Source organism: Ochotona curzoniae, unplaced genomic scaffold, assembly GCF_017591425.1.
Source record: "Ochotona curzoniae isolate NIBS_2020 unplaced genomic scaffold, NIBS_Ocur_1.0 contig_1, whole genome shotgun sequence".
Lineage (NCBI taxonomy): Eukaryota > Metazoa > Chordata > Mammalia > Lagomorpha > Ochotonidae > Ochotona > Ochotona curzoniae.
Genome location: NW_024464918.1, coordinates 32,036,101 through 32,324,458, shown reverse-complemented (window position 1 = coordinate 32,324,458; position 288,358 = coordinate 32,036,101). Strand labels below are relative to the sequence as shown.

General features: G+C 43.4%; 3 protein-coding genes across 5 annotated transcripts; 2 read left to right on the top strand and 1 right to left on the bottom strand.

The window, feature by feature from the left end:
- The first annotated feature begins 42,685 nt into the window (after positions 1–42,685).
- On the top strand, positions 42,686–59,347 carry CUNH5orf63 (chromosome unknown C5orf63 homolog). Of its 2 annotated transcripts, XM_040970012.1 has the most exons (6): positions 42,692–42,736; positions 44,370–44,473; positions 53,204–53,350; positions 53,633–53,753; positions 57,951–58,007; positions 58,657–59,347. In XM_040970012.1, the coding sequence occupies exons 4-6, from the start codon at positions 53,640–53,642 to the stop codon at positions 58,831–58,833; spliced, it is 348 nt and encodes a 115-aa protein (XP_040825946.1). In that variant the 5' UTR covers positions 42,692–42,736; positions 44,370–44,473; positions 53,204–53,350; positions 53,633–53,639; the 3' UTR covers positions 58,834–59,347. The 2 variants fall into 2 exon arrangements, with proteins under 2 accessions (XP_040826022.1, XP_040825946.1); XM_040970088.1 differs by lacking the exon at positions 53,204–53,350 and having other exon boundaries at positions 42,686–42,736.
- A 23,963-nt stretch (positions 59,348–83,310) lies between these two features.
- Positions 83,311–235,004, top strand: MARCHF3 (membrane associated ring-CH-type finger 3). 2 transcript variants are annotated; one of them, XM_040969882.1, is made up of 5 exons: positions 83,311–83,508; positions 191,622–191,865; positions 194,881–195,085; positions 216,007–216,216; positions 234,927–235,004. In XM_040969882.1, the coding sequence occupies exons 2-5, from the start codon at positions 191,678–191,680 to the stop codon at positions 234,951–234,953; spliced, it is 630 nt and encodes a 209-aa protein (XP_040825816.1). In that variant the 5' UTR covers positions 83,311–83,508; positions 191,622–191,677; the 3' UTR covers positions 234,954–235,004. The 2 variants fall into 2 exon arrangements, with proteins under 2 accessions (XP_040825816.1, XP_040825733.1); XM_040969799.1 differs by lacking the exon at positions 234,927–235,004 and adding an exon at positions 221,811–224,716.
- A 6,132-nt stretch (positions 235,005–241,136) lies between these two features.
- On the bottom strand, positions 241,137–278,609 carry LMNB1 (lamin B1). Its single transcript, XM_040969694.1, has 11 exons — positions 277,913–278,609; positions 261,162–261,318; positions 260,487–260,612; positions 257,934–258,104; positions 256,633–256,758; positions 251,947–252,167; positions 250,489–250,714; positions 249,433–249,537; positions 247,143–247,262; positions 243,206–243,316; positions 241,137–241,801 (listed from the first exon to the last, which is right to left on the bottom strand). Exons 1-11 carry the CDS (start codon positions 278,269–278,271, stop codon positions 241,760–241,762), a joined length of 1,764 nt encoding a protein of 587 aa, XP_040825628.1. The 5' UTR covers positions 278,272–278,609; the 3' UTR covers positions 241,137–241,759.
- Positions 278,610–288,358: the final 9,749 nt, after the last annotated feature.

Below are 288,358 nucleotides of genomic sequence, written 5' to 3'. Positions count from 1 at the left end.
CGCAAGAGCCAAAGCAAGGAGCAGCCCAGAGCTGACCACATTGCAGTACCTGCTGGCATATGTGTGGCTCAAGTACAGGGGCAGGCCAGGCTGGACCAGTTTATAACACCCACTGGCAGATCTGAGAACCAAGATAGGGTGCAGGATGGGGTGGGTGTGGCCACATCACCAGCCGGTTCACATTGGGATCAGCACTGAGGGATGACTCTGCCTGATTGCGAAGCACCTCCAACCAGCGTGAGCTAGAATGGGGGCAGACCAGGCCACCCTGGCTACAGCACCTGCCAGCAAATGCTGAGGTGAGACAGACCATGTCAGACTGGGCCATAGCACCCACCATTACACGTGAGACTGGGATGGGAGCATGAGCCTGACAGGAAAATAGTGGGGACTCCAATGCTAGGCTACCACCCATGCTGGTAAGCTTGAGAGCTGCCACGGGAAAAAGACCAGGCTGGGCAGGGCTGCAGCACCTGCTTGCCTACATGTGAACTGGGTTAGGGAGAGATCCAGGCTGGAGTAGCTGATTGTATCCATTGGTGCAGGCATGAGCCAGAATAAGGGCAGGTAGGTTGGGCTTTGCCTCAGCATTAGCTGGCAAGTGCTGGGACTGGGGACTAGTCCTGCTGAACTAGACTGCAGAACCACTTGGAGAGAGTAAGATTTGGGGTAGGGAATGAGGAGGTTGTGGGCTCTCTCTGATGGGCTTTACTCCCACTGATGAGCATGAGAACCAGGACTGGGGACAGACCTGGAGGCACAGGCAATGGCACCTTCTGGCATGAGTGTGTGCTGGAGGATGGTGTTGGTTGGGTTGAATTAGACTCCAATGCCCAGTGATGTATACAAGATCTCATTGAGATGTGGGGCAGACAGGACCAGTCCACTGCACACGCTGGCAGGCACAGGAACCAGAGCTGGGGACTGGTCCACCAGGGGTTATTGTGGGTTGCTCTGACTAGGCCTCAGCTCCCCTTGAGGTATGTGAGGGTTGAGCATGTGGTGGACGGCACTGGGCTGAGCAACATCACCCATTGGTTTCCTGAGGTTGGAGGGCAGAACAAACTGATCAATTACCCCAGTGAAACTTGACAGCAAGTTTCTGGGCCAATGGAGACTTGGAGGTAGACTATGACAGCCAATCAACCGCGAAAAGATTTCCTCATCTGTGGACCGCTGATATCAGCAGCATCTCAGAACTGTCTAAAACATATGGACAGCACTCTCAGAAAATGCTCCACAAAGAGGAACTTGGAATGACATCAGTTCCCCAATCCTCTGAGTAATGCAGCAGTGGGGTGCTGGGCATGATTTCTCCTCTTGTATCCCCCCATATATGGGAAGAAGAAGAAAATGTGTCACCCACTATCGCCTGATCCTTGACCCTTTCCATCCTGATTAACTATGGAAACATAATCAATAATAAATTTTTAAAAATGTATTGTATTCCTTAACTCCGTGACACAACTCTATTACTTGTTTTCTACATTTCTTGGTTGTGTGTTATTTGAGCACCTCTTTATATGACTGGCTTTATAACATTTTTTGGAGATTTTTAAGGATTCATTTATTTTTATTGCAAAGCCAGATATACAGAGAGGAGGAAAGACAGAAAGGAAAATCTTTCATCTGTTACTCACTCCCCAAGCAGCTGCAATGGCTGGAGCTAACCAATCCAAAGCCAGTAGCCCAGGTCCTCTTCTGGGTCTCCCACACAGCTGCAGGGTCCAAAGGCTTTGGGCTATCCTCAAATGCTTTCCCAGTGTACAAGCAGGGAGCTGGATGGGAAGCGGGGCCACTGGGATTAGAACCAGCGGCCATATGGGATCCCGGAACATGCAAGGTAAGGACTTGAGCCACTAAACCCTAGATTCTTTTATTTTTATTGGAAAAGCCAATATACAGAGAGGAAGTAAAACAGAGAGGAAAGAGCCTCTGTCTTGATTCATTCCCCAACTGGTCGCAACAGCTGGAGCTACTCCGATCCAAAGCCAGGATCCACCTCCGGGTCTCCCATGTGGGCACAAGGTCCCAAGGCTTTGGGCCATCCTTGACTGCTTTCCCAGGACACAAGCAGGGAGCTGGATGGGAAGTGGGGCCACCAGGACATGAACCAGTGCCCATATGGGATCCCAGCATATGCAAGGCAAGGACTACAGTGCCGGGCCCTGTAACATTCTCTATAGAGAAAACAGAAAAAGTCAGCCTTTCTTCAGTTTGGTCAGTTATTGTTTTCTGGATAGCTAGGATACATAAAATGTGACTTCCCACATGGGCATCATTGCTGTTTTGTAGTAATACCATAGCTGTGTGCCAACAAATATGGAAATTCTGATAGGTTCTATTCATGCAGTTCTCATCCAAAGTGAACATTATTCTTAATGTTTTAATTATATTTATTGTATCATAAAAATATTCTCAATTTGAAGGTACTTTATTTTAACCAGGTATCAATAAGAACCCATTCCTTTATCTAATATGTTGCTTATCATATATGACCATAAGAACTGAAAGCAAAGACTTGCGTACATATTTGTATACCCACATTACCAGCAGCATTATTCACAACAGCCAAAGCTCAAAGCAATCCAAGTACCCATAAAAAAATTAATGGACAAACAAAAGGTGGCAAACACACACCACAGAATATTGTTTGGCCTTAAAAAGAAAGAGAACTTCAATACATGGGACTCCATGTATGAATCCTGAAGACATATCAAGCAAAACACACTGGTCACAAAACGACAAATATATTGTGTGCTTCAATTTATATGAGTCACCAACTTCACAGAGCCAGAAAGTGGACAGGACCTGGGACAAAAGGGAAATAAAGAATCACTGTTTAAAGTGAATAGGTTTCAGTTTTGCAAGATGAGTAGAGTTCTGTGGACAGATGTTGGTAATCGTTGCACAAATTTGTGAATGCGTTTATGTTTACTTAACCGCACATTTAAAAATGGCTAACATGGCAAACTTTAAGGTATGTCTATTTTATAACAACTTTTAAGAATACAGACTATCCTAAGAGGATGACTGAAACATGTTTCTCTGAGGCTTGGATTCTCCCAGTACTGATGCTGAAGGACAACAGGCTCATCAAACATCAGGACACCAATGTGTACCGCAGGAATATTCCAGAAGACTGTTCTGAACCAACTATGCCTGGAAGTGGTTGTAATCCTAACTGTGTCCCACTAAATGCCAACCATAGGCATCCGGAGCTCCGGATCCTCTTACTGGAATCCCAGTCTTTCTTTCACCATGCAAGACAAGTGAAAGTATGACACAGAGGACACTGGGCCAGAAAGAGTAATAATCTGAATGGTTAAAATGTATTTATTAAACACAGAAGATCAGATCGGTAGAACATGTGAACACATGTCTAGCATTTGTTCTGGCATGAGGGGCACCTGCCTGAGCAGTGCTGCAGTGTCAAGTTTGCTGGTTTCTCAGTAAATCCACCTCTACACCCCTTTGCTATAAAATCCTTTCTATTTCCGGATCACTCCCACTTGTTCTGTTCTCACATGATATGTGAACTGCCCTGTCAAAAATTCTTGGTACAATAAGCCTTTCGAATATCCATTCTATGTCACTTTTTATATTCTCTCCAAATATTCCTGGTCTTCTAATTTGAGGTTGCAGCTATTGTTTTCCAAACATTTTACCATGTCTTTATCTGAACCATCTATCACAGGTAGTAAATGAGTTGAAAGTAAGAAATATTTCTATCACAAAACTTAATGGACTACTACGGGCAATCACATGATTGATAAATATAGTTGGACAGGGTAGAGATCTTATTTGTTTGTATGGGAGTGGTGGGGTGGGGGTAGTGGAGGAAGATCAACTCTCAAAGCTATCAAGTTGTCCAAATCCTCCTTCAGACACAGCACACTGCCCAAGGTTTTGAAATTTTATTTTGTAGTGTTTTTGCATTTACTGCAAGAGTTACATAAATGTGTACAAGTAAGGAATTCAACTCAACTGAGAATAGCCAAAATCTGATAAAAGTCACTTAACTAAGGATGATTTCTTTCTTCCCCATTCAGTAAGGCCAACAGGGAGCAGTTCAGAGCTGGTGCGACAGCAACCCAGGCTTCTTTAAGCTCTCTGTTCCTACATCCAAGGCACTTATCCTCACTCTTACAAGATAGTGGCTGAGTATGAACCCATTTTAGGCCATCATTTCTGCAGTCCTAGCAGGAGGAAGCATAAAACACATGTAAGGACCAAAACTAACCTTCTTAGGAAAATGCCTGCAATCACTGCTGACTACCTCTGCCTGCATCTTACTATTATTCTTAGCTGCACAGAGTGAATCCAGAAGGAATCTTGAAAGCATAATCTTCTGCAGGACACCTGTCTACCCAAAAGGAGAACCATGATTCTGATGCCACAGAGGACAAGGTATGGATAAGTGACCATCACCATCTCTGTACGACCTCAGGATGCCCTGGACCTGAGCAAGCTTCGGCAAGAACCAGGGGCTGTCCCTGTTTGTGTTCCATCTCCTAACTCCACTTAGAATCAAGTTCCTGCTGCTTCCGAAAGAAGAACCAGACACTCACTCACTCACACCTAGTAAAAATGATGAGAAATTCTAAATGCCACTTTCTCAAGAATATGGGTTTTAACCAGGAACATAACCTTGAATTTGATAAAAACTCAGGACCAGCACACAAATTCAAATGCCAATAACAAAGATATTTAAGGTTGAGTTTGGGTCCCAAAAAGAGGGGAACAGCAGGGAGTTCTCTTGTTTTAAAAAGGCAGGTCACACTAGACACAGTTCCTGCATTGCTGCAACTTCCCTTTCTAAATGTGTCTGTTTGGATTTCAGACCATCTCTGAGTACTAATGCAGAATGCTACCCATTATGAATCCCAACACTTTTGTTTTATTTGCACACAGCTAATCATTCCCCTGATTATAACTATGCAGTGTAATGTGTTTTTTTTTCCTTCCCTAAAATGAATGAAAGCCTTCTTAGCACTAATGCTAATTGGGCATTAGTGTCCAGAGTTTTCTACTGGATGTCTAGGCAATCACATAGCAGTCAACAAGGTATGCTACCCAAGGGTTTTCACTGTGTGTTGTGGTTGCTCAGTCACAGGACCTGCTCCAGCACACAGATATGGGCTGTGAAAGATGTGAAGGGATGGGGAAGGGGGCGACTTTCTAGCCCACTGAGTCCATCAAGTGGGCATTAAGCAGAAAATGAGGTTACATTTCCCGTGCTGCCATAAAACTCAGGCTATAAAAAGGGAGACAATTGCCTTTGAATGACTGTTGCTTCATTTTGTGCACAACAGGGTCTTCAAACAAATATTTCTGCAAACAGCCTCTCAGAAGTGGTGGTGATCACTGGTGTTTGTACAGCATGTTCTGGTTTATAAAGCATTTTCATATTTGTTGTCAGTGGCCAACTTCTCTGTTGTCTGCCTGTTACTTTAAGATGGCCTCTGGGATGAAGCTTTTGATCTCTCTTGCCTGGAGAACAGATGCTGGCAGTTTTAATGATGTCCTAAATCACAGGTTTCTAGAAGCAAGAGTGAACTGACCTGTCCTGATCTTCCTCTCCTCTAAAATAATGCAGTTCCCTTTGAAGCCAAGAACTCCCTGCCAGGGAGCTCTGTAGAGTGGCTAGGGCTGCAGACTGGAGAGCGGTGCTGGAGGCAAAGGCCAAGAGCTTCCCTTCATCTTGTCTCCTCCTCTGTTCTCCTTTACGGAAGTCTGACTCCAAAGACCACCTAGACGAGCAAATGTCATCAATACATCCATCAGTGAGCTTTGAATTGACAGAAAACACAAACGGTGGACAAGACTAACCAGCAGATCTGTGCCGGCCACCTTAAAAATGGACAAGTTAAGTCTTCTAAAAGGAGCAAAAGGACTCCAGGAATCCAGATTCCAAAAGACAATAGGCTGTCAAGGTCATGGCTAACAAAACCTCATCCCAGTCCACCACCCTTCCCATCTTCTGACCTCTTTATTGCTCAGACTATTAAAAAGGCTCAAGCAACACTCAGAGAAAAAGAAATTAACAATTTCTAATCATACAAGCTAATGCTGAATGTTTTCAACCCCTTCTCATCCAAAAATCTCCCTACAGTGTCCCATACTGTGTCACCACTTCCTCACTTCCTGTGCAATTGTCAGCTTACAGAAACCCAGGTTATTCCCATCACTTCTCTCCAAGTACACTCATGCTAATCTACAATTACTTCCTGTTGACAAGTCTAGTAGATGTGTTCTAATCCTTTTATCTTAAGACCTTAACATGGAATCTTATTTTGGAATGGTGGAATTTTCTACTCTTAGCCTGCTGTAATGCTGGATTTTCCCAGAACCCTCACACTACCCTATGTTTTCCTCTGACATCTTCCACAGCTCCTTTCTTTGTCCTGTACTTCTTTTTCTTCGTGTCTCCCTCAGCTCATTCTTTCCCTTGCTCTCAGTTACTATGTGTTGATGCTTCCTCGAGCAGCCTCCGGCCCAGACTTCCCCAGCTTTAGATGCAGTCACCATGCTTCTAAATTAAGTCCTTGGGGCTGATATTCAGCTAAGGCTGAAGACATGTGCATCACCCTTAAGAGTAACTGGTTTCAACACTTGGCTCTGGCTCCTGACTTCAGCTTCTTGCTAATGCAAATCCTATAGGGTAGTAGTAGTGATGGTTCAAGCAATTGGGTCCCTTCTCCACACGAGAGTTTGGGATTGAGTTCTAGCTCTTTGATTCAATCCCGATCTTGCAGGCAAGGAATCAACCAGCAGATAGGAGTGTTCTTTCCTATCTCCCAAAGAAAATTTAGAAACGAAAATAAAGGGCACCATCAATAACCTTTCTTAAAATTAAACCACAGTCTTTCCTCAAACCATGTTTCCTTACTTTTACATTGATATTTCTACCATCTATTCACTCACCCAAGCTGGAAAGTGTGGTCAATCCTTACTACTTTTCATCAACCCTATGTTTAATCTACAAACTTCTCCACCCATCTTTCCTTCCTCCGCCTGTGTAACTTTAGTTCATAACTCTGTCACCTCCTGTTGACCACCTGTTATATCTCCTAACTCATCTCCATACTTTCATATCTTCCTACCAGCAAGCTGTATTTAAGATGAAAAAATCTAAGCAATAGGCGGAAACCCAAGATTCAAGCTGTGGAACAAACACTCTGGGGCTGCCATCCTGGCAGCCTTCTCTAATCTCATTCCTCCACTATGGCTATTACGTGCCAGCAAAATGAAGCCATTGGCGGCACCAAGAAGACTCTTGTCTCTACCCCTAAGTGCTGGAGCCTCTGCTAGGAGTGCTTCACCCACCTCCTCCTCCATTCCCTTCTCTTTCACCAAGTTAAATGGCACCCAAGCTTCAAAACTGATTGGGGCTTCCTCCTCCAGGAAGCCACCCCTGAGATCACAGGTTATTGGTTGCCGCCTTTCATGGCACCATCATTATGTACCTTATATATTTACATACAGAACCTGTTATTTGCTGAATTCACTAAAAAAAAAAAAAAAAAAAAAAAAAACAACAACAACAACAAAAAAAACCATGCAGCTTTGGGGCTTTTGAATACATAGATGTACTCCACGGCACTCAGTTAAACATAGGTTCCTAATTTTGCATTTCTTTGCTTAACAAGAGCCCCCAAACTTAGATAAGCTTTAGGTCCCACAGATTCTGGACCCATGCCCTTTTGGACATATCTGTCTGCCTGTCATTGAATTCTGCATGGGCAGAGAAGGGCCTTGCTTAAATTTGTGCCAAATACACTTAGCATTTAATTACTGGCTATGGACTAGATAAACAACCTGGAAACCTAGTATAAGATTGAGAGGGAAGGACAAAATCAGCCACGAGTATGGGCTGAAGCAAGCTGCAGACACTGAAGTCCAGAACCATAAATGACCTCTTTCTCCTGTCACAAGGGAGGGGCATGTTCTGCTACCTAAAGGTCAGATGGAGGCAGTGAATCAGATCTTACCTAGAGCCAAGGTCAGAAGCCAAACACACATGGCCTGGAAAGTGCATGTGAATGGTGGTGGGCAGAGCAGAGGAGAGGGCCCAAGTCCAGGCCAATGGCCAGGAAACAGGAAAACAAGAAAGCAAGAAGGAAGATAGAAGGAAAACAATAACACCGAGCAAGCACTTTCTGCTTTGTTCTTCTGTGGTTGTTCAGCTACAGAAACCATCCCAAAATGGCAGCCCGGAGCAGGAAAGGATACAGTGCAGCCAGCCAAATGAAAGACACGGAGGAGACAAAGGATTCTGCCTGCCAATAGCTTTCCCACTTGGATTGGTGTCCAGGGGACATCTTTTTCCAAACCTGAATACCTACTGAAATGGAAATGCCTAGAACAGTGCTGAATTCACACAGCTCTCACCAACAAATTTTAAAAGAAAGAAATTTAAAAATCTGTCTTGTTTTGAGATCTTCCTTTAAAGATTTGCTTTCAATAATGTGACAATAAATGATCATACTGAAGTATGAAATCAGGGCAGCAGTTATGTAAGGGAGGCAAAAAAAATTGCTTCATTAAAATGCATGGAAGGAAAAGCAATGGATTATAGTATAGATCATGCCAGAGATGAGCAGATTACTGAGTGCCAGGCACACAAGGGAGACAGATTAATGAAAAATAAATAAAGGCGCTTCAAGAAAGCAGCATGAAGCTGAACACTGGTCGGCTGCATGTCACAGAATGTAAGTCCAAAGGGGTGTGGAAAACCATTTCTTTTCATTTGGAATATTCATTTGAAAGTTAATGCTGTTTGCTTCTTTCCAAATTTCTCCATTTTATTTATCTTTTAGATAATTGGAGATAGCTTTCAAAAATAGCAGACGGAAACATGAGAATACCTAGTGCAGATAGCTTACCCTAGATAACATCCAGGGTAGGATGTGAATTTACTAATGGTATTAATAATCACTGTAAACTCAAAATAATGAAAGTGACTCTTCTTGTCATGTCACCCAACTGTGCCTTCTGCCTAAAAACTTTTTGGCTATTACTTGGAAGGAGAGGTTTCTCAAAGGAGTAGGGATAGAATGGAATTTGTGGTCCAGTCACTTGGGGTTCAAAAACCAACTCCATGCGACATTTCCAGAGGGATGAGGACAAATCACCCAAACCCATCTGGGCTTCCATTTTTGTCAAGCAAAAAAAAAAAAAAAAAAAAAAACAAAACAAAACAAAAAAAACACTTGCCTTTATAACCACAGAGTTTTCAGTGCATCCTAAATGAAAGGAGAAGAAAAACTGCTTTTTCAGAAACTGTAGAAATGTAATTCATCAACTATATTTATATATAAGGAACTCTCAGGTCTCTGCTGGCTCTGAATTGCTCAAAACCACTCTAACTGATGACATGAAAGCATGAAGTCCTTACTTGCAAATCACACCTCCCATTTATAGGCATCAATACTGACAGTGAAAGATAAGTGATAACCATTTTTAAGAATGGTGTTAGTTCTGATTATTTCCTTAATCATTTTAACTTATCCTTAAAATGTCCACAATGTATTAGGTTAAACAATTCACCTCTGTATATCTAGGTGCTCAGGGGCTTAAAAGTTTCAGGACAAGTTAAAGCAACTGAACTGTATGTAAGAACTCTGCCAAACTGGAAAAAACGGTAGGAGCCAATAGGTGGAAATAACTCTGACAACAAAGAAAATAAAAATGGAACTGAAAGGGCTCTCTGCACTGAACAGCACCTCCTCGGGACAGAGGCCTCTTGCCCAGAGGGGAGTCTGACATAAGGAAGGATAATGGGACTTGGTCTTGAACCTCCAGCCCATACTCATCATGTCCCTCCATTCTTCATTCAGACTTCTCTCTACGGGTCTCAGTGGCTTTGCTCCTAGTATAATCCATCCATTCATTCCTGAAATATGTGAGCCATTGGCAGTTCTACATATTCTATACACAGGAAATCCAAATTGCGAAGAGCAACAATGGTTCCCCAAATCTTTATCGATCTTTTTCTTGGAGTACACTTGGTACCAACTATGCCTCCTTTGAGTCCTCCAAAAAGCAGAAACCAAAACAACAGTTATTAGGGGTGAGGAAAGGGGTACACCTGTTCAAGAGGGTCTTTAATGGGTATCCTAATTGCAGTGTCCCTCTTTTGGGGACAAGGATTTCTTGCTTTGCAAAGTCCAGTTCTGTGAACCAGTAAGAGTAATAATAAATGGCACCATCTGTGCTCTCTATCTCTGGGATCTATGTGTTCCTCATAAGGGGAATATAAAGCCATATAAAGGCTTCTTGTTTGGTGCATACAATGCATCTGAAATGATGGCATCTCTCCCTTACAGAGCATCACCTGCTAGCCAGCACTTGTCAGGCGGCCATCAGTTTTCCAAGCTGGTTGAGGGCAATTCCTTTCAGATGGCACCAATTTTGATATAATCATTGGATCCCATAGTTGCCACAATTCCTTCACCTCAAAGGTGGTCCCCAAACAGATGCTATCTTGTACAGGATTCCATCCCTGTATGTAATTCTAGAAACCCCTACAGCATGTTGTTTGTTGGCTTAGATCTTGATGGAATGAAAGGCGTAATAAGAAAGAAGTATAATAAGTATCACTGAAAAGAGGAACCAGGATGGAAACGGCCCAGCATAGCAAACTGACTGCTACAGGTGGGCTCGTTGAGGAACAGCACTTGTTCAGCTGCTCAACTTAATCTTTGTTCCCAACAGTTTGGATACTCAAAGGAGGTCGTAGTTGGGTAAATCTTAATAACTAAAATAGTCCCCAAATCATCCATGTTCTTGAGTCACTCCTGGAACCACCCATGTCCATCTGGATTCTCCAAAAAGCAGACACCCAGACAGCGTATTTACTGGGACACATGCCTGTGAAGGAGCAGGAATAAGCAATGCATATCTGACCCCTGAAAGAGAGAAGTGGGGAGAAGGAGTCTCCAACAACAGTGTAACTGAGGCTCTTTCAGCCAGAACAAGCTGGAGGTCCCAGGCCAGAGGTGAGAGGAGTCAGCATGCATCAGCTCTAGTAATTATCAGTCACTGGGTAGGAAAAGGCCAGGAAAGCATGAACTCTACCATGTGACAGGATGGCATTTGTCATATCAGATTTAGATGTGGGTAATCACCAATCATAGGTGAGAAAGGCAACAGTGACAGTTGTCTTTTCCTAATGAAGGAGTCAGTGGCAATAAATACAGGAATCACTTGAATGAGAACTCTAGAAGAAGTATCTCAAAACTGTAGATTTTCTCCTTTTTAGCCATTGTTCACTGTTGCTATGCTAGGGATGTGTTATATTTATTCCAGGTCACATATTGGGAAAAGGGACTATAACAGGAATTCATTAAAAATACAGAGACACAGGATTTACCCTACTGTTTTAAGACTCTCACGGATTTTCTTTCCTAATAATAACATTCTCTTTTCTGTACCTAAAAGAATACATGAAAGTCATCACATGTTTCTGGAAGAGTAGAATCACAGGTGTGGTCATGTGAAGATTATATTCATATGCAATAACATGAAGCAGATGAGCAATCCAAATATCCAATCAATATAGGCAGACACTGGCTAATTTAAAAGAATCTGGGTGTTGTTCTTTTTAAGTGAAGATATCTGGATGAGAGTCCTTTTTATCACAGCTAATAAGTTATCTCATTGTGCTGTTTTTCCTAGTACATATTGAGATCTCCTTTTTCCAAAGTGTTTGAGAACTTAATATCTATACCTTTGATTCAAAATACACTCGTTTGTGCTAGTAGAAATTTATAGGACCAGTACTGCTTGTTTAAAAAATTTTTATAAAAAATTATTTTTATTAGAAAGTCAGATATAAAGAGGAGGACAGAGAGGAAGATCTTTCATCCAATGGTTCACTCTCTAAGTGGTTGCAACGGCTGGAGCTGAGCCAATCTGAAACTGGGAGCCTGGAAACTATTTTGGGTGTCCCAAATGGGTGCAGGGTCCCAAGGCTTTGGGCCGTCCTCGAGTGCTTTTCAAGGCCACAAGCAGGGAGCTGGATGGGACGTAGGGCTGCCAGGATCAGAACCGGCACCCATATGGGATCCTGGAGCGTTCAAGGTGAGCACTTTAGCTGCTAGGCTATCACACCAGGTCCAGACCAGTACTGCATTTTACTACCATCTTCTATGTCCCAGGCACTATGTTAAGACTGGAAAACATAAAAAATTAAAAGAACCCTATCTTTGAAGGACTCATAGTTTAAATTGTAAGGGACATGTAACCACCATAAATTGAGGGTTGCTACTGACAAATGAACCAAGTATTCTGAAGCAAGACAGTGACTTCATGAATGGACACTCTTCCATTAAGTTCTTCTGTTGAGAGGCATGTTGTCATATCTTCAAACAAAAAAATCCCATACTTCTTTTCCTATATCTACAGTAGACACAAAATAACATGCATCATTATAGATTCCTTCTCTTTAGTCCTTCCACCAACATTGTCCGGTTAAACCTCTACTCGCTGCCTCCATCAGTAATAACCATCATTCCAATGACAAAGGACCAAAAGACACTACATCTGATTTTGGAAAAAAAAATCAGAAAAGCATTCAGTCTGACGGGAGTCTGCATAAGACAGGACTAGACTGTTCTGAAGGGCCAAAAGATATTGTGCCTTAAGGAGAGTTATTCCCATTGAGGCCACCTGGTCAGATCAGTAAAAACAACTCCAGTCTATAATCGACCTGGTAGACTCACAGTTGTCTTATTTGATGCCTTTTTTTCCATTTCCTTCCTGCATGTGGAGGCCTCCACAGGGTGGCACTTTTGAGAGGAGGATCATGATTATGCTTTTGACACCAAGTATGGAACAACTGTTAGGATCCCAGTGGAGGAGGCTATGGCTCAAACAAGTCAGTCAGTGTCTTGGAAAAACAATGGGCTAGAGGTAAAAGTTTGTATCTTGAGCCTCAGTCAACAATGGCCTTGGCTCACAGAAATAGAAGTGAAAACCAACAGAAAAGAGACCCAAGGCCTACACTCTGGGACCCAATCTTGTTTCCAGGTGCTAAAGAACAGGATGAGCCAACAAAGGAGACTGAGCAAGATTAGCCAGGAAATTAGTAAAAAATAACAGCCTGAAAGACCAGCAAGGCACCCAAAACAAAGGGGGATGGTATCACAGATTGCTGGAATGCCAGGTAACACATGGAATACCTAGAAAATCGCAGTGGAGCTAAAAACCTACAGGCCACCGTGGCCTTGCAAGAGCAGCTTTAGCAGCCTCGGTGTTGGGGATGAGATATCAGGGGTCCTTTAACATGCATGTTGACCTTTCTTATTATCTTCCATTGAACTTTTCATTATTTTTCTTTTTATCTGAGCTCCTACACATAGTAGGGAAGACTTGAAGGAAGAGTAGAGAACCTGATACTCAATTTGGCCTATTAGCAAACAAAATCCTAACTTTTAGTTATAAAATATTTCTGTAAGATAATATAATCAGGGGCTGCCTCTGTGGCATAGTAGGCTAAATCTCTGCCTATGGCATCATAAGGGCACCAGTTAGTGTCTCCACTTCTGATCCAGCTCCCTGTTTGTGGCTTGGGAAAAAGTGGCAAAGAATGGCTCAAATCCTTGAGCGCCTATACCTGTGTGGGAGACCTGGAGAAGGTCCCTGGCTTTTTCTAGCTTTGCCTTTCAGAAAAAGAAATAAATCTTTTAAAAACATTTTTTCAAAAAATAATTTTTAAATTCATGGAAGTGGAATTAAAAGATAAGTTTGCTTCTGTGCAAAAAAAAAAAAAGGTGAAACACATGTATAATTTTCTGAAAACATACATTTTCCATTCACTTTGTGAAAATTCCTTGTGTTCATGGATTCCAGTTTTGCTTTCCATGAACTTCTTGAAATGTCCTTGTGTATTGAGCCATATTCTTGGTCGGATTTACCATAGTTGCCAATCACGGTGACCATTGGGGGAATCTCTTACTCTCCTGGACAGATCTTGTTAGGTGATGTTGGATTTGGGGGATAGTCTAAATGTACATGAGCAGATGTTCACGTTATTTTATTATTATGGCTCCAAAGAAACTCATTCCTCTATTGTTGACTTTTTAACCCATTGGTCATTCTGTCCTTTGCATCATAATGCCCTGCTTCTGCACTTATTCCTTTTTATGCTGTGATGCTCTTTTGAAAACTGTCCAGCTATCCTGGAGGGGAAGGCATTGCCACTCCAGTGATTTGTCTCTAATAGCACCCTTTCTTCAGTAAAACAACCATTTTTCACCTCTCTTGTCTAATCTCATCAAATCCAATGGGCTATGAAATTCTAGAGAAAATTCACAATGATTTTATAGTTTTCATTTATTATAAGTTTAGTTTTTCTTAATAACTCTAAATGTTGCCTTTTCTACTTTTTTTCCACTTAAAAATAGTACTACGCTAGAGGAATACTGCCTTTCAAAATGTCCTTCCCAGCAAACATACTGTTTTCCATTTAGAGATAGAATTTTCATGTTTGTTTTCCTCTTCTGTGCAGTACTTTCCGGAATTTCCTTTCTTCTTCCCCATAATTAGTGCGACAAACCACTGGACCAACATTATCAGAGAGAAAAAAGTCATAAGATCACAATGGCATGTTTTGAACAAAACTTCTGTCACACAAGTTTACATAATCAAATAAGAAGTTCAATCTCATGTTTAAAAAAAAAAAACAGAAACTAAAACATTGGAAAGCTTGCTTCCTTTAAAAGTATTCAGCAGTTATTTAAAGAACAGCCACTCTAGATACATGGTCCCAGTGAAACAGAGATCATCTGGCTCAAGCCTTGACCCTGGAGAACTTAAAACCCAGAGGATAGAGTAGGGTGAATCTTGTTCCGGTACTAAAATACAGTCAGAAGACATTCTCTCCAAGCAAGAGCCTAAAGAATGGCAGAGAGAAGGGGGCATTTGAATGACTCTTGGAGAGGGATCTGAAGGCTAAAGCAGGAAGGAAGGAGTATCCAGAGGAGGAGGTTGTGAGAGTATAGGACAGCATCCTATAGGAGGGAAATGAGCCAGGCAGGCACAAGAGATTGAAGCAAGGTGAGAGAAGATGAAGGAGGAAAGACAAGTAAGAGCCAGGCCTGGACTGGTTGAGAATACCAGGAGGAGGATAAGGTAGGGAGAATCCCCTGGAGGATGTCAAGGCAGAAGAAAAATCAAGCTGAAAAGCACTGCTGTATAGGACGGCCTGGAATGAGGCAGTACTGGAAAAGGGAGACCGATTACAGGCCTTTTGCAATAATAGGCTGGCCCTTGATGTAGCTGTAGGATACAGAGCAGTAGAATTAGAGAGGATGAGGAAGACTCCAATTATTTTGTAGACAAAATTAGATAGGAAGTGGCACCTGGTTGACTGTGCAAAGTGCTGGAGGGAGAAGAGTCAGAGTTAACCCTGAAAGATTGACACTGGCTGATTGGGATGAGAAATGAGGATTCCAGGAAGGAAAATGGAGGGTGGGGAGTAAAAAAAAAGTGTAACTCTGTAGATGATCCCTAGGGACTGTGGGGAAAATCATGGTCTTTCCAGAAAGAATCCAAAGCCTGAGGCACAAATAAGTGTAGAAATCATCTGCACAGATGTGACAGATTCACAGTTTTGGACGAGATTTTTCCGTGGAGGAAGAGCCACCATTACTGCCCATACATCACAAAGCCAAGCAGTGTTCTACTAATTATCCATTTGGTTTAATGTATGTGGACAGCCAATATCAGATCATTACAGCCCAAATACTTTGCCCAAGGAATGGCCCAGTTTTTGCAGTCTACATCAATCAAATGAAAACAGATCATTGTCAAATCTGCCCCTAACACCATGTTGTCAATGCAGCTATTGGGTATCTGCACAGACTGACACTGAAAACCTGATTCATGGCCCCAAACCACCCACCTTCAGATGGCCATGGTATTTTATACCAAATTCTCCCTGTGCAGTTTCATGAATAGTAATATATCCTTTCAGTGAGAGTTTAACACTATAGATAAGCATATTTCCCTTTCAAAGGTACAAAACCCTGTGTATCAGAGAGGCTGCTAATTACCTTAAGTCATGTGGCTAATCACAGGGAAGGCAGAGCTAGGAACTACAGTCTCCAACTCTTTATAAAGGGCAAACAAGTTTGAGTTTGCTTTTCTGTCTTACTAAACTACAATTTTTGACCTTTTAAATGGGAGGGGGTGTTATGCTCATTACTAATTAGCACAGCTGAATGCAGCAGCAAATTAGCTACAACCATGGTCCACTTGTTTTCCCCAATGGCTGTTTCTTTTTGCCTTCTCTATTATTTCCCTGGAATTGAGCAAATATAGAGAATGCATGCACACTTGCACATGCACACACAAGCATACACATCTTTTTAAATCTCAACACGGTAGCCAACTTAGAAAGTTGTATCTCAGTTAACACTTACTGTCAAAACCCAAAGACCCTATTTCTGAGAGTACTTTACATGATTCTTTGGCCACAGAAAACCAATGTCTGCAAGATAAAGTGGAGACAACTGTCACACCCTAAAGAGCATGACCTCTAAGTGCACCATTACAATGGGAGGCAGACATGCCCACCACATCTGATGGGTGGATAGTCTAAAAAGAAGTCAAATAGCAAGGAGAAGCAGTGCAGCTCCTGAGGACACAGCTCAGCTAACACATCAGCTTGACAGAAGGTACAGCCAATACGTCATGTTAATAGACGTAGCAAATATGTCATGTTGATAGATGTTGTAGTCCAAATGGCTTCGTGTTCTCATGCAGAAATTTCAGAGCTGGTAGCCAGAACTGGCAAGACATCCTGGAGTTTTCATCTATATACAGTGTGTAAAATACCTGGACTCAGGGAACTTTAAGAAAACTGTACTGTAGGACTCCCCCCCACGTACAGTTAGATGAACAGGATCTGCCTCATGGCTCAAGTCCAGTGACCTGAATTTCAAGACTCCTGTTTAGGGAGCAAATGGGCTGGTGTCTAACACTCACTTAGAACTTAAAGTAAGCTGATGAATATATCCAAGAATATGTGGCTGCATAGGGCAGCATATAACTTTCAAAAATTTTGTCCGGGGAAAAACAAGCCTGGGTTACCTTTGAACACATATTATGGGTCACATAATAAAGAATTAATGTGTGTATTCTCCAAGCCTATCCAATGGGACTTTTTGGAGGGACAAAATGGGCCCTAATGGGAATTACTATTGGCAGACATCTGGGTGTTTAGCAGAAGACACAATAGAGATGCCTTCCTCTGGGTGCAGAGAGAGGCAAAGGAATGCTCTCCCGGGATGATGTTCTCCAAAGAACCAAAGAATTGATCAGCCTTAAGTGCAGCCAGGCCCTCACACCACAAACCCCTTTTATGACAGCTCCAAATGGGAGTTTTCCTATTCCCCCTTCTAACTCTCCTCTTCCCCTGTCCTATTTCAACCTTGCAGAGACTCAACACAGATTCCCCGTATGGGAGGAGAAGGAAACAGACTGCACAGAGCCTCCCTGGGCGGGGATGGGGGAGTGGTCTGTCAGTCAATACCAGAATGTTGACACCAGAATCTGGGTTTTCTGAGTCAGTACTGTGTTTGGAAACCCATACTTTTTATCCAGAACTGGGGAGGCAAAATAAAGTTGCTTCATGACTGCATCTTCTGAGACCCACTTGCCCACATGATCAGGTACACACTTCTCCCTCCTGTCTTTCCTTCTGCAACCAGGGATTTACATGGGTTGAAAGCACCTCTTTATAGGGCAAACAACTGCAAACTACACTGGAATTCAGCCACATGCAGCTGTGTAAGGGCAAAAGGTTACAAGAGGATAGTTAGGTTGCCATCCAGATGTCAGCTAAGGTCATCTTGTCCTCATAGTATTCCCTGAAGCTGGCAGGCATCATCCCATCAGGTGGTTCATAGAAATTTAGCCTCCTCTTAAATATATGCACCAATCCCTAAAGACCCATGGGCCACTCTGCTTTGCATTCTCACAGCTCAGATGTGGGACAGATCTTTATATTGGCTTCTGCACAAAATCCCCTTGAACAAGACCTCACCGTGGGCAATTACCTTTCAGCACAGACCCACTGACTTAAAAGGGAACACATACCCCCTGTCTTTGAACATCCACTAGCCATTCTCTAATCTGTGAGGGTCTGCAATGTTTTTTAAACCCCATGCTTTCCCTGCTTCTGTAACCAGGTATAACACGATTTAAACAACAAAACAAAAGCATGTGTTACATTTATGTGGTAAAACTGGGAAGCTGATGTTCCAGGGCCAAACTTCAGGCTTCCCACTTGCCTGTGCCCTAAAGTACAGGCTGCCTTGTTCCTCAACTCAAATTCGTTTGCAGAGCAAGAAGACCTGGTCAGGTTAGATCTAACCTCACCACCAGTGGACCTCAAATACCACCATGTTGAGACAAACCTTGGCACCGGAGCCCAGCTGTCTTTCAGAATCTTACCATAACAGAACTCACTTCTTTGTAACCCCTTTACAAACTTCAAGACAACCTCATTCAGAAGAGCAGTAGTCCTTGATCTTTCTAACAGCTTATATGCTTTTTTCCTTTAGCCCAAAACCTTGTCCTTGTAATTTTTATTTTGTATCCACAGAGCTTTTGCTAACACCTCCTTCCCTTTTCATCTCCAATCTCCCCCTTACAAAACCCTTAATTTTATTTTTTTCCTGTCAGAGCCTAAAACCCTTGTTTATTTTTTATGCTGATTGCTTTAACTACCACTGTTTAGTGCCTCCTTCCACACCATGACCTGGAATCCTAGTCTTTGCTAAATAAAAGGCAGGTCACTCCAAGGAAAGCACAGCTGTTTCCTTACAAACTCAAGTTGACACAGTCCATGTCCGTTTTAATAGCAATTGTTTTATCTCTGCCCTGAGACCTAGCAACAAGATTTGAATTTGGAGGGGAGAGGTTATTTAGGGATCCACGCGGTGACAGGTGCCTAAACTCACCAGCACTAAGGGAGACTGACAGAGTACGATCATCCTGAAGAAAAAGGGGTCCTCCACATTTACTGAACAGTTACCAAAGTCCCAGAACTCTTGGGATTTCATCAAACTCTCTGGACTTTTTCTGCATCCCTACTCCTGTGCTTGCACCCTTGCCTACATAAGCATGCACACATAGACACACACACAGAAGGGAATGATGTCTTCACTCAGTGGTCATCAGGCTCCCTGACCCTGAAGCACAATGGTTGTTCAAGGGGTCATTCCTTGGGAGGGTGGTGAATTTCCAGCGTTATCAGCCCTCTGCCCACAGAGAATAGAAAACAGGAGAGAGTAGCAACACAGTGTCCCTATGGTGGAATCCTAGCTCTGCACCTTGCAGCAGAAAGCATTGTAAAAGCGATCCCTGGGGGCCCAAGCAATCTTGCCAGAGCTCTCCTGAGTGCAAGAAAAATTTTTAAATATGCTGTTAAACAACCTTATGCTCACAGAAGCAACAGCAAGGACCTTAGGCCTAGTTGTGCTCCATTTTTCCAGATGACATCAAGTATGAGGATTTCCAACTGCATTAGCAGCTGCAGCATCACCAGCTGCACGTGGCACGCTGCAGCAACTCTGAGGAAGCAAAAGGACAGAAAGCTACCAATCAGAGCCCAAGAAGTAGTGAAAGTGCAGGCTGTGGATGGATGTGAATAGCCCTGGGAGGGACTTTGTGAAAAAAAAAAAAGAAAGAAAGAAAGAAAGAAAGAAAGAAAGAAAGAAAGAAAGAAAGAAAGAAAGAAAGAAAGAAAGAAAGAAAGAAAGAAAGAAAGAAAGAAAGACAGACAGACATTGGCTTATTGAATCAACAGCCAATCAAAGGGGGGAGGTGCTCGAAGCTCTGGACACTCTTGGTTTAATATGATGTGACTGTATTTGCAGTCAGCAGCTGCTAAACCCTGAGACTCTGGGATTACATGACTATAAACAGCTTCTGTCTCTAAATCCCTGAAACTCACAGGAAAACAAGGTTGTATTTCTGTAGAATTACTCTGTGACTTTAATAACTCATGCCACGGGCAATGGTCTCCAGAATGCTACTAGAGAAATTTTTACACAGACTCACAAAACGATTACATAATAATAACCAAGAACCACCTGTATGTATGATGCTCAGAGCTTTATCCAATTTATTTCATTAAACCTACCTCCGTTATTTTGAGAAGTAAGCATGATCCAGTCCTGTTTTTAAGGATGTGGGAAGAGGCTCAGAAAGTTCACGTGATTTAAGGTCAATTAACCAATAAACTTGAAACCACACATGGAAGATATGAAAATATATACTCGAGCCCAGCAACCGCATGATTCTGAAACATCCTTCTGATGGCTTGTTTGGCCAGGAATCCTAGAAACATAACTGGAAATGAGAGTTCCTGGGCAAGTGACACAGAATGAAGGAGACAAGACTGAGAACAGCAGAGAAGGTAGCAAAGTAAGGACCTACAGAGTGACTTCTTCCATAAACACCAGGGAGCTCTGGGTATAAGCCACACCTTGGAGTTGTACAACTACAGGCACTCTCATACCTGTTGAGCAAGGATGTGCTCCAAGGAAACAAAGCCACAGGCACTCAGCACTGAAGGCAGAGGGCATTGAACCCAGTACAAAGGACATGAGCACAGCACCACCCACTACAACTCCTGAAAAGCAAGCTGGGGTGAACCCAACTGCAATCCTCAAAAGGCACCCCAGTAAGAGCATAACTGTCTAGAATGCTGGCCAAGTTTGGGCTTCAGCTCTGACTGTGTATACTTGGGAAGAATAGACAGGCTTAGGCCAGCCTTTTTGTTTATTGAAACTGGCTTGTGATCTGAGAGTTCAACACATGCAGGTTTCAAAGAGATGAATGAGTGTGTTGTCAAAAAGGGCAGCTCAATGTGGAAACTAAATTCCCACCTCTTCAACCCAAAGATGAGGTGTCTTCCCCAGACACCACCCTTCTGCCGGGCTCTGTGACTGGACAAACCCTTGAATTCAGATGAGCCTTGGGTTTCTAAGCAGGAAAATGAAGAAGAATATCTACCCTAGGGTTTGCTGGCTTAGAACAAATGCAATGATGTCCACAACAGTGCTTTGCTTTTGCAATAAATAGAAGTTACACATAGTATGAGGCAGTGTATAAATTACAGAATCATGTTTTTCTTCCAGTGATCTGCAGATGCCTAAACAAGCTCAGCAATGTGAATTTCAAATAAGAGTCTTCTCATCACAAAGAAGCCTGCTGCTACCTACTCTTACACATCTCTTCCAAGCCATAGGCCAGCTGGGAATTCCATAACTCAGCCAGCTGTTCTCTTCAAGGAATCATAATCGTTTAAGGATACCAGGAAGCTCCTTCCTCTACAGGCCCAACCCTGTGGAGGTGTCTACACTCTCACCTCCCTGATCCTGCAACTCTGACTGTAGCCCACACCAAGAGTGCAACCTGCTCTGAACTCCCCGGCTCCCCATGAACATATGACACCAACAACTCCTTTACACAGAGGTTGGCCAACCCAACAGAATAAACATTCCCACCACTGGGTGCAGCTGCAATTGAAAAAACAGCTTTCATTGTCAGGGGCAACCTGACTACAGAGTGTGGGGTGCAGATATGGGTAGTAAGGGCAATAGTCTATTTAGAAAGAGGCAAAGCTGGCATTGCTTATGAAAAGGTTTTTCTCTTCAGAGTAATTTTTAAGTACAGGATATAAAGGGCCTCAATCGCCACAGGTGTCTTTAATTATCTCCTGCTCAATTGAATACAGACAGACATTGGAACCATCACAATCTGAGTTTTTCTCCTGGACTCAACACCTATCGGTTTTGTAACCTTGAATATTATCTAGACCTCATGGAAATAACCTAATGGAAATAACACACCTCCCTCATAAGTTAGTTATAAAAATAAAGTATAATTTCTGCTATACATGAGATACCAAACAAATGTCTAAATAAAATTAATCATGATATGTAAAGGGGTTGCATCAGTGTCTCTACCATAGTAAAATATTAGCTATTATTTTTATCAGACTCTGCAGAAAAGATACCCATGGTTTGTGCATGGTAAGCAGGCAGGAAATACTGGTTAAATTAATCAATGTATACACAGTGCCAGCCAAAAGCTTCTTAGCCCAGAGGAGAATGTGTTGCAGTGGCTTTGCTAAACAATCTCTCAAAACCTAAGCACCTTATACCTAGCCACTGATGCTCAGCCTGAATTGCAGGTGATATCATGATGGTTGGAGGTGCAGCAGAGGGGAACAAAGCCAGAGCAGCTGGTCACACAAACAGCCCTTCCAGGTGAACCCAAGGTCATCACCATCAGCAGGGCTGTGAGTCACCAAGTGTTTCATTCCGAATCAGGGCAGAAAGTGTTGTGATCATGGGTTCATGCCCAGTTACCTGGACCAAAGGCAATGTCAGAAAGTATACATGTTATAATGTTTATGCTTGTTTCTGAGACAATGGCTATTTTGTGCAAAATACACAGCTGCTACATATCCAAACACCTCTTCATGCATGAGAAAGGTGCAGAAACACAGGATACCACCACCCTCAAAGTGAGATATACACTCTCTCTTTACAACTCCCACCAGCAGTGACAGGCAACCCTTCCCTTGCAGATTTTGAAGGTAAACAGGAAAGTGCATTTGCCTTTCTCAAGTGGTCAATTCCAGAGAAGCTACTGCCTCCAGGAGCCAGGACAGAAACAGTCCAGAGGTAAAAAAGACAGGTGGAAGCAGAAGGCAGGTGGGGTGCTACAAGGACCTAGATTCCAGACCCAGCTCCACTTGCAAGCCAGCTTCCTACTAAGGCACACCCTGGAAAGCAGCTGGTGACAGCTAAAGTACCTGAGGTCTTGTCATCTATTTGGGTGACCCAAACTGAATCACCATATCCTGGCTTCAGCTGGGACCCAATCCAGGCCATTGCAAACATTTGTGCAGTGAACTGCAAGGCAAGAGGCTTTGCACTTTCTGCTTGCCCCTTTTCTCTGTTTAGAGAGGGGTGACTGATGACTATAAAGACTTCAGGTTGAGCACCAAGGAAGGTATCATAGTCTGGGGAGCCTGACTTCAAACAGCAGCAGGGGTGTGGTATGGCTGGGGAATTGCAAGGAAGGAGGACAACAGTCCCTGAATACATTCATGACAATGACTGTCATAAATTGAGGGCATACATTGGTTATGTCCAAAAATTATGTCACTCAGCCACATGAGGCCAAAATAGGCCCTATGCAAGTGTGCCAAGGCTACTGTAACAAAATACCACAAACTAGCTTAGGCTTAAACTACAGATTTATTTTCTCAAAGTCGTGGCAACTAGAAGTCCAAGACCAAGTTGGCAGCAGGGCTGTTTGTCTCTGACCGTAATGGAGGAGTCTGTTCAGGACTCTCTCCTTGACTCGCCAGGGGCTGCCCTTTTTTTGGCCACTTCAGATGATCATTTACCTGTGCACAAACTGCCCTGAACTATTTATTGTGTGCCTATCCAAAGGGACACCAAATTAGTGGCCCTTAGAAAGACACCAATGTAATTACAAATCACCTTCATGGCTTCATTTCACTTAATCCACCTTGTTGGAGACCTGATGCCTAAACAAAATCCTATGCTGGAGTCCTGGGTGTAGGGACACAACTCAGGCCTGCAGGTACTAGGTACTATGATTTTCATGTCACTGATGAGGATTTTAAAGCCTATGTGTAGCATAACTAGTAAGAGGTAAAGGCAGGATTTGAATCCAGGTCTGCCCTATTTGAAAGTTCATTGTATCCCCCATATGACATTGTCTCTGAAAGCAGATGAGCAAGGCAGAAATGAGGCTAAGCCTGACCCAAACATCAGTGGGTGTAGGCTACTGACATGTCTAAAAGGTGTTGATAGGTGGCTTGTAAAGAAGCATGCTTTGAAATGCATAATAAACACAAGTCTTGCAGTTACAGCCTAACTTACATTTTGGTCCTTTGTTACTACAGAAAATCTCTCTAAGAAACAGAAAAATCTGAAATCCGCCCCTGCACAGGCACCTACTTGCCCCGACTAATTATTTAAGGCATTGTTCACAACTTTGCTCCTAATTAACAGTGTGCACTGTCTTTGACAAAGCACGAGCCCAGCACCTTTCACGGTGTGTGATCCATCTGGTGTCCAGGCACGCGCGCCTGAGGCAGGTATGGCTGCCATCCACATAACCACCTTTCATGCTGCATGCAGTGGAAGAGAGGTCTGTGGCGGGTAATGAATTAATAATGCTCAGCCAACTCACTAGACTCTGTTGCCATGCATGGCCAGTTTTCTCTTGTGATTAATTGCACCTGCTCTTGCAAGAGGATTAACTCACTTTTCTGATTTTCTGCTACTAAACAGCCAATATCAACAACCCGCCCCCCGCTCCAGCTCAGAAGGAATGGACTCCACTTCAGTGTGGGTAATTAAAGTTGTCAAAATCCATGTATTGAAATAGAGATACAAAAAAAGGAAAGGTTCTTGTGCACAAACATGCATATGTACACAGGTATACACATGTGAGCTTAACTATGTATCTCATACAATTGTGGTTTTTTTTATAAAGGTAACTCTACATTCCTATTTAAATGGTTGACACCTATTTCAGAAATTCTACTCAAGTAAAAATTAAATCAGATACTTCACATTTTAGATAATAATACAGTGGGAGAAAAGGAGCAGATAATTAGAGATGTGCTCACAATTAGAGCTCTATTTAAACAATGAACGGCCCTCAGTTAATTAATGTTTGTCAAATACTTTAAAATCATACAATTCAACATCCCAGACATTCCCATATAAAGATAGGAAGACTAAGGGTTGGCAGGGGAAAGAAATGGCTTAGGCTGGCACTGGGCATCGTCTTGATTCATCCCATTTTCCAAAGAGGGAGGAAAAACCAAACGTGCACCAAATAGCTGGAACGCAATTTCCCTAAAAGCTATTGTTCTGTCGTTTCCTCTCATTTTTCTTTATGAGTGAAGGGGAGAATAACGCTTCTGAAAATCATTTCACTGGAGCAGTAATGTCAATTCCTAATTATTAATATTATGCTTTGTTATTCATTGAGCAGCAACAATGCATAAGACATTATACCAAACACAAAACAGAGCCAAGCCTTAAATCAAGGTTATTCACTTAGAAATGTTTTTTCCCACCTTTTTTTTTTCTGAATGGGTTCTTGGCTGGTGAACTGGATAATGTACTGTTGATCTTAGGGAGCAACATCTTCTTAGCACTTTGACCTTATCACACATTGCTCAGGTAAGAGCGTATCATTTATGTTAGAACGCAGAGTCTAAGGTAGAAATGGAACTTGAAGGATGCCACAGTGCCATCTTTAAATTCAGCTGCCTATGCTGCACCTATTTTAGCAAAATATTTGAGTAGACACCCTATCACTTAAAAGTTGTGCACATACACCACAGTAACAATATAGAAGGATCAGTATAAAACATACAAAATGATAAAAGGTTAGAAAATAACATGAAGATTTAGGGTTTGGAAAGATTCTTGTTCTATTGTGTTTATGAACAGGAACCAAGAATTTTTGTTCTCATTAAAAAGATGTTCCCACTGATAATATTTCTTTACTGAAAGGCATACAGGTAGATATGCTCCATTATTTTTTTCTGTATTATTATTCATCTGGCTTCAGTGCTTTGTGGTATAGTGATTTGAAAGTTTGGTGCAGTGTTAATGGCTGCCATTACTGAAAAAGATGCATCCTAAAAATACATTCATCCTATGGGACACAAAATGCATTGCTGGCCAGGCTTACTGACTCATGGAACTTACTTTATTTCCATCCACCAACTACATGAAAGTTTTTTGTTGAAATTTGTTGGTAAATTTCTTACTCTATCACATCTCTTTGCCAACAAATTGAAAGTGACTGTATTTTTATACGTTTAACAAATGACTCCTTCAAAATATACCAAAAGTCTTCACTTGAATATCAATTGTAAAATTCTATTACTATGTTTTCTAAGTTTGCCATGGTATTATTTATAAAGGTTACACATTTGATTTTGACAACAAAAATTAATTCATGATGAAGCATTTTCAATCATTTGTTTCAAATGGTTTTCTCATGGCACTTACAGATGTGTGTGTGGTAAATATGTGTGTGTGTGTGTGTGTGTGTGCGTGATCTATATATGTTTAAAAGGCATAATTAGAGAGAGAAGGAGATGCAGTGAGACGGTGATAGAGGTCTTTGTTCCACTGATTTATTCCCAGAACTGGGCCAGGCTAAAACCAGGTGCCTAGAGCTTCATCTGGGTCCACTTAGCTGCAGGGACACGAGCACGTCAGCCCATCTTCTGCGGTCTTCTGCATTAAACTGGGTCAGAAGTGAAATAGCCAGAAATTCCATGTGATATCTTCAGCTTCTATACCATAGCACTAGCCCCAGAACATACTTGTAAAAAAAGCAACTTATGGGCCTAGCATGATAGCCTAGTGGCTAAATCCTCAACATACATGCATTTGTATCCCAGCTGCTCCACTTCCAACCCAGTTCCCTGCTTGTGGCCTAGGAAAGCAGTGGAGGATGACCCCACACACACAAGGGAGACCCAGAGGAAGCTCCTGGCTCCTGGCTTCAGATCAGCTCAACTCCAGCCATTATAGCCACCTGGGGGAATAAACCAGCAGATAAAAGATCTTTATTTTTGTCTCTCATCTCTGTAAATCTGCCTTTCCAATAAAAACGCAATAAAATTCTTGATTTAAAAAATACTTATTTTTAATCTTAGAGAAGTAAATGATTTAATTAACTGATTGAAAGACTTCCTTTAAAGCCTACTGTCATTTACTAACTGAGTGCTCTTCTAGAAGTTGCTTCACATTTCTTTGCCAAAGTTTACTCATCTGTAAAATGGGACTGGTAGTTTCCATCTTGTAAGACTATGTGATGAATTAAAGACTTAACTCACTCAGAACAGAACATTGTCTAGTCCTTATACATAAAAGAAACCTGTTACTTGTGTTTAGTTTTTTTAACAATTCTCAAAACTCTACTACCAACAGTTATGAACTTTTCATCACTGGAAGTTAGCATATTGCATGCATGTCTTCATTTTCTAAAAATTCACAATGTTTTGATTATACCTTATTTCTCCCCAAGACAACCAATGAAATTTCTCTGCAACACACAAAATTGCCATAGTTATTCCCCATCTCCGTCAAAATTTTACTCTGTAATTCTGCTATTTAACATAATATAGGTACCCTAATTCTATACAAGCTTTTCCAAACAGCAGAAAGGGAGGCAATCTTTCCAAATTCTTTCTATGAAGCCAACATCACCTTAATGTCAAAGCCATATAGAGACACAACCGAAAAAAAAGAACTGGAGACCAGTGTCCCTAATGTACACAGATTCAAAGAGACCAACAACATACTAGCCAACAGGATCCAACAGTATATCAGGCAAATCATTCACCTGGACCAGGTGGAATTCATCCCTTGGCATGGTTTAACATTTGCAAATCAATAAATGTGATACACCACATCAACAAATTTAAAAATAAAAGCCACTTAATCATCTCAATACATGCAGAGTAGGCATCTGATAAAACCCAATACCACTTCATATTCAAAACCTTAAGATAGGCATAGAAGGAACATTCTATAACACAACCAAGTATATGAAAAACCCAATGCCAGCACCATATTAAATGAGAAAGATTTTCCATATTAAATGGAAGCTTTTCCCATATGATCTGGAAATGGAGAAGGATGTCCACTTTCACCACTACTCTTCATATAGTATTGGAAGTCCTTCCTAGAGTTATTAGGCCAGAAATACAAATTAAAGGAATTCAAATTGGAACTGAGGAATTAAAATTATCCCTATCCCTATTTGCAGATGACATGATTCTCTACATAAGAAAACCAAAAGACTCAGTCAAGAGACTATTTGAACTCATAAGAGACTTTGGCAGGGCAGCAGGATACAAAATTTATGAACACAAATTGATGGCACTAGCATACACAAATAACTCCATGAGTAAGACAGAAATTGCAACTACAGTCCTCTTTAAAATAGTGGAGAAAGAATCTTAAGTACATAGGACTAATCTAACCAAATATGTGTAAGACCTCTATAATGAAAACTAGGAGATATTTTTTAAAAAATAGACAAAGACATCACTTCTCAGCCTTTTGGCTAAGATCAAGTGAAATAGACAAAGACATTACAAGATGGAGAAGCTTGCCATGTTCCTGGATCGGCAGATTCACATCATCAAAATGTCCATATTACCAAAAATAAAATCCAGATTCAACATGATCCAAACAAAATTCCCAACAACAATCTTATCAGAAATAGAAAATACAAAAGCTCATCTGGAAACACAAGAGACCACGAATAGCTAAAGTTATCCCAAAGATAAAAATCAAGTTAGAGGAATCACAATTCCAGACCTTAAGACATACTGTAGAGGAGTGGTCATCAAAACAGTCTGGTTCTGGTACAAAAAACAAACAAAACAAACAAACAAACAAAAAACACAATGTCTCAATTTGGGACTCCTGAAATTGACAGAAAACATGTTCTTCCATCATTTACCTTTTCCCATTGGCTTCAGGACATTTCTCTCTTGTGTCAAAGAAACAGTCCACCACCATCTTCTCTCTTCTTCCCTGCCATCTTCCTCAGACACCATTTGACAGAGTTTCTAGGAAACTTTTTTCTACCCTGACTCCCCTCTCCAGCTACTTCTCTCTCCAGTGTTCCATGTGTCACCAGCTCAGAGTGCAATGGATGTGTGGCCTCCCAATTTCTGTCCCAGGGATGTTAACAACAAGAGGTTCACCGTTGCCAGTTGAGGTTCATCTTTCCACGAGGGTGCTCTGTGCATGCACACCCCTGGCATCCTTCCAGTAGTTGAGTTCTTCTTCAAAACTGAGTTGAAGGATTATTTAACTCTCATTAAGACATTCTCTCTGTATCTGTGTATGTGCAACACGCCAGTTCATGGGACAGTGCACTGAAGACAGGATATTATCAGTTTTGTGTCTTTTGTGTGTCTTTCTATACTTCTCAACTTTCACAAATACAATGAAAATATCAAGTGTCTACCCTCCTGACCTCACAGTTTTCACAAGAATTAAATAAGTACAAATTCTGAAAGCCATTTAATGTTACTTTAAAATATAATATATGTGAGGGTATTTCCAAAAGTTTGTGAAACGGAGTCAACATCATGATGGAATAAAGTAAACCTATAACCTTCAATGTCAGCATCCCACGTGGACACTCATTCATGTCTTGGCTGTCCCACTTCCAATCCAGCTCTCTACTAGTGACCTGGGGAAAGCAGAGGAAGATGGGCTCTGCCATCCAGGTGGGTGACCCAGATGAAGCTCCTGGCTCCTAACTTTAGTCTCACTCAGTTCTGGCTGTTGTGGCCATTTTGGGAATGAAGTAGCAAACAGAAGATTTCGCTATTTTTCTCCTTTCCTCTCTCTTTGTAATTCTCATTTTCAAATAAACAGGTTTTTTTTTAATTGTCCAAAGTTCATTTTGGTTCAGTATAAGATATATACAATTTTTGTAAGATTTATTTATTTCTATTTAAAAGGCAGATTTACAGAGAGAAGGAGAGACAGAGTGAAAGATCTTTCATCCATTGATTTATTCCCTAAATGGCCTCAATGACTATATCTGAGCTGATCTGACACCAAGAGCCTAGGACTTCTAAACTATATTCCACTGCTTTGCCAAGTTGTAAGCAGAGAGCTGGACTGGAAGTGGAGCAGCCAGGACACAAACCTGTGTCCATTTGGATTGCTAGTGCCACAGGTGGAAGTTTAGCCTATTACACCACTGTGCTTTTTTTGGTTTTGGCTTTGTTTTTTGTAATACACATTTCCCATGAGCTTTCTGAAGTCTTCTTGTGCATTAGCTGGTATTAATATTACAACACAACCTGTAGGTACCTCATAAATATTCACAGAAAAACAAATCAGATAGATAAACAATAGAGAGAAAACTGGAGGGAGGACCAGAGGAGAGAGAAGACATAACATCAATTCAGGTTCTTGGTATCTTAAGCCAGTGAATATCACTGATGGCAATACTGAAAGAACAAAAATGCGGTGCATCTGAAGCAGTATTAAAGAATGTGAGGCTAAGGTTATGGCAAGAGATCATATCACCTACCACTGCTACAGCTCCATGCAGTTAATGAGGCATCGTGCAGCACCTGTTCAGGATTTACCCAAGAAGGAATGTCATGCATCAGAGGCAGGAGCTAACAGGAGAGAATCACATTCATCAATGTGCATTGCTAGTCTACTGGGAACAGCAGAACATTTAAACACTGAGTAAATCCCACTTGCCTGTTCTAACAAAAGGTAAAGATTATATACGTGTGTGTGTAAGTGTATATGATGTATAAGTATATATGATACACACACATACATATATGTGTATCTTGGCTGCATTATAGCAAACACAGTAACAACAGATGTATCAAGCAAAAGAGCACCCTCAACAAGCTCTTCATTCCACAGTTATCTAAACATCCCAGGACACTTGCTCCCACGCATTACCCAGCCAGCCACTACTTCAAACAAACATGACAATGGCATCCCAAATGGGCATCAGTTGAACTGGCTGCTTCATTTCTGATCCAACTTTTTGTTAATGATCTGGGAAAGCAGAAGAAAAGACTCAAACAATTGGGCCCTGACAGCACATCGGGGCTGAAGTTTTGGCTTTCTTATTAGTGTGTCCCAGCTCTGGCTATTGTAGCCATTTGTGGAATGAACCAGTAGATGGAAGATATCACACTCTCTCAGGAAATGAGCCAACAGGTAAAATATTCTCTCTCTCTAACTCTGCCTTTCAAATAAATAAATCTTTTGTACTAAATAATGAATAGGGGGCTGGCATATGGCACATCAGGGAAAGACACCTGCTGCAATGCCAGCATCCCACATGGGCACTAACTTGAGTCTCACCTGCCCCACTTTGATACAGCTTCCTGCTACCATGACTGGGAAAAATAGTGGAGGATGGCCCAAGTGTTGCCCACCCATATAAAGGAAGGACTCAGATGAAGCTCCTGGCTCCTAGTTTTGACCTGACCCAGCCTGGAGCCATTGTAATCATCTGGGGAATAAGCCAGCAGACACAAGATATATCACTGACTTTTCTTCTCTGTCTCTGTAACTCTTTCAAATAAATTATTTAAAAATCTTCAAAAATAACTAAACAGACAGAGTCAGGGGGAGACATGTCTGTTAAATGTGAAGAAATAAGTACTGAAACAATTCCCCAGAACCAAATGTGCCCTCAACAAGGCTCCTTCTGCTATATTCAGGGGGCTTGGGAATCACATGGGCACAGCTGTTGTTTCCTGTGAGATCCTCACTACAGGGAGAGGGATGGAGGCTACAAGCCCACCACTGCTCTCATCACTTGATTATTTTTTGAACTGAACCCTTGCATGAATGCACGTGGTGAGCAGAGCACTAAATCATCCTGTAGGAAACGCAGCTGGAAAGGAGTCTGTTTTACCCCTCTGCAGCACAGGAACAGTGGGATGAGGGTTTGTATGGCTGTGAGGGAGCCTATCCAGCTCCACCAGCTCAGCAGAAAATGTGAAGAGGGAGAGCCGTTTGACAGAGAAAGGGGAGAGGTTGCAGGTGAGGGCAGCAGCATGTGCATGAACTGATCGTGCTGGAACTGTGCACTGATAAGAGCTACAAAGGGAAACCAGTTCTCTACTGGAAGGTCAGAATCTCTTCGGCCAGTATTGTTGCTGATATCGGAGTTTGTGAAGTATACGTGAACTAGGGTAGAGACACCAAAGCAGCTCTTCCCAGTTCTGATGCTACCCATGTCCCTCCAGAGATCATGCTCCATCTCTGGCTTCATTTCTCCCATCTGTAAGGAAGGGAGTATTTCTGACTCTCTGCTAGTGGGAATTAATAAGAAATAGGAACATCAAAGCTATAATCATCTTGGTGTGAGTGGTCGCACACACACAGGAGCTAAGCATCCTTTCTAATGGAGGGAAAGAAGAACTTCATGGTGTTCATAGCCCAGCTGGTGATCAATAAATTCCTTTCCTAATAATATATTACTGTTTTTGGTAGGATCATGTTAGAACCATGGCCATACAACAAACACTCATTGATATGAAATAAAAGTGTAACAGTTAAGAAACTCAGTTCTCCCTGGGCATTCAGGGCTCTTCCCATCTTTCCTGGTGTGTGGCAGGAACCTGGAATCGGGCAGCACAAATTGACTGGCAAGGGAAAGAAACAAGACAGCCAGAGCTCTGCATTGTCTGCCGGACTTCATGCTCAGCCAAAACGATGCTTGGCAAGCAGAGGAGTCTTCAGTTTCACAGCTTTCATGAATATGCAATTCACTGAGTCACAATAGATGTATTTCATGCAGCTTGGAAAGCCACATGTTATTTCCTTGCTGTGATGGCCTGCCCTGCTCTGCTTAGAAACCAACAGGCTCAGCAGCTGTTGAGGGTCAAGCCATTGCTGAGTTACCTAGTTACAGCGCACAGACGGTAGACACCGTGTGGGCTGTAAATCACCTGCAGCCACACGGACAGCATTACATGATGAGGCGACCTGAGACATCTTTTTCTTTCCCTTTTCCATCTCTGTCTTTCTCCAGACCTACAGGCAAGTACGAGCAGCAAAACACAATCAGGTGAGCCTTGAAAACAGGAAGCAGAAAAAAAAACACACACACACACAAACATGAACTCACCTTCCACTAGCTCCATGTTCTCACCTAGCATGTAAACTCAGAAGGACAACACTACATCAAGAAGTGCACACAAACAACCCCAGAATAGGAACTTGGTAGCAAAAGATGGTGAGTAGGTACCTTCCCTTCATCAGGATGGAAAGGAACAGGAATTCTGAGTTCTGAGCTTTCTGTAGATGCATGGAGCCAGCAGCACATCACTGCCATGTCACCCTTTCCTCATTGTTACACATGCACACACACACATGCTTGTGGAAAATGGGAGAAATTTCACAGAGATATTCTCTGTGTTAACAATGAATAATTACAAAATAAGAAATATGGCCATACTATAATTGAATTGTCACCGGTAGCACAAGAGGGCAATGCCAAAACTTCTTTGTACTGATAATGAATTTTCCTTACATTAAATTTCTTTCACTCCACAAGTTTATGCCAATTACTCCTGTCCTTTCCCTTTGACTAATGAGAAGTACTGATCCCCACTTTTGTGATATTCATATCTGACAAAGTATTGTACTCTGCAGTCGGTCTGCATTTTCCCAGAAAGTAGCTACTGTTCTTGATTTTATAAAGAAGCTTTTTCAATTTACTATCATTTTAAGAGATTCCCTCTGAATCCTGGCCAATTTGATTTGCTTTTAATTTTTAAAAAATGAACTCTTTAAAATACCAGAATGATTTATGTCTGCAGGGCAGTGTGCAATGACAGACAGCTGGCTAGCTGGTCCAGCTGAGGGTCTTTCCTTTTTCTACTTTAATCTTTTTGATGTTGGTAGCCACTGAACATTTGGACACAAGTTTGAGGGACGGTCTTGGAGTTGGGATGTAGTCAAAATGAGGAAGCCACACAGTAGTGGCATCTCTTATAATTCTGGCTGAGTTATTATCTCTAACTTTTTTACTTATTTTCACTTTATTTCAAAAGCATGGAAAAAAAGAGACAACGAGACAAGAGAGAAAGAGAGACAGAGAGACAAAGAGAAAGAGAGAGTGTGTCTGTCTGCTGGTTCACTCTCCAAATGCCTGCCACATGGGTGGTGGGGATCCAAGTACCTGAACCATCACTGGCTGCATCTCAGGATGGACACTGGCAGGAAGCTGGATCAGAAGCAGCGAAGCCAGAGCTAGAATAAACCACTAAAATATAGGATCTGGACATCCCAAGCAGCTGTCAAACATGGTACCAAATGCCTGCTCCTTTGAAGGACTTAATAGGTCAGAAGAGGAACGGTGGGGCAGACTCAGACACAGAACTGCAGAGCCTGGCGGATGGTGCAGGCCTTGGCTCTCAGGGAACCTCAGCATCCTCTGAGCTGTCTGAGGACACCCAAAACACAAGTCCCTTCCTGAGAAGAATATCACCCCATCTCCAGCAGGTGAGGTCTCTCACACACACACAGTTGCAGGGAGGAACCATCTGGCTCCCAGGCCTGAAGAGGATGACTATGAGGTTCACCAAGAAAATACACCCTCTCAGCAGCCAGAAAACACACATTTCCCTGTTGAAACGTGGTGGGATGGACGGGCTGGCCCAGTCCTTCAGGGCTATGGAAGGCCTTCACATAGCTCTTCCGACCAACAGTCCACAGAGGGCTCTTATGTAGAAGAAGACCCTGTGGCTTTCTTGCTTGGGTCTCCAGTATGGTCTCACATTGTCTTCCCAGTCTCTAGGTGGCTGCTCTGCTTCTTGGCTTCATCTTGCCCAAGAAGCCTCAGAACTCATAAAGCACCCACAATGCAAAGTGAAAGTTTTCACATGGCGTCAAGTTTGCATCAAAATAAAACCTTTTCCTTGAGCAGCTTACAGGGAAGGGGGGCGGTGGAATTGCTTTATTAATTATTCTAATCATTTGTCGGTTACTTAGGTTTTAAAAAGACTTTCATGTGTTTTAAAAGCACATTTGTGTTAAGTGCCAATGTAAATGGAGCACGGAAATGAACAGAAACACCACGTTGTAGGTTTGTAGTGCACAGAGATGTTTCAGGCTACCTCTCCTGATGACATTAAACTATGATTAAGATTGCCTTCCCTTGCAGGCTTCAAGGACAGATTTAATTTTGTGTGATCTCCGAATTGAAGGCTAACAGCAAGATGCTGAAGAGAAACATCTGGACTCTCTATAGGAAACCCTTCCCCTTGTGTTCAGAGCCTGGCGCCCACCTGAGTGGAAAGCATGGGAGAGTCTAACTGCCCTAGCTACCAATGCAGAGACAAAATGCCAAGATTTGCTATGAAGGAAGGAGGGAGACAAACAAGAAATATAAAGTCAACTCCCAAACCAAAGCGACTATCTATTTGGAATGTTTTTATTTAGAATATGGTAGAGTAAGGGATGTAGAAAGCAGGATTTTTTTATTCTTTTTTTCAAGTGAATCATAAATGTTCCTAACACAGCTAAAATTCTTCATTATACCCTAAAAAATGGACGGTACCAGGAAAATGGAAGATTTGTCATAACTGTATGAGAAATTCTAGTCCTAGCCCAATAAGGCAGAGTTGAGGTCGATAAATCCCTATGCTACAAACTGTGAAAATATCACGCTGCTCTGTGTATCTGGGATCCAGGTGGGTGGAGGGCTGACTGTAACAGACGCCCCTCTCCATCCCTTGCCTGTATTGAATTGCTCTCTGTGATTACACCTTTTATGTCAGTGACCCTGACATGGGACCCAAATCCTTGTCAGTGACTCACATGTGAATCGCCCCTCCACAACCCCACCCTCAAAGCTTACAAAGACAAACGTGGCAGAGCATTCACTGAAAAGATAGCAGGCACCATGACGAGGACAATGGGAAGATCTTATGCAGGCTGTCAACTGTCACCCACAAAGGTACTTACAAATCCCTCAACAGTCTTTCAGCCATGGCACCAAGAACAGATTCTACTAGTGCTAGGTCCCCAGCCACCTAGCCTCCCACCATTTTCCTGATGCTTCTCACCCCACCTTTCACAGCTATTAGCAGCTGGATTGTGTACCCCAAAAAGATATTTTCAAGTCCTCAGCTCCAGTACCTGTGTGTGTGACTGCATTTAGAAACTGCAGCTTTACAGAGGTAAGCAAGTTAACATGGAGGCATGAGGACAAACACTAGCATAACATGGTTGCATATTCCTATGAAAAAGAACACACAGACTGGAAAGGTGCATGTGACAACTGAGGCCGAATGGTAAGGACACAGCTATATACTAAGAAACACCCAGGATCACCAGCCATATGCAAAAGCTGGGAAGAGGCAGAAAAGAATTCTACCCAGAACCTCCTAGAAGGAGTAGGGCCTCATTACATACTCAAGCTTCCAACACTGAAAATAAATGTCTGTTACTCTAAGCCACCCAGTTTGCCACAGCGGCCACAGGAAACTAGTACAACAATACCCCCTTCCCTCTCTCCCTGCCCTCTTATTTTCTCAGCAGAGATGTTTAGTCTCTTGTAGTATCTCAACACTTACCCAGACATTGACATCTTTGACCCAGGCTGCTTGCTGCTGACTGCATTTTCCTGAACAAGAATAGTTCCTTCCCCATGGGAAATGCTGGTAGCAGAGGTTAAGAAAATATTTTCTTCTCCACTACCAACAGTGTATTCAGATTGGAAACACACACACACACACACACACGGCGGTGGAGAAAGGAAAAGAGAAATCCAAACAACCCAATTTGATTGGGGTATAAATTCTACAAATTGACTGCTGATATTGATCAGATCATTGGACCCTTGCATCCCATGTACTGGGGTAAATCACCCTGCCCCCAACTTGCCTATCCTAACCTACACAGTTAGGATATGGATGGCCTCAACATCCCTATGCCTCAGTGAACACTGCTCCTCCTCTGCTCCAGTTCTTTCTTTAATTTCCTTGATGTCAACACATGCTCTGTCCACCTTGATCCCCATTGTTCCTCTTCTTTTTCCAACCTTGTCCCAGCTACTGCCTGAGTCAGCCTTCTATCTGGTCTCAACATAAATGGCAAGTCCTCTGACATTGCAGGACTAGGGCATATCTCTAAAATACAGACCTTGATGGTACCCACTGCTACTCCTTTGGAATGTGTATTACATTGTGAGTTCTCTTAATTGAGCTCCTCAGGGAATCACCTGATGTTTTTACATCCATTTGTGAGATCCACTGGCTGGTGGCTCAGGGCATGACAAAAACTGGTGGCTTCTGCCTCCTGTACATTAGCCCCTTCTGGTCCGCCAGCTGGGCTCAATGCTTAAAAGAGTAGATGTTTTGTTCCCAAACCTGTTTATGCCAGTTGTACTTGATTACTGTAATTATGTAGTTTAATTAAATATTACATAAACTGATCAAATATGAGCATAAAAAGAGAGTTGCTGTTTCTATGAAAGCAAAGTTAAATGTTTTGGAAAGACCTGAAAGGGCTATGTAAGAAATTATTCTTAAATTAGTTGTCAGTAAGAAGAGGGTAAAAGATTGTTCAAAATAATTTAAATTCAAATACTTACTTACTAAATAAATTCAAATTACTTACCAAGTGCCTAAGCTGGCTCTCTATTTTGAAGTATTTGATACTGGAAATTATGGATATTTTGTGTATTGTATAATTTTTAAGGGGTTTTACAAAAAAAGAATAAAATTTCAGTTACAGGATCAAGTCTGAAAGAAATAATCTTGATGGAATAAAACTTGGCAAATGGATATTCACTGTGTTTTTTATAAAAAATAAAATATCTAAATGCATAAAGATAAGTGGTTTACTATCTTAATTTCATTTTTGTATGATTTAACATATCCCTAATCTTACTTTCTTGTAGGTATTTAAATATCAGCAATTTTAGTTGTCTATTTCTTTTAAGTTGAAAGGTAACAATGCATATATTTCTGTGTACAACCTGTTTTAAAATATGTACTCATTGTGAAAGTTTAACTAACTCACAGTTGTATTTACTTTGGTTGTGAGATTACGCCACATCTTTTTTTTTTTTTTTGCATTCTTTAAAGAACACAATATGCCAGCATTAACTGCGGTGTCCTTACTCTCCAACAGATATCCTGGGCTTATCCCTCCAACCTAAGAGTAGCTCTGGATCCTTTGAACTCCTCCCACCTCTCCTGCACACTAGCTCCCCTAGCCTCTGGCTGTCACCATTCTATCGCCTACTTCTGAGATCAGCTTTTTCAGTTTTCATGGGTGAGTGAGGTCACGCAGTAGTTGTCTTTCTGCACTTGGTCTACTTTGCTTCACGTCATGTCTTCCAGGTGAGCTGTGTTTCCACAAATGACAGGATCACCTTCTTTTTTCATAACTGAATAGTATTCCCCTGTGTGTATATACCAAATTGTCTTCACTCATTTACCCATTGGAAGACTGTAAGTTGATTTCTAAGTATCTTAGCTACAATAACCTCAAGAGTACAGGCATCTTTTTTGACTTAATGATTACATTTTCCCTGGTTATATGCAGAGTAAAGGGATTAAATATCCATTGATGTGATCACTAACATTAATGTCCACCATTCGTCTGTGAGTTGCATTACCAGGGGCATGTGTGCTTGTTCCCACATAGAGCTTCAGGGCTCGCTGTTAGCACACAGTACATATACTGTGAGCACGATCTGCACAACGAAGGAAAACTAATTTCCTTTTATTCTGCTGTGCAGACATGGCAACTGATGAGGAAAACAGTTAAACACATTTCTCTGAAAAATGATCAAACCCATGTGAAAACCTATCCTTCAATTCTTCTGAAAGCACTTCAACTTTCTCTGTAAGACTTCGGCATGTTGGGTGTGGCTGAGGACCCAGCACTGTCCTCCTGGCTCACGGGCTGCCTGTCCTGTTCTGTCTGAATAGGGCTGCCTGGAAGGGTCTGGATCTGGAGCAGGAAGTGCCAGGAGAAATCCTTCCTCTTCCATGACTCCACCTTCTTGAATATAACAGATAGGATTAATCCAGAAAAATGCAAACCTTTTCCCACATTGAGTCCATTTCCTGCTTCTCTGGGGAAAGCAAAATTTTCCCTGAGGAAATAATACAAAGGCATTGGAATATCCTTAAAAGGCCCCAACACAAACTACTGCTCTGAATTGACTGTTTCCTTCTGTCCATTTGTGCTGTCCAGTCCTGTCTCACCGTGATTTCCCTGTTCTAGTTTCAGGTTCCTTGTCAGTAAAATGGGGTTGATGTAAACACAAGTCATCCCCATCTTCCAGTTACTATGGAAAGCCAAACACACGAAAGCCCTTGAGCCTCTACACAGGGTAACATGAATAGTACTGAGTGCCATGATCACAACAAGGCACTGCCACCAGTCTCCTGGAAGCCCTCAGGCCCCACCTTCCTTCTTTGCACCTCCAGGCCTTATACACAGACAAGCAATCTTTTTCGTTATGACACATGAGAGGAGGTTTGTGGCCACTGACTTTGCAAGAAACGACCCTGGGTCTTGCTCTAGCAGACCTGAAAAAATTCACAGGACACTGAATGTCCACCTCACTTCACAATTTTTTCAAGACAAAGAGTGAGCCAAGAGTCAAGTCCTTGGTGAAAACCGTCATGTCATTGCCAGCACAGTCTTACACTGTAACAGCTTTTGTATGTCTGTAAAATGCCGTTTCTGTTTGTTCCATCCTAGTAGCTCTATCAATGAGTGATCCAGCACCCACTTCCTTCAATAAAATGCAAAATTCTACAAGCTCCCTACAATATATGAGCACTCAAGCTGTACTAATTTATTCTACAATTACTTTTATTTTTCAGTATTTTCACTCAGCTCTTATACTACAAAATTAATGGTGTTTACACAGAAATGTTGTTTAACTAATGTAAATGGCATAAGTGGATTACTGAGCAAGCCTGCAAACAAATAAACATTTTTCTCCTTCTAAAATGTTCCTTGCTCTTTCCTCTGAATGTCTTCCAGGAGAGCAGAGTTTTAGAAATGTCAAAATGGATACAGAAATCAGGCTTCTAAGGGCTACCCTCCCCTAGCCAGACAGCTTTGTAATTCTGTTTCCTGCAGTGGCTGGGCTACAGGCAGCCCATGGTGACCCCAGTGACCCAGCCACATCCCAGCTCAGAAGTCTCTCTTTTCTTTGGGAGGTTGCCACTGTTTTCATCCAAGACTTTAAACACAACAGTATCTGGCCCTGACAGATCATTTCCACTGGAGTTTGCAATCTTGGTGAATGACAGACTCAAGAGATAAACAAACATGGCCACTCCAAAGATTCAAGAAACACTAGGGAAGAAAATCTACCAAATTTGTGAATACTTGCACCATCATGATATGTCACTTATTGTAGCAAATTCCAACATTGTATATCCCAGTGAAAGTTCCACTGCAAGTTCTTTGAGTGGCAGCTCTGAGCCAGACTCCTGTCAAGATATCTATAATTTCTCTAAGGTATCTGAAAGGCTGGGACCGACATCAAATGCCATTTCTTTATTCCTGCTGTCCCCCAGAGCAAAGGCCAAGAGGCCAGTGAGGATGCTACCTCCTGCTGCATTCACCTGCCTATCCTTGGGAGACCTCAGGAAGGGGGCCTTTCTCAGGAGGAACAGATGTGACTCCCTCTAGCATCCTTGGAGTTATCTCAGGAGTCATATGCCAGATTGGACCTGCAGACTTCACTGAAGAGGCCTCATCCTCAGAGCTGACCACTCAGCTGACACGGCCTTGGGATCTAAGAAAATTCAATCTATCAGAGTTCTGAAGGAACATTCCAGAATACCAAGATCCCCATATCAGCTAAGTCCCAGGACACAGCCTAAAGTTGAAGTCCAGAATTAAAGGACATACAGTCAAAAGCCCCTGAGATGCATGTTCTGGGTGGACAAAACTATAAACATCCAGTGCTACTTTAAGATCTTCATATTCTCCAAACACTCCCTTGAAGAAAACACAAAGTGTAGCCATTCCACATTAAATAATTTTCCTATAAAGGTATTTTTAGAATTTCATTTTTTAAATTGTTTGGCTAACGTATCTAACTTAAAATAGGTTGTGTTCTCTTGATACATATATTCTGAAACTTGGTGAGAGCATCTCATCTGAAAAAAAGGTTTTCAAATGTAATGAAGTTGTTACCAGCATTTAATTCACCCATTAATGAAGCTGACAACGCATTTTATTAAGCGACCACTGAAGACATGTTTATTAATTTTGTTTTGGATGATCTTCTTTTATTCCAGAGACAATCATTCTTTCTGGTTGAACTCTAGACATTTTCTCCAAGCAAAACTGGAATGCCCAGTATTGTAAGTCCTGCACCCAGGTGCCAAACTTGTACCCTGGGCGCTTGGCACTTTGGCACTTGGCATGATGCTCACATGACTAAGCATCAACCACTAAGAGACTTCAGGCCAGGGATTGCCATTCTCAATTGAAATGATAATAGGAAGGTTCTAATTCTTGTGCCATCACTCAATAATCCAAGAAATTCTTACTAATTAAACTCATATTCCAGAAAGTCAGCCCCTGGGAGAAATTTGCTCCTCCCCAATGCTTAAAACACTTTCTGTGTCATCGACACCTTTGGTAAAACTATTCTTTCCTTTCATCATGTGAAATTGGATTTCATAAATTCAATTTATTTTAAGAAGTTTCACTTTTCTTTAAGAAATGAGATTTGGAAGCTAATCTGGAATTTACTTTTTTTTCACAGCTTTTCCATCTCTTCACAAAACGTTAAGTTATGCAGGCTCCACCAAGGTGTTTCTAACCAGGTTCAAGATGACTTCTTCAAAGCTAGTCTATCAGGAGGTGTTAGGTGGGGCGCACTTTACTAAGCGATTTTTTTTGTTGTTCCTTCAGAAAGATTAGTTCTTATCAGAGTGCATCACCTCAAAAATAACCATAGGTAGTCTGTTGCCAGTCATAAAATCCCCTTTAAGCTGCCGGCAAACGCTGAAGTGAAAAGTATGAGCCTGGAAATTCTACTGTCTAAATGTGTCCTCTAGAAATATCACAGAGTAAGTACGTTTTGTTTAAAGGACTCATCCCTGACCTTGGTTTGCTTTATAACTTTCTTGAATCACTTGAATATACAGTGACTGTGTTGTGCCATGGATACCCGCCTCAGAGTACAAGATAAATCCAACTCCTAGCCACCACCTTCTAGCTGCGAGCCCAGGCAAGTTCTGCACGTATGAAATGGCAGTAGTAATATTCCACAGGATGGCCCTCAGCTTTGAGTGCTGCTACCACGACATGCCCTGCTGGTTCCTCGTTATGACAGGACACCACACTAGGACTACCCCGTGGCCTCATTCATCTTCCAACTTAAACCGTTCAACCCTCCTCCTTTCCTTTCCAAAAAGGATGGATCCTTACAGAAGGAAAAAGAACCAAAGAATCTCTTCAATGTCATTGCCCCATAGGGACCAAAACAAAAAATAAAAGAATAAAGCAAATTCCTCCAGTTGGCATCAACACACATACAAAAGGTGCTGCCGCCCCAGCATTTCCAAGGCTCTCCCGGTTCCCTCTCCGGGTGCCTCTGCCTCTGGAGGGCCCAATCTCCTGGGCATCCCCTGCCCCAAGCTGCCCCGAGGGGTGCAGACCCACCATGGCTTCCCAGCAAGGCACTTCACTTAGGATGCAAGTGGTCTAAGCAAAGGTCAGCTTCGTAAGACCAGCCTGTCTCCGCGATTAAAAACAAACAAAACAACAACAAAACACGTCGGGGAAGGTTTTGAAGTCAGTTTTGCTCGTCGAATTCCCAGTAACCTAACCACAGGAGGAGGGCAGTAAATACTAATCAACGCCTGTGTGAGCCGAAGGGGTTGGCTCGCCGCCCTGCTGGCTCCTTAAAGTTTTCCCAGACTCGGAGTCACGTTTCGGCGGTTTGCTGTTAGGTTTCGGTTTTTGCCCCCCGTTTTTTCACCTGCGGCTGTGACACCAGAGTTCAGAGCAGTGGGACCAGGGTGCCCAGGCTGCGGGTGCGGGCGGAAGTGGGAACAGGCGGAAGTGCCGCGCGCGGGCGGAAGCGACGACGGGGGCGGCGCGAGGCGCAGGTGGGTGAGGGCGCGGGGTCGGCGCGGTCCTTCCTTCGCCCTGGCACAGGGTGCCCGTTAAGATTGACTTTAAAGGGATTTTAATTAAATCGGGAGTGCCGGAGGCAGGTTTTAAGCGTGCGAGTGCGCGCGCGTGTGTAGGCTGGCTCTCTGGGAGATGAAGACATGAGCAGGAAAAGGCAGCTTTTAAAAGACAGAAAGTAGACAACACCCCAACTTCAGCCTTGCACCTGTCGTTCTCAGAGACGTCCTGTCCCGGGTTTGATTGGACTCTGGAGTGACCTGTTGCCACTTTTGGCAGCTTTTAAAATTGCATGTTGCTGAGACCCCCACCCCGACCCCCCAGGTTGACTTTGCTTTGGGGTGAAAAGGGTGGCAGCTGCTGGAGGAAGCGCTGGAGAGCTGAGCTGTGAGGACCTCCTCCCCGCCTTCCTGGGCAGAACCATCCCTGCCGACCCTTAACAAGCAGAGAATCAGAGACTGTACCATTCTCAACAGACACTTAGCTTTGTCAGCCACCTGTGACAAACACCAGCTCACACTGTTTTTTAATGGATCCAACGGTAGCAAAGGCCCCACTGAATTGTGCCAAATATGCACAGACACTGTTTTTGAGACTTTTGCCTAGCGATGTTCATTCCTGTTTTCCAGTGGGATCGTGGATCCATGGACTCTTAGATTTCAGAGCCCTTTAAGCAAGTCCACGGTTCCACAGCATGGCTCTGCTTGTCCCAGCACAAGCAGGGCCTGCAGCCTTGGATAAGAAGCTCCTGTCAGTGTTGGGGCCACTGGGAGAGAAGCAGCCTTCTCATTTAGTCATCTTCTGGCTCATACAACATGAAGAAACTCACTACCAATACTAGAAGCTACAGACGTAAACGCAAGGAGAGATGAGTAACACCTGAAAACGAGGGTGTGCCCTGGAAACAGTGATGACAGCAATACAGGGATCAGGCAGAACTGATCACGGTTCTGTGTGAAAGGTGCCAGCCCTGTAATCTGGATCCCGGGCTGCTGGGAAGTACAATTACATAGAATCATAATGGCCCGGTTGTGAAAAATCAAGATTAGTGGGGCTGGCAGACAGGCAGGATCCCTAGATTTTCTTTGTTCCCTACTTACTGTGGTCAGTAGTGGCTCCTGCCATAGAAGAATTAATATTTTTTTATATCCTTCACCAAAGGAGTACGTAGCAATGTGGTTTATGTCCAAGGACCCTAGGTAAGTAAGTAATAGAATGAAGATTTTCAGTGGACAGATCTTCCTCTCTGAATATCCAACTTTCCAATAAAAAATAAATAAATCTTTTTTAAAAAAATGAGGATATTTCCAGTGTTTGGATTAATTGCGTGGTGTTTCTTTTTTGCTGTGGATGCCTGGCTCTGTTATTGTCTTAAGTATTCAGAAGCACTGTGGAGCAGTGTCTTCAAAATAAGTTATTTCTTTTATTATTAAGGTTTTGTATTTCATAACTTATATAGACTGCAGCCAGCTGATGCTTTCAGTTTCTCTAATGCTAAGTAGTGCCTGGGGTTTCAAATGTAGCAAGACCTTGAGGTGATCTGATACAAATAGTAAGGGTTTTTTTATGTCCTTCATTTTAAATCTGATTTTTTGCAACTGTTTATTCAAGGAGTGTACATCAGAAGAAGCAAGAAGCGAGCTGGAATAGTTCCTGAATGCAATTTTAATCTTGTTTGCAGATTATTTTGAAGTGAGAAAGACCATCTGAATCAGGTATGTGTAGCTACACAAGTAGCAGGGGCTAACTGAGCTTCCTCTGTCCTTCTTATATAACACAGCAAAAGCATGCATAATGAAAAGCTATGGCCAAGTATAGCATAAATAGTTTACTTCCCTAAGACCCCATTCTAGGAAGCATAAAAACATTACTTCTCATTTTAACTCTACTTCTTACCTAAGTTAAACTTTCCATAGAAGGCACAAAACCCAAAGTGTCTGTTTTTAGAAAGTATCCATCACTGTGGGTTTCAGAGCATTTCACCAGTAGTATCGCGTCCCCTTGGCCTTCGTCATTGTGGTATTATCTTATTCCTTTATCAGCTGTTCATCCCTGGGTTCCTCTGGGTCAGGGATGATAAGCTCATTGTGTTCCTGGCCCAGTGTCTGTCACAATGGGAGTACATAGTACATGCTATAGAAGGGAACAGGCAGAGCCCTAGAAAGGAAACTGAATCAGCACAGAGCATGGGAGCAACACCAGGATGCAGGAAAAGAACCTAAAGCAGTCACCTCTTCAATTACTAGGTACACTGGAAGCAGTGCTTCCTGATGGGAGAGGGAACCCAAACATGGTCACCAAAGTGGCTTCCAAGGGAATCTGGTCTGCTCAGTTACAGGGCCTTTGTTATGTTGGTGGAAGATGCCACAGCCCTGACACCACACTCCCTCCAGGCCAGCCCTGCTCAAATCCGCTGAAATACCTGTTTAGCAGATAGTTGAAACGTGCTCTTTTGAAGGTGTGCCAAATTGTTAGCTTACCAAGGTCAGAAGTATCTTGGTTTGGTCCTATGTTAAGTGTTTAGGACCTGGTTGTGGTCATTATTTTAAGTCTAGGAAATAAATGAAATAAATAAAATGGAAGGAAATCCGTACTTTTATTTTTCTGCTTAACTAACAATATCTCAAAGGAACCTAAAGTTGACAGTGTTTTATGTTGTCACAGGGCAGTCATGTGACATGTGCTGCTTCCTTTTGTTGCCAATAGGATTGTAGCAGAAATCAGAAAGTTACAACTGGAAGCAAATGAACTTCCTCTCATTGTTCTAGAACGTTTTCAATTTAATTATGAAATAATGGGGAAATGGTTTCTGGTTTAGTCAGATGGGAAGGTCATGGCATTGAATTATTTGTTGTTTTTAACTCTTTTCTTCTTAAAACACCTCGACCTCCCAGTCAGCCAGTAGAAGGGATTCTATTATTTAAAAGGAACTCGGTCAACTGAGGCAACTGAAGAAATAAGCTTGCGAAAGAGATTTAAGTTCAGTTGTTTTTCCACATTCAAAAATGAAATTATGTGAATTTCTTTACATCTGCAGACCAAAGCCTTCTGCAGTAAGAGAATCCTGCCTCTCAGAGCTGAGCCTTTTCTCAATTTTTTCTCTGTCTTAAAGTTAAACCTCAAACAAAGCATAAAAGCTCTTATAGCACCATATAGTCAGAGGACTTCCTGAGATTTTATTTTTTTAAGAAAAGGAGTTGAAATTAGAAATCCCTTCTATTTTCAAAAAAAAAAATCTGTGTTGTTCACATCTATATAAAAATACTCATTGGTCTAAGAGAAACAGAGCAATGAACAAAAAAATGAAATATGAAAGATGGTTAACAGTTCCTTTGTTCATAAAATGTGGGGACTCTCCAAAGTCACCTCCTGATTCCAAAATATTAAAACATTCCATCAGTGATACTTGTCAAAGAACGGAATAGGGATCAAAAGATTGTGGCATGTCCCATAGCTGAAGATTGCCCAGACAGGACTCACAGCATGCAGTCTGAGCAGCATCTTCATCAGGCCCAAGCCTCCTGGGTGTCTCAAGACACGACTAGGGAAATGCTGAGCTTACAACTCAAATATCCAAAGCTGCGTTGGCTCCAGAATGGCTACAAATGAATGAAACATCTTTCAGCTCTTTGTGGTCACAGGAATAACCTCACCTCTTTGATAAGAGGAATCAGGAGTAAGTGGAATATTAGGGACAGACATTCCCTAGGTGGATGAGTTTTGAATTTCAAACAGTTGTTTTTTTCAAAATGGAACTGTATGTTTGTTAAATAGCAAGGAAACTGGCATTACTGGGTATAGTATGATGAAGATGTTTTAATGAACTTGGCTTCAGGCTGGGACAGTATTAAGCACCAGAGGTACCTTCAAAGGGAAGGGGTCATGTTGGTTAAGACAGATAATGTGGGAAGGAGTCTGCATAATTCCTTATGCACTTTGTCCTCTTCCCTTGAACCAAAATGATTGTGCCTTCGTCTTAATGCTATCTTTAGGGAATGAAGGAAATTTCAAATTGGTTTTTAAACTGTATTAAACCCTCATGTATGATATAACCCAACTACATTATGCAGGTTTTCTTGGCTCTCCGGAGCAGCTTTGCAGCCATTATGTCATAATTGAACTGAACATTGTTGCACACTCTGAATATGAAATATGCTGCTCTGGCTCCAGGACAGGTGCTGAGTCAGTATTTTGGAGGCTTAAGGATGGAGAGGAGGGGTCTAGTGTCTGCAGACCCTGTTATGGTTAACGGTAGTCAGTCCAGAACCTCCTCTGAGTTCCCAATACCGGAGCTGGTGTGTCTTGGAAGTCCATGAATGTTCTTATTGATTACCATGTTTCTTTTTCTTCTCTGCATGTTTTCCTGGAAACCCTTCTCTGATACTGTTGTAGACACCAACCCCATTACTGAGAGATGCATGGGAAGTGGTGATCTGGAAAGAGTCACTGCTCAGGTCCAAAGATTCTAAACAAACGCTTGCTTATGCCAAAGCTTTCTCTTCCCTTCTGTTTCACATATGTCAGCTTGCCCTGGCTGAGCAGAGGGCAGCACTCTGGACATGCAGGGGAGGCCAAGGTGCAGAGGACTTTAAGTTAATAAAACTGTCCCAATAGTAAGAGAGCAAAATGTATTATTCTTTCCCTTGGTCTCAGGTGCTGAAACAGGTGCACTCTGAGTACCCAAGGCCACTCTCTACTACCACCAGCCTGGTCCTGACACCTAGGTCCTAAATGATTCAGGATCATTTTCTTAGGGAATCACCTTCAATCTCGGCCCATGGCACTCTTTTTTTCCTTTGCTATTCAACATCCAGTTACATGCTAAATTCAGTCTTCAGTGAGTTCATAGAAAATGTGCATTCTCTTTGAATTCCATGTTCCCACAAATTTTTTGAAGTACCATCACATGCTTCTGTTGTAATCACTCCTGTGATTACCTATGTATTTATTTGTCCTTTCTCTGACTTGGTTTCATAGCTCTTTGTGGGCTGAAATCTCTCTTTTTTTCATCCTTCCTTGTGGAACAAGCAAGTGAGTGATACCATCAGCTTACCATCAGCTTACTGATCACTGTGAAGGCCAACATAACTTTTATTGTCTTAGTTAAGAATTTAATACCAGACACTCAGAACTGCATCTGCCTTTCATGTTACACTCTGTCACATGTGGAGCTGATCACTCCATGCAAGAAGTTTAGAGGGAAAGCAATAGTTCCAACAGCAAGCAGGATGACAAAAAAAAAAAAAAGTGGTGGCTTAATTTCACTGAGTATTTGAATGAGGTGAATGGGGTGTGCCCGTGCTGAGCAATGGATGGATAAATGCCACATTCCTTCAGTGGGATTGTAATCGTGCTGGGCAGGCAAGAGCCACAAGTCAGACAGCTGAAGAACTCTGACACAGAGCAGTATACAAATTAACATAGCATCCATGGTGTCCCAATAATGGAACCCCACCGTCATGTTAATTGAAAGGAATAAAAAGGGAGTTTTGTCTTTAGATACTCATGTGACCCATCAGTCCTTTCTGGACTGTGCTTATCTAGTCCCCTGCCTTCTCACCACCCCCGATTAGAGGTGATGAATTTGTGGGCACTAAAATCTAGAAATGCAACTGCAGGGAAGGAGTGTGGTTTGAGGATCTGCATCTCACCACCCCCACAGTGGGGCATGCTGCAGACCAAGTCAGGACCCAGTCACATCTGAATAGTGAGCAGTGCAGTCTGCATAATCAGAAGGAAACTGAGATATATTCACAGCTAGATCCTCAACTCTGAAGCTTTATTGCTACAGCTTGCCTGAGTTCTCCCTGGCCAGGTATCATGACTGCTCGGCCAGGGCACTAAAAAGGAAAACACCTGAGATCTCACCTCCACCAGTAAGACAGGCCCCCATTCCTTCTAAAACAGAAGCTTCTTTCCAGCCTCTCTTAGCCCTAGGAGCCCCTGCTTGGATGTCAGTGTACAGTTTGTCCCCAGAAGTGCTTCTCCTCGTCAATCTTGGCTCCCTAAGAGCCATTACCTCTCCTGCCCTTGCACCCCAGCTCCCAAGCTCAGCTCCCACTGATTTTAGAGACATAGCTGACTGACCCAAAGCACAGAGGAACAGGAGGATGTGTCATGTGTCTCTCTATTTCGTAGACAAGGAAGAACAGATAACCCAGGCGAATCCCTTAACAGTGCCTTCCTCTTCACACAAATGTTCAGCAACCCAAAATAATGGGTTTTCTTCCCCAACAATGGTGTGGAGGAGGGCAGTATAGACAGTAATGGATGTTGACATGGAACACTCATCTTCTCCCATGGCATGGTGATGGAAGTGAAGCCCTTAGCCTCTCTGTGTGGAACAGGAAGGTTCAGTGAGAGCCAGGGAAATAGTGGTTGGCTGGTATCAGCTCAGCATTCAGTTTACATTGCACTCTTATCAAGAAGCTGCAGCATCATCTGTTAATAACCAGGGTCCTACCTGGGCTTATGTGCACCTCGATGTGCACATGAACCAGCACTGCAGCCTGCTGAGGATGTGGGAACATGTGAACCTGATTTGTGCACCAGAGGATTCTGGTCAGTGAAAGTCAGTTTCTGTACTCAAGGTGGGGGAACATGTTATTTCCCTTCCAATCAGACACACATGGTGCTTGCAGCATCCAGAAGCTTTGCATAAGTGATGTGCAGCCATAGGCTGGGCAGCTTCTCAAGCAAGAAATGAATAATCCTAATGAAGGCTCAAACGACCCTGGCTTCCTTCTGTAGTGTAATCAGTCGCTGTGATGATATGCCCTTCAGTGCTGCACAGGGAAATGCTATAAAGTTAAGTTATCTTCCTTACGTGTTGCAGGGAAGCCTGAATTGGTCCAATCAGTCCTCCCCCATGCTGCATTTCATTCCACCATAAAGACCACTGAAGTCGGCCTCCATGCGGCTGAAAGGCCAGCAGCTCCTCTCTATTTCAAGGTGATGTGTACCTCTGAGCAGCCTTGGACTTGAAACAGCAGGAGTCACCATCATTATTGTTAGGCTGTGGAATTTAAACACATTCTAAATCCAGTCTTGTGGCTTTTGCTTTTTTTCTAAGTCTATGACAAAGGTGACCCAGTTGCGCTACCTTTATATTATGAACACAGCTCTTTTTACTCACATCAGAGACATGTTCAGCAAAATTCAGAGGGTAAAACCATGTCTGTGTGTGTAGTAAGGACATGTATTTCATGACTAAACTCAATGACATAATCAAAAAAGTGTTGTCCTCTCATAGTCCTGAGCTTACAGGGAGACTGCTTTTCAGAGTGTTTTTTATAGTGCAAAGATACTGTTCAAAAATAATCGAACTAATGAAAATGTCACATTGACAGAGTAGCCCATATTAAGATTTTACTTCCAGAAGGTGTGATTCAGTGAATGTGACATTGACAGCAATGGCATTAGGTTTACAGAGTTAGTAAAATGCTCTCAAGGAGAACATTACAGAGCTCCTACTGGAATGTATCTTTTGCTCATTCTACCTCTTCTTTTCTAGAATTAGTAGATTCTGGGAAGTATGAAACTTTGGCCATCATATCTGCCTAGGAGAGCTATAGAGAATTTCTTCTTTCTATTACACTCTAATAGAACTTTATAACCCAGTGCTTCCAAAGAAATAAGTTAGTTTAACAACATAATAAAATGTGTGTACAATAGGCATTTGAAAAAATGTACAGGTGGTAATACATTTCTCAGTAAAAACTGCACCATGTTTAAGTGATTAAAAGCATGTAAAAAGGTAGGAGTAGAGGGTAGCTGTAGAAAAGAGAACTAGTTGTAATTAGAATGGTTGTGGCCTCACTGAAGACTTTACTCAGCTCTGGGTTGGCTGAACAAATATTCCAGCAAATCTGGAATGAATTGCAACTATGTTTACTATGGCAGGTTTTATTTGTCTTGGGTACAACCAAGACCACATGCTGTGTTTTGTCACACTGGAAATCCTGTAGCAGATTTCCATTGTGAATGTGAATTTTTTTAAAAGCCTTAACACTGCAGTCTCAATTCACTGAGGTAAAAGCAATAAGTTTTTCTTTCCTTTCCTGCCAGACATCAATAAATCTTCAATCCCTCCACCAAAAGCATGTCGCTGCAGTTCTCTGTCCTGGTTATATAGTCTCAGGTCACAGCGATAAATGGCCCCATCCTTCTCATATCTAAGGCTGGCACATCTGCCTTTTTAAAAAGCTAATATATATTTCCTTTCTCCTCCATGTACATCATAACAGCTTTAGTCCTACATCCCAGGAGGGTGTGCCACTGTTGGACCAAGCCCTCCCAAACCCACTGATACAAAATTTCCACGTAGGGTAAAACAGCTAACATTCTGGTTTCCTCTTGTTGTTTATAGCTGGGTGGGCAAAGCTATGTTTTAACACCTGTGTACCTCACCATTCATCAAATGAAGCTGCTAATTCTGCTTAATTTACTGAAAATGCATATTCTGGTGCTTAATACTTAGCTACGAGTATCACAGAACACTATGAAATTATGTAGACTAACTTTCTGCCTTGGAATAATGCTGACTAGTAGATTCTTGCAAAATCCTCATCATCTTCCTTCCTTATACATCGCCAGGATTGGTTATTTAGAGTGAAGAATGATCATTGCTTTTATGAATCCATTACCAATCTTTTTCTCTTGTGGTCTTTATTCTAGATTGATATGGGTTGGTGGTTTTCTCCAAAGTCACATTCTGTTTGAAATGAGTTTAAAGCTAATCTTACACTGAGGAGTCTAGTCACCAGTGAAGATTAGCAGTTAATTAATGCAGTCATGCTCTATGGAGCAGAAACAGGCGATTCAGCATGGTGATGGAGAAGGATCAGAACAAGCTGCAATGTCCCATCTCTGATTCTTATGAACATCTCTAAAGAGCACTAACATTTAGTTATCATATGAGATAGGACCAAATAGTGGCTGCTCTAAACGCCAAGTGTCTGAGTAGGAGTAGAAGAGAAATTAAAGAGGGTTAAAGGCTAACTCCAATTCCTTTAACCTTTGAACAAATATTTAACCATCCCTTATGTGCCAGGTTAATTGTGGGGCTTCGAAGATACAGGGGTGAAAAAACACCTGATCTTCTAGAACTTATGTTGTGCTAGAGAGGACATATATAAATTTATACAACAAAGGATAAAGGAAAACTATTTCAAGGCATGGGGATGGAGAATGATAGGATGGCCAATAATGCTGACTATCACTATGAGGTTTCTTCAGGCAGATGATATGAGAGCAGCCCAAATAAGAAGCTACTTATTAGCTTTTATTGCATGGGAAAACCAAGTACAAAGATCCCAGTGGAGCCAGTATTGTGGCATAGCAGGTAAGCTGCCACCTGTGACATCGGCATCCCATGTGAGCAACAGTTTGAACCCGAGCTGTTCTGCACAGTCCCACTCCCTGCTAATATGCCTTGGAGAGCAGTGAAAGATGACTGAAGTGCTTAGGCCCCTACACCCACATTGGAGACCCAGAAGAAGCTTTGGGCTCCTGGCTTTGGCCTGGCCCATCCAGCCATTGTGGCTATTTGGAGAGTGAACCAGTAGAAGAGTGCTCGCTCATGTGCTCACTCGCTCTCTCTCCCTCTCTGGCTTTCAAACAAATAAACAAAATTTTTTTAAAAGAGAAGAAAAAAGTCTTGAGGAAGAAATTATTTGTCGATATTCAAAGAATAAAGTTGTACAACATGTCAACATGAAAGAGAGGAAAATAATAGAGAGGGTAAGGGAGAAAAAGAAAGAAGCAGTGTTAGCAAATGATGATTTCAAGGAATGAGTTCAGCTAGGGAATACTGATAAAGGATAAAGGGACACATGTATTTTGAAAATGAAGTGATAAAATTTATGGCTTTAAAGGCAAAGCTGGAGGCTCAGTTAAAAAAACAGGAATAACAGGCTATCTTATTACAAGCATAGTAGCAGGATGAGTAGCTTCAAACCCGAGTGTTTGACATGCTGCTATTAAGCTGTTCCTACTGGAATCTCTCCAGTAGAAACATAATACATTTGTTTGTGAAATTTTTAAAAGTTAAAGTGGCATACATGACAGTCTCCTTTTAAAATAATTCTTAAGGAGTTGAGTAGGTAGTATTTTTGTGACAAGTTAACTCGGCCTGATTCCACCTGGTAGTTCCTCTAAGTACAGCTGTATAAGTTAGTTCGTCACAGCTTGTGATGCCAGCACATATGAGAGCACCAGTTTGAGTCCTGGCTGTTCTACTTCAGATCTGGCTCCCGGCTCATGCAGCAGGATATGCAGCAGCTGACAGCCCAAGTGCTTGAGCCCCAGACGAGCTGTTATAGCCATTTCCGGTAAATGGAAGATATCTCTCTCTCTCTCTGTTGCTCTACCTTTCTAATAAATAAAGAAGCAAATGCACCTTTTTGTTTCCCCATGTCTTCTAGCAGAGGGCATGGATCTCATAGGAGGACGCCTCAGCCTTCAACTGGAGTCATGTGCTGCTCATTTATCGTTTCCTGGTGACATTGAGTATGTGCCAGTATGATAAGCTGTCATTGTAAATAAAAGCCAAATCGAGAAACTGCCACGTTTTAGGGGACAAGAATCTGCAGGTGAAACTTAATTTTGCATACAACTTTTAAAATCCATACAGTTTACTTATAGAAACTAAGTGATCAGGCACATAGCTAATCCATAATTATGGAATGCCTTTTCATTCAAACTTCTGGAATACAGTGAATGGAGATGTTCCAAACACCAGGGCCTCTGCCATTCCTGGGCTCCAGGGAACGATGCTGAAGCCCTCATCCCCTCCTAAGCTTGCCACTTAGTTCCTGTGTTGTAGAGAACAAAGTCCAAATCACAGAGTTGACTGGTTTATTTTTCTTTGGCAGAATTTAGATGCTTTGCTTTCAAGGAAATAGCATGCAGCTTGCCAGATCCTCCTTTAGAGTCTTCTGGAGACATCTCTCTGCTTCTAAGACAACTCTGCCAGTGCTGACTTTATTCACAAAGGTACCGGGGGGCGGGGGGGAATGACTGCTTTATGAATGTAAAGTATTAGAATTGTTGTGTGAACAAAGTTGTACATTTAAAGAAAAGGGACAAAGTGGGAAGGAAAGGCACTGGAATAAACTTTCGGCAGACTTGCTGCTCAGTTTTTCTATCAGCACAACCAGGAACTCTGTTTCCTTCCTCAGATACCTCATTGTCTCACAGTAGTCGGGGGTAAATTAATGTGTTTAATGATCACCTAACCACTACATTTTTAAGAAAATTATAAATTATGATGCTTAAAATGTATCATTTAAAAATACAGTCAACTTTATTTGTGATGATTTGTGTTCTAAAACACAGTTATAGACATTGATTTAGCAAAAGCTGAACTGTTACTCCAAGAAAAAATAGAGTTCAGTTCCTAAGAGTCTCTTGGCTCAACATTTTCATAAACAGTTAAATACACAATCTTATTTTATGTGTTTTTCTGTTTAAAGGCTCCTTATTTATATTGTTGATCATTAAGATTGAACTCAGGGCCAGCAGCACTGGAGCTCAAGCCTGAACAAAGCTAACACAAGTCTTCTCCATAAGGCACATCTTGACTTTTTTTCCTTTAGATTAGTTTATTTTATTTATTTGAAAGGCAAAGTGACAGAGAAAAGATCTTCCATCCACGTGTTCACTCTGCAAATGTTCTAGCCATTGTAGGATGGAATGAAAGCAGGAGCTCAGGACTCCATCCAGGTCTCCAACATGTGTGGCAGAGCCCCAAGTACCTGAGATATAACCTCTGCCTCCCAGTGTGCACATGATGATGCTGAATCCAATCCAGAACTCAGTTCTAGACACCTTGACAAGTTAACCACACATCCCAAGGAGCAGCCTAAAACACTGTGCCCCAGTGCCCAGCCTGATCCAAGCCTAAAGCTTAGGAACACGGAACAGCTTTTCAGCACCGTTGTTGAAGGCTGTTTTAACTAAAAACAAAAAACAAAAAACTGCAAGAAATATGGCTCTAAATGTACCCTAAAGAGGCTACTATCTTAGGCTTAATAGTGGGAAAGCTAAAACAAGAAGGCAGGGTACTGTCTTGTTAAATCTTACCATGGAGATTAGGCAACACAAATTCTTCTATGCTGTGTACATACACATCTATGAATGACCACAAAAATGCTTCAGCTATTGATTTGGGGTAACAGACAAATTTTAGCAAGTTGGCAATTCACAGATAAAAATGAAGGTTGCTTGTTTTCTTATCCATGATACAAATTTTAAACTATAAAGCTAGTTTGCCATTTTTAAGAACTTTCCCCCCACAAATTTATAATATGACCATTACTGACTTTTTTTTTGCTAATTAGCATCACTTTCTGTTATTTACAATCAAAAAAGAAATAGAGGATAATAAAAGTAATTTATTTGCAGTTCAAATTTTAAAAGGTCTATAAATTTGAAAATTTTAGCAATTTAAAAATACCTAACTAGGGGCCCTGCGCGGTGGCGCAAGTGGTTAAAGGTCCTCGCCTTGCACGCCCGGGATCCCATATGGGCGCCGGTTCTAATCCCGGCGGCCCCACTTCCCTTCCAGCTCCCTGCCTGTGGCCTGGGAAAGCAGTCAAGGACGGCCCAAAGCTTTGGGAACCTGCACCCTCGTGGGAGACCCAGAAGAGGCTCCTGGCTTCGGATCGGCATAGTATCGGCCCGTTGGGCTCACTTGGGGAGTGAATCATTGGACGGAAGATCTTCCTCTCTGTCTCTCCTCTCTGTATATCTGCCTTTCCAATGAAAAAATAATAAAAATAAATCTTTAAAAAAAAATACCTAACTAGGTTTAAATAGTTCTTAAAAATAATTTCTTGTTGATAATATTTAACCTAAACTTTCATTCCATATATGTATATTGTACTATTGGAAATTATGTACTCAAAAGCATTTTATTGCGCAAGAGACTATAATCAGAAAGGCATATAAAAGTTAACTACAAAAAGAAAACAGATCCTGAAGACTAGTACACTCATTTGGCATAACTGTTCTGCTGTTTTCAAGAGCTTGCCAAAGCACTGGTCAAATAAAACACCCACCTTCCTCTTGATCTGTGCTAGTAAATACATACTAAGGTATCACTCCGCACCTTCAGGAATCAATAACCAAATGAAGGATTTGAAGTATGGTATCAACTCTTGATATTTTAGAAATCTTGAAAAGTACCTCCCAGAGTGACTTAAATAAGAAAAGGATTATATGGGCTGACTGATTTTAGGAATAGACTGACACGGGAGCCAAGCATGTTCTCAGTCTCTTTAGCTTCACCTCCATAGGGCAGACTACTTCTAACTGCTCCCCACCTCTCAGACATTACAGAAACTCCAGCAAAATTCTTTGTGGACTCTGACTGGCCATCCCTCAGACATTCTTAACTAAGAGGGATAAGGTACATTGATTGCTTGAGCCTAGGCTAGGTACACCACCTTTGGAGCTCAAGATGGAGTAAGGCATACTTAGAACAGCTGCTGTGAGGCAGAATCACAGCACTTGTACTACAAGAAAGGGGAGTGAACAGTACACAGCTCACTTAGCAAGTATGCACTACAACTCAGGAACAGAGTAACAAGTGCTTTGGAAAACCCTAGAAAAGGATATTTGAATTGTCCACACTACTGGATATCATCCTTTCTTGATTCCTTATCTATTTAAAATTTAGGGTCTTGCATTGTGGCACAGCAAGTTAAGCCATCATCTGTGGCCCCAGTATCCCAGATATTCCTTCCCATCTAGCTCCTTGCTGATGCACTTGGGAAAGCAACAGAAGATGGCCCAAGTACTTTGTTCCCTGTTACTCATGTGAGAGACCCAAATGGAGCCCTGGATTTCTGACATAACCTGTCCCAGTGTAGCCTTTGTAGTCATTTGGGGACTGAACCATTGAGTACAAAGAGAGTACATGTACAAGAGAGTACATGTGTCTCTGTCTCTCCTTCCCTCTGTGTAGCTCTGCCTTTCAAATAAATAATTTTTTACAAAAGAAAACATGATGATCTTTTCCTCATAAAAAAAACACTTGCAAATATTCGCCTTTATAATTTCCATAAACTATCACAGGTCCCAACTTAAAAACAGCAGAACACCTGATCTAGGCTCTTTTAAAATGTTTGACTATAAAAGCAAAACATTGGTATATTTCCTATTTCTGCATGTTCTTATTTTGCTTTTAAGATCCTATATGGACTTCCTGAAATATTTTTAGTCCCAGCACATTTGTCTTAAGACATCACAAACTATCAATCACCTGTTCATCATAAATGCTAACACAATATGTTGGGTCTTAGAATCTTTGTCCTAGGAATTTAGGACCAGAAAGACCCAAGAAGATCTGAGTCTTTAGTATAAAACAAGCTTTGGGTTAAACTGCAGTTTTTATATAACAGCTCATCTCTTTCTGATATGTTAAAAACTAGTTTTACATAAGATTCAGTAATGTTGAGTTTATTTTGAGCTCCTATACAGAGAATCCATCACTGTTCATACACATAGTGCCTGAGAAGCCTTTAAAAGCTGCCAGTCAGTCATCCATGGTACTCTCAGCACACCTGATGGCATGGTTCAAGACTGCAAGTGACCATGGACAGTACACCTTTTTCTTACTATTCAAGTGAAGAATTAGTCCAAGAAATTTATTGATGACATTGTGGATAAGAATACAGGCAAAACATTCCTGATTGGTACAATTAACACCTAAAGTGAGCAGGAACTTTTGTGTAAGGATGTCTTAACTATCCTATCGGGTTTTTCCTGGGCACTGATTAGGAAAGGCAAGTTGACAAGGCTCAGGGCTTCCCCTTTAGAACAGATTTCAGCCATTCTGATGATGTGACGATGTGAGGCCACAAAGGTGCTCATTACCTATGCAGGACCAAGCTCTTAGAAATGACAGAACAGTGAAAAATACTTTGCATCCAAGTTTATTATGGACATGTTCAAATGTAGGTAGATTTGTGCACAAAGTCAAAATAAAACAACCCCAAAATACAGACAGCCCAAGGACCATGAAATGCTGGCTATTTATAAGATTCTATTATTGTGTTTGCTTTGGCAATAAAACAGTGTAATTAACCTGGTAGAAAACTTTAAAGTAAGTATAATCTGCTTCCTGTGGGTTTTTGGTAGGCCAAATACCATTCTTTGGATCTAATGGCTTTTTTTTTCTTCCTGTAGAATCCATGCCCCCTTTGTGAAGAAGCCAAGGAAATACTGGAGCCTTATAAGCACAGGGTAACAGAATACAGCATGGTTTTCATGTACAGGGCAAATAGTACACATAGGAATAAAGCATTTGCATGGATCCTTTAAGAAAAGAGATTAAATGATTTTTCATTTAAATTTTCTTTCTATTCTTCAGAGAGAGACTTGTGCTGATTTCCATAAAACTCATTACCCCTAAGTGTTTTCCTCTGAGCAATAACTGGTTTCCTAACTCTGACTCTTAATATGAGTCAGTGTTAACTAGCAGGTGCAGTGTCCATGCTTGCTTTAAATTTTTGTCCCCATCCATTTTTTTTCTCATTTTCAAATTTTCATGGATGTATTTTCAGGTAGGAAACCAGCACACTTTTGTCATTGTTATAACACAAACACTTTTGTCCTAATTCTCAGGTAGCTTCCCATTTGAGAAACATTTAGTTTCACTGGGAACCAAGCAAAATAGGTGGGTCAGAGAAGTAGCAATATTAGGAAGTAGGGAATATAATAAAACTGGTGACGTTATGGAAATGAGGGGTGTAAGACAACGGTGAACCTCGAAGTAAAAAATGACAACCATAACAAAATACCACCAGCATTGGAGATTGTGGATCAGTTTATCACTGTAGTTACAGCACTGCTTCATGTTCTCTAAAATTCAAAGATTTGGTCTGTGTTTCAGTTTATTTTACAGGAGGTGGATATCACACTGCCAGAAAACTCTGCTTGGTATGACAGATATAAATTTGACATTCCTGTCTTTCATTTGAATGGCCAGTTTCTGATGATGCATCGAGTAAACACCTCAAAACTTGAAAAACAGCTCCTGAAACTCGAGCAGCAAGATACTAGTGGCTGACTAATGCCCTCATGCTTTTCCACCCTCTCTGACCATAAGGCTCATTCCTGAGTAAATGACCACAGCCACACACTCCTGCTGTTGCTTTCACAGAACACAGAGGATGTTCTGAACTCAGTTTAGGGCCAAATACATGTTGATATTCCTCTTCTGATGGTTGGAAATGCTCGTGTGGGAACTGCTTGCTTGTTGGCATTTTCTAGAATAAGAAGAATGTGTTGGCAGGACAGGCATGATGGAAAGAGGAAACAATCCATTTTTTTTAATTTATTTTCCCCCCTTGTATAAGCATGGAAGCACTTCCCATGCACTGGTCAGTGCCATTTGTAGGAAGGTGAATATGTGTCCTTTCTGCTGCCCTAGAGAGTTTTTGGGTGAAGGAATAGATGATTTTTTGTGCACCAGATAAAGTGAAATGTGAATTGTTAATAACCCTGCAGTCAATAAAGGGACGTTCTAGCAAATACATCTGCCTGGAGCCTATTTTACTGGGATTTAATAATGCCTGTTTAAAATTAGCACTCATTTTTGTTGGGTAGAAAAGAATAATTATCTTAGCAAAAGAGGCTTCATTTGAAAAAAAGACAAAAGAAAAGATTTAACCCCTAAAAACATGTGCTTTCCATATGGTTGGTAAATTGAATGGTACTATTTGAAGATTACCTTTGATAGTTATTCAGTCATCATCAATTGGATAACTCTTAGAATAATTTTATCCACATTTAAAAACTTGAGGAAGATTAACTTCTAATGCTAACTGGACAGATAGGTCACCATTTTATATAAAGTATTAAAGATGTACTTATACATTCTTGTTTGTATTTAGTTAGGTTCAGCCAATATAGAAATGACTTCATTTAAAAAAAAATACCTCTTCCTCTCAAAATGACATCAGTACAGGTCCATCTTCAGTTAAATTCTTTCATGAACCATTTGAAATGAATTTGGTATTGTGAGCTATTAGATTTTAAGTTGATTGGTATGATGTAGTCTTAGCAATTCTGACATGTTAAAAGGAGCCAACCTCATGTAGTCTCAGTTCCCTCATTTCATGTATGAGGAAGAGTCTGAAATTCAGAGGGTAACATGAATTTAGGACAAGGTCACCCAGCCAGTCAGCTGGGGAGCCAAGTCCTATCTACAACTCTAGACTCCCTGTAGGTCCTCACTGTGTTATATCACAGACAGCCTCTTCAGGCTCTTCTGAATCCAACACAAGTTTACAGCCCTTCAAAGTAATAACAAATAAAAACCTTACAGTTGAATAGCAACAGTATGTATAATTTACAATCTTCTGGAACACACCTCATTTGATATAATAAATATTCATTGAGCCGGTGGGAGGCAGAATTCTAGGAGGAACCCAATAAACCTGAGCCTTGTACAATTCCCTGTCCTTTGAGAGTGGGTGGAAGCATCATTGCTGTGATTAAGTCAGGTTCTGTGACAACACAGAGATTACCACAGGCAGACCTGCTCTCACCTGATGAGCCCTTTGCAAGTAGAGTTCCTCCCTGTCTTGTCTTTATCTGCCTTTCAAGTTAATGGAAACTACATAAATGATACAAGCAGAGTTCTCTCTGCCTAGTTGCAAAGAGGGAATCACAGAGATGTGCTCCAGCAAACATCTATGTTGTTTACTGCCATAAGAGGTCAATGCCAGAAGTTATGGTTGGCCTTGAGGAACTGAGAGTAACTCTTAGCCAACAACTAACAGGAATATGAGGTCATCAGTCCCATAGCTTTATGGCAATAAGTTCTGTAGCCATCAGCAAGCTTAGAGGAGGACCCTGAGCACCAGATGAAAACTTGAGACCTGGCCAACAACTTGATTTCAGCTCATGGAGATTTTGAATCTAACCAATCCACATCTAGTCTTCAGATCTGCAGAAACTGTAAAATGAAACTATGCTGTGTAAAGCTGCTAAATTTATAGTAAAACTGCTAAATATCTTAACACATCAAAAGAAAACTAATACACATCCTTATGATACCAAAATACAGTGGCAGGTGATAAGGATATAAGAATGAAGACATCATCTTTGCCTTTGAGGCATTCAGTGTCTCAGGAGGAGCAGAGAGAAGCAAGTTAATAAAGCACAGCCATGTGGTGCAGGGATGGCTGGAACTGAGATGTGCAGAGTGGTCCATCAGTCAGCTGGGGAATACAGCAAGAGAGCTGCATAGAGCATTAGACCTAAGGTAAGTGTTGAGGATGGACTACAAGTGATGGGAGGGAGATGAAGGTGAGCGTTGCAAGCTACCCTGAGGGAACAGCATCTGTCAGTTCAAGGTGAGGGTGTGCAGTGATGGGGCATGGCAAACAAATGATAGGCAATTTTGGGTTTTTTAAGATTATTTATTTATTTATTTATTTATTTTTGAGAGGCAGATTTACAGAGAGAAGGAGACACAGAGATCTTCCATCCATTGGTTCACTCCCCAAATGGCTGCAACAGCTGGAGCTGAACAAATCCAAAGCCAAGGGCCAGGAGTTTTTTCTAGGTCTCCCATGTGGGTGCAGTTTTGCTTGTGACAGAGAATTCTATCCACCAAACAAGTTAAAAGGACCATGGAAATGGAAATTAGAATGCTCACAACAATCCTGACACCCCCTGGTCTTTTGTTTTGTTTTTTTTTTGTTTTGTTTTGTTTTGTTTTTTGCTAAACAGCAGGAGAAATCCCTCCAATGAATACATGTTAGAGGGATATGTTTATTTACATCTGCCATATATAAAGATGTTTGCCGGATGTGTCCCATCAAGTACATTTTTTATTTTTAAATGAGTTCAGTTTTAAACCTTATTTATTTCCATTTTATTTGAAAGGTAGACATGAATATATCTTCTGTCTACTGGTTCACTCCCCAAATGCCCATAAACAGGTTGGCCTGGGCCAGGTAGTAGCCAGGAGCCCAGAATTCAATCTGGGTCACCCATGTAGGTATAGGAGCCACCACTTGCTTCAGAAAGGTGGAGTCAGAAGTGGAACCAGACTTGAAGCCAAATACTACAACATTCAATGAGCATCCCTAAGCAGAATTTTAACCACTGTGTCAAATGACTAGTCCCACAGGATATGATTATATCTGCCCAATGCTGTTTTTCATCTGTAAGTCTTCAATAAAATTGTGTATTAATTCTTATGAATCCCAGAAATCTCCAGCCATTCCTCTTTTTCCCAACATCTGGGAAAATGAAAGCAGATATTGGGAAAGTGGCATCGAAAATGTGGTTTGATTTCATGTTGACAAGTACTAGAAAGTATTATTTCATTTATTATGGTCAGTTTCATGTGATATTTGTAGAAACAATTACTTGTAGGGATTTTTTTTTTCTGTCCTCAGGGATCAATTTGTTCTCATACAAAGACTGATTTTGACAAAGGAAAAAGAAATACAAATTTTCAATTCTTTTTCTTAATTTGAATTATTTAAAGAATGGGATAAAAACTGCACTTGGGGCTGCCATTGTTATACTTCAAGCAGTGACAGGGGTCCCTTTCTTCACTTTTTAAAAAGATTTTATTTAATTGAAAGACTAAGAGAGAGAAAGAGAGAAATGGAGAGACAGAGGCCCTCCACCTGCTGCTTAACACCCCAGAAGGCCACAATGGCCAGGGATGGGCCAGGCTGAAAATGCCAGGAGCATCTTCCTGTTCTTTCACATGGGTACAAGGATCCAAGAACTTGGACCCTCCTCTGCTGCTTCCCCAAGCTATTAGCAAGAATCTGGATGTGAACTGGAGCTTCTAGAACTTGAACTGGTACCTATATGAATGCCAGGGTTGCAAGCAGTGGCTTAACCTCTTGACACCACAACACCAGACACTTCCAGGGGTCTCTTCCTTCCAGAATCTCATAACAGTATCAGGATGTACCGGAACACATAGTTCTGTGACCAGTTTATTGCAAGAGGCTGAAATTCACATACACTGGAATTTTTTGATTTTACTTTTGTTGTTGTTGTTTTTGCTTTGCAAATAAGGCAGCGATCTCATGGACATCTGACAGCAAGAATCACGGTACAGCCAGGCTTTAGGAAGTATAACTGCAGAACTACCAGACACTGAGACAGCACCTCTCTCCCAGTCCCTGGACTTCTTTCCTGTCCTGCTGTCTCACGGTTCATCAGGATCTGCTTCCTCATAACTGCACCTCGCTCATGCCCAACATTCCCTCTTGGTTTTCTGATTAGCAGAACAGAGGCCTGAGCTTCTCAGCTCCTCTCATCCCCTCTGTTCTTAAATCCTAACACAGGAATTTTACTCAGCTTGTACTTTACAACCAGTCATGCAATTCATAAATTGGGTGACCAAACCTACAGAATAGACTACCACTTCCAGGACCTGGCCCCTGGGCTGTGGGGCCTACATCATGTGTTAGAGTAAGTCACAGTCACTGCACAATCATCAGAGAATGAAAGCAGGGCACGCAGTAACCCCTGACTGCTACACACCCAGAAATACTAAGAGTAAAGCACTCTAACCTATTCAAGAGAAGTTAAAAGGAACAGTTGTGTAAGTTGATTTAAAGCCTACTCCACAAAAGTGACAATGACCTGAACAGAGCAGTGGAAGTTACACAGATATCAGGAGATGCTTGAGAGTGAAACTGACAGACCTTCATGGCTGATTGCACTAAGAAGCAGGGAGTTATTGCTTCAATTCTTGGATAAACCCTGCTAGTTGCTGCTTGAGACAGAGAATATAAAAGGAAAGGGAAGTTAGTGTTGGCTTGTGCTTGCTTAGTGGATGAAAAAGAAGAGGCATCATGAATTTGCCATGCTTGTGGGATATCCAGATAAAGATTTTAGTTGGATGTGTAAAACAGATCTGGGCTTAAGGTGTAAATTTGCAAGCCCTTAGAGTATTTCTGGAATTATATTCGCCTACCATATGAGGAGAAAATCAGGCTGCTTACAAACCCTGAGATCATGGTATTGACTTATGGGAATGGAGGAAGTTGCCAGCAAAGTAGAATGAAAATGTGGAAGAACTAGCATTGGGAGAAACTCATCCAATTTCTATTGCATGATGCCTTTTGTGATTTGATAACACCAGACACTATTCTAAGCAGTGGGGATAGAGTGACAAACAAACAATACAGTCTGGACTCCTACTCTCAGGGGCATGCACCCAACAGGGAGAAACAGACATCAGATATCAATCACATCAGTGGAAAATAACCACATCTTGAAATTCAGGGGAGCAGTTCCTTCTGGAGTCATTGATAGCAACAAATTATCAAGAGAGTCTAAGTACTGAGAAGCAGATACCAGGTTTGGAAAACAGGCAATCAGGGAACTGTGTTGTAGTAAGTATGTGGCTTAAGCTGTTGCCTGCAAATCTGGCATCACAAATAGGTGCCAGTTCAAGTCCCAACTGTTCTACTTTCTATCTAACTCACTGCTAATGCACCTGGAAAAGTGCCAAAAGATGGCCCAAGTGTATGGAACCCAGCACCCATGTCAGAGACCCAGATGAAGCTCCTGGCTCCTGGCTTCTGCCTGGTCCATTTCTAGCAGTTGTGGCCATTTGAGGAGTGAACCAGCAGATGGAAGATCCCTTTCTCTGACTTTCAAATAAATATTTTTAAATTAGAAAATCATCACTGCTGTTGGCTGAATGATAACCCCAAACATGCTCATTTTCTAATTCCTAGAACCTCTGTGGGTTGCTCAAGAACAAATGGAATTTGTACTTTATAGCTAGAATTAAGGGAAGGATCTGAAGGTGGGGAAATTATGCTGGATTACCAAAATGTAACCAAAATATCCTTCTAAGAGGGCAACAGAGGGAGATGTAACTGCCAGAAGAAGTAGGAAATAAGATAATAGAAGCAAGAGGTAGAGTGGGATTAATGAAGGGATACAAGGAAAGGCATGGGAGTGGCCACTGGAAGCTAGAAAAAGCAAAATAAAAAACAAAACAAAACAAACAAACAAAGAAAGAAAATGGGGAAGGGACTTTCCCTGGAGCCTCAGAGGGAACCAGCCATGCTGACTGTAGTCTAGCAAAATTCACTTCTGACCCCTGACTTATACAACTGTATGAATAAATCTGTCCGGGCCCCAGGGCAGTAGCGTAGCACCTAAAGTCCTTGCCTTGAACACGCCGGGATACCATATGGGTGCCAGTTCTAATCCTGGCAGTTCTACTTCCCAATCTGCTCCCTGCTTGTGGCCTGGGAAGGCAGTCGAGGACGGCCCAAAGCCTTGGGACCCTGCACCCTCGTGGGAGACCCAGAAGAGCTCCTGGCTCCTGGCTTTGGATTGGTGCAGCTCCAGACATTGCAGCCATTTGGGGAGTGAATCATCAGACAGAAGATCTTCCTCTCTGTATATCTGACTTTGCAATAAAAATAAATAAATCTTAAAAAAAAAAAAGAAAAAGAAATTTGTCTTGTTTGAAGCTACCAAATTTGGGGTCATTTGTTACCACAGCAACAGAAAACTAACAAAAATGTTGATTTCACCTTACTAAGAACTTTTTGGGTGGGAAAACAGAGGAAAAAGAAGTAAATGAAATTGCAGTAAGACAGTGGGTGACATGATAGAGGATAGCAGAATAACCATCTTTCAGGAAATTCTCATACATATATCATTTGATACTTCAAGAAAAAGCATCTGGAAAAGAGCTGAAGATCTTATGCAGAACACTAGCTCAGCACGTGGAAATAACAGATAGGATTGGGGCAAGCCAGACCCAAATCCTGCCTTAAAAGAGGTAAGCAACAGGGCAGCAGCATTCAGGGGCCTTGTGAGTGACTCTGACACTGCAGTGTAAATCTCAGTAACCCATCTTCATCCACAAAACACACTGGACACAGGCCTTTGTTCACCACAGAGGTCAGAATAACTTGCTGCTGTGCAAAGTCTGTACCTGGCACCAATCTTATGCCCCCAGTGATGGAGAAGTCCATGTGGACCAGGGAGACAGAGCCAAAAGAGAATGACCATTATTTTTAAGTCTTCGGTTTAGGAACTTCTTAGCACTTTACCTTCACAAAAAGAGATGGTACAAAAGAGATGATTATCAAAACACAGTTTCTGAATCGTTGAGCTTATAAGGTCATAATGCTTAAAAACAATCCTAAGAAAAATGGAGTGTAGCACATAGAAATAAAGCCAACCATAAAGTTCAGAAGCCATTAAGTCCATTCATAGGTTTGTACTGAGAAGCAAGGATGAGCTTTCTTGTGCTAAAATGTTAAATTTGAACTACACTTGAATGAGAAACTTTGTCCTTAGAAACAAGGTAGGTCAATTTTCAAGTTGAATTTTTTCCTGATGATTCAGGAACATCAAGAAATAGATGTTATACAGGATAAAGACAAGTTGAACCTAGAACTTCACTGTGCTACTCACAAGGCATCAACACTAGTTGATACTGCTAAGAAACCCCAATAGCCTTATCACAGCACAGAACTGCACAGGAAGCCTCTGCCACAATCTGCTGTCCTCACAACCTGGTTAGTCCTTGGCAGGGCCACTCAGACAGCAGAAAGAGAAACAAGCTTCAGAAAGTGGTCTGTAAGGGACTGGCATTGCGACACTTTGAGTTACACAGCCTGCAACAATGGCATCCTATGTGCGTGTGCCTGCTAATGCATCTACAAAAGCAGTGGAAGATGGTCCTAGTGCTTGGGCCTCTGCTGCCATGTGAGAGACTAGGATGGAGTTCCTGGCACCTGGCTTTAGCCCTAGATGTTGCAGGCATTTGGGGAGTGAACTAGTGGCCTGAAGATGGATCTTCCTTTCCCAATCCCTCCTTTTATAATTCTGCCTCCTAAATTGTTTAAAAAGTGTTACAATTGCATTATAGGTAACTATCAGGAAGAAATTCTTTTATCCCGGATAACATATCCTTTAGCCAGGTAAAGGAATCATAGCTATTTCCTTGTCATGAAATTAATGCAAAAAAGAGAGAATGGGCTTCAATTCCAAATTTGGGTATCAAAGAGACATTAGAAGTTGGGAAAAGACTGCCAGAGGAGCTGAATTACAGGATTTTGCCCCAACTCACCCTGTTTTCTTTGTAAAATTATTCTCAAAAAATAGGCCAGCTTGACTCTTTTAAGGTCAGATAAGATTAAGACATTCAGATACTGTATACTGTGGGGTTTATTCCCACTGTGATTGCTGACTTCTAGTAGCAGCCCTTTGTTCGGCATGACATCTCTCACCTTGCAAACTAGCAAGATTCCTGAATTTGGCAAAGATCCTGCTCTGTGAAGCATCACCCAGATTGGGGGCGGGGGTGGGAGTAGCAGTGTCAGATAGCTCTAAGCCAGTAATCAGGAAAAGGCTGAGGGGACAAAGGAAGCAGCAAGTTGTCACCTCGCAGCATGAAACAACCTCCCTGATGGCAGGTACAAGCCAATACATGCAGCCTGGCCTTGGCCTGTACAATGGGAGGATGGTCTTTTCATTCTCCTTTCCTTACCAAATAACTTTATCAGATAAAATTTAATGTACATGTTTCTCATTTTTGCTCTGTCCACACAAACTGCTGTCTTCCATTTGCTTCTGTGCGACCACAGAGGAAAATAGTGTTTCTTGATATGTTTCATAAACTGTACACAGAGTGATACCTTGCAGAGAAGAACCTGGCTGTCATTCTAACCAAATTGTTGGGGTGTAGGGGGGAGGCAGAGTGGAACAGATGATTATGAACACTCAGGAAAGCGTACTGCTTTGCCACTGGCCAGGGGTCTGTAATTATGTGCAATTCTCCATTTAGACTTTATAGCTGTGCTGAACAATGAAAACAAAAAGGCTAAAGGATGGGGCCAAGCGGAGAGAAAGGGGAAAGTCTCGAGTCAAAGTAAGTTCATTGAAATGGAGACACTGCCTCACATAAAGATTTGCTAGTTCCACGAGCATGCTCTAGTCAAATCTTTTTTTTTTTCCTTTTTAAGCTCTATGTTTGTGATTCTTGTAAATCTTCATTAACATTTTGAAGTCAAGAAAGGTTTTTCCTGCCCACAAAACATAATCACTTTTCATTGATGTGTTTTAAAAAACTGATTTGCATATGTGGAAATACATATTTGGAAAGCTTGGAAATAAATCTTGTTTTTTTTTTGTCACTGCCAAGTATACCATGATCCTCTTCTATCACTGACAAATCTGTCAGGGAAGTGGACATGCCTTGCTTGGTTACAAGAGTGCTGTGGTTTTTAGCAGCAATGAAGATGTGGTTATAGACTCAGATTAAGGCATGTTCGGTGCACATTGTCAGATTTCCTTTGGTTCTGTCCTGGAGATATTCTCTGGAGTCTCAGTGTCACTGGAGAAGCTCATTCAAGACCAATGTCCTCCCAGTCATCTGTCTCAGAGCAGGGGAAGAGGAGGCCCTGGAAACTTGGGCTGCTACAGGACACACAAAAACAGGAGGCTGAAAGAATGTCAAATTCTGAAGATGTTGGGGTCCTCTCCAATCCCTTTAACCAGAGATGGGTTTACATCAGGACAAACTGGGGTGGAGCAAGTGACTCTGAAAATGAGAAACTGTACACCTGATGAGGCAAAGGATACCTTGAATTAAGTTGTGGGATTGAGATCCCTGGCTGGGCTCAGAGAGACCTCCATAAGACTCAGTCAAGGTTTTTAATCTTCCCACACCTAAGAATACAACTGGATGGAGATGAACAAAAAAAAGCAAGATTTATTGAAAGGCAAAGGAATAATACACACTTAGGCACGAGTACAGACACTGCAAAGAAGAGAACTGCCCCACCTATAAAAGCTAAGGTCGCCTTTATGTACGACAAGAGATACTATTGTGAATGTCTACACTTACGTTTACTGCTAAGGGAACAATCATTCATAAAATAATATTAAACCCAGTATTATTTGTCTCTTTCAGACACTTAGTACTTGTAGAGCTCCAAGTTACATTTGTCATGCTAATTTTTTAAAGATTCACCCTTATTGTTGAAGTTAATGTAAGGTGCAAATATTCATGTTCCAGTAAGTATGTTACTATACTGAAGTGGTGGTAGCAGGAAGATCACCTTTACCTCATTGGGAATCTTAGGTTTTCATAAATCTACTAGCAAAATCATTTTTCCTATATGGCTACAGTTATTTTTGGTAGACAGCATCTTTCTAAAATAAAAAAAAAAGCATGAGGAAGAAATTGTGTATCCTCTTCCTCATATGATTGGCACTTTGCTCATGTTAATACTGTGTGCCTTGCAGTGAACAAAGTAGAAGCTGATCAATTTTCAATGTGAAATTCTTTCAAGGAAAAAGAAAAAAAAAACTAGGGATAAGGCCCAGAGCAGGGCCTGATAGAATCATTCAAAAGAGTTTGTGGTGGTGCTGCAGCACACAGGTGATCTCCAGGAAGGTGTCAGGGTTTATAGCACATGATGGAAAGTGAGGCTTAGCTGCAGAATGAGTGGGTGTGCTGAGCCTTCAGCTGTGTGGAATTGGCGGTAGGTAATGGAATTTGAGTAGTGGCAGTCCTTAGCTCCTTAGACTTAACTGACTCCCTGCTAGCCCACGTCAGAACCACCAAGTCCTCAAAAAATGAAAGCTGAGTATCTACAACAGCACCAAGATTTTTGCTGTAGTTGTTTTATTTATCATTTATGAGCAAAGAGTAAAACAAGAGGAGGGAAAACATTACACTACAATAGGTGCATGGCATTTTCGATTTTCCCCAATTTTATTTTTTTACTTATACATTTTGTTTTGTTTTTGTTTTTGCGATCTGTGACATGAATAGGGTTGGTATTATTATCCTTTCTCTGAAATAAGGACAGTCATGTTCAAAAAGGGGAAAGGGCCTCCATGAGGTCACCTAGTGTACCAGAGACAGCTCAATGGAAAATGCACACCCAATTCTATCTGGGTACACTCAGAACACTTGCCCTCCTGATTTGAAGCACCCCTTTCCTCCTTCTCCCTTTGCTTGTACGTTTGAACATGACCCCTCACTCAGTGTGGTTAGAGAAGGGTCCCATGTCCAGTGCTAAAAGTCCCCCAGTGGGCCCTTTTTCATTGCTTCCGCATAAAGCCCCTGTGTGAACCTCAGAACCGAGTTCCTTAGGGGTTGGGGTTCTCTATACCAAGAACCATAGCAATTAGCTCTGCTAACTACTGTGATTAACCAGGGCTTGTCCTAGTTTTGATTCCCTGTCAAGAACAGATACAAGCCTCATCTCAATGAGTGACATTTAAATGGCACTTCCTGCCTGGTAACTCCTATAAAACAGTGGTCAGGGATGCTGTTCTGACTACTAACAGCAGGCAGTGTCATTGCCAACACCTTCCACAGTCCACCAAGGAAGCCTTTATTAAAACCTTGCTGGGCCTCCTGCTAAAGGAAAACAGGGGTGTGGCCCTGCATGATTAAGAGAAAAGGCAGTGTTTTTTTCCTGATCCTTGAGGTAGTTTTCACATCTTCCCTTAAGAACACTTCAGGGTAGAAGTTATAATGCTCAGTGCATTCAGCTTATGCTTTTCAGAGCCTGCACTCCTATTAGAAGCAAAACAAAACACTGCTCATGAACACCTGCTGTTGAGGACTGAGCCAAGAGGCAGTGTGGGTGTTGGACGGGAGGTGTTGCTCTGGCAGTAAATCCAAGTGGCTCACACCAAAGGAAACGTTTCTAGGGAAGCCATCCAAGCAAGAGATAAACACTTAGGCATTCGGCACAGGCCATGAAAGACTGTTTCATCTCAAACAAGGGAAGGTCTGATTAGAAAGACCCCACCAGTTTTTCCATCCACTCTCAATTCACAATACCCTTCCCTTTGTTAAGAAATGCAATAGTCTCTGTAATCAAATCCTCATCAACAAGATGTTAAATAGCTACTGCTTGGCTGCTGGATGTTAGTTCAGCAATAGCTTTTGTATTATCATTCTTTATAACGTATCAGAAAAGGATCCAAGTCCTTATGTGATCTAAGATATTGTGCTGTATAGATCCTATGCCTTCTCAACTGTTCCTCAGAAAGAACAGTTTTTATCATTGTTTAACCATTTTCTCAAGTCTGTTCCCTGTTTGAGTCTTTAGTGCTGCTGCCATGGCTGGGTGCTTCACCACCTCTCCGCTGTACACTGCAACAGCCTTACCTCCTAAGGGGTTTTGCTCACTGCCCTCCCAACCCATCTTCAAAGCCCATTTTTCACCCTCCTTATCACCATCTCTAACCATCCTTCTAAATCACAGGTATTATCAGGCCACTCATAGGCACTCATGACTCTCCCAATGACAAAAATAAGAAAGAAAAAGAAAGCTGCTGAACTCTGTGTGTTCCATATAACTTGCCCTTACATGAAAGCATCAGCCCATATAGTTTTAAGCATATTTTCATCTTAGCTCAAATGCTCTTTCCTGCAGGAATTTTTTACTACTTTATTCCAATCCAAATTATCATTTTCCCCTCTAAGTTCATCTCTCTCTATAGTCTCTTATTAAGAGATAAAATTCATATACTACCAATTAAAATGTTTTCAGTGTCGACAACAAAATTGTACAACCACCATAATAAATTCTAGAATGTTTTCATCACCCTACTAAGAAATCTTGTACCCATTAAGAGGCACTGCTCAATTTTTCCTATTCATCCACATGCCAGCCCTAGGCAACCACCTACCTATTTTCTGTTTCGAAAGATTTGTCTATCAAGGTCACTTCATACAAAGGGAATCATATACTATATGGTCCTACAAAATGTCTTACAAATGACTGCTTCTTTTACTTAGCATAATATTTCAAGATTGATGCAGGCATAATATATATCAGTATTTCATTCTTCTACTATTTAATATTTCATTATATAGTTACATCACATCTATTTATCCAATTGCCAGTTAATGAATTTTACTTGTTTTCCCATTTTAGCAAGTATGAAAAATGCCTCATCTAACACTTTGACTAAAATTTTGATTATCCCTTAGTGTGTGTGGTCTTATAATCTAGAGTTTTGGGTTGGCGGTTTGGCTGGTTGGTTTTTCTTGTATCTGCTTCTATCATTTGATTATAAACTCCTTTGAGGAAAAGAATATTATTTTCATTCTGAAATCTCTACATAGCAAATATTCAATAAAATGTCTGACAATTGGGTGAACAGGAAAATATTCAGGTTCTTACTATATTGATTCTGAAGAAAGGTACTCAGAATAAAAACATCACAATGAACCCAGTAATAAAACCCCAAAAGTAGATCGCTAAAGTTCCTCAGTAAATTATAACTTTGGAAGACTGACAGTTCTTCAAAAATAAACTTTAATCCCTGCACTATTTCCTGGAATCCACACATGGTTGCTACAGTTGATGATTTCATGAAAGTAGTTCCTTTGCCAATAATAGTTGTGAACTATATGGACAGAAATCTGGAAGACACCAGATACTATCTCCTGAAACCATCGATTGGCAGTTGCCATTCATTTGATTAGGTGTTTTATTACAGTCTAGAGCAATGATTCTAAACCCTGAGTAAGCATAAAAGAATCCCCTGTGAAGCTTCTCCACAGTACAAATTACCTGGGCCACACCAACCAAATTATGTTTCTGTACATTGAACAGGTGTTCACATATGTTAAAAACTTATGACATTTCTGATGTATAACCAAGATCAAGAATAACTATTTTAAAATTCACCCTGTGGTTAAAAGAAATAATAATAACAAACCATTCAAACAGAGCCTGTACGATCACTCTACTCCTGTTTACTGCTAGAGTATTTTATTCATCCTGGGATCACACCCATTAATACTACCAAACATTTATAAGAACTTTTTATTTGGAAAGAGCTTTGCAGTCATCTTTTATTAGCTAGGCTGACATACTGGGTGACCTTGTATAAATCACATAATCCCTTTGTGTCTTAAATTTCCTCATATGTAAACTGTAGGCGGTAATGCTGACCCACCCTCAAGGGGTATTACAGAGACTAATAAGAGACTGGAAAGCATTCAGCAAACACAAAAGTGTTGTGTGTATGCCTGTTTAGTCTGAAGTTATACTCACAGCCTTTTTCAAATGAAACAAATAGGAAAATCAACAAACAAGCCCTCCTACAGCTTTTATCATCATTTGGAAGATCTTCTCTTGAAACCAAAATACAACATCCCCTTAGCACCAAGACTAACCTCCGACACCATGTGCAGTCACCAGAGAGGACACAGCCTAGGATCTATCATGTAATTAGAGTGTAATTATACACATACTGTCCTGAGAAATAGTCTAGGAAAACCCCTGTGCATGTTCACGCACAAGTCTTTAAGCAGATACTACTTACTCTGTTGATGTTGCGTCTGTTGATGTTAGGTCTGAAGTTGTTTCCTTGCTGACAGGGGCTGCACAGCTACATTTAGCTTCTTCTCTCCTCGATGTAACTGAAAGAGTATGTGGTTCAGATGAGATCTTGAGACTCACTTTAAGTTGGCAGTGAGAAAGGGGAGGCATCTCTAACCTGAGGACCAAGGCAGTTCTTATGAGAATGCTGGCCTGCATGACACTTTCAGCTTCTTGGGGAAAAAAGAAAAGAGGCAGCAAACAAATATGATCCTCACCCTGTTTCCAGTTTGCTTTGAAAGGGTTACATAGTTTAAAAGATCAGCTCCATTTTACATATCCATATTTTATATATAACTGGTTTCTGTGAATCTGATTGGAACTAGTGCCCCCAGGTCTATCTTAACTGATGGGAACTAAGAACAGCAACCAGGATCTTTCTGGGCCACCTTATCATTTTTCTTGGGGTTCCTGAGGGTTTGGAGTGTATAAAGGCAGCTGTGGGCCTGCAAATTACTAGACTACATGTAACATATATTTTTAAATCAGTAATCTCTTAGGTTAATGCTGTGGAAGCTGCAAATAGTTCTTGAGATGCTTACTGTGTTGCCACAGCTCAATAACCTTGAGTCCTTGAGTCAGGACAATAGCATCAAGCTCCCCAGGGAGGCTCCTCAGGTGTAGTCAGTTTACAATGCAGCTTCCTTGGAACTACTGGACTGGCAAATGGTACCTAGCAAATGAAAATGACATCTAACCTCTCACACATTTTCCCACCTGAAAGTCTATTAGAACCCCCTGGGAACTTGAAACTCCCATGAAAAACAACTTCAATGCAATGAACCTCATTGGTTGGGGAAATGTTAAATGCATTGTTAATTGCTTTGTTTGTTTCTTAAGGTTAATTCCAGCATGCTTCCAACTCAATAATCTGAGAGTCTCAGCACTTTTGCTGAACATTTCAGATAGTGAAAGAGCCACATAGGCTCTGTATCAATTATGAGGAGAAATTAATGCTAATACATGCCTTCAATGGGACACACTGAAGTATCCTGAACTTTCTCTCATCAACAGGGAAAAGTCCCAGAAGTGTATGTTGTAGATTTTTTCCCCTGTAAAGAGATATAAACAATTACAATCAGTTATATGGTTTCCTCTCAGTCCTACAAAGTCTTGTAATCCCAATATCTCACAGGAAACGAGATACGATCTTGCAGATCTAGAAGCTGAAGAATTTGTCCATCACTTTCATCGGTGAAACACAGGCAAGGGACTGGCACTATAATACAGCAAGTTAAACTGTTAGTTGTGGTGCCAACATTTTACACTGACGCTTTGAGATATGTCTGCTCTGATTCCAATGCAATTCCCTTGTCACTGTCCCCTGAAATGCAGAAGGCCCAAGTTCTTAAGGCCTCTGAGTTTGACCAGCTGTGGAGATCTCTTTGTGTTTCTTTAATATTAAAAGTAGTGGCACACAACAACAGGCCTCCTGTGTCACACTCCTCTGCTCTTAAGATCTGAAGGGAAACCCAATCAATCATGTGTTTCTCTTGGCTTTCTCAAAAATAAAACATAAACAAACTGGGGCAGGCACAGTGTCTAACAAATTAATCATCTGCCTGCTAGTACCAGCATCCCATATGGGTGCCAATTTGTGTCCTGGCTGCTCCACTTTCAATCCAACTCCCTGCTTATAAACTGGAAAAGTAATTGAGGATGTTACAAGTCCATGGGTCCAATCCCTTCACCCATGCAGGAGATCCAATGGAGGATCCTGCCTCCTGGCTTTGGATTGGCTCAGCCACTGTGGCTGTTTGGAGGGTGAACCAATGGATGCAAGATATCTATCTCCCTCTCTTAGTAAATCTGCTTTTCCAATGAAAATAAATAAACTCAAAAATAAAAATAAAAGGGCCTGGCACCGTGACCTAGTGGCTAAAGTCCTTTGCTTTGAACGCGCCAGGATCTCATATGGGTGCCGGTTCTAATCCTGGCAGCCCTGCTTCTCATCCAGCTCCCCGCTTGTGGCCTAGTAAAGCAGTTGAGGACAATCCAAAGCCTTGGTACCCTGCACCTATGTGGGAGATTCAGAAGAAGATCTGGGCTTCTGGCTTCAGATTGGCACAGCTCCAGTCGTTGTGGCCACTTGGGGAGTGAATCATCAGACAGAAGATGTTTCTTTCTGTCTCTCCGCCTCTCTGTATATATCTCACTTTGCAATAAAAGTAAATAAATCTTAAAAAAATAAAAATAAAAAATAAAAACAAACAGGGCAAAACACTCAATCATTACTCTCAACTTTTCACAACTTAAGTCATAAAGTAGAGCCTGGGCAATTCCAAATACAACATTTTTAGAGTTTGGAGGTAAGAAAAATGTCATGTGTTCTAGAATTTTAAATTGCCCCATTTTAGTGGTTTTCCACTTGTCGTCATGAAGAAGACAGATGTTGGTCTGTCATTTTTGGTAGATACTTGCTTTAGAGGGAGACTTGTCTCATTGATCACTGACAGTATTCAAAAAAAAAAAAAACAAAGCCTAACACAAGCAAGATCAAATAAATAAACAATTCCTTCTCTTTAGGGCTACCACTGTGTTGCATGGGGTGAAGCCACCACTTGAGGCACCAACATCATATAGGAGAACCATTTTGAGGTCCATCCAGCTGCTCCATATATATATGTTGAGTAATGTTGAGTTCAAGGTAAGAGGCAAACCATTAGATAGGTACCCTGAGTAAAGTCTCCAGGGTCTACAATTATTCTTCCCATTTATACGTTTACATATATTTGGCAAAATTTTAGTAAGTAACACATTTCCTCCCTAATTGGGTTAACTATATCACTTCTCTCATTGGTATTTTAGTCCTGATGATTAAATAGTCAAAATGTAATGAGTAGCCTGTATTTGGAAAGAAAGAAAAGGCTATTTCTTGATGGGCAAAGCTTCCAGCTGAATTAGGGACCTCATAGGGTGCTAAGATCAATGGTTAGATTGCAGTGTTAAGAAGGATTAGGGATTGAATTGACCAACTCCAGGGAGAGATTCTAGCTTAGTGGAAATACTAAACTGAGATAAAAATGTATTAAAGATACCAAGAAGACTAATGTTATCAAAATGTAGGTATCTAATGCAATTATAGAACAAATAAAATAAGGGGAAATCCTCTCTGTTTTTCTTGCTAACCTGGGATTGTCTTTAAGTTTAAAATAACCTACATGGTAAGAAATTAGTTTTAAGGCCCAGTGTAATAGCCTAGTGGCTAAATAATCATATTGCATGTGCCAGGATCCCACAAGGGTGCCAGTTCGTGTCTCAGCTCCACTTCCCATCCAGCTCTTGTGGCCTGGGAAAGCAACAGGATGGCCCAAAGCCTTGGGTTCCTGCACCTGCATGGCAGATCCAAAAGAAGCTTCTGGCTCCTGGCTTTGGATCGGCTCAGCTCCGGCTGATGAGGCCACTTGGGGAGTGAACCAGCAGATGGAAGATCTCTTTTTCTCTTTCTCTCGGCAAATCTGACTTTCAAATAAAAATAAAATAAATCTTAAAAAAAATTATTTCTCCCCTACAAAGTTACTATTTCTGCAGTAATGTTGAGTTCAAGGTAAGAGGCAAACCATTACATAGTTATCCTAAGTAAAGTCTCCAGGGTCTGCAATTATTCCTCCCATCAGTCTCTGGAAAAAAGTAAGGGGTCCTGCTTGCAAACTCCAGTTCTGCCAATTAGTAGCAACACAACTGTGAGCAGTGCTTAATCCCAATTTATCAGCCTTCCTCATGCATTAAAGAAAGAATAATATGGATCTCCTTAGAATGATGTGGTTTAAAAAGCTGATGTGCAGGGAAACACCTGTAGAGTAAGCATATATTAGTGGTCAGCACAGAACAAGTTAGAATCACGAATATAACACGCCAGAAATGAATCTAGCCCCTGCTGCCCACAATTGGAAATGTACATGTTGGAGTTGGTCTTCCAGTGTCTTCAGATATCAACTGCTATCTCCTAGTCCTTTCCCAGCAAACACTCTGCTTGAGTCAAGCATTTTTCAAAACATCTTGTGCTCACCCACCTTCATATCTCTGTCCTTCCCATCATCTGCAAATTCCATCTGTCAAAATGTTACCCCTTCCTCAAAGTCTAGCATCTTCATTAATCATGAAAGGTTTGAGAAGTGTTACTTTCTCCTCTTGGAGAAAGCAGGTTGCACACTGCTGAAGGTATTAGTGGCCAACTAGCATTTCTGCAGACTGCCAGCTCCCGCACATGGAGGCCCCTGGGACAGTATCCATCTCCAGGCATGGCTGCCACACAACACCTGAGGAGGTGTTGAATGGCCGCCTGATTGAATGAATAAATGATTTCTCACCATGCCCTGCTGTGTGGTTAGACAAAACACTTTGCCTGTTTCAGTCCTAGTTCCCTCAGCTGTGAACAAAAGACAATAGCATGGATGTACTTCCCCAGGTGTACTGGGAAGAATAGACCAATGGCTGAAAAGCAATTTGGAAATGTAAAATGAAATGCTATATATAAATGTTACATAATCAAAATCATTTCCCTCTGTATTATATTTTATTTGGCTTTATGGTTTTGAATCCTTTGTGGATTTGATAATTTCACAGATGTAATACCATCCATATTAGCACCTAGATTCTCATGGGTAATAAACAATTTTGTGTATTACAGCTCACAGCTACTTTTCCCTGGCATACTTACATATGAATTTGTCATAATTGGAGGTATTCATAATAACTAATGATACAATTCATTTCTAAGGAATAATACATTTTTAATTTTTTTTTTTTTAGTCTTTGGCTGGCCATTTATTTTTGCAATACTGCTGCCTCAAGGGAGCTATCTCCCATTAAGTCTAAAATTCAGACAATGAGCCCACCTTTGCAAATCCCAAATCCTTCAGGAGCATACAATGAGACCTGAAAAGCAACTTGAGTTTGAAACAGTTTGTTTTCTATGGCCTTGCTTGCTCTACATTCTGAACCATTCACTTATTTTATCGTTTATTTTAGTATGGACTTCAAAAGTTGATGGGAAATGGAACTCAATTTTGGTTCAAAAGAAATCCATTGATATTTTATATAATAAGGATTTTCTATAAACTTTCTAAAGATCACTCATACATGCTACCATGCATTCGCTAAAACCTGGCTCCTTCACTACCAAGACACTTGCAAACTAGTCCTGTGCTCATGCAAGTAAGCCAAAGCCAAATTAAAATGATATTTTCGCTTTTTCCCGAGCTGGGCGCTGGGTGCTGGGTGACTGCAGGCGGGCGGGCGGGCGGCGCGCCCTTTGCCGAGCTAGGCGCTGGGCAATGGGTGACCTTGCAGGCGGGCAGGCCGCGAGCTGGGCGCTGGGTGACTCTGCAGGCGGGACCACCGAGCTGGGCACTGGTGACCCTGTGTGCGGGCGGGCGGCAGTCCCTATCCCGAGCTGGGCGCTGGGTGACCCTGCAGGCGGGTGGCGCGCCCTTTACCGAGCTGGGCACTGGGTGACCCTGTGTGCGGGCGGCGGGCCCTATCCCGAGCTGGGTGCTGGGTGACTGTAGGCTGGCCCTTTCCCGAGCTGGGCGCTGGGCAATGGGTGACCTTGCAGGCGGGACCACCGAGCTGGGCACTGGGTGACTCTGTGTGCGGGCAGGCGGCAGTCCCTATCCCGAGCTGGGTGCTGGGTGACTGCAGGCTGGCCCTTTCCCGAGCTGGGCGCTGGGTGGCCCTGCGGGCGGGGGCCGGCGGAGGCTGCGGGTTGTGGCCGTGCAGCGTGCGGGACCCTTGGCAGGACCTTCTTGGGGGACTTTGGAGACGGGACGCTGACAAAACAGGGATTGTGACAGGCCTGCAGAATGTTAACAACTGTACTGAATAAAGGGTCAGTGTGCTGCTTTGAAAAAAAAAATGATATTTTCTTAATATTTGCAAGAAAGTGGCTGCCCACAGAAAAATAAATTTTCAAGGTTATCTCAAATTCCATAAAAAGGTGCTTCTGGCTTTTAATACCTAATAGGATGTTATTCCTAGAACAGTCTTTCAGCACAGAAACTCCAAGGAAGAGATGACCATGACACAATAAGTTGGTTATGAGAGTCAAGAGAGTCATGAGATATAAAGGGATTTAAACAGCTCTTGGCAAAAGCCAGGAGCCTGAAACCTTATCCAGGTCACCTACATGGGTGAGATGAGTCTACATACTCAGGGCACTACCTGCTGTTTCCCCAGGAGCACCAGTAAGAAAGTGAATTAAAAGTAGAACAGCTGGGACTTCAACCAGCAATCAAACTGATGTGAGATGCTGGAGGCCAGCCTTGCGGTACAGCCTGTTAAAGACACTCACTGCAGCATCAGCATCCCTTAGGGGCACCAGTTCAAGTCTTGGCTGCTCCACTTCTGACCCAGCTCTCTGCTAACATACCTGGGAAAGCAGCAGAAGATGGTCCAAGTGTTGTGTCCTTGCACCCACTTGAGAGACCCAGATGGACTTTCAAGTTCATGGCCTTGGCATGACTTAACCTAAGTCACTGCATCATTTGGAAAGTAAACAAGCAGATGGAAGATGTCCCTGCCTCTCCCTCTATATAACTTTGCCTTTCAAACAAATACACAAATCCAAAGGGACAGCACAAGCTCCTTAACCCACTGCAATAGAATGCTAATCCCAATAGCACTGCTCTGTACATGGTGTTCCCTGGCTGCAGACTGTATCAGAAAAATCTATTAAGAAAGATACCTCCTAGTTATGTATAAACACCATGCATATCATAGCTTGTCATAAACACCCATATTTTATAGTCCATACAACAACAAATATTTCAAAAGACCCTATCACTAATTATCTGTGCCAACTCCATGACATTGATCATTGCAGTTTCACAGATGGGAGACCAGGAGGGTTAATGCCCTGCACAGTAGCTCAGAATGAACCCATGGAATTAGTACTAAAACATGGAAATTAACTGCATTTCCTTATTAAAAGCTAAAGTTGTAAATAATTTTCAAAGAGGATAAATGTTGACAGATGATGAGACTGAGAGAAAAAAAATACCATAAACCTGAATAAACATTGTCTTAATTCTAGGTCTGTTCCTATCATGGAGATTGATTCCTACTGAAGATTTCAAAGCATTCAGTAATTAAAAAATAAAGATGGAAAAGGTCCTCTCCCCCTCATTTTCATGTACAGAAAGGACAGTAATAATCTAAAAAAATGAACAAAAATTGCATGTACTTGAAATTGCATGTTTGGACTAAGCTATTGTGCCATGTTAACATCATTTTATCTTCTTTTTTGGCAGTTAGTAGCACAGAAGTGCCATGAATTTATAATGTTTCATAGCCACTGTCATGGTTGTCTCCCTCAAGCAGCTAAACACGGTAGGTCAATTCTGCCACTGCCATTTTATGGCCGAGCAAGCAAGGGTAAAGGGAGGTTAAGTGACTGCCTGGAGCAGTCCCACTGCGGCTGCTCAGATTAGAGTCCAGGACTCCTACCGGTTGCGTCCTGATGAAATTTAAAGGGTTCTGAAATATTGTTTGTGTCTGATTATGGCTGATTGTACCTGAAGACAAATCTGCTTACCATCTACAAAGGGACCAGCCCCACTTCCATAGTCCTACTGGAATCTTCTCATATCCAAGTCATACCATACATTTCCTTATCCATCTGAGTGAAAAAAGTAAAATACGCAAAACAAGCAACTTCCATGTCTAGATTACCATGATTTTCTATTTCTTTCATAGACAGTATTGACATGGATTCAGACATATCCCTTGTTCCTTTGTAGACTGTGGGGATGGCCCAAACTCAAAAGATCCTGTAGATAACTGGCACCCAAAGGAATATAAATTTTAAGTTCACTTGAAGTAGTAAGCTCCTATTGACAACCAATTTCTTCACAGATGGTAGAAAAATGTGAATATTCTCCAAATGTGTTGGGTTTTTTTTTTTTTACTCATTCTACAAGAAAAATTAGACCAATTAGTTGTCCAAGAACCCATAGATTGGGTCAGTTCGGACCAAGTGAAAAACCTTAGAAATTTGGACAAGAAAGCCACCTGTTTAATTCCAATTTATTTTATGAAAGCACTTTCTTTTCATCAGCAAATTAAACACTACAGTAGACCCAGGAATCCTATTTCTGAGATGATTTTTAGAATAACCAATAGGTCCATGAAAAACCTTCCCAGGGTCTCATGACTGAGCCCTGGTGGCAAGCCTCTTCTCTAGCTAATATCTGCAGTGTTGGGGGGAGAGGAGAAAGCCTAGGAAATATTTTTCTTCCCTGAGAATTTCCTGACAATTCCTATGGCAGCCTTCAGTGGAGAGGCTAGCAAAGTTCAAGCAAACAGAACACAATTTTTTAAACAGACTGATGTTCTGTTGGAACTAGAGCCTTCTTAGCCTTCTCTGCTGGTTGGCTACTCTGACGTACTAGAACCTGCACAGAGTTCTGCTGCATATTCCATTCATTTGGTCTATTTTTTGTGGATAAAGACCATTGTCCTGGGCCACTTACCAGCATACTAAGAAACCCCTGGGGATGGTGTCAGATGGTCTTCCCAAATAGCCCTTCCCATCCAGATAAGGAAGAACTTAACTGAGTGTGATTTCTGCATTACTCTTAGTTTCTCAGGACCTGGTAAGGTCTAACCTGATCCTAGTCTGTATTTTGACAGCCAGCCTATGGGCTTTCTCTCAGCTTTGGCTGCAGGAATGGACATTTTATTACTTTCAGCTACAGGTCCAGGGCCTGCCTTCCTCTAAGTGAGCTCAGCAGAACTGCTCATGTGAGGTTGGTTATGATATAGGACCCAACAGAGAGCAGGTGAAAATAACACCTGCAGCTCCCTCGCACAGCACGCTGAGAGGATAACGTTTAGGACCCCGGGGGAACTGAGTGAGACCATCAAGCACCTTCAGTAGGCATGGACTGCAAGTCAGGGTGGTGAGGGTGAGTGGTATGCTGACCCCTTTGCTGCCTATATGCCTGTATTCCTACTAATATGATTGGGGTGCCTACCCACGGCAGGCAGAGAGGTGGAGACACCACAAACTACTGTTTGCCTCAGCCTGGAAAGCTAGGATATCCATCTCTACTTTGAACTGCATATCTTCAGTCGTTCAGAGTGTATATCCTGCAGGCAGGCAAGGGTTTAAAACAAGGCTGAGGAGTCCAGCACTGAAGGGATGAGCAGCACTGGCATGGGCAACCAAGCACAAAAACCACGAGGCCAGGGCTCCACTGCGGGGAGTGACCCTGAGCCACTGGCAGCCAGAGATCTCAGCTCTTGCCCTTTCTCCCTCCCTGCTAGCTGAGACCCCCGACGGGGGAGCGGCAAGGGCGCTCAGTCCCATGATTCCAGTCTGTGGAGATCGATGACTGCGGGCCCCCTCCTGGTCCCGGGAAGGGCACCACTGAGAATCCCTCCGCACAGCGGAAGGTCCAGCGGATTCTGGAAGCGTCCAGCGCTCAAGACTCCAGTAAGCAGCGCGGCCGCGCCAACGCCAAGTGCGCCTCGAGGCGGGGAGAGGAGGCCAAGAGGCGCGCAGAGCAAGGCTGCGGGCCCGGCGGCGACCTAGGAACTTTCTCAGCGGAGCGACGGAACAACCACCAGAACCTTTCCGAGGAGCCCGCGCCTCTCAGCCCGGAACCCAGGCTTCCGCTAGTCCTGGGCGACCCGGCCCGGGACTCACCCTCTTTGGGGCCTCAGCTTCCCCACAAGGCTGGGGCTCCTTTAGGACCGTCAAATTCCGCGCTTCTGAGGCTCCGGGACCGGCCAGGTCCACCGGGTCTCGGCCAGCGCTGCCACACAGCTAGGGGCACCCACGCGGCCCTGAGGTGTCAGCCGGGGGCATTGCGGGCCCGTCGCCTCTCTCTCCGGTAGTGACCAAGTCCCACCAGAGCGTTGCGGGAGCACTCGCCTCACGACCCCGCATTCGGCAGCCGCCAAGTTCCCGGCCGCTGGCGCGTCCCCTCAGCCAGCCTCCGACGCATGCGATTGGACAGCGGCCTCGAGGCGGGCCCGGATACTAGGCACCGCCCACGGGCTCCCGGGACCCTAGAGCAACCCCGATTGGCTTACAACCGCGCCAGTCAGGGAGTGCTGTAATATCCCGCCCCTTTGAGGGCGGTGCAGGGTTCTGGCCCCGCCCCCTCGGGAGCCGAGTCGTCTCTGCCCTGCATTCCGCCTCAGTCGCTGAGGGGATCGGTGAATTGTCAACGCGCTGGGAGCGACTGCTGAGCGCGAGCCGCTGGGCTGGTAGTGCTTCTCCTGAGGTGTCCGCCCGAGCCCTGGTGCCCCGGTGCACTGGGGAGTGAGCAGTCGCCGACTCCCGGCAACTTGGGACCCAGGACCCACCCACAACAGAAGCTTCGATTTGCCAGCGGGACTCAACCAGGAGGGTGAGTGGCCGCGCGCGGGGTGAGAACCTCCTCGGCGCCGGTGCGCGACCGGCGAGCTGACAGGGGACAGGCGCGTCCGGGAGCCGGGCGGTCGGTGCGTCCGAGTGTGGTCGCTGTGGAGAGGTCCGTGCTGGGCTGGATTTGGCCCCGCGTCACTGCCCCCACGCGCCAACTTCTTGTTTTCCAAGCATCCCGACTTAGGAACGCAGTTCTGTGTTCGCACCCACTAGGTGTAGCTGCCATCCTGAGGTGGGGTGGGGCCCGTGGGGTCAGGGGATGTGCGGAAGGCAATTCCTGTAAGGGCGAGCGTCCAGGACCCCACGGCGGGGCCTCGGCGGCCGCGGCGAATCGTCCACTGAGTGCGCACGGGTTTGGGGCGAGAGAGGGGGCGGCTCCCCGGAGTTCAAGAAAATGGGCACCCGCGTGACATGCGGAGGCAGGAGCCTGGGATCTTCGTGGGCACCTCCAGGGATCGACGGCCTCTGGATGTGAAACTTTATGAGGAAATGCTTTTCGTGAGGTCCCTGACCGCGCCCCCAACACGCACAGGTGCTTGGACCCTTCCCCTCCTTGCATCCTAGCGTTTGTTTGGGGCAAGAGCGATGGAGACCCCGCCAGCCCGATGGGTGTGTGTGTGTGTGTGTGTGTGTGTGTGTGTGTGTGTGTGTGTGTGTGTGTGTGTGTGTGTGTTGCGGGGCTGAAGTTGAGATAGAACTGATCACTGCGCGTCAAGGTTACACCTGACGCCTGACTCCTGACTCGGTCTGTATCAGAGGCTGTTTTCCCTCCCAGCGCTAAGCGGGCAAGGCAGCTTGTTTTTCCGAGGGCGCCGGATGGGCAGGCTCCAGAGAATCCGACGCGGTATCTTCTTGTGATTATTTTTCGTGAGAGCTTGTTGAGAGTGCTATGTAGAGACTTCAGTGGGAGGATCGAGGACTGTTCCGATCTTTGAAAATACAGGCAAACATTGAGGTGCGTGTAGTTCGCTTTGTGTGTGTCTGCGGGTGCAGCTGTGCCTGTCTGTGTGCTGCAGAGTGAGTGGTAGAGGTGGGTGTGGGAGACCAAGGCTTGCACTTCCCTGGGCAGCCCAGACGGGCTTTCCGAGCTGAGCGTGCGCGTGCAAGCTGTCTGCATTGCCCAGTCTGTCTGGGTCAGTGTATGTCCGTGAACTTTACGAGCGTTCAGTTCAATACCACCGGGTGCAGATTCCGCGTTCCTGTTTTACAGCCGAGCTGCCGCCAGCCGGCCCATCTGTTAAAACACAGCGTGTACACTTGTGGGGCTGCACTGGGAGGTGGGGGGAAGGGAGCGTGGGTCGGGGGCAGCCTGTAGCAGAAACAACATACCACAAACAAAGCCTGCCTCCCAAGTTCCGTTTTCATTCATTATTTGGCCTGAACTTGCAGCTTGGAGGAGGGAGAAAGGGGATTTTTGTCTCTAGAAATGGTGAACTGTATGTTGTGAAGTAATAACAGCTATGGTTTGGGGGTGGGAGAAGCATGAGGAGAAAAAAAAAATCATTCCTCTAGAAAAGAAATGTGGTGCTCGCCGCATCCCCATGCAACACTGGTTTACTGCTTTGCAATGGTATGATATCAAAAGCTGGATTTTGCTTTTTTATTATTTATTCATCTATTTACTTAATTTGCTTTTTAAGCACTTGCATTAAAGCTGGATTGTTTGCATCAACAACACATTATTAGAAGTAAGCAGAGCTTTGTGGCAGGCTATCACCAAGACTGCCTTAGTAATTCTAATAAAACATGCTTTTAGGAATTTATAATGGGGACATAAATTTCTGTTCAGCCTAATCACTGCTTGCAATGGCTCACAATTTATAGTTTAAAAATAATAAAAAGGCTTTATCACAAAATTTTGGTGACTAAAAGGGTATAGGAGGAATATAAAAGATTAATAAGTTATTGCGGCCAAATGACTGATACTTTAGAAAACTATTAATTCCTTTAATAGTGTAATTATTGCGGGTGACAATAAAGGCAGTATTTTTGAGAAGCTGATATGTTTCTCAATAATTTTCTATTTATAATTACATTTTAATAATCATTATATGTGGGTAGAGTAAATGGGGGTGGTTTTAAGAATTCACTGAAAGCGGTGAAATTTCATTTTGATGATATAGGAACACTTTTGGAGAAGTCACAAATTTCTGATCTCTGAGTGTTTTACATTTCTCGTGGGTTATGCACAAGGACACAGCAGTGCTCTTACCCTGATATGAACCATGAAATCAACTGGTTGCTCCTTAGAAATGCAGTGCTTGGGCCAGCCTCCTGGCTCTGTGATTCAGTCAGAGATTGGGGTGGAGCTTAGGAACCTGTGTTTTTCACAGGCACCTTGGAGTGATTCTGACGCCAGGCATCTCTGCCATATTTTGAGAAAGAGTGGAGATAATCATATCATATAAAAAACAATTATAGTCTGTGAGTTGGTTTAACATATAGTTGTTCAGATATTTTCAGGTGGCATTTACTGACCCTATAAAATGTATAGGTAATGCATTAACTCCCTGTCCTCAACAATGGACCTCTTTTGTGCTATGTTTGGAAGTATTTTGGAATCCTCAGCTATTCCTGTTGAGATTGGGCCCAATTCTAAGAAGACCTGTCTGGGGTGGCAGGGTCATTTAACAACCCTCTGCATTCTTAGTCCCTCCACTCGTGACCTCACTCTGGTCTCGTAGGCTCCTTGGAGGTCCTGGAGTGATTTAGCCCATCCTAATTCTCATTGTTGGGCATCCCTTCCTGAAGGATATCTTACCCCTGATGGATAAAGAATCCTTATCAAGAGGTGGCTTTCAGGGCTGGACGTAAAATACCCACTTCAGCCGCCATTGCAAGCTTCTACAACATTAAGGGTCTCCTTTGGGCACTGTGGCCAGGAGAGTCTGTTGTTACTTCCATTCACCAATCAAGCCCCAGGGATACTCATATCACTTTGGAAGTATTTGTGACCTTTCCAGTTAATTGGGGACAAAGATTTCCTCATCACATTAGAGATATGTGTTAAGAATTGGTTGCTACCTCTCCTTACTCTGAAATTAATGTAAAGTTTTATTTATTATCACCAAATAGGTTTTGTTAAATAATTCGATACTGACATTTGAATCCTGTTCTTTTTAGACTGGCATAATTCCCCATTTAAGACTTCCAAATAAGGTTTGAAAGAGAAAGGCTTTATCAAAAGTTGTTCTTCCCACTTTCTGCCACCTGAGAACTTGAACAGCCAGACAACTTCTCTGAGGTCATAAGTGCCCGGAATATTTACTTCCCCAATGGAAAAAAAGCACATGGGTAGGCTGAGGAATTGAACTTGGATTATTCCCAGCTTCAGGATCATTACTGGGACTTTTATGGAGCAGTTTCTCTTTAGAGAAATACTTGGCAGGCTTGTTGATAGGTTACTCATCTTAACAATCTTTTGAGAATATGATTTTTTTTCCACTTTGTTACAAATAAGCAAACCCAGCATACAAAAGAATAATACTTAATCCTGACTTTCATATGCAAAGGTGACACCAATAACTGAGAAGTAGGCCTTGTGTTTTGAATTGTTTTTGTTTAGAGTTGTGGTGTTGCGATAGGGTTATGCTTAGTCATACAAATCATCTGCAATTTTTTTTACCCTTTTGTTCACTTTTTTTTTGCATTGAATGTGACCTTGGAAGAGAGTTCTCTAGTAAAGTTAACCACCATTTATAATCACTGGCTCAGTGACCCTGACCTTAACCAGTCAGCCTTGACCCAGAGAGGCAAATAATTTGCTAAAGGTCATAGAGCGAAACAGCAGCAAAGCCTTGGTGGGGAATCTTTGGACTTCTGTTCTAGCCCGTGCTGTTTTGTCCACTGTCATGTTAGGTTACTAATAATGCTTTTAAGCTGGAAAATGAGTTTCTTATATTTCATTTGTCCAACTTCTACATGATTGGATAGACTTAGAAAAATCTGAAAAGACTCAGATATAGTAATCAGTGATCATAAAATGGGACTGATTTGTGGCTGGTGAAAAGAAAACTATAGTAGAATGCTGCTTTTCTGGAAACTGGGGCATAGGTCATTGCAAGCTTCTTTGCAACTATTTTAACTCCTTTTTTGGGGGCCATAGCATACTTATGGCATCAAACTTTGGTTTGATAAATTCTTTTTAAGTTTTTGACCCCTCTTTCCTTATTCTTCGTGCCTGTGGCAAAACCTGCTTGTAAAACATTGTCTTTTCAAGTCTACTAGCCCTCTTTAATGTCACCTATTCTTTAATTTTAGACATTTTTACTACTTTTTTTCCTCGAACACATCTCTCAAGCTCCTGCCTTCACATTAGATTTCTGGGTCTGCTGACATTGTCCAATTGAGAAGAGTTCTGCACCAATAGAAGTTGTGCTCTAGCTTTAGCTCTTTGTGGACTTAACCACAATAGTAATCAAAAGGAAAAAAAGTGCAGGAGAGCAGTGATATTGATGTGTGAAATGCATTAGATACTCCCGGTCTACAGTGTCCATAGGAAACTGAGGGTCACACAGATGCACTACTCGGTGTCCTCACACACTCTGTCCTGGTACAACCTGAGAAACATAACCAGAGAGTGTCCTGGGTTACACACAAAAACAAAAGAAAAGCTTTGAGAAAGAACTGGGTAAAAAGTGAAGGATCTGAGTCAGGGTGGGTAAGGAGAATAGTGGAAAAGAAATACCTCCAGTAAAATGCCGGGACAGGGTGGTAAGAAATTTATAGAGGTGTAGATGGTTTGGGGTTTCTTGGGGGCATTGATTCTGTTTTATATTGTCTTCATAGCACACTCACCCTGCTCTCTTTAAATAATTTATTGCAGCAGCAGGCCTTCCCTTGGTTATTTTCTTTTTTACATAACTTTTGCCTTCTCATCTCTTGGTCTAATCAGAGGCATTTGCAATAGTGTGGCTGCTCTGGGGTATTTTGGAAAATCTGTGATCAATATCCTTGCATTAGAAAACCCCTGACTGTCCTGTTCTGTGTTTTCTTCCTTGTTATATTAACTCAGGATCTATGTTCTAAACAATATTTTATTAATCTTTGCACAACGAGACTTATAGGCTTGTTCTTCTTGGCTGGAACTATCTTCTGAGTAATCCATCATCAGACCACCATTGATCTAATGATGTATTTATTGCTCACTATTGCAGTACTGGCAAAAAACCCAGTATGGTTCTAAAAATTTGATTAAAAAGAAATCAAGTTTTTGCAAGACGTAGCCATCCAATTATGTTAGGGGTTGCCAAGTACATTTTATGCTAAGACACATACATACACACACACACACACACACACACACACACACACACACACTTCAAGTGAGCAAAATGTGCTCTTTTTAAAGGCTTTTAAGACTTTTTGTCATGCAATAAATAGGACATAACGAGGCCTCATAATTAGAGAAATTATGAGTGCACTCTCTCACCCCAGTCAAAGGTAAAATACAGTCTTTTTGCAGCTCATGCCCTGGTGTGCTACAATGAATAGATCTGTCTTTTTAATTGACAATAATAAAAACAGTGGTGATAAGAACAAGCTCTCATCCTTAAATGATGTTCCAGGTAATCACTACTAATCAAATTGAGCTGAAATTAATTAATGAAGGCTAACTGAGTTCCTGTCATTGGTAAGACATCTCCTCGGCGTAGCTAGCTCAATATTTGTTCAAGCTTTTCACTGGAGCTTTTCCGTGACCCTCTTTGGTCTGTGGTCTTCTTTGGGCAGAATCCTGAGGTCCTGTGTTCTCCCCCTCTAGACTGGAAGCCCATTGTGGGTGGGGAGCATGCTTTTCATCTTGCAGCACATTTCCAAGAAAAGTCATTCAAGAAATAGTTGCCAGGTGCATTAGAGCCTGTAAAGAGCTGCAGCTGAACCTCTGCAAGGCCTTCAGAGGATACGCGTGAAGATGTTTACCTGATGCTTGGAAGCAGCAGCCTGACACCAGTGCTCAGCAAGATGTAGAGGGCCAGTCTCAGCACTTCACAGAACTTGCAGCCACTGCTGCACACCCATCTTCCACATCCCTACCCTTCTCGCCTGCCTTGCCTTCTTCTCTTCTGCCTACCCTGTGTTTTTTTTTTTTTTTTGAGGTAGTCTCCAATTTTCACTCCAGTCTAGGTCATCTCACTTGACTCCTCTTTGTTCCCATATCACCTTCCATTCGGGGACACTTCAAAAAGTTCAAGGAAAACCGAAATGAAGAGATACGTTTATTATCCTCAAAATATTTCAAAAACATTTTGTAATCTACATCATTTTTTGGTAACGTTCATTTTCCATGTACCTTTTGCAGACCCCTCATATCTTTTGAAAATCCATCTGACTCACAGGTCTTCCTTTGCAACTAACAACAGCCTCACTCTCAGCAGAAGCCTCACTTCTGTTTTCAGTGGATCTGAGGGCTGGGAGGGCTTGAGGGAGGCCCTGGATAAGGATGTGCAGTGCCAATCAGTTCATCCCCGTGCTGCTCCAGTAACCCTTGACCATGTCCGGTTTGACTCCAGCGTTTCCTCAAGTGTCTTTCTCTTCTGTCTTTCGAAGCTGCAGGTAAATTGGACTACTTAGTCCTCCAGTGCAGGTAACTTGCTAGTTTTGGCCATGGCAGAATTGGGGGCTGTCATTGTGGTACAAGATAGGGCTGAACTTAAATGATGTGTTTGGCCAAAGCTCAGTGTGACAGAGATGCTTGACATTTGTCTAGGAGGCTTGTCTTCTTTAAAAAAAAATAATAATACCAGAAGGCTTTAAACTTTGATAACAGTTTTCATTTATAAATCCATTTTTCAAGAAGTACCTCCAACACCGATCTATCTTGTGATCCAGTGGCTTGGGCAGGCCTGCAGATTGTGTGGCCAGGTGAAATTTTTAGGTCCACTGAATCGAACATAGCTGCCTGAATTAAGGCCATTAGGATTGCCCTTTTATGTTCCATCTGACAGGGCTTCAAATGATCGCAGGAGATCACGGACCCCAATTTTCTGTCTCATTTGAGATATGGAGCCTCACTTAACGTAGGTGCTTTCTTCTTGTTCTTGCCTTTTAAGAAACTAGTAGAAAATGAAGTGATTTCAGTGTAAAAGGTACTTACATGTGCAAGGCAACAGAGCAGATGAGCAACTCTAGGTTGGGCCATGGGCCCAAACATTGTTTTTTCTTGGATTTTTTTTTAATTAACTACTGTTGATTTATTTAACATTATCAGCAATTGGTAAATATGTCTATTTCACTCAAAATATTTGGTACTTATTTATTGAATAATTTTGTCAAAGCATTCCTCTGTTTTGTCTTACTTAGTCCTTCATCTCTTGCATTCTTTTTTGTTTAACATATTTTATTTTGTTTTGTAATATAGTTCCCTAGGTTCTGAGGTTGCCTGTGCTCTTTCCCAAGGTCTCCCCCCCCCCTTTAATTCCCCTCTAGTTTTCTTGGATCTTATAAAGCAGGAGCACCTGTCTTGGATATCCCAGGATTTTTGCTTCCAACTTTGGGCCTGGGAACTGGAAAGACTTAAGGGAGGTCCCAGGTAAGTGGAGCTAGATGTCTCTGGAATGAGTCACCTTATGCCCTCCCTGTGCCCATCACCATTTGTCCTGGGCTGTTTTGCTTTGGTGGTTTCTCAAAGCTGCTTTTCAGTGTCTAAAATGTCAAATATCTGCCTCTTTCTTTGCACACTCATCTGAGTTGTCAAATAAGTTCCCCTTAACCTTTTAAGCTTCCCTAATATCAGTTTTTCTCTTTGATTCTGTCCCCTCTCTGCCATGTTTTTTTTTCTTTCTTTCTTTTTGATATTCTGCTTCTTTTTCTTATCAGGTAAGAACCTCGTTTTGTCAAAACCCTGTTACAATCAGTGTCATCATTAATCTTTTCCTTGCAAGACTAACTACCTTTTTGACCATTCTCAGAGGACATTCTTAGAGCATTCCAGTGTGTTTTGCTAATGGGATATTACATGCTCTGACAGCCTTGTACAGTACAAAAATAATTAGTCTCTCAAAACCTCAGTTGTCACCAACCTTACCTATCCTTTCCAGGGACACTCTGAGCCCTCCTCATCACTCCCCACAGCATTAAGAAACAAGACTGCAAGTCTGCTAGCAATAGACATATTCATCATCACCTAAGAAATGGAGCTTTCTCAAAAACTAAAGCAGGGATGCATGAAATGGAAAGAAGGGCACATGCACTTTGGTTGCTTTAGACAGAAGACATGTGGATTGATCTTTCATTGATGAGTTCTTGAGTATGGAATCCTAACTAGTCACACTTCCAGTTTTTGTTTTGTTTTGTTTTTTTATCCTGGCTAAATGTGCCACGTAGCAGTTATTGCCACAGTTATCACTTTTTTCTTTACCTTCAGTGTTTTTACTGATGAGTTTCCATTTTCATCTCCTCGGTTATTTTATAATTTTTACTTTTGGTGTTTCATGTTGTTTCTCTTGTTCTACCTAAGTTGTGTTGTTTCCAACCCCTTCAGATATTTTTCTACCATTTCCTTGGTCCTGGCAAGGTCTTACCATTAAATACCATCCTAACATTGAATGAATTTCTACTCTGGAGGCAGATTAGCAATGAAAGAGTTAAGTGAAATACTGGTAGTGACCCTTTCAACAGCTAACACACCATCTCTATTCTGTTTTAATTATGCTCTCTTAGCAAATTATCACCACTTAAAATGTTCACTCCATTTTGCAAGTAGTTTCTTAACTACTGTATGAAATTATGAAATCTCTGTGTGTTACATTTTTTGCTTTCTACTATGGGCTAAATTTATAATTCCATAATTTTCTCTTAGAAAAAAATGCTTATTAGACTGGAATGGTTCATTTGGTTTTCAGCCATACTGCTTTTTGCATATTGTGAACCATTAGACATTTATATAATGTTTTATGTTACTGCATTTTTAGCTCCCAAGCAATAATCCTGATCCAGTTCATCCATTCAGTCAGTTATCATCTTTTTTGGCAAAATGGATATATTTTCTTTGACTGGTCTCCAACAGTGTTTTAAGAGATTTATGTATTTTTATTGGAAAAACAGATTACAGAAAGAATGAGAGACAAAGGGGTTTAGAATCACCTGGATCACTCCTCAACTGGCCACAGTGGCTGAAGCTAAGCTGATGTGAAGCCAGGATCCAGGAGCTTCTTATGAATCTCACACACAGGTGCAGGGTCCCAAGGCTATGGGCCATCCTCTACTGCTTTCCCAGGTCATAAGCAGGAAACTGGAAAGGAATTGGAGCTGCCAGGACACAAACTGTCGCCCATATGGGATCATGGTTCTTACAAGACAGGGATTTAAAATTGAGACATTACTCCAGACCCAGAATTTTCAAGGCTTTTGAAGATTATGAAGAATCACTGAGAGAATTCCTGGGAACTTCTGATCTTGATGAGCAGAACTGGTGTTCATGATCATTTCTCAGCCAATCACTAACAAGGGGTCACTATCATTACCTAAGGAAATGAGGAGATAAGCTTGAAGAAAACCAGGATTGTGTTAGCAGAAGCAAATATTTCTATGTGCTGGCAAGGATATGCGTTGGCAGGCAACTGTGTCTACTATGTGTTGTGGTTTGCAAAGTGATTATGAAATCACCTCACGGCTGCTGCCTAGTTGGTAGGAACCACTGTATTGCTACACATTTATGGACACAAAATGGTAAGATCTGGGTAGACAGGGAGAAAAAAGCCACAATACAAACTAATTAAGGGCAAAAATGAGTCATGATCAATAATTATTCTGATTAGGACTACAATCAACCCTAATGAATTTGAATGTTCTCATTTATATCTATTTGTACTGAATAAGTCTATACTCTTTACTGAATAAAAGAGATGAAAATAATTTGCTTGCTAATTTTATATTTCTTATATATTGTCTGCTAGTATGTCTATTTGAATGTAACTTTTTTGTTAAGTACATATCGCAGCATTCACAGTTCTAATAATTACTGACAATTGTAAATGCCTATTATTTATTGAGTGTCTTTTTATAAATTAAGACTTTAATATCTAAGAGGACTAGTAATTTGCTTGGAGGCACAGGAACCAGATGTCTCAGCCAGGATTCAGATTCAGGTTCGTGTGGTCATTGTCCCTTCGCTGCTCTTCACGGCTGAGAAGAAAAATCCCAAGGCTACCTCGACCCACAGGCCCTATGATGGGGCCTGCCCATCTGTGTGACTTCGTTACATACCTTGTTTCCTTCACTCAGTTTTCCAGCTATGTTGGCTGCTTTGTTGTTGATCTCATTAGCAGTGTCCTTCCCACTTCTTCTTCCTCTGCTTGGATCACACGTGCTTTGTTCTTATGGCCCCCTCCCTCCTGTCCCAGCTTTTTGTGCCTCCTCTTCAGTGGAATCCCTCTGGTTCCACACTGTCTCATCTAACCTGCAAAATCTGTAGTTCCCCTTTTTCTGCCCCATTTTTGTTTCTTCTGTGGTACTTGCTCAATTATATAATTTACCCATTTTTCCTATGTATTTTTATTTATCTCCCCAACTAGAATATAAATTTTATTAGGGCAAAAGCTATTTGCATAATGGATTCATGGTTAAGGGAATGAAAGAATGCATGTTGGAAGTTTTGACCTGTGATGACCCATAATCTTTTTCTCCTACACTAAGACCAAAGGACATTGGTTGGGACCAGCACTGTGGTGGAATAGATTAAGCCACTGCCTGCAGCACCAGCATCCCATGTATTTGCCTGTTCAGTTCTGGACTGCTCCACTTCAAATCCAACTGGCTGCTAATGATATTGGAAAAGTAGTGGAAGAAGGCTCCAGTGATTGGGTTCCTGCCACATAAGAGGGAGGTGCACAAGAAGTTCTTGGTTCTTGGCTATTTGAGGAGTGAATCAGTGATTGGAAAATCTTTGGGTCTCTGTCTCTGCCTCTGTTTCTCTGTAACTACATTTAAAATAAATAAATAAACCCTTAAAAAAGAAGACATCAGTTGTCACTTGAGCTGCATATGCATGCATCTTAGATTTTTTTTCTCCTATGAATTTGTAAAACAATAAAAATCTACTTCCCATTCTGCTTGAGAATAAAAAAGGATGTATATCAAAGATCTTTGGAGAAATGACATACTTAATACAGCAGAGCTTAGGGTAAGAAGGAAATTTAATTAATACTCTAGTTTTTTGATTGATTACAGTTTTAAGGTTATCAACATTTTTAATTTGATGTAAACCCTTGAAAAATAAAGTTACTTATAAGACTAAATTGTGAACTGCAAGAATGATAATTGCATCATCATTTGCTGTGGCAAATTCACTTAAAATTGTTTTCACGGCATACACATAATTTTTTATTTGAACTCATGTATCTACTAAAATGATTTATCCTCAGAACCGTATTCTTAATTATTCAGAGGTAATTATGAAGATGCAAATTGAAAACTGGCTTTCTCTCACATACTAATTGGGAAGGAATTGACAGAACTAACGTCCTGGCTCTCAGCTTAGACCCTTCTCCACAAAAAAAAAAAGTGCTTTTGTTATGCTTTCTTTTCCTGTTATTCTGGCAGTTGCTGTGTTTCTGGCTAATTATTGTGAGGTAATTTTTTTTCTGGCTTGCCAAACTAATATTACCACTTAGTTAAATGGATTATCATCCTCTTCCCAGTTCATCCTTCTCTAGGCTTTTGCCCACGTAACCTGAAAAGCTATACAGTTCAGCACAATGTATCGGGCTACACTTGCTTGACTCCTGCTTCTGACTTTGTAGTCTTCCCACAAAATCAGAACACCCTTAGAGTTGCTTACTATGAAATATACTTTTTGTATTATTCATTTGGAAATCAGTTATTGATGGAGGAAGACAAGGAGGAAGGGGAGGAGGAGAGGGAGAGAGAGAAATCTCATCTGCTGGTTCCCTCCCCAAAAGGCCAGAGTAGCTAGGACAGATTAAGTCAAAGTCAAGAGCCAAGAGTTTCATCCAATTTTTCCATGTGGGTGAGAGGGGCCCAAGCACTTTGGACCATCTTCTACTATCTTTGTAGACACATTAGCAAGGAGCTGTTTCAGTAACAGGGCAACCAGAATTTGAACAGCATTCCATGTGAAATGTGGGCATCGCAGGCAGTGGCTATTAATCCACAATGCCACAACACTGGCCCCTGAAGTATACTTCTGAGCTAAGTCACCACATAAATTAACAAAACAAACTCTGAATTTGATGGTGTGTAAGTCTCTTCTGGATTGCTTTTATGTTATGTATCTGAGACTAATTTAAAAAAATACATGTAAAAGATCAGAAAGGAAGAGGCTGTTTTGATGGTGTTGACATCTTATTTTCCCCTGTGTATTCTAGTGAGGACCCCATTCTTCCTTCACTTATCCGTGCTTCATCTCCTGTGTAGACCTGGTGGGTAATTGTGTGAGAGCTCATCAGGATCCAATGAAAACTAGGTCAGTAATGAAAGCACAGGGTTAATTGATCACTATTATTTAAGTTCAGCAGGTATGTGGTTGAACAGCCAGCCTGCCTTTGACAGGGTGGTTTTCACCTACAGTAGCTTGGCTTTCATGGTTCATCTGTACTCCCCAACCCCTTTCGCCTTCAAGGCTGTGTGGGTGAAAGCAGCATGAGGTTATAGAAAATTTTCGGCAAAAGCAGTGACCATGAGAAAGAATCCATAGTAGGTACATACATGTTGGAATGTTTCCCAAGTTCTCTAGAGGGTGGCAGGGAGGTTTTTTGCAGGAGTGCTTTTTGGGTTTTGTTTGGTTGGTTGGTTTTTGGTCAGATTTTTTTTTTTTTTTTGGCAGAAGCAAAATGAAGCATGTGCTTTTTTCTGTGTGAACACTGAGATTTGAAAGGTCTTTTATGATGCACGATGCAGCTGCTTTTGAACTGGTATAGCCAGTTTTGGAAATTCACTTAAGTAGGTTTATTGCAGACTTTTGACATCTATTTTGGTGATTTGATTATTAGACATTTACATATTCAGTAATGACTTTACTAGGCAGTATTGATGACTCTGAGTAGTTTGGTTCCTGTCGCTCATGTGAGAGACCTAAGTTATGTTCCCAAGCCAGCTCTGGCTGTTATGGATATTTGAGGAGTAAACCAGCAGATGATAGCTTTATCTTTCTTTCTGCCTCACTGATAGAACCAGTGTTCTTCATTAGTGCGTTGGACCCTGGGTTCATTTCTTTAGGGTGTGTGTGAAAGTTAACAATAAATGGCTTGGGGCCCGGTGCGGTGACGCAAGTGGTTAAGGTCCTCGCCTTGCACACCCGGGATCCCATATGGGTGCCGGTTCTATCCCGGCGGCCCTGCTTCCCATCCAGCTCCCTGCCTGTGGCCCGGGAGCAGTGGAGGATGGCCCAAAGCTTTGGGACCCTGCACCCGCGTGGGAGACCCAAAAGAGGCTCCTGGCTTTGGATCAGCATAGCATGGGCGTTGTGCTCACTTGGGGAGTGAATCATCGGACGGAAGATCTTCCTCTCTGTCTTTCCTCTCTGTATATCCGCCTTTCCAATAAAAATAAAATAAATAAATCTTTAAAAAAAAACAATAAATGGCTTGAACTTTTGAATAATTACTGTGTCATATTTACATATGAATTTGTAACAATGAGATTATTTCTAATTTTTGTGAACAACAGCTTCACTTTGCATGGTAAATCAACTTCATTGAATTACCCCATGAATATTGTTTTGTAAGGTTTTTGTGCTAGGCATTAGTTTTTGCCCATAGTTTTACCTGACACATTCTGTGCCTCTGAGGCTGACATTTAACACAGCAGGTAATGCTATGGCTTGGAATCCTGTGTCCCCATGTTTAGTTCTGGTTTGAGACCTGGATACTCTACTTCTTATGTGGCTCTTGGCTAATGTCCCTGGATAGGCACCAGATGGTGGTTCAAGTGCTTGGATCTCTACTAACCATGTGGAAGACCTGGATCGAGTTTCTGGCTCCTGGCCTGAGCCTTGCCCAGTGTTAGCTGTTGTAGTCCTTTGGAGAGTGAACTGAATCAATGGAAGATCTCTTCCAGTCTCTTTCTCCCTGATGTTCAGCCTTTCAAATACATAAATGTTAAAAATTAAAAGGATGCTATGACTCTTTTTGAACCCTTACATTCTGTCTCTGTTTATTTTGTCTTTTTTTTAATAATTGTTTCATTTTTATAACAATTTCAGACTTATGTGATACTAACCACATTGTTTCCCATCACTTTCAATGACCATTTGTGGCCAGTTCTTCAAGCAAGATAAGAAGTTAGGACACAGTTTTCTTAACCTTTTGCCAGTTTTGCAATTTCATAGATATTGATATTATGTAACATGTTCATGAGTTGGTTTTATAAAAAATTAAAAAATAAAATCTTTGCTTTTAATGGATTATAACAATTATGTTTCTCAATGACAGAGATGAAAAAAGGTTACCACCACACAAGATTACCAGGGATAGCTTGAGCTGGAACTCATTTGAAATGTTTCATGGCTCCATTTTGTGTTAAATATAAAAATAATTGTGTTTTCCATGTGCAAGCATCAAAAGCCTCAGTTGGAAAAGCACATGGTATAGCAAGTAGGTCACTATTGATGGAGCAGAAGACAGGAAATGTCACAGTTAAGATTAGAGGCCTAAGCAATATGTCTCGCTATAGTTGCTATATTGGTTGCCTAAGAAAGTGGAAAGGCTCAACAGGGTATAGCTAACATTAGCAAGATAGCCGTTTAATCTGTCATTGTCATTTGTTTCTAGATAAGTCACTTCCATAGTTGTGCAAAATAATTGAGCTACTTGGGTTTGCACATTGACAGATCTCTGAATACCAGTTAAAATGGCAGACTTTACATTCTAAATGAATACCTAAGAAATAATCATCAGCTGCATGGATACAATTCCACCTACGGGTTTATCTGGAATTTGACATTGCAGCAAGCAATTATCACCTAATGAATTCCCTTAGAATCTCATTTACTTTCACTTGTGAAGCTATGGTTTGTACAGGAATCTAGGTAGAAAGTGCATGTTCAGGGAGGCCTACTATCTTTTTGGGTAACGTTAGGAAGACTTACTATTTAAATGCAAAGATTTTTCATGACAGAAGGCTCCTGATTGTTGCAAACAGGTTTGCACGTTCTGCTTTTTGAGTGAAAGGCTGGGGGAGAGCACTGCTGTCATGCCTCTGCTCTGATGAGAAAGAGAACACCGCATTCGGGGAGCCCAGATTGAGGTGGAAACTTGAGTTCTGACCCTAGGCCTCCCTTCCTGCTAAGTCAAGCAGTTCTTGTGCCCAGAGGACCTGTATTTATTTGGATGAGTAGCTAGAGGCATTCCATGATTGAACTTCTGGTTATCCTTAGAGACTTTAGACATTCCTTCACGGAACTACCCTGGCTTGGGGATGTGGTTGGGGTGGATGATTTTAGTACTTGAATTTTGGAGGCCTTCCTTGGCTGCTCTCTTTTCGAAAGGTTACTAATGCAGGTTAAGACACTCCACTTTAAACTCGAATTATTTCATATAGGCTTTGATTTTTATGATAGGTGGTTAGTGGTATGAAGGTTTGATGGAAAAAGTCTTTTTAAAATTTTATCATTGTTTATTTGAAAGGCGGAAGACAGACTTCCGCTCCTCCCAACCCCCATCTGCTAGTTCACTCCCCAAGTATCTGGAAACTGCTTGAGCTGTGCCAAGCTGAAGCCAATCCTTGTGCCCCATATTGGTAGCAGCAACCCAAGTATTTCAGCCATCACGTGCTCCCTTCCTGTGGACCTTACCTGGGACCTGGAATCAGAAGCAGAGCCAGAACTTGAATCCAGACACTGTAATATAGAATGTGGGTACGCCAAGTGGTCAGTGTCTTAATAACTATAACAACTGTACTATATGCCTGCCCCCACGTTGATTCTTTCTTATTGTGCTAAAATACACATTTAGTGTAAAGTATGCCAACTTAGCTATTTTTTAAGTGTGCAATTCAGTGGTACTGGACATATTTGTGTGCAGCTATCACTACCATCCCAGTCCAGAAATCTTCTGTCTCCTAAAACTGGAACTCTACACCCATTTTCCTGTTCCCCCACCCCTGATACCCACCATTTTTCTTGGTAAGTCTCTTTGGTTTTGACTGTTCTACCGCATACTGGTGGAATGATACCTTTTTGTGATTGATTTGTTTAACTTAGCATACTGTCTTCAAGGATCATGCGCATTATAGCATATATTAGAATTTCTTTCTGTTTTGAGGTTGAATAATATTCCTTAATGGCAAAAAGTATTTCTTCAGTAGAGTTTTTAAAATGTTTACTCTTGTACTCGCTTTGACAGCACATATACTAAAATGTTTACTTATTTAGTTTATTTGAAAGAGAGGTCCCATCCACTGGTTCACTCTTCCAAATACCTGCAACATGTAGGGCTGGGCCAGGTCAAAACCAGGACTCCCTGCGGTTTCACACATGGGTGACAGGGACTCTACTACTAGAGCCTTCACCTGCTGCATCCTGGTTGCCAAAGTAACAGGAAGATGTAATCAGAGGCAGACTTGGGACTCCATTGTAGAAACTTTGACATGGAGTGCAGGGGATCCAAAGTGGTGTCTTAACCACTGTGCCAAATACCCTCAGATAAGCATTTTGACATTGATTTCAGCCTTTATCTCTTCTCCACCTTGAAAATGGAACCTTGGTTTCTATGCCTGTGTCAGGATAGTTTACTGAGCAAGGGCTTACAAGTGCCTCCACTTCAAATAATATGTCTGGATTTCCAATTGTCAGTAATGTTGGCAGAAGATTGCTAACTTCTGATTGGAGAAAACACAGGAGGTGTGACAGTAGATGTGACAGCTGGGCCTGGTTGTGCCCTCACGTGCTTGGTTCTCAGCTGTTACAGAGCCAGCTAACTGACAGCTTTGAAATCAGCTCATTTTCTAGGTTTCTGTAAAGCAATGGGAGCTGACAAATTGGTGGGGCATCCTAAGAAAACACATAGGGGTGTCTAAAATAACATTTTTGTTTGAAATCAAAGTACAAGTTTTTGTTCTCTCTAGTTTCAAGAATGTGTGAAAAACTGATCAGTGCTTAAATCTTGATGTGCCTTGTGAACTTTAGGAAATTAGTTACCCAGTTTTACTTACTGCTGTTAGATTACTTTCTGATGTCAATGTATATGACCAGATGGCCAGGTCTCCCAGTCTGATTTGAATGTGAACTGATAGCTTGAATTGATGTTAACTCTAGATGATTCCTTTCATTTTTCTAAACGATATCTTTGTTTTTCCTTTTTGTGGATAAAAAAAAATGTAGTACTGGCATCTAATAGGTGACTTTTAAGTATAAGTACAACATTCACAAGGCTATTAGTTGGCTATTATTTTGGCTGCTATTTACCAGTGTTGTGTGAAACAGCCCAAATAAATTTATCTGGTCAAAAATTCTAATAGTAACCTGTGGTTTCATCCTTCACTATAGGAACAAGCAAGCCTTTTGGGGGGCCGAGTGTGGGCTGGTCAGGGTTGGTGAGGTGTGGAGGGTCTGATTTCATGGGAAATTAAGCACGGGAAATCCAATATGCAAACATTGTAATGGAAACCCAATGATGATTCAGTTAACCTGTATACCTTCCTGAAGGAACTATAATACCAATACCTGTGCATATATACATAAAAAAAAGTAGCCCAAATAAAAATGTCATTTGTAACAGCTATTTTGTCGTTTTCTATAAGACATAATGGGAAGGATGTTAAAAGTTTAACATTTATTATATTTAGTATCTTGTTATTCCATAGTTTAGATGGAATCTCTTGAACTACATAATATATCCTAGGTTGGATTATATTCTTGCTGGTTTTTTTTTTCATAAGTGAAACCCCAAAGAAATAAATTTGAATGCATGTGTATTTTTCTGCCACCATCAACTTGATTTCCTAAATGCAACTTAACCTTATTTAGCTTTTGTAAAGGACTGTCCTTAGGAGTGAAGTGAGCCCCTGAAAGGAACTGAGGGCTAAAGAATCACTGGGAGTTCTGTAACAACAGAAAGGTGAGATTTGTGGGAAAAATGGACAGGGTAATTCTACAGATCACCTTTTGATCCTGTCTATTTTAAAACCAGCCTCTATTATTTTAAGTTAACATCTTAAAAGTTTTACTTGTAGGTAACTAAAGCCTGCTGCTGCAGCAATCAGTTCTTCCCTCAGAGTGAGTGACTATCCTTTCAGATTCTCGAAATAGCTTCGGTCACTGGGCCAGGTTGTCTGAGCTGCTTTCTGCATGTGACTTTGTCACTGCCAGCTGCAGTGGTACATACTGCACTCCTTGATCTCTCATCCCTTAAAAATGCCAAATATTGAATACTAGGTTCAAAGCAGGAAAAAAAATCTAGGTGATCACAATGCTAAATTTAGTAAACTTGTACTCTTCACAAAATGGAATGCAGTTCTTCCCACGCAGAGCAGAGCTGTCCAGAAACACCTTGTGAAAACACATGGCCCTGTCACCTCTTGCACTTGGGGCTGCTGGGGCTTCCAGATGCAATTTGTATGAACTAAATTTTCTTCCTTTGAGACAGGAGCCTGCTATTGTTATCCAGTTCTTCTCCCAGCTCTTTTATTTAAGAGCTGGAGAAAACATACCCTAGTCACCTTCCTTAGACCTCTCTTGGTGGGTTTTGGATGGACAGTTTCCCTGGGATCTTCAGGAAGGACCACAAGTGGGAGGATCATCTAAGAGTTTCAAGTAGTCACACTGTAACAACCAGTTCCCTTCTAGCATAACAGCCATTAATATGTCATTTTTCCAGTTAGGAATGATACTAGGAATTATCTAGACTGGGTTTCCAGATCAATTTGCAAAACAGACCACTAGGAGGATGGGAAGAAAATTCTAGAACTTTATTTTTTTTATCCATGACTGTTAAAAATTACTTCTTACTAGGAAGTTATGTGAGGGTTGAGATCTGTATCTCTCCTGTTCTTTTAGCCAAAGTCAGTGAGTAAAATAAGACATAAGCAGTATTGCAGGACCTAGTGCAATAGTTCAAATGGCTAATTCACCACCTCCAAGCACTGGAATCCTATATGGGTACCAGCTCATGTCCAGCTGCTCCACTTCCCATCCAACTCCCTGTTTGTGGCCTGGGAAGGCAGAACAAGATAGTCCAAGCCTGTGGGACCCTGGACCCGCATGGGTGACCTGGAAAAAGCTTCTGGTTCCTGGCTTTTTGCTTCGAATCAGCACAGCACTGGCCATTTGAGCAATAAACAAGCAAATGGAATATCTGTCTGTTTCTCCTTCTCTCTGCAAATCTGCTTTTCATACAAAATAAATAAATCTTTTTAAAGGAGTAATTCTGGAAATGGATGTTTAGCCAGGATGTTAAAACCATGGCATCTCACATTAAAGTGCCAGAGTTCAGCTCTTGCCTCTCGCACCAGACTCCAGCTCCCACCATTTCAAATCCAGGGAGTCAATGGTAAACTGTAGTAATTGGATTCCTGTAAACCACATGGAAAACCTGGATTGAGCTCCCACTCCTAACTTTCAACCTGGCCCAATTGTAGGCTTTTGGGAAATGAATCCACAAATGAAAGTTTGCATGCTATGTGTATTATCTCTGATCTCAAATTATAAAAAAGTAAAATTCTGGAAAGAATAAAAGCAAATGCAAAACATAATTGGAAATGTCGCTTATTTGTGTAGTCAAGCATGATATGGAGAAATTGATGAATCATTCTAAGATAAGCTCTTTGTTTACAAAGTTGTATGTTAGAAATGATAGCAATCCAATCAAATCTTATAAATTGACCCATTAATCTCAAATCAGAATACTAATTGAAAATACGGATTTATATCAACTACTATTCAGAATACACGTGTTGGAATAAAGTGGATACTTTTCCTTGAGAAATTTGCTAACAAAAATATAAAGCCACTATTATTATAAAGATGTGGAGAATAACCTCTACACACTTTCAGCAATGTTTTATCTTTATAACATGTCATTATGCTAAATGGTAGGTGTTTTGAAGCCTCTCTCCAAAATTTGTTTTAACTTTCATGTAGAAGCAAAAGTGCCACATATCTTTAGGAAACACTTTTCCCTCCTCCTATGTTTCTTGTTCCTCTTGTTCTTGTCCTAAGCCAAGAGAAGGTAATAAGTTGAAAATACTGACTGTCTAAAAATGAGTTTGTTTATCAGAAAATGCTGTTGAAGGAATTAGAGAATGCTGGGTAGAATTTGAAGAACCAAAGGCAGCAGAAGGTGGCTAAGGCTTGTGTCAAGTTGGGAAATGGTCGGCCTGACGTATGGTACTCATTAGTTTCTGCTCTCTGGTGAAGTTACACTAAGAACTTGGCTCTTTTTTAGGATTTATTTTTATTTTTATCTATACAGAGAAGAGAAGAGACAGAGAGGAAGATCTTCTCTCTGATCATGCACTCCCCAAGTGGCCACAATGGCTGGAGCTGCGCCGATCCGAAGCCAGGAACCCAAAGCCTCTACTGGGTCTCCCACACGGGTGCAGGGTTCCAAGATTCTGGGCTCTCCTCGACTGCTTTCCCAGGCCACAAGCAGGGAGCTAGATGGGAAGCAAGGCCTCTGGGATTAGAACCAGTGCCCATGTGGGATCCTGGCATGTACAAGGTGAGCACTTTACCACTAGGCTATTGTGCCGGGCCCAGAACTTAGCTTTTAATGAAACCAAGAAGCCATCCTTGAAAGAGATGTAAATATGGTTTGGGGAGAAAAAAATAACAAATACAGAAGAGTGTCTCCCACTCAAAAACAGCTGTGTATCCTAAAGGAGGATTCCAGGGTAAATTTGGAAGGGAGAAATTCATTCACTGCATCATTAATAAGCGAGCTATTACAGCCAGGATGTTGGAGCCAAAGTACCCAGAATGCTGCAGGATGTTACTAATGCAGTTAATTTTATAATCTGGGTCTCCCACCTGGATGGCAGGGACCCAAGTCCTTGAGCCATCTCCTGCTGCCTCCCCTAGGGCACATTAGCAGGGAGCTGCAGTTAGAAGTAGAGGAGCCAGAGCTTGAGGTAAGCGATCTGATAATGGAATGCTAGAACCCCAAACAGTTTGTTCACTGCTGTGCAAAATGCCTACCCCATAAAGAATATATGTATTTTATAACAGTATTTACTTAGAGTTATTACATGCTGTTGTTTTTGACATTTTTATAGTGCACCTATTTTAGTAAATATGGACACGTCTGATGCATGGACATGATATATGCATACTCAGAATTTATTTTGCATTGAGATTCGTAATCCAGTAATTTTGTAGACCTCTGCTTTAGGCTAATAGTTCTTAACCAACTATCAAATCAAACAAACAAATAATGTGTTTATTTGCCTCAAAGGTGGAAGGATCATGATGGAGAGACAGAGATATTCCATCTCTGGATTCTTTCCCCAATGGTCACAATCGCAGGGGCAGGGAAAATCCATCTGAATCTCCCACATGGATGGCAGGAACTCAAGCACTTGGGCCACCTTCCGTTTCTTTTCCTGGTATGTTAGTAGCGAGCTGGATTGGAAGTGGAACAGCTAGGACTTGACCTGTCTTCTTTGGTATATGATTCCAGTGTTGCAATCAGAGGTTTACCTTGCTACACCACATCAGCCCAAAGTAAAGGATATTAAACATTTGCAGGCAGGAATAGTCACAGACTCATTTGAGGAGTATAAGATATGCGCCTGCTTCTCAGAAAAAATTGCATACATATTCTGCCAAGTAAAATTTTGCTGAGAATTTCAGGGTAACTGCGTTCCATCTGGTAGCTGCTGTCGGGGCTTCCCATTAAACACCTTGAATGAGGACACACGTGCTCTAAAGAGTTCTTGTGAGGAAAGGCTTCCACCAGGTGATCCAGTGACATCATTTGATCTTTGCTTTTTAAAGAATTTTTTATTTTTTATTTGAAAGAGATAGAGTGAGATTGAGAGATCTTCCATCTGCTGATTCACTGCCCAAAAGGCCACACAGGCAGCCTGGGCCAGTCCAAAGCCAGCAGTTTCTTCCACGTCTCCCCTTTGGGTGAAAGGGCCCAGGTAGTTGGGCTGCCCTCCACTTCTTTCCCAGGTACGTTAGCAAGGAGCTGAATCAGAAGTAGAACATCTAGGACTCCAGGCAGTACCCATATGGGATGCCAACACTGTATCTGGCAGCTTTTCTACTACACTACAATGCTAGCCCCTGTCGAGACTTTCTAAGCACATCTGTCACTGCAGGATTGGGTCTGGTTCCTGAGGATGCAGCCATGAGAATGTAACTCTCATAATCCCAGTATACTTCAAACTTTGGAGAAACTCGTTTTTATTTGCATCAATGAACCCAGTTGTGTGAGGGCATTTAGGCTTGACTCAGAGATGAGTCAGGCAACCCCTACGGAGAAGCAGGCCCCAATGACTTGCTTCAAAGCCCAGGGTTTTTCTTTAAAAACTCAATTTTACACAACTCAACTCATGGCAGTCCTCAGTGGGGTTGCAGCTGTCTTCATGCACTAAATGTTGATAGATAAGGAAAGAAGGCAAAGGTAGGGTCATAGCCCTCCCCATTTCTGAGCAGCCTTAAGCTCTCCCTTTGAGTTTGTGTGTATTCGTGTGTATTTCTCTGTTTGTGGAGAAAGAAGACTTAGATAACTAGACAAGTGGAAGAAAATAGAGTGTCACAAAGGAGGGATGGAGTTTTGTGAGTTTCACAATTTCTCCCAGTAAAGTATTATCTAAGTTAGAGTAGGCATACAAATTCCTGCTGAGTCTGAATGTATTCATATTTTTCAATAAAATGAATTTGGGGGAGGGTGCCTTGGTCATTAGTTGATCATATTCCAGAGGTGATACGGAGGTTTTCCTTCAAGTATTGACCTTTATAAAGGAGCTAAAAATAAACAGAGAACATGGGGAAATGGGCAAGCGTTATTGATCCATGTCAGTGCAATTTCCATTTAATGTTTCCAAAAGGCACAGCCCAGTTTGCAATTCACTACCATATATAGATGATAAAAGCAAAGTGGGTTGTCAGGTAAATTTTGGCTTCTGTGAAGATACCAGACCAGAAGGGAATTCCTTTAGAATGAGTGAAAGTGTTCTTGTGGCACAAAAGATAGAGCTGCAGAATTGAGGGTCCAGAGTAGTGTTGGCTGTGGCTATGTGGCCATATGCTCCAGTGGCCCCCAGCTGTCCTCAGCCACTCACTGGCCATATCACCTGGGCACAGTAAACTCTCCAAGTAAGATCTAATGGCCCCTACCCCACTCTGAGCCCTAAGATCCTATTTCTTGTGGTATGAAGAGGTCTCTGGAAGCAGCAGGTAAAACAAACCAGGATACCTCTGGAACTGTCCCTTTGTGCTTGTGGCAAGGGACACATCTCCATTACTGTATACTATTTTCTGTATATGTGTGCAAATGTGTGTGTTTATGATTGTGCATTCCCATGTGTTCATGAATGTGGGAGCTCCTTGGCACATATAAGTTCCCATCCTTCCCCTCTTTCGGGTAAATTTTTGTGATTTTTTTTTCTGTACATTCCACTGATGCCAGAGTTGTTTACTTCCATAATACTCCTAACTCTGGGGTTGCTAATTTTCTTGCTCACCAAGTTTTCACCCACAGGCATATTATTTTTTCTTTTTTCCAACTGTCAGTTCAATTCAACAAGGGTTTGTGAATGCTGAGAACCTCTGAAGTTCTGGGGCTGAAGAGATAAATAAGAGAGTCTCTGCCTCACCTCCTCCCCAGCTGCACAGTCCTGTGGGACCCAGAGGTCATTACTCTGCTTTCCACTCTTCTCTGCTTATCGATTGCTCCCTGTAGGCAGTTTCCTGCCAGCATACTCCATTGTAGTAACAGCTAAGCCTTGGCCCAGTAGAAATCATTTCTGTCTTTAAACCTGGAGTCATGTCTGATTTATGGGGGAAATTGGGTTTGAAGAAGGAGCTCTCCTACCCTGAAAAATTATCTGAAAAAAAGGGTTGGATTCTGAATGAGTTAAATGTGCCACAGGGATGCAAATGGACCTAGCCACCTTCTGGACTGAAACCTCTGCTCTGATGTTGAACTTGAGAGCACTGTTGTCTCTACTGTGGCAAATGGCTTGTTGATAGCTTCCCCTCTGCTGTGTTGCTCGTGTAGCCCTGGGATGCTAAGACAATGAGCTGTCTTAGAATCAGTAGAGAAAACAAGCAAGCCATGACTCTTCGTATCATGTCTGCATTTCTGAGCTGGTGAAATTGCTTGTGCTCTCTGTACCTACATCTTCCTCCTAAATCTTTTATATGTGTAAATTTCTCTGTCCACTCAAATGCAGCAATATCAGTTTATTTGTTTTTTCAATGAAAGAGCCACCAAGATTTTGATGGTCAGAAAACTATGCTGGTTAGATGTACACCAAACTTAAAACAAGTGTGGGCAAATGAACCTGACAATTAACACATATTTAATATCTATAAAAACTTATAAATTACATGTTAAATGGATACATTTATATATTGTGTTTATATGCATATAAGTATATATGTATAGATATAACCTTCAGTCCTGTTACATGGACTAGACTTATGACATCACCAGACCAGTGATATCCAAGCTGAGATATTGAAAGAGCTCTGCCTCCAGGCCCTGCTGACTGGAATTCTTAACTGGTGTCCTCATCAGTGACAGGGCTAACGTCTTCCTGGTAGCTGTCTGTAGCCAGTTTCCCAGATTCATTCTTTGAATCCTTTTATATTATGACATTCTTGGGCACTAAGTCTATTTCATTCATCCTTGTTTTTACCCAGTTTCTCATACCATGTCCTCTGGAATGTGTCACTATCTGTAGTGTCCATTCTGTAGTGTTCTAAATGGCATGCATCCAAATGATGACAGCTGTCTTCCTTGGGTCTTAGATAAGTAATTCCTTCTTGCCTTTTCAAAGTTCAGAAGTGCTATGAGATCACTGGCACTACCAAATCTAAATTATTCCTCTTTCTTTCAAGTCTCCACCCAGCACCCAAGACTCTGTTTACTGGGAACAGCTAAATTCACGATGGCTGGTTTGTGAGCACCCTGAAAACGTCCTGCTATATAGAGACTGCACAGAAGGCCATGTGGAGCAAAGCAATAATTCAACTAAGATATGATGATACCTTGGGTAAGGTAATAACAGTAGAAGTGGGAAAAGTGTGTGATTTCTAGATGACAGAACAAATAAGCCTTGGTAACGCATTGGGGATGTGAGGTGTGGAGGAAAGGGAGCAAAGATAACTCCTTGTTTCTGGCCTGAGAAACAGGTATGGTGATGCCATACCTGTTTATATATTGTGTTTATATGCATATAAGTATATATGTATAGATATAACCTTCAGTCCTGTTACATGGACTAGACTTATGACATCACCAGACCAGTGATATCCAAGGGGAGAGGTAGGTGTCGTAGGGTTAATCCAGAACATGTATTGACTGTGTCAAGTTGTAATATTTTATAGACAACAGTGATGTTTGATCCTGTGCAGAATAGACTAGGATAGCTGAATAACAAAATGCTGATCTCCCTCACCCATTATTTCAGATTAATTGCCAAAACTTTTTTTTTTTACCAAACAGCACCTAAAATTCTTTGTTGTTTTCTCAGTGAAAGTTTCAAAAAGTACAAACTCAGAGTTATGAATCATCATCTTATTTGCTAATTGTTACAAATTTGTTTTATTCTATCCCTGATGGTAATATAAAGCTAGATGAGCTATTGGGTGCTGGTTTTTTAAACAAATTTTTTCTTTTTCAAAATCTGAGTAACAATATTTTCCTTCCACTGGTACACTCCCCAAATGGCCACAATGCCCAGCAGTCCAGGTACTTGGACCATCTTTCGCTGCTTTCCCAGGCACATTAGCAGGCGGTGGACTGAAAGCAAGAGAAATTGATACTGCTTTTAGTTCCCCAATATAGAATATCTACTCACAAGTGGTAGCTTAATCCAGTGCACCTCTGTGCCAGCCCCAATGCCAGCCCCTACTTCTTGTTTGCTTGAATGAACCTGTATAACATCCCCATCTGTTACTGCTTCCAGAGATGGCATGGAGTTTTTGTGTTTATTGAGATTTTAAAGAGAGATAGTGAGCTCCCTTGGGCCTGCTGATCTAGCTTAGTGACAAAGTCACTTAGCCACTCTGAACCCATTGATCTCTGCAAGCTAGATTTGATCTATCTCATTAATGTGGGCCCTAAAAATATGTTTCTTTTGACATCAAGAGACACAGTGTGAGAATAAATAGATATTTAAGGGAAAAAAAAAGATCTAGCAAATATGTTTCTAAAACATTCTTATTTGGGGGGTATTTATTTTTATTGGAAAGTCAAATATAGAAGGAGGAGAGACAGAGAGGAAGATCTTCCATCCTCTGATTCACTCCCTAAGTGGCCACAATGGCCAGAACTGCATCAATGCAAAACCAGGAGCCTCCTCTAGTTCTCCTATGCAGGTGCAGGGTCCCAAGACTTTGGACCACCCTCGACTACTTTCCCAGGCCACAGGCAGGAAGATGGATGAGAAGCGGGGTGGCCGGGACACAAGGCACCCATATGGGATCCCGGTGCGTGCAAAATGAGAACTTTACCCACTCAGCTACTGTACCAGTTGCTATAACATTCTTATTGAGCCTACAGAGAGAATAGAGAGCCATCTGCTTAAGAGATGTGAAAAGAGATGGCTGAAATAAATTAAATGATGCAGAAGATTTCTTTGGATTCATTTCCAAGTATTTGACTAAATATCATTAATATAAAACTACCTATAATGCCCTTTAAAAACTATAAAATTTAGAATGATTCTAGGGCTGGGGTGGGGAATATCTGTCTGCTGATCTTATAAGGCCCACAAGATCATGTGGTATGACTGGCCCTGCCAAGGCAAATGCAGATGGAATTCAAAATTCAGTAAATCTATTGGTGGCTAATTTTTACATTGACAATTTAATATGGCTCCACAAATGATGTTATAAATAGCCAAATGGCCCTTGACATAAAGGTTTTCACCCCTGCTCTAACATATTACAGTGATTGCTCAATGCCATGGCTTGATTCCTGTCCTGTGTGGGTCAGCAGTGATTGGGAAGTTCTCTGTGAGGTAGACAATACCCTGCTCGTTTTCCTTTCAGCACTAATACTCTTAGAATAATAGCCCATGTTGATTAACTTATAAGCTATGCTATATGTTTGATTCATAGCAAAGCTGACCATCTGGAAATAAATAGCATGCCTAGAAAATACAGAGGCACTTCAAAAAGTTCATGGAAAATGGCATTCAAAGATAAGATTATTCTGGTGCAAAAAATATAGAAGCTGATGCAGTTTTTTCCTAATTCACATGTTCCACTAACAGTTTTAAGACCCCTTCCCATCTTTGAGAGTGTGATGTGGCCTTCCTGACATAGCAAGGTCATCTGGGAATTTTGTCTGCAAGGTGACTGGATGAAACTGGAAGAAAGACAAGGTAGGTATAGGCTTAGGAGGAAAACAGGGAGGGATCCAGCTTAGTTAGGGAGAAGGAAGCCTGGGAAAGTAAGGAGACTGACTGGGCTTGAAGGCCCAGGGGGCTGTTGAAGCCATCCAGGGCTTTGCCCCATAAATAGATTCCATGTCCCCAAGGAAGCTCTGCTGGAAAGGCTTCCTCTAATAGCCTCACTGAAAGCTTATCGGGAATAACTGCCACACACAGACAGGCCTTGTATAAGGGGGAAAAAAAAAAGGACTGCCATCTGGAGAAAGGAAGAAAATGGACACATTTTCTGCATCATCTACATTAAATAGAAACTTCTTATGCACGTCTGCAGTATTTTATGTATTTACCCTGACTAAGGCCTGTAGCTCACAGACCTGCCAGTATCACAGGATCAATATAAAAACTGTTGTTTTGCTGACTTAGGTATTCCCTGAGGGATTATTTGGGAGGCAGACCTGCAAAGCAGTCATGTGTAAAGTACAATATGCTGGTTCTCTTTGGGAGGGGCTGCTGAGAGGGGACTTTCTGGAAGCCTCTCTGAGTTTTTGTCATGCATACTTTCTCCTTTTGCCCTGTGGTAAATGATAATAGTCCTCAGTTTTTAACTTAAGTCCTTCGTTTTAGGTAACATGTACAAATGCTTTGAGTGTTATTATTATTTTTTATTGTGTGCATTTGCTTTCATGCTTTTGTGAGATGAAGAGAGGGGAAGAGAGGGTGAGATGAAGAGAGAAACCTGAGGCCAAAACTAGGTGCTAGGGACTCAATTCAGGTCCACCACATGGATGAGAATAACCCAGATATTTAAACTGCTATTAGCTGCTTTCTCCCAGAGTGTGCATTAGAAGAAAGCTAGAATAGGAAGTAGAGTCGAGACTCAAATCCAGGGCTCTAATAAGGGATGCCAGTGTCCCAAATAGTGTCTAGACAACTGCCTAAACAACCGGGTCTTGGAGCTTTGTCTTTTGAACCACAAAGTTCTGTAGTATCTCCATCTTTACAGCACAGCCTGGAAGTTGGCAACAATGCAGTCGGTAGTCCAGGGGAAAAGATTTGCCAAGGATGTCTTTTCTCAAGACATCCACAGAAATGGTCTGGTTTTAAAGCATTCATGAAGCTCCCTCCCCCTCACCCTGTCCCTGACCTTCCCCACTCCAGATCCCTGACTTCTCTCTCCAAATGTGAGAAAGTACATTTGTGGCTGTCTTCACCTGGTTGCTTCCGTGTGTGGCCTCAGCTATGGAATGCCGAATGTTTGCACAGCATTTTACTGAGAGCCAATTTCAAGGAATGAGGATGTTGGCGAGAGGCTGAGGGTCCACCTAGCGTAGCTTCTCTGATTTTGCTTTTGATCCAAGCTGGAACACGTTCTCCAAGCTGAAGAAAGGCAAGAGTGATTTGAAAAATGACCAAGGACTTTGTGCTTTCCTCGTGGCAACTAGAGCAGTAAGTCAGCACTGTTTTCTGATCTGTAGACAGGGCTGATAGGTTGCTAGTTGTAGGGTGCCCTACTACATAGGCTCCTTGAAGTCTGTTAGTTTTCTTCTTCCACAGTTCCCCTTCGTCTTTCTCTTGCATAAGGAGTTTTCTCATTTACTTTGTGACACACAAAGTTTAAAAAACAGTTCATGAAAAACTAAAAATTCCCACATTGTTGGATGTAGTATTTCCTACTGTTGAAGAAGTTGTTTTGTGATTCCACCAAGAATTTGTAGAAAACAGAATATATTCTCTCATTTTTTAATATTTCCTTCTTGGTATTAGACTGTCTATAACTACTAATGAGTTTCTATTAAAGTGCTTCAGTATTTTCTTTCTAGTGAAAAAGTCAGCATGTTATCTGGTCTTTTTTCAGATCAACTAGATGTGTTGCTTTGCTGTATTGATATTTTAGCATAGATGGTTAATTCCTTGGAGCAGCTGTGTTGTGCCTCAGTTGATCATATATATCAAATGAACAAAAAGAACTATTGCTGATCAAACATAATTGGGAGAAGGATCAGGATGATCTTGTCAGGAAATAAAGTATTCCATCTTCTTGGAGAAACTGGTTGTTCTTTTTCAAAACTATTGGTCAGGCAGCCCTGAGGGTGCCAGTTCTTCTACTTCAGAGTGCCAGGGCTCGTAATTATGTAAGGGGTTCTCCCTAATCAACAGTTTTACTCCTGTCTTCACTCTGAAGCACCTCATTTCCTGCACTGATTCACCTTGCCATTACTACTGTTTTGCTATTAGTACTTTTTACCTTATTATAGTTAACTGCTCAAGGCCAAGGCAATGACATACTCAGTAACCCGCTTGTTAATTCTTTTTTGATAGATTATATAACATGTCTTCTGTGATCTTCCATTACTGTTGGTTTTGGTGTTTTGGCTTTGAAGATTTCTTTATTTACTCGATAGACTGAGTTAAAGAAAAACAGAGAAAGAGAGAGATCTTCCATCCCCTAGTTCACTCTCACATGGCCACGGTTGTCACAGCTGGGAGCTGCTTCTGGGTCTCCCATGTAGGTACAGAGTCCCAAAGCCTTGAGCTTTCCTCCACTACCTTCTCAGGCCTTTATCAGGGAACTGGGTCATAAGTGGAGCAGCTGCATTCAGTGTCTATATGGGATGGTAGTGCTGCAGGTGGAGAATTAGCTTGCTACACCACCCTGCCAGGCCCTGTTTTTGTTTTAAGATTTATTTATTTTAAAGGAAGAGACAGAGAGGCTAGATCTTCCTTCTGGTGATTCATTCCTCACGTGGCCACAACTGCCAAGTCTGGGCCATGTGACAGCTAGGAGTTAAATCTGTTCCGTGTGGGTGGTATGAAGAATCCAACATGCAAAACATCTTCTGCTTTTCCTTGGACCCATTAGCAGTGACATGGATGGGAAATAGAGCCCACATGCGGGATGCTAGTGTTGAATGTGGCTTAACCTGCTGTCTTACAGCACTGGCTCCAAATTAAACCTTTTAATCCTTATTAAATTTAACTTTTAGTGCATCTTTGCTCTTTTACAGCAGTAGCACTGGCCATCATGTTAAATCTCAGCTGCCCTACAAGTCCTACAACTGTTCTGTAGCAGTTGCTGGAGTCATCATCTTCATCATAATGTCCAAGTCATTAAAAAATATTCATTTACAGAAGGGCATAAAGTGAAAAGTAAAAATTTTTCTCCTATCCTCCCCGATAGAGCTGATATGAGCAATTTTTAGGTATCTTTCTGGAAGGTTGTATGAAAAGATACAAGGGAGCCTCCTATGTATACTCTTCTATACCTTTAGTTTTAAATATCTTAAATAATTTATCCTAGAGAATCTATCTTTCCCTACTTTTTTTCTTACTTGCTTTGCTGTGTCCCAGTGTGTAAATAACCAATTATTGATTCTAGCCACTCCTTGTTAATGAACATTTAGGTGATTTCTAGTTTTCTGCTAATAATGAGGACACTCTAGAGAGAGTTCACCTGTGTTCATCATTTGTGCTTTTTAGCTAATAATTCCTGTTGTGACTCAAAATCAGTGTTCCATTGGGGAAAAGCAGGTGCTCTGACCCCTCTTACAGTATCCCTCTCCTAACTCCCTGTTTTTCTCCACTCAGCTCTTCATAACCTGACCACAATCTATATGTTTATATTATGGCCTCTGCTGAAATACATGAATGGAAAAGACAAGTGAGGCCGTAGCAAGTGAGAATGACTCACGCACACACTGGCATAAGGATCCGTTGCCTACTATCTGCTGAAGCATTTCTTCTCAAAACTCATGAATAACTTCTTAATTACCAACTGGTTCTGTTCTTCATGCATCCTTAACGTAGTGCAATACTCAGAACTATTCATTCCACCCTCCCTTTTAGGGTACATGGAGAAAGTGGAGAGGTCTGAAACCTAAAGACAGTGAATATCTAAAAACTTGTTTAAATGTCTGTGGCACTGAGGCTCTAGAAGACTAGCTGGTGATGCCAGTTCTTAAAAATCTACTCTCCAAAGAGGGCAGGCATCCATCAACCTGGAATGTCTGGAGTTTCACATCTTAACTCATCTTTCAAGGTTCCAGCTTCAGTTGTAGCATTCCAGATTGTTCCATTTTTCCTTCCCACTTGTCCTAGCAGTGTACTCAGACATATCTTGGTAACATATGCTGTGCCTTCCAGTGGCGGCATGTAAGGAGCTACAAAAGGCTCCCAAGGATTGTGTCTGTGAATTGTTCCTTCTGTCTGCTGTAGGATTAATTTCCATAGTGTGGATTATTGGTGAATGGCCAGTTTGTTTATTGAGTGGACGGGATAAGGGAAGATAAAGCCTAGTTTCAAGTCATAGTCTTTCGAATTGGAAACAGTCTCATATTGTTACAGTCATGATATCCAATGGAGAATTAAACTTTACAAATCTTCTTGTGTCTAGGATGTGAATATTTTTCTACCAGCAATAACTTTGTACAAGTATTCTATAAGAATTTCATTGAATTAGGGAAGTCCCTTGTATTTGTGTCATTATCAGTCAGGATAATAAAGATTAATACTTGCTTAATCATAGAGAATGCAAATAGAAAGCAGACATGCAGTTCCATGTCAGAAGGTGAGAAGCTTTTATGAAAAGCAGGCTTAAAAATGTCCAGCAAGTGAATTGCTCCAGTTAATTTATGTATTAATGCTTGATTTAAATTGTGTCCAAGAGAAGCAGGTACCTGTGTTCAAAGCAAACCAAAACCAGCCTGGAACAAGCTCCAGATTATGATGGAGGTGGGGAGTTAGTCAGTTGTTTTGAAGTATGTCTTCCTTGTGTTGAACATTTTATACTGAGGTTTTGTGTTTCTCTCTATCTCTCTCTCAATCTGTGTGTGTGTGTATGAGTTTCTCTGAAAGACCTATTTATTTGAAAAGCAGGGCAAGAGAAAGAGGTCTTTGGTTTGCTGGTTCACTCACAAATAGCTGCAACAACCCGGGATGGAGCTCCATTCTGGTCTCCTGCATGTCTGGCAGGGCCGAAGTAATCAGGTTATCCTCTGCCTCCCCAGGTACACTAGCAGGGAGCTAAATGAGAAGTGAAGCATCCAGGACTTTAACCACCATTCCAATATGGGCTGCCAGTGTCACAAGGGGAGGTTTAACCTGCTGGGTCACAATACTGGTGACTAAGATTTTGGTTTTTAATTAGGGCTTATTAAGGTGTAATTTATACTGTAAAATTTACCTGTATACTGTATAGTACTATGCATTTTGACAGACACATACAACTATATAACTGTCACCATAATCAGGCTGGTGCAATGGCACAGTTGGCTAAATCCTTATCTTGTAAGTGTTGCAATCCCGTATGGGCATTGGTTCATGTTCTAGCTACCCCACTTCCCATCCAGCTCTCCACTTGCCGGTTGAGAAAGCAGTAGAGAAAGCCTTAGGACCCTGCATCTGCATGGCAGACCCAGCAGATCCTGGCTTCAGATCAGCTCAGCTCTGACCATTGCGACTGCTTGAGGAGTGAACCAGTAGATGAAAGACCTTTCTCTCTGTCCCTGCTTCTCTCTGTAAACATCTGATCTGCCTTTCTAATAAAAATAGATAAATCTTTAAAAAACTATCACCCTAGGGCCCGATGCGGTGGTACAGTGGTTAAGGTCCTCGCCTTGCACACCTGGGATCCCATATGGGCGCCAGTTCTATCCCGGCAGCCCTGCTTCCCATCCAGCTCCCTGCCTGTGGCCCCGGAAGGCAGTTGAGGATGGCCCAAAGCTTTGGGACCCTGCACCCGCGTGGGAGACCCGGAAGAGGCTCCTGGCTTCGGATCAGCATAGCATGGGCCGTTGCGCTCACTTGGGGAGTGAATCATCGGACGGAAGATCTTCCTCTCTGTTTCTCCTCTCTGTATATCCGCCTTTCCAATAAAAAAAGAAGAAGAAGAAGAAAAAAAAAAATATATATATATATATAAACTATCACCCTAATCAAGATATAAAACAGTGCTTCCACTTCAAGTTCTCCTATGCACTTGAGTGGTCTGCTCTTTCTCTGCCTTCAGCCTATTACCACTACCAACCTGTTTTTCAAATCCTGTGGTTTGGCCTTGCCTAGAATGTCCCATTTGGATCCATATGGAGCATGACTTCTTCCACACAGCATCAGGCATTTGTGATATGTTAATGTTCCTGTGTCTGTTAACAGATAGTCTTTTATTGTTGAATAAAAGGTTCATTGCATGGGTATACATTCACCAGTTAAAGGACATTTGGGCTATTTCCAAACTAGTCTTTCTAGATAAAGCTACTATAAATCTTTACATTCTGGGGTGTGTGTGTTTGTGTGTGTGTGTGTGTTTCATCACTCTTACCTAAGAACCTAGTCATGTGAATATTGGATTGAATGACAGATATGTGTTCTGCTCTCTTAGAAAATGCCAGATCATTTTGCAAAGGAGCTGAACTATTTTGCATTCTTACAGTATCCATGAGAATTTAAAAGACTAGGATTAAGGTAACATGTATACCATTTTCAATCATTTCAGTAGGTTTACATGCTTCAGGTAGATTAAAAGTCAGAGGTGGAAATAGAGTTGCTTTGTTTCAGCTGCAGATGCATTGAGAGAAAGAGGAAGAAGCTGAGCAAGGGTGTAGACCCCATCTCAGGGAGTTAAGCTTTTTGTTTTTATATAGAACCTTTTTTTTCCCTTGCCTGAAAATGATTAAAGTAAGTGTTTGCTTGGCAAGGCTCTGCCCTGATATTCAGGGGGAGATTAGAACAGCTTTGCAGTTAAGCTCAGAAAATCTGCTGTGCCACAAAGTGATTTCCTGGGCCCTTCAGGCAGTCCCCAGTGATGCAGCATCTGATAATGTTGTGTATCAGGAACCTGAAGATGGGCACATCTCCTAGTGGGTAAGATTTGCAAGTTATTCACATTCTCATTTGCCCAATCACTGCTTTCTTCGAGCTTCTCCCCTGAGTGTTTTCAGGTTCTGATTACTGGAGATGTCCTGCTTTTAAGGCTTATTATCACCTTCATTCTGAGTGATCAGAATAGGCACTTATGGACCTGCTCCTGTGTGTGGTCTTGAACCTGTGGCCCTCATTCAATAGCGATGCACCTGTGTACCAGCTACTGTTGTGTCAGCACCTTGTGTACTAAGGCTGTTTGATGGGAAGCCTCAGCATCTCAGGGTCATGGTGGTCAATTTTAGGATCAGATGGTGACTTGCTGGCCTTTGCTGCACCTGCAGAGTTCTGTGAAAAGTGTGTCAGTTCTGTATTTAATTCTGAAAAATCTGTTTTGTGCAGTGGGTGAGATGTTGCGTGAAAACCCGCATCACACATCCATGTGCCTGGTTTGAGTCCTAATTTCTATGCTTCGGATCCTGCCTTCTGCTGATGTGCACCTGGGGAGAGGAGGCAGCAGACGATGGCTCGTGTCATTGGGCTGCTGCCACCCACATGGGATACCTAAGCGAAGTTCCAGGCGCTTGGTTTCTGTGTACCCAATCCTGCCTGTTGCAGCCATTTGGAGAGAAAAATCAATAGACAGAAATTTCTCTCTATCTCTGCCTTTCAAAATAAAATGAAATAAAATATTTTGAGTTTTTATTTTTCATTATCATTGAAAAGTGATTTAAAAATCTTTGCTTTTCCTTAAATTCTAACCTTTAAAAAATATTGCAAAATATCTATTTTATTCATCCGAGAAAGCAGAATTACAGAAAGAGAAAGGGAGATGGAGAGAGAGAAAGGTCTTCCAGCCACTATTTTACTCCCAGATGGCCACAGTGGCCAGAGCTGAGTCAGTCTGAAACCAGAAGCCGGGGCTGAGCCACTCCAAGGCCAGCAGCCAGGAACTTCTGAGTTTCCCACATGGGTGCAAGGGCCCAGGATTTGGGCTGTTCTCTGCTGTCTTTCCAAAGCATCATCAGCAGGCTGTATCAGAGGTAGAGCAACCAGAACTTGAACTGGTGCAGCAGGTGTTAGGTGAACCCATTATGCTGTAATCCCGCCCCCTAAATTCTAATCTTAAAATGTGAACCTGCTTCTGCTTGTCCCACATAGAAGACAGTTCTACCCACTGGCATGACAGCCTGGTTGTCTTAAGCCAATTCAAGAAACATCCATTTAAAAACTTTGAATTATTAGCTTTTCAAACTGAAAAGTAAGTAAAACAAAATACCCTCTCCAGATGGGAACACTATCATTCTCTGCCTTTTCTAACTCTGATTTTCAAAATCTGAACAGTCTGGAAGAAAAAAAAGAAAGAAAGAACAATGTGTCAGTGTCATGACCTGGAAATCCCAGCAGTAACCTCCAGGCAGCCATAGGCAGTGTTTAAGCAAGAGTTAACTGAATGATGCTGACTGAGGAAAACATTCTGCCAGGGGCACAAAACTCAAGGGAGGTTTTGTACTTTACTCACAATTCCACTTCAACAAAACGGAAAGGAGATGAGAACACAAATGGAAAGTGTTTTCGGCCTGATTTGTGCTTCAGGGCAATGTCCTCGCAGACACCTGCCAACTGGTCACAGAGCTCCAGGCTTCCTTGCTCTGAGCTTGTCTCCTTGGAGGTGTCATGGAAGATGGTTGTGGCATCATTAGAGAACAGCCTGTGTTTCTGGCAGCTGTGACATTCTTTTTATGAATGTCACTCTGGACAGGCCAGTAGAGTGCCATGTGCTATCAAGGGGAGGCAGTTTGTTTTGTTTGCAGCTATGGAATTGCCTGCAGGTGAACTTCTTAAGACCTTAGCTCTCAGAATATTAGAGCAAAGAGATTTGGGGATGGAGCCAACAGTTAGAAGGTTTGATTTTGCTGAATACCCCGGGGCACCCAGCAGTTTTGTGACTGTTCACTTGGCATTAACTAAGCCCACAGGATGCCTTTCCCTTTTATTGCACCGTAAATTGTTTTCCCAGAGCTGTAGTGTTTGCAGTCCCAAGTGAATTGTTCGACTTGGTGTATTTTACATGGTTTGAAGAAGACCTGGTGACAGACCTAAGAATCAATATGGAAAGGCAACAAGTCAGTGGGAATGTCTTTAAGGAATCTTGCTAGGTGCAGGGAGATGTTTTTTCAGACCAGGGAACTAGGAAGCAAATACTGTGATAATGGATTTGGGGAGAAGAAAATGCAGTAATGGAAGAAGCTGCCTTGCTGCTAGATCTCATTGTTAATAAAGGCAAGTTGATATCATTGCAGGAGACACTGAAGATCGGAGCATAATAAGAAACAGTTCATAGTCACCTCTAATGTGCGCTAAGTACTCTCATTAGTATGTCCGCAATGATACTCTCAGGAAAGTGCTCTTACCTTGACATCTGTCACAATATGTGGCTTGCCACATCACTGTAGCACCCAACACATCACAGACCACACTCCCCAGCCAAGGGAAGGCATCTGATGGTTCTGCGCTAGTTCCTAATGTTGTGCATCTTTAGTTGCATTGAGATTCACTAAATACTGATAAACACCATAAAGACCCATGGCATCTGTGGACTGGGGAAAATAATTACATTCTTTAATTTTTTTAAAAGATGTATTTGTTTGAAAGGCACAGCTGAAGAGGAGGAGAAATCCACCATTTTCTCAGTTATTCCCCAGATGCCTACAGTGGGCACGCTGGGCCAGGCCAAAGCTGGGAGTCAGGAATTTCATCCAGGTTTCCCACATGGGTTCAGGGGCCCAAGGACTTGGCCCATTTTGCACTGCTTTCCCAGGCTCATTGGCAGGGAGCTAGATCAGAAGTAGAACAGCTAGGATTCAAACAGGCACACACATGGGTTGCCAGTGTCATAAATAGCAGCTTAACTCACTATGCCACAGCATTGGCCCCTAATTTTCTCTCTTAAAAAATAAAGTTTTTTATTTTACTTTTATTTGAAAGAGACATACAGGGATTTTCCATCCACTGGTTTATTTTCATTTTCAAAATTCCTATACCAGATCTGGGCCAGGTGGAAGCCAGGAAGCCAGAACTCCGTTCTGGTCTCCCCACATGAGTGTCAGGGGCCTAAGTACGTGAGCCATCACCTGCTTCCTTTTGGATCTGCATTGGCAAAAGCTGGATCAGAAGCAGTGTCGCGGGACTCTGCTGTTCTAAATGCTTGCCTCTTCAAAGGAAAGAAAGAAAAGGAGAAAAAAGAAAGTCTGGCAGGCAGATTTAGTAAAGCAATTAAACTACTTCTTAAGATACCTGCATTCAGGGGCCCAGCGCAATAGCCTAGCAGCTAACGTCCTTGCCTTTCATTGTACGCCCGCCAGGATCCCATATGGCCACTGGCTAATACCCCAATGGCCCCGCTTCCCATCCAGCTCCCTGCTTGTGGCCTGGGAAGGCAGTAGAGGACGTCCCAAGGCCTTGGGACCCTGCACCCATGTGGCAGACCCAGAGGAGGCTCGTGGCTCCTGGCTTCGAATCAGTCAGCTCCAGTCGTTGGGGAGTGAATCAGCAGACAAAAGATCTTCCTCTCTGTCTCTCCTCTTCTGTGTATCTCTGTACTTGATCTTAGCCAAAAGGCCAAGAAGCGATCTCTGTATATCTTTGTATATCTGACTTTTCAATTAAAAAATTGCCTGGATTCGAGTAGAAACAGTAAGTGTATCCTGGCTGCCTTCTACTGCTTGTTCACTTACATTACCCTTCTCCCTTCCGAAGTTGATAGTTATCGTATAAATTAAAAAAAATTTTTTTTGAGAGAGAGATATCCAGACACACACACATACACACTGAGTTCCCGTTTGTTGAATATTGTTCCAAATGCCTGCACCAGCTTGGGCTGGCAGGGGCAGAACCAGGAAGCCAGGAAATCAACCTAGGTCTCCCAGGTGGATGGTAAGAACTTCATCGCTGCCTGCTATGCTCTGATTGGTACAGAGCTGGAGTGAGAAGCCAAGACAGAGCCAGGAATCAAACCCATGTGCGATGCATCTTGATTGATAAGCTTTATACCTTAAAATAAGATTTTTAGAAGACTTTTTTTTATTTGAAAGGCAGAGTTACAGAAAAAAGGGAGACAGAGAAAGATCTTTTATCCACTGGCTCACTCCCCAAAAGGCCACACCTGAGCTGATCAGAATCCAGGCACCAACATCCTCCTCTAAATGTAGTGTCCCAAGGACTTAAGCCATTCTCCACTGCTTTCCAGGGCATAAGCAGGGAGCTGGATCACAAATGGAACAGCCTGGACTCAATGAAGTGCTCATGTAGATGCTAGTACCAAAGGTAGAAGCTTAGTGTACTGTGCCACGGTGCCAGCCACAAAAGAAGATGTCTAAACCTCAGTTTCCTGCCCCAGCACCTTTGTAGTGCCTCTGGACCCGCCAGTTGGGTAGAGAAAGTGTTAATAATCCTTGGGAAAACAGCGCATGATTCCTCTTTAAACTTCTCTTGTGTTTTCTGTCTGTTTCTTCAGGAGGCAGGTGTCATGTTTAAATACTTAGCTTTTTTCTTTGATGCTTGTTTTGTTTTTCAATGTGGGTGGTGAACCCTGGTTATCTGTCCATGTTTAAGAACAAGGGGCTGAGTTCTATTTTTCTTAATAGCTGGTGTGGGTTTCCCCTGCTGCTGTGTGTAGACGTGGTTTCCTGTTATTGCTGCCTGTGCATGGGAAGTCCTCAGGGAACCATGACGCTTTATGCAGGGCTTGCCTCCTGGTAGTTTCACTTGAGGGTCAACACTGACAATGGCCGGATTTGGTCAGTAGCTTCTGGGGGGAGGGGATCCAAAGGCCAGGGAAATGGGGTGCCTCAGTGTGGAGCACTGGCATGCATTTGTCCTTTTAGTTCTTTCCAGACCATTTTTGCTTTTTAGCTTTTTTACTTTGAGCTAATTTTGGGATTGGAGGCAAGTTACAAAAATAGCACAGGGTTTCTGTATGTCTCTCACCCAGCTTCCCCCAATATTAACGTGTTACATAAAAGATGCTTTCTAGGGAGTTTTAAAGTTTGTGAAAAGATTCCTCTGACACTTTGCCCACAAGTGAAGTCACGGGTTTCTAGTTCAGTGCATGGGGCTTTGCGGGGAGCGAAGGGTGCACACAGGCCCACAATGACTTTGGCAGCCTTCAGATGCCTTTCCTGACTTCCCCAACCCCAAATCGCTGTGTGTGCTGGCAAACCTGGGGCATTACCTGCACATTGTCAGGCAGCTCGCCCCAACCCTCAGCACTCCCTGCGTGTTCTCTTGCCTGTTCTAAGGTCTTATATTTACTCTATGTGAGTCTTCATTCTTTAGAGAGAGAGGTAGAGAGCTCAAACAGACCTAGGAGGCAGACAGAGACAGAGGGATTTGGATACACAGTGGTACTTGGTTTAAGGATTTGACTCACCCAGCTGTGGGAACTGGCAAGTCCAGAAATTGAGTTGACGTATAGTTTCACATCCCAAATTCGCAAAGTCAGGCCAGCAGGCTGGAAACTGAGGCAGGATTTCTGTGTGAAGGCACTATTTTATTTTTGGAATTGTGATAGAGCACAGCATGAGATCTGGCCTTTGAACAAATGTCTCAGTGTGCCGTGCCTCACTGTTGTCTATAGGTTCACTGTGGAGCAGCAGATCTCAGAGCACATTCATCTGGTTTCACTGAACCTTGGTGCCTGCAGATTAGGGGTCACTCTTTTCTGTGTTGCTGTCTTGAGGCAGGATTTCTTCCTGAAGCCTTCAGTTGTGTGCATAAGACCCACCTTTGTGATGGACACATGCTTGACTTGAAAAGCAGGTTGATGGCCACTTATAACCAAATCTATAGATATCTTCATGGCAGTGTCTGGGCCCGGGTTTGACCAGACAGCTGAGTACTGAGGCCTAGCCTTGCTGTCAGGTAAAAGACTACCACATGCCATCCTCTCCCTGATCTCCAGAAATTTGCTGAAATCTGTTCATTCCTGATGTTTTTCTCTCAGTTGGTTCATTGTTGTGCCTTTATCCTTTCTGTATCATTTCATTAGCCTGAAGGAAACATGCATATACTTGTTCCACCATCTCCTCCTAGAAAAAAAGTTAATTTGTTATAGTTCATGTAAGTGTCTCTCCTAAATGCTGCAAATCAGTGGTGGCAGGCGATATTTCGGAGATCTTTTAAAAAAAAAAAGTGGGGGAAAGGACTGGTAAATGATGTTGCATATAAAGCTGTTGTCTTCAGTGCGGGCATTCTATATGGGTGCTGCTTCATGTCCCAGGTACTCTACTTCTAATCAAGCTCCCTGCTTACCCATTGGGGAAAAGTAGTGAAAGATGACTCAAATGATTGGGCCCCTCCCACCCATGTGGGAGACCAGAAGAAGCTCCTGGCTTTAGCCTGTCCCAGTGTTGGCCATTGTAGTCATCCGGGGAGAGAACCGGTGGATAAAAGATCAATCTCTTTCTCTCTCCTTCTGTCCCTCTTTTCTTGCCTTCCTCCCTGTCTCTCTGTAACTCTGACTTTTAAATAAGAAAGAAAAAGGTATCACATGATTAAGCTCAAATTTACTTGCTTTGTATCACTCTAGACATAATCACCAGTATTCTTAGTTCTGTATTACATTGTACTTATTTAGAATTTTTCTTTTAAAAAAAGACTCGTTTATTTGAAAGGCATAGTTACAGAGAGAAAGGAAGAGATAGAGGGACAGGGAAAAAAATTCTGTGTCTGCTGATTCACTCTCCAAATAACTGTAACAGCCACAACTAAGCCACGCTGAAACCAAGAGCCAGCAGCTTCATCTAGATTTCCCACATGCTACAGAAGTCCAGGGACTTGCGACATTATCTGCTGCTTTCCCAGGTTAATTGGCAGGGAGTTGGATTGGAAAGGAAACAGCCATGACTCGAACCAGTGTCCTTATGGGAAACCTCAAGGCAGTGGTTTAACTTGCTGTGCCACAGTTCGGACCCCTAGTTAGAATTCTTCATTTTATTTACTATGACGTATGTAAATGAAGCTGCTTATTTTCCTGGTTTTTCAGTTGTAAGTCCATCCACTTTGGAATATTTTTAAATATTTATTTACTTATTTGAAAGTGCTAGTGATACACACACAGGTATATATGGGAGAAACAGGCATACAGAGATAAAGAGCGAGAGAGATCTTCTATCTTTTGATTCATTCCTCAGATTACTGCGGTGGCCTGGTCTGATTCAAACCAAAGCCAGCAGCCAAGAATTCTATCCGGGTATACCACATAGGTAGCAGGGACCGAAGTACTCAAGTCACTCTTTGCTACTTTCCCAAGTGCATTAGTAGGGAGCTGGATCACAAGGGGAAGAGCCAGGACTTGAACTCACACTCTGCAGTACAGATGGTAGTACAGATGGCAGCTTAGCTTAGTGAACCACAACACTCGTCCCTTGAACTGTTTAATTTTTAAAATAATAAACAAAGACTGATCAAGGTTTTATTTACCTCTGTAATTCACACTGAGGTTGATGCTTTTTCCAAATTTGGGATCAGAAAGTCTTTTTTTTTTTTCAAAACATTATTATGTTTTCCGAAAATTCTGGGGTTTTTTTAAGCACAATGATTGCCTGCTGATTCCTGGCACACCAGTGAAGCACCAGGCTGACTATAGCTTTGTTTGTTGTTAAAGCTTCATTTTTATTTAAAAGGTGAATTTATGGAGAGAGGGAAAGATCTTCCATCCGCTGGTTCATCCTCAAATGGCTGCAACAGCCAGAGCTGTGCTGATTCAAAAGCAAAAGCCAGGAGCTTCTTCTGGGTCTCCCACATGGGTGGCCTAGCCCAGTTCAGGCTATTAAGGGTGTTTGGTATCTGAACCAGTGGATGGAGGATGATTCTCTTTTTCTTTCTCTCATACTCTCTTTCCCTCCCTCCTCTGTCCCTCTCTCTTTACTTCAAAGAAAATGAAAATGAAAATTAAGAACTTTTTTTTAAAAAAAGAAAAGTAGAAATGTCTCTGTTTAATGTGGCAAGGCATCATTTCAGCATAAATACAAGCACACTGTATTTGAGTGATATTTTTCCTTTTTAAGAAATACTGTGTTCCTTTGTGGAGTGTGAAATGCACAGTAAGGGCAGCTTTCACCATTATTCTGACTTCCTCTAGCACCTCTTGGCAGTAAGTAGGGGGGCAGTTTCCTCCCCCAAACAGCCCCGCTCCCCTACTAGCTCTAATTTCCCAGTTTTTCTTTATTCTTGGCAGTCTTTAAGACCTCCTGCTACCCTCCCCTCCAAGGCTGTCTGCAGGAGTCATGCCCGCACTGTTGTTGAGGGGGTGGACCTAACCTTTGCCGCAAATTACGTATTATTCAGACCAGTTTCAGGCCAGGCCTCATATTATTCCACTTAGTTTGCCAGAGGTTTAGAGCATTAAACAATCCTTCAAGTATTTCCTGTTGTCAGTCCTTTCAGGGATAGAAGCATCCTCTGAGCCTGGCGGTCATGACCTTGGGTCTGTGGCTTGGCTTTCGGGGATTCAAAGTGAAAAGCAAAATTGCATGAGCATCCGTGTGTGTGTTGTTTTGTTTCTTTCTGGGGAGTGGCTCTCTGCTTTTCCTTAGATTCTGAAGAGGTCCCATGACCCAAGCATGTCAGAGAGGCAGCCACACCCTGAAGTCCAGGTTCTGGGCTCCTTCTGTTTCTGCCAGAAACCTGGATGTCTTTCATGCTGACCCCGCAGCCACAGAGCGGCAGCCTGATCCCCTGTGTGCCTTTGTTTCTACTCTGACCTCTCTGTTCTCCCCTGCACTCTATGCTGTGAACCTAACCTGCCTACCTTTCCCGACACCTCTCCACAGCTCCTTCGTTCTCCACTTGGGCTCTGTTTACCCTGAAGTAGCTTTAGCTTTTCCAAGTGTGAAGCATCCTTTTGTTTTTCTCAATCCCTACCTCTCATCTGTCAGGCTCACCCATTGCAAAGCCACTGTCCTCCTTCAGGGGTGGTCTGTTGCCTTGTCAGAGGATGGCATAACCCCAGAGACCTGTAGCATTGCCAATGCTGAGGGATCCTGGCATTGCCTCCCTTCCCAGCCCCTAAAGTTGACCTTGGATAATGCACCACCTCCATCTGAGTGCCCTCTAGAATGAACTATAAAGCACAGCCGTGCTTGCATGGCTACAACCTGGCCCTACACTGCTTCGTCTTCTGTGAAGTGTCTAAGATGCAGGGAGGGACAGAAGTGAGCAGCAAGTTGAGATCTGGCTCTTTGGCTCTAGGAAATCAGTAAACAGAGCCCAGGGACATAAATCATCAGTTGAGAGAAGGTAGATTGGGCCCCCCCTCCCCAGCAAACTGCTGTTTCAATCCAAAGTTAGCTCCCCACGCACAGAGTTATTCTGAATCCCCGTGCTGGCACTTGCAGGAACCTGTACTGATCCCTGAAGGGGAGAACTCTAGCCTTGCCTTATTTAGCTCCTGCCCTAAGTAACAGCTCCAGCTACTTCCTGGCTATTGCTGACACATGCCTCTCAGATTCAAGGTAGAGCCTGGATCCCTCACTGGGGCCTTGCAGGGGGTGGGGCCAGGGCAATGCTACACTAGTGGTGGCAGCCACTCATGGGTACCACCCATCTGTGAGTTCCCACATGTCCTCGTCTGCCAGGGAAGATGGAAGCATAGTTCAGGCATGTACAGCTGGCCCCAACCTGCTTCTGCATATGGAAATAGGGAAACATTGCTGAGGCTGGGGTTTAGCCACATACTTGTGTCAGAATTAAAGCGAGGTGGCTAGGATGCCCCACATGTCAGCAAAGGACATGCCACAGTATGGGGCACTGTGAGTGACAAAACTATTCCTAGTTGTCACTCACCCTGTGACACAGACAATTCAGAATGAGACTTCTATACCCCACTCCATCCCTACCTTGTCTCTGGGTACCTCTTAGATGCAGAAGGACCAGGATTCTACTATGGGAATGGACCCCATGGTGTCCCTCAGGATGTGGCAGGATGCAGGCAGGCCAGAGGAGCTGCAAAAGCAGAAAAAAGAATTCTTAAAACAGGACAGTGAGTGGAGTAGATGCGGAAGTCAAAAGGACTAGAGTTCAAAATCAGTGTGAACACATGATTTTTATCATTAACCAAAATGAAGAGGAACATGATGAGGTTGTGTCATGCATTCTACTCTGAGTCCCACTATTAAGTTTCCCATTCAGCTTCCTGCTGAAATACCTGGGAAGATAGTGAGAGCTGACCTAAGTGCCTGGACCCCTTCCACTCAAGTGAGATAACCATTTGGGGACTAAACCAGTGGGTGGAAGAGCTCTTTCTGTCCCTCTCTCTTCCCTCCTCCCCAGCCCCTTTCTGTCACTATACACTTCAAATAAAAACCTTTGGAAAGGAGAGGAGAGTGGAGGGAACAGAGTAAAGGAAAAAGGAAAGGGAGGGAAGGGAGGGAGAAGGAAGGGAAAGAAAGAAAAAAGAAAGAAGAGAAAACAGAAAAAGAGAAAGAAAGAAAGGAAGGAAGGAAGGAAGAAAAAGAAAGAAAGAAAGAAGGAAAGAAAGAAAGAAAGAAAGAAAGAAAGAAAGAAAGAAAGAAAGAAAGAAAGAAAGAAAGAAAGAGAAAGAAAGAAAGAAAGAAAGAAAGAAAGGGAGAAAGAAAGAAAGGGAGAAAGAAAGAAAGGGAGAAAGAAAGAAAGGGAGAAAGAGAGAAAGAGAGAAAGAAAAAGAAGAGATAGGTGAGTGGATGCGGGATAGACCTGAAGTATTCAGGTGCTGTTCTAGTAGTGTTCTATGTCTTTTATATATATGTGGATGTGGATGGGCCCTGAACAGATTATGCTAAGTAAAAGAGAAACAAACACAAAAGGCCACATGGTTTGTGATACCCTTTATGTGAAATGAGCAAAATAGGCAGATTCATCAAGACAGAAAATAGGTTAATGGTTGCCATGGGCTGGAGAGAGAGAAGAGTAGGGAGTGACAGCTGATGTGTGTAGAGTTTCTTTTTGATGGTGATCAAATGTGTAAATGGATAATAATGATGATTGCACAACTCAATGGATGTACTAAAGTCCACTTTAAGTGGATGTAATTTTCAAGCATATCAGTTACATCTTCATTTTTAAGAGAGTCTACAGACTTTATATCCTGCTCAAATTGTCATTGTTTACTTGACTGTAGATAAAACCCAAGCATATCCTTTATTTTTGGGTATGCTTGTACATATGTAGGTAACTTAGAAAAGAAAATGTACCCATTTATTCAGTTCTCCTTCATTTGTTACCTTATCTGTCAGTATAAGAAAAAAAATTGTAAATTAAGTGATTGGAAGTGGGCTTGAGGAAAAATCGGATTCTCTGTTTAAGGAATCACTGTGGGTGGGAATATTAGATTTGATCTATAGATTTTTAAATATTTATTTATTTATTTGATATTTAGTTTTTTTTTTTTTACTTGAAAGTCAGAGTTGCAGAGAGAGGGAGAGACAAAGAGAAAGATCTTCCATCCACTGGTTCACACCTCAAATGACCATAATGACCAGAGCTGAACTGTTCTGAAGTTTCTTCCAGGTATCCCACATGGGCTCAAGGTCTCAACGATTTGGACCATCCTCTGCAGTTTCCCCAGGCCATTAGCAGGGACCTGCATCAGAAATGGAGCAGCCAGGACTCAAATTGGCACTCATATGGAATGCCAGCATCACACGTAGAAGATAACCTTACTGTGCCACTATGTTGGCCCTCAGCCTACAGATTAAAATACCACTCAGGACACCCACATCCTATATTTCAGTTTCAGCTTCTTGCTAATGCATACCTGGGGAAGTAGCAAGAGATGGCTCAAGTGCTTCCACCCACACAGGAAACTTGAACTGAGTTCCTTGTTCATGGCTTCATACTGACCTGCTCTTGATGTTGCGGACATTTTGAGAGAGAACCAGTGGGTGGGAATCTCTTTCTGTCTCACTTCCTCCCTCTCCCTTTCAAATAAAATTTTAAAATAAAAATAATCTACATTTCTTTGCAGGAAATGCAAAACCTTTGTTTGATGCCTTGCCTGTTCTTTGTACAAACATTTCTTAACCAGCCTCTATACATCATGTATAGGAATTGAAAAAAATAATATAAAAAGAAAGTATTGACCACAGGTTCTTTTGTGGTAATTTGTACCAATCCTTGCTCCACAGTTTTTAAATCTAATAACTGCAAACTCTGAGACAATGTTCACCTGGTTTCATGGTTACCTGGTTTTCTTTGCAACGCTTGCTGGCACTGGATATTAAAAAGTGTGAGATACCCTGAAACTTAGAAAGGCACAATCTATCAAGGTAATAGGAAGAGAAGGTATTAACACAAGTAGAAAGTGCTGTGTAGAAACACTCTTAGATGTTTTGTAAAAAGGTTTGGAAAGGATCCAATGTAGGAATTCTAAATGCCATAGTAGTCACATAATGCATTCTTCTCGTAAAATTAAAACATCAACCACAAAAATATATGCATGGCAGCCAATGAAAAATCAAGTTTCATTCCAAATATAATACTTGATAGTGTCCACACTTCAGGACTCTGTTTCTGTTGGCTTAGGCATCTGATCGAGTATTTTCTTTTGTTGTTATTTTAAAGAGAGAGTTGGAAAAATTTGTTATTTGCTAGTTCCTTGTGTATATGTTGAATGGCGAGTTTTGTGCATGCACAGACATAAATCTCTCTCCAAAGTAAACATTTATATAACACCTTCAATTTGAAGGAAGCACTGTTTTTAGTATTATTTCCTCAAATCTTGAAAAGCATGTTAATATTCTGAATCCATTCCACTAATGCATTTCAAGATAGTGAGGGATGAATGTGTTTTCTGCAAACACAGCCCTTCGCTCTGGAGATGGAGCATATTTTTCTTGGTCCCTCCCAGCCTCTTCAGAGCTGCCTTGGCAGCAGCCCTGAGGGTATTGGAAATAGGCTGAGGGCCTGGGCTGCTTGGTAGTGGCAGCAGTCACTCTCTGAAGAGCTGCAGATGTATTTGGTCTTTGGAGAAGCTTTTCTTGCTCACTCAAAGAGGGGTTGTCCAGAGACAGGGATGGGGAGCTGTGACAGTTCTCTGCTGGAGGGCCATTTACTGCCCCTCCAAAGCACAGGCAAGGTTAGGAGACATGCCGCCATGGGTTGTGGATTTTTCTGCAAACTCAGCAGAGTCCCGCTTGCTGTCAGCTTGATGCACAGTGCACACCAAGTCGGCACCACGCAACAGAGATCCTGACTAAAGGGTCCAGGGAGAAAATCAACCACAACAATTAGCATTCACTCTTGACTTTGAGTTTGGGGCCATGGATAGCACATCTCAAATCCATGGCTAGTCTGCAAACAATTTCAGCCTCTCTTTCAGCCACTTCCTGCACTATACCTTTCAGTGAAGATGCTAACAAGCAACAAAATCGGAAGAACAAAGATGTTCTTTCTATGTCTCTATCCTTAATCTGCCAGAAGGGATGTTTCTTAGATGAAACCCAGCCCATATGAAGATGGAAACGTTGAGGAGGGTGGTGAGAAGGGAAGACACATAGGCCTAACAAATCATGGAAAATATGTTTTATTTGGCCTGTGCTTTGTTTTTTTAAAAAACATGTAAGTGAATTATTGATAGCTAGAACTTAGGATGTTCCATTTTAAAAAGCCACATTTCTGGTTTATCTGGACCTCTATTCTAAGTGGTTATGATGTGCTCTCCCTTCAGAATAACTGGACCTCCCTTCTGGCTGCCTCAATCTCCCTAACCCCCACCTACTTTTTCCCTTCTGTTACCCACTTGTCCCTATAGGCCTTTGAGTTGAGAATCCCCAACAAGAGGATAGGCCCAAAAAAGGAAAGGTTTTACCTTCCTTAAAATTTCCATGGTGACAAGTCCCTGTCATGAAATCTAATCTGCTGCTGGAGCAGATTCTCATGGTCTAGAGTCCTGGAAGGGCTGGTATTGTGGCATAGTAGATTAAGTCATCAACATCCCAATGACAGAGTTTAGGTTGCTGCATTTCCAATCCAAATTTCTGCTTATGCCCATGATAAAGATTGGCTAATGACCTAAGTATTGGGGCATCTGCCACCCACACGGTGGACCTGGGTGGAGCTGTAGGCTTTGCCTTGGCCCAACCCTGGCTCTTGCAGACATGTGGGTAGTGAACTGACAGATAGCAACAGCTTTCTGCCTCCATGTCTCTCTGTCTCTCTCTTTCTGTCTGTCTCCCTTTCACATACACAAATTAAAAAAAAAGAAGAAGAAATGGAATAGTTCTGTATGCTATCAAGGTAAGTGGGAAATGAAGAAATTTTTCATGAAGGAATTTTTTTATCCATGTAACAGCCAGTGCAATGGAAACTGGCACTTTGTAGATCTGCAGTGTGTCTGCGCCCACTGTGAAACGTATTGCATTTTGGCATTGTCTTCTGTCATGATTCTTCCACATTCTTCCTAAACATTTCTCATCAAAGACAGAACATTGCTTTTACCTAGGTAGGGCCCATCTCACTTATCGTTCCTTTCCAGGCTTCTCCTAGTTTTTCATCTTCAGTTCCCAATTGCCACAGAATGGATCTGTGTGACACCTGATTAACTATTGATGACCAGACAGAGCTAGATCACTCTGGACAGCTTGTCTTTGGCCTTTCCTGATCTTTAGCTTGGAGGCAACACTTTTTCACATTAACACCAAAACAAATCCAAGTGCAAAAGTACTGGGAAATGAGGCAGGCCTTACTGAGAATATAGGAAGTAGACAGAAAATTCACCACTTAGAGTAAAATCACCACATAATTGGCAGTGTACAGCCTTCAGTAGACAAAGCCTTTCTCTTCCAAGGCCAGTGCCTCCACCTTCTATCCATTTCACCCACCCTTGCCCCCATTCTTACTCATTCTTAACTAGTGATATCCAAGCCAGGAAATGTAGCCCTCCCAGTTTCTTCCTCAACTTGACTTTCTTCTGCCTGTCATTTCACACCACCTTATGTTATGAGAAAACCTTAAGCTGAGGATGGTAGAAAGGTTTTTTTACCCAGCAATACATGACGAGCCCTCCTTAGTCACTTTATTTGTGGTAGGGTTGGGAGAAAGTTTAAATAACAGTGTATACACTCTCAACCCCAATTTTGGTGGTAAGGCATGAAAAATTTGACCATCACTTTTGATGGCTGCATAGTTGTCCCTATGCACATGCAGCATTATCTGTTTTGCCATTCCTGAACTTAAGCCAGTTTATTTCCTTTTATTTTTCCTATTATAGACAAAGCCATAATCAAATATATATTGCATACCTATGTGTGTAACTATAAGAGAAATTTTGGAATTAGTATTTCTATGTCATGAGTATTTGTATCATAACATACTGCTCTCCAGACATTTACTTTCCAACCAATGAGTTTCTGTTTTGGTTTTCTGTGAATAATTTCATTTTATATGCTTAGTTATTCATATCTCATCTTGAATAAGGAAGGGTTTAAGGTAGCTGTTAAAGAAAAATCAACTAAAGCTGGTAGGAAGGAAACTTAGGGAAAAAAAGTGAAAATATATTAAACAAACCAGTGATGAAGATTATAAAAGTCATGCAACGTTATTCTGTATCATAGGCAGGAAGGCTTCCCAACAAGCAAAGCAAAGCAAAGATGGCAACCTTGAGAATCAACTTCTGAAGGCAGACATGCCCTGGGGCCTCATAAAAAAACCCTGTGCAGTGTACTAGTGTTCTCAGTGCTGTGAGCAGATCAGATTTACAGACAGAAGGAGACAAAGATGCATTATGACTCCTCGTGATCATCACTACACCCAGCTAGCAGCCCATTGCCTTGAACTTAAAACAAGTCGTGGAAGAGCAGAGGTGTGCCAGTCTTACACTTACTGATTATGTTGGGTGGGGAGCCATCTGGCAGAGGCTGATAAGCTGTTCCCTGCTTCTGAGTGTGGCCAGACAGCAGTGTGTTCAGGGTACCATCACTTGCTTATATAGACCTTCCTGTCTCCCAAATGCTTTCAGGAATTGGAGGATGGACCACATGCAAATCTGGGATCAGTGGAAGTGAACCAGGTTAGGAAAGCCCTCCTATAGGGCATTTCCAGCAGGATATGCTAGCTGCATGCCACATAGGTGGACAGTATGCGGCAGGGGTACACTCTCCCTGATGCCCAGTGTCAGAGGCAGGGACCCCGGGATGACCTCAGGACAGAGAGGACTCCTGTTTACTATGGGTGCCAAAGAGTGGGATCCTGAAGGAGCTGGGATCATACACAGAGAAGAGATACGAGGAAGGCAGTGAGCACAGCCACGTGGGAAGACCAAACTAATAGGCCTCTCCAGTGTAGGGCAGGAAAATGCATGTGAAGAGGCCACAATAGATGGAATTAGGAAGGGGTTCAATGCCCCAGCAGAGGGTCAGGTGGCTCTTAAGGAAGTCAGCTTAGCCCACTACAGAGGCATTGGAGCCATGGGCAGGCAGCCAGTTGGCTAAGAAAGAGCCCCACTTGGATCTAGATTTAAAATCAGAGCAAACTAGCAAAGAGTGACACCCAGGGCTGAACTGCAGAAGAAAATGTATCGGGTCAGAACATTTCATTTCCAGATGTCCCTGAACTGTGGATAATTTAGTCCTCAAGATGCTCACATTGTAGATGAAACATCAAGATGTATCATACAGAGGACCTGACATCAGGAGTGTATCATAGGCAAGGGAAATAAATAAACCAAAGAAGAGTTAAGAACATGTGCCTAAATTCCACGAATATAGAAGGATAAATGCCCCGCTCTGCCATTCCCTGGGTGATGTGGGAGCAAGTTGCCGTGGGATGGATGGGAGAAAGATGCTGGCAACCTACCTGAATCAGCTTACTGCAGACCGCCTGCAGAGCCACAGGTGAGAAATAGGGTTAAAGAAGGCAGGCACCATGAAGAGAGTGAAACCAGATGTGTTGAGTGAGCAAACTGGGGATGTAACAGGGCTCAGGGAGAAGAGGAGAAACATTTTCCAGTTAAAAAGAGTGCGCTGTTGGAAGAGCTTTACATTTTCTTGATTCCTTTTAAGGAATCCATCCACAGACATGGTTGAGTTTTGAGTTATCATGAATTTTAGCCTATTTACAAGTTCTGGGTTTTCACTTCCCTGACATGGACCTTAATCAACTGTTGAAAAGCTGCTGCTCTTCCCTGATTCTGCTGTAACTGGGAAAAAAATTCCTTATACTCAGCCTGCACTGCACCAGAGGGCAATGCAGAGCCACCCAGCTCACCTAGCTTCCTCCCTTGACAGAAGGTAGTCAGTGCAAGTTAGACTGTTGTACAGACTAATAGTCAAGATAAATAATAATTCGAATTTATATGTAGGAAAATATGAAGATGTAATAGTAAAATTTCATTGTTAAAATACCATATTCTCTAAAATAGTGCTAAGAATGATCTTTAATGGACCCAGCATGGTGGCCTAGCTGCTAACTTTCTTGCCTTGCATGCACTGGGATTCCATTTGAGCACCAGTTCTAATTCCAGCAGCCCCACTTCCCATTCAGCTCCCTGCTTGTGGCCTGGGAAAGCAATTGAGGATGCCTGACACCTTGGACCCGGTACCCATGTGGGAAACCCTGAGGGGGCTCCTGGCTTCAAATTGGCTCAGCTCCAGCCATTGTGACCATTTTGGGAGTGAATCAGCAGTTGGATGATCTTCCTCTCTGTCTCTCCTCCTCTCTGTATATTTGTTTTTGCAATAAAAGTAAATAAATTTGGGGGGCAAAAAAAAAGAGTGACTTTTAGAGCTAGATGACTTTAGCCATCACTTGTAACTTATGTATTATTTCATTGAGACTTTTCAGCCCTAGATAAAATGAATTTGTAGGAGGAAAGAAAAGCTCAAAGCATAGTTGAGCAAATAAAAGTTTAATAAGAAAATGGAGCTAAGGTTACAAAAAGCAAATAATTAAAATAACTTGCTTGTTCTTATCTGTCTGTGTAGTTCTACCAGGCCCCATCACTTTCCTCGTGGATCTGAAATCTGTTTTAAAATGAGTTCTGCACATGAGCAGTGGTAGAAAGGTCTGAGTTTTGATCAATGTAATGATTTTAATTTCAAAACCTCCAGATGAAGTCCTTAATAATTTCCTTGGTAACAGAGTTTTGAACAAAATACAGGGGTGAGAGTGTTATGCAAAGGTTATTTATTTTCCATCCCCTTTTGATTGCCCAGAGGACAGCGGTTTTAGTGCATGGAGGGGAGAGCAAAGGGCTCTCTGAGTCCAAAGAACAAAATTCAGTGGGAGGCTTCTCCTTCATGCGGTTTCTCCGAGACTTTTCCCTCTCAAAAATAGACTTGACAGGGAACCAGAGACATGAGCACTGCTGTCGGACGCTCTGCGGATGGAGCATCCCACTTGGCAAGGGGCCGAGAGCTTCTGGTTTGCAGGTGCATCCCCTATGGGTGGAAGCCTTCCTCCTGGCTTTCTCCACCTGGCAAGAACCCCAGAGAGGTGGAATTCCACGGGTTGTGCTAGGACCTACACATATGATAGACTGCCACAGAGAGTGTTTACTGGGTTGGTGTGACCCGACATAAAACCACGTGAACGTGGTAGTCACAACGCCCATGGGAGCCCTGAGGAACTATGCAGGGCAGGTTGTGAAATAGCACCGAGAGTCATTGGGAGGGGCGTTTGGAATTCATGAGGAGGCTGGTTTTGTTTTCAACTCCCCTTGTTGCCCTAGTAGAAAACAATAAATTCTGATTATGTTTTATTCTCTGTAAAGTTAGTGTTTCCCCAGAAAAAGAGAGATGTGCCATGCAGTGAGCATAAACAAAGGTATCACTAAAATAACCCAAGAACCTAGGAAGAAGTGAGTGGAATTATAAGGAAAAATAAACCATGAAAATAGGAGACTGCCAACAAAGGTAGTATTTGTGTTCAAACTAAAAAGAGACTGTTTTAAAATTGATACAATACCATCTGACATACAGAAATAGAAATAGGCATGCCATTTTTGTTAGAAATGGGGGAGAAAAAACTTACATATATTATGCAGAAAACAAAATTTCTTCATTGCTAGTGGCTACTTGGGGTTGGTGTCTAATCTGACTAGGGGGTTTCAGGGTTGTGTACAGACTATCCCAACATCCAGGGTCTACCCATGTGAGCCTCCTTCCCTAAAAGCTGATTGTTTCCTTTTTTTCCATTCAGGCAAGAGACCAATGAAAATGCATTTGAACACACAGTTGTAAAACTTTTTTTTCCCTTCCATTTAGCTTTCAACAGTAGCCACAAAAACAAACAAACAAACAAAAAACCTGGTGGGACCTAAGTGGATCATAACCAAGCAGTGCTATGAGAAAGGACTGTGCTGATGGAGGAATCCGGCCCTCAATTAAAGAATGGCATGCACACCTTTCCTGTGGAGTGACACTTAGGAGGCCTGGGTGAGACAAGCAGGAAGGGAAAAGGAAGATGATATCTTGTTAATTACCTAGGCCCACCGCCTTCCCCATAATCACACATGACTTCCCATAATTTTTATCAGACTGCCTCACCCTGAAACAATGCTCAGGAATGACTTTGAGTGTGAGAGACTTTGTCCCATTTCTCATCATTATTTCCTCCATACCCTCAAGGAAAGCTGACATGTTACTCATGTCTGACTTTGGGGAGAGGTCGGGGGGGGATGATTCTTTTTAAGCAAAGCCCCTTGTTCCAAACAGTGTCCATCCCACCATTGAATTCCTAACTTTGTTTTAAGTAAGTTGGACTTCACAAAAACAACAATAGTATTGGTGTCTCCAATGTGGATAATGAAAGTTGTTGGTCTAGGAAAGGAAAAAAATGAAAAGACCTGTTCAGAATTGCAAAGCCAAGGAGTCTGGCAGGTTTTTTTTTATTTCTAGGTGATAGACAAATTGTTAGTTACCATGTATATAATTTATCCGTAATTGCTCTAATTTGCCTCCTAAGTTTTTAAGTTGCCTGTTCACTGAGATCAACTATTTTGTACCCGTGAAACAGGAATCAAATGGTAATTTAATGAAGTTAGCCAGGCAGTTAGGACAATCTTTGTGCAAATGCAGCATTCCCATTGTAATTTAGAAAAGTAGAGGAGAAATAACAGCTTCAAACTTCCTAGGAGCCTAGTGATTAATATCTCACTGGGATTCAAATGCTGCACACGTGTACATGTTCTTGCGAACATATGGGTACTATGATAACCAGCCATGCTTTGAGTTAGGTTTCAGTCTTGGTTTTGTTTGTTTGTTTGCTTGTTTTTAATGTTTTTTCCCCCTTGGAGCATATAAGGACTACCACAGGTACAGTCTACAGGTGAGGCATAGGGATGCAAGGATCTTGGAGACAAGTTTGGCATAGAATTTCATTCTTCATGCAAATTATTTACTTATTTCCAGATATAATTAACTAACTTCAGCTATGACTGTAGAAATGTCCTCCTGTAGTCAGTCTATCAGATTTTTCTCTGGCCCAACAGAGGTAGATTTTCTTCCTATCTTCTTTGCTAAGTAACCAAAACAAATGAGGTCTCAGTCTCTATCATGTGACGTCAGCAAGACTGAACATTCTTCTACTTACTGACTTCTGTTTTGGCTGATTTGCAAAAAGCAGGAACAAGGCTTAATTTTTGTCTTTTTTTAGGTTTAAGCTTAAGATCTTAGACATGGTACAAATCAGACAAATGAAGTTTTTAGCTGAACTTTGAGAAAATTGAAGGTAAAGGTGACGGAATAAACTTGGATTGCTGTGGACATTTTTGGATAGCCAACACTTTGCTCAACTTGGCTGACAAACTTCTTAGGATTAATAAAATTCTTTTGCAGCTCATCAGAATAGAACTTTGATTCAATCTGTCAAAGTCACCACCATATCTCTCATGAATATCATTGGCTGTAGGTCAAATACATAATTGCAAATGCAGTAGAGCTGCCAGAATAACATTCCTAACCCACAGGTGCTGTCCACATACTAACAAATATCTGAAAAATAATGGGGACCAACATTGCAGAGCAATAGGTTAAACTGTGGCACCAGCATCCCTTATGAATACCCTTTCAAGTCCTGCCTGTTCTCCTTCCAGTTCAGTTCCCTGCTACTTCACCTGGGAAATCAGCAGAAGATGGCTCAACTACTTGGGCCCTGCCACTCATAGAGACCTGGGTGAAGCTCTTGGTTCCTGGTGTCAGCACCTAATGCCAGCCATGGCAGCCATTTGGGGAGTGACCTGGAAGATGAGAAATTCCCTCTCCCTTTCTCTCTCTCTCTCTCTCATCTCTGTTTCTCCCTCTGTTTAACTCTTTCTTTTAAATAAAGAAATTAAATTTCAAAGAAAATAAAACCAATCCTTAGGTAATCCCTGTTCATTTTACTAACATCGAGATTCTTTCCCAAGTGACCAAATAATGGTTGGGAAAAGACCACAGGCTTAGCAATGGAAAGCATGTCATCACTGGGAGTAACAGCTGGAGTTGGAAACTACACAGATCTTCTGTAGATCTACTGTTGCCATATCTATCACCAGGGCAGATCAGCAGATGAGTTTACATTCAGTAAACACCAGCGCATGTTGATCAGCCCACTTATCTAAAGTAGTGCTACTCCAAGTATGATCTTAGAGCCAGGACTCTCTGGAAGTTTCTAAGAAGTCCAAGTTCATGACGTCACATCTGCCCTCTGTGACACAATCTGGGAAGGGAACTCAGGTGATTCTGATACTCCATTTTGAGAACCACAGGACTCTCTGTGGCAGTCAGCCAGAAATTACTAGCTGGTGCTTGTGCCTGGATGCTTTCTTTTCTGCACATGAAGAAAGTGAGCCTGCTAGGACATCCTCTCTTGGTTGGAAACTACATCCCAGGTGCTGACTTTTGCTTCCTTTTTTTCACATTTCTCAATTTGGGCCACCACATATTTAAGATGTCCTAAGAAAACAATTTGCGATTTTAAATTTAAAAATGAACGTATTTGGACTACTTGATTTTGTTGATAGTAAGATCTAACCATGTAATTATGCACACTTTTTTAGAATCTTGATAATCTTGACCTTCTGCAGTAGAGCAAAACACAAGAAAAGAGACAAAAAAAAAATCTGTTATCTTCAACATACATTATTACAAGAATTGTGCACAAAAGTTCATGCTTGTTTTTCTACACTCTTAGAAACTGTCAAAAAGATAGTCATTCTGATTTTGCAAAACTACTTGTGGGCCTGGCACGATAGCCTAGTGGCTAAAGTCCTTGCTTTGCATGTGCCAAGATCCCATATGGGTGCTGGTTCATATCCAGCTACTCCTATTTCCCTTCCAGCTCCCTGCTTGTGGCCTGGGAAAGCAGTGAGGACAGCCCAAGGTCTTGGGACCGTACACCCATGTGAGAGACCTGTAGGAGACTCCTGGCTCCTGTGAAATATATAAGTGAAAATATAGCCCACATACCATGTTAGCCACATACCCACATTTACATACCATGTGTCTGAAAAGAATCTGGTATCTAGAACATATTTACAAAAGTGTTTACAACTTGACAACAACAAGAAGAAAACAATTTAGAAATGGACAAAAAATTTGAACATTTATTCAAAGAGGAATCAAAAATAAAGGAATGCAAAAAAACAAAGCTTGTAAAACATGCTGAGTATCATTAGTCATTAGGGAAATGCAAGTCAAAACCAGAACAAGAAAACTAGATTCAGAAAGGTGAGCCATAAGCAGTATTAACAAGAAATTTATAGAAAGAGGAACTATCATACATTGCTGAGAGGAAAACAAAATTATACAGTCACCTTGAAAGGCATTTGACAGGTCCCCAAAAGCTAAATAGGGGCAAATGTTTGGCTCAGCAGTTAAAACACCACTTTATAGGCTTGCAGTCCATATCAATGTGCTTGGGGTGACGTCCTGGCCCCACTCCTAATTCTACCCTACCAGTCATGTGGATCCTGGGAACCAGTGGTATGGCTAAAGTAATTTAGATTTAGGGTGCCTGCTCTCACATGGAATACCTGAACTAAAGTCCAAGCTCCCCTCCTTGGCCCTGGCCCTGACATGGGGAGGATTGAAGAGTTCTGTGTGTGTGTGTGTGTGTGTGTGTGTGTGTGTGTGTGTGTGTGTGAGTGTGATGTCTGTTTGTATCTCCACTTCAAATAAATTTAAAAGAAAAAATGCTAAAGAATGGTTACCATGTGTCCCAGAAATGCCTCTACTAAATATTTACAAGCTAGAAAATGTTTCCACAAAAAATGTATACATGAATGTTCATGGCAACATTATTTGTAATAATTAAAAGGCAGAAACAACCCACTGTCTGGTGAACACAGACACAGATTGGGACTTTTTTCCCTGTGGGATATTATTCACAAAAGAAATGATGCCTGAATATAGGCTGCGATGTGGATAAACCTTGAAACATTAAGCCAAGTGAAAGAAGCTGGACCTAAAGAGCCATATAGAATAGGACTGCATCATACAAAATGTCTGGAGCAAACAAAGCCATAGCAACAAGAAGCTAATTTTGGTTGCTGGGGACTGAGGAGAAGTGTAGTAGAAAGTTGAGGTTTCTTTGGGGGGGTGAAAATTGAGCAGCATTGTCAGATTCTAAACACCACTGAGTAATAAACAGTGGATTTTAGGGACTATGGATTATATGTCCATTTTTTAAAGATTTGTTTCATATATTTGGATGCCAGAGTGACAAAGAAGCGGAGAGAGAGGGTGAGAGAGAGGAGGGAGCAAGAGAGTGAGAAGAAAACTGTCTACTAGTTTGTTTCCCAAATGTCCACAACAGCTAGGGCTGATCCAGGGCAGTGCCAAGAACCTGACATTCTATCTGGGTCTTCCACATGAGTGACAGGGCCAAAGCACCTTGGCCATTTTCCCCTGCTTTCCCAGGTTGCATTAGCAGGGAGTTGGGTGGGAAGCAGACATCTGATAAGAGATTTCAACATCTCAGGTGATGGCTTAACGCACTGCGTCACAATGCTGGGCCCTGTCTCCCAGTTTTCTAAACAAAAGCCACATGTTAGATCTGAGCTGTAGAGTCAGAGTTTGCCTACCTTCACTCTAGTACCCCCAAAAATAGGGGTGGGTGACAGGGAGATGAAAAAACTCGGCAGAATCTTGACTGTTCCTAGAGCTAGATGACAGATGGCTCCAAGAGGGCTCAGCTACGTTCAGTCAACATTATTTTAAGGCACAAGGAGAGAAATGTTTATTTTAGAAAATAGCATCTTAAGAGTGCGCTATTCTAAAAATCTCAAATATCTAGGAAATCTGATTACCCAGGTAAGATGACTTGAAAATTCTTGATAGCTCTGTTATAAAGGTTTCAGATTTTTTTCTCTTGGCATTTTTGCACAGGAGTCTGCCTTGCTACTAGGGAAGAATAACAGGATATAAACTTCCTGTCTGCAATAAGCACTGGATAAAGAAGACATTTAGGGGGAAAGTACTAGGATAGGAGAGATTTGATAATTTTATGAATAATCTTTTCTAAAGTCAACTTTATTGCAGTGTGATTGACAACTAATACATACTTTCAGCATATCAGTTGAATGCTTTTGACACACGTGTGCATCTGTGTAGCCACCATCGCAATCAGTATGTAGAGGATAGAATTCCATACATCTGTGCAGACAGTCTCCCGCCACAACACCTACTTTGTCCCAGGAAACCACTGGTGTGGCCTTTGCCACCATAGATTACTTTTGCCTCTAGAATTCTAAGTAAACCAACTCATAACATATGTGTTCTTATATTCAGCCTCCTTGTTTCTGTGTGATGTTCATGAGGTGGATCCATGGTAGAGTATGTTTTTGGTAGTTCATTCCATCTTATTGCTGAATAGTTCTCATTATATTTTCATAGCAAATATCCATTTACCTGTTGGTTCTGTTTATCGGGGAAAAATTCACAAGTATTTTTATGGATATTTGTTTTCATTTTTGAATAAACACACAGTTCTGGGTCATAAGTTAAATATGTGCTTAAACTTCCAAACATGCTAGCAGTGCATGAGAACACCCATTAAACCCACACCGCTGGCTTCCCAGTTAGTTAGGAGGAAATTTTCTTAGGTATTCTTTCTTCCACTGACTTTCAGAGCTTCTGCTGTGCACTGCGTTAAGAATTTCACTTTGTATTTATGTAACCCTTCCATCATAGGGTTCTAAACCCTTGTTAAGCTTCAACCAGCATTAATATTAATAATACATCATTAGGATATTAACTGAAGTTCTAAGCACCAAATATCTTTCTTCCAAGCACTGATAGCCAAGAATTGCTTCTGAAACAACATTTATTTATGTTCCTTTGTAACAAGAAGGCAATGAATGTGAGTGTGTCCTCACCATTCAACATTTTGGCAGTGTTTTTGGCTTACCCTTTGACTGCTAGCTGTATAAATCAGCACTTCTGTTCACAGAAGAGCTGTACAGTTGATTGATAAGGCGCTCCAGCTTAAGGAGGTGGACAGGCTGCAGTGAGAGCATAAGCTGCTTTCCAGGACCCCTTCTTAACTTACAGAGCTGTAGTTCCCTCACCTACAGCCTGGAGAGGAAGGATCACAATGACCCACATCTTCTATGATTGTTATGAAAACAGTAATCTCATTTACTTAAGGCCCTTCAAATGTACCTACTCCATATTTTATTTATTTACTTATACTCCTGACCTGCTGGACTGGCCAGAACATGAGAGATGGTCATCCTGCTCCCACCAGGCTCACTCTGTCTTGACTGTTCAGAAGCTTAAGCCCAAAAATGGCTCATGTCTATCTCCGTCTCAGCTGCTTCTGCCAATCTCATGCTGAAACATCCCACTTCTTTTCAGAACTAGGTCTTAACAGCCCACATGCTCAGCATTATTTACAAGATCTGTGGGCTGAGGGATTCAGATGCATCTGGTGTGTGGCCCCCAGGCTGAGGTGTGGAATCTCTCCTACCTCTTTCTCATGAAAAACAAACCTAGGAGAACAACAGCATAAAACTCACAAGACTCACATCTTAGAAGTCCAGAAAGTCATTTTAAAATTTGATTTTCCAGAGGCATATAGCCATAAGGATGGAACCATTTCTGTCGCTGTTCTTTGCCCCTGCACGTAGAGTCTTAGTGGAGCAGCTACTCAATTGAAGTTTGTCAGGAGCCGAATTAATCATACCAATAAGTAGTTTAATTAAGAAATGTAATGTGTTAATGTATCCAGCAAATAGAGCAACCAGGGAAACTCAACACCAAGCAGGACTTACAGTATCACTCTACTCATTTGAATACCCTATGGACGCAAATCTTGTCTTCATCTTTATGTGAGCAGATGCTTTTTATCTATAGAGATAGTTCCGTCTTCAAGATAATAACAGAAGACAAAGGGAAGAATGTGGAGGTTATGATCTGGCATTATAGGGGTAACATCAAGTTAGCCTTAGCTCCAAATCTTTCTGACTTTGGGATGTGCATTTGGTGAACTGATTAAAATCCCACCTTCTCTACTTTTGATCTATCTTGCTGCTCTTGCACACCCTGGAAAGCAAAAAATTGTAGCTCATATACTTGTGTCTCTTCCTTCTACCTGGGTGGGACCTAGCTCCTGGTACTTGGCCTAACCAGGGAAGCTATAGCAGTTGTGGATACTAGGGGAATGAAACTGCTGGATCTTAGTCGGTGTGCCTTTAAAATAAAATGAAAACAAGTATATTTTAAAGCTTCCATTTTAAAAACATGTTTATCATCTTAGATTAAATTACTCTTATTTTAATTCAAAAAAATAAAATAATCTCTGCATAAAATGCCCTTTTTAAAAACATTTATTTATCTAGGTCTGGCGCCATGGCATAGTAAGCTAAAGCCTGTGCCTGCAGTGCCAGTGTTCCATATGGGCTCCAGTTTGAAGCTCAGCAATTCCACTTCCAATCCACCTCCCTGCTATTGCCCAGAGGAGGCAGCACGTAAGGGTGTAAGTCCTTGGGCCCCTGCACCCACATGGGGGACCCTGAAAAATATCCTGGCTCCTGGCTTCAGACAAGCCCAGCTCTGGCCATTGTGGCCTTTAAAAAGTAGAGTTACAGAGAGAGGGACGAGGCAGAGTGAATCACTGATTCACTCCCTAAATGGCTGCATGGTTGGAACTGGATTAGGCTGAATCCAGGAGCATGCAATTCTGTCCCAATTTGCCACATAGAGTCCAAACACATGGGCCATCTTCTGCTATTTTCCTAGATGCATTAACAGGGAGCTGCATCTGAAGTAGAGCAACCAGGAATTGAACTTGGGCACTCTTACTGGATGCAAGCACCACAGGCAGTGGTTTAATTCTGTGCCGTGACTCCAGACACCACAAATATATCCCATACCATTTACTCAGGTAAAAAGAAGGAAGGAAGGAGGGAGGGAGGGATGAAGAGAGGGAGGTGGGAAACAAAGAAAAAAGGAAGAGAGAAGGAAGGAAATACATACTTCTTTTGTGAGGGGTTTTTATGTGCAACTTTGTGTGTGTGTGCATGTGCACGCTGGAAGTTCCCAATAATGTGTGTGTGTTTGTGCATGTATGTGTGTGGTGGGGGGGAAGCAGAGACAAAACTCTCCCATATGCAAGTTCACTCCCAAATGTCCATAATACCTGGAACTAGGTGAAGACAAAGCCAGGAGCTAAAAACTCAGTGTGGGTCTCCCTCATGGACAGCAATGACCAGTCTCCTTCAGCTGTTACTGCTGTCTCCCAGAGGGTGCAGTAGCAAGAAGCCAGAATCAAGAGCTGAGACTTGATCCCCAGCATTCCCATTAGGATGTAGGCATCTACACAGTGTCTTAGCCACTACCCCAAGTGCCTATCCCAATGATAATAACACATCTTTATGGTATATGTCATGGTGTTTCAGCAACTTTATAGGTGATGACCAACTCAAGAATTTAGGTTATCCATTACCTTATTTCCTTGTGGTGGGAATGTTCAGAACCCTCTCTTTTAGGGATTTGAATTAGACAGCAAAGTGTTGTTGGTTATATCACCTTTTCTGTATAATGAAACACCAGAAAGTACTGCTCTCTGCCTCTGAGCTGTGTCCCCATTATCCAGTCTCTGGTAACCACCTTTCTGTTCTCTACTTCTTTGAAGGCAGCTTTTCTAGATTCCACCTATCAGTGAGTCATACTGTTTGTATCTTTCTGATGCTGGCTTATTTCACTTACTATTATGATTTCCAAGGATCTTTATATCTTTAATAACTTTCACAAGTTACTTAAGATTGATCAAATCGTCTGTTGTAGTTCACCTGGATAATACAATGAATTTACCTTATAAAATAGCAAATATGATGTATAGTTACTCTAGCTTCACTTTTGTTCTGCTGCTTTTTGAGTGCTGCTGAAGTGAGCATTGTAGCTTTACTTTTTTTTAAGATTTATTTATTTTTATTACAAAGTCAGATATACAGAGAGGAGGAGAGACAGAGAGGAAGATCTTCCCTCCGAAGATTCACTCCCCAAGTGAGCACAATGGCCGGTACTGCGCTGATCTGAAGCCGGAAACCAGGAACCTCCTCCAAGTCTCCCACACGGGTGCAGGGTCCCAAGGCTTTGGGCCGTCCTGGACAGCTTTCCCAGGCCACTAGCAGGGAGCTGGATGGGAAGTGGAGCAGCTGGGATTAGAACCGGCACCCATATGGGATCCTGGAGTATTCAAGGTGAGGACTTTAGCTGCTAGGCCACACCGCCGGGCTCTGTAGCTTTACTTTTAGGTAGAGTTGTATTACTTTTAGAATCCCTTCTATGCATATAAAAATACATTGCCAAAATTCAAGTGTTTCTCGTCTCAGTGTAATTTAAGAAAATTTTTAAATGGTTCATAAAATAATTTCTGGAACCATCATTTAGCACAATTAAAATGCTACTTTGGATACCTGCATCCTATAACAGAATGCCTTGCTATATGCCACATACTGGGCCAAACCCTACATGCATTATCTAGGCAATGCCCACAGCATGCTATAAACAACAATAGGCACTATTATTATCTTGATTTGATATAAAGAAACTAAAGCTCAAAGGACATAAGCTTACCTACAGTAACATGTACAGAATCAAAGTCTTTTAGCAGGGGCCAACCCTGTAGTGTGTCTGATAAAGCTGCTACCTGCAGCACATGTACTGCATATTGCTGCTATGTGTGTGTGTGAACACATGCACACACGTGATTATGGTTATGTAACCTTGGGCTGGAGGGGAGCCACTGCGGAGCAACTAATCCCCCCAGGTTCCAAATGAAGAAATTAAGGACCACGGGACTGAAATGACTGGCCTCTAGGGACACAGCTAGTTAATTGAGTTTCAAGATCAATGAACAGAGATTCATCATGTGCTTCCCATGAACACAAATTCTGTGAATGTTGGCAGCCTGTCCAAAACTTACTTCCTTCAGTTCTCACATTGCAAAACGATTGTGTTAATGTCACAGCCTCAGTCTCGCTTCTTCACATGATGCTGCCTCCCTAACTGTGGAGGATGAGATCTACCGCATATTTCTGTTCAGTTTTGCAGATGCCTGTTGGCTTACATTGTGACTGGGCAGGTGTGGTATCCTCAGTGCTGTCACTCCAAAGCCTGTCATTTAATCGTGTGGTGGTGTGGTGGTATTGCTGGGGTTGTGAAACAACCAGTCACATTCCTGTTTGTGTTTATATGTAGCCGTGACTGTTAATTGTGTGATTATAGGATGTAAACAATCTCCACCCAGAGTGAGCTCAAATGACTCAACGATTGCCTGGGGACAGGTTACCCAATGCATATTGCACTATGAAATGAAAATATCCAGCGTAGACAACTTTATGATGACTGTAAATTTGGTTCCCTACCATTACTACCTCAAGCCGTGTTATATACGTTTGATGAAGCATAATTTCTCATTAGATACAGGGCAGCCTGCTTGGTGATGGGAATGCAATTTGAATTTTAATCAAGTTTTGTTCATTCCCAAATACCAGCTAATGAAATTAATCCAATATTGTAGTTATACGAATGAATAGAGGACAACATAAGACAAAAAAAGGCACAAACAGTATTGCTTGCCATAAATATTTTTATCGTAGCAAGGGTAGCAGTTGACATTCCTTCCTGACCTATGTGTGAACCCTGCTCCATCCGCCTGGCAGTGACAGCTTCTGAGAGACAGATGTCTGGCTCTGAATTTTGGCATCTCTGATTAGGAATTTAACACACCGAATTCTGCCCTTTAGTGGTTTTCTGTGCAGATTCTGCATGTGAATCAGCATTCCTCAGTTTCTAACAAAGGAATATGTTGGAACACTTCCAACAAAATGCCACTAGTGAATTGAGGAGGGAATTTAACATGAAGGACTTTGGTGTGTTCACTTCTACTTGCTCTGTTTCTCCTCTCTTCATCCAGCACTGCCAGGAATTTGATATAAATATGTATAGCAGAAGATGTCACTGATTGTGTGAAATATATCTGGAATTTCCCTTCACACATCCTTTTGTTGCTTATGCTAAAAGCACCATCAGCTACATGAGAATACTAGAAATACTGAGTTACCTGAATAAAGAAAGTACCATTTCTCTTTCATCCTCTGTTTTTAAATGATTGTTGCATTTGGCTTTGAGCCAGACTAGATATGTTTTGCCTGGTCATTTTTCTAAATCACATATCTTAGTATATGAACAATTAACATTTCATAAGGGTTGAGAAGTCAGAATAAGCTGGTGGAAAGTAGGATATCTAATTTTGAATATTAAAACTGTGGTATTTGCCACACTGCCAGATAGTTATCTGCTTTTTAATGCATAAAACAATGGCAAAATATCATTACTGTAACTATTTGGGAGCCTAATAACATATTGTTTTTCTGAATACTTATGTCATCGAAGCATTAGTAGGATATCATTGCTTAGTGTTCTTTTATAGTTCAAGGTGACTCAGGAAGATTTTTATTTATTTTCCAAAACATTTCCACAAGGAAAAATGTTAATAAACATTAATGAAACATTAAAAGGAAAAATTTGGTATTTGCATAAAATGAGCAGGAATAGGATTTGTACTCTGCCTCCTGTAAGGGTATTGAATATCATTTCAATTTGCAAATATTGATACAACTGTCACATTATTTTCACATTGTGACAATTTTGAGTTTTCTTCACTTGAAACATTATCCCAGGGGGCACTGTGACTATTAAACTAATCTTTATTCATGATTTATTCAGCCTGAACTCAAATCTCTGGAATGAAATTAATAAATCATGTGTCAATGACGAGAAAGGTAGAGACTATAAACAATTTGATGAACAATTTCTAGGTGAATGGTACAATTTATGCCAACTTTTTTTTTAACCATATGAAAATTTTCTACTGAGAAGATAAAAATTCCCAAGACCACCATGGAAACTGCATAAACTCACTTTCTTGGAGGCTTGACTGGAGGCAGGCTGAAGCTGGGCTAGACAAAGTGTCTGCATGGTCCACTCACCCTGTGAAGGTACATCACAGTGCTTGTGTCAAGCTGGGCTTTTTAGCACTCCAACTCCAGCTCAATTCCCGCCTGCTGCAATTTATGTCCGTTTGTCCTTGCTGTTCTCCCAGAGGAGCTCTTACAGCACAAGTGAGTACCCCCTATGGAACAGTAACTAAGCAATAACCTAGGAGACAGAGGTATATTGGAAATTAGTCTAAGGAAATGAAGCTGCCTGGAATGCCAAGCAGGGCTGGCTCTCCTTTAGTCATTGAGTTGTTCCTTTCTTTTTAAGATTTATTTATTTATTTGGAAAGGCAGATTTACAGAGAGGAGAGACAGAGAGAACTCTGACATACACTCATTCATGGCCCAAATGGTCACAATGGACAGAGCTGGAGCAGTTAAGCCAAGATCGTGGAGCTTCTTTCAAGTCACCAGCTATCTTTCACTGCTTTCCCAAGCACATTAGCAGGATTGGAAATAGAGAAACTTTGGCTGGAATTGGCATCCATATAGAGTTCTAGCACCACAGATGAAGGCTTAAATATTATGGCACAGTACCGGCCCCCATTGAATTGTTTTTTGAAAAGATGTGGTACTCACAGCTTTCAGGGTGCATAGACATCATTGGCTAGGCCCACCTAAGATGTGATTATTTCTTAATTTGTTAAAATTTTATTCCTTTCTTGCCTATCTGAAATGGCAAAGAGATAACAACAGAGGTTAATCTTCCATCTGTGGGTTCACTTCCTGCCAAAGTGCTTTCTGTCGTCAGAAGTTGGAATCTCAGTTTGGATCTCCCTGGTGAGATGCAAAGACCCAAGTACTGAGTCACACTATCTGTTACAGCAGATTAACAGAAAGCTGAATCAGCAGAGGAGTCTCAGGGCTTGAACCAGGCACTGAAAAATAAGGTGTGGGATCCCCAAGTTATAACTTCAACTACTGTGCCAATACCTGCCCTGTGATTTTTTAAATAAACCCTTTCAGAGAAGAATTTATAAGGAAAAAAATCATAAAGATAGTGTAGGTATAGTTCCCATATACCTCTCACCTAGATTCTTGTATTTCTAAAAGTTTAAATTAATAGAGCATAGTATTGTCACAACTAGTGAACCAAGGTTGAGGCACTGTTATTAACTAAAGTTACTAACTTTACTGTTTTAACTAAACTCGAATCACATGTCCTTAGATTTTCTGTAGTTTGCTCTTTTCCTGTTCTGATTCCCTACCTCGCATCTTATGTTACATTGAGTTGCCATGTCACCTTACACTCCTGTTGAATGGAGTAGTCTCTCTGACTTCCCTGGGTTTTGTTAACCCAGGTAGTTTTGAGTAGTGTCGATTAGGCATTTTGCTCAATGTCCTTGAATTGGTGTTTGCCTGATGTTTTTCTTTTTCTCATAAATGAATAGGGGTTATGGATTTTGCAAAGGAAAACCCTACCAGTAAAGTGCCATTCTAATTATTTAATGGGAAAATACTATCCATATGACATCATTGTTGCTATTGGCCCTGACCAAGGCAATGTTGGTTGGTTTCTCCAGTGCTACAGCTACTTTGGGGTGAGCGTTTGACTTAGTGGTGAAGGTGCTGCTTGGGATGCCCACACCTCGTATCCAAATGCCTAGTTTGAGTCCACCCCGATCCTGCTTCCTGTTAAGGCGTATTCTGGAAGACAGCAGATGATGACTCAAATGCTTGTATTCCTGCCCACACTTGGGAGGGCTAGCTTGGCTTCTGAGGTACCTGATTTCAATTTGATCCAACCTTGATTGATGTGGAGGTTGGAAGATTCTATCTCTCTCTCTATCTCTCTCTAATAAAATGAAAATAAACCAATGCATTTTTGAAAAAAGAATTGTAAAAAATAGGTAACTGAAAAACCAAGTCAACATCTTCCCCATTTGCATGCTATGCTCTGAAAGTTACAATGCCCAGCCTACACGTAAGGAATGCAGTTACACTGAGCCTACCTCAGATTAGAATGGATTCCATCTGCACGAGAGATCTCTCTCCTCCACCCCACCCTCTGCTTTATTTATTTGTTCACTCAATCATCTTTGAGTCATATGGACTGATGAGTATCTATTTTATACTTTGGACTATCAGGTAATGCAACTTTATTATTTGCTTGACTAAATTGGTTCATTGTCGTACATTTGGAGCTCATTTGTTTGGATCCTGTGTCTGGTTGAAGTGGCTCCATTATTGTGAATGTGTGGGCTGTTTTTTAGCGATTATTTTATAAAGTTTGTTGTATATCGCTCATAGAAATCAGTCAAATGATGGTTGTCAGCTCTTGTGCCAGCAATCAATCAAACTGTTTTAAAGTGAACAAGTGACAGTTTTAAAAATGAGCCACATTTGATTACTAACTGAAAGATTATTTGGCATCCTTGATCTTTCTTCTTTATGCTTTCAAGTCCTGAGATACTTTCTGAATTCAAAGATGGATTATTTTAAAGAAGTAACTAGAAAGAAGTAGAATATGAATAAGTAGCTAATGAAAAACAAACCAGAACATGGGGCTAGTATTAGCCACCACAGTTAGGTCACTGCTTAGCATGCCTTTATCCTATATCCTAATACCTGTTTTCAGTCTTAGCTACTCTGTGATTCAGCCTCCTGATAATGTACGTCCTAAGAGGCAGCGAATGGTGACTCAGGTACTTGGGTCATTGTCACCTAAGTGGAAGATTCAGATAAAGTTCCTGGATCTTGGCTTCAGTCTGTCCAAGTGCTGGCTGTTACAGATATTTGGGGAGTAAATATGGCTTTTGAAAGTTCTCTGTCCATCTCTGTCTGTTTCTCTCTCTTTCTTTCTCTCCCTCCCCCCAAATACAGTAAAAATACATTTTTTAAATAAGATAACAAAGTAAATGGAAAACAACTTTTAAAAATAAAAGAGTAAAATACAGGCTATAAAAAATAGACTCTTAGTAGTTTAAAAAATGGTTTAAAAACTTGTAATTCAATAAAAACAGGTAAACTGCACAACTTTTTTCAACAAATGTACATATATATCTTAATATAATCAAGAATGCCCTGCCAGAGAATTTTTAGGATACGCAATTAAAATGAGGAACAAGAGAAAGACGCTATTCAGTTGTCATCATGATTGTCCAGTGTTACTCTAAGCACTGCAGGCCATCCAAGAAGTAGAAATTAGGAGAAGAAAAAAAATCATAATTTTTATATTATCATTGTGTTTATCTAGAAACTTAAAATCAACAGAATATAATATCATAGAGAAAACATTTATCAGGAGTAAAATCTAGTTACAAAATAAACCAGAATCATACTTTTCCTGTGCTTGGGCAATGAGTAGTTACAAAATATATTGGGGGGAAAAAATCTCCTTTACAAGACTATAAAATGAACAGTAATAAATCCATAGTTGGAGAACTAAAGTACTTTATGCAAAAATTTTTTAAATGGCTAAATACCATGTTTCTAAATAAGAACATAACATTTCTCAATCTGTAGTTCTGTCTACATTACTATTTAGATTAAATACATTTTAAACAAAGTATGAACTTTGAAAATGGTGATTCACAGAAACCAAGAATAATAAACAGATATGACCAACAAAGTATGGAACTGGGGAATCTTCCTCTGCCAGTTATTGCTAACAACAACAATAATAATAGAGCTGTACTAATTTTAAAATATGATGTTATAATAATTAATGGGATAAAATCTGGAAACAGGTTCTAGCACTTTACTGTTAGAAGAGGTAACATGCAAATAAATCAGCAAATAAGATGAGTCTAATTGATAAACCATTTGGAGAAGATAAAGTAAGCTCTATCACACAATACTCCAAAATAAATTATAAATGGATTGGAAAGTTTTCAAAATCATAAAACTCATAGAAAATCTAAGTGAATATTTAATGTATACTTGAAAGTACAAAATAATGAAACAGACTGCACAGAAAATGATTGATGGGTTTACTTCTAAAACCTGTGTTTCAAAAAGACTCCAAACAGAATCAGAAAGCAAATGACTGGATTTTTTTAAGTAAGCATTTGGGGGCCAGCCTGTCAGAGAACAGCTTGCTAATCCTCTGCCTGCGGTACTGGCATCTTATGGATGCATTGGTTTGCATCCTGCATGCTCCATTTCCAATCCAGCTCTCTGATAATGACTTGGGAAAACAGCCAAGGATGGCCTAAGCCCTTGTTCCTAGCACCCACGTGGGAGATAGGGAAGAAACTCCTGGCTCCCAGCTTTGGTTTGGTTCAACTGTAACCATTGTGGCTGTTTGTGGTATGAACCAGCAGATGAAGATCTCTCTGTCTCTCTTTCTCCAACTTTCAAGTAAAATGACTAAATCATTTTTTGAACAGTTAAGCATACAAGAGAGATACGTCTTGAATAAATCCATTAGAGACAGACATTATGGCATAGTTGGTTCAGCTACCGCCTGAAATGCCAGCATCTCATTTAGGCACTGAATCAAACCCAAATTGATCCACTTCCAGTCCTGCTTCCAGCTAATGTGCCTGGGAAAGCAACAGAAGATGGCCCTGAAAGTGTTATTCTGTGAAACTCTCATTTTTAAGTGGTGTTTGAAATGATAAGCTCAGTCTTGACAAGTTGCTGATGACAAGATTTAGGAGTTCCATTCAAATGATGGTGGGAATATAAAATTTGACAGAAAAAGAAACTTTTAGGGGAGGAAGGAATTAGAGGGAAGAAAACTAAAGTGCAGCTTCAAAGACTTTTCCACATTTCCTTGGTGTCTGACTCTGAGGCCTATACTGGGAAATCTTAAACATCTGCCACTCCTTTTCTATCTGTAAACCTAGAGGCTTGACTTAAAAGCTTGGTCAGGGCAGGTGAAGTCAGTAGTAAGTTCTCCAGGTAGGAAACATGGGCAATGTGGAGACCAAAAGAAAACTTGCAAAGGGATTCTGACTAAGCTCTGAGTTTCCCTCAGTTAACAGTGTACAAAGCCCAGAATCCAGCTCCAAAAATTTGTGTGGGGATTTAGCATGGGGTAGACAGGCAGGCATTAGAAACAAATTAAACAGGATTATATAATAAATGGTTAAGCTCACATGATGAAAAAGTAGAGTAACATCTCATCCCGTGAAGGCAACAAATTTTAGATGTATGAAAGGTCAGAATGTGGAACCTAAAACTAAAATTACTAATACATAATGTGGCGGAATATCTTTATGGCTGTGGGGAAGAGATTGTTTTTCAGTACACAAAAAAGGACAGTTCATAAAGGAAAAGATTACATGAAGACGTAAGAATCTTGTGCGCAAAACACTCTATAAATAAACCTTAAGAAAAAAAAACGCTAGGCTGGAAAAATAAATTTGCAACATATAAAACAAAATGTACTGAGTGGGGAATCCTTACAAATCAGTGTGAAAATGGCAAAAACTGACACAGAAATGGGAGGTAAAGATTGCTTCTGGCAGTGTACCGAGGAGATTTACAGAGCCAATAAGTAGATGAGGTGCTGAACCTTCTTAGCAATTAGGAAAACTACTTGCTAAAATGAAAAGGCACCCTTCTTCACACATAGTAATAGCAAAGATAAAGAAGTAAGGCTGTACAAATGTTTGCAAGACCAAGAGAGTAAGGTAGTTTCCCCAGGTTGCTGGGCATATTGAGAATACCATTTTGGAAAGCAAGTTAGCAACATTTGGTAAAACCAGAAATGTGACACTACCCAAGCAATTTTACACTTTGGAACTGTCCCCTACAGAATGACTTGCATGAGAAGCCCTCCTTGTACAAGTATGTGTTGTTGTGGCAAAGCCTAACATATCTTAATGGAGCAAAAAGTACTCATTTAAAAATGCTAATTTTGTTGTCTTTATTGCTGGGTCCTCAGCCTTTCAAATAGTTCCTAGAACACGCAAGTATTTGTTGAATTGAATGGATGAGTGGAGCAGGTGTGGCAGTTAAAAATGAATAAATTAGACCCTTATGTAGCAGCATGAATAGATTTCAGAAACAGTATTGAGTGAACCAAGTGATTTTGGAATATATAAGTTAAGCTGCAGATTTCCTAATTATTATTTTAAAAGTGGAAGGACATAAAAAGAGAAACGGAGACAGAAAAACTTCCATATAAATAAATGTAACAAAAAGTGGACATTAGAATATGAGGGGCAAAATTAAAAATTCCTTGAGTTAAAAAAAATTGATTAGATTTCCTAGACCACAGAACAAAAAAAAATTGAAGCTAGAATTTACGAGGGAAAAAAAAGATGTTAATGGGTATAGACACTAAATCCTGCAAGTCTGATGAATGAGAGCATCAAGAAGGATTGAAGGCAAGAGGAAGCAGGCAAGTAAATAAGACAATAGAATATTTCTCAGTACTGAGGCAATTTAGGATTCCTCCAGTTAAAGAGGCACAAGTACGTACAAAATTCTGTACAGAATAGGTAAAGAGAAGATGCCAATAGTATTCAAAGAGAGGTGGGTTATTTAAAAATAAGTAAGAATCAGAATGATTTTCATTTCCATACTTTGGAGTAATACAAAATTGGTAAAATAACTTCATAGTTCTAAGGGAAACTGATTACAATCCAAGAATTTGCATACCATTTAGTAATAATGAATATAAACATAGAAAAAATTGTAGAATAAAGATTTCCACAGGGAAAAGAATTGAGAATGTTATGTGCCAAAGGAAACAAGACAGAAGAAAAGCAACATCATTGGAGAAAATACTAGTCCCAACCTCAGAGAGTACCAAGAAAAGAAATCCTAGGAGGAGGCAGATTTGGAAAACTGTGTCTGAGTGACCACATGTGTCAGAAAGCAACAGGAAGCACGTTTTATGAAGAACATAGAGTTCTTGTAATGATTTGATTAAAAAACTGAATGGTGTTGACATTAGGATGAAATGTTGTACCACTTTTCTCAACAGCTACAACAGAAAGGCAGTTAGAACTGTCAGGAAAAGCAAAAATCCTCTGAATGAAACTGTGTCTTGACTGAATTATCGGTGGACTCAAATAAAATTTAAAAGGCTTGACCTGGAGGCATGGAGCATTTTCCTTTAAACGTTGTAGGGGTGCGAAGCCAGGATCTCCTTTCCCAGGACCCTGTCACACCGCTTGTTTCTCAAGTGGTAATATCTGTAGAATTGAAATGTTCTATATCAGATTTCCTTTTTTTGGAATTTATTTGTAGAGAATCCATGGAGGTCAATTGTGGTTGTAGATGACTAAACTTAACCTTAGGAATGCAAGGTTAATGAGATAACTGAGAGTTGAGATGACAAAAGAAAAAAGAGCAATAGAGAGAAGCAAAATAGTGCCAGTGTCTCAGTGTACACAACTGGGGGTTGTTAGGGGATACTGTTGATGGGTTAAGAAATAATTACTCTTAGACATATTATTTAAAGTTGCAAGTTAGCAAAGAACCTAGAAGTTAAAAATTTTAGCAAAATGTAAGAGGAGAAAATAGAGAAGCAAAAGTAATGTAAATTTCCTCTTTAAACAACAACAGGAAATTAGATTCAACTTAAAGTTGAGAAAACCAAAAATGAACCAGAACCAAACCTGTTTACAAATGATTACTAAGACTAGGGGCTATGTACAAAGTCAAGAGGATATGCCTTCATTTATACCCTATTCTAGTGAGTGAATTTACATTCTTGTGAGAATATGCTGGCTTTATGTTAAATTTTGAAAAGGAGATTTAAAAAATAACTTGAATTCTCCTACCATGCTAACTTTTCCTCTGAAAAAAGAAAAAAAGAAAGAAAGAAGGAAGTCTCTAGAAGGAGGCAATGCATGACTTGCTGTATCAACTATTTGTCTTCTCTGCCCCTGTTAGCACAGAGCCTAGATTACAATTGTGCCAAAACTCGAAAACCTGTGGAGAAAACACTGAGCAGTGGGGCAAAATGTCCAGAAAACTCACATACCAACACTAAAGATCAGTGCCTAACAGACATAGCTGTTGTGGCTCATCTCCTGTTGACCAGAGGTGTCAATTGAGAAGAGATGTGTCCTGTAGATCCAGCCAGGAGAAAAATAAATGGACTCAAAATTACTTGAGGGACTGTGTGAGGTGTAACAGAGATGAATCTGCATTCAAGTTCATTGACCACTTGAAGTTGCCATAGCTGAATTATCACAAAATATTTTATTTTTTCTGCAACAAGTGTGACATATGCCACTAATGGAAACTCCATGATTATTATAAAGGAATAGTTGTAATAGCTAGCATGAGAGCATATGATATGCCAAGCACCATGCTAAGGATTTTAGAGGTACTATTTTAACTTCAAAAGAGTCAACCTAGTTTAGTATCACTATTGTCCTCATTTAAAGAAGAAGGGGGAAAAAAACTGAGTTACCCAAAGAGTGAATGATCTGAAGAGAAACCAGAGTATATACCAAAAGAGTGGATGACTTGCTGAGGCTCTTGGAGCCAGTAAGAAACGAAGGTAGCTGAAGTCCACCACATCTCAACACATTTCAAGCAATAATTTAATTATAACAATTTCAGTTCCTATAGATTTTGAGATTTTTGGTATCTCACCCTCTCAATGGGCTTTCTAAGTGTAATACATTTTCGACTTAACGGTTTTGAGATTGCACATACGTAAAATGTATTATGTGATGATCTATTCTTTTCATTTAAGAATAAATTCATTTCATCCATGCAATTTAATTTTCTTCAATGTCAGTATGATGCCTGGTATTAATTTATTAACTCTACCAATATTCATTGATGTGCAATACACTATTCTAGACAGTTATGCCACGCAAGTGATGAAGCAGGCTAAACTCTTTGAATTCTCAGAGTTTATGTTTCAGTGAGGAAAAAATGACTATAAATGTAACAAGTGAAGTATCTACTGTGTTGAAAGGCAATAGATACTACATGTATTAAAGAATGCAACAGGGCCTGGCGCGATGGCACAAGTGGTTAAGGTCCTCGCCTTGCACGCCCGGGATCCCAAATGGGCGCCGGTTCTAATCCCGGCAGCCCTGCTTCCCTTCCAGCTCCCTGCCTGTGGCTCGGGAAAGCAGTCGAGGACGGCCCAAAGCTTTGGGACCCTGCACCCATGTGGGAGACCCAGAAGAGGCTCCTGGCTTCGGATCAGCATAGCATGGGCCGTTGCGCTCACTTGGGGAGCGAATCATCGGACGGAAGATCTTCCTCTCTGTCTCTCCTCTCTGTATATCCGCCTTTCCAATAAAAAATAATAAAAATAAATCTTTAAAAAAAAAAAGAATGCAGCAGGACAAGATGGAATAGGAGAGTTGGAGGGGACAATGTGGTGACTACATTTTTTTCTTTGAAAACAATAACATTTGAGCAAAGCAGTAATGGAGGCAAAGGAATAATTCATGTAGACATCTGGGAAGAAAGCTCTTGTCAAACTGGGATATAATTTACATGGCACAAATGTTTTTCTATCACAATATCCCATTCAGAGGTTTGTAAGTATATTCACGAAGCTGTGCAACCATAACCAGTATCTAATTCCGAAACATTCTCACCCCTACCTCCCCCCAAAACCCTCTGCCTATTAGCAGTCACTACTCATCACCTCTTCTTCCTAAGCAGCTTCAAACCATTAACTTGCTATCTCCACTGCTCCGTCCCTTCTGGATATTTTGTATTCATGAAGTCATAGAGTGTGTGGCCTGGCCCTTGGTGTCTAGTTTCTTTCACTTAACGTAATGCCTTCAAGGTCTATGCATGATGTAGGATGTATCAGTACTTCTTTATGGCTGAGTAACACTTCATTGTGAGAATACACTGCATTTTGTTTATCTGTCATCAGTTGATGAACATCTAGACCATTTTCTCCTCAATGCTTTTAATGTATTATGTTTTTGGAGTCTGTATTCAATTACTTAGAGATGTTAAGTAGGTAGTTGAATCTACTGGGTTACACCAGCTTGAGTGAAGACACAGAGATGAGAGAGATGAATCATGATTTTACTGAGAGGCACAGAGTTGTGGGTGCATGAGAGTAAGGGTGGAGTAGAGGACATAAAGAGGTAGAGAGCGGAAAGTAGGGTCCTTGGATTGAACATCCCTGGGGTGAATCCAAAGACTGTAGAGTTCAGAGGGAATGAGAGGGAAGGGTAAGGGTGGGGGCCAGAGGAAGAAACCTGTGACATAATAGTCCATTATGTAGATATAGTCCATTTTCTGTTTCTGTACTTGAGACTACATACTTTTGAAAAGAAGCCAGCTATTTCTGTAGTTCTGTAGTCTGGGAAATCCAAAACAAAGAGGCTGTATCTGGTAAGAGCCTTCTTGCTGGTGGAGTCTGCAGAATCCTGAGGCTTTACAGAATGTCACATAATCAGGCAGAGTAAAAGCAAACCAGAGAGAGCAGTGCCACTCCAGCTATGACCCATTAACCCAGTAATCCAGCAACCCGTGAATGGATCAGTCCATTCATGAGAGCGCTCATGACCCAGTTACTTCCCAGAGGTCCCACCTTTCAAATGCCATTAACATGTGACTGCTGGAACTGGGTTTTCAGCACATGAAATTCAAGGGACATGTTCAGATCATAGGCAGACCCCTCTCTCGGGTAAAATGGGGTCATGGGTGCTGTCTGCCTTACTTCTGCTCCCTTTTTTTCATCATTGCTGTTTCTCCCCAAGGTCCAAGGACTTTCTGTAAGGTTCGGTCACTTTCTTCTTGGTTCGTCTGACCCCAGCCTAACAAGTCCTAGTAAACACCTTCCCAGCTCCTAGCAACGTCTGCCCTTGAATTATGCTGACAATTCTGGGATTTCTTAGGCAATCAGGTGAGAAGAGAGGAGTCCACTCACCACTTGCCTTTCCCTTCAGGGTCTCCCAGTGGGGGACCCCACCTTGGTGAGGATTGAATCTTCAATAAAGGGTTGCTACAAGGAAGAGAAGTTGGAGTTTTAGCTCCATGGTTCAAGACTACAAATATAAAAAAATTCAGGTAATTCAGGATGTAGCTCACACCTTAAAAATAGATTTACTTATTTTTATTGGAAAGGCAGATTTACAGAGAGGAGAGACAAAAAGATTTTCCATTCACTTGTTCACTCCCTCAAGTGGCCATAAAGGCTGGAGCTGAGCTGATCCAAAACCATGAGATAGGAGCTTCTTACAGGTCTTCCACACCAGTGCAGGGTCCCAAGACTGAGCCATCCTCCACTGCTTTCCCAGATCATGAGCAGGGAGCTGGATGGGAAGTGGAATGTCTGGAACATGAACCAGTACCCACATAGGATCCCAGTGTTTGCAAGGTGAGGATTTAGCCATTGAGCCTTTGCGCTAGGCCCTGTAGCTCAGCTCATTTGAGAACGCACAGAATGTGATGTGCCACACACAAGTGTTCTTGAAAACATTCTGAATTCTCTATCCCATGATAACCTCTCTGACTGTTACTTATAGATACACCAATTGCTATGGTCCCTCCATATTTTTCTTGATTTAAGTGACCTATCTTTAATGGGAAATCAGTTTAGCTGTATAATTAAATTCTTTAGGGAGGATTAATTTGATATTTCATATCACTTATTAGCTTGCTAGAGCCTTGTTTTCTTTAACATAAGTTCGTGTAGGAGTTTACATTGAGATTTAGTTTGCACTCGTGACTCTGCCTCTGCCTCCGAAGTGACGTCTTCTAAGGTATTTCCTCCCCTGGAGTTTCTAATAGCATTAAAAGGATTTGGGGGAAGAGACAGTGTTTGGCCTAGCAATTAAGATGCTAGATAAAGGTGCCCATGTCTCACATCAGAGTACCTGCATTTGATACCCAGCTCACCACTGGACTCCAGTATCTTGGTAACACAGACCCTAGGAGACAGCATTCTAGCTCCCCACTTTAGCTCCATCCATGCCATTGTGGGCATTTCATGAGTGAACCACCCAGATGGGGAATCTGTGCATCTGTCCCTGTATCGCAAATAAATTCTTTAAGTGTAGAATTTTTTGTGCTTATGTCACAAGTTTTGTTGGTGGCCAACCAAGATTTTCTCTCATACTGGAAAAAAAATCCTCCCTGTTCTCCAGCTCCCAACAATGGTCAGCTTCCCACCACCAGTACTGCTTGGTGACAAAGACACTCGCAGAACACCTGGGACAGATGCCAGCAGTCTGAGAAGCCTACCTCACCATGACAACACCAAGCTGTCCCCTCCCCCCCACCAGATGTAGACTTTTAAGTCAGCCTTTCTAGCATGCCATCAGTACCAACATAATAAGGAGATCGCATCCACAATTGGTTGTTCCCCACGGTCTGTTATCTTCTAGGTACACCAAATTCTGTAACTGTCATTAAGTTCCCTGACAGCAATCTGTGACTGAATGCTTAAGCAATAACCCCCTCAGGTCCAGCCCAAAGGTTGGTATGTGGAATCCTTAGGACCCCTACCTCGGGCTGCTGTCAGCCCGAGGTTCTCTCATTAACCCCCTCATGCAGCTTCTTCACTTTCTGGATCATTGGAGTTCCCCGGGTAGGTTTTCTATGTGTGTCTGTGTGTGCTGCACAAAGGCTCAGTCTGGTGCACACAGTGAATGCTTGATAGAACGCATTAACAGTTCTGGCTGGCACTGGGAGGGGCTCCAAGCAATGTCTACAGAATGAATGTAACAGCTCTGGCCTTGGTTTGCTTTATTGAGGTAGGGAGTGTGTGTTGCTTTTTTTCTTTCTTCTTCCTCTCAAAGATGATTTTTGATGAATGAGAAGAACAGTAGGAAGGGGCAGGCCAGGAATTGGGTGCCTGCAGACTGTGGATAGGGATGCCTCTGGGAGCCAGTACACAGTTGTCTGTTCAGCATGTGTGTTTTGCACTGTCCTCCCAACACAAGTGCGGACTCCCCAGCTCGTGGCAGAGATCATCTCAGGAAGTCTGGTGACACTGGGCCTCTGCTCTCGTGTGCTTCTTGCTCACTTCCTTGTTTTCCTATGAATCTATATATTAAATCTAAGGTAATTTTTAACATAAAGTTGTATTTCAGACAATTGTAGGTTTCCAGCAAAACTGAAAAGAAACAGAGAGTTATGCCTTCTGCCCCATTCACTTGTTGCCTTCCCCAGAGAACCCATACTGCTCCTTCCTCCCTGCTCCAAATGCTCAGTCCACACCAGGACTTTCTCGTGCTGTTGTCTGCAGGTTTCCACACATGTACCAGGGACTACAAAAAGTTCTTGGAAAGTGGGATTAAAATATAGGTTTATTTGGGTACCAAAAAAAGTGAAAGCCACGCATGGATTTTTAATAATACTCATTTTCCACATTCTTTGGAAGGTCCCCTAACGTGAGGACATGTGCCCAGCAGAAAGTCTTACACACTGCCCTAAAAATCCTCTGCCTTCCCACCTCTGCCCCCCCACCACAAGATGTTCTTTTGTTCTTTTGCTCCTGCACCTCCCTCAGTAAAATAGAGGGTTGGAAAGGTTATTTTTAGCCCCTTTTATCAGGAGGGAAAGGGGGAAAGTGCAGAAGCCCTGATGGCTGTCACAGCTTCCTGTAAAGAATGGGCTTTAAAAAACATCAGTGAAGATTAATTCCTTTGTCAATAAATGTCGGCAGCTAATCTAGTGCCGATCGCACATGCCTGGGGAAGGAGCCGCATAGAAACTCGAGGAAACTTAAATCATCACAGGGTGCTTGCTTTTTCTGCCAAACGCCAAGCAGGCCTCTGCCATAACTTTCCATTTTTAAAATTGAAAAGGAGAGAGAAATGCCAAGTGGTGTCCACAACTCCAGAGGGCAAGTTGGATGCGTTCTGACGTCTGTTGAAAGTAAATTATTCTTCAATCTGTTCACATATGGAATTATCTTTTTGGGATATACCAGATTCAAAGCCACTTTCACAAAGTGCTTGGTTTCGTCATATGCCGTGGGGGTGGCAGCATCCACTTAGAAGGATTTGCAATTGCAGGTGTTGGCTACCACTCCTCCAGTACATTCTCCCACTGCTGCTTAGAGAAGGCCCTTTCCCTCCCTGGCCTTCAAGGCCACATCTGTGGGCCCTCTGTCTCCTTGGCTTCAGGAGAGCAGATAAATCTTAAAGCCTAACTATCCCAGAAAGCATAAGTTTTTACTGATATCCAAAAGGCTTTGGAAATCCAGAGGCTGAATGGAGCCGTTACTGAGACATCTCCAGCTCCAAGGATGAGGCAGTACGGGCCCTCATTGTCTCATCTCTTCTCTCCTGACCCTCCCTATCCTTTATCATATCAAATTTCCAAAGCAGAGCCTTTCATACATTTTTTGAGGAGTTTTTGTTTGTTTGTTTGTTTTTTATGTCAAAAGACTGAGACAGCAAAGAGAGCTTCCGTCTGCCGGTTCACTCCCCAGTGCTCAGTGTCCAGGACTGAGCCAGTTAGAAGCTGAGATAGGAACTAAATCCAGGTGTCTTCTATGGGCGGCAGAGACCTAACTGCCTAACTAATTACCACAAGGTGTGCATGAGCAGAAAGCTGGAAATAATAGAGCCAGGACTCCAGCCAGACACTCAGATATGGGCTACCATTGTTTAGCATTTTAACTGGCTAAACTTTTGTTGTTTATAAATGTGGCCCTCAGTTACAAATTTTATTTAACACACCAGTTAGCACTTACAGAAACAGAACTTATCTTTGCAACTTATCCTTGACTGTGGCACTTATAATAAGCAAACAAACCAAAAACGTGTCTCAGGACTCACTAAATCTGTCTGAAGACTCACAGGCCAGAAGTCAGCTTATGAAACACTGACATGGCCTAGCAGTTGCCACAGAACACCATCTCAACTACCTTCCCCACCCTCCTCACCCTCCCTCCATCCCCAGCCCTAATACTGCCATCTTCACAGCATCTGTATGTACCTGCTTCATGCTTAGCCGGGCTGTGCTCTGACACCTCCATGCAACCTTGAGGAGCCAGGCCTGTCCTGTGCATTTCACCTGCAGCAGCTCAACCACCACAGGAGATGTGAGCACAATCTCCCCACTTTACAGGGAAAGTTCTACTGTGTTCCGAAGCAACAGGGTCAACTGAGGTCATGCAATTAGAAGATCCAGAAATGAAATGCTATCCTTCTGACTCCAACCCTACACATAACAAGCTTCACAATGCCTTATTAGAGGCCGGCAGTGGCCAGCCATTTTCCTCCAGTCAAGTTGAAGCTGTGACCTGCCCAGTTTCTCCCATTTCCCGTTTTGCACCATGGCCTCAGGTAATTGCCTTCAGTTCTAACATTCTGGGTTCTTGCCCCTGATATTCCCCTATCTATAACATTCTCCCCTTAGCCTGACTAGCTCCTCTCATTATTTAAGTCTCATTTCCTCCAGGACCTGACTGAGTGCCTCTGCCCACCTCTGTAACAATGTACCCAGACCATGCTTTCTCATTTCTAGCACCCGAGACGTTTGATGATTCTGCTTCTAAACACATTGTACTTTTAAATGTTCAATAACCAGCTCTGTGATTGTAGAAGGGGAGGAGTGATTTGTAAGATCAACCAGACCTGTGGCATAAATGTTTAGTGCTGCCAGTTTTAACGTTTAGTGGTACACTGAATGTGGAGCTGGAAAAATATGGCTCCAGCATACCACTCTGTGTCTGTCATCTGTTACAGGGGAGGGGACAGGATGGGAAGGAAAACACCTCCTTTTCCTTGCCTGATCATTGTGTGTCTTCTCAATGAATCAAAGTAAGGAGGATAACACAGCAGTAAAGTCACCACTTGGGACATCCCACATCCCATATTGGGGTGTCTGGGTTTGCATTTTGGCCACTCGGCTTCAAATCTAGCTTTCTGCTGATACACACCCTGGGAGGCAACAAATGATGACTCAAGAATTTGGGTCCCTACTCCCCAAAAAAAGAGGCTCTAGCTTTTGCAAGTATTTGAGTAGTGAATTAGTGAATTAGTGAATGAAACATTCTCTCTCTCTCTCTCTCTCTCTCTCTCTCTCTCTCTCCCTCTCTCCCCAACCCCCACATCTGCCTTTCTTTTTAAATTACCAGGAAAGGGCCTGTTCTTCTGTCATCTACTAGAATACTCAATTATTTAATTCTAACACAGTGTCTAATACTAAACAAGTCAAATATCTTGTTTTTTCATAATGAATAAGGAAGGAATGGCGATAAGGGCTGTGTGTAATAGAAATAACCACCAACAGTTATTCATTCTTTGTGAATGATAATACTCCCCCAAATGCTTTGTATCATTCGACTGTGTCTGCCGGAAGGGTGTAAGATGCAATTTTGTGAGGGTTATGAGGTTTCTGGAGGTAAAACTGAATCTTCCTGAGGTTAAATGATCTTCGCAGGGTTACACAGTTATCACTGAGCTGGAACCAAGGTCTGTTGAGTTTTGGCTCCCACTTCTTGAATTGTCAGGGATTTCTTGCAGGAAAGCAGATAATTGGGTTCTGGCAGAGGTTGCAACATGGGGGGTGGTGGTGCAAGGAATGAGAATTCTGTGTGGTGGATGAGTGTTGCGACAACATCCAGGGGAAGAAATGCAAGTGAGGGCCACTGCTGTTGATCCTGTGGTGATGCAGGGTTGTGTTAAGAGCAGAGATTCAACAGTGCGTGTTGGTATCCCATGTCACAGTGCATGGATTGAGTTCTGCCGCCACTTCCAATCCAACTCCCTACTAATACTTCCTTGGAGTAAGCAGATGATGGCTCAGATACAACATGTGGGAGACCACAATGGAGTTCCTGGCTCCTGAGTTTGGCCTGGCTCAGCCCTGGCTGTTGCAGACATTTGGTGAAAAGGAAAGAAAGCCCAAGCATGCAATGGTTAGTACAGTGGGGTACATTGCTTTGCAGCATTGGAATTTGGGAATGTTCCTCTAAGAGGTGTTTCTGAGGGCATTTGCATAGTCACAGAAGTCCATAATCACTTTCCTCATGGAAAACTCTAATGATTTCCTTCCTGCATATCAGTTCACCAGAAGCTTTAAGTACTAACACGTCCCTCACAAAGTATAGTCACCAATGAAACTTACAGTTACATTAAGCAGCTGTTGTAAGTAGCTAACCTCTGTCTGACTGTGTATGGTGCAGATAATTATCTGTATTTTATTTGAATGTATATGTTAGTATTCAATGCTTATGTAGTAAACACCAGTGGGGCAGAAACTATATCTGCTTTTTCAAACTAAGAGAATGGCTTTTACATTGTTTTTGAAAATTTATTTGTCTTTCTTCGAAAGAGTTACAAAGAGGCAAAGGGAAACAGATCTTCCATCCATTGGTTCGCTCTCCAAGTGACTACAACAGCCAAAGCTGGACCTGGCCAAAAACCAGGTGCTTCATTGAGGTCTCCCATGTGGGTGGCAGGGGCACAAACACTTGAACAGTCTTTGACTGTTTTTTTTTTCCCAAGGGACATTGCAAGAAACAGTATTATAAGTTGAGCAGCCAGGACTTGAATCAAGGGCCCTACAGGATCCTAACGTACCAGACACTGCACGAACCCCTATTTTTACATTCATAAATATTTTCACAATATTAAAACAATAATTAATTATAATTTTATAACATAGAAATTATGTGAAATTCAGATTTTATTGTGCAAAATTAAAGTTTTATTGAAATATAATCGTGTTCATTTGTTTAGTATCAATAGCTGTTTTCAGGAGACAGTGATAGAACTAAGAGTTGTAACAGAGACCCTAAGGCCTAAAAAGCCATACTTACTGAACAGTTGCTGCCTAACTGGCCTTTTAAAGAACAGGTTTGCTGACCCTTGAGTTTGAAAAGGTCACAGATGTCCCATGCAGTTAAGGTAAAGTGAGTAAATGGTGCAATGGCCATATTGAGTGTTTGAATGTTTTTATTGCTTCTTAAACTGCATATAGGGAGTGTGGGAACGGTGCCGTGATGCCATTTTTTTAAGCAACAATGTGATTAAATTGTTTAAAATGCCCTTTATGAGACCTTCCTTTGAGTCTCCAAGTTAACTGTGAGGGGTATTGAAGTTAATTTTAGGTAAGAAGCACTAGGCAGGAAGTCCACAACCTTGAATCTCAGACAGCACCATCTTTCTATAAACCGAGGATACAGTGTACTGCACAGAGCTGCTTAGATTAACTAAGATGAGCCGTTTATTGTTATTAGATGTCAGGTGCCGTCAATGTGTCACATCATATGAAATCTGACTCTCATTTCCTTCTAGTACAGGGAAGTCTGCTAGGGTAGAAGCAAGGTGACAGTGAAGCGAGGGTACCTGCTGGCAAAGTCACCAGTCAAAGCTCCTGCCACTGAATCAGTAAATGTGCTTTTCTTGGGGCCAGACCCAAATGCACATCTTTACTGTTATTATAGACTTAGCTGCAAGCTGCTCCTTTTCAGCATCTACACCTTGGTGTGCTGTTAACATACAGAACCCACACTTGGGCTTAAATTTTGAAAACCCAAGCATAATTCTGAATATCATTTCTAGCAAGTGTGAATTTTCCCACCTGGTTTTCTTTTTTTGTTTTGTTGTGGTTTTTTTTTCTATTCATTACACCTCCTTGTTGTTTGGATGGTGTCAAGATTTTCCTCCACATTTTAAAGAAGATGGAAACTTTTTAAAAACAGCTTTGAACCTCTAATCATGTCTGCAAGGTTAGAAAGCTCTTGAATTAAAACTTGGTTCAGAAGTGCTTACAAAGTCAACAGCCTTATTGCTTAATATATTGAATTCAACACTTCTCCTTTTCTGAGTGTTTATTAATTGTTGTTCTACCAAACTCTGATCATACCTTTCATAAACTCAGAAAAAAAGTTATAGTACATTAATGATTGTTCTTTTTGTTCCAATTTGTTTATTTGTTTCATCTTATTTGAAAGCCAGAGATCCAGAGAGCTTCTATGTCCAGACTAATAAAGCTGGGAGCCCACGACTCAATCTTGGTCTCCTTGATGGGTAGCAATGACTCAAGCACTGGAGCCATCGCCTGCTCCCTCCGCAGTATGCATTACTTGGGATGCTGGGTCAGAAGCAGAGAATGCAGACATAAAACAGACATTCTCACACAGGCTGTGGTGAGCGCAAGCAACGTTTTAACTCACTGTGCTGCACACACACACACACACACACACACACACACACACACACGCACCATTACTGATAGTTTTATCTGGCTTGCAAGACTTAACTCCTGTACCTGTTCAAATGTTAGTTTATCTTTTTTTAAAGATTTTTATTCATTTTTATTGGAAAGGCAGATATGCAGAGAGGAGGGGAAGACAGAGAGGAAGACCTTTCATGCTTTGATCCACTCCTCAAGTGGCCAAGACGGCTGGAGCTGAGCCAATCTGAAGCCAGGAGCCTGGAGCCTCCTCCAGGTCTCCCACACAGGTACAGTATCCCAAGGCTTTGGACCATCCTTGAATGCTTTCCCAGGCCACAAGCAGGGAACTGGACAGGAAGCAGGGTCTCTGGGATTAGAACTGGCGCCCATATGGGATCCCAGCACAAGCAAGGCAAGGACTTCAACCACTAGGCTACCACACCGGGCCCTGTTAGTTTATTTTTTAAAGAAAAAAAAAACATGTTTTCTTTTCATCTGGAAGGCAGATTTAGAGAGGATAGCCCAATATCTTGATACCCTATACCCAGATGGAAGACCCAGAAGAATCTCCTGCCTCCTGGCTTTGGATCTGCTCAGCTCTAGCCATTACAGCAATCTGTGGAATGAACCAGCAGTTGCAAGATTTTTCTCTGTGTTTCTCCTACTCTCCATAAATTTGATCTGTCTTTCTAATTAAAACTAAACAAACCTTTCAAAAATATCTACCCACATCCCACCTTGAAGTATATGGATTCATATCCTAGCTCTGGCTCTCCATCCACCTTCCTGCCAGTGCAGACCCTGCAAGGCAGCAGTGTTGGCTCAGGTACTTGGATCCGTTGCATCTGCGGGTGGAATCCAAACTGTGTTCCCAAACTGTGCTCTTTGCTTAGGTCTGGCTCAGCACCAGCCACTGTGAGCATCTGGGAAGAGAACCAGCATGTGAGCGCTCTGTCTTTGTCAAAACAAATAAACAAAAATCACATTTCTCATAATTTAGCATGAAAGATTAATTTAAGCTATTGTGGGAAAAACAATGCAGGAGAATTTTAGGAGAAAGGGGAATACACAAGATATATTCTGAAACTTAGTAGGAAGTAGAATTTGTCCAGTCAAACCCTATTATTCATGGCTCCCATGCCTTTGAATTCACCTACTCAGTAAAATTTATTTGTAACCCTCAGTCAATATTTGAGACAATTTCTCAGTCACTCACAGATGTACGCTGAGTGGGAAACAGTCTGAGAGTCACACCACATGAACGTCCCCAGATGAAGTAGAGTAAAACTATTCTTAACCTTCTGATTTCAACTCTCCTCCATAAAAATGGGCCATTTGATGATCCCTTTAATTACATTGTTGTCCTTTTTGTGATCTCACTGCTTTAAATAGTCCTGAGGGTGTGTGCTCAAGTGCTGTCTAATTGTCTAATGTCCCTCAAAATAAGATGGGGGTAGGATTTTTTCTTTTATTGGAACAGCAGATTTACAGAGAGAAGGAGAAGAAAGATCTTCCATCCACTGGTTCACACCTTAAACGGCCACAATGGCTGGAGCTGAGCTGATCCAAAGCCAGAAGCCAGGAGCTTTGAACTGGGGCCATTTGGGGATTCTGGTTCTTGCAAAGGGATGATTGACCATTTGAATCATCATGCTGGGCCCAGGGATAGGCTTTTTAAAGAAAAGATATGTGAGAGCTCAGCCCAATGGCTCATTTAGCTAAACCCTCCCCTAACAAGCACTGGGATCCTCTATGGGTACCGTTCATGTTCTAGCTGTCCCACGTCTCATCCTGCTTCCTGCTTATAGCTTGGGAAAGCAACAGAGGATGACCCAAAGCCTTGGGTCCCTGCACTCACATGGAAGACCCAGAAGAAGCTCCTGGCTTCAGATTGGCTCAGCTCCAGCCATTGTGTCTACTTGAGGAGTAAAACAGTGGATGGAAGATTTCTCTCCTTCTCTCTGTAAATTAGCTTTTTCAATAAAAGTAAATCTTATTTTAAAAAAAGAAAACATGAGTTTCATCCAGGCATGAATTACTGTGCTGCCAGCTGTGAGTTCAGTGTTAATTAAAACAATATGTACTTAATAAGGTATCTTTTTTTAAAAATTAGTTATATGAAAAAGTTTCAGAGGGAGAGATCAATCTTAGATCTGCTGGTTCACTCCAGAAACGTCCACAGTAGCTGTGGCAGGGCCAGGCCATATCCAGGAGCCAGGAACTCCATCTGTTTCTCCCACATGGGTAGCAGGGACCCAAGCACTTGGGCCACCTTCCCCTGCTTTCCCAGGCACATTAGCAGGAAGGTCAGTCAGCACTGGATCAGCCAGATTCGAACTGGTGCTCAGATGGGATGCTGTTGTAGCATATGACAGACTGCTCAACCCACTGCACCACAACGCAGCTCATAAATAAGATGCTTTAGACTGAGACCCACAGAAACGATTTTGTTGGATCAAAGTGTTATGGCCAGTTATCTGGGGGAACCTAACCTTGCACTTCCTTTAGGAGCAATGGCCGTATATTCACTAGCAGAGCTCACAGCTAGATACAGCACATTCCTACATTCCTGCCTTGATCAGCTAAACTTGAGTTGCCTGCCTGTCCAGATTTGTAGATTTGGGACTTACATACCTTCAGACCAAGAGAATCTTCAGTATTAAAATCATAACTGATTATTTTCAAAGTGCTTATGGTGAATCCTATCATCTCTTCCAATCCGTGGCAGTTCTCATTTGTGCTTATTAATACCATATGGGATTCCAAAGAGAATCCTGATGAAGACTTACCACCTGGCACAGACAATGAGAAGTGGGCAGTACCCACTGCTGCAGGAGTGCTAAAGGTACTCCCACCTCCGCCCCTCCCTACCTAACAAGCTTCCTTTCACATGAAAGGACATGAAGAGAGGGATTATGCAGGTATGCCTTGAATCCTAACTCCTTCAGGGGTAGGGTTATTGATGAATAAGTAGCAAGCGTTGAAGTTGAGGACCACCAGTTAGCATCTACCCAAGCATGGGGTTATGTTTGCTGCATTGTGTGCACTAGCAGGAGTTTGTGCACCTGCTGTTTTTACATAGAAACCATAGAGAAACCTCTGGCAACCTGTGTAATGTTTGCTGAAAAAAGTAGTCATTCTTCGCTACTTCAAGGAGAGACATCTTTGGAACTCCCTCCTCCACTCCCCAGTTACTGAACTTTAATAGGAAAAGGAGAACACTGCATGGTTATTCTTACTCTGAGTGAGGAATGGAGATAATTATTTATTTTGGCCTCTGCACATGTGAAATTATTTTCCTCAAACCGAAGTCTAACCTTCCATAATGGAGGAAGATAGCTTCCAGGGCATTCTTGCCTGCAGTTCTGAAGTGCTGTGGTGAGAGGATGAAATCATTGTGCAAGATGCGAGTGAATGAGTTGTGATGTCTAGAAAATTATGTGATGACTCACAGTTACGAGAGTAGTCACACCCACAGCATGAAACTTTAAGCACATAAGGAAGCAGATTTGGCTTCAAGGGGATTTTTGGATTCACTTTCTCCTTTTCCCCTCCTTACGTGTTAACTCCTAGCCTTGTAAAAACAAAGTTTTATAGAATCAAATCAACACAGAAGAATTGCATTGTCCTCTAAATTAGTAAAAAGTGCATTGGGAAACAGAAGTCTCAGGTCCTCACACATATCAGTGAGAGCCACTGATTTATATATCTCAGATTTCATCCTGATTCCCTGAAGCCAGTACACACCATCTTGCCCAAGCATTAAATACTAAGATGCTTCCTGTTTCACAACTTGAGTTTTATGGAAATAGCATTTATTTTCCCGTATGTGTTCAATCCTACTTGACTTTATTAGGAAACTGGGAAGTTGCATGCAAACTAAGCTAATCGTAAGTGGGGAAATTTTTATTTTGCTAACCCAAACCTTTGGGAATTTTTTTTCACTATTTTACTCCCCTTGCCTTTCTTATCTCACTCTTATCCCAATAGGAACAACTAAGAGCATCTTGCATATTTTATGCATTTTATCTGTAGTAAAAAATAAAGGTAGCATGTCACAGTTATCGGGGTTGGGAAGGGAGCTCCTCAAGTTTTTCTGCTAACTTTAAGGTGGTGAAAAATCCGTAAAAATCCCTGTACTATAGTTTCCTCATTTATAAAACAGAGGTGACAACACTCACCCATTCATATAGGGCCACATGTTTAAACAGACAGCTGCTGCTCAGGCTTTGGATGTGTAAATTCCAAACAAGAATGAAGAACGATGCTTTATAACATCTTGGCAGATTATTGCAGCTTGCTTGTGTTTGTACATTTGTCTTCTCTAACAAGAATATGGATAGCATATACTCATGTTAAGTGTATGGATTTTCACTGTAATTGGCATATTTCTGGTTAACAGAAAGTAAGTCAGCCATATTTAATTTGGCACATTGGATTTGTGTGGGGGAAAAAGAAGATTCATGCTGTCTGGGCCATTTTGTCTCTCCACGGTTGACATCTGCGTCTGCCGCCACAGGCAGAAGAGGGGCTGCTGGAGGAGTCGGTCATGAACCTGGTGGTGGTGGTGACCACTGGACCGTTTCCAACTCTGCTGTAGTGCTCGACACCTGGGGATGTTTGTGAATCCATCATTTTAGTTCATTCTGAGGACACCCAGTGTGGCTAACAGCTGCTGAGTTGGATCTCATGTGTTAGTAATGAAAGGCCTGAAGCAGAGGGAGAGCGTGGTACATGCTGGTGGGCCTGTGGTGGGTCAGCAGCAGAGACCTGGGGGCTCAGGGCTGATCCATGCATTCCCCCCCAAACCCACCCCTCCCCCCAGTCTCACTGTGGCCTGCAGCAGGCTGCCTAGGGGAGAGGCTATGGCAACCCTCCTGCACATTTGAAGGAAGGGGAAACCTCTGCCCGCTTGCTATGTGCTTCACAATAAGGGAGGGCTTTCTGCTTTCTTCTAAGATTTGGTTAGGCCTGCTCTGGTTTGGTTTCTGTTTACTGTATATTTTCTCAGGAGTCTAATTAACGTGCTCTCCCTCTTGAGGGTTATAAATTGTTGTTTGTTTAGCTCTTTCCTTTCCTAAACCTAAATATCATAAAAATTCATTCTATTTTGTAAGATACCAAAAGCATAAACAATGAAAAGAAAATAAGAATCACTTGGTAACCAGGAAAAAAAACTCCATATACTGACGTGTCATGGGTTTTTCTCAGGTAATTTCAATTTGAAATTCTAAACCCCTACATGTACTACTTTATCCTGTACAGCCTTCTATTCTGTTTCCAGTGCCATGAAGCATTTATTATGAAAGCAATGACCTCCCCCATAGTCTCCAGTATGAGTGTGCTGTCTTTCAGCTTTCCCCAGTTGCCACACAGTTGTCCCAGCAGTTCTACTAGAAAAGAACACTTCAGGTTGGGCCCAAGTTCTTGTTTTTATCTCCCAGAAATAGATTGCTTAAGTAAAAGGCTCCAGTGCTGTGCCCTAAAAATCAATCCCTGTAAGGAAGGTCACTGCCCATTCTATCTTAAGGCAATTGATGCACACCTGCGAACTGTGTGTGTGTGTACACCCCTTATTTATCTCTGCCCAGTATGATCCAGGCATTGTCTTAACATATATCAGTGGTCTCTATTTGTCTAACCTGAGTATCACTGAGAAAATGACTGAGAATTTACTTATATTTCACTTTATAAATGTTTTATATATATATATATATGTTAAAACCACATGTACATGTATATATATTCAGTTATCAACTGTGATGTTTCAGTGACATAGAACCAGTAGGAATCACTTACATATGTACAGAAATGCACACAAGCACCCTTATATAGGTGAAAGAGCTTCCAAAAGTTCATAGAGAATGGGATTAAAAGAAAAATTATTACAGTTCGAATTTTTTAAGTTCTTGTAAATTTGTGTATAAATCTGCATTTTCTGTCAACTTTTGTGAAGAGTCAGTGAATCACGGGATTAGGGAAATGGCAGATCCCAAGATCTGCAGTCTGCAAAGCTGTGGCTAAAGGAAGAGCAGCTGTAGTTGTAGGAAGGCCCACAGACTTAAGATCCGAGAAGAGATGCTCCAGGTTGAGTTGGAAAAAAACAAATATGTTAGTTGCAGAAGTCAGGTGGAAGGAACTCCTTACTTTGGGGAGAGCATCTTTTTGTTCTGCTCAGACCTTGGTCTGATTGAATGAAGCCCATCCACATTCCCAGGAGAGTGGTGTGCTCTAGCCCAGTACCTGGACCTTCTGTGGCCCAGTCAAGATGGGCCATACAATCACTCATCATACCTGCACTGTGGTTCACCTCTGCCTGCCTGCCCCAACTGCAGCTTCAGATGGCTGTAAAATGGCTGCAGAATCTTTACTTCCCCTGCCCCAGCAGCCGTTATCTGGTTGTTTTGCTACTACTGCACATCAGAACAGAATATGGACCTCCCTCCTCTTGCAAACACATGTTACAGCATACAGAGGCTCAGTGTGTGGTGATTAGTCTTAAAATCAACTTGTAAAAGCCCATTCATCTAACGATACTTCTGAAATGGAAGCAGGGACACCATTCCTACTAGTCATTTTATCCCCAGCAGGAAAATGTATCACAGAATCCAAATCAGGATACTAGAAATGCTGCCCCCACCAGACTTACGTTCTGCCTCAAGCAGAAAACCAACTACCAGGGCCTAGGGCAGGATGACAAGATTTAAGAATAAGACACTCCCTGTTTTGCCTTTCAGAGTGCCCTAAAGTGATGGAAAAATGGAATTTGCTTTATTTCTGAGGTATTTTGGGACTTTATCCCTCAAATTCTGTCATTTGATTTTTTTTTCCAATAATACTCACTATACCATCTCAGGTAATTACATGCATGTGCGCAAGTGAGGGTGGATTTAGAAATTCCTTGTTTTATGGGCCTGGTGTGGTGCACTAGTAGCTAAAGTCCTCGCCTAGCACGCACCAGGATCTCGTATGGGTGCCAGTTCTAATCCCAGAGGCTCCACTTCCCATGCAGCTCCCTGCTTGTGGCCTGGGAAAGCAGTTGAGGACGGCCCAAAGTCTTGGGACCCTGCACCCACATTGGAAGACCCAGAAGAGTTTCCAGGCTCCAGGTTCCTGGCTTCAGATCAGCTCAGCCGCTTGGGTAGTAAATCAAAGGATGAAAGATCTTCCTGTCTGTCTCTTCTCCTCTCTGTATATCTGCCTTTCCAATAAAAATAAATAAATCTAAAAAGAAAAAAAAAAAGAATAAGAAAGAAAAAAATACCTTGCTTTAGAGATTCTTGGAAGCCATTAGTAGGGTAGAAGTTTATGTTAGTGGCCTGCCTGATAACTTTCCTGGATGATTTCTAGATAGGAGTGTCTGCTTTCAGGTTTGGTAGTGGACAGAGGAGATTCCTCAGAATTTGAGAAAAAAAATATATGCATTTTTTTTAGTGGAACTGTCAAGTAGCACATGGGATGCCACACTGTACACAAGTTAAGTCTACTAGAGGGCAATGCATTACTGAGTCAGCTTGTGGTAGTATTTCATATGGATACAAAATTTCATATAAAAAAAAAAGGAATCTATAGGGCTGACCCAGTAGTGTAGCAAGTTACTCCTCGGCCTGCAATATCAGCATCCCATGTGGATGCTAGTTTGAGTCCTGGCTGCTCAACTCCCAATCCAGCTTCCTGTTTATGGCCTGAGAAATCAGCAGAGGATGGCCTAAAGCCTTGGAAGCCAGAAGAAACTCCTAGATCACAGTTTCAGTTTAGCCCAGCTCTGGTCATTGCAACCATTTGGGGAGTGACCCAGTGGATGGAAGAACTTACTCTCTCTCCCTCTGTCTCTCTCCCTTTCCCCCTGACTTCCAAATAAAATAAACAGAAAAGTGAATCTGTTTAATGCTGCAATGAATCAGCAGACATTTTTCACTGCCCCTCCTCTACCAGACACTTATGAAAAGGCAGTAGGTGTAATAATTTGTCAGCAGAAGAGGTGACAGAGGGCTCTCAGATAGGGAGAAGTTCTATACAATGTGCCTTTCAATGCAGGCTTCCCAGTGACTGCATTATCATTGAAGACGATTGCTCATGTAAAGAGACTATGTAGGTTTTCATAGCTTTAAAAAATGCAGTTTACTGAAGCAGATTGGAGCTTTATTTCTTGAAACTAATAAAAGAGGCTTATGGGAATTGGAAAGAAATAAAGAGAATGATTTTACAATCTTTTGCAAATATACAAGTATCTCTGGATGGCCTTTTTACTCTTTTTAATGGAAATGTCCCCAAACCTTCATGGTAATGGGTAATTCACCTAGGAACTCATCTTCATTATTTGTATAATTTTTAATTCCCCCAGCATTTAGTTTCTTGTACATCAAATCCACTTAAGAGCTCTAAAAAGGTACTGAAGAGAATGCCATGTGTACTACAGAAAATTCTGTTGTTGAGTTTGCCATAGCAATCATCGTTTGTAAATCTAAGAAATGAGTCCAATTTATGAATAGACCAAGCAGCGAAATCATCATGCCTCATTGGCGTGCATTTGCACTGTCATCATGGATTGCCTTTGATTGCATTCCTTCTCCTAGCAGACAGAATGTGTTTTATGTCACCTTGAAAATGGAACTTCATAAAAATCACAGTACTGCATTTTGTGGCCTCTTGGAAGTGTCCAGATCCTTGTGATATGACCCAGACATCCACAAGTTTTAAATTTCACCTTCAGCATATCCCTGTTTTATTTGAAAAACCACACACTTTCCCTTAAGGTACCTGTTCAACATCTCAAACTCTATGTAAAGAAGGTGAAGAGAAAGGCTGGTTTCTAGAACTATGGTGATACACAGATGAAAGCATTGTTAGGACAGCATAGTGACTTACCATCTTGTTGAGAGCCAAAGTGGTGCCTGGCTTTTGGGATGCCAGCACTGCAGGTAGCAGCAGGAATCCCTGCCTGAATCTGTGAAGATCACGCTGCTGAGGGACAGCATTTGTCCCTCTCCTGAATCCCACATTCAATGACATGCTAACAGGCAGAGCCGCTCTCTGCCAACACCCACTGGGGCTGCCTTCACAATGCCTGCATGCCCTTTTTTCATAGAGGCATTATTGACATGCATGGGAGTGAAGAACCCTATGGACTGGTGGCAAAATCCCATGTGCCGATTCCTGACCACGTTTTTATTGTTCCACCACTCTGACTTTGAAAGCACTGTGTTGTCTCCTATAATAGTGTCAGTATTATAATAAATGTCTATTGGCTCAAACAGAAATGCCAGAAGCAACAGGATTCCCTGGAGACCTCAGAGGCTTCTGTGGCCCCAGCGTGATGGTTGCGGCCATCCGTGTTTGCTCTGATCCAACCTTGACACTGGCCTCTTTATATGCATTACTGCATTTAATCCTCATGTAGTGTGAGATGGGCAGCATTTATCCCCAGCCTGAAGAGATATATAAATGATAGATGGACAAGTCAAGGCATTCAGACCCAAAGGAAGTGACTGCAAGGCTCACGTACGGAATAGCTGTACCAAATGGCCTCCTCCAGCTCTTAACACACACACACACACACACACAATTGTCACACTTTTTACTATTGAGGCTTGACTGTCTTCAGTGCTCATTTGATGACTATCCCCACCCCAAGTGATGGCCTCTGCAGTACCCTGTTTGTCTCATACTGAAACTTTACGGTAGAGATTTTTTACTTCTCTTGTCCCTATGCTCTGTAGTCAGATCTAGGATAGTGACAGTTTGTGGTAAATTTTTAGCCTCAAGATAGATACACACACAGTGACCATGTGAGTAGGATATGCTTTTATTTCTCTTAACCAGCTGAATCAGGACCTGAAAGTATGACTTGAGATTGAAATATGTGAGCATCAATATGACATTCTAACAGTATTTACTAGAAAGATTCTCAGTAGCAACTGGGTTGCTTTTATTAGTTTGTTTCAAGTGTGTATTTCCCTCTCACTTATTTCAAAAGAAAGTCTCGGCAGTCTTGAGACCATGGGGAAGCCCTCCCTGAAAGGTTTCCTGCCAGTGACCTGTTTCACCCGCTCTCCAGGAGTTCATCTCACCCACGCCCTCACATGTTTCCCAACCTGTTTCCTGCCTGCTTAGAGCAATGACTGCATGCTGGTATCTCTTGGGCCACTCTGATTTCATCCTTCCCCATTGCTGCTGCTTTTCCTTTCTGTGTTCAGTTTCAAGCTTAAGTAGAAACACATACTGGTTTATGAGCATCTGGGTTTCAGATTGTACATGTGTTGCATGAATGCTTCCCACGTGATACTCAGCATATTATCTTCCCATTATCACCGCTTTAATGTCCTCCTGCCACATGCCTGTCAGTAAAGCAAGGTGAGAACGGGCAAGGAATGTCCCTGCTCCTAGGGAATGACAAAGACCTGGGATTCCTGTCCATCTCAGAAACGCTGACAGCCGTTGTGACTGCCTGTGTGTGGAAGGCTTATGGATGTGCACCCTTAATGGTGAAAACAAAGGCAGCCCTATCTCATTTTTGGACAGACCCTGCCCTGATGGAGGCTAACCCTCAGTGTTAACCTGCCATTATCAGGGTGGCCCTGCAGATGGCACCTGCAGGCTTTATTGGATAGGAGCAACTTCCAGATGGGACACAGACGGATTCCAGACAACACAGATTGATGGCCATAACTGAGAGGTCTGCAGAGGTGTTGGTTCTGCTCTCCCCAGGCTCGGGGTGCCTTCAGTTGGTGCTTATAGCTATATAAAAGTGGAGTTCCAGGGCCGTTGCTGTGGTATAGCGAGTTAAATCTGCAGCACCCATATCCCATATGGGTGCCCGTTCAAGTTCCAGCTGCTCCACTTCCCATCCAGTTTCTGCTATTGCACCTGGGAAAACAATGAAGGATGATCCAACTGCATGAGCCCCTACCCCAGCTTAATTGGCTTCAGGGCCACCTAGGCGGCTTGGAGGAAACTCCAGGCAGTTGGCTTCAAACCAACTCATCCAGAACTGTTGCAGCCATTTAGAAAGTGAACCAACAAGATCTCTTTCCCTCTTTGTCTCTCCCTCTCTCTAATCCCACTTTTCTAATTAAAATCTTTGGGGGAGGGGTGAGAGGAGAAGGGCATGGCAGTCAACAGGGGCAGTGACACCAGGCAACCTGTACCACAATAAGCCAAACAAGGGATGCCTTTGCTTTGTTCTCCTTATTGTTCGGTGAGTGCAGAAACCCAAAGTGGGTCTAGAGATAGACTATCAGTCATGGGAGGAGATTGGGGTACCAAACAGGTGGGGTAACAACACCGGACCTTTCCACCTAGACTGCTGAGAGATTGCAGGGCCACACTGTCAGCTTGTTTTGTGCCTTTTTAAATTTTAAATCCAGTTCTTTGTGCCCAAAAAAGAAGGGTTTGTTATGGGGGTAGTGGTTTGCCTTTTTAATTTAAGTAAGGACAGGAGGACTTTTAAGAGTAATACAAATTAAAAAAAAAAAACTTAATATAGATTGGCCTCCATAGGTGAGAATTAAACAATGCTCATACTTTTGTGTAAATTGTGTTTCAGGATTATTAGATTTCAGTGAATGATGAAGTAGTATCATTTTAAAAAGCGTTCTAGGTACTAAATGTGTACAGGAAGTTAGAACTAGAAGTATAGTTATACAACCCACAAATAAAGCAATTGATTTATTCCTCTCTTGTACACATGCAGTTCAGAAATGTTTGAATAACTTCCCTGCACCCACCCAAGTGGGATGTGGTGCACCTGCCTCCCAGTGGACTATGTGGGAAAGAGGACAGCAGGATCCTGTATGGACTCTTGTTCCTGTCCTGAATACACTTCCTATCCAGTTGCCTGCTTGTGGCCTGGGAAAGCAATAGAGGATGGCCTAAAACTTGGAATCCTGCACCCACCAGGGAGACCCAGATGAAACTCCTAGTTCCTGGCTTTAAATCAGCTCAACTCCAGCCATTGCGGCCACTTGGGGAGTAAACCAGTGGATGGAGGATCTTTCTATCTTTCCTTCTCTCTGCAAACTTACCTTTCCAATAGAAATATATTTTTAATGGATATTTTGGGGTGATGGGACAGCCTCTGGTGCAGCAGTAAATTTACTGTTTGTGGTTTTCCTATTCCACACCTGAGTGCTTGGATTTAGGTCCTGACTCCACTTCCTGTTCCATTTCTGGAAAGCAGGACATGATGGCCAAAGTAGTTGAGTCCTTGCCACCCTGGTGAAAAACCTGGTTTAGCTCCAGTTTCCTGGCTTCTGCCTGGCCCAGCCCCATTTGTTCTAAACACTTGAAGAGCAAACCAGCAAATGGAAGATCCCTTCTCCTCCTCCTCCTCCTAAACCTCTCTCTCTCTCTCTTCCCTTTCAGATAAGTAAAAAATAAACTAATTTTTTAAAGTACATGTTGCAACAGCCAGTGTCAACCATTTAACATGAGCGTGGAAGGAAAGGAAGGAAGCTGAACACAAGTAGGAGAAACTTGGGATACATTGCATCCAAATGTGTGTAACTTGTTTGAATCATTGGAACAAATCAATCAGAAAAGATTTTCAACATAGTTGGGAACATCTTACATGGTCTGGGTACTAAGTGAAAGCAAGGTATTATTCTTATGATAATTTCGTAATTTTGTAAGAAATATGATTTGCTTAAAAACCTTTAAAAAGGAAAGCAGGAAAAGTGGCAAAATTCTGATCCATTTTTAGATTGAGATGATGGAATATGTACAGGCTATTATAATATTCTATTTGACATTTTTGTGACAAAAACAGTGAGGAAAAGAACAACAAAGTCTTCTCAGGGATGTTAGTGGGGACTCCTTGTCTGTCAACAAGACAGAAACCGTGAGAGGAAAAATGTTATTATGTGTTGTTTCGAAATTGTGACTTTTCCTTATTGTTTTGAAACTCACCCTTATAAAAAATAAAACTGGTGCTGCTAGGTTGTGGGGGTAGGTTCTGGGAAGCTGATTTTGTTGCCTCCCACCAGGCAACTGGAAAAGAATTAGGGAAGCAGAGGGGCCTGGCATTAAAGGAGTGCTGATGTGAGCTGCTGTAACGTGCTTTCTTCTGCATCTGCAGCGCCTGCTCTCTGGGGACCTCTGTGGCTACATGTGTTTTTCACATTTATTAGTGAAATCGGAGACTCAAGAATAAAACACAGTTCTCAGGAACATTGCACTAATTTGTGACATGCTAGGGATTTTTTTAGCCCATAAAACAAATGAGTGAGCTCCATGAGGGTATAACTATTATTTTCACCCTGGAAGGCAGTAAAGATCCACTGTATTTATTAAGCACTTAGAAAATGGAAAATGAATAGTACTATAAAAATAGAAAAATGCATTCACAGTGTGGCTGTTATTAATGTAGCTCCCCTTTTCTGAGGGAAAACCACCATCATATGAGAATATGAAAGGGTGGACCTCTGTTATTATTTAGATCATAATTTATTTCAGAGTCGATATAGCATTGTTTTTCTTTCTATCAAAAAGGCTGAATTGGGTTAAGGAGCCTCACCCATGATTTTTGGCAGAACTGGATATACAAAGAAATGAACAGACAAGATATTTAATTCAGGGTCTTCCTTCCAAAGGGCTAAGGGAATTAAGGGAACATTGTTGTGGGAAGACAGGCCTCACTTAAGATGAAAGAGTGAAGCATGTATAACAGGCTTCAGGCTTCCCTGGAGAACTGAGAAGAGAGCAAGCTGGTCCTCATCATAAAAGAATTCCAGGTAGAACCATGACTCCGACAGATGGTAACTAAGAGGAGCTACTGTCCACTGGTGCCAGCCTCAAGGTCAAGACACATGGTGTGCAGGTGCAGGCAAACAGGTCTCAGACAAAGGGACCAGTGCAGGGAGGGGTGACTGCTCCAGTCAGAATAAGCAGTGTGATGAATTGAGGCCAGTAGGAAAATAAGTCTCATAACCAAGAAAGAAAACCTATTCATGAATTTCACAGTCCGCAGGAATCCAGGGCACAAACTATGAAGAGAGTAAGCAGTAAAGTGGTCTCGGGAAATTGAGTCCTTTGCATGAGCTACTTTATTCTTGTACTTATTTGTGCCTTGATTATTTAAAACTGGACCCATGGTAGTGCAACAAAACCAAAAGAATTTACCCTTTCTTCAGCACAGGTAGGGCAAAGGGCTAGCAGTGCCTAAAGCAAAGAAAAGCAATTCCAGGTCATTTCTGTGGCTTTCACCCATGTGTATATGGGACTCTCCCAGCAGCTGCCAGTCATTCTGCCCCAACAAAAAAGTTCGCTTAGAAAGAATAGATGGTAATACCTGGGAAGAACTACAGACTTGAATAGGATGGGTCAGGGGCCTAGAGGCAGATCCAAAGGTGCTTCTTTTCCCCACTGCCCAGGTCCCCACTGTTGTGAAATGACTTTGTGGTGCTGCAGACTCCATCTCTGGCCAAAGCTAAGAGCCCTCTTTGTGCCAGGTGCCAGGCTCACACCCACCTTATGACCCCAGGGCCAGGAGGAGTCTGAGATTCTGTGTCCAGTTCTTGGGCTCCTTGATCCAAACCGGAGCTCTGTCTCCTCCTCTCCCCCAGACTCACAGAAAGCCCCTGACTTAGAAGCCAGAGTAGCAAGGTACTTGGGATGAAAGACCAAGACTACACATGAAGTAGTTGCAAGTGTCTGTGGAGATGTCTGGTAACATGGATAACAGCACAGGGAGTACACCTTCGATGCCAAAGCTGGCCAGAAAATCAAAAGCCAAGGAGGCTGCAGGCGAGCAGGGTAAGTGAGTATGCCTGTGGGTCAGTGCAGGACAGTGCAGCCACATGTCTCGTGGGTCTTTTTTGCTTCACAGTAAGAGGGTTCTCTGTGAGGGTCTGGTCATGCAAGTCTGGTGGAATGTGAAATTTGGGCACTACCCCATTAACGGGCAAGACTTCACAAAACATGGAAGAAAGCCCCAAGGTTCATTCCCAAATAAGCCAGCAGTTGTCCTAGCTGATACTGGGTGGCTTATGGAGAAGTTGAAGTTACAACTTGGAAATGAATCCCAAATCGACTCAGAAAATGTGTCTGAGCCTAGACAGAACAGGCGATCCCAGTTCTTAGAGTGTCTTCAGCTCTCGTCACCGATGCATTCTTGCCTTGTGTCAGCAGCTGTCCGGTCCAGCATGTTGCTCTCTCCATGCCCAGCAGGTAACTATTTGATTGATTCTGGGCACACCAATATCATTTGAAGAACATTTCTGTATTTTTGTTTCTGAATAATGTCCCATGAATGTCTCTGTTTTCTTTTCTCTTTTCCATTTTTTTTAAATCTGAAATTTAAACTTTCCTGTTGTGCCTCATTGTTCCCATGCTCCCAGAATTACCATGTGGCACTGTACCCACTAGAATCCCCCACCCTGGCCCTGCTCTGCAGGACTCCATGTGCAGAAGCCTGTTATTGTTTTTATGTATAATGCAGCTGTTGCTGTGCCTTCGAATGCATAGTGTTGTCATGGGATTTTTAATTGTCATTTTCATCTATATAATTAAAATTAAATGGAAAAAGATGGATAGCCTCCAAAATCTGAATTGATTTCATGAGTACTTCTTGTGGGGAAAATGTGTAAATATGATAATTGTTTCTTGATTTGCCTTCAGCAGAGCTGGAGGATTGTACCTGGATCAAGAGAGAATCCAAGAATTCTAAATGGGGAATGGGAGGAACGAGAATATTGTATGCCTCTGATCCTTCTCGTGTTATGAATTGAAATCGTAACATGAATGGGGCATGGTAAATAACTACGACGGTAACTTTAAACAGGTGCACTGGGAGTGTGTCAGTATAGTTCTGCAGATCCAGCCAGCCTTGTTCCGCTCTGGCATCATCCTTCCTGAGGCCTCTTGTTGGTTTTTACATGTTATTCAGGCAAATGCCATCACCCCATACATGAAAGCCTTCTCCATGCTCAGAAGCAGGCACCTCACCTGCTTCCTGTGCTTTCCAAGTGTGGCAGTGGGCACAGAGCAGAAAATAATGAGACAACAAAAACCCACAAGCTTTTTTTTTAACTCCTTGGGCCAGCTAGTGTTGCCCTCGACACGCCCATCGGGCACTGATGGATGTGTTTATGAAGACTCGGATGGCTACTGTGTTTGGAATGACAAACTCTGCTCTGCATAATGAGGTCAGTGAGGCATCCAGAACAAAAGTGTGTGATTTGGAAGCATGAGTCTGTAAGCACAGCCCTGCCGTGGCTGTTCACGTTTAATGAAGCGGCTGCATCACTGCCACACGCTCAGTGCCTCGCCTCCTTGGTGTGTTTTTGAAAACTTAAGTGTTGCTGATTATCATGTCCCAGCAATCTCCTTGGAGAGCCTTTGTGCCCTGTTCTCGGAAGAAATGTGCTGCTTTTACATGTTCGTGGTTTTGAAATTAGTCATTTGCTCCATTTTCCCTGGGAAGTAAGGTCGGTCTGATTTCCTACCTCCCGCCTTATCTCAGAGCACTCGGGAAGCACTGAGTCAGTTCGTCAACCACTCAGTGCACTGTCTGCCTGTAACGTGCCTGAAGAGCCAGGGAAATGAGCCATCAAAGAGCCTTCCTATTCTTGGGGCTGTACTTAGAATTTAGTGTTTGAGCATCTAACTCAGATGGGAAAGCTTCCAGGCAAGAAATGACTGCTGGCTTTTTCTCACCTCAGTCCCAAGCTAACTGGTATTGTACATTGCTTATTCTCATCAGAGACTCCGTTCTCCCTGACTAGACAGCTCCTTCATGGAAGCTAGGGACATTTCAGAGATCTATTTTGAAGCAGATTTATTCACATAAAGCTCAGGTTGGGTTTCTGAATCCTAAACCAGGTACCAATGTTGAACCCTGTGGAAACAGAAGGACTTTTGGCCATCTGTGGTTCTGTGGTTGCTTTCCCCAAACCTAAGGGTTTGGGTGATTTCCCCTGAGTAATAAGGGCATGGTTGGGATTGGCAAGGTGCCAGATTCTGCAGCTCTGCCACGTGGAGACAGCCTGGGGACCACGCTGTACTCTGTGGCAGGGATGTCATGGACTCCCCTCCTCAAACAAGGCTTTGTTTGAGACAGCTTTGCTCTGCACCATGGAAGCTTCCTGGGAATCCCTGTGAGTTCCCACACTTTACAAATGTGCTTGAGTGGGTGGAGGAATTGAGCAGTTGATTTACTTCTTTGATTTGCTTTGTTGACAACTGTAGCTCGTGAGACAAAGGATCTTTCAGGAACATACTGGGATCCACAAAGCTCTCCGTTACTTCTCCTCCTTCTAACTTAAATCTTAATTGTGGTAAGAACACTTAACACAAGAGTTATCTTAAGTGTGAAGTTCAGAGTACTACAAAAAGTTCATGGAGGGCTGGGTATTGTGATGCAGCAAATTAAACTGCCCCTTGAGAGACCTGCACCCTGTGTCACAATGCCACTTGTGGAATCTTAGCTACTCTGCTTCCAGTTCAGTTGCCTGCTAATTTACCTGGGAATCAGAGGAAGATGGCTCAAGTAGTTGAATTCCTGCCACCTGTATGAAATATCCAGATGGAGACCCTGACTTCTAGCCTGGGCCTGGCCCTGCCCTTGCTGTTGCAATCATTTGAGAGTAAACCAGTGGACAGAGACTTCTGTCTCTCTTGCACTGTCTATGACTGTGCTTCTCTCTCTCTCTCTCTCTCTCTCTCTCTCTCTCTCTCTCTGTCTCTCTCTCTCTCTCTCTGTCTTTCAAATAAGTAAATAAAGGCCATTGTCTGGCTTAATGGATTAAGCTGCTGACTGTGACATGCACATGCCATATGAGCTCTGATTTCATTCCCAGCTACTCTGCTTCCAATTCAGCTCCCTGTGAATGTGCCTGGGAAAGCAGCAGAAAATTACCCAAGTACTTGGGCTGTGACACTTACAAGGAGCCTGGAACCACAGATGGAGTTCCCAGGCTCCTTACTTCAGCCTGGCTCAGTCCCAGTTGTGCCACCATTTGAGGAATGAACAAAAACATGGAAAATCTCTCTCTGTGTGCCTGTGTGTGTCTATCTCTCTTTCTCTGTAATTCTTCGAAATGAATAAAATCAGTCTTTAATAAGTAAATAAATAGATAAATCTTTTTTGAAGAATTTTTAGGGGGGTGGGTTTTGGCCTAGCAATTAAAATGCCCTCATCCTTCATCAGACTGCCTGGATTTGATTCCCAACTACAGCTATTGACTCCAGTTACCTGTTAATCCAGACCCTATGAGGCAGCTTGGGTCTCTGCTCTCATGTGATTAAGATTTCTTGTTGCTGGATTAAGTTTCTTGTTGTCAGCTCCAGCCCAACCCAGCCCAGCCCAGTCTCATTTGTTGTATTTCACAAATGAACCAGTGGAAGGTAGCCCTGTCTATTTGTCTTAATTTTTCTGTCTCTCAAACTATTTTTAAAATATTTTTTTTAAAAAAAAGACTTACTTAAAGTTCTTAGAGGATGGAATTCACAGAAAAGTTTAGTGTGAAAAATTCAGAAATCCATGCACAGTTGTGCATGATTATTGACTGTAGTTATGGTATCACACTGCAGATTGCTACACCTTATTTATCTTTATTGCCTGGAACTTTATAGCTGTTGATTAATAACTCATTAGTTTCATTGATAGTTTCTGTACTTTTTGCTACTTCTTAAAATCTCTGGAATTGAGTGTTAAGGTCAAACTTGAAGTTCTAGTCTTGCTCCACCAATTAGGCCCTCAAACTTGGGCCTGCTCAGGCCACTGGCTGTGCGGTTCCTGTGAACTGGTCAGTGCCAGCCAGCTCTCACACTCTGATGCCCTTCTTTTTCTCTTCAAATCTTCAGAGTCACCTGTATACCCAGACAACGAGACCAACATAACAAATCTCTCCCTCTTGTCCAGCTGCTTCTAAGCCACCAAATTTGACTTGGCTCTGCTAATACAATTCTGATGCAAATCAACCGGAAGGGGATTTGAGAATGGCTAGTGTTTTACATATTTTTATTTATTTATTTATCACATGTTAGGTTCTTTAAAATAAAGGCAGCGACTGTTAAAATTAGACTCAAGTACCACTGGCATCTCAGCAAGGTTTCACGTATTTGAGGACACACCACAAAGTTCATGGAAAGGCAGAATTACAAGATAAATTCCTTTTGGTGCACACACAAAAAAAAAACTTTAAAAGTCGTATTTTTGCATAATGTTTATTTTCCATCAGCTTTTAGGAGAGCCTCCCTGTCTTTAAGCATCTTCGTGGAAGACTGACTCCTGCATTCCAGGTCTGAAGGCAACAGTGCTGGGGAAGACTCAGAAATCCATCAGTGTGTGGCTTCACTAGCCATGGGGAAGATGGTTTCAAAACACAGAACTAAGATGTGACCCAAGCTGAGAAAGGAGTGGGACCCAAGCTTGACCTAGAAAGGAAGTACAGATTCACATGTGCATGGCACACACTCCTAATTCCCAAAGCACCTTCTGCTGTTTCCGCATGTCCTTGGCCAGGTGAGCTAGCTAAGGAAGATTGATACTGTAGTTTCCAACCTTACAAAAATCTCAGAAGTACCTCTAAAGGTGGCTTAACTTAGCCTAGTGAATGCGGATCCACGGTACAAGTTTGGGTGTTGGCTTTGCACCTCAGTGCAATGGTCCTCCTGCAGTTTCTGGGGGCTGCAAAAGTGAGTGGAGCACATCTGTTGATGGCAGCCACGTTCCCATGGAAATCACCTGCCACTTGCAGCCTATTCCAGAAGCACAGCTGTGATTCTCTGCAGCCTGGTTGAAGCTCCTTCCTGCTTTTGTGAAACCTGTATTCTGTCCTTTGCAGGGGTCACAGTTTAACAGACAAGGCTTGTTATCTTAACAATTCTCTAATCAGGCTTTCATTTATTTAGCCAACCTCTCTGTTTTTGCTGTCTCCCTCTTGTCCACCCACTCCTGCTCTTCTTGTGGGAAGCTGAGTTTGTCCAGTGCCAAATCCTGTTTTATTCTCAGCAAGAGGAAGAAGTCATACCAGGTGTCAAGCCTGGACAACAAAGCAGCTGTCTCACCAGTGCCATTTGGGGCTCAAGTGCACTGTTCCCTCCGGAATTTCTGCCTTTGTCTTGAGAAATCCCAGATGAAAGAATCCTTGGATGGGCCAGGGGACTCCTTTCCCGTCAGAGCAGTGTGCAAATATTGTTAAGAAAGCAGCCGAATGGTGCTTGATTCTTTTCCGAAATATCAGCACGAGACCAGCACTGGGATAGAAACCAAAAGCTTAGGTCTTTCTAGCATCCACAGAGACAACCTGCTGTTTTCCCAGGTGGCTCTGAATGAGACAGGGAAGGCAGTGGGCCATTTATCACAGCCCCAGGTGCGATATATGCATGCCATTGGGTACATGTAGCCTGCCTGCTCTGCATGACGTAGAGGCAAGTGGCCTTCCCTGAGATCAAAGCAGGAACAACCCCTTCCCTTCTCCACACATTAAGTAGGTAGAGCCACTGTTTCAGGACTAGGGGCCAGTCAGCCATTCCCTCCATGGTTAAGAGCGCTCATACTTTATAATCATTCTCACTGTTCTTAGATCAGCAGGACTGGCATGCCAGTCTTAGTATCTCAAGGGGAGTCTGCAGTTTGGCGTATAGCAGATATGCTGTATATTCTTCAGAAAACGCTGGCCTGAGATATCCTTTCAGGGAGGTCCTAAGTTAAATGAGAGTTTGGAGGGTCTTAGGTTTGGCATTTTGCTGAGATGGCACAAGAGAAAGAGCCAGGGCTTTCTTATAGAAGAGGGCAAGGTTGGGGTGCCAGAAGGTTCCTTTACAAGATGAACTCAATGTCCAGCACCCATTGCAACTGAAATGAACTGACCAACCATTTCATCAAGAAAGGAAATTGTGAGTGTAAAGTGAGTGTAAGGGAAGTTGCTTCTAGGATCTTTCTTTCTTTTCTTTCCTTCCTTCCTTCCTTCCTTCCTTCCTTCCTTCCTTCCTTCCTTTCTTCCTTCCTTCCTTCCTTCCTTTTATGGCATTTCATTGTGGATATAGGTCACACCTTAGAGCTATCTCCTTTGACAAGGACTTAATCTAGGTTACAGGTGAGCACACTCAGCGACTTTTAGGTGCCCAAATGACAGGCCCTTCCATAGAGGAGAGCCCCAACTCTCAGCAGTCCTGACATCTTTGACATTGTCTGTGCACCCCTCCCCAGCCCTCCAGTTCTGTCAAGCATCAGGGGGAGCATTTGGCCCTCCAAGCTGAAGTTATGCAAATCCCGAAAATAGACTCTCGCAGTGCACCCAGACATAATGATTGCATGCGGCGAGAAGGTCACTGTGTCTGCTTTTCCTGCCAACACACCCTGGCTCTTAATCTATGGCTGCCTTGTGAAGCCAGAGAGCCGTGCCAGGAAGTTACACTCTGTGACTGTGAGGCATCATGAGAATTTAAAGTCATGTCAATGGGGCTTTGTAAGAGCAATCCAAGCAAGGCGGGGGTCGCACAGAGTTTTCGGAGAGGACAGTCTTCTGACATCCTTTGGTCCTTCGGCCTTAAAACTGCTATAGTTCAGTTTAAAACAAAACAAAACAAAAGATCTGTCTGGTCCCAACCATGCATCAACTCCACCCTCCCATTCCTCCCAGAAAATTAGAAAACATTCACCCCCCAAATTTATTGTGGTTATCTACGTGACAGGATTATAAGTGAGTTTTGTTATTTTCTGTGTGGTTTTTTTATAGTTTTTGTAGCAGAGACATCTGGCTTTTGCGGTACTAAAAAAAAAAAAAACAAACTCTATTTAGAAATCAAAATACTGTACCCTCCACTAGCTATCTAGTTATGTTCCTTCAATGTTCAGTACTGGTGTAATGGAGTTAGCATCCCCAGCCTGTGCCCCTGCCATAAACTTCAGCCAAAGACTTGGGTCTACTTACCCCCAGATATACAGGCTGCTGGGAGAAGGCAGGTGCAGACTGTAAGAGGTCTTGAGGCAGCTAAGGAGAATGGGAAAGAGAAGCTGATGGGCCACAGCAGACGCCACAGCCACAAGCAGGAGTGATGTTCCCACCCAGTTGCTCAGGCAGTCATCACTGACTTATGTTTGTATACAAGGGAACTGTCAGCTCAAGTTCATCTACAGGCACTGAGTTCTTGCCCTGAGAATATCCGATGGATTTGCATTGTTCTGAACATTGGAAAGTTCCTGTTTTCCAGACCTATAGGGGTCAAGTAAGATATAATGATTGTAGACAGCATCCGGGAGGACATAGTCCTGGAGAGAAGAGGTTAGGAAGTGTGTCTTTGGCCACCCAGACCTGTGATTGAAATGAGCTCTGATCATCAACCAATCCTGTGGCCATCTGCTGAGCCCAGGCTGTGTTGGGGGATGAGACGGGCAGAGGGGATCTGTGCACACAGGGACATTGTGTCACATCACCTTCGGACCAAATTCTTCCCAGGCATCACAGGCTGACCTAGTTTTGGGAGTATGGGGTTCCTCACTCCAGTGGGTCTGAATGCTTTGAATCTAAGGTCATGACCCCAGCATGCCACACACAAATCAGGAAACAATTTCCTTGGTTTGTGTGACTGGGGCTGTGTCTGTGGCATCAAGCACTTAGTACCAGGTTATTGTTGTGGGTAATAGAGAGCTCGCACATCACCTACTTTCTTGTGTCCCTGTGTCACTGAATCTTAGGTAGTATCCCAACAAACAAAACACCAGTGCTAATGTATTCTCATGTCCATTAAGAAAAAAAAAAGAGCAAGCTTTTCAAAGTCATCACTTCATTGAAGACCTTCACTTAAAACAAGGGTAAAATAGGTTTTCAAAAGTATTTAACTTTCAGGACTTATTAGGTAGATAATCTGTATTTTGGGACATATGGCAGAATAGTAACAAAAGGATTCTTGTCGGCAAATATTGTCCTTTAGAACACTGCTACTTGGCCAAATTTTTTTTCTCTCCTTTTTAATCTTAGCTGCATAGAGAATATATTTCTTACAAGAAAAAATAGTTGCAAAGGGTTTTAGTCCTAACTGTAGTAGCTTCTAGAGTATTAACAAAGGCTTACTGCTTTCCTGGCGCAGAGTAGGGGGTACATGTCTTCTCTTCAGATCTGGGCTGGAGGGCCATCCTTTCATCCTCTTGTGGAAGCCAAGGCTTCTAACGTTTTTATACACTGATGTGCTTCCTGTCTTGTTCACAACCATACCTGCCGTGGCTCTCAGGCTGTGTGTGTGCAAGTGTGCATGCATGCCCATGTGCTTGTATTAAATGGTAGCAAGTCACCCTGTTAGCTACCCTGTTATTTGTATTAAATAATAATAGCCCATGATTCTCCATTTTCTATTAACTGTCCAGGCCAACAAACCTGTTTTCTGATCTTTCTTAGATGGAAATCCTGCATGAACGTGGAAGCCATTAGCAGAGTAATTGCTGTCTGTTACCATGACAACCAGCCGCTGCAGTCACCTGCCCGAAGTCCTGCCAGACTGCACCAGCTCAACTGCGCCCGTGGTGAAGACTGTGGAGGATTGTGGCAGCCTCGTGAATGGGCAGCCACAGTATGTCATGCAAGTTTCAGCCAAGGACGGACAGCTGCTGTCAACAGTAGTGCGGACTCTTGCCACGCAAAGGTAGTACCACCACTAAAATAAACAGATCTGTAACTGATCAGGAGAACCCTTAGTCAGATGAGAAGTACTAGAGGGAAGGCAATTCATGCTCATATTTTTGTGTCAGGTAAGCAGAGAGCTTGGAGGAAAAAAAAAAAGACAATACTCCCTAAGTTCTGTCACCACTGTTTCTATAGCAATATGGCATAAAAGCTAAAATTCAAATTGTCCAGTGTTCCACTTGGAGACTCAATTATGGAGAGCCAGGCAGAGTGGGGTCCTACAAGATATGCAGTCACTGACTTTACTTTTTTTTTTCACTTTGCCTTGCTAAGTACACTGTCTGGCAGCTGACAAAAGCAGCCCTCAATTATATTAAGGAAGGCCCCAGATTGCAGAAGAGTAAGTCTAAGTGATTGGATTTGTAGGCAGAACTTTTGAAGAAACATTCCTGGGATGCCTGCTAGCACCTTGATAGACACATCATTTATGGCCCCTTCTTGGGAAAATCATGTCAACACCTAGAGTCCTGTCCTATTGTCCTGTCTGCCCTGTGTGGCTGCTATTCATGACCCTTCAAACACACTGTCCTGTAAAAGCTGTTCAAAGCTCCCTAGCTTGTCCTCTCATAGGGTAAACCAAAGTGAGAGTAGTCTCTGACCAGTTCTGAGACTGATCATTAAGGCTAGCACTTTGTCCGTAGGGAATCTCCTTTTGTGTTCTTGTTGCCTACTGAGGCTGCCAGGCCAGCAGGTGCACTTGGCATGTTAACAGTTCTCCGAGATGTTTGACCTGTAAATTTAAACTGTGTGTTAACACCAGACTAGAACCCCAGTGTCAGCTCTAGTACTCTTGACCATTAACCACTTACTTCCATCTGAGTGACTTATTGAACCCTCTGGTCCTGCCACAGAGGCATGCATTCCCCTGCAGTGGGATTACTAGCAACAAACCAACCTGGACATGGTAGCCCACAGACATGGAATCACTTCCCCACACCCAAAGCAAACATTGCCCCTAGGCTTCTATTCAAAACCTGTATTGTGTGTGTGTGTGTGTGTTGCAACAGAAAGATACAGGGAACTTCTGACAGTTGGTTAGAACTCAGTCATTGAGGTGGTGAGCATCACTGGCTGCCTGTGAAATAAGTCTGGGCAGCTGGGAGTGTGCCTGTCACCCTTGTGAACGTCATCGCCTCCAGGGACTGGGAAGAGGAAGCTGCAGGTGGACTGAGTGAGGCTGTGAGCTTGAATGCATTTGCATGTGTGTGCATAAGGACATGTGTGTACATATGTGCATGTGCGTATGTGTGTGCATGCATGTGTGGCAGGTTTACCTGCTTTACTGACACACAATGAATATGAACCAAAAGGTGTCAGAGTTTCCCATGCACATGGCTCCATGGAAACCAGGAATCATGAAAGAAGAAAGTTACCTCCAGTAACTTTTCTTTTTTTTTTTTTAAACTCCCTTTCAGCTTTCTCTTGCTCCCACAATTGTTTCTAGAAAAGTTTGTAAGAAATAACCATACTTCCCTGACTGTTTCCATCTGAACCAAAGATGGCCTGGACCGCTGTTGTCTCTGACAACAGTAGAAGGGCAAGTAGCAAGGGTAGTCCTAGGGTTCTCACATATCGTGATGACATACATTAAAATCTAATGTCAACGAAAACCAGTTCAAGTATTATTATAAGGAGCCATCAATCAGAGAGGAAAACAGCCCTCTCCCAGAATATAGTACCCAATGAGAAACAAGGCCTCCTAGTTTAATCTATCCCTTGGCCACTGACCTCCATGGAGATAGCCATGTTGTTTGATTTTCCTTGTTCTGAGTGTTGCCATGAATAACACAGCTAACATTAACTAGGTATTTACTGTGTCCATTTTTTAAGCTTCTCCTTTGGCTTGTCTCTTCTCATCCTCATAGTTATCATTTAAGGTTTGTTGTGGGCTAAGGAGTTGACTAGCACTCGTGAGCACTACAGGCAGTGGGCTTGGGGCTAGAAGCACCTGGTCTAATTGGACTCAGCTGTATCCAATATGCGTTAATGAGGATGTGGGGGAAAGAGTAAACAAGTAGAGGTGAAAGGGCAAATAAAAGAGAGACTTTGGAGAGACTTCCACCATCACTGGTCTCCTGTCGGTGCCTCATCCCCAGACCCTCACCATGTCCACATTACTGGCTCTGCTGGCCGGAACAAAGGTTGGCACTCTTCTTTTGTGCCCATTTTAGAGATTCAAAGAGTAGAGCGCAGAAAGTTAGCTGTCGAGGAAGCACCAGAGTTGGGAAATAGCCCAGACAGCTGGATTCTGCAGCACATCCCACATTGTGAACTGTTGATCATTCCATACAACCTTCACAAAAACTTCAGAATTCTAGACAAAAACCAATTAGTAGGACATATTTATGACTCCCTTACAGTGTGATGTCTGTGGCATCCCAGTGAGCAACAGAAGTGCAGAGGCCATCCTGCCTGCAGCCCAGAGCTCTGGTTCAGACTATAGACCTGCACAGTGGCTTCAGGGTTGGATGATGGCAAACCTCCCTCCTCTCCTTCTACCCTACTGAAAGATGAGACAAAAAGAACCACTAAGTACAAAATCTTTTCTTGGCCTGGTAGTTTGACTAGAAGCCACTATTAGAATCATTTCAGAACAATTTCTCTTCTCAATGATAAAGGAGGATTTTTATTTCTTGATGACTATTTGCCTGAACTACATCTAGGTTCAACATAAAACAGCAATCAGTATTGCTCTTTATCACTCATTCCTGACTGTGGGCCACACCTGACCACTTTGAGGGTAGCCACCCCATAGTCCTAGTACTAACAAAAGTAGATAACCTGAGTGCTGTGGAACACCATGACCACTAGTCGCGCTGCCATGGTCAACCGTTAAGTCTAAAGGGGTGCTGAAGCAGGTATCTATTCTGAACACCTGCCCCTGGGGAGATGCAAGGAAACAGTGTGACAGGACCATGTGCATGTTGGAGTTTTCTAGCCAGTGACGAGCAGGTGCCACCCCCTTCTCTTGCAGTCCCTTCAATGATCGGCCAATGTGCAGGATCTGCCATGAAGGTAGCAGCCAAGAGGACTTGCTTTCTCCATGCGAATGCACAGGGACCTTGGGGACAATTCATCGGAGCTGCCTGGAGCACTGGCTGTCGTCCTCAAACACCAGCTACTGTGAACTCTGCCACTTCAGGTTTGCAGTGGAGCGCAAACCCAGGCCGTTAGTGGAGGTCAGTAAATGGGGCACATCCTGAAAACTTAGCTCTAATGAGCAAACGATGTATTATGCTTTTATGCTCAAAATCACAAACCCATTGTGGCTTTACTGAAGCACAGCAGTAGTGTGTGTGTGTGTGTGTGTGTGTGTGTGTGTGTGTGTGTGTGTGTGTGTAAGAAAGAAAATAACAACAGATACAGAGTAAGACAGCTTGCCAGCTCACTTGGAAACTTAGATTGAAGGATATCCTCCACAATGATGGAGACAAAAAAAGGAAGAAGTCAGGAGAGGGAGGAAGGGAAAGTCCCTGTGAAGGGAAACACATCATACACTTTACTCTCTTAGCACAAGCTGCCCAACTAAAGCAACAGGTAGATGGGCCTCTGGGTTGTGTACCCTGAGAGGATTTCATGCATAGCTTAGTGGAGTGGACCCAGACTGCCTGGATTCTCTGAACTTAGGTAAGTTCCTACAGTTCTCAGAACTACCATGAGGAATAAAGAAGCCAATGTTTATTTAAAAAAAAAACCACTTAGAAGAGTGCAAGTACATATACATGTGTTTCAATCAAGATCTCTCCAGGAAAACTCAATACACAAACATTTTTCAGCCAATAATCCAGTTGAAGTTTATTTTCTTAAAAAGTGAATTAAAAACTGCTGTCAACCCAAGCATTAAAATGGCAGGACACTGTCTAGAGGTTTAGAATGGACATGATTTCTCTTTAGATCAAGGATCTGGTTTGGTATTAGCAGAGGAATTGGAGAGGGAAAAAAATCTTGCTGCAAGCATCTGGTGACATAGTTGTTACTTGGGGCACCCATATCCCATGTCAGAGTAAATACCTAAATCAAGGCCAAGCTCATTAGCCTCCTGCTAATGTACATTCTGGGAGGCAACAAATCATGGCTCAAGTATTTGGGTCCCTGCCATCCACATAAGAGACCCCGAAGGAGTTTCTGGCTCCTGGTGTTGGTGCTGCCCAATCCTGGCTGTTATGGTCATTTAGGGAGTAATACAGCACACATAAGATTTCCCTTTACCTGTCTCTGCCTTTTGAATAAAATGTTAAAAAAAATAATTTTGACTTTTTTATACAAAGAAAAAAGCTACTAGACTATTTTTACCTGCACTCTTACCTCCAAATTCTACTGGCCAACTAAGTATTAAATAGCGACAACAAATATTATAATGTATTATGATAAGGGCTAGTAGAACAGGGTTATAGCATTGTGTATGTAATCTGTACCTATTAGTAGCCATCTCTTAATTTCAGCAGCCAACCCAGTAAAACCCTAGAATTATGACTAGAGCTGGTGCTGAAGAAGCCCTTCTTGGAAACCACATAATAAATGTGTTGGTGCTAAGGACCTGAAGGCCCCACACAGCTTTCTGTCTATATTCTCTTAATTTTGGCCTTGAAAATTGAATGAGGGACTGAAACCAGGGCCTGTTTTAGCTGTGACTTACTTGCCAACTGGCATAAGATTTATTTGACTTTTCTCAGTGCACTGCATGCTTTCATTAAGATCTAGATCAGGTGATTCCCTTTTAGCTACTTTGCTGCCTGACATCCACTTTCACAGATTCCTCTTTAGAGAGTGCCTGGCATAGATGTGGTTTTGTGCCAGATGCAATGAGATTTAACCTTTCAAAACTTTTATATTGAGGGGGAAATAGAAAATAAAATAATAAACAAAGGAGATGGAAATTTCTCAAGCCCAGTGACAACAATAAAAAGAAGTTGACTTCTCCTTTTTGGAAACCTTCTGGAATCTTTCCAAGCAGATATAGAAGCCTCTCCAAAGGAGCTGACTTCCCAGAGGAAGGAGGCCCTGCCAGTGGATGGCTTTGCTAGCCGTTAAGAAGACATTTGCTTGATAAAAATCCTAGCATGTATGCCCATAAAGTGTAACAAAGGAAAGTGTGTGTGTGTGTGTGTGTGTGTGTGTGTGTGTGTGTGTGTGTGCCAGCCACACACCTTCATACTCCTTGATTAATTATCAAATCTGTCAAATGGCAAAGGGAGTTCTTTCAGGCTCTAGGAATATGTGAACCCACACCCAGGGTTTCTTGGTGTGGCTGATACGGGTCACAAGTGTGACTCCAGAGTCCCTATACAACTGTTGCTAAACAAGAAAGAGGCAAATGACCTTGAGAACATGTGAGGTGCCCTCCAAGATTTAGGGCCTTGCCTACAAAAACTTGACCCAAACGGTCACCAGTGGTGAAATTTTCATTGCCCAAATGGAATGTGACAGATTTCCGTGTTAATGATGATTGAACAAGTTGAAAGTGAAAGGCGGACCTTCCCAAGCTGGAGGAGGCCAGCCATTTGATCATCCCAGAGCCAAATGAACTTGCTGTTTGACCATAGCAATAAAAAGTTGTCTTTGGTTTCTCAGCTGAAGGACAAATGAGAACCAGGTGCAGGCAGATTGGTAAACAAATGACATTGCTAATTGATGTTCCCCTCCTCTCAAAAAACAGGCTCATTCACAGTGAGCATAGCTTCACTCTGTTTTCACAGGAGATCAACATGTGGACTCTTTTCAATACACTGGCATAGTCTGCCTATCCATATTAAAGAGGAGGAATATTGTCACTGTATTTTGTGCTTTTACTCTTTTAATTGCTTTAATCATGACTTTCTCTACCAGTTGGATCTGCTCTCTCATTTAAGCAGGAAAATTCCATAATATTTCTCAAAATTTATATGACAGTAACAGCTCTTGTCAGAGGAAAGCCATTCGTAGATGCTATTCATACACATCTACATGCTAACCTGGTCTGGGATTACTTTTCCCACCTGAGACCACCAGTTTCCAGTGAACATCTTGGGTCTCCACTGACCTTCCTGACCATCATCAGGGCACCTCTTCACTTCCTGCACTCCCCTCCTAAACTGTTTTGCTCCTCAGTCATTAACATATGGAGTTAATAAGCCTGTTTGGACTATCCTAAAATTCATGAAGCTCAGTAAAAATCACGATTGAATACTAGAAGCTGCTAAATATAAATATGAAGGAAAAAAGACACGAGACAGCTGAATTGTACCCTAATTTTAAGGTTTATAGCAGTCGGTTATATATAAACTAAAATTAAGAGGTCAATGAAGTAGTTACAGGATGTGATCAAAAGCTTGCATTTTCGAACACATTTGGTCATTCAGTACCATGTCAATTGACTTCATGATGTTGTAAATTTCCATGTTTCTTCCTGTTGTTGAATTTGTGTTGTGGCTTTTCATTGGAGGGGATGATATTTTGCCAGCTCTGCTTTCAGATTAAGGATGATGGTCTCCCAATGAAACTGTTTAATTTATCTGGACAATAAGAGGCTGGACTGCCTGCCTGGTCCATGTCTGCAGTGATGGAATTATGACTGGTTATGAGCTGTGCTGCTGTAATAATATGGAGGAAATCAGTATGGAGGGAGGGCTTGGAGAAGGCTTGGGGGATCCCAGAGCCTATGGAACTGTGTCATAAAATGGAAAAAAAAAAAAAAAGATACACAGACTGCTACATGAGGACGGATTTCTCTTATCAGCCCAGTCAGTGGTTGGTTTTTCTTAGAAGTTGCAAATTTGGAAGCCCACTTCCCAACCTTGCGCCTGATACCTCTGTGGCCTGGTTCAGTGTCTCTGAGCTTTACCAATGAAAGAGATGAGAAATTGTTCCCTCTACATGACATCTTTTATGATCTCTGTAAGATTAGAAGTTCTTGTGCGTTTTAACCCATTCTACACTTCAAGTGGGTCCATTGCGTAGTATATAATTCATGCCTTGATATGTTGATTCTGTGTGTGTCCATTTTTCTGCCTAATTATCTGCCTTGTTCTCCTATCTACATAGCCAGACTAAATCTTTTAATTCTTGGTAGATTTACTCATAAACTTAATCCAATCAATGTTTTCTGGATGTAAAGGAAACCAGTAGAACAAGAACCAGTTCCAGTGCAGGAAAGCTACCGTGCAACCATCTGTTTTTAGTCAGGTGTGATTGGATTTTCTCTGTAGTCCAGCAAATGCAAATCTCATAAAGTGTGTGTCCAGTCATGCAAGGCTTGAGAGCATTTAAAATGAGTGTATCATAAATGAAGAGCTGATTTGACACTCCTGTACCTCTTCCCTCCACTGCCAGTGCTTGTCATGAAGTCTGTGTGGTTTGGGGTTGATGGTAGAACACGTATCCAGTGGCAATTTGTAAGATGAGTTATCCTCGAGAATACTAACCCAGTTAAACACAGTAAATAGATATCTACCAATCATAAAAAGATTCACTGGGTGACTGGACTGGGTGGTTTTATGGTCTTTTTGCTCACTTACGACTTTCCTCATTTCTCTCTCTGTGAATTGGACTCTGCTACCACTCTTCTGTAGCAAAGAAGCCAATAAAAAGTCTATGATTTGTTCCCCCAAGTCTGAGTGCTGATGCCAGCCTCTTGCCATCACTGCATCTCTGATTAACTAACTTTCTAAGGAAACCATGAGTACTAGCGTGCTTGTCTCACCAAAGAGGGAATATTTGCTATGAGACTTTGATAAGATGTGCATTTGTAACATCCACCCTCGCCTAGAAAACTCACAGAGTTACAGATCTGCTCAACAGTGTTGTGATTAAAATAAAAACCACCAGGAAATGGAGAAAATCTGGAGGAAAGGTTGTTGGAAATCTGATCTCCCCCCGATTGGGGAGACATGGCAATTTTTCAGAGGGGCTGATTAGGTTTCCGGATTTCTATTTCCTTTACACAGACCCAGCTGATTGATAAGAATGGTATGAACAAATTTAAAAGCTGTTCCCCATGAGTCAGAGGTTTAGCTAAATTGAAATCCAGAATGTTTTCACACATATCAGTTACCCAGAATAATGGGATGTAAAGCCAGGGAGATAAGGATTAAGATTTTTTTTTTCACTTTTTTATTCGTGAATCTTTTTATATTTTAAGTCTCCAGAGGAAAATGGTTTTCAAGTGTGCCTTGGAATCCACATAATCTCCAGCTACACAGCAGGGAAAAACCATACCCAGAGCAGGGAGAGCTGCACACAGAGAAATGCTTTGTATCTTGATGCTTACTGTTTAATACATTCAAGACATTACCTAACCTAATGTGTGTGTGTGTGTGTTAGTGTGTGTACAAAATCAGTCTTTGGTGATGGCATTTCTGGGTTCTTGGTGGTGAGACTTGCTTTTATTTTTCATATTCATTTAAGTAGAAACATGACCTGCTTATTTCTGAGCATTCATGTTCTTACACAATCTCTCACGGCGTTGATTGAATTGGGGAATTATGCCACAGAGAATAAGACCTGATCTGAGGAGACTCAAGGATAACAGGCCACCATTGCATTCCTCCTGGGAAGGTGGCCATGCTCCTGTCTTTGTCCCACTCATGGATGCAGTCATTGGGGAGGCTGCCTGGATCACAGTCACAGCAGGGCATGGTGAGTTTTTAGTGTGGTGCGTTTAGAGCTTGAGAATTTTGAATGGTTCTCGGTAGACTCTGCATTTCCCCAGCCTCACCTTTGACACAACACACACTCACACACACACACATACACACACACTCCCTTCACTGCCTTGCATTACCTTCCCGCCCACCAAGCAAGTTCTCCCATCCTTGAGATGATTCTCCATTATTGAATACATTTCCTTTTACAGTGCCTTCTTTGAATGTTATAGACTGAACCTTGTCATCTCATTCTTGTGGCCCCCCATTGCAAGTTACATAGCACATGAATCTCTGAGAGGCAGTGAGCCAGCAATGGTACACTGTTGTAATGACACAGATGTAATTCCTCACCCTTGAGTGCACTTTAGTGTTGGCCAGATAGTCCTCGGCTTGTGATAGGGCTGCAGAATATGCCTTCCTTCGAACCACCCTGCCCCAACATGGACAGCAGCACTGTCCTTCGAGCCAGCCCTTGTGCTAACATGTTTGATGCTGAGTATCAGCAAAACCTGGATGTAGATTGCTTAGTCTTAATTTTTTTCTTGGTTTTGGTAGCTAATTTGGCAGTCGCTTCATTACTTAAAGCTTAGTTACAAAAAAAAGCTGTTTTAAGATATCTATTAAATTCACAGCTTGCTTCATTAAAAATCACTTCATTAAAAAGGCAAGCCAACCAAAGTGCTCACATGGCTCTGCCAGATGGAAGTGAACTAACTGCTCTGAGCCTGTGTTTCTAGCCCATCTTCTGCTCGTGCAGGATTCATTTGGAGGGAAAATCCACTTCCATGTGTAAGAGGAGTTACATGAGCAGCCTGTATTATTTTAAATTGTGCTACCACTTGTAAGTGACCTTGGATTGGAATCCACATTCTCAAGGGCGTCTACCTCCTTCAGTGTAGGTAGCTGCTCCCTCCATCTCCCCATCTAAGGACTTCTGTGAACAGAGATACAAAACACCAAAAAGTATGGTACTTTTTAATTTCAATTGCCCCATACTTTTCAAAATTTAGAGGCATATCAAGAATACTGCAACAAACAGGTGTATGTCCAATACCCAGAATTAACAGATGTTGGCATTTCGTAAGCGACATGCCTTTCAAAGCTTCAAGTCCACAGGGGTAGAGAGAGAAAGTCTGTTGTCTTCACTAATTTGTCCTTAGGTGTCCTCCCATGTGAGAGAAAATTCAGCTGGGTTTTCCTTAAGCACATCTGGACCAAGAATAAGAGGAAGTCAACAAAATTAGATGATCTTGGAAGATTACAAACACTTTTAGCCAACTACAAATGTTACAACAAATAACAGCAGCAACTGGGCTCAGATGACTGAGAAGCGGACAGTTCAAGGTTATCGTCTAGAGTGGGGGGTGAGGGAGGGTGAAAGTGTTCCCGGGCCATTGATGGAAGAATACTATAATATAGCCAGAGGGAGGCGCAAAGAGTCACTGAGTTGAGTACAGCTGCGAATCCTCTTCCTCCTGTGTCCTGCAGCACTATCCAGCAAGGCACAGTGAATTCCCAGACGTGAACCTGGACAGCTTCAAGGCACTTGGGGGATCCAAAAGGATCCAGAAGTTGCAGAGGCCCTGATCAGAGACTGAGAGCATATGATGCTGCTACCTGCTGAGGCTGCTCCAGTCCTCCCCTGCCACCTCAGTTTTAAGTGTCAGCCATGAGCCTTAACTCCATAGAAAGAAAGCACATATTTAAAGAAATAATGCTGTCCTGGTGTCCGTCCAGCAATGCTGGGCCTGGCACAATAGCTTAGTGGCTAAATTCTCCTGTTGCATGCACTGGAATCCCATACTGGCACTGGTTTGCATCCTGGCTCCACTTCCCATCCAGCACCCTGTCTGTGGCCTGGGAAAGCATAGAAGATAGCCCAGAGCCTTGGGACACTGCACACATGTGGGAGCCTAGAGGAAACTCCTGGCTCCTGGCTTCGGATCAACTCAACTGTGACAGTTGCAGCCACTTAGAGAGTGAATCAGCAGACAGAAGATCTTTTTCTCTGTCTCTCCTTCTCTCTATAAATCTGCTTTTCCAATAAAGATAAATCTTTAAAAAAATTAAAATAAGGAAATAATGCTGTGAAGTACTGTCAGTAAAACAGACTCTTGACTAACATTGCCCAAGAATCAGTTGTACATGAATGAGCAAAGTGAAGCAGTATCTTATTTTATTTTTTTATTTTTTATTATTGGAAAGGCGGATATACAGAGAGGAGAGACAGAGAGGAAGATCTTCCGTCCGATGATTCACTCCCCAAGTGAGCGCAACAGCCAATACTATGCCGATCCGAAGCCAGGAGCCTCTTCCGGGTCTCCCACGCGGGTGCAGGATCCCAAAGCTTTGGGCCGTCCTCGACTGCTTTCCGGGGCCACAGGCAGGGAGCTGGAAGGGAAGCGGGGCTGCCGGGATAGAACCGGCGCCCATATGGGATCCCGGGCGTGCAAGGCGAGGACCTTAACCACTGCGCCACCGTGCCAGGCCCAGTGGAGCAGTATCTTGAACTAGGTAGTGGGCAACCAGTTGTTCTTCATCCACTGGGTAACACATGCTGCTAAGAACTTCCTTTCCCAGAGCAGGCAAGGATCTTGACTCCTATCTAAGTGGTATAAGTTTATTTTGGATCACATCTGGCTTTAAACTTTAAACTGTTTACACCCAAAAGATGATTTTTTTTTCTTTTGATTTGGTTCTTGCCCATTTCCTAGGCAAAAGGAAAAGGTTTCACGCTATAGACTTTATATGATCATCTCATTCCAGTGTCTCAACAATCCCTGACATAGCAAAGGTTTTTTCCCGTTTTGTAAATAACCTGTGACTCAGGCATGATGTCAGTGTTCAGAGATCATAAATACTTTCGGTCTCAGACTGGCACGTGGAAAAGATAGAGGAGGAGTCCAGGTCTCCTTGGCTTCCAAAGTCCACATTCCTTCCACCATACTGGGCATCCTGGCCCATTTAGGCTGCTATAACCAAATATCATAAACTGCATAGCCTAAAAGCAACAGGATCTATTTCTCATCACTCGGAAGGTGGGAAATCCAAGACCAGGATGCCTGCATGGCCAGGGTCTTATGAGGGTCCTTTCCCAAGCTGTGCAGGCTAGCTTCTCTCTGCCCTCACAGGACCCTTTTACAAGAGCGCTGATCCCAATCCTAAAGCCTCCATCCTGCCAAAGACCCCATCTCCTAGCATATCACCTTGAGCATTAGGATCATAGTATGAATTCAGAGGCAAAAACATTCAGAGCAGAGCACATAATTTCTTGCTGGAACCAAAGTACCTTGATTTGCTCGTTGACATAAGGTTGTGCACACCCACAGTTAATGGCGTCTCTACCAATCCCCAAACTTTGCAAGGAGCTAGATGAATGGCTGAAGAAGTAGGATGCGAAAATTGGTGAAAGCCCTGCCTTCCTGCTGACAATAAATTTGTGTGGTGGACGCAGAAATGTTAGGGAAGAGGGAAGGACTTACAGCACAAGGAGGGCTCTTAGGACAATGAAACCGCTCCAGAACCTGTACGACAGCACAGTGGTGGATATGTGTCGTACATTCTCCAGACATGCAGAGTGCACAACACCCAGAGTGAACCCTCCTGGAAGCTGTGGACTTTGGGTGGTAACAGCATGTCATGGTCACTCATTATAACAGATGCAAACCCTCTGCTCTGGGATGCTGACAAGTAGGGAGCAGAGGGGACAGGAAGGATGTGGGACTTCTGTGTGCTTGTCATTCATTCAGTTACAGGAATCAAAAACTACTCTTTAAAAAGAAGTCAAGTCTAGCTAAAAGAAAACGCCTTAAAGGTGCCAGACTGAGAGTTCAGACAGTGGTGGCCCTTTCTTCTCTGTGTCTCTGTAGGAACCAGTCTTGCTGGAATGCAAAGCTTTGGACTATACTATCCTGCCAGGTGCCAGGGAAAAAAAAAAAAAAACTTTCCAAGGGTCTGAAAAAACTTTTTTTCTTCTCATCTGCTTACTGTTTGTGTTTCAGCCTTCTTTCCACTGAGTCATATCACCAGATTTCCCTGAGCTTTCTCATAAAAAAGAGATGTTATTGGGAAGCCTGGTAAAGTCAAAAATCAAAATGGTTAGGAACGTGTCCCCCTTTGATGTGTGATCGTAAAGGTTAAGCTCAGGGTGTCTGTCCACAGCTGTGACGCAGACTTCCCAAGATGACCATCAAGATGATTCACATCAGCAAAACTGTTCTGCAACCCAGAAGGTCGTAGCTGGTTTATGTCTAGAATTGCTTGCCTTGTTTGCTTTTTGGGGGGTGTGGGGAAGTGCAGCTGATTTGTCAGGTCTTCAGGCTTTGCTTTTCTCTTCCGTTTTTTGCTGAATGAAGATTTTCTGTGCCAATGCTTGTCACTACCTGTGTCCATTCTTGGAGAATCAGGGACCCCGTGAGATTGCCTGAGATGTAACTGTTTCTTTGCACTTCTCTCCGAGTTAGAGAAAAGTACCGTGTGCTGGAAAGTTATCTGTGCTCTATAACGCTAAAGAGGGAAGAAAGCTTTTGAAGCTTTTAGCGTGGAGTCCTCAAAGGCAGGTGTATTTCTTAGATGAGCCTCTTGTGAAAATGCATGAAGATCTGTTTGTGAGGGTGAAGGTTAGATTAAAAGAATACAACAAAGTATTTTCTACACACTGTTTTATCAGTGTTCACCCGCAGTAATGCTATGATATTCAGAACCTTTGAGAGCTGCAAAGGGGAAATGGCTGGTATAGTCTGTGGGTCATGCCAGTGTGGAGAAGCAGGAGGAACATTATGAAACACAATTTATAGGCACTTAAAGCCTTATATCTGAGAAAAAAAAAATCAGTAACAGCAGAAATTGAGAAGTATATGGAAATCATTTACCAACCTAGAAAATAATGCAGTCCTTCCCAACAACCCCCTCCTTCCAAAATCTCGCTGTTTGCATGATGCACTTTGTCTAGGTGGCAGAGGATGGGGAGGAGAGAGGGTATGAGACATAGAAATAATAAATGGCTCTAATATTTTTCTAAACACTGGCTCATCTGCCTAAAATCTATGACTTCAATGCTGAAACCCAGAAGTCATCCATTTCTCAAAATATACACATTTCCAGCTCTCTGTGAGACATACCTGATAGATATGTGAAAAATCACCCTATTAGAGGAAGATGTGAATCGACAGAAAATGCTTATAGAAAGGAATTTATGTAGGAGGAACGGTTTCTTTAAGGAAATCTACCGGACACTCTAGATTGTTTTTTTAGAAACGGCAGATTTTTTGACAACTATATTGAGATATAACTCACAAGCCTTACAATGTACCATTTAAAGTGTATAGCTAGGTGGCATTTAGGATAGCCAGAGTAATGCCACCATCACCACAGACAGTTTTAGAAATCTCACATACTTCAGCTTCACTCCCCAGTGCTCCTACTGCTGACCCTGCCCCAGCCCTGGGCAGCCTAGAGTCTGTCTGCCATCTCTGCATTTCTGTGTGGTGCACATTCCTATCAGCTGAGTCCTGTGCTGCATGGTCTTCTGTGATCGGATTCCTTCGCTTTACACTTAATCCTATCTCAGATTTTATAGCAAATGTACCTGATCCTTTCTTGCTGTAATTGTGCTTTTTATTTATCATTCTTTCTTAACATCCAGCTTAACACACCCCTCCACACTTCCAGGTCTTGGTTTTGGAAATGACTTACATCTAATTGTCAATGACTCCCCTCTTCCCCCCTCCACCTCCCAGCCAAGTGTGGCTGTCCCCCTATCACATTCAGCATAAGGAAACCTTATTCGTTTTTTTAGTCTCTTATTTAGTGGAAATCACTTGTACATTGGTTTTTAAAATATTTTCTGAATCTTTGCCATCCCTGCTTAGAAAGAGCTATTCCATCCTTTAAGTGCTTTAACTTAGTTGGTTGTATTTTTGATTGTGCTGACCCTATGTCACCAAAGATTTTTTTTGAATATCACTTTCTGTGCCCTGGGTTGATTAATTTCATTTTATGGACGGGGATGGTCAAAGTCTCAGGAGAAATGATGATTCTCGGAAGGCAGCCAACTCCGTATTTCGTAAAATCATCCAATCTTTGTTGGATTAGACTAGGGAGAGCCTTAAAGACAGTTTAGGGAACTGTCAGGACAGTGCTTCTTGCTTCTTTCCAGAGTCTTAGGTACATTTGACATGCCTACTCTTTATGTTGGGAGTGCATGGTGGGAATATGTGCCCTCCCCTCCATTTGCAGGTATGTTATATTAGTTCAATTGAGCCCCCACAGTATGGATGACGTCAGTGATGGTAACCTCACATGTAAAGAGTCAAGGACAGTAAGAACCAGAGTGAATCAGGGTCAGGGAATGAGAGCCGGCATGTGTGTCATGAAACACGACACAGTATAAATTGTTTGTTCACCTCATAAATCAGTAGTATGTGTTTTGGACCATGTGCACTTTAGTGTCAGTTGCTTGTAGAATTTATTCCTCTCCAGCCTCTTCTGGCTTATCTCCGTATGTTTCTGACTACAGTGTTCATGTGTGCCGCATGATTCTGTAGTGTCTTCTCATGTTGCAAAGTGAGCAGTCTGCATGTGCCTGTGATCATGTCTGCACAGTCAAGATCTACAGTAGAGAGCGGTGGATGCTTTCCTTTCTGCTGATACGTGAAGGTGCAACTGACTGTAGGAAATTATTTTGCTATCTAATTCTGCTCTACTACTAATCCGATTTTTGGAAAATTCTGAGCCATTGATATGATGGCATGTAATGTTTGTTTAAATAGTGCTGGAGGCAAATTATAATAATCTAGATAAAAAGTTAGCATCCATGTGCATTAAAGCCTTTTGGTTGGCCTGTTGGTCTAAAGCCTCCAGCTTGTCTTGAATATGAGTTAAAGTTCAGCCAAATCACAGCTCTGAATCCAACAGTAACTGCCACACATCTGTCTGTAACAAACAACTACTGTGTTTGATGAAAAGATTCCAGATAAACAGTCTTATGTGTGTGTGCATGCATCTCAGTTATAATCATTTGATTTGTACCCAAAGCTATCCTCTTCTTTGGAAGGATTTGTTGATTTCCCCAACTATCAGGAGATATCTTCAGGAAGTCCACAAAAATGTGGATTATTAAAGAAACTATGCATGGATTTCAATACTTTTTGCACCAAAAAAAAGGGCAATTTTAAATTGAACTTTCCCATAAACTTCTTCAAATACCCTCATATGCAACAAGCCCATGTCACATATTCTAGAAAATGAGGATGTGCTTGCAGTCAGATGGGTTCTGAAAGAGCTTCCTTGCTAGGGAGGGAGACAGAGAATAAGCCAGTAAGTAAATTGATAAGACCAGGATGGGGGTCAGAGCTAAAGCAACAACAGGTTGCTGTAGTAAACAATGAGCAAGGAGAAAGTATGTGTGTGGGTGGTGAGTGAAGGCCACATGCAGAAGTGACATCTAAGCAGAAGTAGGACCCAGGGGAAGGAGTCAGGCAGGGAGCAGACACTATGGAGGCCTTCAGGCAGGCAGCGTTTTATTTCTCAACTGGATGAAACCCCATGGAGGAGTGTCATGTGGGAGAGCAAAGGTGATAGATTGGCAGTGCTTAAACTTTGCTGCCATGGGCCCTTTGCTTAATCTGTGAAAACCTCCAATCTCTTCTGAGAATCATATGTGTGACTGGATAAGTTAAAACACATAGGAATAGGAACAATAAAAGGAAGCAAGGTACGTTAAGACACAGTTATCAAAATATTTTAAAGACACTTGTAACACAAAATTGCTGTGCTTCTTTAATGCATTATGTGGCAGAGTTAATAACTAACTTTAGAATAGCAGTATTTTAGGGTATCTCTAGAAGTTGTAATACAATATAAAATACCTTTGAAGTCTGCTGGTGACAAACTCACAGGTCCTGTTGATGCCTTTGAGATTTTCTGCAGAATTCAGTAGAATACTGAGTTTCAGTTAGAGGTTGCAGGAAAAAGAATGACATGATTATTTTTCCATCCAAAATCACAGATTCTGTGAATCCCTATCCATGGATTCCTTGCAGGCCTGCAGACCCAAGGTGCAAACATCAGGGTAAAATCACGGAGGGCCTGAAAGTGATTGCTGTGATCTTTCTGCATTAGAGAAACTGGGTTCTGGGAATGGAAGAGAAAAAAGGAGGCTAAGCGTCAGTTCAGGATGTAGACAAGGGATCAGAGAAAGAACAGTGGCCCCCAAAACAGAGGTGAACACAGAAGGACTTGAGAAAGTGTGTGGAAGTGGAATTGGAAAGGTTTTTTTGTTAACAAAAATATTTTCAAATCTATGCATATGGTTTTCTCAAGAATGTTTTTTATTTTTGCTGTACCTTTCATTTCTGATCATTTTTATTTTATTTATTTTCTATTTAATGATTTATTTTTATTTGAAAGGCAGAGTTAACAGCAGAGGGGGGGGGGGGGGGGAAGATTCCAGCCACTGGTTCACTCCTGAAATGGCCACAGCAGCTGGAGCTGGCCAGTCTGAAGCCACAAGCTTCTTCTGGATCTTCCACATTGGTGCAAGGGCCCAAGCAGTTAGGCCATCCTCTGTGACTTTCCCAGATGCATTAGCAGGGAACTGTATGAAACATGTAGCAGCCAGAACTCAAACTGGCACTGATACAAGATGCTAGCTTGCTAGCGCTGGCCCCAATTTATTTGTTTCATTTTATTTGAAATAAGAAAATCCTACATCTGTTCATGTACTTCTGATTGTCTGCGACACCCAGGGCTGTGCCAGGCTGAAGCCAGAGGACTAGAATTCAATCTGAGCCTCCCATGTGAGTGGCAAGGATCCAAACACTTGAATCACATCACCTTCTCCCTGCCAGAGTGTGCACCAGCAGCAAACTGAATCGGACACAAATGAACTGACTGTTGAACTAGGCAGTCTACCGCTATGAGTTGCTGACACCCGAGTGGTATATTAATAGCGATGCCACATTCCTAGCCGTATAAACTTTTGAAGGTCCTTTGTATTTAAAAGAACTGATAGGACCTGCTGATAGATTGGATTTAGGACCCAGAGAATGGGGTAGAGGAGAATAAGTTTGGTGTTGAGCTTGTGTGCCAGAGCCACAGGTGTTGGTGCTGTCTAGTGTTCCATGCATGGATCCACCTATCAGAGAAGGGGTTGCAGGAGATCTGGAGTAGCAGATGGTGAATATACTGTTCCACCATGGACCTGTTTATTTTACAGACACCAGGTAGACAACTCGATGCACAAGGCTGGAGCTCAGGAGGGGCTTGGGCTAAAGGCAGTTAGGTGCACACCATAGTCGTGCCTGACATTCTCAGCAGGTATGGGACTTCAGAGTTTTGCAGTGTGGCTGGTAATAGAGAAGGTCCCTCAACACCCACTCAAGGCTGTTTCTTAATTCACTGGAAGACTCTCTGAAAGAGTTGAGAGATGAAGGTCACACAAAATCTATGGGGGAGCAAACTTGTAGCCCAACTGCAAACTTCTGTCTCCTTCCTCCGAGGGCATGTTCTATCCCCCTGCTTGACCCTGCTTCTCCATCCTTATCCACAGAGCATAAAAATGAGGTTCAAATTTTTGCATAGTTCAAAATCAAGCTGAAGGAAAAAGAAGAGAATGAAACGGGGGATTTCTGTCTCATTCTAGGGATGTATGGTTCCTGTGCCATATAATCTTGACCAAGTGACTTAATCTCGTTGTTCCTGTATATCCTCATGCAGTTGGGAAGAGGAGCACCACTTAGTGTCATGAACTTCAGTAAAAAAAAAAAAAATGGCATACATTAGGTACTTAGTGGGATGAATTACAGTTCCTGACTTCTTTAATGATTTACTTATTTGAAAGGGAGAGTTACTGGTTCACTCCTCCTATTGCCAGTACCCCTGGAATTGGACCAAGCCAAAACCAAAGACCTAGAACTCCATCCAGGTCTCCCACGTGGGTGCAGGGACCCAGGTTCTTGAATTGTCCTGTGATGCTTTCCCAGATTTATAGTAGAGAGCTGGATTGGAAGTAGAGCAGTCAGGACACAAACCGGTGCCCATATAGGATGCCATTGTCACAGCTGGCAATTTAACTTGCTATACCACAATGCTGGCCCCTAATTTTTTTAAGATGCCTGATGGGAAACAACAAGCAATCTTAAGTGCCCTGGAGTCACAATTTCCTTGTCCATAACTTGCACTCAGTAACAAGTATGGGGTTCAGGGACTTAAAACACCAACAGGAATTTGCTTTGGGTTTCTGCCTTTTGTCTCAAGTTACCTGAAAAGCACATTTACAGGTTTTTGTCTTCCGTTGTCAATCACACAGAGAACCTACACTTACTCCTCTGATCATCACAGTGCCCCTGTCATGTTCCAGCTCCCCAGACTGGGAAGCAGTTCAGAGCGGAAGATACTGGGTTTCCAGAATCACACCCATCCCTAAAAAAGACAAGTGCTTTGTGAATAACTCTGCCAAGTTAGCTTCACAGGAGACGCTCAGGCAAATAAGTCCAAGTGAGTAAACATTGTAAGACCAGCTCTTTTTTTTTTTTTTTAATTCCAGCTCCGAACATTTGTTACAATCCGCACCCCCCACCACCACCACCCCATCAGTCCTCTATCCTCATGATGGTTTCTCATTAAGGAGATTCATGGGAAAGGTTACAGTCGATCAGAGCTATTAGCCACCTGAGTGTAATCTAGCACAAACTGACCTGCACTGTGTCCTGTCTACCTCAGGGATTTAAGCCGATTAACCCAGAGTCTGGAAGGCCCCACAGCCCATACCCCCTGGACCCTCACAAGAAAGAATTGAACACATTGGCACTGTGATTAGACCCAAGCCTACAGCTGAAAACACCTTTACAGCAGCCACTGGCACCTGGCTCACCTACAGTGTCCGTTTCCAGCCATAAATGATGCTCTGTCACCGGCAGTAATGTGAGGCTTTAATTCTCTCTGCTGTCTCGGGCCCTGTGGTGCTGATTAAGGCAAGGTTTCTGTTGTGTTTCTTTCTTCCGTGTGCTTATTTCCAAGAACAGATCAATCTCATGCTTCAGGAGCAAGCTAGTGACTGGAATGAGATCTCCACAGACACATGGGCGGCTCACTGCCAGGCAGTCAGCACTGTGCTCCCTGCTTTGTGTTGTTGAGGGAACAGAGAGCAAGAGGCAAGAAGGATGCCTGAGGCCACTCACCTAGTTCCTGGCAGCCATATGGGCAAAATGCCGCACCAGGTAGCATTCTGCCATTGACCTTGGCATTGGAAGCACAGCTGTCAGACATGAAGATTCTTCAAGAATGGTATTTTAGCTGCCTATGCTGTCCAAGTGACAGGAGAAATTAACTGGTGTCTTACATCAGAGGGTCTCAATAAGTAAATATCCAACTTGTACAGATTAGAATGTTTGAGATCCTCCTCCTCCCACTCTGTGCTTCTTCCTCCTCCTCCCACTCCCTAACCCCTATCCCCTAACATAGGTATACATATGCATATACATACATATGTGTATCTATATGCATATGACCCTGTGTGCATATACTTTTTAAAGATTTATTCATATACTTGAAAGACAGAGAGCCGTCATCTGCTGGTTCACTCCTGATATTACTTCAATAGCTGGAGCTGGGCCAATCCAACACCAGGAGCCAGGAGCTTCTAATGGGGCTCCTGTGTAGGTGCAAAGGTCCAAGTCCTTGAGCCATCTTATACTGCCTTCCCAGTTCAGTAACAGAGAGCTAGGTCCTAAGTAGAGCAGCCGGGACAGAAACCAATGCCCATATCAGATGCTGACACCACAGGTAGTGGCTTTATCTACTATACTGTAGCACTGGCCACCTGTATTTTTTAAAAAAAAAAAAAGAAATACATACAGAACAATTGTGCTGCCCTCAAAAATAGCCACTGTTGTGTCTGCCAGGTGTCCCTGTGGTCTTTGTGGAAATATGTGTGTATGTAAACATGAATGTCTCTGGCTGTGTTACTACATCATTATTTGTGTACAACGGTGGCATTCTTTCAGTAGGACTTTTTTCTACGTAGTAATATATGTCAGTAAATATAAACTATACATTACCCTTTGTAATTACTATATGATATTTTTGGTATTGTGACAGTTCCAGCCTACTGAAACTTTAAACTAGAATTGAATCTTCTACCACAAACCCTGCTTGTATAAATTCCCTGAATCAATCTACTTAGATACTTTCATGATAATCTCACTGGGGCTCAGGACATTCTTTTTCCCAATAACAGATTAGTGCGTATGTTCTTGTCACATTTCTGCATGTGTCCAAGGGATGAGTGGCACCTGGGGCTCTAGAGAACAAGCAGATTGGAACATTTACAGTATACTTGCTTAAGGAGGTACACAGCAGACAACACATAGCTAACCAAGTCCCAGGAAATACAGAACATTAGGTGTGGAATCCAAAGATTGAATATCAGGGATAATAAAATAACCTGGAAATTTCCCAGGAATAGCCAGGTCACAGAACAGTTAGGAAACAGGAAATAAGGTTCAAGCCAGCCTGACGCCTGGTCTGCCTTTGCACAGTGACTTGACCTTGGATAATGATAATTAGTGATTCATAATTACCCCTTCCATGCCTGAGTCATCACACTGAACCATGGTAGGTAAATAAGGTGCTGTGAGTTTAAGAACAAGGAAAGAAGGAAAGCCGTAGACACTGAAGACAAGAAGGTCACCTGTGGCTCTGTGTGTATGTGTGTGTGTGTGTGTGTGTGTGTGTGTGTGTGTGTGTGTGTGTGTGTGTGTGGAGAACCATGGCCAGAGGAGGGATGAAATCATCACACTGACTTCTGTGTGCTCTCAGGGAAAACCCAGACTGCAGGGGAGTTGGGGCTGTGACAGTTGAGCTCCATTGTTCTAAAAATCAGGATGTCTAAATATCTTGCAACATCAATTTTCCAATTTACTTCACTGAGGATACATCTGAATAAGAGCAAAGGTCGTGAATCTCTTCCCACCTTAATCTCTGGATCACTTGAGGTAGTCACTGAACTTTGCTGTACCTCTGTAAAACTGGGGTAAAAATGCTCTATTTCTGTCATCTACTTCATAACAAGAGGCCCAGTATTTCAACAACAAAAATTAGAGCACTTTGAATTTCTTTGAGGCCACTTAAATGTCTAAGGCAAATGGCTACACACAGCAGGGTTAATGTCATTTGCTCTCAAAAATTCTTGTGTTTATGTTAAATATAATGTTTTGTTTAGAATCACAGAACAGTTAGCTATATATTTGTGCTTTTTAAAAAATATATTTTGTTTATTTATTTTTATTGGAAAGACAGATTTACAGAGAGAAGTTGAGACAGAGAGAAAGATCTTCTATCCACTGATTCGCTCACCAAGTGGCCACAATGTCCAGAGTTGAGCCAATCCAAAGCCAGGAGCCTGGAGCCTCCTCTGTGTCTCCCACACAGGTGCAGGGTCTCAAGGTTTTGAGCCATCCTCTACTGATTTCCCAGGTCACAAGCAGGGAGATTGATGGGAAATGGGTAGCTGGGACACAAATTGGTGCCCATATGGGATCCCGGCAGATATAAGGCAAGGACTGTAGCCATTAGCCTATCACACCGGGCCCATGTGTGCTTTTTATAAAGATTTGTTTATTTGAAAGGTGAGTTACAGGTAAAGAGGGAAAGACATAGAAATAGAAAGATTATAAAATGATTCTTTTTCAAAAAATAAGAATAAATTTTTTAAAAAAATCTTCCATCTGCCACTTTATTCTCCAAATGGTCACCATAACCAGTACTGAGTCAAGCTATAGCTAGGAACTTAGGGTTCTGTCTGGAGCTCCCGCATGGGTACAGGAGGCCAAGCACTTGGGTTATCTTCTGCATTTCTAAGCTCTTCATTAAGGAGCTGGATTAGAAATAAAGCAGCCATGACTCAAACTGCATGAGATGCCAGTGTTTCGGTGGTGGCTTGACTCTACACTACAACGCTGAGCCCTCTTCCTTCATCCTTGAACATGGCCTTCCCTTTCCTCTCCCGCCTACACCATCCTCCCTCATCTCCCTTGTCATGGTCCTTCCCCTCCCACCAGTAGTTCAGCAACAGCTGCTCTCCTCGCTGTGATGCCTCCCCGGCATCCTGCCCTGACCTTCCAGGCCAAGTACCCACTAAGAAAATAACATGGAAAACCACCAACTAATGTCTCTTCCCCCACCCCAGTATGTCATGTCTGTTTACCCTTAGTCTTTCTCTGGATTCCTCTGTGATGGCCACATGGAACAGTGAAATGGCATTGTCCAATTTTCTGAGAATAAGCACCCAGTCTAATGGGAGGCAAAGCCGACAGATGCACTACCCGTGAACACACTCCAGTAGGAAACCATTGGGTTCTACTGCTGTTGTTATAAAATACATTTCAGGAAACATTCCAGCAGGGGTTTAGCTGTCAGCAAGTCAGAGGCAGCAGCTCTGTTTAGAAATTCACGTCTTTTAATTTTTCAACAAAGTTTTCCCCATCTTCATTCACCTGGCAGTGTTACTGAGGTATCAAAATGTGGTCCTCATTGGGGAGATATGGGGTCCTAAAGGCCCAGAAAGTGTCATTACTGAGTTCATGGAGTCTGGTAAGTCTTGATCTCTGTCAGAGATCCCCAGGACCATCTCCAGACTGAAAGATGTACTAGGAGGATGCTTGGGCTCGGAAATACATATCAGGGTTTTGGTTCATGACAGCAAAAGGATACAGACGAGAAGCCATAAGGGGGCAAAATGCATGTGTTGGATTCCAGGATCAATCAACAGGGGCATCCAGAAATTTTTACCATTCCAGCCACCACTGTGACAGTGCAAGCAAGACATTATCAATAGTGAACACTCAACTGAGCCTTATTGTCCAGGTTATTGACCAGGAACTGTCACCTAGGCCACAAGACCTGTGAGACAGACCTCAGCTACTCACTCCAAAAGCAACCAGTGCCAAAGCAAGCATTCACCATCGATCACAGGGCTGCTGCCAAGTGTCTCATCAGGCTGGGATTGTGTGGTCCCAAAGCCTCAGGCATGGCATGAGGAATGCTATTCCCTGGCAGAATGTCACAAGGTCTCAGAGCTCAACTTTGGGAGCTAGTCGGGAGGCAGTCCTGAAAACAGCCTGTCTGGGGAGTGTCCAACCCAGGGCTGCTGAGTTAGCCCTTTTCTGACAACAGTCCCAGGGTCAAGACACTGGGAAGCTTTCATCATGTTGCAAGCTTCTTGTAGCTCAACTGTTAACCCTCCAAGAGCCACATCAGCTCCACTTTGCAACAGAGGCTGAACTATTTTCATGAAAATCAGGTCATCCACATGAAGGACACTGTAAAATCAGTGTTATCAGCATCATCATTCAGGGGGCAGGGTCTCGAAAGGAGCCCTTGATGCCTTGATGTCATCTCACAATGGTTCTCTACTCCATTCCAGCATTTAACCTTTTCCCTTGCTTTTCTCTCTTCCTCATCCCCACCTCCCCCAACAGTGGCTCAGAAACCCTGGTCCTCAGCATGAGAAGCGGACTCTGTTTGGAGACATGGTGTGCTTCTTGTTCATAACACCCCTGGCCACCATCTCGGGCTGGCTGTGCCTGCGAGGCGCCGTGGACCACCTGCACTTTAGTAGTCGGCTGGAAGCCGTCGGACTGATTGCACTCACTGTCGCACTCTTCACTATTTACCTCTTTTGGACACTAGTAAGTATGGCCCATGGCTGGGGGGTTCAGCCCAACTGGAGCTAACAGCCTCAGGGCTGGCACAGCCTTGACTCCTGGCTATATCACATCTCAGCTGCTGGTGGGAGGATGAGGTTTGGTTTATGATAGAAGTTTGCTTGTGCATATCCTACAATGAATAAGAAAAACCAAGGTTCTTAGTGCCCATCTGCCAAAGGTACATACCTCAGACATTTCTCCCTGGTAATCTGTGACTCCTCTTGCCACAAGGTGTGCTATGCATCTTCTCTTGTTCCTGGTTTTCTGTTTTTCTGGGATTGTGTTGTGTTCAGAATAACGCATGTGTTCACTGTCACTGCCACCCCCTGTGCACGTTGTGAATCCTCCGTGCTGGTTATTCCTTCCTTGCATCCTGGATCAGCACAAGGTCCTGCTTGGACATGGGGCCAGACTTTGCCCAACTCTGCATGTTGTGATATTGACTGTGCTAAGTGTGAAACTGCCACAAGAGAAAAGCCCTTCCCCAGTAAGAGTTCTCTGTGTAGGTGTGGAAGCATTGGATCTGCCTCTCTGATTTCTTCACTTCATGTACCTTGATTCCCTGGGCACCATTTGGCAGCACCCTCCCAGTACAGCATTCAGTCTCGTTTTGCTTTCCAATGGGACACAGAGGAGGATGACACTGTCCTTGAGAATATTTCCAGAAATTGGGCCCCTGCCTCGCAACAGTACTTTCTGATGCCAGCTAGTTCGTAATCTGACCTCATCCCATTGTCACTTAGTAGGTATTTCCTGTCTACTGTGTACCATCCCCACATCACTGACGTGCAGCTGCTTCCAACACTCTCACCTCATCTGCCTCCCAGCCCTGGCCATCAGCTGCCATGCCGAAGACCCTTTCTGTTCCTCTCTGGCTCATCATGGGTTTCTGCCAGCTCTGACCCTTCCCTACCATGAGAGTCTTCAGACAGTCGGGGGCCACACTCCAGTGCCAGAAAGAGAGACACATCTTGAGCCTGGCTGAACAGAGAGCATTCTCACACTAAGAACTTCCCTGAGTCTTCTAGTTAGCTTAGCCTTGCTGTTCCCAGGCTTATTGCATCCTTTAAGCATATAAGCATATACACTTCCAAAGTGTGTCCCAGTGTATTGTGAATGAGGCAAGGAAGCTGATCTGGAAGCATCTGTTGTGACAGGAGAGAGCTAGAAATAAGGAATCACACAGTCTAATGGCAGTATTTGAATTTCTAGGAAAATCACTTTTCCTTCTTTGAGCTGTGATATTTTCATCTGGGAGATGAGGATGGCAGGTCCACCAGGCTGTCTCCCTGGGATGGTGAGACTAAGGTGAAAGAATGTGCAAGGAAGTACTTTGGAAAATAATAGTCTCCTGTAGTGATACACACTTGGAAGTCAACATTTTCTCATCTGTGGTTTTCCTTAGGAGAGTTCCTATGATAAATATAGGAGGAAGGGGAGGCACAAGTGCTGGGCTTTTAAAGCCACTTTAAGACCTTTGGGAAAACCTGCTGTGAACAGCCTGAAGTTACCCAAAAGAACATAAAGGAGAAAGAGGCAGGGAGAAACGACAGGAAGGGGAAAAAGAGGTGACATGGAGAAAGCTGGCTGTGGTGCTGTCCCTCCACCACCTCAGGAGGAAAGGAGGCTGTGAAAGACTGTGGAACCAGGCTTTTGGGACAGTGCTCATAGTACCCAGGCCCCCAAAGCTTGCAGCACTAACTGCCTGCAGCACTAACAGCCAAAGACCCTGTGACAGGTCCAAGGTTTAGCCTCCTGTTAGCTATGTAATCTCCAATAAGATACTTAGTCTCTCCGGTCATTCTTCCTCTTACGCAGAAGAGGAGACAATGCTTGATAACCCTTGACCAGTGGTTATGGAGGAGGCTTAGCAGTGCTCATATGTCTAACACTCAGCACAGGGCCAGCCCAGTTTTGCTTCCTCAGCCTCCCTGTTCTCCCAACTCCCACCCTTCACCTCCCTCTGCCATAAAAGGCAGAATTACCAGAAAAAAGGAGCCTTCCTCCCCTTTGACTGGTGTGAAAAACGTGCTGTGGAGTCAGCTTAGCAACTGGGTACTGAATACAGAATAATTCCTTCCCAGATAAATGCAGCACTGAGCAGCCCTGGCAAGAGCCTTAATTCAGAAGCTGACAGCACTTGGAACCTGCCTGGCGGCAGAAACCCGTTGTAAACAAGCTGTCAGGCTTAAGGAGAATACGCTGTGGAAGTGTCTTAGATAAACAAACATGGTGTCAGCCCAAGCCTGGCTCCTGTGGGAGCGGTTGCTGGAAGGGCCTCACACCAGGGCATTCTGCACACCAGCAGGTGCACCTGATGCTTTTCACTGGTTCACATGGCCATGAGGGCCCAGTCCTGATGCATACCTAGGAACCTTGTCTTCGGTGTGGTCAGAAACACAGCTGGGGCCCAGGAAACCAGGGTATCAGCTCCTTTCACCCTGAGAGCTCAGGAACAGGAGATACAAACATCTGAAGTGAGAGGAAGTATTGGCATGGATGCCACATGAGCTGGATGAGAAGGGAGCCCATGTCAGTTTGAAGACTGTGCACAAGGGACTGGTAAGATACTGAGGATTGCGGTGCAGAACGCTAGCTAGTACACAGGCCCAGATGAAATGAGCCTTATAGGCTCACTCCCTGGCTTACTTGCAGATTGTGAAAATCCTTGTCCTAAAGGAGGGATGCTCCCTGCCTGGCAGGTGCTACCTATCCTCTGGCAGCCTGCAGTGACATCTTCCCCTGGTGCTGGGACACCAGCTGCCCTAAGCCCCAGCCCCGTGGATATGCTAATATTAGAGAAGAAGGGCAAAAGGCAAAGGCTTAATTATAAGATTTCCCAAAGCTGCACTGGACTCGACAGCAAAGCATTGCAATTGCCACAACCACTGAGGGGGCTGGAGACTGCCAATATTCTCTGCCTTTCTGGTGTCATTGCTATGCCCACACTCTGTACATATGGCAGGAGGTTGGTCAGTGAATGAAGACACCCCAGGAAATCCATCCCTGGGCTTAAGGGCTATATTTTTAGAAGAGTGTTCCAATATTATTGCTGCTGCTTCTCCCCTTAAAACTTCAACAATGTAAGAAATATCTAACTGAAGTTCCAACATGACTGCTGTCGTGCCTTTTTGCTTTACATTATTGTTTCCTCATTGATTATTTCTCTAAAGTAAGCCTTCCTCTTGCCTATGATACAGCAATTCAGGAAGCATCTAGAATAACCCAGGGCTGGAGCAGGCCTATAGTTACTGTGCACTGTGCTCCAATTCTGGTTGAGTCACTTTCATATGACACTTCCTTCTAATCGACTGGATTTGCCTGCATATTTCATCTGGGTGTCTTCACACATGTGTGGATTTTTTTTCCTTAGCTGAGGAACCAGGACCTGCTTAGTCTTTGACCCCATGTGTTCCCTGACCCTGGTGTTTCTCAGGGCTCTGACATACATGCGCATCCGCTGGGGACCTTGTTCAAATATACTCTGGTTCCTTCCCTTGTGTGGGCCCCCTCATTCTTAGAGTCTGACAAGCTCCTACCCATAAACACATTAAGAGGAAGGCCTTAGGCAGCCCAGGGGTTTCTCCCTCTCCAATTTTAATCTACTAAGGAGCATCACAGAATAAAACAATAAGCTGAAGACTGGCAGGTACAGGGCTGCGTGGTAAGCCAGAAATGTGCGTTATTTCGAATGCCACAGTTTACACGTCACAGATGAGGGAACTGAAGCCTGTCGATAGGAAACAGCCTCCCAAAGTGGCACAACTCCTAGGTGAAGAGTGGGAATTGCAACAAATGTCTCTGGCCTTAGAGTCTGTGACCTGCCACCTATATGACCCATGGCAACTTCTGGGCTGCCTTGTGCCGTGTGTGTCCAGCCATTCAGCACCGTAAAGGAATGGCCTCCAGACATGAAATCCAGTGCTCCTGTGCATCTCCAGGTTCCTGACTCATTAGTGCTTGCCTGCATTTTGGCTCTTTCCTGTCCTTGACCTTGAACAACAGGCTCTCCAACCTGCCGCTGACATGCATGAATGCCACCAGGCAGAAGCAGGACAGAACTGATAGAAGAGAATCAAGCTCTGGGGGGAGAAATGATCCACTTTGGCATGTTAGAGGCCTTGTGGAGAAAGCACATTTGTGTGAGTTTAAAAGCTTATCTTTTCAGATCCAAATCTCTCTGGCACTCAGCCTGTGGCATCTGCTTCCTAGCCTCAGAAATTTAAATGCATGGCCTTGAATTTCATGATCCTACCATGCGGATGAACAATCTCTTTCTACATAAGAACCTGTGCTTCCCTCTGCTTCCAGAAACACTGAGCTCAAGCCATCAGGTCAGCCCTTGTCCAGCCTCCTTGGATCCTTTCTGGGGGTCCAGACCAAGCTCCCACCCACAGACAAATGATGCATTAGTGCTCGCTTTCTGCCCATATCTTCCTTTTGGCATCTGGATGCTCTCAAACTGGCACCTATTCCATTTTTAAAGGCAGTTTGCAATCTTCCCAAGTATAGGCTCTGAGATTACTGGGCAGTCCATCAGTGTTTTATGCCAGACTTCTCTACAACCAATTGCAAGTTTCAGTATCTCATTCCAGAATATTTACAGAAAAGCAAACACTTTGGGGGCACAATTAGGTCGCAGCTGACCATGGAATTCACTGCTCATCCTGCTGTGTGTTACAGAAGAGCAGCTTCAGCATAGAGCAGTGTTGCACTCAGAAAGCCCAAGATGTTTTTTCAGTCAGCAAACCCTTCTGAACAAGTTCCTAAGTGCCAGGCACAGTAACAGGCACTGGACGTCTGAAAATAATGTAATGCAAGCCCTGCTCTTGACTGTTCTTCGCAAGCCTGGAGAGGGAGACTTATACTTAGTATATAGCACACTGGACAGCTACCAGGATGGGCAAAGGCACAAGGTACTGCATGGAAGTAGTGCCTCACCCAGCCAGCAGTTCAAGAAGACGTAGCAAGGTTGGGAACACCCAGGCTGAGTCTTCCTCACTGGCAACTGCAGAGTTAGAGCCACAGACAATTAGAGATAAACACTCATCACGTTGTGCATGCTGTCCATAAGCCCATGCTGTCCATAAGTCATCGTGGGGATAGGTTCCTTTGAGCTGTGCAGTGCCTGGCCTGCAGGCCGAAGCATGAAGTCCAAGTCTCTCAAGCAGGAACATGAGCCACATCCAGCCCGGCCTGGTCAGCTGCCTTCAGCCAGGCTGCTTCATGACTGGCACTTGGGGGCCCACAATGCCAGTAGCCCAAAAACAAATCCAAATGCAGAAAGAATTCTCTTTGCTGTCACATGCTGATTCGATTTAGGACATGAAGAAACCGAAACAGGTAGCCACCCCACACACCAGGTCTTTGGCTCACCCAGGGTGCCCCTCAGCTGGTCAGCAGTCTTGCAGCATGCCAAGATGGCTAGAGTCAGTCATCTTGCCCAGGAGTACATGTTCCACTACAGCATCGCCCTTTTGGGCTGTGGACAGCTGTTTGAAGAGATACTGGTTTTTGACAGCGATGATCAACTTCTGCTCACCTGAACCCCTTATTTTTCCCTCTGCCATCCCCAGGTGTCATTTAGGTACCACTGTCGATTATACAACGAATGGCGTCGGACCAATCAGAGGGTGATTCTCCTCATTCCAAAGTCTGTCCACTTACCTTCCAACCAGCAGTCTTTGCTGGGCCTGCACTCAGTCAAGAGGAACTCCAAGGAGACAATTGTGTGACATGTGTGGTTGACTGGTTGACACGTTGTCCGGAGCCTGAAAGTTTTTGCATTGGGGCAATGCACCAAGCCGCCTCCGGTTCCTCCTGAGGCCTGAGGATCAAAACATCCAGAGGCACATTAACCTGCAACCCCTGGAGCAGCGAAACCTGCCAGAAGAAAGCAAATTATGTTTGACTTCAAATCATGGATGCTGCATTCATGTGATACTTGCTGAGCTGCCAAACATGTTTATTTAGCAGATACTGTATGGGATTTTCTGAACACCTCTTTAACATATGGGGAAGATTGTTGTGCTAAGGGTGCAATTCAATTCTTCCTTTTTTATTACTATTTCAAATATATAAATATATATATATATTAAACTTAGATGATAATCAAAATGGAAAGGCCAATGTAAAAACTGGTTTCTTGGTTTGAATGGGCTTCATTTGGGTTAGCTTGTTCCACAGTTTCTACTGTGGATTCTCGGGGGGTATTCTGATAGGCTGACTTGTCTTTTTCATCTCGTTCCTGTCCCTTATTCAAGGAGATAGTACAAAGACTGCAGAGCAACTTGTGTTGGAAGGCTGTTTTATACTAAATTTCACTTAACTATTCAGGTTTTAAAGAGAGAAAAAGGCATGACAACTGTCCACCCGGTGAGCTGTTTATTTAAATATCATTAAGAAGGAAAAAATTTAAGAAAACTTGTTTGGTACCGAGAGCTGATAGAAGATATTTTCTAATAATAAATATCCAGTGTGTGAAAGACAAATCCCACTGATTGCAATACTCTCTCATTCTTTTTTTTTTTTTAAATAATAAAACCTGCGAAGTTTCCCAAAGTAGCTTTAAAAAAAAAAATGGGGAAAGCATAAAGGCTGTTGTTCTAACTCCCATCTCCTTGAGTGGATGTCTTAATTCTGCATTTGCAATGAACTGGAGGATCATTAGACATTTCTAGGAACCTGAGACCTGTTTTGCATATCAATTAGCACTCCCATTGCTCTATTGAATTTCCAGCTTGACAGGTAGATACAGCGGAGAAGCCAGTCCTAGTGGCCAGGCACCTAGTCGGGAGACCCTTTTGTCTGATAGTGAAAAAAAAAAAAAAAGGAGCCCTATGTAGTGCCTTTCCCTAGCTGTGAGCCAATTCTTTCACAGGCCAAAATAGACTTTTTCTAAGGGCTTCGGGTGGCCCTTTTATCCATGGCAGAGTTGGGGGTCTTATCTGTTGCCTGCTTTGTGTACAGCAGGACCAGGGAACCCAAGTCTCTTACCAACAAAGCACCAGCTGTGATGGGTGCCTCATCCCAGCTGTCTGCCCACCCAGGCACCCTGTGAGCCAGGGTTTCTAGAACATGACCCACATTCAGAGCATCTGCCTTGTGCTCCCAAAGCCAGAGAGCAAACTGTGCAGTGAGAAGGGAGCAAGTGGTACCCACAGATGGATGGAGCCAGCACAGGCGTCCCCTTTGTGGGACTAACCCTTCGTTCACAGGCTGCCCCCACACATGGCCTGCGGAGGGAAACAGCTGCATGGCTCTCGGCTGCAAAACTCAGATGTGCTTTATGGCTTGTGACAATGGATTTCCTCCCCAGCACGCTTCACTTCAGCACTTGAATCCCAGTAATATACATCTCGGCTATTCTGTTGACGCCACCCTGCTAACCCCTCTAGGCTGTCATTAGCAGCAGCACCATCAAGCGTTCCTTAATTGACCTTTTTAAAATGCTGGACACCGCTGGCTGCAGTGCAGCTGCCACAGTAAATTTCCAGAGCAAAGAGTCCAACTTGTGAGCTTGTGTACTGCGAGCTCGAAACATACCTGATAAGTATGGCCCACCCAGCCTTGGTCCCTCCACTCTCTGGTAAACCCTGGATACCCCTTGGCTGCATGTCAGTGCCATTCATGAAACTATGCCCTTGATCCTTGTGTCTCAGATGAATCATGAAGTGGCAGGCTTCCTGCTGAGATTGGCCGGCACAAGAGTTCCTGTGTCCTGGTGTGTAAGGTGAGAGGTGGTGATACAAACTGTTACAGACTGGCAGGACCCAGGCAGTTCACTGGGGCCCCTAGCACCAGAATGGCTCAGCTACTTACCACTCACTGGCCTCTGATCCCAGCATGTGCATCCCACCCTGGAAAGCAAAGCAGCATCCCAGATGCCAGGGGCAGGTTGCCTCAGGAGTCACCAGCTTGGGACCTCTGCTGCCTGCCAGAACAGGGCCATGCAGGATGCTGTGAATTCTTGGAGGATTCTCCATGTCCTCTGGGTTTTTGGGAAGTGCAGCAAATGTGCTCAGGCACCCAAGTATGAGGGCGTGAAGACAGGTGGTGGCTAGGTTCCATGCTCTGCCCCCATGCCCAGGGCCATGCCTACCTAGAGGAAGGGAGACCTGATCTGGGCTCCCTGACACCCAGGTGCCAGGCCAGTTGCCAGCAACCATGCCAACCTCATACTCTTCCTTAGCTTCTTGGCTCCTTTGTTTTTGCAGTAGGAAGGGATCAGGGCAGGGACAGGTGAAGGATCCTGTTGCTTACTGCTTAGCTTCCACTGACCTCGACCACAGCTATCTGCTTTGTCCTCTTTGCTCTGGGCCACAACTTAACCAAGTACTGCAGTCTCTGACCTGCCCTGCCCTGATCTCCCTGGGCATGAGGGATTTCTGAGTGCTGTCATAAGGGAGAACATGAAGAACAACTATGCAAACCCTACAGTTCGTCTAAGAACCCAGCCAACATGCAGATAGACTGTAAAATTCAATTAGAAACAAAGAAATTATCTGTGTCAGGAGTTTCTAATGTTTCCTCCATGAGCCTGGTCCCCTCCTGCCCAAGTGCGGGACCATCCCTTGCAGTGTCACTTTGGGTTGAACTATGGCCAAAGTCACTTCATCTCTAGTGAAAACATCTGGTTCAGGGCACGCACACTGTAGAAGTAAGCAGAAGTGGAATCACATGGGGCTGCAGCCTCTGTTGCCTACCAGGGCTTGTTCCTCCCCCACTGGCCAGATATCTGATCTGTGCCCACCTCAGCCTTCCTGTTTGTGTCCCTCTGTCTTTCCAACACCCCAGGTAGCTTCTGATGCCATCCACACTCAAGACTATCCCAATGCTGGGACTGTCTGAGGAAGAAAAACAGTGGGAAATGACACCAGCACAGGCTTCCTGCCCACTTCTGTCCAGAGCGCTCTGAGCAGCCATGTGGCATGCTGGCTATAGCACTAGGTAACAGAGAATCAGAGTGCACATTGGGTTGGCAGGTGGAATAGGACTGGGGACTATTTTAGAGCAAATCTGTTTGGACAGTGATGGATCAGACTTGATCCTGACCAGGCCAGCCAAACATAGAGGTTTGAGCTGTGCCCTGTTGCACCAGCATTCTCTGTAGGTACCAGTTCAAGTCCCAGCTGCTGCACTTTGAAACCAGCTACCTGCTAATGCACCTGGAAAAAAAAAAAACAGAAGATAGCTTGAGTGCTCGGGCTCATGTGCCAACTTGGGAGACCTAGATGAAGCACCTGGCTTGCATCTGGTCCAGCCCTGGACATTGGAAAGTGGAATGGAAGCTCTTGATCTCTCTGTCTTTCCCTTTCTTTTGCTGTAACTCTGCCTTTCAAATAAATAAATCATTTCTGAATAATTTAAAAGAGCATAAAAACATTATTGTAAATTCTTTGTGAAATGAAGAGGAGCTAATTTAAACAATTAAATATCTGTGTAAGACTGTGCTGGGGAGTAAAAAGAACTCTAAGAGAGCCTTCTGGGAGTTGAAATTGCTGACTGCTTTGGGTTTTGGGAATTACGTTGAAGTTGTGTATTTCTTGTGTCTCCTGATACTGACCTATAGCTAAGTAAGAATTCATCACTAATGTTGCCAGCTCTGAGTCTAGTACTGCAGAGGTCCATCAGATTTTTGCATCCCCAGAGAGAAGAGCAATGCAGGAATGACAGACCAGATGCTGAGTGCCTTGGTGGGAACACTACATTCTGGGGCACAAAGTTAAATCAGAGGCCCTCCTGCTTTCAGAAATTCTTACCTTAGGAACACACTTTTCACCTACCCAGGTAACAGTTCCCCACCAAGGAACTGAATGGACAGGAACGATCAAAGGTTTTGTTCTACGTTATCTGCGGACATCTGATACCCAAGGCCAACTTAATCATACATTTCAATCCATGGCGCAATATCTCAATTATTTCTTTTGTTTGTTTTGGAAAAGGGCATGCACTTTTTAGTTGCCTTGGCTTCCTGTGCACAGGAACGACTGATGCTTCCCACGCTGTGCTCCTGGTTGTGTTAATCCAACTTCTGGCCTTGGATTTCCTCAGGGACATTCATTCTGGGGAAGCTGACAGCCAGCGTGTTTGTTACTGGCTTATTACAAAGGATATTAAAAAGGCTACAGGTGAACACTATACAGGGCAAAGTAGGGGTGTGACACACAGTTTCCCTGCCCTCTCCTCATCCCTACCCCTGACAACCTTCTGTGGGGTCAGCTACCACCAGGCAGCAGGACCCTGCTCTTTTTCTCACAAATGTACAGTGTCATGCATTTCCTACAAGCCATTCACTACCCACTTTCCAAATCCCATTTTCAGATGGGTGTATGGGCAGGGAGATACAGTGGACTCAGTCACTGCTTGGGACACCCGAATTCCATATCAGACTGTATGAGATCCTACCTTGCTTCTGCTTCTAGTCCAGCATCTTATTGGTGTGCACATTGTAAGACAGCGGCTGATAGCTCAGATACTTGGGCCTCTGTCATCCACATGGGAGACTCCAGTGGAGTTTCTGGCTCCTAGCTTTGGCCTGGCTCAAGTCTGGAAGCTGCAGGCTTTTGCAGAGAGAACCAGCAGATGGAAGACCTGTTTCTGTTGCTCTGCTTTTCAAATCAACGTTTAGCAAAAAAAGAATGATTAACTTTTTATCCCCTTTTAATCCTCAAAATAACCTTATCTATGGTGACATAATGAAGCTGAGGGTCCTAGAGAGGAGCTTCTTATAATAGTTCATCCGTCCATGGTTGGCTTGGACCAAACTGGACAGTACAAATGTCCTCTACCGTTTGCAGACACAGATGCACCCCAGAGTGGTCTTGTTTCACTGACAACTTCAAAGGCTTCCCTTTCCACTGTAACTCAGTCAGGCCCCAAGAGGGAAGAGCTTCTATCTGTTTAAACCCTCTGGCTTGCAAGTCCCTGGGTGGCACTTCCTCTGCATCCTTTTGTGGAAGCAATTTCAGGCTCCACCTCTTGTGGGAGGAGCTTCAGTCAGGAAGTATCTAAGAGACCGGGTTTGATTCCAGGCACTGGCTTCAGAGTCCAGTTTTCTGCCTGTGCAGACCCTGATGGGGCAGCATGAATGGCTCACATCATCATCCCTGCCGTCCATGTGGGAGATCTGCATTGAATTCCCAATTCCTGGCCAAAACCAACTTCAGGAAACCTCTACACACCTCTGCCCTGGTGTATGGAAGAGTGATCAAGCAATGGGAACTCTCTCTCCAGCCCCTACTTCTGAAATATAATTTTTTTTTTATCACTAAGCTACTGCTTCGTATTTTCTCCCTTTAGATTTATAAACTTATCTCTTGGACTTTTAGTCCAACTGAAGCTCAGCACATTTTCCCTGAAGTAGGCAGTAGGTCCATCCCCATCTGCTAAACAATCTCCCCCATTTACTTGCTTCTTTCTAGAGTTGCCTGTCCCGTGTCTCCAGCTCCACACAGCCCTGGGTCTGCGTTAGAGGGCCCAGTCCATGGCTTCACTGCATGTGTCTGACCTGCACTTCATGTCTTTTCGTACTGTGGCTCCGTGTATGTCTCATGAATGCTCTGATGGATAAAGCAACTCCTCCCCAAACTCCTGTCAACCTCACTCTTGATTTAAAAAAAAAAAAAAAAAAAAAACTGATTCAGATTTTTATGCTTGTAAACAAATTCTACAATTGTTAGGTCATTGAGAACATCGTGATGGAAATTTTCTTGAAAGTGTGGTGATCTTATAGTTAACCTCACAAAAGTTTGCATTTTTTAAATGTTTACTGATATCATATGATCATGGCATAGCACCATATCCGTAGCTGATATTTTGTTTTCTATTACTGAGTTTCAACTTTTGTGAATAAGTTCTTTGTGTGTACATTATTAACATAGTACCTAAATATTTTATGGTTGCTTTTGTGGCGTTTTTTTTAGTTGGCTACTGCTGGTGTAGAGGAGAACCTTTGCTAAATTCTGTTTTACTTACCCTAGATTGTTGATTCAGCATTTGTTTATCCTTTTCTAAGCCTGTCTTCAACGGTCTTAATGCAGTAGCCAGGCTCTTCAGGACTCTTTGACTGCAGTCCGATTAGCAGGAACATGTGCTAGTTTCCCAGTGTCAAAGACAGTGCCCGAGCTCCCCCACAACTGTATGTGGTCTAATCTGGTTTTCTTAATTTGAAAGACAAAGAAGAAGGCAAAGACAAGACAGTTAGAAACAGCTGCCGTCCACTGGTTCGCTCCTGGCTAGGTCAGGTCAAAGCCAGGAGCAGGAGCTCAATGCGGATCTCCTGTGCAGATAGCAGGGACCCAACCTCTTGAACCATCACCTGCTACCTCTCAGGTGCGTATTGGCAAGAAGTAAGACCTGAATCCAGGCACTCCGATACAGAACATGGGCAATGTAATAAGCCAGCATCTTAACCTTTAGGCCAAAGATACCACCACCACTTGCTCTATGTTTTTCTTATGTACCTTCATTAAGGTTTTTTTTTTTCCCATCTATTTCTAAAATTCTGTCAGTTTTTTAAATTACTTAAGTAACCTAGCTTATATAATTAAATATGAGTAATAACATTGAATCGTGACTGCTTTCATCCAATGTAGCAAGAACAGAACAACTCCTGGATGTATCTTGAGCATATCTGTATCTGTGGATATGAACTGAGGCACAGAGCTCAGGTTAGTGCCTCTCATGCCAGAAAGTTGGGTCTTGTGTTTTCCATGTCCATATTTATAGTCTTCTTTGTTAGCAGGGAGAACTGGTTCCTCATTTCCTCTACCTGTGAGCAGACTCCATGGCCATAGTCCCCACCCCTGCACACTCTTCTTGTTTAAGGAGATTTATATATATAATTTAAAAGTCAAAATTACACAGAGAGAAAGAGAGATCCTCCATCTGCTAGTTCACTCCCCAAATGGCTGCAATGCTGGAGCAGCAGGAACCTGAACTGGCACCCATATAGGATGTCAGTGCTGTACGCAGAGGCTTAGCCTATTATGCCGTGGTGCCAGCCCCCGTTTGGGATTTTTTTTTTTCAGCAGATCAGATTTACAGAGAAGAAGATCTTCCATGCACTGCTTCACTCTCTCAGTAGCCACAATGGCCAGAGCTGAGCCAATCTGAAGCTAGGAGCCAGGCTTTGTCTACAAGCAGGGAGCTAAATGGGAAATGGAGCAGCCAGGACACAAACCGACGTACATATGGGATCCCGGCACATGCAAGGTAAAGATTTAGCTACTAAGCTATGGTGTTCTTTAGAATTTTTAATTTATTTTTTACCGAAAAGAGAGGAGATCTGCCAACCATTGATTCTCTTCCCAAATCCCTGTGGCAGCTGCGGCTGGGCTGGGCTGGGCTGGGCTGAACCTGGGTCTGCTTCATGGGTGTCAGGGACTCAGCTCTTAACCTGCTGCCTCCCGAGAGGGACACTGGCAGGAACTGGAATCAGACGCAGAGCCAGAACTCAAACTCAGGCACTGGATACGGGGTGTAGGTGTCCCAAGCAGAGGATCAATCATTAGGCCAAGCATCTGCCTCTTTTTGTTTTAAATTCATTTGTTTCTGTAGTTTTGCTTTCAGATAACTGATTTCAAGCTGTAGAATTTTTTCTCAGTACTACTTTATCTCCCCAAATTAAAAAAAAAAAAATTTCTCATTGTTTAAATTTTATTTCTAAATATTTAAATCTTTTCTTGTTTCTATCTTTAACCTGGATCCTTCATAAGTAATTTTTAGTTTTCAGCAGTCAAGCAGAGGGAATGGAGAATGTTATTCTTTTGTGTTTCAATTATTAATTGCAAAGAATTATAGTCCCTATAATGCTGAATATTTAAAATTGTGGCATTTCTGTGGCTTAATGGTTGGTTGATTTTATAAATATATATGTATATGATTTATGCATATGCAAATGAACCACATGCGCACCTATGAATAAGTTACAGCCATTATGTGATAAACATCTTCCTTTCTTTGCTTTTCTTGTGCTCCATCTTTAAACTTTCAAGAGGAGCATGCAGAATTTTCTGATTATAATTGTTGGTTTGTTTCTCCTTTTAGCTCTGTTAGTAGGTGCTCTGTTTACCTAAGGCTACATTGATAAGTTTATCATTAGATCTTCCTGAGATATTGTTCTTCTTAAAAAAAAAAAAAACACCATATTCTACTATTCTGCTTCTCCATTTTGATGTTCTAGTATTCTCTTTCATCATCATTATTATTGAACATTCCTGTAACTTTTCAAACCTCCTACAGATAACATTGTCCAATGTTCTTTAAAAAAAATAATAAAAGAATTGTTTTACTTGAAAGTCAGATTTGCAGAAAAAGGGAGAGAATTTTCCATCCACTGGTTTGCCCCCTAAATGGCTACTATCACCAGAGCTGGGCTGGTCCAAATCTGAGAGCCAGGAATTTCTTCCAGGTCTCCCACATGGATCCAGGGGCTCAGGGAGTTGGGCCATCTTCCAATGCTTTCCCAGGCCATAAGTAGAGAACTAAATCAGAAGTGGAGCAGCTAGGACTAGAACCAGCACATATATGAATGCCAAATGCCTCAGGCAAAGGATTAGCCTGCTCTACTGCTGTGCCACTCCCTTCCAGTTTATAACATTTCATCTGAGGACCTTTATCTTTATTGTACTGTTATGGTGCCTTGATGCTAATGTGTTATTTTGTGTCTCATGGCTTTTCCCTGTGAACTCATATTCTCCGTAGATCTTAATTCCTGTAGTTGTGATGTCGATTCGTGACAGCAGCAGAGGGAGGGCACACAGTGGGACTGGTAGACTCTCTGCTGTAGTCATTGGACTCAGCCACTCTCCATGTGCCACACTTCAGTGTTGACCCTGCCCTAAGGAAAGCTCCATCCGCATCGCAGTTTCTTAAGTCCCATCTGCTAGGCTGCATTGCTTGCAGTGGAGACATAGAGGGCTGGAGAAGCCAAATTCCATGTGGCTGACACACCTGCCTGCACACACACTGCATGCATCTTGTCCAGCCTGGATAGGACACACCTGAACGAATGCCCCTGGGCTGTTGCCTTGGGTGTGCAGCATCCATGCAGAAACAACGCACAGAGGAGAGAAAAGGACATGACTCTCCTACACTTGCACCTAGGTGGTACCTGGGCCTACCTCCGCTTACACCTTCCACATGTCCATAAATGTGCCTTGGGTTTTGTGATGTTCTTCTCAGCTCCGGCAAACCTTCTCTCCCTTATTCAACACTTCCAGGATTCAAAGAGATAATGGGACCAAGATCAGTTCCCCATAGTAATCTGCCTGCCACCCATACTTGTCAGGAAGTCCTTGGAGTCCTAGGCTTGATGGGTTGGACAGGACACGGGGAAGTGACCTATAACCTATAACCTTGTCTCTGGTGCCTCGGCCCTTTGCTCTGCTGACTGAGTGAGCAACTAGGCTAGATTTCTCTGGAAAGAAAGAATTGGGCTGCTACAAATGACAGTGCTGAAGTCTGTTCAATCCTTTCTGTCATCTGACTCCTAACTCTGGGGCACAGAGTGGGTGTGTCCTGCGTGAACACAGCCTCGACACCTCTTCCAGCTGTCAGCCCTTCATGAGCCAAAAAGGAGGCAGCCAGGACTTCAAATCACACGCAAAGCAGACTGGGAACTGTTTTTCACTTGGGTGGGGCCTCAGGGTCACTGGTGTTAGAACTATTTTTCAGTCTATCTTGGGACAGGCGAGAGTGATGCTGAACCCATTGCAGAGCAGCCTGAGCTGCGGAAGCCACCAAAAACTGTCCCTGTGGTTGTGTCACCTTTATGTAATGATGACCCAAACTGCTCACACAGCCTGCTGAGCCCTTTGTATTTAAAGTTGCTAAAACACAAAGTGCCATTTGATGTTCTCCACAGCCAACCTTCCCCTCACAGCCCATGCCTAGGACCAGCAGTCTCTGGTGCTCCGGAATTGGCAGCTGAGGGTACTGGCTGTGTGTATGGATGATGTAGCTGGGTGCTCTGCTCATTCTGGGCCCCCTGTCATGGAGAAGCATTAGGAGAATCTGCAACAGCCATCCCTGACTCTGCTCTGGGCATTAGTGATCTATTCTGCAGTCTGGAACATAGGCCTCAGCCTTGATGGGCAACATCTCAGGCTTATAGCCCTGAGTTAGGAGATCTGCTGTGTGGTGAGAGAACCCCCTCTAACACATGCAGCATTCTGAAAGGATGCTCAGAACAGTGTGTGGGCTGGCAGCTCTGGCCCAAGCAACCCCTGCCACTCTGTGGGTCCCTACAGTGGCTAAGTATGACCATCCCTCCCTCCAAAGCCAGTGGGAGCTCACAGGGCCAGGAGTAAAGGATCTAACTCTTGTTCATAGATTGGCTCCATCCACGAGGAGGATTAGGAATCAGTCTAGGGCTGCAAAGGGCAAGGCACTTCCACACATGCAGCTAGGTTGAGGCAGTATGAGTGGGGCTTCTTCATGTGCTGTTGAGAAGTCAACATTGATTAGACCCATGTGTAAGACATATGTCCCCTCTGAGCACATCTCTTCCTGTGAGCTAAGTCTCCTCACCTGGACTCTACTGTCACATGCTGTGTCAGGGACAGGAGATGTCCAGGGTGGATCTGGAATACTTTGTCAAATCAGAAAGCGAGGAACAGTGCTGTGGCCACATCCAAGACACAGGAACGCAACTTAAATGGGCTTCCACTAGCCACAAAACAAAATGAATATCAGACAGAGTTAACTAGTTACACGTCATCTGTGTTGAAACTCAGGAGTTTATAATGTTAGTCATCTCTGGAGCATGCTAAAGAATCAAGTCAACCCACAACTGAGTGTCATGGTCCAAGGCCCAGCACCCCTCCCAACTCCACCTTCCTACTAATGCACACTCTGTTAGAAACAGGTGATGTCTCAAATAATTGGTTCCCAGCCAGGAAACTTGGACGGAGTCACTGTCTCGGCTTCAGCCTGGCCCGACCGTGCCAGTGGCAAGCCATTTAAGGAGTGACCAGCAGATGGAAGAGCTCTGTGTGCCTTTCAAACAACAGTAAACACATAAAAAGTAGGCAAAAAACCCACCAAGAGACTACTCAGAATATGTGAGCACTGGACAGAAGACCATGGGAAGGAGTTATTAGCTGCTTTAGGCACAATGGAATGTTGGTTATGTGGGGTTTTTTCTCTTTTTAAAAAAATTATTTATTTATTTATCAGAGTATTACACTAGTGTAGTCCCTTAGGAAAAGGGGGGTCAAGACACATCTCTCTCATAGCCCCTCAGGAGCTCTTCTGAACAGAAGCCCAGAAAGAGATGCCTGCCTTGATTTCACAACTCAGTGTTTCTCAATCTTCCCTCAGGCATGTTGGAGAGAGTAGCCAAAAGCTCAGAGTAACTGCTCCCGACAGCCTTATCCTGGTTCCCGGCGAGGACACTCCTTTCCCAGCTGATGGCTCAGATCATTTCCTTCAAAGTGGCTCTGAGCTTTCATTCTGGCCATCTTCAAGGACAGACAAGAGGCTGCCATCTCAGGTCCATGGCCCAGGGTGGCAGTCAAGGGCTGCAGAAGTGACTTCTGCCCCGTGGGAAGAAAGCTCAGATCCAATTAGTGTGCAAGCTCTGGACGTGGGAAGCAGTGAGGAAGCAGGATAGCCAACTGGCAGCAACTAAAGCAGTTTCTCAGTGTTTGATCTCAATGAGGGACTCGGAAGTGACTGCCAAGGGTGTTCTGGAAATCCTCTCCATTTCCCACCCAGGCCTTGAGCACCATTGTGGGTTGTCAACAACAGAGACAAAGGTTCCAATGTCATTGCCATGTCACAGCACTGACAGTGGTCACAGATGCCTCTCTTGTGCCACATCAGGGTCCAGGATAGCCTTTGATACAGCACTGAACTGGCAGCGACTGCCACAGCATGGCACTTAGCAAGGGACTTGGCAACGGTGACCTGGTATTCACGGAACAGTGTGCCTCCCCTGTTGCCAGTGGCCTATCTTCTTCGGGTAAGCCACTCAGCAGACCAACTTCTGGAGGACAATACTATTTTTACTTGGAGGCTTCCCGTAAGCCAGTAGCACATTCACACTCCTGCCATTTGGCAACAGAACAGGCCCACCTTACCACTCACCCTAACTCCCTATCCAAAACTTTTTAAGTTAGTTTGCTATTCCTGTCCAATCACAATCCACTGCATGGGTGTGCTCCTTCCCTAGACACAATTTTCCCTTCAAGTCTGAAAGAGGATATCCCAGCTAAGATAAGAAAGCAAAGATGCAGGACTGTGGCATCTTTCAGCACCACACCAGTAAATGACAGCCAATAGTGTCATTCGCAGCTGCTTCGGCTAGCAGGGGTTTCCCATGCACAGAGCTGGTTCAGAGGCAGACAGCGCTGCTCTTTGTTTAAAATATGTCTCCAGAGAGGTCTTATCTGTGGGGGAAAGTACAAAGTGAGGATATAACCATGACCACAGCTGGCATATTTTAAGCCAGGTTCAGCTTTCTCTGGTAAAAAGAAGGAAAAACTTTTTAAAAAAAAAAAATCTTTCTGATCAGAGCTGAATCACCAGTTGCAATAATTCCTGGTATTCTCCGTCTATTCCCCACCACCCATAAGGGCGTTGGGATGTGCATGCATAGCCTCTGTGTCAGCTTCAACTTCCCCAGATGCATTAACACGTGGCTGAATGAGGCCAGCACAGCTCTGAACCACTTGAACTGCTTGCAGGTTCTCCAGCCTCCTCCATCTGACTGACCTAGCGGTGACAACCTGCACATGAGACCCAGGACACTCAATCAACTCTCCAGTGTCAGGGCAAGTGCATCCTGAAATGCAGCCAGCATGGGAAAGGTCAGTCCACTGGACTTTGGCTTTGTCTTATCTGAGAGTTCAGATGCAACAGCGGGAGGAAGACGGAAAGACGAGGCCAGACCTCGGACTGTGGAGAAAGGAACCCCTTTCCTGTTCCCAGATAAGTTCACATTCAAGGTCTGACGGATACACACAATATACTTTTTTCTTTGAGTTTATTTGAAAGACAGTGAGAGATTGACCTGTAGAGGCTGGTTCACTCCTCCAGTGCTCTCAAGACCAAGGGCTGGAGCATGTCAAAACCAGGAGCCCAGAGCTCCAGCATCTCCCAAGTAGATGGCTAGGATCGAATATGTGAGCCTACTATGTGTTAACAGGATGCTGGGTTGGAAATAGAGCCAGGACTCATACCTAGGAATTCTGCAGGCATCACAAGTAGCAGCCTAGCCACTGCGCCAAATGCCAGTCCTGAAAGCATTCTCAAACAACTGGGTTATGCAAACAGCATTCATTGCATTTGCCAGTAATTTGAAGGACACTGGAAACAAATGAGATTTAAAATAGGGATCTGGGGCTTATCTGACAGTTGGACTTGCTCCCATCCATTTTGACAAGAAATAGCACTGTTTCATTAGCAGATTGCCTCTGTAAATTACTCTGGGACAGCAGAACAGGGACACCCACCAGAGACACAGCGCTTGGTGAGCACAGATTCCTCAAGAAAAGGATTTGCTCTGTCATCTTGGAGTTCCTTGTGAGGCTGTGCCTGGCCAAGCTAATTCTCCCAGAGAATGGCTGTGGGAGGAATCAGCAAATGAACAGCCACCTCTGGCCTTGTAAATAGCCCCTCTGCAGAACAGGACTAAGGCCCTTCACCTAGAGTGGAAATGGCAGCTTACAAAGTGCATTTGATGGGACAAGGGTCTGGCCTCATGTGTCCCACTTCCCTCTTGCAGACTCTGGTATTGCTTTTCTGTTTTGCTGAGGGACAAATTGTTGCATGAAGTGAGGAAAAGGCAGCCGCCTCACGGCTTCTCCAGGCCACACTCCCAGCATTGGCCCAGCTGCGGGACACAGCCACACCCTCCTACTGGCAGGCTTCCTGCACGGTGTGTAGGATGAGGCCATCTCAAGTATCCAAGCCCTGCTTGCTGCAAAGGCAACATAGTTCCCACAAGGATTGCGATCACCAGCACCACCTGTCCCAGTGACTTCCGCCACTGCCTTGGTTGGGGGAGGTTCTAGTTCAAGCCCACTTACTGTGTCTCCAAAGTCACGTTAGTCCAGAATTGCTACCCCTTGCAAAGGCAGCATTCACAAAGAAGTGGAAAGTGGGAGCAACATGAAGACTGGGTCATGGCCCCAGGCTGTGGAAGAGAACAAATGAATGCCCAGAAATGTGTCAAAAAGCAGCAGGTGGAGGCAGGAGTGTGGCGTAGCAGAGAAGACACTCCACCCAAGTGCCTGGGTTTGAGTCTTGGCTGTTTCCTATTCCACCTTCCTCTGAGAGGTTGCAGTGATGTCTCCAGTGAGTGCTTGGGTCCCTACTGCCCACATGGAAGATGGCAAAGAAGTCCTTGATCTTGGCTTCAGCCTGGGCTGTTATGGACATTCGGGGAGTGAACCAGTCGAAGACCTGTCTCTCAAATTATATATAAACAGCATTTACTAAAGAACTGTTAGAGCTGACAGGCTGTCTGGCTCAAGCACGAAGAACAAGCAGGGAAAACAAATGAGCTGGAACTCAGTGTGGGAAACGGGTCAGTGGGCAGGTTGTCAGGGGATCATTTTTCTGCAGGAGGGAAGTGTGCATGCCCAGCTCAATGAGACACTATGTCCCCTCGTGAGCACCTCATGTGACTCAGAACAAGAGGAGAGAGGGGCTGGAAAGGAAGTGTTCCTGTAGATTCCCTAGCCCACATGAGACATCCAGGCTGAGCCTCACAATGGTAGAAAGCGCATCCTAGCAAAGGGACCCAGACCCTTACACCAGCAATCACAAGTGTCCCAATGACAAGTCACCCACAAACACAGGGCCTGGCAGATGGATTCCAGCCACCAATTGCAACCCAGATGAGTTGGAGGAAACCAAGCTTGCACAAGTGTTGATTTATTCTGCACCAAAGAGCTCATACCACCACTGAGCAGTGGCATGGAAATGTGGAATGCTCTCTGGATTCCACACACTAAGGTTCACCTGCAGACACACAGCAGAGCACAAGTATTCCCAAGAAAGAACTGGGGCAGCATTTCCCCTGAGAGCAAACTCCCAAGTTAAACTGGGGGAGGCTGTACTCCCACGAGAGTGTGTTTTTGCTGTTAACATCTAATGGAGCTCCTGAACAGGCCGTCTCAAATGAGAGGCATGTGGTTTCTGGAGAAATGTCAGCAGAGAACTGGATCCACTGTGCTGTCAAAACCATTACTTTGGCTCTTACTTGAGCATGATTGTAGATGTGGTAGGCGAGTACATGTCATCTAGCTCACATGCTGGGTCTCACCCGAATCTCCAGGGCCAACAGGCTCCTGGTTGACCTGTGGCTGCCCACTGCCCTCACCAGCCCAGCCGCATGCACTCCAGACCACTCCAGGAACCACTCCTCCTCCCTCTCAACAGTGTTAAGGGAAGCTCCAGCCCAGAACCCTTAGAAAAGTTGAGTGATTTTCTTTTTTCAAGGTTTATTTATTCGAAAGACAGAGTTACCAAGAGAGGGAGAAACAGAGATCTGTCTACTGGGCACTCCCTAAATGACCCCAATAGTGTGGACCCAGCCAAAGCCAAGACCTTCACCTTGGTTTCTCATGTAGTTACACGAACCCAGGGACTTGAGCTATCTTCTGCTGCTTTTCCCAACACTTTAGCATGGAGCTGGATTAGAAGTGCAGCAGCCGGGACTCAAACCTATGCAGCAGCCAGGACTCAAACCTATGCCCATATGGGATGCCTGTGTTGCAAGAAATGACTTAATCTGTCATGCCACAGCGCTGGTACCTACCCCAGCTTGTGCTCTACCTAAATTACTCCCTCGACTCTATCAGTTTGGCTCTGAAGACCTCAAAGGAAAAGCACAGCACCCTAAATTTGCCTTCTATAGAGCCTTTGCTTGCCACGCAGTCAGCTGCAACTTCAGGACTCAAAATTTTGCTTCCAGAATTTGGAACTTTGAACTCCAGCATACAGCAGCCCCTGGATGCACCTCCTGAAGTTCTAGCCATGCTGCGACCACATGCAAGAGAAATGAAAAAGCCTGTAATTTCCTTAGAAGCCAGTGATCCAGATTAAATTTAAAGATTCTTTTATAAGATTTCTTTCACTTTAAAATGTGTTTTGGCTAGGAAAGGGAGCATTTAAATAAGCTTCTTCATAATTTAAGATATGATGAAAAGATAGAAACCAAGTAGGATATGACTTAGAATACTCCTGTATCTTAAAATTACACTTTCTCAGGGATGGTGTTATAGTGCAGTGGGTTAAGCTGCCACTAAAATGCCTACATTGCATATGACTGCTTGGTTCAGGCCCCAGCCAGTTATGCCCTTTCCTTTTTTTTATTAAACTATTTTTTGTATTGAAAAGGCAGAGTTATAAAAAGGACAGACAGAAAGATATTCAATCTGCTAGTTCCCTCCCCAAATGGTCCCAATGGCCACAGCTAATCCAATCTGAAGCCAAGAGCCAGGAGCCTTTTCTGTTTCTCCCATGTGGTGCAGAGTCCCAAACGCCTGAGCCACCCTCCACTGATTTCCCAAGGCACAAGCAGGGAGCTGATTAGAAGTGGAGCAGTCAGGACACAAATGGGGCCTTTATGGAATCCTGGCACCTGCAATCAGATGATTAACCTATTGAGCCCTATTGAGCCATGGCACTGGCTCCACGCTGTGTCCCTTCTTATGTGGCTATTTGATAATAGATGACAGATGTGTCTGTCTCTATCTCCAACTTCCAAATAAAGAAGTTCATCTTTTTAAAAGTAATAATAGCAATAATAATAATAAGCATTTAAAAAGGACACAAATTTGGGAAGAATCAAAAGACAACTTTGCCAACAATGTCTTGTGGATGACTTGTACAAGCAGTCGACTGGACAGAGATAAGAACAGAATTAGTGAGATAGGTACATGGAGTAACTGAACATAAATATAGCACAGAGAAATCTTATACAGACGCAGAGCACATCATACTCCAGTATGAGTCTATAAGAAATCCCAGACAGGAAGACGAGAAAAAAGGAACAAGGGTGTACAGCTATATCCAACAAAATAACAGGTTTTCTTATAGCAAATCATTAGCATGACATCCAAACATAAGGAATTAAATACATAACTAAAAATAGCAGTGAATGTTAAAGACAGAAGAGGAAAGACTAAATTCACAGTTGTTGTAAACCGGTTTGGATGTGCTGTAGGCATGACCTTACGGATGCAGAGCAAAGCTATGGAGTGTGGAAGTGGGAGCCCTGAATCTGTCCAAAGACACCCAACAGTCCACCACGTCTAGGGAGAGCTATCCTGGACCTGCCACTGTAAAGATCCTGAGTAGATAGCATCTCAGGGACATTTTGATGGCAAGAACCCCATCTGGTGGCAAAGTGTTTCACAACCAAGTGTGGCTATTTACAGTATTGCCATTCTCATGCTGAGGGCAATGTTCGTGTTGAGAAGTTACCATTTTATCTGCTTCGCCAGACACAATTTTGAACCCAGCATTTGTCTTCTGTCTGCAACAATACCAGAGTACACAATAAATCTGTGGAACAGTCATTCTGGGGCTTTGTGAGTTATTTCCAAGTGAAAGCTGGAAGTCTCTGCAGAAATATTTTCAGAGCAAATCAAGCACAGGTTCTGGTTACCTTCTGAAATATTTTCTGCCCAATCAGGGAGCTGTCACATGTTCTACCTCCCATGAGGTGAATCCAATGCAATCACACAAGACCAGAACTCCTAAATCCACAACAAACGTGACCCTGCTTGTTACTACATCAGGACACGCCCCAGCACCAAAACACCTGCAGTCCGCTCTCCCTCCTACCCTGTTCCTCTAAAGATAGCTTTTACTGGATTCCTTTCTTCTTACATTAAATGAAAAAAAAGACTTCAATATTAAGTCTCTGGGCTCACCACGGAAGCCTAGCAGCTAAAGTCTTCACCTGGAATGCGCCAGGATCCCATATGGGCACCAGTTCTAATCCTGGCAGCCCTGCTTCCCATCCAGCTCCTAGCTTGTGGCCTGGGAAAGCAGTCGAGGATGGCCCAAAGCCTTGGGACCCTGCACCCATGTGGAAGACCTGGAAGAAGTTCCTGGCTCCTGGCTTCAAATCAGTGTAGCCCGGCTGTTGTGGTCACTTGGGGAGTGAATCATCAGATGGAAGATCTTCCTCTCTGTATATCTGACTTTGCAATAAAAATAAAATAAATCTTTAAAAAAACATTTAGTCTCTTCATTTTCTTCCTCAGCAGCGGTCTTCTCTGTTGTTTTATCCCACTGCTTCATTTAGTTTTCCTGAGGATTGGGAAATGTTATTAACAAAATAATGAAGAACTTAGCATAACATCCAGTTCAAAACATGAAGTAATACTATTGCAACAAAATGCTGATGAGGAGACCCTCAAAATAGCTTATCGTAGATTTATTTTCAACTGCCAAAATCCTAACAAAGTATCAATCAAGCCAAATTATTTTAACAAAAATCAAAATCAATTTTCAAAAGTTAAAAAGCACAAGCCAGCTTGACATACCAGGATCAAATATGAGCAATGGTTTGGGATCCCGTGTGGGCACGGGTTCGTGTCCAGGCGGCTCCTCTTCACATCCAGTGCCCTGCTTGTAGCCTGGGAAAGCACCATCAGTTCAGCTCTAACCACTGGGGCCATTTGGGAAGTGAACCTGTGGATGGAAGATCTGTCTCTCCTTCTCTGTATCTCTGCCTTTCAAATAGAAATAAAACTTTTTAAAAAAGACAGTAGATTAATATTAAAACAGCTTTTTTTATTTGTTAATGTCACATAAGAAATGGAAGCATGTTACACTATCTTAAAAAACACAGCTAATGCGCTTATAATAGAAGCCCTTCCCCACCCCTCCCCTTTCTCCCATTCCCCCCCGCATGGATTAAGAATCTAGGAGAAATAACCATAAAACAAAGATTGTGGAATCCTTCATCCAGAGGGCTCACATGATGATTAGGTTAATATTGCCTTCTTAGAAAATTTCTCTTTTCTATTTAAAAAAAAATTTGTTCGCCTTGATTGCTTATTACAAAAAAATTCAGTACAAAAGTTCCATATATTGAAAAATGCTTTCCCCTCCCTCACAGCACCGTTATATATAGCAGAGGATAATCAAGAGCAGATTGCTAATCTAGATGGAGCAATCTTCAAATTACACCCCAATACACAGTGGTTTACTTACCCTCCCCTTCTCATAAGAACTTAAAAAAAAAAAAAAAAAAAGAAGAAAAAGAAAACACATACAAAAACAAAAAAGCCAAAAACTTTGAGGGACCCTTTCCAAACAGTACAATTAGTTCAGTGTCAATAGTTCACATCTTGCAACAAAAGTGTAATGGATATGATTTTCTTTACAAAACGTTCAGTGTCAAAAGAAAATTAAGGCCATCAAATTCGCAGCTTTAAAATTCACATAAAGGAAATACAAAAATACTCTGTGCTTCTGAGAAGGCTCTGCACTGCATGTAGGTAAGGGTTTCCACGTTTCTTTATCTCGAGGAAGACAAGTGGACTTGAGAGGTTTACATAATTGCACAGCTTCTGTTGGATGCTCTTGGGGTTCCCTGAGGAAAAAAAACAGAAGGAAAAATAAATATCAACAAAATGGATCAGGGGCTGATGCTGTGGCACAGCACATTACAACACTGCCTGCAATGGTGTAAGCCCTGCCAGTCTTTTCACGCCAGCTTCCTGCAGCTGCACCTGGAAAGGCAGCAGAGGAGTACCAAGCACCCGGCCCCCAACCACTCCGTGGGCGACCTGGATGGCATCTAGACTCTGGTCTTTTTCCTGGCCCAATCCGAGTCAGTGCAGCCACAGGGGAGCGAACCATTGGATGAAGTTCTCTCTCTCCCATTCATCTTCTTAGGCAACTGAACAGGTCACAAATGATGGGCTACACTGCACGCTCACAAGAAGCCACTTAGAAAATTTCTCTGTTCTATTTAAAAAAAAATTTGTTTGAAGCAGGTGTAAAGGACTTCATCTCCACCCAAGCTCCCTGTGTGACTGACTGCAGTCTTCACTAAGTTGAGTACTTCCCCAGCTGAGCCTCAACCACCCACCTATGGAAATTAAGAAACTACTTTTTCACATTTCTCAGTGTTGGGGTAGTCTGCTAATGTACCACAGATCACTCAAACCACCTCAAAACAGTATTGTCTGCCTTCTCCAATGCACAAAAAAGTTCTCCTCCACACTGTTAAGCAAACATTATTCCTTCCTAACTACTCCAGCAGCCCAGTGGATCTTTCTAAGCCTGTAGCCGGGCACCCGCAGATCATTCACTCTCATCCTGTCATTTTATGTCCAGTCATTATTTCTAGCCACTAAAGGCAGGGATTAGATCTAGCATGAAGACAGTCTTATCAGATAGAGTAGGAGCACTGATTAATGATTAGACTCAAACAGCTTGGCTTGAGAATATAAACTAACGGGTCACTAGTTATTAATTAATTGAAACCAAATTTGGAGTTTTATTTCAAGGGCTCTTACAAGCCCAAGCATCAGCTAAAATCTGATGCAATGAGATAATGATTAGGAACTTAATACAGCAAAATTTTGTTGCATACCACAGCTAAATATTACAGGATTTTTAGTTTAAATGCACATAACTTGTTCTACTGTAGAGATCTATACAATCACAGAACTCTACAACAAGGTCAATTTTAGGGTTTGCAAAACTTGTACACTTGTTCCTTAAGTGATATGCATGCCCTATCATAACATACTATGTACACAAAAAAACACTAGAATTTAATAAACAAAAAATCCTTTCAAAAAGGGACTGCTATTTTCCTACCCAATCCTGCTGTGCCACCTTGAATATCCCTTGGGAAGCGCAAATCCCACTCAGTCAATCTTCACTGCTTTTATTCATTCATAACAGGGAAAGAAACTCAAGCCACATAATTGCCTTTTACATACTTTTGTTAATAAAACTTTGATATGCTCCAGGAAAGCAGTACCTGCTGGTGGAAGAGCTCCTCCTCAGGCAGCACACCTGCTGCCTCCTCCTCCTCTTCTTCTTCCTCTTCTGGGAGGGTGGTTTTAAAGACTGTACTTCTCTGAGCAACCTCCTAAAAGAGTAATTTAATGTTAAATTAAAAATCACAGTTAGAACCATAAAGGCTGCAAGGAAGAGGAAGAGTAACCTTACACCACAGATTTGTGAAAAGTTACCGCTTGCATCACACAACAGGAATTGTTGCATAATTAGTAGCGGTTCTTAAACCTTCAGTATTCCCTGCAGGGATCCAGTGTGGAACACCTACTGAGAAGTTCCCATGGCTTTTTATCCTGATGATTTGGCAAACTAAATCCTTTATAAAACTCAACATGAATTCAGTTTAAAAATTCTGGCTCCTGGAAAAGTAAAGGCGCTAAAAAACAAAACAAAATAAAACAAAAAAGCTGAGTAACAGGAAGCTGGAGGTTAGCTGTTGCATTCCCAGGACCACAGGAGCACCTGGGGAGTGAGGCCGAAGGACATGATCCTATCATTGCTTCAGCAGCTGGCTTCTCTCCAAGGAGGAAAACCCAGGACGGCAGAGCCCTAATTACCAACAACATACTCCGGAGTCCGGGCCAGTTCTGCACAGAATAGACCTGCTCCCACTCCCGGGCGTCTGGCAGAAAGTGCCTCCATCTTCTGCTAAAAGGCTCAGGTACAGATTACTTTCCTGCGGGAATGCTGACTCTGCACGTGGGCTGCAGTGCCTGTTTAAGTCCCGGGCTGACCTTGCTGAGCTGGCAGCAAGTAAATGAACAAGCAGTGCTAAGTCACTCAAGAAAGGTCAGCTCCAAGGGTAGGACACTAAAATGTCCTCGGGAAAAACCTCTACAACTTAAGCCCAAGCAGAGGACGACATTCAAAAGCCAGCGTGGCAGAAACAAGCCTTCAGCGTGAAGACTGTCTGTGCCGGGCCATGCTCTGTCGTCAGGCACCGGGCAGAAGAAACAGTGTGGAGGTTTCTGGTTACTGAGGAAGATGGCCATGTGAGTCTGAGCAACTTCAGGCATGTGACATCGGCTGCTCTGTACAAATGTGTCCTTCCCAAAGAACCATCTGTTTTAACCAACAGGAATTGTTGCTATTGCACAATAAATAAGCATGTCACTCCTCAGACTGACTCCAGCTGGGAATGGCAGCACATGGCACAGACACTAGCCACCGGCCAGCTTTCCTGTTCTCGTCTGGACATGAAGAACAGACCAAGAAAAATCTCTGGTCTCAGAGTGCCCACATGCCAGCCGCTAGTAGTTTAAAAAGGTGCATGGGTCTCCATGCAAACTGGCTTGTGGGCTCCTGACTTCACTCGAGCCTAACAGCCCCGCAGTGAGATGCTGAGCCAACACCCCTCCACCATGTGCAATCCAGCAGGGGTGCGCTGAGCAGAAGGCAGGAGTGCTGATACAGCCTCTGCACTCCAGGAGCTCCCTTAGCAACAGGCCCAGGACCCAGGCGGGTAGAAGGCAGGTGAAGGCCAGGCTGCGGACCTCACGGGGAGATGCCTTCTCCTACACAGAGTGAACAGAAACAAGAGACTTCCAGGAGCAGCTGGCACTGTCCACAGCCACAAAGGAAGGACTTCTGGAAGGCAAATGACAGATCCTGGGGGACAGCCGTAGGAGCCACTACACCAAGCCCATATCCACCAGGCCCTCCCTACATTTTAGATTACATTTATACATGCCCCAACAATTCCTATTATTTTTTAATTGGGTTTTCTGTCATTTCCCATGACTACCCCAGGAACAGAAAAAATAGATAAAAAATTAAACTGACTTAAGCCAGTTACCCATATTTGAAAGATTTATGGATTTTATTGGAAAGGCAGATTTTACATAGAGAAGGAAAGATAGGAAGACTTTTATCTGCTAGTTCACTCCCCAAATGGCTGGAGCTGAGCCAGTCCAGGTCTCTCATGCACGTGCAGGGTCCCAAAGTCTTGGGTCATTCTCCACTTTCTCAGGTCACAGGCAGGGAGGAGCAGGACAGGAAGTAGAGCAGCCAGGACGTGAACTGGCAGCCATATGCCAGAGCTTGCAAGATGAGGATCCCCCAAATCAGCTATCATGCCAGACCTCAGTTATCCATATTCCTAACAGAAAAATGGTAGTTACACAGATTATTGCTAATACAGTCCAGTACCCATGTGGATACCGGTTCAATTCCTGGCTGCCTCAGTTTCCATCCAGCTCCTTGCTAACACCAGCACCAACAGAGGTCCCTGTCCTCAAGGCTCTCCTCCAATGAGCAAGCACTACACCAGACAGTACCTACATAGCACCTACATAGTACACGTTAGCATTATGTAGGCAAAAGAGAGCCCCTGGGGCCACTGCCGTTATGGGCTACTCCCTCCTTGTCTACTCCCAGACCACAACATGACTTCTTCCTACCCTGCTAGCTGCACCTTCTCTTTTTTTGCTGTAACTTATTCCTTCTAGGGCTCAATTCTGGGTTCTTCCCTTATCTAAAGACAAACTGGGGTCAGCCTGTTTCCTGGCTTAAAATACCACTGATGTGACAAAAACACCCTCTAGCCTTGATATCAAGACAGTATCTTCCCATAGATATCTACCTGGCATCTCAAACTTAATATGCCTGGAGGCACATGTTTGGCACCAGATTGAGACACCACATGGATGCGTACATATCGTATCTGAATGCCTAGGTTAAGTCCTGGCTCAGCCTCCTATCACCCATGGGCAAATCTCAGCTCGTGAGCTCAGCCTTGCCCAGCACCAGCTGTCGCAGCCATTTGGAGAGTGAAATAGCAGTTGGAAGATCTTTGTTTCTCTTGTCTTTTAATTTCTAATTAAGGATTAAAGACAACATATACAACCAGAGTAGTCTTCAATGTCCCTTCCCTTCTCCATGTTCTCCCACCGACATCCTCAGTCAATGGCATGGGGGACTGTCCAGCTGTCCAAGCAAATGAACTTGAGGCTCTCTCTCATGCCACAGTAACATTATCAACGCACCCTACCAAGCCTGACTCCAAAACAAGGCTTGGATTAGTTTCCTCCTCTTTTGCCGAGAGAACTGCCCAAGTTCCTCTTGTACTGGCATTGTCTGTCAGGTTTTCCCTTTAACCCACACAACTAACCGCACAGCTCCTTTCTGCACCCGGCATGTCTCCTCCAGGAGCTGCCCATTCTTGCTCCCCTGTCTTCCTGTCGGATACACGGGCTTCTTTTCTTGAAGATACAGTACTCCTCCTGCCTTGGGATCTTCGCACCTGTTGCACTCTGCTTGTTTTGTTCTCTGGATGGCTGACTGCTTCTCGTTTCAGGTTTATGTGCAGGTGTCACTTCCTGCAGGCGGACTTCCTTGACTCTCCTATCCCCAGCAGCCCTCTTGGTGACTATCACACCGCGGTCATTTCCTTGTATTTATTAGAAATTCCCTTGGCACTTCTCTTATTTGCTGGCTCCCCCAACTGTGTATAGGATGTTAAGCTTCGTGATGCTAGAAGTGACAAGTGGCTGCTTCTGGTTCTTTTCCTGGCACCGGATGTACACTCAGGATTTTACCACTACTTGAGTAACCCCCCACCCCCACCCCACCCCACCAGGCCTGTCAGCATCGGTCAGTCTGAATGGACATGTGGTCATGTCGTTAGTACCAAACAGCAGAGCCTGCCAGCTGCCGGCGGGGCATTAAGGTTAGAACCAGAACAAATGTCAGCATAGGGCAGGGGCTCCAGCTCACTACACACTCTGTCTTCTTCCCGACTTTTAAAGACAGCTTCAGCTGAGCCTGCTCAGCAGCCTGAGTCTGACTAAAGCAACGTTACTTTATGTTCCAGTTTGATCTCTGACAAACCATCATCCTAGCAAGCATGATGAACTTAGGGGGAAGCGGACACTGCACTAGTCCTGAGGAGAGAGCCTTACCTCTCCCTGAGAATTCTTCAGGATAACCTTCACATCTTCACCAGTGCCCCAGGAGTTCTGATTCTTCCAGATGAGGTCAGTGGGAGGACTGGCTGTGACACCAGCATTGGCAGCCCAAATCTGCAAACGGAGATAATGTCAGCACAGGGTTGGTGTGCACGCACCCAGGTCAGGAGACAGTCCTGACTCTTAAACACTCACTTGAGAGAATCTAGGTAACCCACCAGCATTACTGAGCCAAAGGAAGGAGCACTTACTGGGATAAAATAGAAAAAAAAGGGATGTCCAGGTCAACTTTGAAACACCGTGAAATGACATCTTAACTGTCACAATCTTCCTCATTTCCAGCACTACTCTGCACTTTGGAAGCAGAGGGTAGGTTTGGTGTTACCAGCAATGTTCCCGAGCAATTTAACCCCCAAAATAGGTCCTAGAACCATGCTCCTCCTAACCCCAGCTCTGTGCTTCCTGGTCCTTCTCATCCGGCCCACCAGATCAGATGTGCCATTACAGTAAAATCCAGAGTTCAAGGACTTCCTTAGAAAAAATATAAATGTAAAATATCTAACTGATAATTTTGACACTATATCTTGAACTGACATTACGGACCGATTAGGTTAAATAAAATAAGAGTTCTAGAATTCCACATCTTAACCTGTAGTTGAGAAAATTTAAAGTTGCACATGTGGTTCTCTCAACTCAATTCTAGGGTTTTAGAGAGATCTCTGCTTCTGCCTGGCTTTATTTTACAGCAAGGTCACTGATCACAACCATATTCCCATAAGCTGATCGCACTAATGGTCCCCGCTGAAGAAAAAAACTGCATTCCATTATTTTATATGATAACTGAGTGCCCCGCTGACCTACACAATCAGTTAGTGCCCACAGAAAAGCAGATTGGCATAATGGTTCCACATGACTGCAGTGAGAATCTCCTGAGCTGAAACATCAGCTTCCACAGATACAAAATGGGACCAAACAATTTTCTCATTTAATAATTGCTCATGAGGAAACAGTAATTTAGTTAAAATAGCCATTCCCATTTTTACCCGTAATTACAAAATTGGCATCTGATTTTTATAAAGTGGCGTCAAGCTCTCTGAATCTACTTTTTAAGATGTTCTAACCTGTAGCTTGCATCTCTGATATTAAGGTTTGTATCAGTCATAAAATTATAAGCATGGGGCCCGGCAGCATGGCCTAGCAGCTAAAGTTCTCGCCTTGAACGCACCGGGATCCCATATGGGTGCCGGTTCTAATCCCGGCAGCTCCACTTCCCATCCAGCTCCCTGCTTGTGGCCTGGGAAAGCAGCCGAGGGTGACCCGAAGCTTTGGGACCCTGCGCCCGCATGGGATACCCAGAAGAAGTTACTGGACCCTGGCTTTGGATAGGCATAGCATTGGCCGTTGTGCTCACTTGGGGAGTGAATTATTGGACGGAAGATCTTCCTCTCTGTCTCTCCTCCTCTCTGTGTATCTGACTTTCCAATAAATAAATAAATCTTTAAAAAAAAAAAAAAACCCTAAGGAAAGTCATTTAAAAAAAAATTATAAGCATGTTTAGAACATGTGCTGATGTTTTTAAAATAATTCATAGAAGGAAAAAACAGGGGTACCTCTGTGTTCCTTCGAAATCTATAAAGAAAATATTTTTATTGCTTGCTAAGTCTACCTAATAAACAAAAGCAAAGGAATTGTATGTTTGCTCAATGCTGCATGCTTTCCAAAAAGTGAGTGGATCCTGCCCACGTTCCTATTGAATAGGTGGCGTTCCAGAACACAGGGAGCCATGCAAAACCCATAGTACTTCACCATCCTTCTCAACCTGAACCAAATGCTACTCCTGCTAAACTGGGTTTCCAAGCAGTGATTGCTTTCAGGGGCGCCTGTCACTTAAGGCAGAGCCTGGGCGCCAAAACCTCGCAAAGGAATCTAGAGCTGCCCAGGGCTGAAGATGGCCGTCCAGGGCCAAGGCCAGGAGCATCTTGCCAACACTTCTTTCTGCCATGTGCTACTGCCTCCATGACACTGGAGCACAAGAATCAGTCAAGGGCAGCTATCACAGTTACTGGAATAGACAGCTAAAGGGAGTTCAAGGGTCAACTCTTGAACCACTCTTGAAATCTTAACAGCACTCTTAATACACTAAAGTCAAAGGTATTTTAATGTCCACTTCTAGATGGCTTCTTCTTAAGCAAAAGCCGTTTTTGTCTTTTAAAAAACAAAAAGCCACCTTGCATTATTTGTTAGTTGACACAGTGCGGTGACAGTACATGACTAATGTACTTACTGTAACAGTCTGGCCTGCCTTCAGCACATATCTTGAGGTATATTTGTAACTGACTGATGAGTCTCCAATTTTTCTGATCATCTCCCAGCCTCCCATTGGTTGATCCTGGCCACAGAATAAAATAAAACAAGGTTACCTCAAGTATGATTAGTTATGAAATGGAATAGATAAATTCATACAGGCTTTTAAGCTAAGGCATATTTACTCCAGTCATCATGTTTTCCTACATAAGAAATAGGCAAAGTTCATCATTCAGAAAGCCATAACTTTCACACTGCTGCAGGTAGTTGCAAAGAGGACCAAACTAAAAGAGTCTAATTAAATGATCCCATTAAACCAAATTAAATGATCTCATTCATGCTAGGTCAGATTAGTCTTAGAAATTTACAAGATAATCTGTATCATCGTCACAATACGCATCCAATATTTTGACTGCCGATTGAAATGTGAAGCTTACAAAAAGTGACAAGAAAGCCCATCCTCTCTCTGTCTACTGCTGAAAAAGGCCTAAGGAGCTCCGGGTGGGTCAGCGAGGCAGCAGGCAAGGCCGAGGTGATGCCCGTCAGTGCTACTCCAAAGCTGCTCAGGGGAGCAAAGGCACAGGCCGAGGCCGCCAGGAGCACACACTGGCCCACCACCCTGAGGCAGAGCGGCCCTTTGGACAGCTGCTTCCCCGCTGGCCACGTCTTCTCAAATACAGCACCCATACCACAAGTTACAGAGAAGACCAAAAGGCCGTAGGATCTCTAGGATCAAACCTCCTAGCGCTCCTTTGCTCACCCACGCACCAGATTTTCAGGATCCCTGGTGGGTAAGGAGTATTTTCACAACCATTCTTGGAAGTGGTGCTCCCCCGTGGCACCCAGTGTTCCCGCAGGCCCAACTCCTCACTCATCCAGGGGCACCAGCTCCATCCAGCTTCACCCAGGGTCTAACATCAGGAAGCCCTTGATAAGTTAAGTCCTTAGCAGGAGGGATGCCCTCGCTCTGTGCACCCACACTGAACCCAAACAGCAGCACAGAGCAGCCACGACCACACGAGCCTTGCTGCTTCACCTGCTCCGACATGTTCTTTAAGCGGATGAACTTCCCGTCGACGTCAATCTCTTCGATGCAGACGTTGCCAGTGGCTGAGGCAGAGTGCGAGATGCTGACACTGCTGCTGGCCTCCGACTCTTCCACATCCACCCTCTTCCGCTTTCCTCGCGTGGTACGCACACTGCGGCTGGATGAGGCTCGGGACACAGTCACGCGGGAGGATGGGCTCGGAGAGAGCTTCAGCCTTCATGAGAAAAGAAAACATCCCATTTATGAAGCACATACATCCTTCCTACTCTAAAAAAGAGACATTACCTCCTGCATATACTTTTTTTTAAAAGACTGATTTATTTTTATTGGAAAGTCAGATATACAGAGAGGAGGAGAAACACAGAGGAAGATCTTCCGTCCACAGGCTTGCTCCCCAAGTGGCCACAACAGCTGAAGCTGAACCAATCCAAAGCCGGGAGCCAGGAACCAGGAGCCAGGAGCTTCTTCCGGGTCCCCCACATGGGTGCAGGGTCCCAAAGCTTTGGGCCGTCCTCAACTGCTTTCCCAGGCCGCAAGCAGGGAGCTGGATGGGAAGTGGGGCAGCCAGGACAAGAACCGTGCCCACATGGGATCTTGGCAAGGCAAGGACTCAGCCATGAGGCTACCACACCGGGCCTCTGCACATACATTTCTACAGCAAAACTGACAACCAGCAGGCAAACACAGTACATTTTAACTGTGATAAGCGGATCTGTACTCACATATTTTGAAAAAAATGTAATAATTTCAATGTCATGTCCAGGAATGGAGCTATGTATGACACACAAAGGATGGTGACATGGGAGGGGACTCCCTCCCTCTGCTACCACCATAACCAGTGTGCACCATGCTTTCAATCAATCCTGACCATCAACGATTTTCTCCCCTGAATTAGACACTTTCCTTTTAGAACTGTTTCCTACCAAACACTGAATCCTTACAATCCTGTCAGATATTCAGGACAACGATGGGAGCCAGGGCAATGGTACAGCCCTCCGCCTATAACACTGGCCTCTCAAAAGGACACTGTTCAGGTGCCAGCTATACACCTTCTGATCCAGCTTCTTGCTGGTGGCCTGGGAAGGCATCAGAGGATGGCTCAAGGTCTTGGGCTCCTGAGCTCAGGTGGGGAAGACCCAGGGAAGGCTCCTGGCTTCAGACCAGCCCAGCTCTGGCCACTGCAGCCATTTGGGAGGTGAACCAGTGGGTGGAAGAGCTGCCTCTTACCCTCTATCCCTGTGGCTCCAACTTTCAAATTAAAATATTAAAAAAAAAAAGTTAACTGATGACAATGATTACTGAGATATACATACGATCAGTTATTGCCTCATGCCTAGGCATGATAAGAAATGACAGAAAACATTTAAAGTTGTCTAAATTGTTTCTCTTTAAATCCTTATTTTTTTCTTTGAGGAAACGGGATGAGGGCGCAAAGCAGGTGCTCACCGCTCCTCCTCGCCCTCCAGGAGCTTCCTGTAGGCGCTGATCTCCATGTCCAGGGCCAGCTTGACGTCCAGCAGTTGCTCATAGTCGTTCAGCTGCTGCTGCATCTGGTCCCTTATCTCGGCCATCTCCCTCTCCTTGTCGGTCAGCAGGCGACGCGAGTTGTCTCTCTCTTTAGCCAGCAAGTCTTCCAACTCTTGAATCCTTTCCAAACACGCTCTAGACTTCAGATTGAAAGTAACACATTCACTTTCTAGGAACATTCCACATTAGCACAAGGCAGTTATTTTAAACCATCTCCTACACTGCCACTTTAAAGCAAAAACAAAAATTCCTAAACTATAAAATGCAGATCCCAAGAACATGTTAACTAATCAAAGGTTAAGAAAACATTCCCCAAATATTTGTAATGTGTGTAAATGTACATACAACTTCTATGCATTTGACCAAATACATTTTTAAGCTGCAGTTACAGAAAAAGTCACATCAGACTTCTTTACGAGGCCTTTACCTCCAAAGTCTAAATCAAGTAAAGGACTAAAAAGATCTTAAATAAACAAAACACACCTCATTCACAAAAGAAATGTGATAGCGCAACGGGTTAAACCACCGCCTGAGGTAACTGCAGCCCATATCCAAACAGCAGTTCAAATCCTGGCTGCTCCACTTCAATTCCAGTTCCCTGCTAACACACCTAGGAAGGCAGAGGATGACGGTCCAGGCACTGGGCCATGAAGAAGACCAGTTTGTGGCCTTGGACTGGCCCTATCTCAGCTGTGCAAGCACTTGGGACAGTGAACCAGCAGGTGGAAAAAATCTATTTATCCCCTTCTCTATCACTCATGTTTTCCAAATAAGTTAATATTTAAAAGTAAAGCCAAACAAAAAACCCTTACCCAGTATAATCATGTGACAAGTACCAGGCAGACAGACTCAGGGGACGGTCTATAGGATACTTGGCCTGTCCTTGAGACTCAGAATTATGAAAACAGTGACCTGTCACAGAACACAGGAGACTAGGGACTGTACGGCTCCCCAGATCAGAAACAATAATAACCAGAGAAAAATTAGTTAAATGCAATGTCTGAATCTGGTTAGTAGTAGTATGCTTATGCCAGTTCCCTAGTTTTGACAAGCTTCCCACGCAAGGTATTAACAAAATGAAACAGAGGATGGGCTACGGCAGAGTTGTCTGTTATCTTCTGACTTTTCCTATATTGTAAAATCACATCAAAATAAGCACTTTGAAAGTGATCAGCTAATGAACTAAATCACAGAGCAGCATCAGACATTTTGTATCTGAAGCAGGCATGCCACTTGAGGCTGATATGACAAATACCATGCCAGTAACCCTCAAAATCTTAACTGCTTATGCAAAACTCTAGTCACAAACAGAAGAGGAATCCATCCACCCCCTACCTTTCTTTTTTACAAAAAAAAAGAAAAAGAAAATGTAAATTCAGAGAGCTTCCTCTTTCAGTCAATCACTGGAATTCACACAGTGGAGGCGTAAGGTGCTGGGAGTGGGTGGGTGTGTGACGAGGGCCCACAAACCACCCCAGCTTCAGAGCTGGCCTGGCAGCCAAGGCATCTGAAGCCACGCATGTCTGGTGGCAGAGTTCTTCAAGGGGAGGAAGACCGGGAAGGAGAAGCTTTTAAGTTGCTCTGAATCGTTCTGCATTTTAAACAGGAATATTTAAGTCCCACTTTAAATAGCTGCATTTACACTTGTGCAGTTAAACATAAGGAACAGAGTGAGAAGTCACACCCAGTCTCCTCTTTGTAGATCTGCCTTAATGAGCTGGCAGGCTCCAGGCAAGTGGGAACAGACCTCACTACAGCAGCCTCCCCACGTAGACAACCAAGTGATCCGGGATTCCACCTTAACTCTCTTCATTTACAACTGTCTTCTAACGGCCTCAGGTTTTGCATTTTATTTTTCACAGAGCACAATATATGGTTTTTCTAGTCTGGCTGGAATGAAAAGCAGAGTGGGTGAGGGCCAATCTTCCATTTGCTGGTTCACTTTGCAACTGACCACACCAGCCAAAACAACGCTGAGCCAAACCCCGGAACTCCATCCAGGACTCCCATGTGGCTGTAAGGGCCAAGCACTTGTGCCACTCCTGGATGCATCAGCCAAGACCTGGATGCCACCTGGAGTAGCTGGGACTCAATCTGGAGCTCCAGTGTGGGATGACGGGATGCGAGCATTGCAATCAGCAGCATAACCTGCGTATGCACAATGCCAGGCCCTCCACATACTATTTAAATATTTCTTCCACAATCGGTATTTTAGAAATTTGTAGACGTTTTTTAACATTTATTTTTATTGAAAAATCAGATATACAGAGAGAAAGATCTTCCGTCCGCTGATTCATTTTCCAAGTGGCTGCAATGCCCAGAGCTGTACCAATTCAAAGCCAGGAGCCAAGAGCCTCCTCTGGGTCTCCTATGCGAGTGCAGGGTTCCAAGGCTCTGGGACGTCCTCAACTGGTTTCCCATGTCACAAGCAAGGATCTGGATGGGAAGTGGGGCTGCCAGGATTTGAACCGCCACCCATATGGGATCCCGGTGCATGCAAGGCGAGGGCTTTAGCCATTGGGTACCATGCTGGGCCTGAGACTACCAATCCTAAGTAAAATTGTAGAAGCACGTCAGCAACACACATCATTTAACTAGAAGGAAATCCTGTGGCCCAACAAGCAGCATGATGAAACTGACATGACTTGGCAATAAGCACAGCTGAGATATTTAACAGGAAGACATTAAGAGATTTTTTATGTGTCTTCTAAAACTAAAATAATAACAGATAAAAATATTCTTCAAAACATATTGCCATAAAATCTGTTACCACTTACAAATGAAAAAAAAAAAAAATCCCTCCCACAAAGAGAAATTAAAACTATTTTGGCTAAAATGGTGTTTCCCCCTACTTGTCAAGGGGGTCATCTCTCAGAAAAGCCCCAGGATCTTGCCAGGAATTAAAAAGTGCTAATCTGAGGTTACCCACAGAGCTTGCCTGGATCACTACAAACAAAGTCACAGCTACCACGCTGCAACCTGAGGAGCCTACCTACTGCTAGGTAACAAGGCGCATCAGTTCCCATGTCTGTGAAATAAGAATGTCTATATGGAATAATGAGTAAGACTCAGGCAGACATGCTCTGAGGGAGAGGCTACAGTTAGCACACATTTCAGTGAATGGAGATAAAAAACAAATATGAAGTCAGCACAGGAACAGACGGTCTCAGCTTCACAAAGCACCTGTCCAGGCACTGCTAACAAAGCAGGCATTCAGCCCACGCCCTGCACCAATGTCCAGCGTCTGGAGTCTGGCTCCAGCTCCCAACTCCAGCTTCCTGCTAATGTGCACCCTGGCAGGCAGCAGGTGATGGCGTACCACCACTCCACATGGAGACCTGCACTGAGTCACTGCTCCCAGCTTTGGCCCTATCCTCTTCTAGTTGTTGGGGGAATCTGAGCAGTAAGCAAGCACCCAGGAAAGCACCTTCTCTGTCTGTCTCCTTTATTTGTATCATTCCAAAATGATACCAATGATACAGCACAGATTGAAATGCTAACCCTCAAAGTGACAGTATGAAGATGGGCCTTTGGGAGTAATGATTAGATGATTGGGCGAGGGCCCGGCAGTATACAGTGGGGCCCAAACGAGCCTTCCACCCTGAGACATGGTCAGGATACAGGCTCTCAGCAGATCCATTCTGCCACAACCCTGGCCTTGGCCCTCCCAGCCTTCTCAATCATGGCAAATAAATTTGTTGTTTACAAGCTAACATAAATGCCAGCAATCCAAGAAGACAACAGATGGTGCAACAGAAAAAGATGATCTGTTATGTTCCAAAGGGAAAATCTTCAGAGAGCAAGGGATAAAAGGGAAAGCTGGGGCCCAGGGTAAGCCCAGAGGCAGCCTGCAGCAGCCCAGGCGAGTCATAAGAGCCCCGGGGCCCCTGGCTCAGCTAAAGGACTCCCAGGTCCTTCCATCCATGGCTCCAAGAACAACACATCAAAAATGCACGCTGCAACCTTAAAGCACAAAGACAGGCAATGCCAAAGTGTCTAAGCTGAGCAACTTTTTACATCATTGCTTCCCATGATTCCTTTCTCTGTTTTCTAAATCCCTGCAGTGTGTCCAGGTGCAATTAGAAAAAGGTTCCTAACAGGAAAATGATACAATGAAGAAAGCAAAGCCTAAAATAAACATGAATTAAATCATTAAGTAGTCAACAATGCAGAAATTATGCTATTGCCCAAGATCCAAATCACTAAAAGTAGTGTTAAGCACAAAGACAATTCATCCAAAAACCCAAGGCATGTGCTCTCCACAAATAATTCTCTGATGGCTTTAAATGGGATGAAAAAGGTCCATGTAGGGAACAGCAGTCTGTGGGGCTGAGCTTGATCAAGGGAACAGAAACCCGCACCCCAAAGGAAGCCCAGGTCAGCTGCCAGGCACTTCCGGCACAGCAAGCGCCTCGGCTCTGGGTCATCTAAACTTGGACACAGTGGCACATGTTCACGGGGTGTTAGCACAAGGTAAAATCACTGCATCTGAAAAAGCACCACGAAGCACCATCAGCTGCAATCAACAGGGAGTTCAGAACAAAGCAGGAGGACTGCTGTGATGGAGAGGCCGAGGTCCAACTCCTAGCGAGCTCGCCGCCTTACCTCTTTCTGTAGATTAGACAGCTGAGACGAAAGGCTCTCGATTCTCATCCGACTCTCCATCAGCTCTTCCCTGGCACTGTTTACAGTAGAAGTATTCATCTCTGAGGACAGTCTGGCATTCTCGAGCTGAAAGAAGAACACACCGGAGTCAGCCGTATCTGGTGAATTACAACAGGCAAAAGAGGAACCAAGATTCCGTCAAGGCACTTCACTCAAAGCCTTGCTCGTAACCCACTGACGCAACACGGGACACATCACGAAGTGGGCTGACGTGGTTCGGGTGTCAATCTGGGTGACTTCACACTCAATTCCTGAAACACTAGCTTCAGCCGTGCAGGCGTCCCTGGGCCTCCGTTAAACCAGCACTGTCTAGAACAACATCCTTACAGCTAATACTCCAAGAAAACAGCCACCAGGTATCCCTAAGCCACCAAATCCAATAAGCTACAAATTCTGACCCCTAGGTGATTTCTAATTGGACGTAAAGACAGCTCTAAACCCATCAGAGTTGTGCAGGTGTGTTTAGGGGTGTGTGTGTGTGTGTGTGTGTGTGTGGCACACGTGTTAAATGTCTTTTTCCCTCACACCCCCCAGCTCCCACCGAGGCCAAGGACTGGGACCAATGCTGACTAGCTCCTTCACTGCTCAGCTCAACGACAGCTCCAATCACTACTGCATGAAAGGGATGCAAAGCAACATTAACACTTGGAGCCCACGCAACGGAAGCAGTTGTCAATAATCACACGATCCTAATTTCTTAAGCCTGCCAAAAATATTCCTTTTAATTTAATCACTCAACGCTTAACATATGGGGTGAAATCATTTGCCAAGAAACCCTATACTAATTGCTGATTGTATCGGTTCTGGCATGGATTGCTCACACGAGACAGAAGTATTTTTTAAAATGAGTAGCAGCAATGGAGCAAGAAATGTCAGACTTCCTCTTTGGCTCCAGAATAAAAATGACCCAGGATGGCCGTCACACACTATGTACAGTGGTGACCTGGGAGCCAGGCCAGAGACAGCACGGTGGGTGTCTGGGACCTACAAGGCAACTGCTCCAGATAGCTGGGCCTTCACCATCATGAGCAAAGGGCCAAGACAAACCCTTTACCAATGAAACTGGAACAACCCTACTCTCTTGTATAATTTCTAGTAATAGCTAATTTGCAGAAAACTTCAGTTTTAAAGAACATCCATCTTTACATGCACAAGGACAATGAATATCATTTAAGAACGACACACACGATCACCCTCACGGTGACCGCGACGTCCTGATCTGGAGGGGCGGGGGGACTCACTTTGGCGTGGTATGTCTGCTCCAGCTCCTCCTTGTACAGCCGCACTTGAGCATCGTGCTGCTCTCTCATCTCGTGCAGGGCTTGAGCCAGCTTGTACTCGTACTCAATCTGACGACCCGAGTCCACTTCGACCAAGCGCGACTCATGCTTCTTTCGGGTCTCGTTAATCTCCTAGGGGAAAGAGAGAAGACATGAAGCTGGGTCACTCAGCACAGCTGCATGGGCACAGGCCGGATGACACCAGGCCATCACTGGTCCGTCCTAGGGCAGGCATCTGAGCAGACGCTGCAAAGACGGGACTAAAGACAGAAACACACCTCAAGCCCTGGGAATCCTGTGCTTCTCCTCGGGAGCAGACTTCTCTAAATGGCAAGGAATGGTCTGGGTGACTCACAGATGGCCAGAGAGCAAATCACACTGAATACGGCATGTTCTTCGCAATTATTTTGCTGAAAATTCTAAGAATTCCACTGGAAGGGGGATCCGCCAGGATAAAAATCAAGTGATGCATCACATGTAATAGAACCTCAGACGCAGTAACAGGAAGGACAAGCTAACTGATTTAACTTCTTTCAATAGCTAACAGTACCACAAAAAGCTTTTTTCTTTCTTAATTCTTACTTCTTGTAATTATTATTACTTACAGTTTTAAAAGCAAACAGAAAGATGAAGGAAAACATCTGCTTGCATCTGCTGGTTCCCTCACAAGTGGCTGCAACAACCAGGGCTGGGGTGGCTGTGCAACATGATACGCCAAGTGGCACAAGTAATGCGCAAAAGTAATGCACGCAGCCACTAGAGGGAGCTAGAACCCAACAGCTTGCTGTTAGTGGCTGGCACGTCTGCCCACTCCCTTATCTTTTTATTAAACCTGTAGCGGAAATGTGCTTGGCACACCCACAAAACCACACTTCAAATTCGTTTTGCCCCCAGAGCTTACATTTACTTAATGAAGCAAATGATACGAAATTCAAGAAACCAAGCAAATGAGAGGTTTGACTGAACAACTCTGGGTCCTTTGTCTATGCTCCTTTCTCCTTAAAAATACATAAACAGGAATTAAGACATAATGATTGAATAAATCTATCCTAACAACAACAAAGAACTGCTTCTCAAGAGGGCAAAATCCCAAAATACCATGATACTACTAAAATACTCCTTAAAAAAACGATTACATTTTTATTCATGCCACTTTGCATTCAATTATTTTATGTGAAAACAATGCCTTACAAAGAAAATATACATGACTCCAATCTGTCCACACAGGACATTTAAAATAATGCCGAGGTGGACGTTGGGCCAAGAGGTGAAGACACTGCTTGGGACAAAGGCATCACACCAGAGTGCCTGGGTTTGAGTCCCGGGCGCGGAACTTGAATGGGATCTAAAAATGCGTCTTTCATGACTCTCCCATTTTAGGAAACTGACAGGGTTGAAGGGAGCACATCCAGGAATAGCTCTTGGTGATCACAGCAGTATCCCAGTGATTCTTCACATAAAGTAGCAGCTGGATGTCTGGCACAACAGTTGGCCCTGACACCTGGGTGGCCCGAATCGCGTATCAGAGAAACATGGCTGAAGCTCCAGCTCCTCCTCCAACCCCACCTTCCTGCTGATATTCATCCTGGGAGGCAAAAAGCGATCGGTCCCAGCCACCAACACAGAACAATCAGGTAGTTTCTGGTTCCAGCACATGGCCACTTAGGGAGTGAACCAACAGATGAAAGATCTTTGTATCTGCCTCTCCTTCTCTCCGTAAGTCTGCCTCTCCAATAAAAATATTTTTTTTTAAACAAGAAAGAAAATTATCCTACTTCTGAAAACATCATGTATGTGAGTGCCTTAATTACGGAGGTACTTCCTCCTCAGTGGTTAGTCTCAAACCTCTTCAATTTTTAAGGCACACACATTCCTGTTTCTTCAATTTGATCACTTCTGATGCTTGTCAAGTTTCATCCAGTCCCATTACCACAGCCTTTAAGTCTATTAAATGTGCCCAGTTTTACAGAAATACCCGCAAGTGCTGTGGGCAGCCAGACCCCAAACCCCGCAGAGCCTGCTGCCTCCAGGTACCCATGCCCCAGAATAATGCCCTGCCCGGCAAGTTCGGCCTTGGCCTGTGTGACTGGCTCCCAGAAGAGGCCCCAGTCCCTCTGCCCTATGACCCCTTCTCATCGCGCAGATCACCTGCGAACTGGGCTCAAGCCTGACTACAGCCCGTGAGACCTGCAAAGAGAGCCCCGCGTCACGCGGCTGCAGATTTCTCCAGAAACCAAGAGAACAGAGTCTGGGGCTGTCCGTAAAAGTGCTGGAAGAAAGCGTTAACTGGCAAGCGAAAATGCAAATGCTTAAACGAGTTCAATGCTAACTAGCTGCTGCAACCAAGCCTTCATAAATCCGATTAGGTGAATTCTATCTGTGTACTCAAACGGCTTTAGACGGTGTACTCCGAGCAGGAGTCTTCCAGCACCTGCAGTGGGTCTCCTGTTTTCCTAGAGCAGCTATGACAAAACCTTCCCAGAGAGCCCTTCGGTTGTTTTAAACTGCACTTACCTCCTCATACATGTTTTTCCGGAACTCCAAGTCCTCGGTGAGGCTCTGACAACGGTTCTCCAAATCGACTTTCAGCAAAGTCTCGTCTGCCAGCTGTTTTTTGGCGGCAGTTAAGGAAGCTTCCAACTGTCACAAGGACAAAGAATTGTGATGAGGAAATACACGGCAGTGACTTGGTAATGCAACTGACACACCTCCGAATCAAACCAAGTCTTACAGACAGGTCACTGACGGAGGACCTCATTTTAACCTTTAGCACAGAACTGCATGCTCACTTGCCAGCCCACCCACAGGGTGCCAGACCAAACCACCTGCCCAGCAGGCAACTGACAACAGGGACAAGGACAGAGACACAAAACCCACACATTAAGAACCAGAACACTGGATCGGTGAGCCCCCATCCGTCGCTCCTGCGCACAGAGGCACTCTCACCTCTCGTCCCATGTCACATATTGGTGCTGCGAGGAAGCAACACAGCACGGGCAGTCAGGGCAAAGCGGACGCTGCTCAGCAGCAGGTCGCTACCTCAAAACGTCTCAGGAGAGCCACCCAAAAAGAACTCACTCACTCTCCCAGATATCTGATCAGTCAGCAATCAATCAGTCACAGCATGGCTTAGGGCAGTTGGGGCAATGAGCCGCCCAAACAAACAGCTCAAGGGCAGAGCCTGCCCACCTGCGCGATCTGGTCCTTGAGGTCTTCCAAATCGGCCTCGAGGCTCTTTTTGTCACCGAGTGCTGTGGCCAGAGCTGCGTCTTTGGAGTTCAGTGCTGCTTCATATTCTCGAAGCTTCAGCTGGGCTCCATTCAGATCAGACTCTTTCTTAGCGTAGCTGTAACACATTGCAAACAGTACAGGTGTCAGACTGTAGCCCCACTTGAGGCCCTCCGCCCCATTTCAGAGATAAACCACGCAGACACTTAAAACAAAGGCTGCCACAACCTGCTAACAGCAATTCGGGAGCAGAGATTGAAATGAAAATTTGCAGTTTTCCAAGACAATGGATATTATAAATTAAGATTACAGGAGGCATAATAGGAGAATAAAAAGCTATTTCTAAAAAAATTTTGTAATGTAATAATCTAATAGAAATTTGCTTAATATTCATAAACAATCACCCCAAGCTTACATGTTCCTTCCATTACTCATAGGTGACTTCAGAGTTATTAGACAGAAAAAGTCAATGTTTATATCATTAACTACCAAAATGAAGTTCAAATCGGTTTCTTTCTTTTGGGGGGTGGGAGGACAACAATGAAGTATATTTTTTGTTTATTTCTCTCCTTCTCTCTTCAATTAGAAAAACAAAGATCTTTCATCTGCTGGTTCACTCCCCAAATAGCCACAATGGTCAGAGCTGAGCCGATCTGAAACCAGAAGCCAAGAGCTTCTTCCAGGTCTCCCACGTAAGTGCAGGGTCCCAAGGCTTTGGGCTGTCCTCTACTGCTTTCCAGGCCACAGGCAGGGAGCTGGGTGGGAAGTGGAGCAGCCGGGGCGTGAACTGGCACCCTAAGATTCAGGTGCTTGAGGGCAGAGCATTGGCCATCAAGCAATCATGCTGTCCCTGATTTTCTTCTAAGTATCACTTTTTTTTTTAAATCTTCAACTTTTTTTTAAAGATTCATTTATTTTTATTGAAAAGTCAGATATACAGAGAGGAGAAGAGACAGAGAGGAAGATCTTCTGTCTGATGAGTCACTCCCCAAGCGGCCGCAATGACTGGAGCTGAGCCAATCCGAAGCCAAGAACCAGGAGCTTCTTCCAGGTCTCCCACGTAAGTGCAGGGTCCCAAGGTTTTGGGCTGTCCTCGACTGCTTTCCCAGGCCACAAGCAGGGAGCTGGATGGGAAGCAGGGCCGCTGGGATTAGAACTGGGTGGGGCAGGTCGTTCAGCACAGCCGGCAGTAACTGGGGCACACTCCCACCCTCTGCCCAGTCCTGCAGGACTAACCTAAATGCAACCAACGAGCTGCTTACTCCACTGCCTCTATTCCCAGCAACACATGTGCCTCACTGCTTCAACCTCTGTGGTTTTTCTACCCCCCACCCGTCACCTGTGGTGAACTACTCTGGCTTAAGAAATGGGTGTTTAAAAACTTGGCCTCCGCACTCCTCTTTCTATGTGGATGACAGATTCCCACTGTCACGACAGAATCTTTCATGTGTCCAGGCCTCTGTCCCTCCAGACCAGTCCTACCAATAAGCAAGCAGAGATCAGAAGATGAACCCAGATACGTGCTAAAAAACAAATGCTCATCGGAACTATCAGGTAAAACACAAACAACATACCACACACATAACATTATCACTCCACATCTCACAAATACATGATATGACAACTGCTTGGAGATGAACATAAATATTATACTTAAAATGATACTGGCCATTTAAGCAAGAAAAGATACTGTGTGTAATAGAAGTCAGCAGGTAAACTTGCAGGGACGCATATTCAGAACACAATGGACACATCACAAAACACTTCTCACTTAGTAGGGACCATTACAAGACTACTGTCTCGATGAGCATTTCTTGGTCAGCTTTGGCATACTTGACACAAGCTTGGCTGAATGAAATGTCTAATTGGTCAGCAGAACAACCACAAAATAAACCCAAGTTGAGTTCCTCTAAATCTCCCACAACATCCCCGGAAGCACACAACCCGCGTTCGCTTTGAAGACAGGATCTGTATGCACACTTGAGTTGGATTCCCTTCATTACCACCGCCACCATTTCCATTATATCAGATACTTTACTCTTTAATTTTCAAGCACAAAAAAGGCCAAATTATAAAGGAGCTGTAGTTGGTGAAATTACATACCTACAAAAAGGCGTGCAGAGTTAGTTTCTAGATGTTAAATCCCCATGAAATTTGCCAAAGATGTTACTGCATTACTACAAACAAGAGTGGACAAGGGCCAACAATCTGTTTCGAAAGAGTGCTTTACAGGGCAGCATTTGGTACAGCAGTCAACAAGACACTCGGGACTTGTGATGGGAATTCTTGGAGAAGGGGGGGTAAAAGAAATTCCAAGGCCTATGGAATTGTATCATAAAATGATGATGATAATAATAATAATAAAGAAGTAAAAAAATTTAAAAAGATACTTGGACTTGGGACTCCTGGATCTCCTATCACAGTGTCATATTCAAGTCCCAGCTCCACTTCCAATTCAATCTTCATACAAACACAAGTCCTAAGAAGAAGCAAACAATTCAAAGGTTTGGGTCCTTACTACCTGCATGGGAAATTAAGACTGACTTCAGCCTGGCCCAACCTTGGCTGTTGTGGGAGGAGTGAACCAGTGGATTGGGGTGTGTGTACCTTTAAGGAAAAAGTGGGAGTGGCAATTGCCACACTCCCATCAGAGTGCCTCCCTACACCTCCAACTGGAGCTTCCTTCCAACGAGTACCCGGGAAGGAGCATTTCTGCATTACCTTAAGGAAGAAGCAGAGGGAAGGTCACTCTCAAGTAAATCAGGCTCAAATTCCACTGACAATCATCTACAGAAGGCCACGCGGACTCTGACGGTCACTCTGGGAGACCACCGCCTAGCACTTTCACAAGCTACTGAAGAATGGCAGGTCCATCGTACACACAGTGGATGAAGCACTGCTTGAATGCAAAACCATTTTTCCTACTCATCTCCTTTTACACAAGAAGCATTTACAATCCCACCACAGACCCACTCAACACAGAGCCAGGCCAGAGAGGCCAGCTGCTGCAGCTCCACAGGTGTCTAAAGCCGCCAGGGCTCTTTGCAACAGCTGCCTAGTGGCAGCTGACGGCCACTTAGCTCTAGTGCCAGTCAGCAAAGTGAATACACTCCATGGTGTTTCAACAATCCCCAACCTGAGCTCAGAATCTGAGTGCCCTATGGCATCTGCCATGATCTAGACTAACAGAAGAAAAATAAGCTTCCTTTTGAATAAGAGAAAAATGTAAGCAAAGGTTAAGAGACCTATATGTAAAATCCTTCTGTCCTGAAACTAAATAAGCTTATTTCACAAAAGGCTCGAACTGCATGTTAAGCATGCACGCGCTGCAGGATGCATTCATCAGCTTCAATCCTCTCCAATTACCTTCCCTTTCAAAGGCAAGAGACATGGAAGATGGAAGATCTCTCCCTCACTCACTCTTTCTCCTCAAATAAAAATAAATCTTTTAACTTTTTTAAAGAATCAATCATTTGGGAGCAGCTAGAGTACTGGGAAATCTTTGGGTGCAACTAGAGCAAAATCAGATCCTAATTGTCCATGAAGACACTGCAGTTCTAGTAAGAAAACCAATCAAACAAAAGACAAGATCTAAGAAAGGAAAAGTATACAAAAATTCAAGTACATACAACATTGACTTAGAAATGACACATTAAGCAGATAACTCCCAAAATCCAACTAAAAGAGCAGTTATAATTTTTTTTAAAAAAAGAAGAATGCAAAACGACAAGTTTTATAAGCGGGAAACATAAGGATGAGTTAAAAAACAACTTGACCCAATGCAAGAGTGCTGAATCCTAAACCAAATACAGGGGTCCCTGACATTTGAGATACACAGACATCCTGCTAGCAAAAGGGCTGATCAAAAAGTGTCTGGGGACGTGGGAGAGGCATTTCGCGCGACAAGGACGATGCCTGTCAGGAAGCCATGGGTGAAGCCCTGGTCCTTGGGCCCTGCCTTTTGCGTGGGAGGCCTGCATTTGGCTACTGGCTCCCAGCTTCAGCATGACGAACTTCAGCCATTACCGCGGTCATCTGGGGAGTATGCTGGGTGCCAGTGTCTGCGTATGTCAGTGCATCTCTTTGCCTTTCAACTAAAATGGCACGAAACTTTTACAAATTAATTCTAAACCAAAATGCAACATGTAACTATTAAAGAGACTAGAAAGAAAATGTCCATGAATAGAGTGGAAAAACTCAACTGCTCACTGCTAACAGCATAAAGTCAGTGTCACACACTGTCACGTACAGACCTAAGGCATAAAAGCAATTTAAAGACATTTTGCCATGACTAGTCAGAGAGACTTGGGAGGAGCAGAGAGAAACACAGACTTTCCCATCCACTGGCTCACTGCCCAGATAATCACCAGGCCAAAGTCAGGAGTCCAGAACTCCGTGCAGGTCACCCCATGGGAGGCAGGGACGAGCACTAGAGCGCCCCCTGGGGTATGCATGAGCCAGAGGCTGCAGCAAGGCCTTGGCTCCACTCAAGCACTTGGGTTTGGGATTCAGGTGCCCTAAGCAGCATAGCTGCCGCTATGCTCATCCTAGACAGAGGTAAATGTTTTTTCAAGGTACATATTAGAAAAATGTCAAACCAGGGCCAGCCCATATGGCTGCCAATGATGCCAGCATCCCACATAGGTGCCAGCAGGTGTCTCTGCTGCACCACTTCCACACCAGCTTCCGACTAGGCCTGGAAAAGCAGGCTGATGCACCTTGCACCTACATGGGAGGCCCAGAAGCTCCTGGCTCCTGGCTGCTAAGTCACCACGGCCAACCACTGTGGTCACTGAGAGTGAACCAGCAGATCCAAGATCACTGTCTCTCTCTTTGTAAGCCTGCCTTTCAAATAAAAATAAGAAATCAAACACAGGAAAGACTTCCCTCAAGTACAGCACACTGAGCAGAAACCCGAGCAGCGAGCAGGAGGTGCCACAAAGAAGCCAGAAACCTGACCAAGGACAGCCCAGTGCGAAGGGTCTGACACAGGAAAGAGGTCAAGCAAAGGATTTCCAGATGGGAGAGTGACATGCTAAAATAGGCAGCCACGGTTCAGGCAAACCAACATGCTGCTACTCATTGTTATTGCTATTCTGGGTTTTATTTGGTCTGAAAGGCAGGATTACAGAGAGTGGAGACAGAGATCTCTACCTGCTGGTTCCCTCCCCAAATTGCCACAAAGGCATTAGCTAAGTCATTCCCGAACCAGGAGGCTCCTCCGGGTCTCCCTTGTGGGTACAGGGGCCCTAGCACTTTGCTCATCCTCCTCCATGCTTTCCCGGGCCATAAGCGGCAAGCTGGAGAGGAAGTGGACCCAGTACCCACATGGGAAGCCGAGCTGCTGGCAAAAGCCTTCCACCCCCGCCCCTTGCGGCACTCAGGATCCATCTTGGTTAGACACGCCCACCTTCCCGAGATGCACTGGTCCCTTCAGAGAGCGAGGCGCATGCTCAGTACCTCAGGAAGGGGTGAAGTGGGGCGAGAACTTTCCTTCCGCCAAAAACCGCTCGAACGCGCCCTTCCCAACACCGAAGGGTCCCACAGTCCTCCCCCGGCCCCCGACGGATCCCGACGGATCCCGACGGATCCCGACGGATCCCACCCGCTCTGGCTCACAGGTACTGTGTTCAGTTTTTCTCGCTCTCATTTACAGGCAGCTCTGGCCCAATCGAGTTGGGCGTTTGGCGGAGGGAGGCGGGATATATACCCGCGTGTTTTTATCTGTGAGGAAGAACCGGGGCAACAAGTTAACGTACTTGAGTGCCCACAGCGAGGGGAGGCAGCAAAGCCGACTGGTCCAGGAGCCACGGGGTGAGACGAAGGCCTGCTCCTGTGGGGAAGGCCTCTGTGGTCAGAGGTCAGGGGTCAGGTGGCCTCCATTTGTCCAGCTGAACCTGTGTGACGACTGACAGCTCCCTCTCCACACACAGTGAGAATGCACAGCTAAATGGCACCCCACTGCTAGGGGACACCGAGGTATCAGTGAGCTTTTTGGGTTAGATTTACTTCAGTCAGAGTGACAAACATACGGAGAGGCCTTCCACCCACGGGCTCACTGCCTCAGATCTCAAGGGTCTCAGACACGAAGTTTTCCCAGGTCTCGAATAGATGGCAAGGGTCCCAGAATATGGGCCACCTTCAGCGGGCTTTGCTACGCAAACCCACGCCCATATCAGATGCCAGCACTGCCTGCATGCAGCAGCAGTTTACCCATCACACCACAATGCCAGCCCCAAGATTTTAGCCCCTAAGAAGCTGCTACGGGTTCTAAGCAGACAAGGTGAGCACAATCTTGCCGGCATTTCCCGAGACCGCCCCCCCAAGCGTCAGCACCTGCAGCCCCTCCCCGCCAGCATTCTCACCTCCTAATCCAAACTCCAGACGGCTTTCCCTATTCATTCCCCAGTGCCTCTAACACATAGCTCTTTACAGCCAGGACTCACCTTCCACACACCCAAGACACAGACACGTCTTAGGTCTTATCAATGCTTAAACACCTGTTCCTTCACTTGACTCTTCCCTACACCTCTAGGGCTACTCATTATCCTCGTGGTGGGCTGCTGGTTCTTCAATGGAGATGTTGTTCGTCTCACACCTCCAAAGTGCCAACAGAACGTCGACTAACTAGAACTCACCACTAGCCCTGAGTGCCTCCAAACCTTCCAGCTCCCGCCCCCCATCTTAGGTGCCCATGCATGGACCAGTCACCCGTCTCTATGCTGTCACACCTTACTCCCCAGGTGTCCTTTCAGGGTTTGCACTTCCACCCATTCTCAGGCCCCAACAAGCAATAGCAAGTGCCCCCACCAAAAAAAAAAAAAAAAAAAAAAGTTAATTAAAAAACAGAATTAGAAGGTAAACTGAAATGTGAGATCCATGCATAGTTCTCATAGTACATATTTTCCATAAACTTTTGAGGACTCCTTACATGCATAAGCCCCCAGATTCTGCACCGTTAGTATAGGATTATCTTGTGCAGATAGTGGGAATAGACCTCTGGAATCACCTGGGTAATGGCGCCCTGTTTATCTGAAACACCTGATCACTGCTGGCGCCAGGGCTCTCAACTCAAACTTTAATCTCTCCTCAATACTAAGTAAGCTTTATCACGACTAACTTGAACCAGTTTTCCAGCAGCCATAAAGGGCTGTGATAATCTATGACCATTCTTCTGGCTGAGAGTTTAAGCCCTCTCCGACCCCAGCTCAATTACTGAATAAATTTTAATTTATTTATTTGTTAAATATTAAGCACTGAATAAAGTAATTGATTTTCACCAGTCTGCTGCCATCAGCTGTAGAGGAGTGCCTGTCTCCTGTCCGGAGGAACTCAATATTCACTTTGAGATGTTATTCTGGATCATTTCAGGGTAGAAATGTTCTTCTCACCCAAGTCACAATCTTAGATCTCCACTGATCAGATGTTCTTAATCAGCTTGCTGCTTTTTAATTTTTTCTTGTCTTCACTTCATTTGGATTTACTAAGTGTAGACAGAATTACAGCCCTTTCACTGTAACCAACTCACTTTGTAGATAAAATGTGATTCACAGATGAGGACTTGCACAAGATATGGGGCACAAAGCTGACGTTCAGTCTGTGCCCATTCTATCTGCAGGCACCACACGGAAGGGCTCACCAGCATGATCTTTTAAGCTTCCTCTGAAGAAACCAGGTCAGTATTTTCCTGGGATTACCTAGCAAATAAAGACAGCTAGTACGAAGCCTTGCTCCGAACTATAGGACTATGTTAGTCAGGGTTTTAGAAATCTCCCCTCATTTAACCCTCACACCCCTGCTGTTGGGCAGGCATTATTCTTTCCCGGCTGCAAGCAGGCCCGCAGGCACTGAGGCTGGGCTGGGGCCCCTGGTGTGTGCTTTCACAGGGGTCATTCATAAGCTGCAGCAAGGTAACAGTATTCCTTAGGTGGACACAGCAAGTGAAACAAGTGTCTGAAATACTGAGGATATCATTTACTACTAAGGAAGGGTTGTAGACCAGCTGCTTTCTGGAAAGAGATGTTTTATTTTTTTTTTCCCTTCCTTCTGGGACAGGCACTTAGCCTGGTACTTGCCGCACTAGCAAAAACACCTACATTCCACGTGGGGGTATCTGGATTTGATCCCTGGCCGCAGCTCAATGCAGACATGATCAAATTTCGTTTGAGTTCTGGTTTCAGCCCTCTAGGCCACTGCAGACACTGGAGGAGTCAAACAGCAGAGGGAGCTATTTGTCGTTCAAATTTTAAAAGAAAAAAGCTACTTTCCAACTTAACTCCACACTTTAATAATTTAAAAGAAATGAAGGGCTCTAAAAAATCCTTAACACACACAACAAAATATTGCAGGACAGGCACTACCCACCAGACCTCGAACCAGATGCTGGCCGAGAAGACAGTCCCCATTATCAAGTTGCTTGCAGACCAATGGGAGAAGACGCAAGACCACGCCGCAGTACTGTGACCCGTAAACAGAATGCTAAGGCAGTGACAGGGCTTTGACAGTACAAGGGGAGGAAGTGCTGTCTGAGCTAGGTCAGCAGGAGTAAGGTGGAAAATAGGACAGTGTCCTAAAAGCCAAATCATTCCCATCACTAGACCCAGGTGACACCTGGACAGATCAGACAAGCAGCAAGGCTCAGAGCATATTTTTTAGAGGGCTTTTATCTTTCATTCTGCATGTTTACTTCCTCCAATCTGGGTACGCCAAAAGATTTCCTAGCCTTGTCCACTAAACTAAATAAATCCAAATGATATCGTGTTCTACCAAGCATCCTCCTAATGCATGGGAAGGAAATGCCATGACGTTTAATTACTTGGGGCCTGTTTCCTAACACCAATTCTACAAGTTTGATCCTTCCAATCTTTTCCTTGAAAATAAAATATCCAGACCTGGCGCCATGGCCTAGCAGCTAAAGTCCTCGCCTTGAGCATGCCGGGATCCCATATGGGTGCTGGTTCTAATCCTGACAGCTCCACTTCCCATCCAGCTCCCTGCTTGTGGCCTGGGAAAGCAGTTCCTGGCTCCTGGCTTCGGATCAGCACAGAACCCACCATTGTGGTCACTTTGGGAATGAATCACCGGATGGAATATCTTCCTCTGTCTCTCCTTCCCTCTATATATATCTGACATTGCAATAAAAAGAAATAAATCTTTTTTAAAAAATAAAATATTCACAGGCCCGCTGTGTGACAGTCTAGTGGCTAAATACTGTCCTTGCATTCACAGGAATCCATATGGGTGCCACTTCATGTCCTGGCTGCTCTACTTCCCATCTAGCTCCCTGCCTATTGCCTGGGGAAAGCAATAGAGGATAGCCCAAAGGCTTGGGATGGTGCACCTGCATGGGAGACCCAGAAGAAGCACCTAGCTCCAGGCTTCAGTTTAGCTCACCTCTGGCCATGATGGCCACTTGGGGAGGGAACCAGTACACAGATCTTTCTCTCCATTTCTCTTTCTCTCTATTAATCTGCCTTTCCAATAAAAAATAAACCCTTAAAATACGTAAATATTCAAGGATACAGTACATTGAAGACACTGCAGGATACATCTCTACTTCTGAAAAAAAAGATGAACTCCCAATAAAATTTAAATATATCCTGACAATAAGATGCTGGACGTTCTACCATTGTCTGTATCTAGAGTGTCATGATATACTTGAATAGAACGATGGACTCGTGAGTGTTGCTGAAGGGGAAAACGGGGGATAGGGAAGGCAGAAGGGGAAATCCCTGAGCCTAAGCAACTATTATAAAAAACAAAAACTAAACAAATAGAAAGTAAAATTTATCATGAAGTTTTACAGCTCTCGTATGAAGACCACGCTGTATATTGTCAATGTGCTTCCCACAAAGCAAAATTAATACACTAAAAAATGAAAAGACAAAGCAATACATAGGATGAAGGATTCTGTTTTAATTATATGTACAAACAACTTCCTACACCAAAGCAACATTTTTTATTCATTTATCAAAGCAAAGACTGAATGTTAAAACATACCCTGCAGGGGCGGGCTTTTGGCAGAGCGTTTAAGGCACTGCACCAGAGCACCTGGGCCTGCAGATCACTGCTAGAACCTGGGTGCATTCTCTTGGTCCACGAAAACAGAAAATTCTTGAAAGTTAACATGGCAGTTTCGCATGCTTCTATCAGATTACTCATGGAAAATGGAATTTAAAGTTAACTTTCATGGCAAAAGGGAACAGCATTGTCACAGGGTCAGTTAAGGCACTAGCTGTGATGTCAGCACCCTGTATCAGAGTAGAGTCAGGTAGAGTCCCAGCTGCTCTGCCTGCAACTCAGCTTTCTACGGATGTGCTAGGGAAGGCAGCAGAGGACAGTACAGAAGTTTGGGCCCCTGTCACTCTATGGGAAACCTGGGAGGAATTTCTGGCTCCTGGGTTCAGCCTGGTCATTGCAGGCATTTGGAGAGTGAACCAGCAGATGAAAGATCCTCCCCCCCACCGCCTTTCAAATAAATCAATCAATACTTTAAAGGAGCAGGGAGAGGAGAGGGTGCAAGAAGAAAGGAAAGGAAAAGAAGCAAACCACTCATTAAATAATGCATTAAATAATAGCATTGTGGAAGTGTGCATGAAGACACCCATGGCCAGGCCAGGCCCAGTGCCATGGCCTAGCAGCTAAAATCCTCGCCTTGAACGTGCTGGAATCCCATATGGGCACCAGTTCTAATCCCGGCAGCTTCACTTCCCATCCAGCTCCCTGCCTGTGGCCTGGGAAAGCAGTCAAGGACAGCCCAAAGCCTTGGGACCCTGCACCCACGTGGGAGACCCGGAGGAAGTTCCTGGATCCTGGCTTCGGATCGGCGCAGTACCAGCTGTTGCAGTCACTTGGGGAGTGACTCATTGGATAAAGATCTTCCTCTCTGTATATCTGCCTTTCCAATAAACATAAAATAAATCTTAAAAAAAAAGACACCCACACTGAAAGACCTAGATTTCATTTCCAGCTCCAAATGCTTTTATCCATTCATGTTTGTTTATTATTTAAAGGGCAGAGTTACAATAACAGTAAAAGTGAGGTCTTCTAACAGCTGGGTCACTCTTTACATGGCTCCAAGAGTGAGGACTGTGCAGGATGAAGCCAGGAGTTTCCTCCAGGTCCCCACGTGTGTACAGAGCCCTAAGCACTCAGGCCATCTTCTGCAGCTTTCCGAGGCAGTTAGCAAAGAGCAGGATCAGAAGTGGTACATCCGGGATTCATCAGGCACTCCATGCATGCCAGCATCACAGGCCACAAATTCCAGCCCCTCCAGCTCCTTACCAGCAGTAGGGAGCACTGGGTTCCTCCTCCCAAGTGGGAAATCTGCATTGCACTCTCGGCCTCCAGCTCTAACCCTAAACCCAGTCCTAAATATTTTCTCTCTTCCTCTGTCCAGGGACCACTGCATGGAAACTGTTAGCACATCCTCTCAAGCAGATCCAAGTGTCTCCCTGAATTCTTCTGTATGAGGTATGTAAACTGCAAGACTTACCAATTTCTCAGTAACTAATTGTATATAATCTTACTTTGCTTTTTTGCAGTGATACAGGTCCACAATCTTACATAAAATACTTGAGGCAGTGTGTGTTTTCTGAAAGTAAAAGTCCATGTGTCTCCATGAATCTGTGAGGGTTGTCACAGGTTATGCAATCCAAATGGACTAATTAACTCTGCAATCATTTACTCTCTCAAGTATATTAATCTAAATCCACTAAATGATAATACCTAATTACAAACATTCCACCTCCAAACAAAAAATTAAATACAAATTATTTTTACATTTTCTAAAGACTGATCTATTTATTTACTTGGAAGACAGAAGGACAGAATGAGAGAGATCTACCCACTGGTTCACTCCCCAAATGCTGGCAATGACCAGGGCACAGCCAAGCTAAAGCCACCAGCCTGCTTCCAACCCAGTCTCCCAGGTACATTACATAGCAGGGACCTAGCTATTTGGCCATAATCCACTGCCTTCCAAAGTGTTAGCAGGAACCTGGATTGTGAGCAGATTAAGCAGGACTCAAACTGGTACAAGCAGAAGACTAATCAATTGCACCACAATGCCCAGAAAACTGAACCCAGACCATACAATATGTCTTTTTCTTTTCTTTTTTAAGATTTCTTTATTGGAAAGGCAGATTTACGGAGGAGAGACAGAAAGATCTTCCATCCACTGGTTCACTCCTCAAATGGCTGCAACAGTCGGAGCTGAGCCAATCCAAAGCGAGGCGACAGCAACTCCTTCCAGTTCTCCCAGGCGGGTGCAGGGTCCCAGGGCTTTCACCATCCTCTGCAGCTTTACCACAGGCCATAAGCAGGGAGATGGGGAAGTGGAGCAGCCAGGACACAAGAGTGCGCCCACATGGGATGCCAGCACTCACAGGAAGATTAGCCAATTGAGCCACTGTGTCCCCTCATTTTCTAAATTATACTTTAATTACTGTTTAAAAAAAAGAAAAAAACTTTCAAAAGCTACTAGTGACTCTTAGACGAGTTACTAACCCTGGGCATTTAGCTTGCCACCAAATACTAACAGAAAGGCAGTGAGTGACATACACAAGGTAGGATATACCCAGATCAGAGTGAACAGAAGGGACTCTGAGAAGACATACAGTGCACGGGGCACTTCAGGGACGAGTCAGCCCTGAAGTGGGAGACGTCAGGAGACAGCTTTGCTCCCGACAGCCCTACGCGCTCCTCAGTGTAACTGCAGGCTCTGCAATGACCTGATCATGACGCACCCCACCCCACTAGGAATAAAATGGCCCGAATTTATTCTTACACCCAGAAAAGGTATCTGAACAACAGAATCAGTAACAATCAGAACTAAATGCTGCACTTGCAACTGTAGGCAATAAGGACCATTCGAGAAAAAGCAGAAACAGCCAAGTGCTGTGGGGAAGCAGGTTCCGTTGCCACTTACAAAGCTGGCTACTCTTTCTACCCAGCTTCCTGTTAATAGGACATTGCAGGCAGAGGAAGACAGCCCAGGTCCTTGAGCCCTCACCCATCTGGGAAAGGACCTCGTAGCCTCAGGCTGGCCCAGCCCTGCCTGTTGCAACCATCTGGGGAGAGAACGAGTGCATGGATACCTCTCTCTCTGTTTCTCATCTAACTATGCCATTCGAAATAAATAACTCTTTTTTAAAAAGAGAAAAACTCTAAATCATCCTCAGGGTAAGGCTATATTATATGTTTAAAAGAAAAATCTATACAAAATGTTAAAAGCATGATTTCACGACTAAAATTGTGATTTTAGATTGTTACTACCAGGGCAGGCATTTAGCCTCATGGTTTTATCACCCACACTAGCAGGCATACATCCCTTAAGTTATCTGGAGTTTGTGGGTTCAGTTCCCAGCCCCAGCTCCTGACTTCCGCTTCCTGCTGCCAGACCTTGGGAGGCAGTGGCTCAAGTAACTGTGTCTCTGCCTCCCCCACCGGAGCCCACGGGACTTGCACTGGGTGCTCAGCGCCCGGCTTCATTTGGGAATTAATGAGCACAGGAACATACACATGTTGTCGACATCTCACCCTTAGTCTAAGTAAATATATAAAATATCTAGAGCCACTCCTAGGAAAAACCAAAATAAAATTCCCAAAAACTTTCAGGGAGAAAAGATAAAGCAATTACCAACAAAACGGTGAACTGCATCACACATTAACACTGGATGCTAGAGGGCAATGGAACAAAATATATCTTCTATCTTCAAGTTCCAAGGAAAAATTTTAGTGTTTTATACCAAGCCCAACCATCAATCAAGTATGAAACAAAGGACTGGAATTTTATCCCATCCTCTCAGAGTTCCTTAAAGATGTTTCTAATAAATGCAGGAAAACACCAAAGAGAAGAAAAATATGTGATTTGGAAACAGGCATTAAGTCAGAAAGTTCAAAGATGGGCCACAGAACATACTTCAGAACAAAGAGCTCAGGGAGAAAGCACACTGCAAGCTATGATGATTCAGTATTTTCACAAAGTTTACAGATATGCTGAAGGCAAATTTTTCCTTACTAAACAAGAAAAACAAATTCTTAGGAACAAAATGTACTAGCATAAACCAATTCAAAATGTGGTGTTTTAAGAACAGCTGCTGTTAGGTATTCACAGGACCCCACTACTCCAGGCATTTATACAAAAGGGTGTACCAAAAGATGTACCTGCTCATAAGCTACACTCATGTCTGAGCGCAGGCACTTGGCACGTAAGTGCAAGTATTTGGTGTAGCACTTAAATCACAGCTTGGGGCACCAGCATCAGAGAAACTGGATTGAGGGCTGGTTGTTCCACTTCCTGTCTACTTCCCTGGAGGCAACAGATGAAGACTGGAGTACTCAGGCCCTGACACCCACGTGGGGGACCAGGACTGAGTTCCAGGTTCCTGGCTTTAGCCCAGCCCAGGCTTGTCTCTAAAGATAACTCTCTCCCTGCCTCTCATATTAAATGATAAAGTCTAGATTATTTAAGATAGGTAGAGCTGCGTAAGTGCTATGTAAATAGTTGTTACGCAGGCCTACTCACGTGCAGTAAAGATACAGCAGTCAGAGAACCAGCTCCCTTTTCCATCCGAAGTGGGCTGAAGCTGAGGGAACCCAGACACAGGGAGGGCTCACTGCACACACAGTGCCATAGCACAAACCCAAGAAAAACTCCACATGACTAGACACCCCCTCACAGTATTACCTTCACTCGTCAACATCTTAAGCTGACGATACTGTCTCTTTATCTTACTTCACTTTTATTCCCCTAAACAATGTAATTACCTACATTCTATCATCACACTTCACCCATCATGCGTTTTTAAAGTTCACATCATTTACAACACTGTCAGGCAGGTGGCAGCCTTGGTGCTAATGCAGAAAGATCACCCAGGCTCAGCTCCCATGGGTTATGGTGCCCTGTGGGCCGCTCTGCACTGATTTCTTCTGGTGGCCTCTGTCCTGCTAACTACACATACCTAATCGGACCACGCTGGCATCTCCTGACCTGCTGGGTGCCTACAGTAGCAAGGATCCTACACAGCTAGCTTTGATTTTTCTTTTCTCCTGCTTGGTATTACACTTAAACAACCACAAAGCTTACAGGCAGTGGCACCTAACATCTAGAGAAATTCAGTAACAAAAAATCTGGAGGGAGGACAGAGTTCATAGTTGGAGTGATCACCCCAGTGGAAGGCCACCCCAAGGCACAGAAACACATGCAGTATTTGAGTTATGGAATAAAATACCAAAATGAGGGCCCCGCGCCGTGGTCTAGCCGCTAAAGTCCTCGCTGGGATCCCATATGGGCGCCGGTTCTAATCCCGGCAGCTCCACTTCCCATCCAGCTCCCTGCTTGTGGCCTGGGAGGGCAGTCGAGGACAGCCCAAAGCTTTTGGACCCTGCACCCATGTGGGAGACCGGGAAGAAGTTCCTGGCTCCTGGCTTCGGATTGGCATAGCATTGGCCGTTGCACTCACTTGGGGAGTGAATCATCGGAAGGAAGATCTTCCTCTCTGTCTCTCCTCCTCTCTGTATGTCTGACTTTCCAATAAATAAATAAATCTTAAAAAAAAAAATACCCAAATGAGAACAAAGACAGAAACGGGACTATCCCCTAGAAAAGGGCAGTCCAGTTCTTGCTTCCTGCAGTACTCCACACTGCCCATGTTTACCACGCACTCATACTTTGTCTATGAGCCACTTTTAAAATACTGGATTAAGATGGAGAGATGAAAATACAGGAAGATATCAGTAGCAAACAGAGCAGGCACCTCCAGAAACCTCAACTGGCAGGAGGTCAGCACTCGGCGCTGGCAGATCTTTACAGCGCAGCACCAATACTTGTTGCCTACTGATGACAAGTACCTCATTATGTTGATGGCAAAGTCAGCGCAAAGTCAGCAACAGCGTCCCAGTCTGTCCCGGTACCCTCGGCAGCAGCCACGAGCTGTTCCTCGCCCAAACACCAGCTAGCCAGCACCCTCTCACCTGCCCTGGCCTCTCCCCCAGGGGAAGGACAACACGCCGTCTGTACCTGAAAACGTGACCGCCCTAGCGGCAGGCGCAAACCCAGCTCGCGCGGCCCGGTGCGCAGAGGCACCCCAGGGCTGCCCGCCAAGTCCCCGCACGGTAGGGGACCCCAACCCGCCAGGAGCGGGTGGCAGGCGCCGGGAGCAGAACCCGCCCTTCCCTCCGTGTAAGGCAGGCGCAGAACGAGCGTAGAGCGTCACCCGGCCGAGGCTGAGCGCGCCAAAGCGGGACCCACCCCCGGGAGCAGCGGCCGGGCCCCTCCCCTCGCTCCCTCCCTCCGCCCGCGCCCGAGCTCATTCATTCTCCGGGCGGGCAGCTCGTCCTTCCCGGCCGGCCACGGCGCCCCGCAACCCCTCCGACGCTTTGTTTCGCGCCTGCCGGAAACGGACGCGGGCGCGCGCCCGGGAGCTACCCCTGATCCCTGGGTCCGAGGTCCGAAGCAGGGAGCTCCCCCTCGGAGGCCCCACACGTGCGCTCCATCCCGCCCTGCGGGGTACCCGGGACCTCAAAATGGGCACGCGGCCCATCCTCGGCACGGGGGCCCCCCTCCGCGAGCCCCGCGCGGCTTGCAAACAGATGCTCCCTCCTCTCCCAGCACCGAGCCCTGCCCCGGCCGGAGGACGCAGGCCCAGGCCCCAGCCCAGCCCCGCGGTCCCCAGGGCAGCCCCCACCCCGGGGCTGTGTGCGGCACTCACTTGAGCAGCAGCTGGTCGTGCTCGGCCTTGAACTTGCCCAGCTCGATCTGCAGCTTGGCGCGCTCGCGGGCCGTGTCGTCGAGCGCGCGGCGCGCGTCGGCCAGCTCGGTCTCGTAGAGCGCCTTGAGGCCGGTGAGCTCGCGGCCGCGCACCTCCTCGCGCTCCGTCACCTGCAGCTGCAGCGCGCTGTTCTCCGTCTCCAGGCTGCGCACCTTGTCGATGTACACGGCCAGCCGGTCGTTGAGCTCGCGCAGCTCCTCCTTCTCCTGCAGCCGCGACATCCGCGTGGGGCTCAGCGGCGTGGCGGGGGCGCCGGCGCGGCTGCCGGACCGCGGCGGCACGGGGGTCGCGGTCGCCATGGCGGGCGGCTGGGCGATCGGCGGCCGAGAGTGGGGGCGGCCGAGCCGCGGGTCAGCCCCGGGGCCGGGAGAGCGCGGTGGCGCGGGGGACGAAGCTCAGACCGAAGGCACAGTCCGCCGACCTGCGTTCGCGTGCGGGGAGGCGGGGAGAAGCACCTGGGATGGCGGCGGCGGCGGCGGGGTTCCAGCACAAAGGGCGCCGAGGAGGGAGGGCGCTCGATCGGCTGGCCGTGGAATACCCCGCGGAAGGGCTACGCGCGCACTCCCGCAGGCGCGCGGGAAGCGGCGGGGCGAGGGCGCCGGGAGGCCGAGCAGGGTCCACGCCGCCGCCGGAGTCTCCCGCCCGCAGCACTTTGTTTCCTCTCGGACGGCGCGGAGGGGCGGGCGGGGGAGGAGAGGGGCGGGCTGGAGGGAGCCGCGGGGGGCGGGGGCGCGCGCTCCGGCGCGGCGGGCACGCGCGGGCGCCGCCACGTGAGCGGCCCCGGCCAATGGCGAGCGGGCCGCGCGCTCCCGGGACGCGGGGGCTGGGCCTGGAAATTCAAACTCGGGCCCTCGGGCAACCGTCGGCTCCGCGCGCGCCGTGCAGGGCGCGGCCGGTTTCGGGCCCGAGGGCCGCGGGGCGGGGCGCCCGCGAAGACCCGCTTCCCCGCCCCGGGAGGACCCCCGAGGGGCTGGCCTTGCGAGTGGCGGGAAGGAGCTCCGAGCTTCCGGGGCGGGCCTGCGCCGCCGCCCACACCCGGCGGTTCAGGGAAATTCAAATGTAAACGTCCCCCAGCAGCCACCAGGCGAAACTCGAGAGGCCCGCGGACGAGTAACCTTACCCCTGTCCGCCGGAGGGCTCTGGAGGCGGCCAGGCCCGGTGCGCTTGCATAACCGGCACCGGCACCAGAGGCTCCAAGTATTTTTCTTCTGAGGGGGAAAGCAAGCGAACCTGAGGCGACCATTAGCTCAGAAAACTCGCTAACTCGGTCCCTTACTCCCAGGGCCTTCGGTGGCTCCGGTTCCGTGTGCCAGGGTGTATAAGGAGTTGGGAAATAAAAAACTACTCAGGAATGAATCAGTGATTAGATTCAGAGTTATATTGCACGAGCAGTTGACACGCCTCTCCAAAACTCAGTAAGGGCACGGCGCATAGCGTAGTGGCTAAAGTCCTCACCTTGAATAAGTCAGGATCCCATATGGGCACCGGTTCTAATCCTGGCAGCCCCGCTTCCCATCCAGCTCCCTGCTTGTAGCCCGGGAAAGCAATACAGCTTCGCCGCCGCTCTTAGGACGGGTCTGTGGAGAAACGGCCGTTTCATTTGTTTGATCGCAACAGAAATGGGACAGGGACGCTCTAAATGTTACCAACAGGTCCTGTCTGTAGAGTTAGCAGAGGGCCCCGGGTTGCCTTTTGGCTCGGGAAGGCTGGATTGTGGATGTGGCTCCTGTCCTGCCATAAATACCTCCTTCCTCCCACCCCCCAATCTTGATAATTGCACCCTGAATCCAGGCCCTCCCACTCCTGCCTCAAGGTGTCTGCCTGCCTGACGTAGTCAGGTCGGGATCCTAAAATTCCAGTATACTCATCAGGATAAGAGGCCTCCTCAGAATTGAACGGTAAATCCGCTCTCTACCCAGACTGCTCCCTCGGATTGATGGCGGCTGTAGTCAGTTCGTCCTGCTGCTTTCTGCCGGAGTCCAGCCCCAGCTGAGTTCGGAACTCGCGAAGGATGCGTGGATGAGGCGCAAAGAAAGAAAGACACGGACCACTAGGAACTCTTGATCATCATAATGGACTACGCACAAAAGCTGTCCGCTTTATTTATACAGAATCAGTCAAACTCTGGCTCAGACTTTTTACATCATGGTCAAGTGGGTGTTTCCAAAGATAACTCTGCCATTTGTTTCACCTAAGGCTAGGATGTTAACCACCTGGTGCCTGGCACCTGGCGCCTGGCTAGGAAAAAGTTCTCAATAGATGGTGCATATCAATCACTAACACATTCCTACCACAATTACTTCACAGCTTGGTCTTGAGACAGTCAAGGAAGGAAGGGACCTAAAAGATCAAAGAAAGAGGGAAAGAATAGATTCCCACTACACCTGAAGACAGAACACCCTTGATTAGCATAGGATCAAAAGGGGAGTTAGCACCCTTGATTAGCATATTGCCACAGGATGCAGCTGTAACAGCAATAACAGCTTTTTGGCTAAAAAAAATGGCAACAGCAACATCAGCTTCTAAGCTCCCATTGATATTAAACAGTAACTCCGCAGAGGCAGACAATGCCTAAATAGATTACAGAAATCTCAATGGGGTTGTCCGGTGTCCATGCAGAGGGAAGCAGAGCTGCATTCAGGTGTTGTAGAGACATCCACTGGGCCTTGCCACACAGCGGGACATTCCTTGCGGCCTTGCCTGCAAAGGAACGATACTCTTCACACCTTCCTGTCTTCCACATCCATCACGGACCCCAGCAGCTTTCCATCCTTTAGTCCCCCTTTCCTCAAACTTCAGGGAAAAAATGCTTCAGGATTTTTCTTCAAATCTTTTCATTGTATGAAGTTCTGATTGTGATTTCAGTCATCTCCAGTATCACCATGAAGCTTTGAAACAAGTGCACGCTTCTGGAGCCAGACAGTAGAGGAGCTGCTATCCACAGCTGTGTAACTGGGAGGACGCTCTGCCCCATTCCCTCTTGGGAAAATGGTAGTGGTCCCTACCTTGCAGGGAAGATTTACCAAGATTGAAGTAATATGTACAAAGTTTCACAGATACAGTGTATGCTGGGTGAATAGTAACTAAGCAGTAGGAACCAACAGTCTGCAATCAAAAGTAAAGTGAAAGAGAATAGAACATGAGTCACCTAGCCTTAGAATTACACAGGTGTGCACATTTTGAGTCAGATGCTTGAATTATTTATTTTACTTAAGATACATTTATTTGAAAGGCAGAGTTACAAGAGAGAACTAGCAAGATCTCCTATCCACTGGTTCATTCTCCACATTGCCATGAGTGCTGAAACTGGACCGAGCTAAAGCTGGGAGTGTGGAACTCCATCTGAGTCTCACATCCAGGTGTCCCGGGCTCAAGCACATGGGACCATCCTCCTCTGCTTGCCCGGTACATTAACACGGAGCTGATGGCAAGGGGAACAGTTGCATTTAAAGTGATATTCAGATGGAATGCCGCTGCTGTCAGTGGCCACAACGCTGGCCCCAGTCAGTTTATGAAATACTCATATTCTCTTAGCTTTTCCCATACCAAGATTTGCACATTTTTCCTATTTTTTTCCATGTGAAATATCTCCTTTTAATTCAAATAATTCCTGAAATCTCATCATCTTCAAGGTTTTCACCAGTGAGAAAGTGACAATAGTAGATGAGTGTGATGAAAGTATTTCTGCATTTACTAGGATAACTGGCTTTTGCAATGAGCTGTCTTGCTTTTCTCTTTAGTTACTTGTCAGGCCCCATACCCTGATTATTAGGACTTATGATCCTGTAACTCCGCCAAGCCTCAACATGTCGTGCCACTATTTTCCTCCTTCATATTCCTTCTCACAGCTGCCTCCCTACATACAGACAGCTTATTTGACATTGGCCCTTCTAATTTATCATTTGGATCTGTATCAGAAAAAAATACTGATATCCAAACAGTCTGGGCAAAAAATGTCCAGATAGAAGCAGGTGAGGAAAGGAGGGAGGAGGGGACAGGCTGAAAGCTAGCAGTAACCCACAGGTCCCAGGAGAGGGGCAGGCGACAGCTGGCAGATAGCTGACAGTACAGCAAACGGGATAGCTGGTGGAGAGGCTAGAAAAACTGCTAAATGCTTTCTCTTCAATGTATGAGTGTGTGTGTGTTGAATGATGAATGCAAAGAAACAAACACCACAATTTCCTACACTGGGTTATTTGATTTAATATTCTTTGCAAAATTGGTATCTTCTCCAGTTTTCATAAAAGCAGAAGAGTCATGTTTCATGGAAGTGTAGTAATTTTTGTGCTTTTTTTTTTTTATTATTTGAAAGGCAGAGTTACAGAGAGGGAAAGACAAAAAAAAAATCTCTTTCATTAACTCACTTCCCAGATGGTCCCAGCAGCCAAAGCCAAGAACCTTAGCTCCTTCTACATCTTCACACAAGCACCGGGCCAGCCTCCGCTGCTTTCCCAGGTGCGTTAGCAGGGAGCTGGATCAAAAGGGGGGTTTTCATTTCACTTTTTAAATTTTTTTCTTAAGGATTTATTTTTAAGTTACCTAGAGAGGAAGAGGCAAAGACATAGCTTTCAATCACTGATTCACCCCTCAGAGACCTGCAACAACCAGGGCTGTGCCAGAGCCAGAAGCTTCTCCCACGTGACAGGGACCGAAGCTCCTGGGCCTTCTGATGCTGCTGGGAATTGATGAGAAACGGAGCGGTAGGACAGGAGCCGGAACTCAAGGGAACCCTACAGCTTTATGTGCTATGCAATATCGACCCTGGATTTTTGCGTTTTAAAAAGGTCCTAGGCCCAGCACAATGGCTCAGTTGACTAATCCTCCACCTCCAAGTGCTGGGATCCCATATGGAAGCTGATTCGAGTCCCTGTTCTGGTGCCAGTTCATGGAAGGCCCAGAAGAAGTTCCTGGCTGCTGACTCCGGATCAGCTCATCTCTGGCTGTTACGGCCACCTGAGGAGGGAACCAGCATATAGATCTTTCTGTCTCTTTTTTCCTTGAACTTGCCTTTCTAATCAAAATTTTTAAAATTTTTAGGAAGAGAGTAACAAAAACTCTACGATACATTTGTCTTCTTTCTGGACACACTTGTTAAGATCCGGACATTAAGCAAAATTTTAATTTATATCAAAATATGATTAAGACAATGTAATACTAAATTATTTTTTTAAAGATTTATTTATTCCTATTGAAAGGCAGATATACAGAGAGGAGGAGGGAGAGACAGAGAGGAAGATCTTCCGTCCGATGAATCACTCCCCAAGTGACCAAGGATGGAGCTGAGCTGATCCGAAGCCAGGAGCCAGGAGCTCCTCCTGGTCTCCACGGCGGGTGTTGGGTCCCAAGGCTTTGGGCAGTCCTCTACTGCTTTCTCAGGCCACAAGCAGGGAGCTGGATGGGAAACAGGGCCACCGGGATCAGAACCAGCGCCCATATGGGATCCCGGATGTGCAAGGCGAGGACTTCAACCAATATGCTATCGTGCTGGGTCCATAAATCTTTAAAATAATAATATTAATATAGACTAATATCAAAGTATAAGGTTTACAGATTATTCATTTGCATCTGATGTGATTAAATCTGACCCAGCTAAGATTAAAACTTTTTTTCATGATCTTTTTTACTCACTGTGCCATAATGCATGTTTATTCCTTCCCAGTAATATTTTCATTTATTTAATCTTTCAACTATAGAATAAGACTCTACTTTCTTTTTTTTAAGATTTATTCTTATTACAAAGTCAGATATATATAGAGAGAAAGAGAGACAGAAATATCTTCTGTCCAATGATTCACTCCCTAAGTGATCACAACAGCCAGTGCTGCACCGATCCAAATCCAGGAGCCCAGATCCTCTTCTGGGTCTCCCATGCGGTTGCAGGATCCCAAGGCTTTGGACCATCCTCAACTGCTTTCCCAGGCCACAGGCAGGGTGCTGGGTGAGAAGTAGAGCTGCCAGTATTCAAACCGGCGCCCATATGAGATCCTGGCATGTTCAAGGAGAGGACTTTAGCTGCTAGGCCACGGTGCTGGGCCCAAGACTTTACTTTCTTAAAGCAGCTTACCCACTGACCTTCTCCTTTGGTGTTAGAAATTATCTCACAGGGCCTGTTGTAGTGGCATAACACACTAATCCTCTGCCTGTGGTACTCACACTCCCATAGGGCTGCCAGATAATTTCCAACTGCTCCACATCTGGTCCAGTTCCCTGTTGATAATTGGGAAAGCAGCATAGGATGACCCAAGGCCTTGGGACCCTTTGTGGGTGACCCAGAGGGAACTCATGTGTCCTCACCTCTGGCCATAGAGGCCATCTGGGGAGTGAACCAACAGATAAACGATCTCTCTTCCCTCTAATTCTTTCAAGTAAAATAAATAAATCATTTTAAATATTATTGCACTGAAGTTAGCATTTTGAGTAATCCTGCAAAAGTAAGCCTAGTTTCCAGGACTTGGAACTTAGTTCAGGATAGCAGAGGGAGCAAAAATGCATAGTCAGAAAATATAGTATTTGTATAGTTGAGAGAAAGAAGGAAATTTGATGTTTTTTTTTTTTCTTCCCAGTTACTGCAATTTCAGGGTGCCATTCTTCCCAAGACAGCATTGCTAGAGCAGGGTTAAAACACCCTTCTCAGCATTTAGTATCAGGTAGAAGAAAGAAAATCTGGCTGAACCAGTCCCCTTGATTTTACCCTCTTCCCATCTCTACCACCCAGCCACGATTATAAACCTTCTGACTATGGAAAGAAGGAAAATTTGAAGCCGGTTGTACCACGGAGCTCAAGCTTTGCATCTCCCCACTTGACTGAGCTGAGAGCTGGGGTTAGGACCTAAGAGTAGAGATGGTTTGTGCCTCACCACTAAGTGCCCATTTCATCCATCTTGAGGCAGCAGGGCAGAAGCCAAGAGTAGTTTTCTCTAGAGCTGCACTGGGGACCCAGCACAGTAGCCTAGTGGCAAAGTTTCTCCTTGTATATGCTGGAATCCCATATGGACACCAGTTCCTGTCTCAGCAGCCCCGCTTCCTATCTAGCTCCCTGTTTGTGGCCTGGGAAAGCAGTAGAGGACGGCCCAAAGCCTTGGGACCCGGCACCCACATTGGAGACCCAGAAGCAGCTTCTGGCTCCTGGCTTCAGAGCCACTTTGGGAGTGAGTCAGCAGACAGATGATCTTCCTCTCTGTATATCTGACTTTCCAATAAAAGTAAATAAATAAATATTTTTTTGGAAAGTCAGATATACAGAGAGGAGGAAAGACAGAGGAAGATCTTCCATCCGATGGTTCATTGCCCAAGCGGCCACAATGGCTTGAGCTGAGCCAATTCGAAGCCAGGAGCAATTGCAGGTCTCCCACTTGGGTGCAGGGTCCCAAGGCTTTGGGCCGTCCTCCACTGCTTTCCCAGGCCACAGGCAGGGAGCTGGATGGAAAGCAGGTCAGTCGGGATTAGAATCAGCACCCATATGGGATGCTAGTGCTTTCAAGGCAAGAACTTTAGTTACTACACTACTCTCCAGGCCCAATGAAGTAAATAAATATTAAAAAAAATAATAGTAAAGTAAAGCTGTGCTGGAAAACAGTATTCAGATGATAGCAGCAGGTGTGAGGGGGCAGGGTTCAGGTCTGTCTTCTTTAGTGGTTAATTTATTATTTGAAAGACATGGAATTCATGTTCACTGGTTCACTCCCCCAGTGTCTGCAGGAGTTGGAGGGAGGAAGGCTGGGAAGGGTGGAAGCCAGAAAACAGAAACTCAAGTCAGGTCTTCCACATGGAGGAACCCAACTGTTTAAGCCATGATGGATAATTTTATGTGTTGGTTTCGCTGAACCAACCAGATATGTGATCCAATGTTGACATGAATGTTTCTGAGATGTTCTTTGGATGAGGTTAACTTCAGATCTGTAGCTATTGAGTAAAGTTGTTTCCATAATGTGGATGGGTGTTACCCGGTTGGTTGTGCTGGCAGGGACAGCAGATATCTTCTCCATGCAACCCTCAAAAAAAGGAATTCCAGCAGCACAAAATGTTTGGGGCTAGAACTGCAATATCAGCTTTTCCTAAGTTTCCATCTGATGAACCCCACAGATTTTGGACTTGCCAGTCTGCAAAATCACAGAAGCCCATTCCTTAAAATAAATCTCGCCTTTCTATCTACTCATCCGGTTGGCAGGGTTAGAGAACCCTGACTGGTAGAACTTCCTTAGACACCCAAGAAGGGTGTGGAGAGGTCAAGAAAGGGCAGCAGATTGGAAGGTGCAAACTGACCCGGGCCTCCTGGTCACCGTGGGAGTGGCAAAACTGCTGATGACTCAGCAGCAGATTGGGCAGATGTGAACGAGCCTCACGTACTTGAAAGCCACCAAAACTTGAACTTGGGATCAATCTAACCCGGCAGAACAGGAAGAATGAAAAATATTGTGTGGTGTTAATAATGTTGAACCTAGCCCATGGCATGGGAACTTGTGAGGTGGTTCTAGATGGAAATATATTGGAGTCTGAACCAGAGAGTCTGCTCATCAACTGAAGAGTCTCCGTTCTCAATTCTTCACTGCCTTTTTCCACCTATGGCTTTCATTGTAACCCAAATTTTCTGCAAGGTGGGGTTATGGTCTCCAGGCACCCCATACCTAAGTTCTCTTAAAAAGCTAGCAATTAAAAAAAAATATTTACTTAAAAGGCAGAATTACAGAGAGCGGAAGTAGCAGAGATACAGAGAGAGAGAGCTCTTCTATTTGCTGGTACATTCCCCTGCAATGGCTAGGGCTGGGCCAGACCAAAACCATAAACTTTGAGTTTCTTCCAGGTCTCTCCCGTGTGTACAGGGGCCCAAGAACTTGGTCTTTCCCCCAAGAGCATTAGCAGGGAGTTGAATCAGAAATGGAGCAGCAGATGGTTGAAGCAGTGCAAATATAAGAAACTAGGACTGTGGACAGTATCTTTTTTTTTTTTTAAGATTTGTTTATTTTTATGGGAATGACAGATTTACAGAGAGAAAGAGAGAAAGATCTCCCATCTGTTGGCGCACTCCCCAAATGGCCACAATAGCTGGAACTGACGTGATCTGAAGCCAGGAACCAGGAGCTCCTTTCAGGTCTCCCACATGGATGCAGGGTCCCAAGGCTTTGGGCCATCCTACACTGCTTTCACAGGTTACGAGCAGGGAGATGGATGGGGAGTGCAGTAGCCAGGACACTGATGGGCACCCATATGCGATGCCTGCACTTTGCAGTGGAGGATTAGTTGATTGAGCAGGCCCACAAGTCCCTGCAGGCAGTGTTTTTACCTGCTACACCATAACACTGGCCCCAAGAGCTCACATTTAATAAACCTCAGGAAAATTGATTGTGCCAGCTTCTGCATGGCCAGGCTTATAGGGACCTGGAGATGCAGGCTTGCATCGGGACTGGAGGATGGGGATGGTGCTGGCAAGGGCATATGGTTTTAAATTAAACTATATGCTATTAGTCCTTTGGGCATTTTTTAAAGGTTTATTTATTTTTATTGGAAAGGCAGATTTCCAGAGAGAAGAGACAGAAACATCTTGCACCCACTGCAAGAACTGACCTGATCCGAAGCCAGGAGCTTCTTCCAGGTCTTGCATGCAGGTGCAGGATCCCAAGGCATTGAGCTGTCCTTGATTGTTTTCCAGGCCACAAACAGGGAGTTGGACAGTAAGCGGAGCAGCTGGGACACAAGCCAGTGCCCATATGGGATCCCACTGTGTGCAAGGTGAATATTTAGCCACTGAGCCATGGCATTGGGTCTGAGTTGTCAATTTTCTGAAGTAGTTATATTATTTTATGTTTCCATCAACATCATAGGAAAGTGTCAGTCATTCCTCTACTTAAGATAAATGTAAATCAGAGAGGTCCTTATCTACATTTCAGTGTCAACTTTTTTTTTCTTAAGAGAATGTAACAGAATGCTCACATTTTTTGGTAGAATTAAATCCCATGTATGCGTATAACCAAATTCTGGAGAATTCTTGACCAGTTTCCAATATGAATACTCAAGTACACACAGAAAGATATTTCATACAGAATATAGTCACCTCTGGGGTGGGCTAAGTTGCAGCTTGGGATGCTCACACTGTATTTCAGAATGCCAGGTCCCAGAGTCCTCTACTTCCTATGACTGGCTTTGGCTGGGCCAAGCCTTACCCCTAGTGGGTATTTGGGAAGTGAACCACTGGAATGTCCATGAGCCACACCAGAAAAGTAGAGTTCACTTCCTGGGTCCTGAGTTTGACTTCTGGCTTGGTCTCCTAATTCGAGCTTCCTGCTAGTGCAGGCAATGGGGACAGTGTTGACCTCAAACCCTAACCTTAACGTGTAGTCACCAACGTGAAGACCTACTTTGACTTACTAGCTGCTGGCCTTCGCCCCTCCC

Excerpts from the sequence above, each read along its gene's own strand:
- MARCHF3 (XM_040969799.1), top strand. The coding sequence starts at position 191,678 with ATGACAACCAGCCGCTGCAGTCACCTGCCCGAAGTCCTGCCAGACTGC. Across the intron at positions 195,086-216,006 it reads AACCCAGGCCGTTAGTGGAG|TGGCTCAGAAACCCTGGTCC; the intron begins GTCAGTAAATGG and ends CTCCCCCAACAG. Across the intron at positions 216,217-221,810 it reads TTTACCTCTTTTGGACACTA|GTGTCATTTAGGTACCACTG; the intron begins GTAAGTATGGCC and ends TGCCATCCCCAG.
- CUNH5orf63 (XM_040970088.1), top strand. The coding sequence starts at position 53,640 with ATGCTTTGCTTTCAAGGAAATAGCATGCAGCTTGCCAGATCCTCCTTT. Across the intron at positions 53,754-57,950 it reads TGCTGACTTTATTCACAAAG|AATCCATGCCCCCTTTGTGA; the intron begins GTACCGGGGGGC and ends TTCTTCCTGTAG. Across the intron at positions 58,008-58,656 it reads TGGAGCCTTATAAGCACAGG|TTTATTTTACAGGAGGTGGA; the intron begins GTAACAGAATAC and ends TCTGTGTTTCAG.
- LMNB1 (XM_040969694.1), bottom strand. The coding sequence starts at position 278,271 with ATGGCGACCGCGACCCCCGTGCCGCCGCGGTCCGGCAGCCGCGCCGGC. Across the intron at positions 252,168-256,632 it reads TGTCTAATCTACAGAAAGAG|TCTAGAGCGTGTTTGGAAAG; the intron begins GTAAGGCGGCGA and ends TTCAATCTGAAG. Across the intron at positions 247,263-249,432 it reads AGGCAGGCCAGACTGTTACA|ATTTGGGCTGCCAATGCTGG; the intron begins GTAAGTACATTA and ends CTCCGTTTGCAG.